Source organism: Thunnus maccoyii, chromosome 7, assembly GCF_910596095.1.
Source record: "Thunnus maccoyii chromosome 7, fThuMac1.1, whole genome shotgun sequence".
Lineage (NCBI taxonomy): Eukaryota > Metazoa > Chordata > Actinopteri > Scombriformes > Scombridae > Thunnus > Thunnus maccoyii.
Window position 1 is genome coordinate 6,767,939 of NC_056539.1, and position 245,158 is coordinate 7,013,096.

At 39.2% G+C, this 245,158-nt stretch overlaps 8 protein-coding genes across 9 annotated transcripts; 7 read left to right on the forward strand and 1 right to left on the reverse strand.

The window, feature by feature from the left end:
* The first annotated feature begins 6,679 nt into the window (after nucleotides 1-6,679).
* On the forward strand, nucleotides 6,680-18,127 carry sap130a (Sin3A-associated protein a). Its single transcript, XM_042417603.1, has 21 exons — nucleotides 6,680-6,771; nucleotides 7,748-7,876; nucleotides 7,963-8,228; nucleotides 9,320-9,487; nucleotides 9,579-9,705; nucleotides 9,838-9,953; nucleotides 10,048-10,172; nucleotides 10,997-11,144; nucleotides 11,236-11,326; nucleotides 11,468-11,572; nucleotides 11,707-11,848; nucleotides 12,488-12,603; nucleotides 12,826-13,122; nucleotides 13,215-13,386; nucleotides 13,757-13,855; nucleotides 13,962-14,323; nucleotides 14,425-14,670; nucleotides 15,752-15,877; nucleotides 15,992-16,095; nucleotides 16,321-16,434; nucleotides 16,665-18,127. The coding sequence occupies exons 2-21, from the start codon at nucleotides 7,765-7,767 to the stop codon at nucleotides 16,821-16,823; spliced, it is 3,195 nt and encodes a 1,064-aa protein (XP_042273537.1). The 5' UTR covers nucleotides 6,680-6,771; nucleotides 7,748-7,764; the 3' UTR covers nucleotides 16,824-18,127.
* A 1,639-nt stretch (nucleotides 18,128-19,766) lies between these two features.
* LOC121900503 (unconventional myosin-VIIa-like) lies at nucleotides 19,767-24,796 on the forward strand. The gene is made up of 13 exons (XM_042416913.1): nucleotides 19,767-19,784; nucleotides 19,896-19,997; nucleotides 20,089-20,241; nucleotides 20,769-20,953; nucleotides 21,369-21,490; nucleotides 21,608-21,750; nucleotides 21,833-21,946; nucleotides 22,502-22,655; nucleotides 22,766-22,842; nucleotides 22,924-23,043; nucleotides 24,266-24,405; nucleotides 24,527-24,737; nucleotides 24,791-24,796. The coding sequence occupies exons 1-13, from the start codon at nucleotides 19,767-19,769 to the stop codon at nucleotides 24,794-24,796; spliced, it is 1,545 nt and encodes a 514-aa protein (XP_042272847.1).
* Nucleotides 24,796-42,290, forward strand: LOC121900633 (unconventional myosin-VIIa). The gene is made up of 35 exons (XM_042417063.1): nucleotides 24,796-24,957; nucleotides 25,040-25,209; nucleotides 25,312-25,452; nucleotides 25,566-25,724; nucleotides 25,823-25,915; nucleotides 26,030-26,124; nucleotides 26,209-26,293; nucleotides 26,738-26,956; nucleotides 27,230-27,439; nucleotides 27,529-27,741; nucleotides 27,838-28,002; nucleotides 28,104-28,403; nucleotides 28,490-28,650; nucleotides 28,737-28,863; nucleotides 29,821-29,940; nucleotides 30,151-30,324; nucleotides 30,986-31,213; nucleotides 31,303-31,470; nucleotides 31,603-31,720; nucleotides 34,383-34,509; nucleotides 34,604-34,770; nucleotides 34,874-35,055; nucleotides 35,150-35,262; nucleotides 35,369-35,523; nucleotides 35,695-35,848; nucleotides 36,654-36,809; nucleotides 37,517-37,622; nucleotides 37,718-37,831; nucleotides 37,934-38,021; nucleotides 38,120-38,226; nucleotides 38,534-38,719; nucleotides 39,856-39,972; nucleotides 40,184-40,267; nucleotides 40,359-40,478; nucleotides 40,595-42,290. Exons 1-35 carry the CDS (start codon nucleotides 24,837-24,839, stop codon nucleotides 40,688-40,690), a joined length of 5,139 nt encoding a protein of 1,712 aa, XP_042272997.1. The 5' UTR covers nucleotides 24,796-24,836; the 3' UTR covers nucleotides 40,691-42,290.
* A 1,089-nt stretch (nucleotides 42,291-43,379) lies between these two features.
* gpr17 (G protein-coupled receptor 17) lies at nucleotides 43,380-47,398 on the forward strand. 2 transcript variants are annotated; one of them, XM_042417064.1, is made up of 2 exons: nucleotides 43,380-43,500; nucleotides 45,964-47,398. In XM_042417064.1, the coding sequence occupies exon 2, from the start codon at nucleotides 45,972-45,974 to the stop codon at nucleotides 46,989-46,991; it is 1,020 nt and encodes a 339-aa protein (XP_042272998.1). In that variant the 5' UTR covers nucleotides 43,380-43,500; nucleotides 45,964-45,971; the 3' UTR covers nucleotides 46,992-47,398. The 2 variants fall into 2 exon arrangements, with proteins under 2 accessions (XP_042272998.1, XP_042272999.1); XM_042417065.1 differs by lacking the exon at nucleotides 43,380-43,500 and adding an exon at nucleotides 44,600-44,681.
* A 3,044-nt stretch (nucleotides 47,399-50,442) lies between these two features.
* On the forward strand, nucleotides 50,443-63,021 carry inpp5d (inositol polyphosphate-5-phosphatase D). The gene is made up of 27 exons (XM_042417613.1): nucleotides 50,443-50,782; nucleotides 51,318-51,381; nucleotides 54,483-54,618; nucleotides 54,724-54,868; nucleotides 55,079-55,219; nucleotides 55,313-55,403; nucleotides 55,483-55,560; nucleotides 55,681-55,758; nucleotides 55,870-55,993; nucleotides 56,643-56,749; nucleotides 56,884-56,986; nucleotides 57,069-57,265; nucleotides 57,349-57,466; nucleotides 57,562-57,658; nucleotides 58,555-58,693; nucleotides 59,065-59,173; nucleotides 59,379-59,467; nucleotides 60,025-60,106; nucleotides 60,487-60,576; nucleotides 60,671-60,781; nucleotides 60,887-60,966; nucleotides 61,057-61,144; nucleotides 61,229-61,375; nucleotides 61,483-61,546; nucleotides 61,633-61,830; nucleotides 61,938-62,386; nucleotides 62,470-63,021. Exons 1-27 carry the CDS (start codon nucleotides 50,643-50,645, stop codon nucleotides 62,508-62,510), a joined length of 3,306 nt encoding a protein of 1,101 aa, XP_042273547.1. The 5' UTR covers nucleotides 50,443-50,642; the 3' UTR covers nucleotides 62,511-63,021.
* A 1,239-nt stretch (nucleotides 63,022-64,260) lies between these two features.
* Nucleotides 64,261-67,480, forward strand: smx5. The gene is made up of 5 exons (XM_042417009.1): nucleotides 64,261-64,371; nucleotides 64,560-64,627; nucleotides 66,526-66,556; nucleotides 66,666-66,725; nucleotides 66,884-67,480. The coding sequence occupies exons 1-5, from the start codon at nucleotides 64,369-64,371 to the stop codon at nucleotides 67,007-67,009; spliced, it is 288 nt and encodes a 95-aa protein (XP_042272943.1). The 5' UTR covers nucleotides 64,261-64,368; the 3' UTR covers nucleotides 67,010-67,480.
* Nucleotides 67,481-68,973: 1,493 nt separating this feature from the next.
* bcl6aa (BCL6A transcription repressor a) lies at nucleotides 68,974-75,847 on the reverse strand. Its single transcript, XM_042417511.1, has 9 exons — nucleotides 75,755-75,847; nucleotides 73,348-73,519; nucleotides 73,012-73,233; nucleotides 71,963-72,925; nucleotides 71,446-71,627; nucleotides 71,138-71,305; nucleotides 70,894-71,024; nucleotides 70,434-70,571; nucleotides 68,974-70,305 (listed from the first exon to the last, which is right to left on the reverse strand). Exons 1-9 carry the CDS (start codon nucleotides 75,783-75,785, stop codon nucleotides 70,162-70,164), a joined length of 2,151 nt encoding a protein of 716 aa, XP_042273445.1. The 5' UTR covers nucleotides 75,786-75,847; the 3' UTR covers nucleotides 68,974-70,161.
* A 23,566-nt stretch (nucleotides 75,848-99,413) lies between these two features.
* On the forward strand, nucleotides 99,414-236,038 carry LOC121901160 (LIM domain containing preferred translocation partner in lipoma). The gene is made up of 11 exons (XM_042417867.1): nucleotides 99,414-99,573; nucleotides 123,422-123,467; nucleotides 149,378-149,577; nucleotides 163,032-163,132; nucleotides 166,454-166,576; nucleotides 184,513-185,100; nucleotides 202,129-202,225; nucleotides 215,403-215,572; nucleotides 230,843-231,021; nucleotides 233,415-233,535; nucleotides 235,528-236,038. Exons 3-11 carry the CDS (start codon nucleotides 149,382-149,384, stop codon nucleotides 235,654-235,656), a joined length of 1,704 nt encoding a protein of 567 aa, XP_042273801.1. The 5' UTR covers nucleotides 99,414-99,573; nucleotides 123,422-123,467; nucleotides 149,378-149,381; the 3' UTR covers nucleotides 235,657-236,038.
* Nucleotides 236,039-245,158: the final 9,120 nt, after the last annotated feature.

Genomic DNA, 245,158 nt, shown 5'->3' on the forward strand with positions numbered 1-245,158 from the left:
TAGAATATCGATTGCCAACATTTTCTAAATTGAAGGGAAGTTCATTGAGGATCAGGATTATACTGACCCACATCTTTAAAATTGTTTATATCTACGGTTTTATTTTAGTGAGACATAATCTTGGCATCATCATTTAGTGAACACAATGTCTTCATAACATTTACCCTCCCCTGACTGACATGGTGAAGCCCTGATAGTCTGCTTTCCATTATTTATCAAGCAAACAAGTCTCTCATGACAGACACAAGTCAGTGTTGTTGTGCTGTAAGCTGTACTTTCTGTTCTGTACATCAAAAGCCAAGCAACTGAAGAATACTTGGAATTTCAGCTATTCTCATCATCAACAGAAGATCTTGTTTCACATGATGTAAAATTTCAAACCTGCTCTGTGTCACAATAGGGACTGTTCTGCTCCGACTGACTGGGGCGAAGCATGAATTCTAAGAATATGGTTATAGGAGCCTGAAATGTTGCTGACCCACGTCACTCAACGCAGTGAAGTAGAAGTAAAGCAGGAACTTATTTCTGAATTATCTGTGTACAAGTTGAATATTGAATTGTTTCTTGCTATTGCTTTAAGGGAAGTTTTAAGATGTCTTCATATCAGTCCATGTGGCCTTCACATGTATAAATTCCTCTGTAAACCTTGACTTTTAATGTAAATGTTTTTGCCTTCCCTGTTCCCCCTGGTGAGCTTGGTTTGGCATTCCATAGATGCCACGCATTTTCCTCCTGCTGCCTTTACTTGTTGTAGCCGAGTGCCACTTTTCTCAGCTCCAAAAAGCTGCAAAGACAAATCTCCATCTGTTCAACACCTTTTTCAGCTGGGAAATATAGCATTGTCTGTGATTTACCATTACTTTGGTCCCATTTGTGCTCAGACAGATCACATTTCAGATATTTCATCCTGCCACTAATGGCCACATGTAAGACAAGATCCCCCCACCAAACTGCGAGTGATGTTAGGGGTTCTGTAGGTGAAAGGTTATGATTACGTGACTTCAGGCAGTGCCAAGTCTGAGCAGAAGGAGATTCATTCCCGGGAACACTCAAGTGTCCCAAAGTCGTCATCATTGAGCAAGGATGAAGAAAGAATTAACTCCATGTAGGTGTGCATACCACACACATCTGGAGCCCTGCAGGAATTACTGTGATTGTTGTCAGGACTGTAGCGTGTATCACCATGATTTCACCACTTTGACTCCCAGAAACTGTGAATGATTCTCACTTGACCACAACATCAGTCACAGTGGATCAAGAACAGATGTCAATGAAGTAAGCTTGTTCCGACAAGCGTTTTGTTGTTTGTTTTACATGGTCAGTAAACTGAACACACATTATTTCACATGTGTTATGTGAAATAATGTATGTTCTTTACATTCTGTCCTGTTGTTTATATATTGTATGCATGGGTTCATACAGCTTATATTCACCTTGCCCCTACAGTTATTGTACTTTTTAAGTCATGTAATATTTGTATTATAAAGTGAGTAAATCAATGTGTCTGGCAGCAGTAAAGGGGACAACTGGTAACAAATCATCTGTCTTTTTTTGGAGGCTTTTGAGCACATTTTGCACCAAACGCCTGTGAGAAATACTTGGAAAAATAACTGTGGAGCTCTGTGTTTTGCCTTAATTTCCATGGAGATTCCAAAACTTCCTGCCTACAGCAGTCATGGAATGTGCCCCCACCCCCTTAACTTTTCCACATAAATCAGGGCACCGTCCTCTAATTTTAGGGCTGTTACTGAGATGAAGCAAACCTCTCAGATAGCAAGCCACTTGCAGCAAATTTTTGGGTTCGTGTCAATTGCAGCAGTGTGTCTACTCAGTGAGAGGTGTGAAGGTGTTTTCTTTAGGTGTTTACTGTGGCTGAACAGCAGCAAGAGCAGCACACCTGTTCTGCTCCTCTGCCACCCCTGAACCACTTATTTTCCATCCACCTCTTCTTGCTTTGCATCACTTCACAGTGCTCCACAGTTTTCATTTCAAAGTAGAAGATGTCATCGATTGATGCACTTATTGATGTGTTTATATTAACAATGGATCAAATGACTACATTTAATATGAAAGAGTTCGATTCCACTGATAATCACACATGAAGTTTCACCTGAGTCTGTAGTTCCCCTCAGCTCCACAGAGCATTTTAGTGTCTTTCAGCCCAATGTTTTGGTTTTACAGCAAACTTTACTGTTTTGGATAAGTCTCTTTGCTCTCATCCACCTAGTTTCCTTTCTTCCAGCCACAGCAGAAAGATGTTTTCAGTGACCTAAGCTTTAATACCCCCACTGTGCAATACCTGCCCAGCACCAAACGGCAGCCACTGTTAGCAGCTAGCTGGTGAGCATAGTGTAGCATTTAGCGGCTAAAGAGCTGGATATTTCCCACAAATAGTTCCTGAAGAACAAACCAGAGCTAAAAGGAGAGCAAATATCGGACTTATATTCAACAAATGGCCAGAAACACAACTCCAAGCAAATGCTAATGTTGCTATTGGGCAGAATTTTAGACTTGCGACTTTCACTCAAGTCAGGCGTAAGTCACAAAAATGAGGACTTGGGACTTGGGACCGGTTGGTTGGTGTTACATTGGAGTAGCTAGAGGGACGATTTACGAAACTCTTGCAAGATTTGTACGCTAACCTTAACCCTATAAACCCTAACCCACACCTTAACCCTAAGCTTAACCTGAACCTTAACCTTAAATCAACTTTAAGTCTAACCCTAACCGCAGTCGCGAGATTTCGTCCCTCCAGCTGATCCAATCTAGCATTTACCCTTTGGACCAGAGTGCTGAGAGAAATGACTCCCTAAAGACTTGACTTGAGACTTGAAAGCAATAAAAATGAAGTTTCAAATATTGCTGGGGTAAAATCAGAGCAGTAAAAAACTAAATGAGACAGTGCTAGACAGGCCTGGCATTGCTGAAGCTTGAATATTCAATGAACTGAGATGACTTGGTATCAGCCATGTAAAAAAAAACTGTATTTACACAGCTTTGAGAATGAAATGTTCAAAGGACATGTCAGTTTTATTGGTGAAAATTTAGAGACATGGCAAATTGCTACTGATGACTTCCACAGGCTAACTAAAACACTTAGTTCACTGACACAGGAGTTCTTTATGACTGTTTGGCTGGTTTGAGTCTAGGACTGTTAGTGGTTCCCAGTGAATCAACTGAGGAGCCCAGTCCAGAAAGACTGATTCACTGTAGGAAAGGAATGAGTAGATGAGTCAACATGTTCTGTGTCTGGAGCAATCTACAGGCTAAATGAAGACAATAATACCTGAGTCAGCAGTTAAAATCAGACACTGCATAGCCAGGTGCAAGATATGAAATGCTTTCTTAAAGTCTGTAATGAGTAATGAGAAATGTAGATGAATGATCAAGTGGCAGAGATCGTAAGAGCAATAGATGCAAACAATTCATGCTAAGATGAGTCATGATAAGATGAATTTAAAGCTCAATATTTTGATTTGATTACTAGTTATGTACACTTTGTAGCATGTCACAGAATTGTAGTTGTTTACAGTTGGCCTGTGAAAAATGTCACTTACGTCACAAAAGTGAACAATGGAATCAGCATAACTAGAGAGAGAGAGAGCCATAAGCAGTATGTTTTCCCTGAAAGTCCCCTGACACATGTTTTTACTTGGTTGTCACACTTGTTTAGTTTCAGCTTGCCTCTTTCTGAGCGATTCATACTCGTCTTGGGAAACGTCATTTTGTCATTTCCCTGTAACTAGTTTCTTCTCTGTGACAATACATTCCTCTGAAACTACATTTCATCACAGCCCACATCATTTTCCTCAGTAATCAGCAATAATATCCGAAGAATGCTTGTCATGAAGGTTTCACAAGTTCCCAGTTAAAGCAACATACCAACAGGTGTGTGTGAGTGAGTGAGCGAGTACAGCTGGGGAATTTAGTGGTCATGCCTCAGCATGCAGGAATGTTTTATGGCCCAGATGTATGTAAATGATGATATACTTGACTAGTCCTATGTGGGATAGTGGATAAGGTATGCACTTCTTAGATACTCTTGAACCATTGTCAATGTATTGTTACCAGCAGAGCAGAAAGTGTTCTTGTTCTCTCTTTTCTTTTCTTTTTTTTTTTTTTTTTTTTTTTACTTTTTTTGAATCATTATTTAAAAGAGCCATAGGTGGGGGCAGATTCAACATAAATGACTTATGGCTTCAATTTTATATTGTCACAAGTGACTATTTTGATCCTTTTCCATGCCTAAAATAAAAAAAATATTAATGCTAGCAATCAAGACAATGTCTCATCCTCAGTCCTTCTAAGTAAACTTTATTTTTTTTGTTTTTTCACTAAAATCATATGTCTTCAAAATGATGTATGGATGTAAGACATGAAAGATGTACATGTGTTCTGCACACTGATATTTTGGTTTTAAAATCAATGTTCGGCATAATAGTTACTTTACAGCACATTTCCAGTACAGTTTAGAGTTGATTGCTTTAGTTCTGAACAAAATGCCTACAGTTTACAGTTCAAGAGCTGAATAGCCTCAGTGTACTTCTCATGAACCGCTCAGATGTTCTTCTGTAAAGGCAAGTGACAGAGATGTTACACAGGGCGACAGCTGTGGCCTGTAGGATCTACTGTATCTCTTATATCAACTATATCAGAGATTTTTTAAATTACTGAAGAAATGGTGGAACTGACAAATCATAAATACAGACAGATGATGTAGTAAACATACCTTCATACATGTAACATGATCCTTAGCACTGTTTCACCCAAACATTTAAATGCATTTTTTTTCCCTTCACACAAATAATATAAACCCACTGTTATTGAAAATAACAATTTTGTAGCCTCAGCAGTTAATTTAGTCTTGGAAAGTGAACAAATCGCAAACTTCCTCCAGAAACCTGTGTGAAATTTTCATAAAGGAGAAGCAGACATTAAGAAAGGCCTGTTTCAAAATACACCTTTTTTTTTTTTTTTTTTTTTTTTTTTTTACTGCAGATTATCTTTTGACTTCATCTTAGGAAAAGCACAGGCGTTATTAATAACATTAACCCAGTTATGCTTCTATTATATTCAGGTGTCCCAGTAAACCATGACAATGTGACAGTGAGCCTTTATGCACAATACCAGGATCCTGAAACTGAGGCAGCTAAGTGGATTCAGCCATCGTTTATCTTATTATTTACACCTGTGGTTTTCCTACTGTGACATGTCAATATGCCTTCTGAGAAAAGGCCTATGAACAAACTGTCTTCTGCTCAGCTAATCAGCCTATTTTCCCTCATTCAATTACTTGACCTGCAGGTCAAAGCAGTCAGACCTGACGACATTTCCATGGTTGGCTACTGCCCCCTAGTGTTTCAGTGAGGTTATTACGGTAGTTTGCACTATTGTAGGACTGGGAGGGTTCAAACGTTACTTCAGTATTGGAGTGAGCAGACAGCCCAAATCAGTTTGTGCGGGAGACTTGACCTGCAAGCCAAGGGTCACGTGACAGTCAGACTCAGCCGAAACCATTAGTCTCTATTTAAATGTCTTTTCTCTCAAATTATCAAATGTATAGGGTGCCGTGAAAAGCAAAAGACAATCCAATAATTGAATATATATTATTCTGAAATGGGTCATTCTGCATGAGTGCTTTGCTACTTTAAATATATTGATGCTAACATGTAGGCCCTTTGAAAAAGTAAATTTTAAATGCATGATTTTTTACTTGTAACAGAGTATTTTTACACTGTGGTATGCTACTTTTATTTAAGTAAAAAAAAAATCAAGTACTTTACCCACCATTGTACAATGTTGCAGTAGGTCTACTTAAATGAGTATTGCCATTCCCTTATACTATTACTCCACTACATTTCAGAGACAAAAAATGTAATTTTTATTCCTCATTTATACAGCTATATCTTTGCAGTTTAAAGGTGAAAGATGAAACTAAAGTGGTCAAAAAGAGCTTGACCAGCTATGCATCAGTAATATTAACCAAATAGCTATTACAACTGTGAAGAATACTTTTACTTTTGATACTTGACTACATTTTGCTGATAATACTTTTGTACTTCTGTACTATATAATGGTGAATGCAGTACTTTCATGGAGTTTATATTTACATAGAAGTATTGTTACTTGTAATTAAATAAAGGAACTGAGTACTTCTTCAACCACAAGCCAATAATGATCAAAATATTAAATATTGTATATCTGCAACAGTAGACCTCAGTGGTGGTAAATTGGCAGTTCCATGGATGTATTACAGGAACTTTGATACATCTATGGGACGTACATGTTGTCAGGTTAGCTCGGCTGCCTCCGTTTATACCATGTGACCCTCGTCCTGCAGGTCGGAGCCGGACCGCGTTATATTTTTCATACCTGCATTCTGCGAAGACCCGCCCCTACTCTGCCTCTGATTGGCTCTGCTCTGACCCCCATATAAATATGTCACACCCTGCTCACCCCTCATATCTAAACTAACCAATCCAACCCACGAAGGCAACGAGTACTAGCCAATCAGAGTCAGAGTAGGACGGGTCTTCGCGGAATGCAGGTGGGGAAAAAAATAAGGCGGTCGGAGCGGTCCGTTGAAAGACTGGGGGTTGGTCAAAACATTTTCGGAGCTCCGATTGGTCCGCGATCTGGCAGTGTAGTCTCTGATTGGTGGAATGAAGCAGGGAGGTCCGGCTCTGTCCCTGAGCGTTCTTCCGGCTTACATGTTGGAAAAAAGAAAAGACGAATGGAAAAAATTGTAATCCACAAAACGACCATTGCCTAGTAAGTCCGCAATACGGTAATTCCTGCACATATACCCAACATATTTGTTTGTTTAGCTGTGCGAAGTCTACGCCGTTGTACTGTTGTAAAGTTGAGCATTGTGCATGAAAACCAGGTTAGCGAACACAACGTTAGCTTGCTGCTAGCTACGATAGCTGGCTAGCTCGGTAGCTTTTTAGTTTTAAGATTACCGAACCAAAACCACCGGCCACAGCGTTTGTTATCTTACCGGGCTGATATCGCGTTTGTTCATTATGATATAGGCCGTCAAAAAGCCGCCGCTGTGCTCGCACGTTAACTTGATATTTGATTAGTAATGATGCAGTTGTTGTCGAGCAGTTAAACCACACTGTTATTGCCCATTTAACGTTAAACAAAGCTCCACCCAAAAGCTCTGGTCTTGTTTTTCACAGTTATACTTAATTATGTCAAACTTTATCAATACCGGTTGGTAAATGTTATCGACCTGGCCCTGGTTCATTAACGATAATACCCCGCCGCATGTGAAGGGTTAAACTGGGGGGTTTTATTGTTAGTGGTCCTCGTACATGAGTAGTATTTGTCACATACACATTTGAAAAAAATGCGCAATACGTTTCAGTCACTATAGAATATCTGAACAGGCTGTATATACTCTACATAACCATCTACTTACTAATTGTAACGTCATTTTTTTTTTAATGTGAGATTTATCTCTGCACTCCTTGCGCTCTTCACTTCTTCGCAATATTTGTATCCTGTTTACAGTTCACAGAAAGTGATTCACCTGTATATAGTCATTCCATGTGTATATTTCTGAAGATTGTTGTTTATTCTGTGTAAATACATTGAGAGTCACTAAACCGCAGTCAGATTTCCTGTATGTGTAAACATACTTGGTCAATAAAGATGATTCTGATTTATTGATTTTTAAACCTTGATAATTATCTCTATGTGTGCTACTAGAATTAATGTTCAACTGTTAACACCATTTTAGGTCTTAAAAAAGTCAAAATGAGCTCCCAGCAATTCCCCCGACATGGGCTGTCTGCTTCCAGCGGGGGAGCACCTCAGATCCCTGCTGGAGGAAACCTAGTGTCTGTCAATCAGCCGTCAAACCCACCAGGTAACTTACTGTCACTGAAATGACTTGGGCGTATACATAACATATGGCAAGGAAGACACCTGTTTAATCAAAATGTTTTCCATCAGCTGGTGCAGATGCAGACAGCGGTCGTGATGCCGACCATGGGCAGCAGGATCATCCACCTGCGGGAGGCGGGGGAACCTTGGTGTTCAGAGATGACAAGCAGGAGACCATGGTGGTCAGACCGTACCCACAGGTACAGACACATGGCCAGCCACAAGCTGCTCCCCAAGCTGTGCCCATCCAGCCCGGCACACCCGTGACCGTACCTGCTCCCTCTGTCCACCTCCCACAGGGCCAGCCTGCAGTCCTCACTGATGGACAGATGAAGGTGATGATTACTTCTCTTAACTGTTAAAACATCTAGAAGCCTTGTATCTACATTTCATATAATAAAAACATGAGGTGTCTTTACCATCTTAAATTTGATGTTAATGCAGTTTAATTGCACATAAGCTGGCAAAGATATATATTCCTCATTCTGTGGTTGTGGGACAATAAACCGTTGCTTTCTGAGGTTGAATTTGTTCACTCAGAAAGTGTTGAATTATAGCTAGTTTACATTTGATAATCTTTATGAAGATGGAAGCTTGGCTGGACCGATTTTGGGTGATTTGAAGGAATTCAGGATGTAATAATCTGCCTTCTTCATCCTAACCTCATGCTCTCCAGATTTCCTTTTAAAGTGTGCTTAATTTTGCTAGTCTGTCTTGTTTAGTGTTAACTGGTCCAGGCTGAAATAAAGAGCAAGCCTTGCTACAGCCAATGACCGATAAGCTCAAGAGGGAAGACAAAGGATTGAACAGGAAAATCATAACCTTAACAACTATGATACTTCCTGTTCTGTACACAGTCTTTCTCAGTTTCATGTAGTTCTTGCTATGTAATTTCATTTGGAAGAATTCAAGCTGAGACTGAAGTTATATTTTTACAAAATATCAACAGCAAAAACTGCTATTTTGCATTTTTGAAGCCATGCACATAGAGCTTTTAAAGATCTAACTGATATATTAAGGGATTTGTTTGCCAATTTTACACCCATGGTAGACTTTCAGAGAGGATAAATTGTTTTTCGCAATTTTTGTCATGGATAAACCTTAAATGCTAAATTTAAAAAAATAATCAGAAACAAATTGTTCCAGTCAGAAGTGCTAATTATGGAGTTTTTTTTCTTCTTAATAAATGGTTCAGTGATAACATTTTGTATGTATACTGGCTACGTGCAAACTGTCTAACCTCACAATTACTCCTTACTGTTACAGCAGTTCTACTGCAACATGTTGTGAAAGGTGTACATGGATGATGTGGTGAATGTGCATTTTGGTTTCAGTAGATGGTGTTCTTTTCTAGCATTGTTCTTAACACACTTCACTGCCAAAAATATAATTTCTGTTATAAAATCTGTTTTGTGTGTTTTTTAAGGCTGTCCTGAAGTCACCTATGCCAAGTCGTCTCATTGCCCCAGCACCAGCTTCCAACCAGGGTCACATCCCCATACCCTCCAAGGTCCCTGGTCACATTACTGTCACCATAGAAAGCAGTATTGCTCCAACCACGTCTATCCCCGTGGCAACCATCAGTGGTCAGCAGGTGAGTGCAATGTTCGTTGGATTTAAGTGCATGTTATTATGTATGTTACTTAGTGTATGTCACTAAAGACCTGAGCTGCTTTGTGTTTCAGGGTCATTCCAGCAACTTACACCACCTGATGCCAGCTAACATTCAGATCATTCGGGGCAGTGCCCCTGCACTGCAGATCGGGACCCCTACGGTCCCTCCCCAGACCTTCACGTCCCATTTACCCAGAGGTATGCATGATGTAGTAAGAACAGTATGCTGCCCTTGATGAAATGTTTGCTTCCCCTTAAAACAGCAGTCCATGTATTCCTCATTTTATCAGCAGTGTATTTTGCTAGATCAGTGTATTTTTTGCCCTGTAGGGGCTGCTGCAGCAGCTGTTATGTCAAGCTCCAAAACTGTCCTGCGGCCAGCTACTGGAGCAAGTGCAGGCCCCGGCCAGCCCACAGTGCAGCACATCATCCACCAGACTATTCAGGTGCCCAGATTTACTCACAGTTAAAGAAGTGTAGATATTGTGCCGGGCATTTCGGATCATCCTTTGTAACTGTGTCATATCTCTCTGTCCACAGTCCCGCCCTGCTGTAACAACGTCTACAGCTGTGCTTCCAACTGTGGTGGCTCCCATTTCAGCAACAAGAACTCAGTCTCCTGTTATCAGTCCAACAGTTACACACTCTGCAGAGGTGACACATGGGTAAGCAGCAGTGTAACGATTTATTGACCAGAACATTAACAGAGATGTAGCATGTGTAATTGCCAGAGGTGATAAGCTGGTCACGGTTTGATTTTATGATGAGGAGTTTTACAACTAACTAAAACAAAACAATTTGTGGTGTTAGTCGGAATGATAGGCTGTATTTCTGTATCTATAGCATGTCTTTTTTAACGTTTTTTTTGTCTCCTCTGGTCTATATAGGTATTTGTATAAAATTAAGGTAGCATCATGTAATTTCAGTCACTTTTTTCCAAGCACAGACTGGAACATTTGGATATTTATTTTACAGTGAAGTCATATGACTGTATAAATAGTCACTCAGACGCAGAATAAAACTGAGCAAAGCAAATAAAAAGTCACAATAATTGCCTTTGTGCATCTCTGCCATCAGCCTTTTGGAAGAGACCTGGTGCATTCAGTGACCTGTCAGAGAGCAAAGATCTTATCAGTTCTAATAAAACACTGCTGCTTTTTGTGTAGTATTTTGCAGCAGCAATGTCCAGAAGAACATCTTGAACTTGTTTTCCATGTCTTTCTAAAACGTAGCTTAGACCAGTGATTCCCAACCTTTTTGGTTGCTTGTGACTACTTAAAACAAAGGCCAAAGTTATGGCCTTGGGCTGAGCAGTTTAACTAAACAGTGTTTTTTCTGTCTAAAACTGTTTGATTTGGTGGATTTTTAAAGGCCTGAAGAGGTGAAAGTATCCAGTATTTCTCTGAAAAAAAAAGTTACAGAAAAGTCAGAAAAAAATGTTACTATGTAACACGGAGAAGTCAGTAATTTGAGTTTTTGACTCTTTCAGGCGTCCAGGGCTGACCATTCACCCTCCTCCAGCCACTGTCAGTATCCAGAGGCCTCAGACATCCCGTGACACAGCTACACGGATCACACTGCCATCTCACCCTGCAATTGGGGCTCAAAAGCCCCAGCCTCCGCACACTATGACGCAGGTTACTGCTTCTTGATGATGACCAGCAAAAAATAATGAAAAGTCATTTTACACAGTGACTGAAATAATTCCCCTTTTTTGTTCCCCAACAGAAGCCCATCTTCAGTACTGTGACACCAGTAGCTGCAGCAACTGTGGCACCAATTGTTGCCACTAACACTGTGCCATCAACCACCACAATAGGTATCAACTTTTTGTATATTCATTTCTATCAGCTAGTCATTAAAGTTTGTAATGCTAGACTAAATGACCCAAAATTTAAACCACAAATAGAGCAGTTGTTTTTACACAAATATTGATAACCCTGTCCTCCTTAATGTTTAGGCTCTGTGCCACATACCCAAATGACCAGTAACACCATTGTCACCATGACGATGGCCTCACACTCCTCTCATGCTACAGCAGTGACCACCTCTGCCATCCCTGTTGGTAAGTCGACCCCTTTCTTTCACTGGAACACTTTTGTGTGCTTCATAAGCAGGAGTTGTCACCTTGACCTCAATCTTTTCATCGTGTGTTCTACTGAACATTTATTCTTAACCGCCTCATGATGTTGTTCACAGCTAAAGTGGTCCCTCAGCCCATCGCCCACTCTTCATCCCGCGTGCAGCCAGACTACCCTGGAGAGAGAGCCAACCTCATCCCCATCCCAGGCCATCGGTCATCTCCTAACCCTGTCACCATGGAAGCAAGAAGTGACAACAGGTGAGCACACGATGTTGGTGAATGGATTTCGACTCTATGACACAGTGTACAAGGAAAGACTGAACAACCAGTTTATCTTACATCCGTTACTTGTGTTTGGAAAGTCTGAGGGTAATCAACTGACATGAATATTTAGCTGTTTGTTTTTCTTATTTCATATATTATGCCCTATTATACTTAAAATGTGTATACATGCAGAGAGTTGTTTCATACTGGAAACTTTTCATATGTTTATATATTTGTTATTCCTCATAAATCAACCCTCTTGAAACAAAACAGAAACATAATTGCTCATTTATCTGCAGTTGTAGCATACGCTGTGATTGGCTGTTGGGTGTGATCATATACTAAGTACAAGTAGGGATAGCAGGGTAAAAGTGTCCTTTAGACATTAGCAATTACTTGTTTTATTAGCCAACAATGATCATTTATGGAGACATGTTGCAAAATTAGGGAGGATGTCTTGAAATTGTGACCTCTGTACCTTGTGTTAATGAGAATTAATTCTGAGATATTGTATCTTGTATCTCATTAGTGAAGATAAGAAATCAAATGATCAAACTTATTAGCCTCATTAGCAGAGATACTTTGTTTAAATGACGATGAATCTTGGACTAATCTTGTTTGTTGTATTTTAAGGCCCTCTGTGCCAGTGCAGTTCCAGTACTTCCTGCCGGCATACTCCTCGTCATACCCTCTGACGCACACCTACACCCCCATCAGCAGCTCTGTATCTACCATCCGCCAGTATCCTGGTAAGAACTACTAATCAGTTTTATTAGCAGTCACAGTTAACTGTTGTGGTGACTGGTGTATAGTGCAACATATCACACATTATTTGACTTGACATGTGAAAGCAAATTGACATTTTGGCAAAATACACTAAAATATGTATGTTGAATGTGAAACCAGAGGGTTAAATAAATGACTTGATTGCATAAAGATCTCATTTTAAATTTATTTTGACTCTCAACAAGTTACTCCTCAAGCTCCGAGTTCAGCACTGCCCACTCAAACTGGAGTAGGTGTGGCCACCACCGTCCATCTAAACCACATGCAGCTGATGGCAGTGGATCGGATTGGTCTGCCATCTGCACAAATCAGCACCCAGGGGATCCAGCCAGCACCAATCGCTGCACAGGGCATTCAGCCTGCACCGATAGGAGTGCAGGGCCTGCACACATCTGCACCAATCACCACACAGGGAATACAGCAGGCACCAATAGTCACTCAGCAACAGCAGCAACAACAACCACAGTCTGAAGCAAAATCTGGTAATAACTGAATGAACAGTGAAATAACACGATCTTGATGAATACTTAACTGAGTTGTGGGCTGTTTGTAATGCATGTTTTATTTTGTTCAGGGGTTGTTTTGGCTGATGGCTTTGTAGCTAGCCCGATCAGCAGCACATTCAGCACCACCCAGCCTGTAGCCACCATGGTGCAGGCGCACGCCCAGGGAGGAGTCGGAGGAGCTCCCACACTAGTCTCCTCCCCTAGACCCAGCATCCTCCGCAAGAAGCCCGCTAATGAAAGGTGAGGTTAACACCAGCACGTCAAACGTGGCCTTTTCATGGAGCTTTACTAAAATGCACAAAAAAGTGTCTCCTGCTTATTTTCCAGATCATTACTAAAAATGGTTACCCTAACCCCCTGGCCTCATTAAAACAAAGCCCAGTCCTACAATCATACTGAACCCAGACACGGGTTTTAGACTGCTCTCTCTGTGTGTCACTTGACTTCCACACCTTGGCTTTTCAGTGTCTCATAGTCACTGCATAGCAGGATAACTACCAGCACTGGATTATTATAATTAAAGTCTGGCAAAAACTTGATATAAATTCAAAGTGCATGGCTAAACGTTTCCTTTTACCAAACAAATCCTCCCTGTCCTTGTGTGTTTCAGTTGCGTTCGTAAGAACCTGATCCCCGCGCAGGCCAGTGAACCTAGTAGTGGCAGGATAGAGAGTGGCGTGAGAGGAGCAGGATCTCCAAGACCTGCAAGGTAAGCTGCTGTCGCATCGATCTCATCAGTTACAGACATGTTTGCATCCTGTCATTATGAGTTCTGATATGAGTGTGTGATCTGACACTTTCGATTCCTCTCTCAGTGTGAAACCCAAAGCTGAGGTGCACATGGCGGTGGCCCCTCCTGTCATGGCTACAGTAGAAGCACTACCTTCTCAGGGAGGGGAGCAGCAGGCCGTGTCCTCAAATGCCCAGCACCTCGGCCAAGCCATACCCACCATGCTGGCCACGCCGGGGCCCGTACCTCCCTCCCAGCCCTCCACCGTCCTCTCGGCCCTGCCAGCAGCCATGGCTGTAACTCCTCCCGTTCCTGCTTCAATGGCCAACACTGTGGCCTCTCCCACTCAGCCTGCAGCCAGTAGCACTGCAGCTTGTGCTGCCAGCTCCGCCTGCCCAGATGTGAAAATCAAGCAGGAGGTGGAGACAATGGACACTTCTCAGCCAGGTGAGGATCATGTCATCAGTGATGTGATCTGGGAAATTGATAAATATAAATAAACAAAAACAGACACAGAAGTGAACAATTTGTTTGTCTCTCTCCCTCAGATCCAAATGCAAACTTGTCATCAGCGCCAGCCCTCAACACCCAGGCTTCAACCCTGAACACTCCCGCAATAGGTGATATGATCCCCGGGGCCTCCCCGAGGAAGAAGCCCCGCAAGCAGCAGCATGTTATTTCTACAGAAGAGAGCGAGATGGTGGAGACCAACAGCACAGACGAGGAGAAAGCCCCAGGCAGGCCCATCACTGGCAGGGCTGAGAGGCGTGAATCTCCACCAAGAGAATATGTTGGTATGTAATGTCATCCATTGTGACAGTAAAAATACTCATAATACTTATAACAGGTGTGTTATCTGTGCTGTTACATAAGCCTCTTTCTTTCTGTGCATAGCGAATGTGGTTGAGAGAGAGAGAGAGAGCGGGTGTGTGATGGTGACTGCCAGATGGGAGCAGAGTATGAAGTTAGCAGTATAATGTTAGCTGTGAATGTCAGTGCAATGTGTGTAGCCTACAGTTCAGGCTGTTTGTCAGTGAGTAAATGCTCCTGCTGTAGCTACATTTAGAGATGTTTCTGGTGAAGCGGCATGTCCGTCTGCTGAGCCCCGTTAATCAGTAGGAGTGACAAATGACTTCTAAATCCTTAATTACAAATCTCCATATGCCTGCTCACTAAAACTTTGCTATGTGCTTCATAAGAGTAGTTCATGTTATAGATATGATTTGGATTGTGATATTAAAAATAATATAATAATGTTAAACGGAACATGATGTTGTCGCACTAAACATAGACACGCAGGCTTTTAAAAGAGAGCTGTTGCTTGAATAGAGGAGACATTCCTAGTTTTTGTGATGTGTTTAAATATTTAAGATGTTCATAACCTTTTGTAAATGTTTTCATGTAACTAACTGTATTGCTTTCATAAAGCCATATCATTTTTTTACAGCTCCGTCAGATTGAAGATGATGAATGATCAGCTTGGGTGTGGCTCAGCGTCTGACGGAGCTTTGAATAAAAAAAGCAATATTGTTAGTTACATGAATAAACATTTACAAAAGAGTGTGAACATTTTATTTAAAATATTTAAACATTCAAAAAACAGCAATGTCTCCTATTTAGCGGAGTCTTGTGATTGGTTCGCGTCACGTGACAGTGACGGATTTAACCCTTTACATGCTTGTCCCTAGCCGTACCAGCATTTTCCCTGAAATGTTAATAGGTCTTGAGATGGGAAATTGGCGGTACAGATTTCCCTGAATATCGATCCCTGCTCCCATTCACACATGACCCCATGCAGGAAATGTTCCTGAACATTTCAGGGATAGGCTGCATGTGTGAAAGGGTCTTTAGTTAACACTCATTGTTCTCTTTCAGATGAGGAAGGAGTGCGTTATGTGCCAGTCAGGCCTCGGCCACCTGTTACCCTTTTGCGGCACTACCGTAACCCCTGGAAGGCTGCCTACCACCACTTCCAGAGGTACAGCGACATCCGGGTCAAAGGTCAGTAGTCAAAAACACCTGCTCATATTACCTTGTGTACACAGATGATTTTATACAACTCAGGCTAACTGAGGCCTTTTTTTCTCTAACAACACTTGTCTGTTTGTCTCTCAGAGGAGAAGAAAGGCAACTTACAGGATATGGCCAATCAGAGAGGAGTGGCATGCAGAGCACAAGGCTGGAAAATTCACCTGTGTGCTGCACAGCTCAGGCAGTTGGTGAGTGCTGGTCCTAGACCTGCAGACACATCAATCTTGACTACATTTAAACAAAGTTGGAGCAGATTACTGTTACCGTAACTGATTGAACACTATACTATATCATACCTTATCATACGTTCATTGATATCCACTGAAGCTGTGCAGAGGGATTGTTTACATGATGCATTTTAATTTTTTTGATTGGACTACTGTAAACATGTTTGTCTGTTACTTGACCTGTAGTCGAGTTTGGAGCATGATGTGTACAGCCGCCTCTCCACCCTTCAAGAGGGCCTGATTCCAAAGAAGAGAGCAGGTGCTGATGATGACCTTCACAGAATCAACGAGCTTATACAGGTGAGACTGTTACTGCAGGCCGGGACCTTTTCTCTGCTCAGTGATTTGCCACCATGAACTGTTAGATATCATCATTGGAAGTTCTTCTAAGTATATACAAACGAAATGGAAACAAAAGTGGAACAATCGCAGTGCTTTCAAACAATGAGTATAACATATATCTTAAAGCCATCACCTCTATTCCCAAATCAGTCTTTATTAACAAGGTGTTCTATTTGTTTTGTCCTCAGGGCAACATGCAGCGCTGTAAGCTGGTGATGGACCAGGTGACCGAGGCCAGAGACACAATGATGAAAGTGCTCGACCACAAGGAGAAAGTGCTGAAGCTGCTCAACAAGAACGGTGCCGTCAAGAAGTCCTCCAAACTGAAGCGTAAAGAACGTGCTTAGGCGGGGCCGTCTCCTCTGTCGAAGCCACCACTGTCCCCTCTGAAGGGGTGAAGGAGCTGCTCAGAATTTGGTGCTATGATTTGCTGCATACAATCGCACGCACCCTCCCTATCTGCCTGAGAGCGGACAGAGAGAAGTGACAGGAGACTGAGGACAGACCTCAGAAGCAGAAAAGCCCTTCAGGAATAGGTTCTCATTCAAGACACAAACGCACATGTTGAGAGTTAGTAGAGTGGCCAACTGGACAGCCCTGTCACTGGTTCCCCCCCTCCCTCCCCGTTTTTTTTTTTTTTTGTTAATTTTTGAAAACCCCAGAGACAATTTTTACTAACTTAGTTTCTGCCTCTTCTTTTAAAGACGACGTTTGAACTGGCACATTGTGTATCTGTGATATTAGGCACTAAATGCTGGTGCAGTAAATCCCTGTAAGTGATGAAAGTGTTTCAGTTAAGGTGAACGTCCCGAGAATTATCGAATGGAATAAATCAAAATCATATATAAGGAGTCCTTTTAGCAAACTGTGTGTATACAGACTAATCTCAATCGCAAACGTGCTCTTTTTCATCGATCTGTGCCTTCATTTTGTCTGTGTACATGAAATGAACAGGGACATGTGAAAGCTGTTCCACATGCTGTTGAAAATACTCATCTTAAAATATCACACAAAGGAAAAGGTCAAGTCAAATCCACTGCTTCCCCCCCTTTTTCTCAGAACATCCTGCACTTGCATTTTTCCAAGTTAAGTTCAGATTTGTTCATCTAGAATTTGGTAAACAGTTAACTATCAGCCACAAGTTTAGATGTAATCTAAAAGATTATAGAAGACTTTAGTGGTTTGAGGTTAAAAATGGAACTGATACACAAAAAAATGCTCTTAAGAGATAAATAGTGTCCTCTGATGATTACCTGGAAGTGAGAACTTACTGCATATACATAACGCCAAATTACCTTTACATTTAAAACTGCTATGAATCATCCACTTAATCCAAAGTAAATGGATGTCATAGCGGTGATGATACTTTCATCTGGTGTCAGAAGGTGCAGCGCTCGACAGAGAGCGAGTATCCTCGTGTGGTTACAATGGTGGATTGAATTCATGTAAATCACTGTAAATGTGCTCTTGGTTTTCCATTGACCCGGTTCTTTTCAAGTTTTGTACTCAATGAAACATGTTGTGCTGTGTGATGTGCCGCTTCATTTTGCCGAGTGTAACGATAATGACGTTATGAGATGAAGTGAGCCTGAAACATCCAGCTATTGTACGTTTTTGTCTGTGTAATTATAGTAAAGATACTTAAACAACACAAGATGCACTGTTTAGTTTTTATATCACATTGTTTAGTAGAACTGTGTTTTCTTCTAACGCTTGAATCAAGAATCTTATTGAAAGATTTCATTTGAATAATGTTTTTAATACTGTTATTCCATATTTCTGACGACTCATTCTGGTGCCAAGCAAAGTGGGTAAACAGGCAGCTGAGAAAAGATAGTGACATAGCAAGATAATTGCTTAACAGTATCGCCAGTATTATCATGGAGCCTCTTACTGAACATGCGCAGTCATTGACAAGTGATTATATTTCACTGTCATTAAATATGAAGACGTGACAGTGTAAAACAACAGACGATACTTGCTGTACAACCCTGTTTTTATCCACAGATACAGATTTATTGTACTGTTAAACCAGTCTACACCCTTGAATAATGTCTTAAGGTTTTACTTTCCGGAAGTTGTTGTAGCCTGGTGGTCAATCTATAATGAATTTCCCGTACAGTTTGCATTAATGGTATGAGGTGTTTGTAAACAGCACAATAACATTTGTATAGTGAGCCGTCATTATCTTCACTATCAAATGTTTACAACATAATTCCCTCCAAGTACAGCACAGCGTAATGGCAGTGCTTGATCTGTAATGAGTGTGTTTATGGATCGGGAAAAGTGAGTTGCAGGCATTTGGGTAATACCCTTCCCCCTCAGCACTATTTCTTACACTTCCTTACTTAAGGTCTGTTGTTTTGAGCATAATTTCACAAGATTTTTAGTTGTTTCCATGTCTTGTGAAACATAAACGTCTCAACTATTTGAGTCAGGAAGAGCTAGGAAATGGAAAAATTCTGACTTTTTATTTTAATTTAATGAAATGTCACTTGTTTGTCATATATTTAATAGATGGAAATATTGTGTTTATGTAGGTTATTGTTTATAGTTGATGAAGTTCTAACACGGTAAAGCCAAGCATGATTTTTCAGTTGCCTTCTGACTTCTTAAATTTAATCCTATAAGATGAGCACCAGATATTTACCAGTAAATGACAGTCAGATAAAATCTATTGAAACTGATGCGCTTTGCTGAAATTCGCTATTATGTCAAGTTGTCTCTAAGTCCCAAGTCTCGTGGTTTGTGATATTGGGTGGATCTGCCTTCACAGGAGCAAAGTCAAAGGGCCATAAAGAGGCGCCATACTGGAAAAAATCCCTGCTTCCTGCTTCGTAGTCATTCAAGGAGTTGTTCCCTCATCAGTAGGAGTAGAGGCTTCCACTAAAGAAACAAGTATTCTCAGGTAAGAGCTGACAAAACACAAACACAAGTGTCTTCAAATGTCAAACTGTAAGAAACATATATTTTTGTTTCCGAGGAGGTCACTTGATTATGTTACGTGTTATTTCTTTTCCATCGTAATCTTTTACAGTCAGATTCAATGCACACTCATTAATGGGAGTGTCTTGAATGTGAGAGTTCATAGTCAAGTAACGAAAAAAATCTTTGTTATTCGAAGTTTTTAAGACTGCATTTAGGGTTTCTTTATATTTTCCTTTCTAAAGCTATATTGGTTTGCTAGCAGGTAATTGTAATCGCTTGAACTGGGCTGAATCTGCGGTCACTGTGGTGATATAGATTATGATTATAAATATATTTTTACAGAGTTGATCCAGGTTAATGCCATGCTGCATTTGAGTAAGGTAAGAATGATAAAATATACATTTTATTTGAAAATGCCGCTCACAAAAGTAGTTTTGAGAGCTGTTCCGGCACTGGTTATTTCCATTACAACAACTGGTTTCCCTAACTAGGGAGATTTTGTGTGGGTGGACTCTGGTGCCGGGGTGCCTATCGGGGCTGAGGTCAAGGTGACGGACACTGGACAGCTTCAGCTGATTGATGATGATGGAAAGGTACAAAACCCACAACAATTTGCTCTCATCAGGTCCAGGACAATCAGTGTGAACCGTCTGTAACATCACTTATTTCATAACACACATACAGGAGCACAAGATCAACAAGAAGACTGAGGGCACCATCCGGCCCATGCACCCCACCTCTGTCAAGGGTGTGGATGACATGATCAGGCTTGGTGACCTCAATGAGGCGGGTCTCCTCAGGAACCTCCTGGTGCGACACATAGAGGGCATCATCTACGTAGGTTTCCATTCCCCAGATTCATGCTGAACCACCCAGTTTTATGATGTCAATAACTTGCTGTAGAAATGCTTACTCACCTACATCTTCCCTCATTGCGAGTGGCTTTCAGCCTTAGACTTTGCCCCTCAATTTATCACAGTGCTGTTTGTCTCCATAGAGACGAATAACCCTCTGTTGAAAGAGAGTGTCCCAGTGTTTCTGTGTAACAGCATCAAAGCTCGACAGTGTGTCTTCAATAATGAATCAGGCCATTTTGTAGAATAAAACTACTAATGTTAACTGCTCGGGGCACTTTGCATTCATTTCATTAACCACAGATTTTCACACAGCTCTTCATGATTGTAAACCATCCGTGAAATGTTTAAATCCATTGAGTCATATTTGGAACATGGATCCCATGCGGGGTCATCTGAGTCACTGGCTTGATGACGTGCTTGCACCATAAGAACTTGTTTATGCTCATCTACACACACACTCATTAAATGTGCTTCTGTGTGACGGTTAACATCGCTCTCTGTTTGCAGACATACACAGGCTCCATTCTGGTTGCAGTCAACCCTTACCAGCTGCTGCCCCTCTACACCACCGACTATGTGCACATGTACACAGATCGACGGCTGGGTGAACTGCCACCACACGTCTTCGCCATCGCAGACAGCTGCTTTTTCAACATGCGCCGCAACCAAAAGAACCAGTGCTGCGTCATCAGGTTCTGCTCTTTTCTGCAAACAGGCTGCAAAGATGTTCTGAGACTAAGGCTGATTAGAGATGGTTTCATTTCGACTGTGTCAAGTATTTAAATGACTGATTAAAGCCTTAAGTTTTCAGGGTAAACGCTGATAGTTACATGAAATACAACATTTCCACCGAGTGACAGGTAATGGCGAGAGCAAAAATAAGCCCCTTCAACAACATGTTTTTCTCTACCATATCTAAGGCCTTTGACAGAGCAAAACAATGTTGATTTCCAAAGGTCAAACCCATGTGTAAGACATGGACGGATTGAAATAAACAATGAAGGAAATCATAAACGAGGAAGTAAAGTACATATTTTCATGCTAAACAAAGGACATTATTAAATGCATCTTCTCTAAACATGCTTACTTCTCTATTTACCCCCTCAGTGGAGAATCAGGCGCAGGGAAAACTGAAAGCACTAAGCTCATGTTGCAGTACCTGGCTGCAGTGAGCGGGCAGCACTCCTGGATAGAGCAGCAGATTCTTGAAGCCAACCCCATCCTGGAGGGTAAAACACCAATACAGAGTTATAAGGCAGTTATAATGAGCTGAAGCCCCCTTTTAAAACAATTAAAAAGCGCTTTTAACTTGATTTACTTTCATGAAATGTATGTTTCCCTCTCAGCCTTTGGTAATGCCAAAACCGTTCGCAATGACAACTCCAGTCGTTTTGGGAAGTACATTGACATCAACTTCACCAAGGGAGGGGCCATTGAAGGGGCCCGTGTTGAGCAGTACCTGCTGGAGAAGTCCAGAGTTTGTCGTCAGGTGGGGAAATTGAATATTTCCAGGAATAGTAACGTGGTACAAGTCAAATCTTGTGGTGAAGAACATGTGCTTTCATGTGCAGGCACCTGAGGAAAGAAACTACCACATCTTTTACTACATGCTGATGGGAATGCCAGCTGACCAGAAAAAGATTCTGTCACTTGGGAGCGCTGCAGAGTACAACTATCTGACCATGGTACTGAAAGAATTTGAGAAACTAGAATTGAATAAAAAGCTTTTTTTTATTGATGGATACATTTTAAAGAGGCGGTACGGTGGTGCAGTAGTTAGCACTGTCACCTCACAGCAAGAGGGTTCGAACCCAGAACCCTGAATCAGGGCTCTGGGTTCGAACCCAACGGCTGGCTGGGGCTCTTCTGTGTGAAGTTTGCATGTTCTCTCCGGGTGCTCCGGCTTCCTCCCACAGACCAAAAACATGCAGGTTAGGTCAATTGGTGACTCAGTTGCTCAGGTGTGAATGTGAGTGTGAATGGTTGTCTGTGTCTATACTATATGTTAGCCCTGTGATTTACTGGCAACCTGTCCAGGGTAGACCCTGCCTCTCGCCCATTGTCAGCTGAGATTGGCTCCAGCTCCCCCATGACCCTCTAGACTCTCTCGAGGATAAGCGACCCTCTAGAAGATGAGCAGTAAAAGAAAATGGAAGGATGGATGGACATTTTAAAGATAAATACATAGTGTGAATCACAGATATCAAGTTTAGCTTTAAACTGTGTGATCCTATCACCAGGGTAACTGCACCAGCTGTGAAGGGCGTGATGATGTGAAGGAATACGCTCACTTCCGTTCAGCTCTGAAGATCCTCATGTTCACAGAGAATGACTCCTGGGAAATCTGCAAACTGCTCGCTGCAATCCTTCACATGGGAAATGTAGACTTCAAGGGTAAGGACAGTACTGTATGTACTGTAAATGTATATTCAGTAGATTATTATTGTCAAATTTAACACATTATTGCTGCAGCTGTTGAGCGCATAATTTCCCCTTAATTTCAGCCACCATAGTGAATAACATGGAGGGCTGTGACATCCTCTCATCGTCACATTTCAACATGGTCAGCCAACTGTTGGAGGTATGTGTAGATTTTATAGAAAAGCAGTTAAGATGAGAGTTGAGATGATCTTCTCTGACTGTGTTTGTCCCGTTATCTCAGGTGGACCCTAAAGCGCTGGAGAAGAGTCTGACTCAGCGCTCCTTCATGACGGCCAGAGAGAGTGTGACCAAACATCTGACCTCGGCCCAGGCTGTGGACGGCAGAGACGCCTTTGTCAAAGTAACATAAGTCACACTTGATCTAAGTTCTTCTAAAGCAAAAATTTATTTCAGAAATAAAGGCAGCTCATTTTAATGTAATAAACTTAAATTCTTTAAAAAGAGGACATATGCATCTGTAATGCTCAGAATTTTTTGATTCTGTTCCACCAATGAGGCAAACAACGAGGGATGAGGATGGTGCCAGAGGAAATATTGTGTTGTTACATCTGTATAATGGCTGTTGACTTCTCAGCTCGTCAGGCATCGTCAGAATTGGTTCAGCTTTTATCAGTCTAAGCTAGTGGTTCCCAGCCAGAGATATATGTGATGACTGTTACACAAAATCATATTTATTTTTCCTGGCCTTTTTCTAACTTTGTTTTTTTTTTTCTTGTGAAATATGCTACTGGGTACTTCAATCTTCTAAGGCCTCTGAAAATCCTTGAAACGTAATCTTTGGTTGAATGGCTCACAGCTCATGGCCGCATTAAAGGCTTATCCTGCAACAAGGGGTTGCAAGTACACACTGATTTGTTTTATGGGGTCACACACCAAAAGGTTTTGGAACTACTGGTCAAAGCTGTACTTTGTAAAGCTTAGCTCAACATCCATCCGCTTAGCAAAATTCCTCAGTTTGACCTTGGCTCAGCTGTATTTAGGTTTGAGCTTAATATTAGTGTGAACAGCTGAGCTGTTGAGCATGTGAGCAGCATGCTAGTTATAACATTTAGGCTTTTATCATGTTAACATGCTAATGTTTAGTATGTACAGATACATGCTAACGTGTGTATGTTGGTATAACATGTTAGCATTAAGCTCAAAGTACAGCATAGGCTAACAGGAATACATCTGTTTTTCAAATATTCATAAACTGAAGTGTTGGACAAGAGGAAATTTTGTCCTGTTGGTGGTGCTAGATTAAAACTCTCCAGGACTTACTTTCTGAGCACCATTTTTAATGTACCCTTTATTTAACCAGGTAAATAAGGGACAGTAAACCCATAAGGTTTTAAATGGCAGCATTAAAGTTGCAGTCAAAACAACACAAAATCAGGCAAATGACAAAACACTATTACAAATACAGATAACAATGCTAAAATGGCTACAATTAGGCTAAGGACAGAGAATTAACAAGTCATTTACCATAGTTTGGAAGTGTGTGTCTGTCAAATTTCATGACATTGGATCTTTTGTGTTGTTTTAGTTGATACAGTATGCTATTCTCTGTATTATTTGTCTAGGCTATTTATGGAAGACTCTTCATTTGGGTGGTGGGCAAAGTCAATGCTGCCATCTACAAGGCCCCTGAGGATTCTGAAGAGGTTCAACAGTCAATTGGCCTTCTGGACATCTTTGGCTTTGAGAACTTCACCAAAAACAGGTTAGAGTTCACATCAGTTCTCCTGACATCATCGCTCTGTTGCTGCTGTTTTTTAGACAGTTTTACTTACGCAAACTAAAATGAATCCATCTTTCCCCTTGTAATGTGGTCTTTGTTGCAGCTTTGAGCAGCTCTGCATCAACTTCGCCAATGAGCAGCTGCAGCAGTTCTTTGTCAGACATGTTTTCAAGCTGGAACAGGACGAGTACACCCGTGAAAACATTGTTTGGGAGCACATTGACTACAAAGACAACCAGTCCACCCTGGATGTACTCGCCAACAAACCTCTGAACATTCTGGCTCTTGTTGATGAGGAAAGCAACTTCCCCAAGGTCACTATCCTCCTTGTCTCTCATAACATTCTGCTGCAACAAATGAAAGCAAGTTTTAACCGTCAATTTTTTGTTTATTTTCAGGGCACAGATACCACTATGCTCCAAAAAATGAATCAGGTCCACGGAAAAGGTGACATCTATATTCCTCCCAAGAACAACTATGAGACACATTTTGGAATCCATCATTTTGCTGGAGTGGTCAACTATGACTCAAAAGGTAGCCTAATTCTTTAACTATCAACAAGCCATTCTCCCTCACGTCCTCTGTGATGTCCTCATTGTATATGTTTTGTTTCAAGGTTTCCTCGAGAAAAACCGTGACGCCCTCAGCTCAGATCTGATTCAGCTGGTGGAGACCTCCACCAACAAGCTCCTAAAACAGACGTTCAACAGTGAGCTGTCCTCCAATACGATCAAGAGCAGCACCAACCCCAAGATGGTCATCACCGTGAACAAGAACTCTCTCCGGGTCAGTGCAGCTTTTAGCATTTAAGACACAGCTATGGACAAATAAAATACCATTATTGTATATAATTACTTATACTATGTGACATTTGTTTCTGTCTGACAGCAAGCAAATGATAGTAAGAAGCGTGTGCTAACTTTGAGCAGTCAGTTCCGTCAGTCTCTGGATTCCCTGATGAAAACACTGACTGTGTGCCAGCCCTATTTCATACGCTGCATCAAACCCAATGACTTCAAGAAGCCCATGGTGAGAAGAGAAGCTACATTTACTCAACCAAAATAAAAAAAAACATGCTCATGTCTGCACCAAAATTGCATAAATCCATTTGTTTGTTAGTAAATCACACTTGTGTGTCTCAGCTGTTTGACAGAGAGCTGTGCTTGCGTCAGCTCCGTTACTCCGGTATGATGGAGACGATCAGGATCCGGAAAGCTGGGTATCCCGTACGCTACACCTTTGACGAGTTTCTAGGCCGCTACCGTGTCCTGCTGAAAACTTTCCTCTGCGATCCAAAAACAGTGAGTTGGACGTTATTATCATTTCGATCTTGGCATCCTCACACCTTTTTTTCATCTTTTCTTGCTGTGATTGATTGATGATTCTTCCATTCTGTCAGGAAAGCAAAGAGAAATGCTGTGAAAGCATTTGTGAAACTGTGCTTACTGGAGAGGGCGACTGGAAGACTGGAAAGACAAAGATATTCCTGAAGGTGCTGCCTTGCATTTTTTAATGTTGTTAGCAACGGTTGTGTGAAAGTATATAATAACTCATTTAATAGTTATGTGGATGTTTTTTCCATCAATGTATTACTGTTTTTTCTCAGGACTTCCATGACACTATGCTCGAACTGGAGCGAATGAAAGAACTAAATGTGAAAGCACTTTTGATCCAGAAAGTGATCAGAGGCTACAAATACAGGTATGGGGAAAAAAAATCTTTAACATGTGTTGTTTATTGATGTGATTTACAACTACATGTCTGGATACTTTATGTCTTTTATAGGAAAGAGTTCCTGAGGAAAAAGGCAAGTGCTCTTGTCATTCAGAAATACTGGAGAGGACACAAAGGCAGAAAGCTGTACAAAGTGGTGAGTCTGGTGATATTCTATATTTTTCTTATTGTCATTTAATCCCATGAAAAGATGAAGCAGCAATAAGTTGATCCTACTAACAAGTATTGTCTTTGTATCCAAAGCCTGATCTCTGTCTCTGATATCTCATCCCTCTTTACCAGTGTTGTCAAAAAACAATTAAAAACGTCACTATTTCACTGGGTCACATGCTTCTTCATTACCATGAACATGGGCACAGTAGTTCATTTTGAGTCAATTCCCGCACAATCTGTCCTGGTGCCATAAATGCTCATTAGAGCACTGAATGTGTATTAACTCACAGCTGAAAATGGTCCACAACAAATACGCTATTTACCGCTGTTTGTGTAACATTTGCCAAAAACTACGATGCCCTGCTGTTTTTGTGACTCTGCTAACACGTTGTTGGTTTTCGTCTTTTCAATTATGTTCGAATTCTAGGTCCAGCTGGGCTTTGCGAGGCTCCAGGCACAGGTTCGCTCTCGCCAACTCCACTTCCAGTACAAAAAGAAGCGGGAGGCAGCTATCGCGCTGCAGGCCAAGGCCAGAGGATATCTGGCCAGGAAGGAATGGAAGCGCAAGAGAGACGCTGTGATCCTCCTACAGGCACACACCAGGGGTATGCTGGCAAGGAAAGCTCTCAAAAAGATGAAAAGAGATGTAAGTTCTTTTTTTTTAAGGATGACAATTGTAAGAGAATTCCCTGGTGGTTTTATCTGGCATTGAACCCCCAACTGCTCTAATATTGCCACTCAGTAAGCAGCAGCAGAAAACTGTGATTAAAATGGTAATTCTACAGTTAAAATATGATTATTTTTTAATCCTCATTCCCCCCAAACCACTGCTGTGAATAATGAGTAATTTGTTATTTGGATGCATGGTTAATTAGGTAGTAAAAGACATGCTGATCTTCCTTTGTGTTGTTACTTTCAGATGTACCTCTCTGCTAAAGAGAAAGAAGAGGAAGAGCGGCTCATCTTGGAGAGACAGAAACACTTGGAGGAAGTGTTGAGGCAGAAGAAGGAGATGGAGGCCAAAACCCAGTCGGAATCCATTACAGACCAGGAGATGGTGGACAGCATCTTTGGCTTTCTGCCCACTGTGGTTGGAGGGCAGGAGGGGCAAGCACCTGTGGGATTCGAGGTGTGGCAACTAAAAGCGTAGCACATGTTCTGCTGGAGAAAGCAGCGTAGATTGAATGAAGCATCATATTCCTCTCTATCTGTTTTCAGAATTTTGAGGGGAAAAGGACAGTTACCGAGGAGATCGACATTGACGACCTCCCCATGGAGGAAGAGCTTCCCAAAGAAGATTACGACGACCTGGATGAGTACTCCTTCTCCAAATTTGCTTCCATGTACTTCCAGGGTGCAGCCACCGCCACACACATCCGCCAGAGACTGCGACAGCCCCTGCTTTACCACGAGGATGAAGGAGATGTTGTGGTGCTTCTCTTTGATGACTTTAAATCAACATTTCAGTTTTTCTGCTCTTTTTATTTCACTAAAGTTACCATGCCGTCTCTCTTGTGTTATCATTAGGCTTCGTTGACAGTGTGGTGGATCATTCTGAGGTTCTTAGGAGACCTCCCTGAGCCGAAGAAGCATGTGCAGGTCCAGGGAACCTCCACGCAGGATCGCTTTCTAGTGCAGGACGTGATGTCCAGAAAGGACAGACGTCTCAGCCACATGGTGGGCCTGGATCAGGTAAATACCTAACTGAATTTTTAAGATCAATGAATTTTTAAGATCAGACTGTCATGGATTTAAAAAAGCTCATTTTAAAAGGTCATTTCTGTCTGTCTTAGAGGGTGCTAAGGAATAAAAAAGAGAGAAAGCCTTCCACAGTCCCTGAGGAGCCGACACCAAACAGAAAAGGCTCCATTTTCACAGACCTGCTGACAAGAAACAGGAAAGCGTCTGCTGTTCCCAGCGAGGCGGCTTCAAACCAGAAGATATACACCGTACCAGAAGGGAACCCTCGAGCAAGGAAGGGATCCACGTTCACTGACCTGCTGACCAGAAACAGAAAGGCATCCAGTGCTCAAGACACTGGAAGCCCAAGACCCATTTCAAGCCTCAGGAAACCCTCTATCATCATGGAGGAGGTGAGGTGGAAACCTAGAATATATTCACTTTCTTTTTTTTTTAACTTTACTTTACTGATGGCAATTTCATGTTTTTTTTCTGACAGTCAGAGGATCAGACTGAAGTGTCCAAGCCTCCCACTCTGCAGACTGTGAAGGAGGACAGTGATGTCATGACTGAAGAAGGACCCACTCTGGACCGGCCACTGACGTCTCTGGAAAAACTCCACATCATTGTGGGATATGCCATCGTCAGGCGTGACCTCAGGTTGTTGAAGTGTTTTTTTAGAATCACATACATCTAAGTATCTTTTTTATCCTCCGTTAATAAATGATTTAATCTTTTCTGTCCAGGGACGAGATTTACTGTCAGATCTGCAAGCAGCTTCAGGATAACAACAATCGCAACAGCTACTTCCGTGGTTGGATCCTGCTGTCCCTCTGTTTGGGCATTTTCCCTCCAAGTGACCGCTTCATAAGAGTAAGTACAATAGTGTTCATTCTGGCTCCTGATTTGGATTTAGTCTTAATCTTTTTGAAAATGTGTCGTAGCTTTAGTCAGATTTTAGTCATTTGACATTTGTTAAACAAAAATTAAAGACATTTTAGTCTATTTTTTGTAATTTTTAATTTTTATGTGGATTTTGATGTCGCCATCTTTGTTGTGTACAGTTTCCATGGTTACATGTGTAATTCTTGTCTACAGCTTGTGAGGAGAAGCTAAAATGTCAGATAATCTAATGATGTTTCTTTCATGAACATCCAGAGGAAGATTTCAATGGTTGACTGCATTAATCTTGGATGTTACTCATTGCTTCTGATAGCAACATGTCGGACTGAAAGTAACATTAATGTTACATCCACATCACTCAGTAATGTTACTGTAGCTTACCTTATTATAAATGTCAGCATGCTGCCTGCATGTTTTTATAGTTTGTCCCAACTGTTTTGCTGCTGCATCTAATTGTCAGTGGACTGTAAATTAATTTAGTCCATGAATCTGTTACAGATTACAGGTAACAGACACATAATACTTAATGCAAGATGCTTCATATTAAAGGCAGTGCAGCAGGACAAGGAGACTGTTTTACTAATTCACAGCTAGAGTGTGTGACTCTGCACATGTATGCAGTTGTTGAGGTTGTTGAATCAGACTTTGCATTAAAACAGTAATTAATTTATTTGTCCATTTATCATTCTTTCACATTATTGTTTCGTTTTTATTCATTGACAAAAAATGTAAAACCTGTAGTTACAGCTCTTATTTTCAAAGGTTACATTTTTAAAGGTCATCAACAAATGTTTTTCATCACAGTTTTGTTTTCATCGACAAAATTAACACTGAAGTACAACAGTTGCTTTGGCTGCTTCAGACTCATAAACAGTAAGCCACATGCTGTGATGTTGTGCTCATCCCTTTTATCTCCTGTCTTGGCAGTACCTTCAAAGTTTCATCCGCTCCGCTCCAGGGGGCTACGCTTCCTACTGTGCTGAGAGGCTGAGGCGCACTGTAATGAACGGAGTGCGAGGCGAACCTCCAGCCTGGATGGAGCTTCAGGTACTGAGACTGATATAAGATGCTACAGCATGCTACATTTTAATGGGTCAGTGCACCCAAATTACACTTGGCGTCTAGTGGTTTTTTATCCACACAGGTAGTTTTGGTTGAATTTGTCCACGTTTGAAGGTATCAGGCTTTGAAATTTCTGATGCCAGCATTTCTCATTCCATTTAATCAACACGGTCGTTTTTCTTTGTGCTATGACAGGCAACCAAGACAAAAAAGCCCATGATTGTGTCTGTGACAGTGATGGATGGACGCTCCATCAACCTGCCTGTTGACTCAGCGTCTACCTCCAAAGAGATCTGCCAAGTCCTCGCCAACAAAGTCAAACTCAAAGACACATTTGGATTTTCTCTCTATGTGGCTCTGTATGAAAAGGTACAAACACTGATTCTATTTACTTTTCTTTATAACACTGAGATCCAAATTCTTTCTGCACTTTGAGTGGAGAGAACGTAATGTACAAACGTGTATAAAGGCAACTGGGGCGGTCCCTCGCTGTGCCACTTCCAAAACAGAATAAGACTTTGTCAGCCACACAATCCAAGTAGCTACACAACATCTAACAATTAAACATTCTATATGTTGTGGAAATATAAGATTTTTCTTGCACAGGTCCAGTATTGCAAACTTATCCCACCCTGCACCTGCAAAGCTTGGTAGCAGAACTGATTATTTAATGTAGAGCTGCAACAACAAGCCAATTAATTGGTTATTCGATGTAAAGAAAATTAATGGGAATAGTCAATTAATCATTTAAGTAATTTTTCAAGCAAAAATGTAGATTATTTGATGGCTCCAGGTTCTTAACTTTGAGAATTTGCTGCTCACATAGTAGTAAATTGATTATTTTTAGGTTTTGGACAGTTGGTTGTGTAATGTGATGAGCATTTTTTCACAGTTTTCTGATGTTTTATAGACCAAATGATTCATTGACTAGTTGCGAAAATAATCTGCAAATTAATCAATAATTAAAATAATCATCAGCTTTGTAGTGTATCTAGATATCCATAACTTTACATGTTGACGCGTCCTGAAGGTTTGGGCTCTGGGCAGCGGCCGGGAGCACGTGATGGATGCCATCTCCCAGTGTGAACAGGAAGTGAAGAGGAGAGGAGGGCAGGAGCAGCACGCTCCCTGGCGTCTCTTCTTCCGCAAGGAGGTCTTCACTCCCTGGCACGACTGCAAAGAGGACAAGATCAGCACAGAGCTCATCTACAAACAGATCATCCATGGTCTGAAGTGTGGAGAGTACCAGTGTGAAAAGGTGGGCTTATATTTGGATGATTCATTCGCAAAAATTTCGACCACACACTCTGATATATGATATATTTTTCCACGCTTCACTTCACACAGGAGGATGATTTTGTTCAGCTTGCTGCAAAACATTTGTACATCCAGCACGGCTCAGACAGCAGTCCAGAAAAGGTGAAGGCAGCTGTGCAGGACTGTGTCAAAAGCTCTCTGCTGGAGGACAAATCCGAGGACAAATGGGTGCAGATAGTCAGCACCGCTCACGCTCAGGTCAGTCACATCACATAACAGAAGGTGAAGCATAGAGAGAATCAAAAGTTCACCATGTATAGGGAATATAATGCTCTTACACAGGTTTGAGTAGATTTAATGTTTCTTTGTATTTTTCTTTAACCGTACTAGGGTCCGTATCTGAGTTCAAGGCAAAAGACAGATTCAGTGAAGGCAGAGATGGTGGACTACGCCCGGGAGAAGTGGCCCATGTTCTTCTCCAGGTTCTTTGAGGTTGTCAAGCTGTCAGGTAGGCAGCGAGTCACAGAAAACCTTTCTAGCCTTTCTCTTCTTATGTATGTAAATGACTTGTAGTTTGACAAATTGGGACGAGTGCATTAATTTCAAATTATACAGCTACAATTATATTGTTAATACATGAGACCATTGACACCCATCTGTGACAAGAAAGATTATGTGCATTTATGGCAACATTTCTGTGCTGATAATAACATCAGAATCAGAAGTACAAATAGCTTTGAATGATATAATGATTGTATACATCACATACTCCATTATTATAAACAAACCAGGAACTGGTTTGTATTTACATTTTTCTAATCACTGCACAACATAAAACATATCTAACACAAACATTTCCACACTTTCCTCAGGAATGTAGAGACAAACACGCGTATCTATGTCAGACTGGAATATTCAATGCTAATTATAGACGTACTATACCACTGGGGTTAAGACTCCAGCAAAATAGTTCATTAAGAGGGAAGAAGTGGGCCAGGAACAAGATTTCTCTCTTCCCTGGATTTCAGTATTACAGCTGTTCAGTTTGTGAACAACCAATTTGCAAAACGATACATTCGAGCTGTCTAACAAAGATCAACTCAAACTCAGACACACAGTGAGTCTTTCCCCAAACTGATCAAGTTTATCCACACAGGGAACAGCAATAAAGTAGTAAAATTCCTTTTGTTACTGTATGTACAGTAATTGTCTGATTGACACCATGCTGATAAGGTGGAAGATATCACAAGCTGCCAACAAGATTCCACAATATGAGTTTCCCAGTGAACAATGTAGAGCTGTTTATGCTTTATTTTAACAAACAGACAGTATGTGTTGACCCTGAAGAAGTGAAGGAGTCATGACCTCCTGTCAGGAGTATTGGATAAGCTGTCATCAGTGATGGAAGTATTCAGACCCTTTCTTTTAGCAACAAAATGAGCAAGTATCAAAACTAAAAGTACTTGTTCAGCAGAGAAGTGGACCTGTGTGAAATGATTACATTGTTAATACTTCACTGCATCACTGTATTTAACTGTGGTAGCAGATTAAGGTGAAGCTACTTTAAACTACTTTACAGTATATACAGTTAGGAAGATTAGTCCAGTGGTTTCCAACCTAGGGCTCAGGCTCCCTCCAAAGAGTCACAGGATAAATCTGAGGGGTCGTGGGATGAGTAATGGAGGTCGGAAAGAAGGAAAAAAAAGTTCTGCTACATGAATTTGTTTTAATTTCGTTGGACTTTTCTTTAATCTTTGCTTTTTTGTGAAATATTGGATAATTTTACCTCCTTGAGCCTTGAACAGTTATTTAAATGATACAGTGTGTCAAGTTTAGAGGGTAAATCTTTCCCTTTCGGAACTGCTTACAACTCATTGACATCTGAAACGTGACAAACCAAAGGGTTTGGGAACAACTGGTTTAATCTTTATCAGTGCATCGCATTTCACAACAACAACAACAGTAATACAAGTCTTGCAGGTAAAACATGTGACTCATGTAACTGTTTTATCAGTTTCGCGTGGGGCAACTGCTCTGCAGGTTCGCACGATTTGACTGTAATTGCGGTAACTGGGCGGAGATGAGCCTCCTGAATTCTCACCCAAAATGCTGTCAAAACTTTCATTTACACTTTCTACTGCAGAGTGCACAGATAAAACACCCCAAATAACCATCACTCTGACAAACACTCAATGCAGAGTGAAAAACGAGAGACATCCGCAGACTGAAACAGATGAAAGAGCAGGAGGAGTTAACAGATAATTAGATTAGTTATGATCAAACATCCCAAGATATGAGTGGAAAGTATTGTTCTTGCAAATGCATTTATAACCTTTTCTTTGAATCAAACGTAGCTTAACCATGTCATGTAATATGCTACTTCAGTACACTTTACCAGCAAATATTACTGGGACCACTACAGAAAATTGCAGATGAACATTTAATATCCAGGACTTTATATTATAGACACTACCACTGACTATCCCTGTAACACATTGGCCACAATTTCACACATTGACCGTAAATTAGCCCAGTCATACACTAGTTGTTGACCTAGTCTTGCTTAAATGCAGTCTGTTTTCTTTCTCACCTGCACCACTGCTCTGCTGTCATCTTTTACACTGTTTGCCTAGAGCCAGATTTTAAATATACTCTGTTAGAGCACAAGATCAATTTATCTCTCCCCCTTCTTGCTATTCTTTTTCATGTCACCCTTCTTGTAAAGGGAAGTGGTGCTGAAAGTATTCATTTATTAACAGAATTTAATCATCCAAAATTTTGATTGTTGAATATTGTTATTTATGAATAAAAATGAGAAACTTTCCTTGTTACTTGCTTCTCAAATGTGAGGATTTCCTTCTCTTAACTTTAAATTGAATATCTTTGAACAGTTGAAAAGACAAAAAAAGCAACACGTCACCTTGGACTCTTGGAAATTTTGATGGGCAATTTTCCCTATTTTCTAACAGTTCATATGAATCAATTAATCAAGAAATTGATTGACAGATGATTTAATGATAAAAATAATTTAGCAGTAACCCTAAAGTGAAAACCGCCTCCTTACCAGTGAGTTGATTGTAGGGCCTCGTTGCCTGAAATGATACACAAAGGAAATGTGAGTAACACTTTAGTGCTGAACCGCTCTTGTTTCCCTTCATGGATGTTTCTAGGTCCTCCACTGCCTAAAAGCAAGTTCATTGTTGCCATAAACTGGACTGGCATCACATTCCTGGATGAGAGAGAGAAGAGGCTGCTGGAACTCTCCTTCCCAGAAGTCATCGGAGTTAACACCACCAGGTAGAGACGGCACAGAATCAGAGAAGGAAGCGAGAAACATATTATTACATGTTTGAATCCTTTGTTTTTGACTCTGCTGCGATGCCTCACACAGGGAGGGTAAAGTGTCTGGCCATGCCGTGTGTTTGCTGACTCTGAAAGGAGATTTCACTCTGAGCGGATCCACAGTGGAGGACATGGCAGAGCTGGTCACCATGTTCCTGAGTGGACTCACAGAGCGCTCCCAGTATGCTGTGTCTCTGAAGGAAGCCGACAAGCAAGGTCAGAACACCAGAATCAGAATAGTGACGTATCTTTCTCACAATATCCTCACCTCACGTATTACTCTTGCTAACTTCAGATTCTGACCTCCGTTACTTTACAGATGACCCCACCTTCCTGAGCTTCAAGAAAGGAGAGCTCATCATAATTATCAAAGACGAGGAGTTATCTCAGGAGCGTGGTTGGATAAAAGGTCAAAACGAGAGAACCAAACAAACAGGAGCCGTCCCCACTGAGGCCATCCTAATCCTGCCAACACTCAGCAAACCCACCAAAGAGGTCATGGTACGGAGATGTCAACTGCACATCTATCTCTGATGGCCCTGGTTTTGTGGAGCATTGAATATGATGCATATTTTTTATTTTTTTTTTATTTTAGAGCCTCCTCAACCTGTCTCCCAACCAGAGGAAGGACGTCATACAGAAAGAAACAGGCACAGTGGAAAGAATAGCTCCCGCCACGCTGAAAGAATTCTCCGTCGAGTACTTCAGGTACCTGGAAATGCCCTCTGTTTTTCCACATCTTACATGTCTCGCTCATATGTAATTTTTCACCTGGAACAGCACTGAATGTGTGTCTTGTTTCCTGATCCCACAGGCAGCCCACTAAGGATGTGAACCGTCAGGTGATTTCGAGGAACGCTGCTCCCGAGAGGCTGTGGGTGAACTCCAGAGAGCCAATCAGGCAGCCCCTCCTCAAGAAACTGGCGAGCAACTCAGAGCTCAGCCACAAAGCCTGTCTGGCCTTCACTGATATCCTATACAGAATTATATGAAACAGTAGCATTTCTTACCCTGTTACACCCATGAATGTATTATTTAACATTTTCAGAGGTTTAGTTTTTATCTGAGCAAAATCTCCAGGCTTTTCTTTTTCAAAGTCTATGAAGTCTGGATGATTCTTCTTCCTTGACTGTTGTGCACCGATCCTGAAGTATATGGGAGATTACCCCACCAAGCAGATGCAGAGTCCTCTGGAGCTCACCGACCAGATCTTCGGCCCCGCCACTCAAAATGAAGTGCTCAGGGATGAGATCTACTGCCAGATCATGAAGCAGATGACCCACAATAACAACCGGTACGCTTCTGTTACACTGTCACTATGTCAGGTTCTCACATCTTTTGAGGGGAAAAGGAAATGTTTAAAATAATATATAATGTTTAGTAATAATTCGATTTATTATGACGTATTAGAGTCATAATAAAGCAGTTGCTCAAAGGTATTGGCCCGTTCTGTTACAGTAATGATAAACTGTTTTATTATTACAGATGGTACATTTTAAAGCTGCAACTCTTACTCAATTTATCAATTATTCAATTGACAGAAAATTCATCAGCAACGATTTTGGCAAAGAAAAAATGTCCAAATTCTCTGGTTCCAGCTTCTCAAGTGTGATGATTTTCAGCTTTTCTCTGTTTTATATTATTGTAAACTGAATATATTTGGGTTTTGGACTGTTGCTTGGACAAAACAAGACATTTGAAGAGGTCAATTAGGAAACTGAAATGGATTTTTTTCTCTATTTTCTAACATTTTATTGACCGAATGATTAATCAAAAAAATAGTCAGTTGAATAATTGATAATGAAAATACTGTTGTCAGTTGCAAAAAGATAAAACTAAGACTAGTTGACTTACAGTAAGTAGCTAATCAGTAGCAGTTATTACCTTGTTTTCTTTCTTTAAACAGCAGGAAGTACAAACAGTACAAGAGCAATCTGACATTTTTCTAGAAGTGGAACTGAAATGCACCCTCCCATGTTTCAGTTCACCTTAGGTTGACTAGAGTGCATTTTGAATACAAACCAAGACTCCATTTCATCATAAGCTTTATAGCATCTAGCATACATATTTTTGTTGTGTTGTCTCTGTCCATCACCCAGGTTCAGCATGGAGCAGGGCTGGCAGCTGCTGTGGCTCTGCTGTGGCCTGTTTCCTCCCAGCCAGTCTCTTCTGAGGCACACAAAGCGATTTCTGGAGTCGCGGCGCAGAGAGACCCTGGCCACTGACTGTCTGCAGAGGCTGCAGAGCTCACTGAGGTTAACCCAACATATTATACTCTACGTCACCAACACACAGCACTGTGTACCCCATTTTTCAAGAAGACCGGTGAATGAGATGAGGAGTACGATGAAAGTTTCTGCTCTTCCCCGATTTCATAATAACAATTGAAGGGTTTGTGCAAACAAAGACAGCATTTATAGGGCAGCAAATGCTGCATATAGAGAAGCACAAGGCAGAAACAGTTATAGCGCTCCACCTCAGGTTAACCTCCACCATGACATAACACCACGACAGGGGTGGTGAGAAAAGGAAATGTCATGGTCGTGGGGCCTTTTCTTTTAAAACTCCCCGAATCGCTCTCTAAAAGCTAAACTGATACAGCTGAGGAATTCTTATTCTACATTTGTTGACAGGTTAATATGTAATATAGGGCAGAACTTGCTTGCAGCAATTATCACTCAACTTGACAGCAGAAACCACATTCACAAACGCGTTACACCACCTTCATAGTGAGACCACACTGCATTTGCATGGCCTCCTCTATAAATAAATTAGATTTACATACACACATTGACAAAGGGCTCTAAGAGGCTTTTTTCTAATCAGCACAGCTGGCATTTTGGTTTTTGCCATTTTGGTGATAAGAGTGTGTTCTTTTTTTTTATCTGCACTGAATCTGTGGTTTAGTGTCAAAAAGATAAAGTAAAAATTACATAACGAAGCATTTGCTGTCCTTGTGTAGGATGGAGCCCAGGAAGCTCCCACCACACCAGGTGGAGGTAGACGCCATCCAACAGAACAGCACCCAGATCTTCCACAAAATTCACTTCCCCAACGACACAGAGGAGGTGTGAACACGGACGTATCACATATATAATGTCACGGGAAAAACCCAGGTCAAATATTCTTTCATTAATACCAGTGAACTATCATCCTCCGTCAGGTATTTGAGGTAGCAACCAGCACCAGGATCAGGGATCTCATCCAAAATATCAGCAACAAACTCGAGCTGACTTCAGCAGACGGCTTCAGCATTTTTGTCAAAACACATGACAAGGTGCATTTGACATTTTTCAATCTTACACATCATATCCTCATCTAGAATTCATGAATTTCCAGCCTGCAGGTCACATAAAGAAAGTAATTGTGTTCATTTTAGGTTCTCAGTTTGAATGACACAGACTACTTCTTCGATAGTCTGAGACAAATCACAGACTGGTCCAAGAAAGCCACGCGGGTCAAAGACGGTAAATAAAACATTATCTGATTAGCGTGCAAGTGATACTCTTGTATTTACCTTTAAAACGTCTTTGTATATATATGTGTGTGTGTGTGTGCTCTGCAGGTGGGACAGTCAGCATATCCTACCTTGTGTTCTTCATGCGGAAGTTGTGGTTCAATGTGATCCCTGGCAGAGACACAGAGGCTGATATTATCTTCCATTTCCCTCAGGTACATTTGAATGATGTCGCTCAGCCACCGTCTCATTTTCCAGGCTGATAAGTTTTTTCCGCATGATATGAAAGCCAAATCTTTCCATGAACATAATCCTACCTATAGATGAGATAGCATCAGTACTACTCATTATGATCAGTGAGAATGTAACAAATTAAAAAGTTGGACATTGAATTCTACAAACAGGCTGTAACCAGTTTTTTGTCTCTTAAATGAAAACTGGTTTTAAAGGTCAAACTTGAGCCCAAATCTGTTGACAATTCTCAAAATAACACACTTTATAGACTATCTTTCTGTCTTCCAGGAGCTACCTAAGTACCTGAGGGGCTATCATGTTTGCACCAGAGAGGAAATGGTCAACATTGCGGCTCTGCTCTTCAGGATGAAGGCTAGCAATGACAAGAACCAGATTGTCATGATTCCCAAAATGCTAAAGGAGCTGGTGCCTGCAGACCAAGTGAAGGCCATGTCTGAGAATGAGTGGAAGAAGGTATGAGGGCCTTCCTTTTCATTCGTGTCATTTAAAGATTTCCTTTATCTACACCTTAAATGATATGGCTTTGTCTATATTATTCTTATTGTCAACAAATCTCATGAAAAGACCAAAACAAGTAAAACTTCAGTCCGTCTGTCAATACTTTCCAAACTCCCTTCCCTGTCTGTGACATTCAGCCCATTAGTTCCCACTGAAGATATAAATGTTTACAGTGCTTTGTGCTAAATGCTAAAGTCATCATGCTAAAATGCTCACAATGCAGATATTTAGTAGGTAATGTTGACCATGTTGACCATCTTAGTTTAGCATGTTAGCATGCTAGGATTTGCAAACCCAAAGTACAGCTGAGACTAATGTAAATAGTTTTGGTATTTGACCATAAAGTCATTAGTCATCATAAATCATCATGATGAGAACATGAATGCTTGTACAAAATTTCATGGCATTCCTTCAAGTAGTTGCTGTGATATTTTAGTCTGGACCAAAGTAGTGGACCAACTGACTGACTGACATTGCTATTTCTAGATCTATGCTACTAATGCATCCAAAAACACGTCACAAATACATAGTTTCACTTTTAAAAAAGGCAAAATTTTCCTAAAACAGCCGGGCGCTGTAGTTTTTAAGCACACATTACTCAAACAGGAGTAAACAGTTTATATGATGGGGACTATACACTACAAGTGGTGTGTAAGTGAATACAACGGCAAGATGTCATTTGTAGGATTGAGTCACAGTCTACAGTGCCCATGTTCTTGATGATGATTGAACATGTCACCCAGTGCAACATTGTGGCTCGTTAATATGATTTATAATAGTTTTTGAACAACAATGGAGCTCTATGGCACAGAAGAATAATATCAGGCTTTTGATGCACAGATAAACTTGCTAGTAACATCAATCTATCCTTGGTTTGGGTTTTTCATGGGATTTGTTGATAATGAAAAAGATAGAATATAACCAGCCTATGAACAATATCACCATTATTGCGTTCCCATGATCCTATCTTAGTGCACTGAGAATATTGCCTGAAGGCTGTGGGGGTGTAAGAAAATCATTAACCTCATTTAAAACAGTGCGAACACAAGTGTATTGTATCACACTGTGACATATATATTTTTAATTTTTAGAGTATTGCCGCCTCTTATAACAAACAAGCTGGCATGACTGTTGAAGAAGCTAAGGTGGCTTTTCTGAAGGTGGTTTACCGCTGGCCGACGTTCGGCTGTGCATTCTTTGAAGTGAAGGTAAGTAGCGTGGTGGATGCAGCACAGACGGTGCTTTATCTTTCTATCTATTGTCCATTTGGTTGGGTGGGTGGTTTATCTATCTGATGCTTTAGCTCTTTTTCAGTCTGACAACATGGTATCCTAACTGCACAAGCTCAGAAAGCAGATGGTCATGATCACAGTGAAGGAGACAGTTTTCTCATCTTCTTCTTTCTAATTTTTATTTCAGCAAACATCGGAACCAAGTTTTCCAGACATTGTGCGAATTGCTATCAGCAAGCAAGGACTCACAATCATCCATCCCAAAACCAAGGTTAAAAAAAATCAAAAATTGTCGTTAACAATATTTAATTAAACATCCTGGCAAGATTCCTTACCATTAACAATTCTTTTATTCTATAAAGGACGTGCTGGCAAATCACCCTTTCAACCGCATCGCTAACTGGTGCAGTGGAAGCACCTACTTTCACATGACTATTGGCAATTTAGTGAAGGGGAGTAAATTCCTGTGTGAAACTTCATTGGTAAGATATGTTTAGTATGTGAATCTGTCATGAGACACATGAGCTTTGAAGTGATTAAGTGGCAGTAAGTGTGCCCTGTTCATTTCCTTTTCTTTACCTCTGTCTTTTCTTAACAGGGTTACAAAATGGATGATCTTTTAACCTCCTATGTCAACATGTACCTCAGAGAGAGGAGGGCAGTGCAAACCAGGAACCAGCGCTTCAACATGTGAGCCTCACAGTCAAGTAGCATGAGTGTGACGCAACTTGTGCCCTCTGCAGCTGCAGATTCAAACTTGTAGTTTATACAAACACACATAGAAGCAGAGTGGCAGTAGTTCCTTGTTTTTGAAAGTGCAATCAATTTTACTTGTGCTCTGAGGAAAAAAAAATACATTGATTTATTGCTTGAAACACAGTTGTAGATTTCTCATATTTTGTTAAGTTATGGTTTTTTGACATTTATACAAGGGTCTCAATCTGAAGTGAAGGGAAGGTTATATTGTGCACACATTTCATCATTTTATCAATGAAGAGAAATTAGTTTCAATACTAGTGACAAATGCATGTTTCATGATGCATAAATAAAAACAATGTGTATAACCACATGGTGTTCACAAGTGTGTCTCCTGTCCGCACACAAACAACGCCCAAATTGAATTAATGTAAAACTATTTTTAGAAATAGCTACAACCTAATTTGAGTAAATGTCCCTATTCTACATACAGTATACATTTCAACTTCAAGTTAATTTATTGAATATTGCACTTAGAACACTTACGCTTTCTGTGCATATAAATGCACAGAAATGAAATTTTGTTGCATTTATTTACAGATAGTTGAATCTGTGTGAAGGGATCACCCGACACACTCTGGATTCAGTTACATTTGTGTGTTTGGTCGACTTTTTTCACATATTCTGATCCAAAAATTCATGATGCACTTACAGATGTTTGTAGAAAAACTTGAACGTCTGGCCTTCAAGAAATTTGTGGAATTTTCATGTTGAAAAGCTTTTTTCTCTCCAAAACATATTTCATTATCATCTAGTCAACAAAATTCACAAATATACATTTATATGCACAGGAAGTACTTGTTATTAGATCGGTGAACTTTAAGTTGGAAACATATATGTAAAATACTGGCATTTATTGAAGTTTGGCGGTAGTTTGTTATGAATTGGAAATGTATTCACAAATTGTCACACACATTTGTAAATCTTGTTTTTATTTGAGGAACATGAAACATGCATCAGTTGCTAGTATTGTAACTAATTCCTCTCCATATTAATCTCCCTGCATGAAAACCATTAAAGTTGCCCTGTGGAGTTTTAATGTAAACAAACAAAAGTTATGTTTGCATTCAGAGTTTCTCACCAAAACCCACTGTGTATCCTTAAGGCCCTAAAAATGCATTTAATGCATATCTGTCCTCATAAAACATATAAAAAAAAATATTTTAAATTGTGCCATGTTTGCTAGCTTGCAGTGTTCTTCCTCCTTGCCTTTGCTTCTGTGCGCATTACCGCAACCAACTGTCAATAACTGGAATAGCTCAAAACAGATGGCAGAATGTGAATTGTGTGCCTGTGTGTTTACATGTGTAGGAACATATGTATATACAATACAAACAAAGGTGGCCCACCCGTAAAGACAACGTTGCTCCATAGCGCTACTAGTGGTCAAAAACTCCACATGGTACCTTTAAACAAGCCTAACTGTAGAATATATCTTGACTGCTTAAAATGATTCTGCTTGTACATGATAAAATATTCAATGAAACATATATTGTTAAGAAATTCTTTTTTTCTGCTAAAATTGCAAAATAAATCATTTTCCCAGTATAAGCCTGTTGGTGTGTGTAACTGTGCAAAATGAGAGCATTTTATTTTCAATCAAAAACTCTTTCAGTAGCAGGGAAAAACACTTTTTTGAGAGAAGTAAGAAGAATGATATATTTATGATACTAAGCAGTTACACAAAGCAATGTTTTTGCTTCAGGGTTACGAGACACACAACAGACAGACTGGAGAAGCCGAACAAAAGCGGGACCGTCCCAATTAGCAGTTGGCAGTAGATTAACAGGGTAGTAATGTCAAAGCTTCTCCACAGCTCCGCACAGATAGTGGCCTCATTCAAGTCTACAGAATACCATTTGCATATCGATGATACAGAGAGGAGAAAGGGCCAATGTGTCTGACGCACAGCTGTGATCTCCATGTATGAATGAAATATTATCCCTTCTCAACCAGTGTGTCTTTTCTCCACATCTGTCCGATGGCTATGTGACTGATTATTTTGGGCATTCCAATTCAGGATGCCCCCAGGAGGCAAAAGACCAACAAGGGCCTCTGTTTCCTCCAAGCGTCCCCCCTCCCTGCTCTTGTTTTTCACTTGCTCTCCTATAGAGCTTGGGGCCCTCTTTAGAACTTAACAGACTATCTATAAAAGAAACATGTCTGAGACTTTAGTCATAAACTTCTAAATTAACAACAGTCCATCTTCTATCTATCAGTGGGAGGGTGGGAGTTCATGGTATAGGCACTTGGTGCACCACTAGGTCTCGTTTCCATGGAGTCATACCCAACGACTCATTGCGACTTAGGCATGCCATTCTTCTCCCCGCTGCTAAAATGTGCTGCTTATTCTGAGTCAAGCTATTGTGGAGTGCACAAGTGGCTCTCTGAGGAGAGGGGATGGAAAAAGAAAGGGTGGGGTCAAGGTTCAAACGAAAGGCTCCCATCGGGACTCCTTTTCTGTTATCAAATTTGTTGAGACACAAAAAGAGCTACAGTCTCATTCCCAAGAACATCTTGAGGGAGAGAAAGGAGGGTTATAGGACAGCATTCTTTGTGTTGGGGCTCCAGTTCTTCCACGGCTCGACAGTTGAACTCCCAGTCTTCACTTTGCTCCACGAGCAACTGCTGTGCTACTCTCTGCTCCTACGCTGACTGTCGTCCACGCTGTGTCAACAGCTGAATTGTTTCTTAAGCAGCCAAACTTTTCCTCAAGTTGTGCACTCTCTGCAGACATCACAAGCTCTGGTAAGTCTTTGTTTGTTTGTTTTTATCTCAGAGTTTTATAAAGCAATAGATATGTACTTAATCATTTTTAAAATTAACTTTATTAAAGCTCTGGTTCCATATGAGTGATTCCTTCTACTGTTTTCAATGGATTACACTGAGTTTAATGGCACAGAATTGAACAAATGGTTGCAGTAGAACAATATATCTTTGATAGAAATTTACTGCACAATACCGATTTCTTACTTATTTAATACTTATTTTTCCATTAAATAATTTTGGATGAATGTCAGATGAACTCATATTTTATCCAATTACTAAATCTACACAGGCTTTTACTGTGACAAGTTTTAACATTGCAGGATTGCCCACATCCCACCTGTCACAGTTTGAACAGTTTGGACTAGTCTCTGACAGGACCAAAGCCAGGATGCTCAGTATCGTTTTTGTCAGTGCTGGCACTCTTCACATGGGAACGCCTGCACAGATCTGTTTACCAAGATCATTGTGACCAAGGCATATTTTAGGATTGTCTCTATTTAGGATTATCCCTCTGGGATCCGTATTTATTGAAGCTTTTCCATTCATCTGTGCAGCTCCTGGTTTGTTATCCCTTCAGGCACTGCGACCTTTTCTTTGTGCCCCTGAATGCTGGGAGTCTGAGCTGTGGCTGAGAAATGTCCTTCGTTGCAAGTCTCACAGCTCCAGTACACACACACACACACACTGAAAAGAGCCAAGCTGCTACATCTGGCTGGCTCCTTATGGACCAAAAGTCTGGGCATCGTGCTGCTGGAGCGGAGATTTAGCTCAGTCCAATAAAGAGAGACAATCCCTTTTTCCCGCTTTGTAAAGCAGTTTGCAATGGTGCAGCATTAATTAATCCCATTTTACTGTTTGTTGAGCTTGGTATATCTGATAACCTCCCCTAACACTCCCTTGAGCATCTGTGAGATGACAAGTTCATCCCTGCACATGCTTCAATATTGTTCTTGGATCCTCCACAAATACCAAAGTTAACATTAAGGAGAGGCCATATCTGCAATTAATTCATTTCAGACTGATGTTCACGCCCCGGTAATGTTTGTATAGATGTTATACTAAAGCAGAAAAAGAGTAGATAAAAACAGAATGAGAGGAGTGGACCGTGGAAGCTTGCCAGAGTTGCTGGAGGGACACAGGAGTGGGTGGTTATTTTTTAGGTGTGTCTAAATAGTTCTCATACTTTTTTCATACTTAAACTTTAAACTACAACCTGTTTCTGAGGAAGTGATACCCTCAAAATATAATCAGAAATTTGCATTTAAAAATAGAATTTTTTTGAAAGTCTTTTTACCTGGGCATGACCACAGCTATTTTTTATGTCTCATGTATGTACCTGTAACCAGCCTTTAAAGGAAATTGTTCAACAGTTTGAGAAATTTTGTTATTAGCTTCCTTTTCAAGATGTAGAGGATTGATACTGCTACTAGCCAGCAGCCGGTTAGCTTAGCTTAGCACAACAACTGGATATGGAGAAATCCACATATTTTGACACCTTAACCTCCTATAACAGTTTATTATTTTTATACTTAAGTTTTTTAAAAGAGTTACTAGACATAACATGTTAAGCTTTAGAGGTGCTGGTAGGCAAGTTTGTTACATTTGGACAGAGCCAGGCTAGCTGTTTCACCCATAGACTGTATATAAAGATTTGCATACAAGATATTTATATGCAGTCTATGGTTTCACCCTGCTTCCAGTCTTTAGGCTAAGCTAACTCTGCTGGTTTCATAATGAACAAAAAGTGGTCTCAATCTTTTATCTAACTCCTAAGAAAGCAAAACAGCGTATTTCCTCAAAATGTCAAACTAGTCCTTTAAAACCTCAGCACTCCACAGTTGAATAGCTAATGTTCCAGTCTAGTACCTCTGCCTGTATGCTCCTGAGAGTTCGCCAATAAGTCTAGATGAAAGAGTTCTTGCCGAAAAATCAGACTGTGAGGCCAGATAAGCTGTTTAGACGTTAGAGTGAATATCTAATGGCTGACTCTGACTTCCTGGACTTGGAGGAAGCTTAATACTTGAAGTAGTCAGAATGAAGTAATTATCCAAACCTGAGGGCATGTGTGTATTAGCCGGGGACACTGACATCTATTGTTACCTTGTGAGACTGGCACAGTGACAAACACTCTCCCTGCCTATTGTCAGTGTGTGTAAAGTCATGTGAACAGGGGTTGGCTTGGTATGGTTTCCTGTCACTGGGGTGGTTTGCTGTCTGAATACTAACAATGAGCTATTTTAGAAATCAAAAGCACTTGTTTAGAAAAGTCATGACTCAAATGCATATTACAGATCAGACCTGAAATTTCTTTCTATCTGTCCTGAAAACTTAAACATGTTTATTAAACATAAAAAAAAATCATCTTTGAGAGAAGAAAAGCTTCTAATTATACATGAAAATTTCATTTAAAGCAAATTTTATAACTGGTTTTTATCTCCTCAGCCACCAATATGGAGTCTGCTAAAACAGAGCTGCCCTCCCTGCTGTCCAATCAGTCATTGCAGAGCTGTGTGGCAGTGGAGACGACCACCGAGAACATGCTCTTCGGATGCTTCTACATCCTGGTTTTCTTTCTGGCGCTGAACGGTAACAGCCTGGCTCTCTGGATCTTCTCTCACCAGCGTGGCGCTTCCTCTCCAGCTAACGTCTTCTTGATTCATCTGGCTGTGGCAGACTTGTCATACGTGATCATCCTCCCGCTGAGGGCCACATACCACCTCACTGGAGGCCACTGGCCCTTTGGGGAGGTGCCCTGCAGATTGGCAGGCTTTTTGTTTTATGTCAACATGTATGCCAGCCTGTACTTTCTGGCCTGTGTGGCAGGGGACCGTTACCTGGCTGTGGTTCATGCTGTGAGGTCGCTGAAGGTTCGCCGTGCTCGTTATGCTCACATCATCAGCTTCTCTCTTTGGGCCCTGGTTACCATCTCCATGGCGCCACTACTAGTCACCCACCAGACTGCAGAAGTGGACGGCATGACAGTGTGTTTGCAGCTGTACAGAGAGAAAGCCTCACGCAATGCACTGATCTCACTTGCCGTGGCCTTCACCCCACCTTTCCTGGCCACCCTGTCCTGTTACCTGCTCATCATTCACAGCCTGCATGGGGGCTCCAGGTTAGAGCCAGCCCTCAAGCTGAGAGCCCTGCGCACCATTGGTCTGGTCATGCTTATCTATGTAGTGTGTTTCCTGCCTTATCATGTGAGCAGGGCCACCTTCATCCTGGGCTACAACCACCCTGACATCTCCTGCCAGACACGCAGAGGCCTGAGCTTGGCTAACCGCCTCACCTCCTCCCTCACATGCCTGAACGGTGCCATGGACCCGCTGATCTACCTGTTTGGGGCGGAAAAGTTCCGTGGCACACTGATGCGATTGTTTTGCAAAGATAAGGCAGTGGCGTCAGGGGCCACCAGTGCAGAGTTAAAGGGAACACACGAGAGCTCTGTCAGTGCCAAGTCTGAGTTTTGAGGAAGAGAATTTTGAACTCAATCTGGAACGCTGTGTGAACTACATATTTTCCCAACACAACCAAAACTGTTCCTCCTATTGACTGATTGTTATCTTTGTCAAACTGAGGGCTCTCATTAATTGGGCTCATTTCACGATGTGGTCAATGTGCCATAATGCCAATGTTACACTTAGCCTGACTTTGAGGCCACCCTATGCACTAATCAGTCAACCCTGACAGACTCTGAAATTTCCCCTTTATGATCACTATAAGTGCCTGAGTACAGGAAGGGTGTAACAACTCTAATTTGCATATAAAGAAAGTGACAGTGCTTTGTAAGGCTCATTTTTGCAGATATTGTGTTACTGGATATGACTAAAGGATATTTTTCTTACTGTCAACAACTCTCATATGCAGAGCCAAACCAACAATGAACTGATCCTACTTACAAGTATTGTGTGTATATCCAAAGTCTGATATATCATATTTCTCTGTGCTGTAGCTCCATTGTTGTCCAAAAACTATTAAAAATACATCAGTGAGCCACACCACTGCAATGAGTGACATGTTCCTTTGCCCCGAAGGCAATGGCTTCTGACTTTTTGCTACATTGTAAATTTCTCAAAGAACTTTAGTTAAAAGTCAAGAGATTGTGATATGTACTGCAACAAGCTAGTGAAGCTCTGTGCAGTGAAGCATGCACAGGAACAACGTGCTGTAGAAGGAACTACCCTCTGGAGACTGAAAACGTGATCACTGTTATTAGTCCTTGGAGCTGTTTCTAAACAAACTATGGTACGATATATCAGGCTTTGTATGTGTAACGGGTGACACACAATACTTGTAAGTAGGATGAGTTATTTGTTAGTTTGGCTCTCCACATGACATTTGTTGACAATAAGAAAAATAAAGAAAATCGCCAGCAATATCCTTTAAGTCTGACTCGCATATTTCATATGTAGATCAATGAATCTGAGAGTTTATTATTATTATTATTTGCTCTCTGACACTATCATGCCATCTTAAGACAAACAAATATTGACGTGTGTTCATACTTTCAGGAAAATGTCTTCTCACCAACTTCTTCCATGTTTTGTTTTTGTTGTTGTTTTTATGCTTTTGAAATTTCACTGACCTTGCCGTTCGAACATCACAACTCAGGCATTGTGGGTTATTCCCATGAGGAAAGTCGACAGAGTCGACGACTCACAGACAATGGGCTCAAAAAGTCACAGAGCCAATTTACAGTGATAAAAAAACCCTTAGCCCTCGTAGACTTAGCGAGGTGTGTCAGTCTGGTAGTCAGTAAGGGCAGACATTTGAAACAGTCGCATAAATGCATTTTCGACTGATTGTACTTGCCCTTGCTGCCATTTGTGGTTTCAACCACCAACAGTAATGTGCTGTAAGCATGTAAGCATTACCCAAAGTCGCATGAGCTCCATGCAGCTGCCTGTGACTTTGGATAATGTCACTGTTCATAAAAGCTTCATGTTGGAAGATGATTTTTGTGTCAAACACCAGAGACTGACCAAATATGTACATAGTCAGCATTTAAGGTGTATTTCCTGTTACTGTTCTGTATCTTATGCCAAATTTGATAAGTAATAATTAGTTAGCTTTTGATGTAATTTTTCATTTGAAGTGTTTTTAGCTATGCTAGCGGCGTGGTCTATCCACCACTTTGGTCAAAACTGAAATATCTCAACAACCACTGGATGGCTTACCCCGAAATTACAGAGAATGATTCCCAAGTACTTTGACTTTTCTTTTTTACCAGCAGGTAAACATTTCAATTTGTCAATACTTTATGCAAAAATGTGTTTTTGCATAAAGTATTGCATAAAGTTTTTTTTAATTAGCAAATGTTAACATGCTAACACATCTGGTGAGAATAGTATATACCTTGTAAACATCAGCATGTTAGCATTGTCATTGTGAGCATGTTAGCATGCTGGTGTTAGCCAGAGGGCTAAACTGGAAGTTAACTGTCCCAGCTGGCGGAAGTCTCTAATGAGCATGCGCCATGGGCTTTTTTGGTTTCATGCACCATTGAGCAACTTTCATAGGAATACACTGGGCCCCACCTCCGACACTGTATCCAGTTCTCTTTTTACATCCATGGCCTGAGCACACCTTCACAGACCTGCTAGCATGGCTGTAAACACTAGTTTCAATCTAAGGTGTATTTTTAAATCCACTGACAAATGTGTCAGTGAATTTTCAATTGCTGGAAGACACCAGTACCATGTTTACTTTGCTTGTGCTTGACAAATCTCCATTGTACATAGTCTTCATTATCTAGTAACTCTCCTATGCTATGCATTTATTGTTTTATCCAAATTTCTATGATATTGCACTACTGCATGACGACTAATACTCCTATTTTACAGCAAATCAGTTTGGCTAAATGTCATCTGCAAAAGAAGGGATGATTGATCCGGAAATACAAACTGTAATTAGAGATTAGTAAACTGCCAGTTTACCACAGAGTTTGTGACTTCATGTTGTAAATAATAAACATGTAATTACTGTTACAAAGTCACACTGCAAAAGAAATGTTGAATCTAAAAAAAAAGCAGTCATAAAAATGTATGTCAATGTTTCACTTGAATGCAAAAGTATGATTTCATGTCCTCTGTGCATGAGATCATGGGTCTTTTCCACACTGTCACTGCATGTCTGAGGCTTTGACGTACTCTGTGAAAGTGGCAAACCTATTTCAAGTGCAGGACAGAAACCTCCGAGGCTGCAGTGACTTGTCACCGTGTAGTTCTCTTTTCGTATCATGTGACCCGTGTTGTGGTTTGTGCGCAGCTTATTTTCCTCCTCTTATTTCTGCAAGACTTCCTGTCCATCACATGAACATAGCAAGACATTCTAAACTTGTATTTCCTGAATGTATATATTTCAGAAAACCCTGAGCTTTCCTGATTCAGATGAGATGATTAAACAGTGAGCAGTCAGACTCAGGCCAGCTTTTCTGGGTGAATCTGAGTGAATCTTGTTTTATTTTATTCTAGGTCAGAGGGTAAAGATGATTACATATATATATATATATATATATATATATATATATATATATATATATATATGTATGTATTGAGCATTATAAAATACATTTGATAATCAGATGAAGTGTCTTTTACAGTGAATTTATCCACAAGTGCATTTATCACAGAAAACTGTAACAAGCAAGAATCATCATATTTGCCTTTTTTGTTACTTCCCTTTTTTCCCAACTCAAATCTTTACAAAGTACTTAACTATTTTATGGACAGATCACATGAACAAACAGTTGTGTGGAAACTAAAAAGCTGGAAATGCTGGTTAATCATTACAGTAATGTGATAAAGATTTTGACTTGACAAGTGAGAGTCTTTATTTCCATTTACAGCTCTGTGGATCTGTCATTACAGGCAGAGTGGAAGCAACTTGGCCCTCCTCTGTTAACATTTCAAATGAGGAAGTTCAGAGCTGAGCTAGTAGCAGCTTCCTTTTAGAGCTTTCGGAGGCAAGTGCATGAACAAGTGAAAGAAAGGGCTTAAAAGTACGCACCGTGAAAGATGAAAATAGCCAGGAAGAAAAACTGAGTCTACTTTGGTTTGCTGGAATATTGTTTAAGAGCAGATGTAAAACTCTTGAGTTGAGACTCTTGGGTGAGAAACAGGATGCCAGTTTATCAACCTTGGTGCCATGGCAATCTAACTCGATCCAAAGCTGAGGATCTCCTATCCAAAGCAGCAAGAGATGGAAGCTTCCTTATTCGGGACAGCGAGTCTATAGTGGGAGCGTATGCCCTGTGTGTTTTGTAAGTAGACAATACTTGTTTTCAGCTATTGCACATGTTGCTGGTAGTTTATTTTTGTACAGCTCCATAGAGCTGATGATTCTTGTTCCTCGTTCAAGAAACCTTCATAACATGAAATATGCACTGATCCTAACTAATGAAAGAAAAACTGACATGACATAACTGTTATACTGTATGTTTTTGGCCTTAGATATGAGTAAAATAGTTATATCTGTAAATATTGTCATAATTTGGATGAATATAACATGATACAGGTTTGCCCTCCTGTAAAACACTGTACAGTATCACTTTTTTTTGCACATACGCACTGCAACGACTAGTTCCCCTTTATTTGCATACTGTGCTGCTGCAGATATAATTCTCTTTGCCTCCGCGCTAACCATATCATATTTCATGGGGCAACCTTCAATTAAAATGCTACCAAAACTGTTCTGACTGTATACTCAGCACACAATATACACCAGCTAAGATGTTCCTTTCATTTACATTCATGTCATATTCTAGTGACATTTGCACTTTATTATTTTAACCACAGATACCAGAACTGTGTGTACACATACAGAATCCTGCCAAATGAGGATAAGAAGCTCTCTGTCCAGGTGGGTTAACTGTTTGACAAATGCCACCATTATTTTGGTCAAAAGTTAGATGAGTGTTATGGTAATTGAGTCATTGTTGTCAAGTATTTACAGCATATATGAGAATAAAGGGCTATTTTTCTTCAAATATCAAAAGTAAATGGTGGCACGCAGCTATTTTTTTAATGCTGCTGCACCTATAAAGCTGTAACCTGATTTAAGAAGTACAATGTATTTAGATATACAGTATATTTGTAATAACCCTTCATTGGCTTGTAGCAATTTTTTTCTGGATTTAAATCACATTTTGATCAAAACAGTTTAAAACAATTTCTAAATCAAATCTAACTTTTTACGACATTTTTTGTGTTTTTAATATTACCTCATTATTGTGTGACTGCTAATACTGACAAAGCATATTTTGGTTCATTCCATTTATTTATTTATAAGGACAACGCACACTAACTGACATTCCTGTAAATGTGCCAGTGTTAGCCAGCTAGCTAATTTTGAACTGCAGTCCTTAACTTGGCACTATCGGTGTAGTGAAAAATTAAGATTTGCAGACAAGAGACAACACCACAATGTAAAAACAACAAAATAAACATTCTGCAAGTGATGCAGAGCACCAGGAAACAGCAAGTAATACTATAATACAGCAACAAAATTCAGTAATTGGTTCATGTAGTGGTGCAAAGCAACATGAGGCAACAAAATACAATCAAGCAATACTGATTATAACATGCAGTCATGCAGAGCAATAATAAACAACTGCAATAATCATAAAATTGATCTTGCTAAAATGGTAAGAGAATTAGTTTAAGTCAGTAAAATGGTGATTAGAGTATGAATGTGTTAAAGGGGAGCTATTATGCTTTTCCTTATTTTCAGTCATATATATATATATATATATATATATATATATATATATATATATATATATATATATATATATATATATATATATATAATGTTACAATGTTGGATGTACATATTAAACATGGCCAAACTGTCAAATAATGAGGTAAACATATGTAGAAGTAATCCCTGTGAGCAAAAAGCACCGGCTTCAGACTGCTGTGAATGCTCGGTTTCAAACTGTTTTTTCTACCTTCAGCATCAGTGAATATCAGTTTGTGACGGATTTCTTTATATGGTCATCTGCTCCACACACAGCATGCAAGTTCACTTGCTCTGCTCCCCTAACATTATGTTGTTTTTCCATTGTTTTGGGGGTAGTCACGCTGAGCTATGACTCGAGTTGAGCTGGCATGCTGTGAGTGTTTTTCCATTGCACAGTACAGCAAAGTAAAATAAGTAGTTTACCTGTTGGAGGTGTGCTGGTCGTCTGCAGCTCTTCATCAAACATCATCATCACTGTGGCTGTTTCTGCTTGTATTATTCCTCCCTGCATTCTTTCTAACTGATCCACTGAACAAATAGCTCCAAATATCTTCATTTATTGTTGTGCCAACTGGTTTTTAGCACCGCTAATGATGCTTGCTAATTTGGTGAGGAACACATTTAATTTCCTGTAAATTCTTCACAATAAAAGTCTCCTGCTATTTAGTCATTTAAAAGCTTTTAATATGAAGCTGTAAAGCAGGAAATGTTGGGTTTGCATTGACAGTAACACAACTCTGATACGTGCTGCCCATTGGCAGGCTTCTGGAAAGCTGGCCAATCAGAACAGAGTGGGCTCATGCGAAGGGGGGCCTTAAAGAGACAGGAGCTAAAACTGCCTGGTAGAGACAGAGGCTGAACTGAGGGGCTGCATAAAGAGCTAGTATAAGATAAATAAGGCGTTTTTTGAACCGTGAATCATGCAACAATACTCTAGTCCCAGAATAAAAATGTGGAGCTGGAAATCAGCATAACAGATCCCTTTTAAACTTCCTTTACTCAGTATATGAGGGTGCAATAACATTTGTCATGCATGCATATGACCTTCTTTCAAATAACAAGAGCCATGTCACAAATGTCTCCATTAGACCCAAGCTGTGGTTCTGTGGTGAGCTGACATTTATACTTTTAGAACATACTGTTTCCACTGTGTAGATATAGGCTGGGGCTTTAATGAAAAATGTCTAATCATATTTTGCATTCAGTCTGACGGCCTTTGGCAGAGGCAGGATTTGAGGAAATTGCAGGACATGCTTGTTGGCATGGTTTTTGTCTGTTGTCATTTTTGGCCTGCTGTAATAAGCTGTAAAAAGAAAACAGAGTGACACATACCTGAAACCAACCTTGATTTGCAAGTTATTCTTGGCCAATATAATCTAGTATCATCAGCATAGCATTATAGAAGATAGAGATAGTGTAACCATATGGAAGCATGAGCCTTAAAAAAAGTTTTATTGAATGATTTTTGTTTTGGGGGATGAACAGACATGAAAAATATTTCATTTACAACAAGTACACAATGATAGGGCCTCAAATTAAACCCTGCAGGAAAAGTGTGCTGAGTACCAGTGCCTCAATTAGGCTGGTACTCACTAGACGTATTAGTCAATACTGTCACTTTCAAGTCAGTATAGATATTAATGTAGGGTGCTGAGTTAGAGCACCAGCAAATTTTTATTCCTGTTCAAACATTGCTGACTATGATACAAAGTTAGAGTAAGAGGTGGAGTGGAAGGAGCTGAGTCATTTCAGTGCTTCATCTGTAATAGCTCAGTAACTTTGAGTTTCAGAATAAAGGTAAAATACTACATCAATACTGACATCAGAGCTGGTTCGTCATAAAAGGGGTCTGAACTTAAGCATAGAAGAAGATTTTATACCAGAAACAGTCTTCTCTTTGAACAATAAGTGGAGCAGGTGAAAATTCAGAACCTGTTGGTAAATCCTTTACCTTGCAAGGCAACTTCTTCAAATGTTACTGTGAGGGTTCAAAATACTACTGAGAGAAGTGTCAATGACAAAAATAGAAGTAGACATGTGTGACATCACACGGTGGGTAGCACTCAAAGCTGATGTCAACTGGTTTAGTCACAAAAGTTAAAGACAAAAATAGAAAAAGTCTTCTAGAACAACAGTTTCACTTTTCAGTTCTGCTGAGGTCTACTTTTGTGCCACAAGAGACAGAGACAACTATGTGTGTGCTGTGGTCTGCTCTTCAGGCATCTGAGGGAGTTCCTATCAGGTTCTTCTCTATGCTGCCTGAGCTGGTCGAGGCATACTACAGCCCCAACATGGGTCTTATCACACATCTGCAGTATCCTGTCCAGAGGGAGGAGGAGGTAGACGAGGAGCCAGGTCAAACACCTTCACTTGATCTGTACAGTTGCTATACTATAAAACAATCTGTCTTTCATAAATTTGTTAAAAATCCTAAACTATATATATGTATTTGTCCTGCAGAATCCAATAATCTTCCACCACAGCTTCCACCCAGGAACTTCCCAGCCAACGATGTAAAAGACAGTGACCCTAAGTCTCCTGAGCAGGCCTGCAAGTCCTTATCAGACACCTACTTGATGAGACTGCAGCATATGGACATGTCCACGTATGGTCACATTTGCAAAAACTACACTGAAGTTTTCGATAAAGCACTGGCACTTTACTGTGTATACAATGCAACAATTCTTATCATATGGATTCTTTCATGTGATTATGGGTGCAGCAGTGATTTGACATAGCGATGTGCTTGGCTGAGGCTAACTGATGTGTGAAATATGAGATAACATGCTCCTGTGTTGCATACGGTATTTTTTAGAGTACCAGAGGAACAGCAAGTAGCCATCCAAGAATACTTCAGGACCTCAATCTATTCGGATGCTGAACAACTACAGAACGGTAACCCCAACCTCCCTGGCTTTAAGAAGCTAACAATGACAATCTGCAAGAATGTAAACAGGTATAGTTACTGGTTGACAGATTACATTAAAAAGACTGCAAGTTATCTTGACATGGATAAATAAACCACGCTCTAATCTTTGTTGTGATGTAGTGAAATTTCCCGCATCCTGCCAGCTCTGGAGGTCTTTCATAGAGCGTTGGACCAACAGCTCTCCCCAGGGATTGGACATTTTCCAAAACAAGTGGGTGGCACCCTTGATCCTTTGCAGCAGTGTTAACACAGAAATATTTCTCATTATGTATTTTTTCCTTCATTTTCAGATGTGTGCTGATTCAGGTCAATCCGTATCCTTTAGGCTTGAGCAGCTGACAAAACTGATCTACTCAATAGAGGATAAGGTAAAGTTCCATTGCTCATTTTACCAGTCAGCACTCATCAACTAACCATCTGGGTCATCGACATACCAAAAGATGATGTCAGTTACAAATGACAAGGTGATTCTCTGTTTCTTTTTTCAGGCTAAAAGTGCTATCTTTGACTCTGTTGGATATGAAGGGGGCCATCGGAAATCTCTCATACCCATCGTTATCTTTGAGGTGCTTCTCTAAAGTTGTTATTGTATCACACTGCAGCTGCAGGAAAATGAAAAGAAATAAAATGTCTGGAGGTTTGAGGTTTATTTGATCAGTTTTTTCTGTTACTCACAGGTCAAGCAGGAATCTCTTGGTATTTCCACAAAGATGTTCCTGAAAGTGGATGTTGAAAGTGGGAAGATTTACTTCAAGAAGTCGAAAGATGGGCCTGAAGACAAATACTTTGTGCACAATAAAAGTAAGAAGTCATGTCTTTCTATAATTTCATTCCCTTGTTTTTCTAACCATGCTAGAGTTGTTGCTCAATGGATGGCGATGAGGGTTTGTTGGTCGGTCAGTCCACCACTTTGGTTCAGATGGAAATATCTCAACAACTATTGAATGAATTACCATGACATTTTTTACAGACTTGAATGATTCTCAGACCATGTATCCTACTGACGTTGGTGATACCCTGATATATCTGACTTGGTGCTTAATGACAGAAGTGCCTGAAAGTCAAGCAAACAGGGACATGTCAGCCAAAGTCTGTCGTTCAAGGAGATTAAACACACATTTACTGGATATTATGGTATATTGTCAATGCATAATATTTTCTCTGTAGTCATACAACCTTCTTTAGTTGCCTTGTGACATGATTGCTTGCAAGTTGTAAACACGGAAATCTTTCCCCTCTCTATCATCCGTGAGCGCGGCATTAGTATGTTAGCATTGTCACTGTGAGCATGTTAGCATGCTGATGTTAGCATTCTGCTCAAAGCATTGCTGCACTTAAGCACAGCCTCACAGAGCTGCTAACATAGCTGTAGACTGTCAATCTTGTTTAACAGCTGCTGTAAAGCATTAACACTGCATATTTAAATAAGTGTATTGTAATTATTATTCAGTCCTACAGTTGGTGAAATCCCAGAAAATGCATGCCAAACTTGTCATTGTGGTGGAGACAGAGAAAGAGAAGATTTTGCGCAAGGAGTTTGTGTTTGATGACACAAAGGTAATCATTGTAATCTAATGCAGATGGTTTTGTCTAAGTGACATCTGTCCAAGAGCCTAATGATAATTTAGTTGAAGTTTTGAGTGCAGTTTATGAGGTACAATGTTTATGACGTTGTTCTTCTGTGTCACCAGAAAAGAGAGGGTTTTTGTCAGCTTCTTCAACAAATGAAGAACAAACACTCCGAAAAGCCGGAACCAGACATGATCACGGTGTTTATTGGCACCTGGAACATGGGTAACAATGTTGACTTGTTAAATATCCAAATTCATTTGAATAATGTAGTGCAACAGTAAAAGACTTCCCCATAAAACCACAGGAAATGCCAGTCCCCCTCACAACATCAGCTCCTGGTTCCAGTGTAAGGGCCAAGGGAAGACACGAGACGACACCGCAGATCACATCCCGCATGATTTTTATGTCATTGGGACACAGGAGGATCCTTTGGGCGAGAGGGACTGGGCATACACAGTGAAAGGGGTCTTGAGGGACATCACGAACATCAGCTTTAAACAAGTGAGTGACTGTCACAAGAACAAAGTTAGAACTGAATGCAGATGCAGTGCCGTAATGCATCCTACACATCTTCTAACATCCAGGTAGCGATTCACACTCTGTGGAACATTCGGATTATTGTCCTGGCAAAGCCTGAGCACGAAAACAGGATCTCCCATGTTTTCTCAGACAGTGTGAAGACGGGGATTGCCAACACTCTGGGTAAGCAGTTCCACTTCTCCATAGGCCCTTTATGACCTGACAAACATTATTTGAATAAAGACCCATCAGTACTCAATGTGATATTTGTTTTGTAGGAAACAAGGGAGCAGTGGGAGTGTCCTTCATGTTCAACGGTACATCCTTTGGTTTTGTCAACAGTCACTTGACCTCTGGAAGTGAGAAGAAGCTCAGGTGAGGAGCAAATTACACCAAGTACTGTATTGGTAACATATGCATATTTTGCTGTGAGTTTAGCCTCTGAAGCTACATACAGGCTGCCCTTGACATGACATCATGACTGGTGCAGGTTGTTGAAGCTGTACACAGCCTGACAGAATGGAGCTCTGCAAGCACTACTCAGTGCTGAAAAAGTATTTCTGTAGAGCCCCCTGAAACTGACAAAATGAAGTAAAAGATTATCAGACAAGTCAAATATATAACTAAATATATCAATAAATAATATTGTTGATTAAAATGAGGTGTAAAAAGAAATGTAAAGTTTGTCTATTTATCTCATTCTATTTTTCAAGTCCCTCATTTTCAAATTTTTTGCAAAACATTTAATCATTTATCTATTCCCTATTTTCCCTGAACATGTGCATGTCGCTTCTACTACTACTGCTACTGTTACAAGAGTTTCCACAATGGTGCTACAGCAGTACACAACTCTTGTGTACTCACAGTGTAGTTTTTGGTCAAAAGTTAGCTGCAGCTAGCTGAAAAAGCTGGTGCTCAGTGTGTTTAGTGTTTTCAGTTAAGCTAACTAGCCACACAGTTCTCTCAGTTGCTCTGGACATTAATAGACAAGCCCATCAGGCACTGGTGAAATTAGAATTGTGACAAGGAAATGTTATGTTGGGAAAACAGGTAGATTAAATATGCACCACGACCAAAAAATAGGCAAATGAAGCAATAGAAAGACAATATTATATTCAATTTCTGCAAAGTCTGTTCCGCTAGATGCCACTAAATTCTACATACTTCACCTTTGAAGTCAAAGATCAGGTAGAAAGTCCTCATCCTAGTAAATATCTATTCCTGAAATCATATTTTTAATGTTGTTACAAAAATTTTTGCTCTCTTTGTAGACGCAACCAAAACTACATCAACATCCTGCGGTTTCTGAATCTGGGAGATAAGAAGCTCAATCCGTTTGACATCACACATCGGTTCACTCACCTCTTCTGGCTTGGTGATTTGAACTATCGGGTTGAATTACCATCCACAGTAAGTTGTAGTTCACAAACTGTAAACACAATTGACACCAAAACAAAGGACAAATGATGCAACATATGTATTTTAAATTAAGAACCCACAAATTTTAGAAAAGTTTTTTATTGTTAGAATCCTCCTAATAATAACATGTAGATTCACAAACGCATGCCCTGTGTCTACTTTTATACAATTTAAAGAAATTTGTTAAAGCAAAATATCAGCATATTGGACTGACATTTACAACAGGAATCAGAGATCTAGCAGCGCTGTAATTCAATGACTGGTGCATAAAAGAGCACGCTGGTTGTCAGGTGTGTGAGCTCTTAGCTGCTAACACTTTTGAGACAGTAAAAGTCATAATTGTGCACTGGTTCCCTTCACAGGAAGCTGAGAACATTGTGGCAAAGATCAAACAGCAGCAGTACCAGGAACTCCTCAGTAAAGACCAGCTCAACATGGAGCGGAATGATGGAAAGGTCTTCTTGCATTTCGGTAAGCCATGAATGAGCACATGGAGAAAAGTCTTTAGTATACTGACAAACACAAAACATACAGCAGATAGGTTTAACTTAGCGTATACAGTATGTGACTTACAATTACTATACCAACTTTGTTCTGTTCTGGCTGCATGAATGAATTTGTCCAGCATACGTCAAAATATTAATAACACCTCTTGTTAATTTTCTTTTGATTGTAGATGAAGAGGAAATCACATTTGCCCCCACATATCGCTTTGAAAGAGATACGCGAGAGAAGTATGCCTACACAAAGGCCAAAGCCACGGGGGTAAGCTTATGTTTAGTCAGATGTGTTTTCACTGTATAGCTCCTGTCATGCCCCATAGTGCAGAAAAAGTGCAAGCAACTACAGTGTTTAACACCGATCTCAAATGACACAGAACATGCTTTCTGCTTTAAGGCATCTATGTCGAAAAATCCTTGTGAAGATACTGTATGTTGTGGCTCATAGAAAATTCATGATACACCCATTTAAAGGCACCAGGATCAATTTCACAATTTTCCTTTTAAGACATAAAGAGCGTAGAATATTTAGATCTCTTGAATTCATCCAGATCAGCAAACACGTTTGATATTGTGTCAACCGGAAATGACACGACACCTGATAGCGGACTTTCTGATAGAAATAGCAAATCTTCAACCTGTCACATGTGGGGCTGCTCACAAACAGCGATCTAACAAATAAATCAGATGTCATCATTCAGCAGACACCTCTGGCTCAACTCTCTAACATTACAGCTGCTTTGTAAAGCTTAAACTGATTTTCAGCCCTGGCTATGAAAACCGTTGTATTCGGTACTTATGTATGTGTGATGAATTCTACAGACCAAATACAACTTACCCTCATGGTGCGATCGTGTCCTGCGAAAGTCATACCCTCTGGTTCATGTCGTCTGCCAGGCTTACGGTGAGTAATTCCCTATGAATATTTTTGGTCACACTCTATTTTATGCGTCAATAATTTCTAAATCGTTTTCTAGGAAGGGTTCTGGAAAGAGCTATATAATTTGGTATTAATTAAAGAGAGAATAGAGGCTGTGTTCAATTGTTACACTTACTCAGAGAGCATCGAAAAAATTCTTTTCAACTGTAAAATGTGTCCTTCAGGAAGCTTCCTAGGAAATTATTAGTAAAAATACGATACCAGTGAAACGTTTGGACACACTTTTGACAAACCTTTGACTGGTATTGTATGTACACAAAAAATAAAATGTTACCACTTTTTTTAATGTTTTTAATGATATGATGATGAGTCATGTTCATCTGGACAAACTGTTTAACTTGCAGGGTGCACTAATGACATCATGACAAGTGACCACTCACCATTATTCGCCTCATTTGAAGTCGGAGTTGCCTCACAGTTTGTCTCCAAGCAAGGTATGATCAGCATCTACGCCTCACTGCTGATGAGTTAATGTTGTCTGCTCCACACCTGCAGTGTGATATCGTCATTTTTTCCCAAAATATTCAGATCTCAACAGTGCACCTCAAGGCGGGATACAGATCATGAACTGTTTGGCCACCTTGTCGACGAAATCAAAGACCAAATTCTTCATCGAGTACCATTCCAGCTGCTTGGAGAGTATGTTCTGGTGTTTTGATTGATCATATTTCTATTACATCTTAAAATTGTCTGTCACAGAAAAGCAAAAGTCATCATAGCAAATATTTCTCTAAATGCCTACAGAGACTGTCAAGACTTCCGAGGGAGAAAACACAGAGCACTCAGATGGGTCAATAAAAGTATGGTTTGGCAACCAAGTTCAGGTAAAGTGAAGATGCGGCTTTATAGTGTTGAAGTTGACTTATTGTGGCGTCAAGCAATCATCACTTATTGTCTTTTTTAATCTTTTCAAGCTCACCCCCATAATCTCTGACCCCGAGTACCTTTTGGACCAGCACATCCTCATCTGTGTGAAGTCGACAGACTGTGACGAGTCGTACGGTAATTAACTTTAATACGCAGTTTGTAATACAGATGCATTGAGCTGAGCAATACTTACAGTTTCCTGGTGTGTTGTTTCAAAAGGGGAGGGTTGTGTTGCACTGAGGGCTGCCCAGTTCTGCTACACAGAGTTTCATATCACACTGACACACCACGGAGAGAGAACAGGCACTCTGACAGGTGGCATCCAACTACACACCTCTGAAGTCAAGCCCACTGAGAAGTTGTACGGTGAGTCTAATCTTTGATCACTTTCTATCCACAACTACTCAGCACTTACCTAAATGCTTTCTACGTCAGTTTTTGTAGTTTCAATGCCAATGTTACTCTGCTTTCAGATTTCATCAAAATTGAAAAGGATGAGTCTGTCACCTCAAAAGGCAAATGCTCTGACCACAACAAGTAAGACATTTTTCCACCTTGTGGTTACTTTAAAATATCTCTAGCATTGTGTTCTGGTGTGATATTTTCTGTCTTCTGGTTAACAGGTTTTCCATCACCCAAGCGCATGACATTTCTAACCCAAGTTACATGGGTGTGCCCTACAAAGGTAGCAATGTGACAGATAGGGGCTGGAGTTACAGCATGCCACCAAAAAATCTTCCTATCGCTGTGCCTGGGAGTAAAGACTGCAAGAAGAGCAGTTATGAGGTGGGCAGTCGCAGTCCCACAGGAAAACCTGCAACGTAAGTGGTTTCACTAGTCTACATGTGTGTTCAGTCTCAGGAAAACACCTCTAAAAATAACATGTGATTCAGTAGGAAATTAAACTAACTAATACTTTGTCTCGTAGAGGTGAGGATGAAAAAACGTCGGAGATGTTTGACAATCCGCTGTATGGTTCAATGGGAAAATCACACGGTCGGGGGAAGGATCAAGACCTTCCACAGAAGGAGCACCTCACACCTCCAGATACCATCTTTACACCCACCAAACCAGCAGATGGAGAGGCTGAGCGTCCTCCGGTGCCCACCCCTCGCAACCGCTCCTTCACCTGCTCTGAGACCAAACCTCCTCCTCCGACTCCCATCTCCCTGCATCCCACAACACACAAGAAACCAGTAGTGCCCTCGCGTTCAGAAGGGGGAGTGGTAAACAACCGTCCTCCTTTACCCGCCAAGTCCCGGCCAGGCCTGCCAGAGCCCCAGACCACCAAATCCAGAGACTACAGAGAGAGCTCCGAGCTCCCCGGCAAACACAGACTGCCGGCAAGACCTGGCCAGCCACAGCCTCACAAAGACAGTAAGGAAAACTCTGCTTCTCTTATGGCAAAATTCCCAGACAAATATGATTCATACAATGATGCAAATTCTGTCTTTCTTCAGCGCATCCTGAAGTTCCCAAGACGGGCCGTTCTGTGAAGTGAGATCACAGTCAGCACTGACTGTGCAGCTTTCTGCCTGCGTTTTCGGAAACATAAGTAAACCGAGTAAAGGCTTCAGGCAGTCCCCTTGCCAAATGTATCACTGATGAGTGGCTATTCATTTGTGTTAAAGGAATAGTTTGTCATATTCTCTTTCTTGCTGAGAGTAAGGTGAGAAGATTGATACCTATCACAATATGAGAGTGGTATCAATCTTCTCAACTAGCTGTCTGCAAGGAAGCAAATTAGAATATTTCCCAAAATGACAAACTAATACTTTATTGTGATGTAGACATTAGAGACAAGTTTTCAGCCTTCATTTCTGCTAAGCTCACATTACAAAAGGTTAGGTTAGAAAGTGAATTCTGATTCTATTTCATTATTATAGACAATTTTACACTATATTATAGCTATTGAACGTTTACCACACAGTATTATCTTGCACAGACATTGACATGTTTGCTCTGAGTGATGTACAATAAATGCTCCAATAAATTCAAATATCAAAGCTTGATTAGACTATGTTACTTTAGTTTTTTTTTCAATAACTGCATGAAACTGTGAATAAATATGTCTTTCAGTCTGCAATGGGGACCAAGCAGTATAGTACTGTAACACTCCAATCATTTGCTTCCCTCTGCTGTTGCATAAAAGAACCACATGCAGAGTGAGAATGTCATGTTATCCAAATTAGTAATCATATTTAAATCATGGCGAGCGTATGACTAGATATTGTAAAAATATAAAGTCATCAAAACCTGAATTTTCTTGTTTTATTTTGTCCAATGAGTTGTGAATAAAGCTGACCTCCACTGTTCTGTCATAGTGTAGATACTGGTTGCTGATGGACACCATTAAAAAGGGAATAAGGGAATTTTCACCATATTGTGACTTGATTTTTAGCGTTTTGTCTTCACAATGAATCAGTCCTGTATGACTGTTTTGTCCCTCATCACCGGTAGTCCGGTCAATACACCTCTGAGGAGCTGAGCAGATGACACTGGGCACAAAGTGATGTGATTACCCGGAGCTCAAAGTGATGTCTTCAAATGTCATGATTTGCTGGGTTCAGTTCAAAATCCAAATATATTTAATTTATAATGATACAAAAAAAAAAGCAGCAAATCCTCACATCTTCAAAACTGGAACAAGATAAATTTGGCAACTGTGCTTGAAAAATCATTTGAACAATTAATCAATTATGAATAAAGTTGCAGTTTTATCTTCTGTTGATTGACTATTCAATGTAATGTTTCAACTTTGCTGTTAAATTACTGGTAGGAAGAAAGGCCAGCAGGGGCCCCAGTCAGTCCTGAAAAACACTAGTACAGTGGTTCTAAAACTTTTTCCTGTCAAGGACCCCTAAACTGACAGAAATTAGACCACAGACCCCCATTTGATAAGATTTTTGTTTTTAGATGTATGAAACCCATGACCAAAATAGTCATACATACTGACATTGTGTTACTTAGGGATGGGATTAAAGTGAAAATAAATGATAATCCCTTTTGCTGGGGACCCCCAAGAACCCCCTCAAGGGCCCCTGGGGGTTCTTGGACTCCACTTTGAGAGCCACTGCTTTAGTATATAAGAGATATCACACAAGACCAATAGATAAACAGCTGGAAAGTAATTCCACAGTGTTTATGAGGCACTTTAGTACATATTTCACCTCGCAGTAATGGTATTATGGTTCATGGCCACACTGTTCACTTGAGCTACTTTAAGTTCACAGTGAGCGCACCTGTAGCTCCCCCATGTGGAGCTACTCAGTAACTGCATCGTGTTCCGGCGCTGAGTAACACGTAGTGTGAAACATCATCAACACCAGACGAACCACCACAAGAAACCGACAGCAATAATGGTGAGAAATCAATTTCAACTTATGTATTTGGTTTTAGTACACATCAAATGCTATATTAAGACCCAGTGAGGAACTTAGTTTCTCTGAACTCAGCATATCTCTGTCAGTGTTTTTGTGTTGGCTCTGCAGCGTGTTTCCATGGTTAGCTCGCTGCTAACTCAACGTTATCATGTCGTTTTGTTCTTCAGCTTTTCTACTCGTTTTTCAAGTCGCTGGTGGGGAAGGATGTGGTGGTGGAGCTCAAAAACGACTTGAGGTTGGTTTTTGTTCGACTTAGCCTTAATTTGGTGCCACTATTTACTGTATTTGCCTCCATTTTTACAACAGCTGCGTTGTTTGGAGCATTGACTGATTGTAGCTCTAGCTAGTGAGGCTCATCAATACATGCGACTGTGTAAGAGAGAAAAGCAATGTACATGTATTACAACATGTGTATATATAATAGGCACCTCTCTGTCACAGACAGTAAAACAATCATTTTCATAAAGGCAGTATTAATCGCAGGGCTGTTATGGGTTGTGACAACGAAACTGAAGTTAGCTTCAGATTCGGGTTAAAGGGGGAAATTAAGGGAAACATAAATAACATTTAGCAGCTGATTCCCCGTTTTTCTCAACTTACACTTATGAAAGAGTTGTAGACATGGTAGCAAAAAGCCTTAATGCTGTTTAAATCTACTTTCAGATTTGTGAAACCTTTATTTTGCTTATAAAAACTGAAAAAGGGCGATTTCACTGATATTTCTCCATCCAAACCACATTAGACCAGGTCTAGAACAAAAACCACTATACTTAGACTTGTCAAATCTGGACTAGATTACCAAGGAGACTCCAGAGACTCACTGAAACACAGTTTCAGATTTGTGAAACATTTATTCTGTTTGCAAAAACTGACAATGTCGAATGTGGTCTGGAAAAAAGTGAAAACCTATTATGCTTTTCCTTATTTTCAGTCATACATACATACACACACACACACACACACACACACACACATATATATATATATATATATATATATATATATATATACTGTTACAATGACGGATGTTCAATATAAAACGTGGCCAAAGTCTCAAATAATGAGGTAAATGTCTGTAGAAATAATCCTTGTGAGCAAAAAGCACCGGTTTCAGACTGCTCTGAACGCTTGGTTTCCAACAGTTTTTTCTACTTTCAGCCCAAGCTGACATTGGCTCATGACAGATTTCTTTATATGGTTATCTGCTCCACGTACAGCATACAAGTTCACTGCTCCGCTCCACTAACATTAAGATGTTTTCCATTGTTTTGGGGGTAATCACGTTGAGCCATGACTCGAGTTGAGCTGGTGCGCTGTGATTTTGTGCTTTTCCATTGCACAGCAGGGCAAAGTAAAAGTTTGTTTACATTGTTGGAGGTGTGCCGGTCGTCTGCAGCTCTTCATCAAACAACATCATCACTGGGGCTGTTTCTACTTGTACTATTCCTCCCTGCGTTATTTCTAACTGATCTGCAGAACAAAGAGCTCCAAATAGCTCCATAGGTTGTTGTGTCGACTGGTTTTTAGCGCTGCTAATGAAGCTCCACTAATTTGGTGAGGAACACATTTAATTCCCTGTAAATTCTTCACAAAAAAGTCTCCTGTTATTTATTCATTTAAAAGCTTTTAATTAAAGCAGGAAATATGGAGTTTTCATCAGCAGTAACTTAACACGACTCTGATACAGCTGACCGTCAGGCTTCTTGAAAGCTGGCCAATCAGAACAGAGTGGATTCATCGGGAGGGGGGCCATAAAGAGACAGGAGCTAAGACTGCCTGTAAGAGACAGCGGCTGAACTGAGGGGCTGCATAAAGAGCTAGTATAAGATAAATAAGGAGTTTTTGAACTGTGAATCATGCAAAGATACTCTAGTGGAGTCCCAGAATAAAAATATAGAGCTGGAGATGAGCATAATGGGTACCCTTTAAGTTTCCCCTTATCCCCGAATTGGAAGCTGCAAATCAGAAGCTAACTTCAGTGTCATGTTGTGAAATAAGGTATTCCTCTGTTGTTCCACCCACTTTACCTTCAGACCAGTGGTCAATTTAACCCCACTTATTGCTTATATGTATGTAAGGATAGGATGTCCATTAAAGTGTGTAATAACTTTTGTCTCACCATTTTTTTTATAGCATCTGTGGAACACTTCATTCTGTTGATCAGGTTGGAAATATTTTTAATGCTTTGTTGTCTTTCTTTTGAGAATAAATCCTCTCATTTGATATTTTTTAGCTTGCGAATTCTGACTTCCTCACTGTTTTCTATGTTTCAGTACCTGAACATCAAGCTCACCGACATCAGTGTCACAGATCCAGAAAAATATCCACACATGGTAGGTTCAGTCGTGACAATGAAAATGTCAATTTCATAATCAGCCAACACATAATACCATACAGATTATACATTTTGTAACATTTACTCAAAACATCTTTAAATCTTGATGGTGATTGTCTTTATAACTCCATCGTGTCTTGTTTTGATTTCCTTCAGCTGTCTGTAAAAAACTGTTTCATCCGTGGATCTGTGGTTCGCTACGTTCAGCTACCTGCAGATGAAGTGGACACGCAGCTACTGCAAGACGCTGCACGAAAAGAAGCAATGCAGCAGAAGCAGTGATTCACCTGCAGGATGGGGTTCAGTCCGGGGACGGAACAGGGTGGGCGGGTGGTTTGGGTGGGATTTTTTGTAACGGAGAATAATGAGTAGTTTAAGTTTTGAGTGGAGTTCATTTAAAGATAAGTTTCAACAGTTTGTGCTGCTCTTGTCATTAAGCAGTGTTGGTCATTAGCTCGCACTCTGTCACAGGGACTTTAATAGCATTCCTGACATTGGTGATCGATGATTTGTAATAAGTAATTAATGGATATGTTCTTTACCTCACAGGCCATATAGGAGTCTTCATTTGATACTGTCTTTTGTTTAAAAGAAATAGCACAACTTAATACAATTAAGAGGCCAGTAGAGGTGAAGATCAGTTGTAATGTTTTATGTTGAATGATAACAGGCACTGTTCCTTATCTTTAAAAAAATTATGACTTTGGGTTTTTTTTTATGCCACTTAAAAATAAAAAAGGTATTTTATTTATATTTTGATGTCCTTTGTAAAAGTTTTTTGTAGTTTGTTAGAAGAGTTTGTTGAGTTTTAGTTTTTGTCTTTAAGCTGATGAGAGAAACTGATTAAGCTTTATTGCCGAGAGCTATGATCATGGAAGAAAGAGTTATTTTGTGACTGCATTTATGGGAAATAAAAATTAAAATCCCGTGGCCTCATTGTGCTAGTCATCCAAATTAGGATATTGAGATGACTTGAAATACATGAGATTGTAGCACAGACGTGACAGCATGCACTAAGAGATGCACCATAAAGTATCTGTCTGCTTGAGAACCTCCTGTGATAGTGAGATATGGAGCCACTGGGTTATCTATACACATCAGTGCAGATCATATTCACTTTTCATACTTGCGACAGTTAATTTGGCATAATCTTAACTATTGTGCTTAGTTTTCTGCTGTATCATTGTTGTAACCGCAGTTTCCCTGTAGGATCATTCAATGCAAGACTTTGGGACTTTTGAAAGAAGAAATAACACACTCTGACAAACAAAAAGTCAAATTCATAAGCAATAAAAACCCACTTCTGCTCAATTCAGTTCACTCAGGGCTTTAGCTGCTACAGCCTATTTGGTTTGGTATGACCTGTTGCTTAGGGTGGTTGATGTTAGCAAACTTTAGTTAGAAATTGCGATGTAACTGACAATATTGACTCAGCTTGCTGACTTCATGAGTCCTCTCTCCGTGAACTACTGTTGCACTATTTCTTTTACAATTTACCCTAAACATACCATTATCCCATTATTGTCACTTAAGACAACAGTGGTATTTAGCAAAGAATACATAGCTTTGTTTTAAATGTTCTCACAAGAAAGTGAAGGTGTGGTGGACACTTTTAGTGGGCAGTAGCCTTTTTTAAGGAGTTGTGTTGATTTTAGTACAACTGATAAGAATAGGAAGTAAAAGGTAAATGACAATTCAGCCAGTAATGATATCAGAAGTGTAAATAGAAGCTGGAGCCATATGTAACATTGTCTTAATAATATCCAGATTAAAATCAAAATTACAAATGTTTGCCAATTTTAAGTAGTTTATCTCCCTGTTACCGCAGTTTTTGAACAGTATTTGCAGTAAAACTTTGAAAAAAGGAGGAATATGTGAGTTTATTTTGAAAGGCAGTAAGATGCAGTTAATTTCTTGGATTCAGTTGGATTTCAACATTAAGAGGAATAGCTGAGGTGTATTATATGCACATTTCTTTTTTTGTGGATACAGTTAGATAATTCCCTTTCAAAATGACAATCTTGAACTCAGTAAAGGCTGAAATGCCCTCATAAGCTTATATGATAGTATGCGTATTATATGTTGTGCCATATTTGGTTTACAAGCTATGTACACTAGTGTGTGTGTGTGTGTGTGTGTGCAGTGGTTTTGTCTCAGTATGTCTGGAAAAATAGTTGAACTGCGAGCCTGTAAATTCAACATAGCATGTGACGAACTCGCTGACAAATCAAGAGTCGACTCTCATGTTAATACATAGAAATCCAATACCTTTATTTTACATTCATACATCTATAACATTGTACAATAATTTTAATGCAGTTAAAAAAGCCCAATCCAAAAACAAGTCCTGAATATTTACAATGATGAATTTGCATGTGTTAAGGTTGGTAACAAGCATTTAAAAATATATACACACACACACATACACACACACTCACTCAGGGATTTAGGACTAGTGGTGTCCTTGAGTTGTACCTTAATAGAGCTGTGCTGAACGGAGAGGAATTCAGTCACCATAGAGAAAGGCACATTGAATACACAGTGTATGTACAAACAAAAAAATCTCAACACTTACACAAGTAGGATCTGTAACTATGACCAAAACTGTAAACCTTCACTTATGAAAAACAAATGAACAAAAACAAAAGTCACATCTATACAAATACGTTTGAAGCAAAATATTTTCTTGGTCATAACAAAGCAGTACCTTGAAATGCATTTCAACACTTAGTCGTAGATTGGCTCTGCCCGCAGAGAGCAATCCCACAGATATAATTACACAATATGTCACAATATTTATGCAGTTGCCCACTTCGTGTACACTGACAACTGGCAACAGTAAGAGTACCTCATGCATATCCTCATCAGACAGCAGCAGTCATCTGATATGTTTTAGACAAAACCCAATTACAATGTCTTTTTTTTTTTTTCCTTTCACATGAATATGGCAACTTGACATGGTGCAACATGTACGTACATCTACATAAAAATGTATAGACAACTCTATACAGCCGCAAATCCCGTTATCTTAAAATATATGTACCACCCGTCAATCAAAATTTTCAATACTTTCAGAAAAGTAAGTTCTCTGATATAAAATACTGTATTTTCAAAAAACTGATTGTTTACATTCCATCCTTCTCAATAAAATAAAGCTTTATATACGTACCTTCAAAGCTTAGAAACACTCCCAACATACTGTATATATATACTATATATATTTATATCTATTTAGAAACAATAAAGTGACTAAGATGCCATATGTGGCTCTACGTTCACATGTAGTGGAAACCCGTTTAGAATGGCATACACAGCCAATTTATATGTCTAATGAACACAGTGTGGCACTACAATTTTGGATGATTGTACAAGTTGGGGGTCTTTAAATGCCAAGGTCAAGATTGCCTCTGTCAAAATGATTCCCTTCTTACAACTCAGCATGCCTTCGTCAAGTCAGTGGGCATGTCAGCTGTTGACATACGGTATTGGATCTTTGTGTTAGTGATGGCGCCGTGCTTCTGCCGAAGATGCAATCGTAGCTGACTCTTGTGGCGGAAGTGCAAGTTGCATTTCTCACACTGAAAAAGAAAGCGGCACAACATTAATTTAAGGCATTTTACAGTGTTGTGATTTCTCGCATTTGATTCCAAAGATATTCACGTTATTTAACGATTTTGTAACCTTGAGAAGCGGCATGTCAACTTACATGGTAGGGCTTTTCTCCTGTGTGTATACGCAGGTGGCTCTTCAGTGTCTGCAGGTGACGGAAGCGTGTTCCACAGATCTCACACGGATATGGCTTCTCACCCGTGTGGATCAACACATGGGCACGGAGATGAGCGACCTGAAAACAGCAAAAAGAAAATCAGCTTGAACCAAACAATCAGACAGATGAATGCAAACTCTTATCTGGGAAAGAGAGTGCATTGAAATTCTTCAATGCACATACACGCTTTGATGAAATTTTTCACAGTACACGTATTGGTATTCATTGTATAAAAGCCAAAACACCCTCAAGGATGTTCTTTACTGTAATTATGGGTACTTTTGTAAAGCTGAAAATAACAATACCCAACCATAATTACAGTTCAGTTCAGTTCAGTTCAGAGTTGAGTATTAGTGCTATTAGCCCATACATGAAAGAAAGAGAAAATGTTCAGCATTACCTGTACAAAACGAGCTCCGCACGTCTCACATTTGTATGGCTTCTCTCCTGAGTGGATGCGAGTGTGAGTCTTGAGGTTAGCTGGTCTGTTAAACTGAGCACCACAGATATTACAGCGATACGGCTTCTCTCCTGTGAATAAAAAAATCAAAGAAAAGCACTTCAGCACAAAAGAGTGAAGGAGCAGAGGGTGCATTCATCTCTTAGATGAAGAAAATTGATATAAATGTAGCTCGTTGGTGTACCTGTGTGGACGGTCTTGTGGCTGGCAAGGTTGCCCTTGTAGCGGAAAGCAGCCTGGCAGCGGTCACACTTGTATGGCTTGTCGCTGTGTACTTGGAGCATATGTTGTTTCAGTGCTTCATCATCAGCAAACTTGGAGTCACATTCATTACAGAAGAATGTACCATTCTCTGTTCAGGAGAAATCACGATAAATGTTAACCTCTAGGTCTAAATAACAAAGAACCACTTTTTTTGATTTGCAGTAGCCGCTGACATCTAATATCAGTCTTTTGTTGTATGAATAAACTCAGAATTAATAATAAACTCACCACAACTGGAGTCTGAGTATTCTGAATGTAGCTCTGCCATGTCTTCTGCTAGACGGGACCTGGAGGTGTTGGCGCAGACTTCTGAGTGCTGTGGGGACTGAGAGCCGCATGATGAGCAGTTTAGGCGGTTCAGGTAGTGTGGAGGATGACTGTCACCATTCCTCAGTGACCCCTCAAGTGCACTGTAGACAAAACACAAATACTTCTCAATACTTCAAGTTCCTTACTTAATCGCGGTGCAAGTCCAAAATGAAGGACAGTAAATTTCAAGACAAAGACGATAATGAACTGTCAGATTTCAGAGGCACACAGGATTACTGGATTATAAAAAACAAGTGTAAAAGTGCAAATTAGCATAAAATACTTCTATTGATCTTCCAACATTATCTTAAAATTCTGCCAGTGCGTCATACATACTTTATAAAGAAGATAAAATGAAGAGTCACATATCAAACTTAGATTTTTCAGTTGTTCTTAAGCAAAAAGGCAGCTGTTTATTTGGAGAAAAACCCCTCACCTGTTAATGATGTTATTGAGACGACTAGCTTGGGGCACAGGTAGATCCTCACTGTGATCGTTGCTCTTGCTTGTGGTTTGTGGGTCGAGGTTCTCCGAGTCGCTGGGGTGGAGGTAAGGTGGCAGGCCAAGGCGCTGAGGCGAACGCAGCCCGGGATCCCTCATCCCCACCTCGTCTTCCTTGGCGCTCTGATTCATCACGATGAACTTGTACTTCTTCCAGTTGCGAGCTTTGGGGTCCTGCGCACCTGCCGGGGCTTGCGCTCCAGCAGCTTGGGAGAGGCCGGCGTTCTTGCTACTGCTTGATTCTGTTGGGGAGTTGGGCTGGCAGTCTGATTTGAGGGGGCTCTGCGGGCTGCTCATGAGGCTCTTGCGTCCAGCAGAGGAGATTCCCAGCGGGTAGTGCTGATGGATCAGGTCTTCCTCTGCCTGAGGAGCGTGCTCTTTGCCCGATTCTTTCTGGTGCTCGAAGGTCAACACAGGAAACGCACGCTTTCTTGTACCTAGACCGATAGACTGGCTGAGCCCCTCGTGGCTCTCCTTCCTCATCTCATCGTCTCTCCCTACCTCTCTGGAAGCGTAGGCGGTGGAGTGAATAATGCTGGAGGAGCTGGTGCCAACCGCCCTGGAGTATTCTGCCCTGATGGTGTTGGCGCTGTCATGTGGAGAACAATGCTTGTGATGGATACCACTCTTTGAGAGGTCAGCAAAAGCGTTTTTGGCATCAGTCAGCTTGCAGAGCGGGAAAGGGAATCCTGGCATAGGAAACTGCCCGTAGAGATGGTAGTTGCTGGGGGTGCTGACCCCGTTGAACATGTTTGAACCGTAGGGCCTCCCATCCCTGAATGGAGCTACACGACTGTGCAAACTGTCAACAACATCATGGGGCCGGTAAGCATGGACATCCTGAGGTAAAACTAATGGACTGACCAAAAACTCATCTCTGGGCAGTTTAGCAGGATCACTGTGGAGGGGAAGGAGAAAGTTAAACACATGCAGACGCTGATGATGGATTTATATTGAGCTGTAATGCAACAGTCTTCTACCAACCTGGATTTGATGAATCTGTGGCAGGTGTCCACAACATGGTCCATCTGCAAGTAGATGGCCGTGTTCATGATTGCCATAATCAGACTCTCCTTTAGTGTGAGACGGGAGGTGTACATAAACTCCAGCAGAATGGCAAAGCCCTCTGGATCCACCTTTGGGTCCAGACTGATAGCATTAAGGTTGCACTTGTGGGAGTCAGTAAAGATGGTGTAAAACAGCCCACTGCAGTCATGAAAAAGAAAAAGAAATACAGACAGAGCATAAAAGATCAGTCACTTCATCTTCAAACAGCAGCAGAAAATTGTGCTCATATAACTTGGCTTAAATAACACACACCTGCAAGCCATGAGAACGGTCTTGTGTGCACGAAATTGCTGTCTGTTAACCAAGATAGTGACGTCTGTGAGAATATCTCTGCTACGCAGCCGATTCAGGTTGAGCAGAACATCACTTGCATGGCGTGTGAATTGTATGCAGCTGTCTGCTGCGCAAGCCATTTTCTCAAGTTCTGCAAACAGAAGAAACATAACGATTATTTCACAAAGAAATGTCTCACTGGGTTAATTTACTGATATGCCTCAGATCGCTGCTGAAGTACAGGTAATCCTTCAGTAAAAAAAACTCTTATTTATGACCCTCAAAAAGGTCTTTACTGCCATGGCAGAGTAAGACACATACAGCTGCTCCGCCAGAAGGCGGCGCCATTTATTAAATAAACACTGTCTAGACATTTAAATGTCTACCTTTGGAGTAATTTCTCTCCACTCACTTTCTGTCTGAACCACTGGTTGACAGGTTAATGTAACAAATGAAGTTCTTATATTTAGATGAACGAAAAATTGTAACACATGATTATTGACTGAAACAGACAAAAGTATGAATGATATAATTCTATAATAAACAGTCTTATTTACATTTTTTAAATCAAATATTTTTTTTAAAACAGACATACAGAAATAATTACTCCGTTGGACATTGACTAGTGATTAAAAGTAAAAATTATTCAAATTATAAACAACATTAGATGTAACCTGCTGAACATGATTTTGAACTAGATTGCCGGTTTTATTTTTCATATATCAAAATGAGCATAAACTGTCTCTCTGAGTTAAATACGACGGAGAAAAGTTTAGTCTGCGTTTGCGTTCAGCAAGACTGTGTCGGATTTATTAACAGTTAGCAGGCTGATAAAATAAGGAAAATAACGGCGACAAGAAGCAGCTCACTATTCACTGAAAACTTTTTGTCACACAATTAACATCCAAATTTCCACCGCAAGATGGCCTTGACATGATTGTATCTTTTAAGTGCCACTTTTCTTCACATGCTATGAAAGAAACTGTGTTTTTGTGAAGCCCAGCTGCGCTCTGTATTCGCATGAGTCTGCCAATATGCTATAATGCATTTGTAGGTCAGTGACTTTATGGAGTGAAAACTAACATTTCATTAACTCAAGACACAACTGGTTTTATAACACGCACGCGGATATATGACAACATCTTTAACTCAATGTGAAAACTGATGTCTGTCCGAAAATAGACCAAGAACAGAATGCAGACTACTGATGTCCTCTGATCCAGAGCTGGTGAATTATGACCTCCAGTCACTAACCAACAGCCAACAATTAAAACAAAATGAACTGCACCCCTACTTCAGAAAATATTTATATTGTGAACTTCAGTTATAGGCTATAAATTCAGTCAATCTGAAACTTTTTTTTTTTTTAATTTCAGTGTGTGAATTCAAATGACTGCACACAGATTGATGCCAGCCTACAAAGATTTATTCCCTAATATTAATTCATTTTCTTATATATGCCCACACACATGGTCTAATTCTAGCAGCCTCTGAGCAGAAATACTGTCTAACCGAAACTCTCAGGCCGTGATAGAAATGAGGCAACACTTTGCAGGAAAGCTGAAGCCAACTCTGCGCGCATCTCAGCCACAGTAAAACCCCTTCAACTTCATGTAGTTAGGTAGGCTTGCTTATCATGCAGTGTCACAGTGGAAACAAGAGACAAGTTGGTGCGACGACGTGTCTTGTAGCCTCTACCGCGGAAAAAACACACACCCATCAACACTAATATTTCCGCTACAATGTTACAGTAACACAAGGGTTTGTTCGGCGCAGCCCTTTGCGCTCCATTAGAGCAAATTACCGCCGCAGCCGCGGCGAAGTAAAAATACCCTGAACCTGAGGCTGCCATGCTGACAGCAAAGTTCGTCTGACAGCGCGCACAAGCCGCCGCCACACTGTTTGTTGACACTGGGCTGTTTCACGTACAAAGTGGCACTAAAGCAGAGCGCATTTACAGCGGACCCTGTTAACACAGCCAACTATATCCACCCGAGCACCGCGGACTACAGCCCGGGCTCTAGGACAGCGTTTACAGCAGTCAGATATGACAATTTTCTTCTGAGCAGTTATCTAAGCCGAGCGTTATTACAGCGTTACAACATGACTCAGTGTCAGCGCGGTACGGGAAGCTGCTGTATGTCCCACTGCGCTCGGAGCGCAGCGTCGAGGCAGCAGCGAATCTGCGCGCCGCCTGTCACACCACCGCAGCCGCTTCAGAGTCTCAACCTGCCAGGCAGCACACACAGTCACACAGCCCCGTCTTCACACACACTTAAACAGCACAAACGGATAAATAAGCTATGTCTAAAACAACAGCAATACATAGCAGATAACAACTTCGCGCCAAATTAGAAAAGAAAAAAAAAAGAATTTAAAAAATCACCTGGTAGCGCTTTCCTAGAAACTTCTTGCATCACCACTTCTAAGAACCCCAGTTCTAAGAATCAGACGAGCTCAATTCTCGGAATTTGAGCCCGAGACCGTACCACTTTCCCGAGGCAGGGGAGACACGTTTTCTCCCCTCGTGGTGATAACAACTTATTTCCAAAGCGGTTATTCTAGCTGTTATTACGAACAGTGGTTTTTACAGCAAGCACGGCATAAATACAATGTTTAAAAAAGTGAGAAAATAAGTATTATCTTATAAAATAACGTAGGAAATTGTTTCATAGTGGTACAACCCCCCCTGCTTTTGGTTGAATCCACAGTCACAGGACGTCGAGCCGGCGACGTCACCAGTTCCTTAAACCCAACCCCCGATATTCTCAGAACTAATTTATATTCCATGACTTAAGCGATGTGTCGCTGCGCTGCCTCTCGTCGCATTTAACACACAGACCTTACATGTACAGCACACAGACAGACATCTTAATTAGGCCCATGCGGACAGGTCGATGTGACAGCCTTATTTTTCATTCTTATCCAGATTTCTTTTTTTTTGTTGTTGTTTTTAGCCACATGTCCTGCAGGTATGTTGACTTCATAGATGGAGAATGCTGCGAATCGCCATCGGGGGGTTTGTCGCAAAAAAAGGAACGCTTTAATAGATTTATTATTCACACGTCTATAGGCAGTCAGTTGAGCGTGTTATCGTGTAGATGTGAATGCTTAACGGTGTGGTTTTTCCAGTTTATCTCAGTGCATGGTTGAATTGGCATTTGACTGACTGATAGTGAGTTTTTAATATCCTCATCTGCGTTTATAACGGGTTTAAAGAGTCGCTTTGTAGCTGCTATTGCGTTAAAACGATGTTTTTGGTAGACGGTTGATGAAACAAAAAATTAATTGTGAGCTGCGATTTACAGTAGGCTATATTATTATATGTTATAGGCTATTTAACTCCATGATAACAGAAAACTTGTTGCATGAAAGTGAGCGCATCACCTATTTAAAAGCATGACAAGAGCAGAGAGGTTGTAGTGGATGCAGTCAATCCTCGGTTATAATTCAAAACCAGGAACATGTGTTTGCTGTGTAGTAATAATGATAAAAATGATCTGAGACTCGTTAAAAGCATTTTGAAATATAATGTCAGTCATATCCGGGTGTTTTTGGTGCTACAGTGTTTTTTGACTCCTCGGCAAATCTGATCCTCCTCAAACACAGATAAGTTTCAGACTCTTATGTGGACAGCAGCTCACTTTCCTTTGAAAACATTTTCTCTTTCCTGAAAGAAAGAATCTTTTTGACTGGATTTCTAATTAATCTGAGCGAGGAGGGTGCCAGTGAAATTGTCCATGTCAGGTGATGTGCACACTTTACAACCAAAACTTTGCTCATTGATATGCAAAGTGAAAACATTTCCTGGAAAATTAACTGAATGCATTGCTGTAATATCTTTTCCCTCCTATTTAATATAAGGCATGTGTACTCCCTGTTGCGTCATTTCAGAGATGGGCAAGAATAAACAGAAACTTTTTTTTTTCTTTTTTTAAACTTCTCAGTTTACTAGTGTTTTCTTTGTGCTCTTTTAGTCTCAAATGTATCACAGGCCAGGCTTTGTATGAAATGACTGCACGAAGAGAGAGAAGTTGAGCTGTGCGGTTTGTTTCAGCTTTGCATGGGGATGTGGGCTGGTGTGAATTACAGTCATTTATGTATTATTTTTTTTTTTTTACTGATAAATAGCTGTGGATGCTTCGTTGGGGGATATGTATGATAGCATCTGAAAGTTGTATTAATGTCATGAGATGTGGGCAAGCACTTACTGTTAGTGACTCACCTTGGAAACTTTGTTTGTGGTGATTCCAAACCATGGATTCCCCGTCTTTTCTCATCCCGTTCACTCCTTGGCACAGAAAGAGCATTTGCTGGGCTGAGAAGAGATGACAACATTTATAAATTTATTAGCATATATATTACACTCCTTTAAAAGTATATCATTTATCTACAGTAGTTTTAATATTACAAATTAACACAGAACCCCTAGTTATGTTTAATTGCCCTGGTGGCACAATATCAGTGAAATATTTGAATGCTGAAGTATATCAATGACTGAAGCGTGAGCTTCACTTTATCAGTCAGTTATTATCAGAATATCTCATATTCACACATATAGCCATGCCATGTGGATTTCTATTATATTTTGTAAAAGTATCCACATCTGAACTTTAAAAACCTTCCTCCTGCTCTTCTTCTCCTGATCCTTCTATATTTTATAAAGCCTTTGAGGCAAATCTAGTAAATTTCTTATAATCTAGTGTAAAAGTATAAAATACATTTTCAGCTTTTGAAGAACTGATCACTCTTGATTTTCGTGTCCTAATTTTTTTGCAAGACCTATTTTAAAAAAGCATTTTAATTAGATTAAAAAATTATTTGATGCCAGCGCTATTACACAATAATCACCACATGATGTTTAATTGACATGGACATTCGAGCAGCTGGTTACCTTTGTCACTCAGTGTACAACAGACTGTGTTACAGGCATCCAAATGAATCAGATGCAGCGCCTTTCTTTTCTTTTTCTTTTTTAACCCTTTTTGTGACGAAACACTCCGCTGTAATGTAACTGACTTTTCCCTGTGGATTGCCCAAGCATCCGCCCATCTGGATCCTGCATCCCACTAAAAACACTCCAGGTGTTCACAAACCATTGGGGAGAAAAAAAAAGTCTCCAAAATAATTAAGACACACGCTTTTACAGCAATCTCCGATTCAGCACTGCCAAATAAAGACTATCTTGAGCTCCAAACAAAGAGCAGCGTCAACTTTATTTCAATCCACTTGGGGGATGTTTAAGGCGCTCCAGCACAGTTATGCATAATGCACGGCCATAAACCATCCAGGAGTTAGGAGAGAGATGTGTAATTTACCAAGGCCCCATGCTGTGCCCAGCTATAGAAGGATGAGATAATTACTGCAAATCCTTGGCAAACTTTTACTCAACCAATTCCTAGCAAAAATAAATGACCCACTTACAGAGGACGGAGAAAGAGTGCAGGGTACCTGATCAATATCCCCAGTTTTAAACTAATAAAATGACTCACAGGACACATTTTTACTTTATTAACGGTATATCAGTTAACCCTTTATACCCAGACAGGACATAAAGGTAAACAATGAGTTGTGACGTTCAAGTCTTAGTCTCTTTGTCTAAGTGGCATGCTGTTCAAAAACAATCACAGCCAAAGCAGGTTGTGACAGTGATTCAAGTCTGGCCAGCCAGTAACAGCTGCTGCACATTAAAAAGAATCTGGTACACTTCTGACACAGTGTGAAACATCTCTAAGCAGTATCATTGCCTACACTTGGTGCATGATAGGTCATTGAATAGAAATGCCCACTGACAAAAGCCTGAGGCCCGGAGGTTGCCTCACTTTTTTTTCATAAACTGCGCACTTTTGTCTCGTTTCACAGCAAATTTCTGCCAACTTCAGTGTTCATTGTCAGCAAAGATGTGAGTGTGGAGTTTTGTTCTGAGAGGCATGATGCAACCAAGCTGTAACACCAAACAGATAATGCTGTTAGCTACAGAGGTCTTTTTAGTTCCTTTCTTTAAAAGAATTTCTTTTTATATTGTTGAGTTTCACTTTTTTAACTCCATGCATCCCAGAAGCATTTTTTTTTTCTTGCTCTGTCCACAACAAAGTTGCGCTTTGTCAAACAGCATCACAACTGCAGGTCGAAATTGTAACACAGCTGCAGTGCGTCAATAAAAAGATTTGTTCTTCTAGTCTTATTGTATGTATTTATAATTTTTCCTTGATCATCTGTTTGAGCAGATCATTGAAAACATATGACATGCATAATTTATAACGTCAGTTAAAGAGCATGAGGTGTAATAAATAGACACAGTGGAAAATTCACTGATGCCACTTCAAAAGATTTTCTGTGCAGGTAATGATGAGCACACTTTACTTGGATGCATGCCTCTTGCTTTTTTAATTAACAGACAGTCCTTTTTTGACATGAAATCATGTCTGCTTGCAACAATTCTGCTGTGTGTCTCTGTGCTAACACACTCCAGGTTGAAAGTTGTCTTTCATCCCATTGACAAGGTTAAACACACACACCCACACACACACACAGCAAGATTACCAGCAGTAGAAAATAAGAGATAAAGATTTTGCAGAGATTCACACCTATCTAAAATGAGTTCCTTGATTATATGGACTGTTGTTAAAATAACTGTGAATATTGTAAATATCTATTTGGAAGGTTTTCCTCCTCTTTAATACTTTGATAGTGCATTCAAAGGTTTTGCATGTATTGTAGAAAAGCAACAACCAAAAAAGTTTTTCAGTTCTGGTGGTCAATAACGAGGCTCCATGGACATAAAACCTTTATCAGTTATTTCAAAAAGAAAATACACACACACAAACTTTGGAGCAAGTTTGTGTGCCTGTGTGGATAACCTTGAGTTCATCAGCTTGCCTGTGCAAGCTACATGCTAAGGTTATAGTATGAGCAGAGGCGTGTTAGTGGGCTAGAATTCCAATTTAGTCAAATCAAAGCATGTAGATTCAGGACTTTCTCAAGGCCAGCTGAGAGGAGCCAGGAATGCAGCCTGCCGAGTCGAACTTGATGGAATTTTCCACACATACCACAAACAGTCCTTTGCCAGTGTGCCATCTGCTGGATGATGGGTCAGTTACTTCCACAACACATGGGGATACATAGTACGAGCGTGCAGTAATAGCTACCATCCTTACAAATCTTCAGAATCTGAGTGTTTGCTTTTCCTTCCTTTTTTCTTTCACATGCCCAGGGCTGCAAATGCGGGAGTTCCAAGAGCACATGAGGAGGAGTTGTTAAATTTGGGACAACTTCTGCACAGATTAGTTTCAAAGCTTTGTTATGTGTCTCTACATGGATTCAGGGTTTTGACAGAAGTATCCATTCTCAGTGGCAAGGAGCCATAGCGCAGAGATTCAAATGGTAAACAAGTGGGTCTTATTTCTTTGCACCACCCTCAATAATGATCCAGTAAGAATCATCTGTCTGAACCAACCCCCTTTCCCACACTTCTGTCACAACACCTATTAGTTACTATCACGCTGTAGATCTTGATATTCTGGCTGTGTCTTACAAAGCTCTTTCTCCTATCGTAGCATTTTTATTTTGTCTTTGACAGACACAATAAAAGACAAGACAGAATTTGATTTGATTAAAAAATATATATAGACAAATTTGTGTTTAGAGGAAAATATTCATCCCAATAGAAATTGGTGTAAATCTTTATAGTAAATTTATTGTCACAATCATTAGTGAAATACCAGCTAAAATAAGGCAGACTGCACAGTACACCTCCCACCTTGTTCTGCCTCTGAGAGCATGAAAACTAGTTAGCATGCTAGCAGAGACATCAACATTGTTAGCCTAATGTAAAGGATAAATAGTAGTTAGCAAAGTAATTAGCTGAAAGGATTGAAATAATTACCTAAAATACACAGATGAAATTGTTAGCTAAAGGTAAGGAATTTAAATGGTTGAAATAATGACCTAAAATTAAACAGTAGTAGATGAAATATTTAGCTGAAGGTAATAGATAATTAGCTAAAAGTAATCGACAAATGGATGATAGATTCAGCTTTTGCCACACCAAGTATAGTAGGAATGGGGACTTGACCAAACCCACCTAAACATTTACAATTCAATTGTATGAAAAAATAACAATATCCATGTTTTGTAGTGTTGCTCCATCCAACATGCACTTCAAAATCAGTTGAAATGAATACATTTGAAACATAAAGGTCAGTGTTGCTGAAGGGTTACTTGAGTTTATTTGACAGGGATGTAGGGTTACATCAGACAAAAAAGGTTGGGAACTGCTGCTGTACACTACAGGTTGTAACAATGTAAAATACCTGCTGAGATGCTAAATGGGTGTTTCAGCATATTCATTTCATATTGTGATTGTCCAGCTCTTTGGCGACGAAGCACAAAAACATAAACACACTTTTCTCGAGAAACTGTGTCCAGTGATTTAAAGAGTCTCAGATTACCACTGATACGCTGTGCCAGTGATGAATATAAACAGAGCTTTGTGCAAAAAGACAGCACCGTGAAGATTTCATTTCATGCTTGCTATTTGTACCGTTAAGGCAACAGAGGTAACATTTCCACTGTATTTCCACTGTACTGGTAGCATCTCCCGTTATCAACAAGTTTATGGTGATGTTTGATCAAGGCCTAAAGTTGCTAAACCAGTTTGAGTTCTTTGTTTAGTATTATGTATTGTACTGATTGCTCCCCCATGTTGAATCTGGAGGGTTTGTCACTGGAGAATAATGCTGCGGCAAAATCATTTTCATATTATCAGAGTGTATTTGAACAGTTTGTAGAGATTCCCTCCACACAGACGCAGTCACAACAGTGTTTTTGTGTTTTGTTATTGGGGACTCAGCTCTTATGTCATTCCATCAGTTAACCGTTGCAGCCTTCTCTCCTGTCTGTTCCTCTCTCTTGCCCCTGAACTCCCTCCGTCATGCTGTGGCCCAGTTTTGCTTTCAACTATATCAAATTCTCCCATGTTACATTTCTCCCACTGCCAGGTCAAAGTAGGTGCCTACAGCTGATGCCAACTGCTGATACTGTTTTACAGGGCTGGTTAAACAGGAACTAAACACACCAGCTCTGGGTCGCAGGTCAACAAGAACCATGCACAAAGCAAAACAGTACATTTGGAGCTGTAGCGGTGGATGTGTCTGCTGTCTCCATTGCTTCTGCATTATAAGAATCCTAAAATGAATGTAATGTAAAGCGTTGTTTCTCATTCAAACATGAGAGACCTTAAACAGTGACTCTCGATGAGCTTCCCTAATTTCATCTGGCATTAGCCCTGAGTGTATTTAGGTGTCAGGATGGTTAGATTGAGAATCTGTCTGTATCAAACATTAACAGCTCCCATTAGTATATAGGTGTATTTTCATGTCAGCTTTTTTTTTTTTTTTTTTTTTGGTTTCCTCCAGCCAAAGCAGTAAATGGATTTAAATCCAACGTGGAAACATGGGATTGGCGAGGATGAAAGCAATCCCACCAAGCCCCAGAAGTCAACTGCTTTACCAAAAAAAAAAAAAAAAAAAACCCTTAAACTCTGGCAACTGACATGGAATCAGGAGGAGATCATTCTGGTATTTTTTATGAATTTGCAAATATCAAGGACAATATATACATAAAATATTAAAGATACATGTACATATTTAAATAGTTAATCAAAAACAAATAAAAAATGTCATTTTTTAAAAGAAATGTGATGACTTCATCATTTTCAATCATTGTTTCCAGTTCCTGAATAAACTGCATTAGTTTTGTTTAAAATGTATCTTTTTTGTTTGATTTTCCGTGTGAAACATTTTTTTTTTCTGGCAGCGCCTACACACTTCTTACAGTTAATAAATAAAGCTAGACAGTGCTTTCTTCTAAATTCTGGAAAACCTCCCACTGTTTATATTTGCTAGAAACAAATCAACTCTCATAACCGTCAAGCCTCATTAATCTGTATTTATGCAAGACTGAAATGAAGAGATGAACATATTTTTGATTTCAATGTATTCTTACTAATGTAGCGTAGTTAAAAGCTACCGTATTCCTCAGAGCTTTCGTTAAAAGTATCACTCCAGCCCAGGAAATGCCAGGTGGAAGTGCTGATGCAAGAGACCAGAGTGACAAATCCTGTGTTCAACACATTCGCATAACTGTTCTACATCACACATCAGACAGACTCTGTTGATATCTGCTGCACTTTGAAAAATGTTGTACTTTGCATGCACAAGACCACATAGCATTTGTTGATAGTATCACATGTAAATTTAACAGAAAATCAACAACCAAATTTCACAAATCACCCTGTACATGAAGTGTCAGTTAAGTATAAATTCATACATTCAAAAAGGGTTCAGTAAGCTTGTATGTTGCTGCTTAAAAGTTTTTTTTTAAACCAATAAGTATCTTTTATGTAGACATACCTGTATGTATACTTAAATTAAAATCAAAATGTGAATCAAAAAGCTCTCTCAAATCCCTCAGATCCAATCTTGGCTCAAGCTAAATGTCTAATTTCCATGTTTTTTACATAGTGTAGATAATCCTAAAGGACATTATTTATTGCATTTGGCACTTTCATTTGCATATCAGATGTCAGTTGTTTTATCAAGACCTGCAGCCACTTACTGTATGTGCTTTAAAGTTGCTTTGCATGCTTACTCTCGTTAAAGCTTTGAGAGCTCAAATGATAGAGCAGTATGTTGATCTGACCTCAGAGATTAGCTAGCTATCACATATGCTGTATGGAAATATAGAGATGAAGTAGAAGATTGTCTTCTGTTGACACTCATCAGTAGTGACGTTCTTATGGTCTTTATTTTAACAGAAGTATGACTATAATGAGAAGGGAAATAGATGTCTTCAGATTTATTTGTCTTATTTCAGAATTGAAATTACATGCAGCTGTTCCGTCTCTCCACACAGTGTGCATTTCAATGCAATAATCACTCTTGAGCATAATGTGAGACAACAGAATTCAGAAAATTATATGACAAATCTTATCAACATTAACAAAATAAACAAAAGTATCTCTGGATATAGTTATATTTCTTCTGAATAACCAAACTTATTATTTGTGGACAATTATTAGTTGACATTATGCAATTTTTAATCTTCCCCGAGCATTTTGTCCTTGTACATGACAGTGTAAGACAAGCACTTGTAATACAGCGATCCAAAAACTTTCAGAAATTCTTATTTTCATTTAAACTTTTTTTCTTTTTTCATTCGAGCAAGGTTTGCCAGGAATTCATTCTGTTTTGCAGCATTGCTCTGCTCCACATTCATTTATCTTGCCAGCGCTGAGTTGAGATATTGTCATTTTAACTTGCTCAGATGTTGAGAAACAGAAGAAGTCTTACCTTTTTTCTGCTGGAAGGAGTGAGGCATGATGGGATCTGTAGTGGGAATCAGGCGGCAGTGCTGAACCTTGAATTCAAAGCTGTGAGCCCAGTTCAGGAAGCAAAGGGGCCTCTGCAGCGGTTCCAAAAGTCTTTTCAGCAGTGCCAGTCACTGAGATCTATCAACTTCTCTACCTGACGACGGTAAGCTCCGGAGCACGGCAAAAAAAACAACCCGCCTCACTGTTTTCACCAGAGTTTTATTTCTTTTTCTGGCAAGTAGCTAGATTATCCAGGATGCAAAGTGTGACTGGTGCCAGAGCCTCCCCTGAGTGGCAGCTAAAGCTGGAGGGAGGAAGCTGTCTTCAGTGCAAAAGGGCACCGAATCTGTGTCTCACAGTGGCGGAGCAGCTCTGGTGAAGCCTCTGTCTGTCGTTGTTCAGCAGGATGGGAATGCTTCTGGAAAAGCGGCACGGCAGCCGGGCTGAAGTGAGTCAAGTCGACTGAGCACGCTTCATGTTAGTGCAACGGTCCACAGGGCATCTCTAGCTCTCTGAGCTGATAGGCCGCCTGCACTCTAGCGTTCATTGATTGTAGCACTCAGTCGCTCCACTTTTCCACGAATGCTAAAACCGTGGGGCAGGCTCAGTTTTTTGGGGAAAAAAAAAAGAGATTAAACAGCCTGTAAAATAATCCCAGTTTTTCTATATATAATTCATTTGAATGAAGAGTCTAAAATCCCATTAAGCCACAGGAACACAAACCATAGACCAGCAGTGCCTTTAATGTGGAGGAACTCTCGGAGCTCAGGCCATCTGCCAGATCAGAGTTTTTCATATACAGCTATGACACATTGTTTTATAAACAGAGCTTTTATACAACAAACATTTCAGTGTCCTGGAGCATTAATCTACCTAAGCTTATCTCAATCCATGGAACTAGATATTGCTCTTTATAACTTGTCTAGTAGAGGGGGTGTTATTACATCACACCAGCTGTCACTTCAACCTGGCACAGCCAATAGGAAGGTCAGTAATGTGGCTGCTGGAGAGAAAATTAGGGAGGCAAATCCTGAAAACAGAAAAGCAATATTTTGAAAAAAAATGCTAATATCACTGTTACATTAGTGTTTTTTTAATAGCATATGAATATCAAATAATTATAGTTGCATGCAATCAACTCATCTTTATTTTTTGGTTGCAAAGCAATAAAGCATTTATGATGTATCCTGCACATGAATCCATAGTGTTAATGTAAAAGCAATTGGCCGAACACTGTGTATCAGTGTGTAATCATTCTTGACACCTGATGTTGAACTCAGATTAAATGAATACACATGCTGTCTGTGCAGATAAGCTCACCTCAGCGGGTAAGAACTCCCAAAGCTCTCGCTATTAACAGCGTTACATGCTGCACGGTTTTTACTGTGTCAGCACCAGGCGCTGTGTTGCTTATAAGTGCTGTCATCATTATAGGAAAATAAGACATGAACGTGTCAGAACGTGCACTCATACGAGGAGGAATAAACATTAGGAGAAAAATGAGATATAGATGGGTGTGTGACAGATCTGTCTGTGTACAGTATGTTCATCGCAGCCATGGGATAATCCATTGGATGAGTGGACTAATATTCAGCCAATCCTGCTAAAACCAAATTAGTCCAACACATTTCCATCATATTTCAGAATAAAGCAGTCCTAACAATCTGAGCTCTCGGGATACTGACGGCAAATGACCGGTGAGCCCTCGGATCCCTGTGATCCAGGGATAAACTTCTCATGAAGCAGCTTAAACCTCCGAACTGACACACAAATGAAAGCCAACAACAGGTCACACTGCCTCAGAGGAAAACTTTGATTACTGTATTGTCCTCTTACTGTCACCGGCAGCTGCAGCGAAGGCAGGCAGAACCTGAGCATTGCTAAAGAGAAATAACAATAAAGACATCAAGACTGAGTGGACCCCGAGTCGTCGACCCCCCTCTTCTACTCTGCGAGGCTTATAAGAGGATGGCTTGTGTAGAGCAGTGTATGAGTGACCTTAATCATCAGAGGGATATTTGGGTTTTATTCGGCAGCAATGCGATGCATGCGGTCATCACTGTGTTCGACTGGCAGGCATAAAAAATGAGAGGGGGGGCAAGGTCGGTTTGCAAAGTGTAATCCATATCATCCCGTTACAGAAGCTGCGCTGCCGTCGGCCCCGGGCCAAACAGCGTCAAACACATTTTGATGTTGATAATGATGTTGGATTATGCTGTCATCTGATGTAATTTCGGCCTGCATCAAATTAACAAAAGAGGGATCAACCAAATTCTTTAAAAGGGGGCTTTTTTTTTTTCTCGTTGCAACCTTCTAGATGCAAACTTGATTTGATTTCATGAAGTGTTTATTTTTGGTTTTTAAAGTCCAGACAGACATCATATTTCTGGCTCGGCCTGTCCTTTTGGAAGTAGAAGATCAACGATTCACAGCATCCTCTCTCTCTCTGCGGCGTGCCTGGCAGTAATTCATATCAGCATGGTTTGTAGAAATTGTCTGGGAGTTGCAAACAGTGACCTCGCACTGTCCGCGGAAGAATTTAACACCTACTATCTTTTCCAAGAAAAACATGAGCCATTTGATTAAAATTTAGCCCTCAGGAAACTTGTGACATGAGCGATGCAGCCTGAATTTATACAATATTAAGTTATCAGTCTATCAAGTGTGTCAGTGTGCGTCACTTGAAGTTTTTTCAACACTTATTGATTTGAAATCACAGACCTCCCATAAACAAACTGCTATTTTGCATTATTTCAGTTTCCTGGAGCATTCCCAGCTCGTTTGTGTGCACAATAACCTTTCTGAGCCAGTAGACTGCAGGTAATTATCACATCAGTGAAGGATAATGCTTGCTTGTCATTTTCACTCACCTGCTATCACATAGATCTGTAATCTAACTCCACTACTAGCCTTTGTTGTGCCAACATGGAGCTCCCCAGGTATCCACGGCAGCTGCTATCAGCTCTAATAAAGGTCAGAAGTGCCTAATCTCATGCTTTGCATTAGCTGGCATTTATAGAGTGAAGAGAAAATATACTTCTGGGGGAAACACAGGCTACATACAACAGATGATTCAGAAGTGATGGCTTTGTTGTGGATCATTCTAGGATTGTCTTTCTTTAGCAAACCCACGGTAAAACAAAAAGTGTGAGTATACAGAAAGTGTGATCGTCAATATCAGGAATAAAATCTGTCTGAGGCATTCCAGTGTGATTTTCATTGCAGCATGCTGATGATATACTGAAAGTTGAAATCTACAAGAACAAATACTCAAAGAGAGACCAAATTCAGCGTTCATGTTTCAAAGGGTGTGTGCTGTAAGTTTTTGTTATGCACGCAGAAGGCAGTACAGGGAATTTTGGTTAATCACACAAAAATTGTTTAAACTGGTTACATATGGTTGCATAGTTATACAACATAATTTAAGAGGAACTCCACATTAAGTTATTAATTCTTGCACTGTTCCCATAATAAGATGGATTATTATGCGATTTCTCTAACAATACACATATTGTGTGCATCTGCTTGGAGTTACAAGATCAGTTAAGCTGAATTATGTGGCCACTCCTCAACAACATGTACAACCAAAAATCTGAGGTATATTTCGTTCATTGACCTCACCAACTGTGGTTGCCGTGCCAAGTTTAAAAAGCAGAACACTCACCGACTTTCATCACTGAAAATATAATTAAAGTTGTCAGGAAAGCTAATACCAAAATATTTTTGGTAGTGATTTGAATTGAAAATGGCCGTACGTGACTATATCAAACCAAAGCAAAGAGAACCAACACTAGCTAATGTTGGCTTTATACTGTTCCCTGACATCTCCTGTCCCCTCTTGGCCCTCTATGGACTGGTAAGACTTGGTACCTCTGTGATTTTGCGGGTCATTATCATCAAGCGGGTGGGGAACTCCGGTGGAGTAGGAACCTCCACCTCGTATGAGGTGACAAATGTGCCCTGAGATTGCTGCTATACATGCTAGTTAAAAGCAGCAATGCAATACAGTTGCAGTGTGGGAGGAGCTATTTCAGGCGCCCCTAGTTCCAGAGGTAAAAATCCCATTAATTTGTCCCATAAACAACGTTACATGACTCACATTTGTGCACTCCTATGATCAGCATGAAACTCTCCTGGTTAAAAGATAAAGAACTACATTAGAAAATATCTGGTTCTTTAGTAAAAAGTTGAAGGTATAAGACTTTGTACATAAAGATTTGGCAGTAGAAGTTAACTACGGTTCCCAAGGTGCATTTCAGCAAGAAACAGCCAACAGTGGACAGAAGCTAATGCTGCAATTCATTGCACCCGGAATTCGGAAAAAACAACCTCCGACACGGAAAAGTGCAATGGAACAGTCACTCAAGTCGAAATTTCAAGTCGGAGAGTCAGGCAAGATCCATCTAGCCCGAGTTTACCGACAGAAACACACTTGATGTCACAGCAATATGGTGGCGCACACAGTGAACAGTAAGCAGAATTACCTTTTCATCAATGTTTTACTTTATGTGTTGTAGTGTTTGTGTTGAGAAACGTGCTGTAACAACTTTGTAGTTGCCATTTCCATTCAGTTGATTTGCGCTGAATAGAAGTTTTTGCTAGCATGCAGCACTAGCCTACTCCTTCTATCTCTTTAAAGTGTGCTAATCTGATAAATCAGCTGCTGTACTGTTGGGTTTGAATGAAGCCCTGCATGTACATGGCCCTCCAAACATCAGTTTGCTATGGGCGTCCATGTTTTCCCAAACAGATGCACTGGGATGCATTTAGATTGGAAATTGGGAATACCAACTCAGAACTATTGCCTTCTGATTTGCAATGGATTGTAGCATAAGGATTATGATGTTGAGAAAACTGACTTCACAACCTGCAGAGTGAATCAATTTACTTTCAATTTCTGGGTCACTTTTGAGTGAATTCAGCAACTATGACTATAGAAGTTTACAACTTCAGCAACAAAGAGTTTTGAATTCATGATGCTCTTATTCAGGCCAATTGCCGAGGCTCATGGGTATTGTACTATTCTTTTCAAAATGTGATTTCTCATAAACAAAGTTGAAATAATTTAAGCTGGTGGTCATAACATAAACCTGTAGGATTCTGTTCAGTAACATTAAGGAGCTTGTTTAAAGAAATATTTGAAATGGGAATACTGAATGGGGAAAAAAAACGTCCAGAACCAGTGGTCCCTTACACTTTACAACTCTATAGTGATGGTAGGCTAGACAGCACAGGTGTGTCTTTAAATATGGAGAATAATGTCCATAAACACCCTACAAGCTGCTCTATCTGTCTTTTTATTGGGAAATGTATGTCTTACCATGTGTTACTTTTTACAGGGAAACTTCAAATGTTAAATTTGGTTTCAAAAGTCATGGCACTGCTCGTAAAAGGTATTTGAATATAGTTAGAAAATATGTGTCTATAAAATGAGGTGCTTTGTATCCACCTTTTGTTTCTCACTGACACTCAAAACCTTTTAAAAAACAACTATTTGCTTATGATTTTGTGTAGTCTCAACCTTATCAATTATTTGCAAATTACTTGAATTTGTATAATTCCAGCTTTGTAATTCTTTTGTTGTAAACAAACAGTGCATGAATAATTAATGTTTGTTGCAGGGAAAGAAAACTGTCTAATTTTGCACCAAATATGATAAATAAACAGAGGCATCATGTGAATACTTTGCTAAATTAACTTTTGTATAGTACAGTCCTTTTTCTGTGTAAGGTAAGTGATGACAATCTATTATTGAGACTGAACTTCCGCTTCATTTCTTATTCATATTTGCAGGCAGGACTTTGTCATCTGTGTCTTTACATGTTGAGTGCAGTTTAACATCAAGCCCTTTTAGGAATGTCTCCCTCTGATGTTTATCATTTCACAGCACAGGAATGCACAGAGTCCCCTAACCTGAACCCTTGTCATGGTCCAAAGATGCTGTTCTGCTCGTTGTCCTTATAGCTCATACAGGGATGGACAAGAAAACCTTCAGGATGTCTACATCCTGAGTAAAAAAAAAAAAAAAAAAAACCTTCAGGAACTGATTCACCGAATTCAAAGCCGTCAGACTGTGGAACATGAATCTGCTGGCAGTTGTTGCTTTGAACATCTTGTTTTATATGCAGTACAACTCTTTCCTCTCTGACTCTTTCTTTCTGTATGTACTTATTGTACACTGTATATGTTAGGTACGGAGGATACTTAACCTCTGCACCTGAAGAAGAGACAATTTGGGCTCAAAACATACATACCTTTTCTAATAGAATCGAATTTTTAAAGGATATATTCAACAATATTGAGAGTCCTTGGGAGGCAGATATCACAACAACAGTTTTTCAGCACCTGGAAAGAAAAGATGTGTTTTTCACATTGATTGTTTGAACATGCACATAAGAAACATAAATGAACAAAAAACATCTCATAAGCATTATGAATTAATCAAATAAAGATAGCATGATTGACTGATTAAATCATAAGTATTATTTTGTCACATGAAACAAAAAATGCTCAGTAATATGTTACATATTATGTTCCTGTCTTATCACTGTGAAATAAAATATAAGGTATATTGGAAGCCTTAAAACCAGGCTATTTAACTTTTGAAAGAAGAAATAACACAATTTTCCTCTTAAAAATGAAATGTGGAATTCATAAACAGTAAAACTCACCTTTGCTCAAATGAATACACTCAGGGGTTTTGCTGTTAATGTGGATTTGGATCTGATATGACCAGCAGTTTATGGTGGCTAATGTTAGCAAACCTTTACAGCATACTATTGCTGTATAATGAACATCACTGAGCCAGTTTGCCAACTTTAGTACGCTTCTCTGCCTGCTACTGATATGTGCCATTGTTACACAAAGTTTAAGCATTTACCATTAGCCGCATTTACCTCAGCATTGCACTTCGAAATATTGCGCTTAGTTAGCCTACAAGCCTATGGTAAATACTTTTTCAAATCGAAAAATCCAAACTTTTGTATTTCAGAGACGGTTCTAGGGTTCATTTGGTGGCTTTGGTTCAAGTTTATCATGCTGTACAACATTGGTGCTGGTGGATGTTTTGTCCAGGTTCTTAGTCAATAATACAAACCCAAGTGCTAAACTGTTCTGTTATTGCTGAGGAACTGAGTCTGTCAAATCTATTTTCCTCAGAGGTAAGAAAGTTGATAATGTTCATTGAAAAAATAAATGCCATGTTAAATGGCAATCCCCCCCCAAAAAACTGATTTCAGGATACAATGACAAAATCCAGCTGCTTTAAAAACGCTTCAAAGGTGCAGCATGAAGCTCACGAGTACGGATCATTTATGCTAAAAACTTTGCTGTAGGCAGGGATTGTCTCTGTCTACCATTTTAATACATATTTACATGCTAAAACATAAGAATTAGAATTCATTAGTGTAATCTGAGGTCTAGATCTAGATCTGGAGTTGTTTGATTAGTAGCTTTGGGACATTGTTTTTGTAGTGAGTCTGCCTGTCTCCTACTTTTGTTTTTCCTTATTTGGCATGACTCTCTGTAATATGGTTGTGCTTGAAGACTAATCTCTGCTATCTCAGCTCTAATTAACAGAGCATACATAGTTCCCAGACACATTTGTTGTTTTTGTTTTTTCTGCAAAGATCTTGGTGTTGTTTTTGTGCAAAGCACCTGGACTCGCCTGCCTACTGACAATTATTATAGTGAGATACCAAATGACATTACCTACAACTTAACAAAAACATCATTCCACTCATCTTGGTTTTTACATGTCAGGATGTAACCTGCATGATATCATATATGTCAACACCAGTCATCGATTCCTGAAAACTGGGCCTTTTTGAAACCAAGAGAGCTGCATTTAGACAACAATTGGTTTCTCGTTTTCTTATTCAGCATGTAGGTACAAAACACAGGCTTTCACTCACAATTCTGTGAGGAAGTACACATTCACTGTGCAGCTGCTGCGTTTGAGGTTTACCTACTTCAGAGGAAGTGGTGTGGGGGAGAAGACAGTGTTACAACCAGCAAATAAAACAGGATATCCGATGCTGGAACAATTGAAACACTAAAATATGACAAATGAGGTTGTTTTCCCCTCTTTATGTGTTTTATTTATTGTCTTCAGTTAAAATGAGGAAAGTTAAACAACATGACAAAGTTAGATGAAACATCAAACACATCTCATGTGTGAATTATCTCTTGTGGTGGACCCTGTGAGCATATTTCTTTTCATATGTCGTGGCACAGCGAGGATAAAATTGAAACCCGTCATATCAATGACGTGTAACTACACTCCCCAACTGCCGAACATCAAAGAGTCCTTGATTTCCTCTAACTGAGCATGTTAATCAGGGCTTGATTGATAACTTGAGTTCACAGGGGATGGCATGTGTCGCTTAAACTGTTCCAGGGTGTCTTTTTGAAATCAGCTTTAAGAGTGGAAGAAGAATCACTGGCGGGCCCATTAAAAAATTGCCAGTGTACACACTTGCAAATAAGCTGTCACACATTACAAATGAGATTACCTTTTCAGTGTGCCCTGGAACTTGGAGATGAGGGGATGCACGGGTAAGACACTAAAATAGCTCAAATCGTTTGGTTTTATCAGCGTGCTCGATCTGCAAGTGCTGTTTATGCTTTCTTCATGCACGGTGAAAAAAAAAAAGTATATTCAACTGCTTGGAGCACAATGTAATCAGTTGCAGTAAAGTAAGAATTACCGGTGAAAAGATAAGGCTCAGAGAGAATGATTCTGTTTCACATTTGGCCTCTAAAAAGAATGACTTGTAAATATTTTTATTACAGCAGCTCATAGAAACTAATGAGCAATTATATCATTCATCCCATTAGATCCCTTTTTATAAAAGATACAATCAACTCTATCTGAATATATTGGCACACGCACAGAATGTCAGTATTATGAATGACAACACTACTACATATGTACAACTGTGAGAACTGAATCACAGGTGAAAAAGCAGTTATCATTTTTGCATGAAATCACGAACATGCAAACTAATTGTCTCGTTTGCATGGCAAAGATCACTGAGGTCAGGCAAAACCCACATGAGGCAAGAGCTTTGTCAGACATCTGATAGTAGCTTGCATTGAGCATCAGAAGCATTTGAGCTCTGATAAAAGTAGCATAGCAACTCCAAATCAAGTGAGGCCGCGGATAACAAGTCCACACATGACCTCAGTCATTATAAACTAGAATTTGTTCAGGTATTACTCAAATGAAACCAAAAATGTGCTTTGCTTTCAGTGATAAAATATTGATTGATGGTGTTAAAGATAGCTGTCACTGTAGGCCTCTTTCACTGCGGACATGTCATAGCAGGAGAAGCACAGGTAACTGTGTAATTAATAACCTTAACCTTAACCCTTGTATAGAACTTGGGTCATGTTGACCCAGATCCGATTTTTTCCCTCCAAGTGATCTGAGCCACTTACATATGTGGTCCTAGATCTGATTCCTATCTGATCTCTGGCCATGCAACCGCTGTCAGAACAGACAGATTGGAATTTATGTGGTTTTCTTAACGTCTCACTTATCTTCGTATCTGCATATTGCCTATCGTCATCACTCAGTGTCGGCACCTCACAACCGGGTAAAAATAAACATGAGTGACAGGAGTCTATTTAAGCCAAACTGGAAGGAACTTACTGTAACTGAATGCGAGCACAGCCATGTCATACCCGTTTATGATTTGACTGTTGCACAAATGACGTTATTGTTTTTATTCTTGTTGAACACATGCGGCTCAAATTTCAGTTAAATCTGCACGTATGGCAGTTTAGGACCTCAAATTGGAATTGAGAATTAAAGGACCAGTGTGTAGAATTTAGTAGCATCTAGCCATGAGGTTGCAGATTGCAACCAACTGAATCACTCTACCCTCAATCTCCCCTTCCAAGCGTGTAGGAGAACCTACAGTAGCGGCGAAACTCGCAAAAAACGCAAAAGGTCCTCTCTAGAACCAGTGTTTGGTTTGTCCATTCTGGGCTACTGTAGAAACATGGCGGTGCAACATGGAAGGCTCTGTGGAAGAGGGCCCACTCCTTATGTAGATACAAAGGGCTCATTCTAAGTTAACGAAAACACAACATTCTTATTTTCAGGTGATTATACACTAATTAAAACATACTTATGAATAATATATACTATTTTTGCCAAGTCTGTTCCACTAGTTGCCACTAAATTCTACACACTGCACCTTTAAGGCTTGTAATGTGAACATAGCCATATATATAGAGCAGAGCGGTAATGTTACAATTTACACCTGTACACCCAGTATCCCTATTCCATACTACATACTAACTTTTGGCAGGTTCACACTAAAAGTGTCAGTCAGTATGCATACTAAAAAGACATCATTTCTGACTGTGCTGTTGATGTATACCAGTGTACCACAATGCAATGCACAAAGGAAATGGAACAGCTACTTACAACTGCAAAAAAGTAAAATAAATTGTGGACAGTGGAGAGACAGCACCACAAAGACTTTGGAAAACAAACATACAAAATATGACCAAAGCTTCAGTAATCAATATTTTCATGTTAAAAACGTGACAAAAAAAAAAAACTGTGTATTTTGAAAGGTGTCACTCGTAGCGACGAACCTACAGAGAATTATTAGCCAACTCTGCAGATCCCCCTGTCTCCATGAAGCACTTTGATATCTTTCAGGTTGTTGTTTTGGTTTCAGCTCCCGCCACTTTACTGTTTTGGATTACTCTCGCCACTCTCTGCAGCCTTTGTTTCTAGCCCTAGCAGGAAACACTTTTCAGTGAGAAGCCACAGATAAACCCACTGTATGCTACCTGCTCAACATCAAATGGCTGACAAAGTTACTGACTAGCTGGAGAACATAGTAATGCATATAGCTGTAAAGAACCAGATGTTTTTTCAAACTTTGGTGGAGACCAAAACAGAGAGAATTCATAGCTTGGCCAGAGACACAACTCCAAATAAATACTTACATTGCTCTGTGTCTGCTGGGTGGGTAAATATGCAATTTATTATGCAGTTTGCTACATTACCCCCAACTGGCTGAAACAACAAAAAAAGAACAAACAAACAAAATGAATGAATGCTGCTTTGAATCTTTGGAAACATATTTTGCTCTTTCTCCATGAAGTGATATTCTAAGGTTACACTTTGATTGATAAGCAGACTTTACTTCTCAGGTCATGTATCTAATCCTATTAGAATAAGACAAGTAAAATATGCTTATTCCTCATATACTAACTGCAAAACTTACTATGACAATTATTTTATGGTGCAGACTGTATAACATTAATATGTTGTGTGGAACTAGGGCACAGTTTATAATCTGGTGTTAAAAAGTTATTTTTAAAAGTCATTATTCATGTCAGAAAACTGTTTCTGGGGTATGATGATGACCGGTGTGACTATGAAAACTGATAAATACTTATATAAGTTAGTCAGCCTGTAGGTGACTAAAAATATGTTCATCACTATGGCTATCAATCCCTTAATTAAAGCCAACCATCTGCTGTTCAACCTCTTAAATCAGTGTTTTTCCATTTATAAGATGGAGTAAAAACACATGGAGGTCATTTCAGCTCATACTATTAATTCCCATAGACATAAGTTGCACTTCTCTTGAAACTTCACACAGAAATGATGAAGTGTGGAAAACTTTACATAAATGTGACCGTAACAGCACAAGCACGGAGGCCTTTGTCACATACACAGTGCATTCATGCAGAGTGAAGCCTGCAAAGCATAACTGAATTAAATAAAATATTTGACAGAAACCAATAATAAACAAACTAAGGAGTGAATGAATCATATCTGGCCAATTGTTTACTTTGACATTTTGTCCCAATGCTATTTGATATGTACAGAGGCAGTGCAATGACATGAACAATCAAAAATCACAAATCTGTTGTTTGCACTGCCAGTGGCACAGTAACCAGTATGTTGTAGTAATTAATCTCCCTTTCTAGTCATTGTTAACATGCATGTTTAATGTGTGGCTAACATTTAAGCAAGGGATACCTTCACTATCGTCTGTTATTCAGTCCCACACTTCAATATATGGCAAGCAAAATAGTTAAAGCGGGGACACTAACGAGCACTCACTCTTTTTCATGGTTCCAGAAGATAGACAGTGCATGACGGTGCAAGGGAGCAGTGCAGCATGAAACACGTAATGTTTAAATTTGAATCTGTTCAACTTGCAGCATGTGCCAATTCACACTTCATCGGATGACTGCTCAATGTTAGCGCCGAAACACTTGCAGAGCTGCTTCCTTTATAGACAGCACCTTGCAATTTCCTTGTCCAATTACCACAGTCGGAGCTTGTGTTTTCAGCAGGATACTGAAGGGAAAAATGTTGCCCCTTTTTTAAAAATAGCACTGGAGTATTAAAGGCGATAATACAAGTCAAACAAACACAGCATAAAGAACAACAAAAAGATGCCTTAAATTAAAACATGGTCCCAGTTCTCTTTAAGATGGAACTGTGTAGTTCATAATGTGCCCTCTTTAAGAGTTAAATATTCTCCAGGACACTGGTGCATAGGCAACATCATAATCACCTCTAAGTTATATTTCAACTCAAGGTGATGTGAAACGTATAATGTTCACTTCTTGTTTTCACTGTGTCAACAAGGTATTCAGCTCTATTTTTTTTCCATAGTTTGTCATTTACTTTCAAGATGTTTCAGTTTCATTCATGTTAAAATGTTTTAGTTTTTTAGGCCACATTATTTTGCTCACCTGGTGGACATAGAATATCGCTGTTTATTGCATGGCTGTTTACTTAATACTACTATATGTAGGATATGTGTAACTCTTGACAAGTTTCAGTGAGTAACACAATTATTTGTTAACATTTAATTCACAATGGCTCATTGGGACAGTCATGGGCATGGGTGTAGATTGGGTATGGACGGTAGAGACATGTCCCTATATCCAGATGTTACTGGATTGTTCCTACCAATATTTTTACCAATCTCAAACAATCTAGCTGCTTTAACTCCATGTAATAGGAACGGTAAGATCTGCAGAGTTGCCAAGTTTGTGTGTTTTCTGCAAAAAAGTGCACTATTATAATAAGAATAATAGGAATAAGAGGAAAATAAGAAGACGTACAGTAGTGCCGGATAATGGTTTACATACTGTTACATACAATGCAGTCATTGTGTTTTTCTTCCTAATGATGAACAGTTGACTTCATGAGCAAAAATAATAAATTTTAGCGTTGAGTTTTGACTGTCATGTGCTTTACTGTTCATTGACAGTGAATGTAATGAAATAGAATCCACGCCCACTGTAGCCACGTGACCACGCCCACCCCCAACTCCCCTGTCCCAAATTTGCAGGATATGGGGGATACTTGACCTGATAATCTGGCAACCCTCAACTCAGAGCTGTATGCATGTTGACTAGCAGCAGCCCAGCAACAGCAGCAGTAGTGGAGTCAGTGAGGTGGAGAATCTGAAACAGTTTGTATTTATAGTTTAAACCTTCCAAATGTCACAGAATTGTACATGACTTCACTGGACAAACCTAAGATCACTGGATATTATATTTAATTTCAGGCATTAGGTGTTGTTAGCTAATTTGTGATTGTTAGACATGCCGTTTAATTAAACAACTTTATTACTGTTGGTGAAAATTCCTCCCAAAAGCAAATTAAGACATCTGGTCCTTTTTAAAGAAGAACCAACTGTCAGTAACAGTTGAGCTTAGTTAATAAGAAGGTTCTGTAATCAATCCAAACATTAATCTTTGAAATTAGTGGCAGAAATATTTAATATTTAATACCATCTCTCCCTTTTTCCATGAGTGGATCAAGAGCAGAGTTATTATTGCATATATGTCATTAAGACATAAACATTATTTAGCCACAGCTTGTGCAACTGATCTGTTTGTGACTGTCTGGCACCATTGCATTAGGAAAATCCTCTCAGCGGCAGCCTGAGCAGCACAGAGACACACAGACAGGTGGGCCGCGGCCTCTCAGGTGAGCTCTGATGTCACAGAAACACACAAACAGGTGTGCTGTGGCCCCCCAGGTGACCTCTGATGTCATAGTGAAAGATCTAGCCAACACAAATAGAAGTTTTTGAGATGATTTAAAAATAGGTTTGAGAGTCACTGTGGCGTTGTCATGAAACTCTAGAGTTGTGTTGCCCAAATCCACAAACTGAAAGAAGGACAGAATCTCAGCTGAGGTTTGAAAACCTTCCAGCAGCTGGTTACAGAACAGCACATTACCTACAGATTTCTATACATTTATTTTACTGTAAGTTATTGTGACCGTCTATGATATGTTATTTTTAAATATTAATTTTGGTCTTAGATTTATAATTAAATAGTCTATCAATAAAATAAAATAAAAATCATGATCCAAATCTGGTTTGAGGCAAATAAGCAAATGCATATTGAGTAAACTTTGCAGAGTCATGCTCTCTACGTGTGTGTGTGTGTGTGTGTGCACATGTGCCTGTGAAAGAGGATAGTGATAGAAAGTACACATACACAATTATTATAATTAAAAAAAATGTCCCTAGCAAAGTTAAAAACAAACCTACGCCTTTGAACAAAAAAGAGAAATAATGAATTTCATCATAGATTTTCTTTTGCATACATCAGTGCATAAACACAAACAGGCAGTGGGAGCGGGGATGTTTTGGCTGGTGACACCGCTGGCCTGCTGCCTTACATGGGCAAACCTCTCAACTCACTGAGACGGCTGGAATTTCACAGCGTGACGTCACTGCCCACAACTCTCCCAGAATTTGGATCAAGAAGTTTCACTTTTTTTGGTGGGATTTGAACCTCTGTTGTATTTCCTAGAAAGCGAGGTAAGCGAACCTATCGAGCTCTCTTCTAACGCTTTACACATATCTGCGAGTTTCGGCTGTGATTAAACTGGCGAAATGTTAGGAGTGACTGATAACCTCTCTGTTGGAGAGGCTCCTCTTCCATTTGTTCGGCCTTGCTAGGCTATAATATGAATTTTACTGTAGCTCGGACGGAGTTCACAGTGAGGGCGTGGACTCAGGCGATATCCTTGGCTTGTAACAGCTACAAACGTTACATGAGGATAACTAACAATGCTAACTTGTCTCTAGGTTGTACTCAACTTGGCGCAGTCATGCACTGAAATAGAAGACGTTGTGAATCGTCAGGTTTTGCCTAAACGGACTCTGGGCGTCTCTGGTGTTTCTGTTTTTAGCCAAGTGGTCTGCTGCTGAGCAATGCGGAAGACAGACTGTCACCGGAGAAACATGAGAGCCCCTGTGCTGAGAAATATGTCGCTGAAGTTAAACTAGTAGTCCCGTTTACCGAAGTGTCCCGTTATGACGTTAACAGTTAGCTAAGTTAACCGTTGCTCGTTTTGAACGTCTCTATAACGTATGAGCGGACGTACTTGTTTACGACAGCAGAGATTCGCCACGTTGTTTAAGTGGTTTTTATTAAAAAAGCTACTTAAAACTGTAGTTCATGGCCATTAGTTGAGACTTTTGTGTTTTTGAAGCTTTTAAAATGATAATGTCATTCATTGTATCTACACTTAAACGTTTGCGGAGACAGAATTAATGATACGTGTTGTAACGTTAGGCCTACTATTACACTTAAAGCAGCTGTGGACTAACATTACAGTGAAGGCCTGAGTTACTGACTGTATACTTTGAGCCTGGCTTTGAAAATAAGCCTTCAAAGTTTGGTAGAAAAGACAAAGCAGGAAACCATCACAGCCTTGATTTGTGACACATAAATGCACAAAGAGGTCAGACCTGGCTCCACCCAAACTGACTTTTTACTAATAGTCCCTGCAGGTAATGCTTTGCATTTTATGACACACTTCATTTCTATGAAACTGGTAGTACAGACATCACTAATACAAGCCCGAACAAACAATATCCAGATATCGTTTTCTGTCATTTTCATTTACTTGCATGTCAACAAGCCTGAGCAGACCCACGCCGTGTACTGTATCTAACACCTCTGTAACAAGAGGTGGCGGAGGACAGTCCATAATGAAGTGACTTAATTCCTCCCTGAGATAAACAGTTAAACGTTGGATGTTTCAGTAAAGAAAACCTCATGTCCAAACCCATGTGTTTATAACCACTACTTTCTTCACAACACTCCCAAGTAAATGAAACCAATCAAATCCTATCATTTTTTAGGTATGATGGGATACTCCAACCTTGCTTATGAGTATTGAATGTTACTTCATGTATCACAAGTACACAACAAATATTGTGTGTATACCAGGATAGGATGCAGATTAGAGGACAGTGCTTGCAGAAATAGTGGACACAGACATGGACTTTTCCTTTTCAGAGACATTTAAAGTGTGTGGGTTTTTCACTTCTCTGTTTATACCCAACACTGAGGACACGACATCCTATTCTGGCTTCAATCAGCTGCTTCACGCCTTAAGTTTTTCTCCAGAATGTTACATGGGTCACAGTCACACACGGATGACTAACTGGTGTAAAAGGCTGTAACATGGCCTTCCTCTTTGAGTGAAAAAAGAACCTTGGTCCAGACTATAGATATTGTTCTTCCATAAAATGTAGCAAACAGGGAAACATAAGTCTCACTAAAAGACTGAGTTCAAACTTTGACTCAGATATGAATTTCAGATCAATAACAGCAGGTCCCCTGAGAGCGCTGTCATCAAACCGAATACATCTGCGTCGTTCCGACATATTTTTGACTCAGGCAACATTAAACGGAACTGTCTTTAAAATCTCTGGTTAAAAAGGACTTATTTGACAGCACTGATGATGTTAAAAGTTAAAAGACGAGTGCCTCAGCTGCCTTTGAGCTCAGACCGCCCCCTGGTAGGTTTAGTCAAGTTGTTTCTACTGTTTGTGTTTCTTGGTATATTTTAATGAGGATGTCCTTTTCTGGAAGGTACAGCAGCAGTTTCCTAGACTCAAAATGCATAGTTTTAGAGTAGAGCAGGACATTGCACTTTCAGAAAGTGTCACCTGTGAGAATGTGACTGTAAAGTGCTTCAGGTCGAGCCAGCAGCTTGTCACACAGCTGCTCTGATTAAACATGTTGGTGCATGTAAACACCAGAATATATTAGATCACATTCCATGTAAAAAGTCGACCCGAAATCTTCAATCGGAATGATTTCAATCAGAATGAAAAAGTGTGCATTTAACTGCAGCTGTTGACATGTCAGTGCCCGCTTAATATTTCTGCTGTGCTCTCAGGAAGACGTGTGATATGTAGTTTGCCGGTTTGCACAACAATGCTGTTGTCTTACTTAAATCCACTTACAGTGCCTGATGAATGAGTGATATGTGTTAAGAGTTGTTCTTTACACTGGCACTCACTGCATGCTGAGGCTGTACAAGAGGGTCTAGACATGAACTGAATGATTTTGTGACTTCTCAGAGGTCTGTCCTGTTAGCTCTCTGTTGTACAGTTAGAAAAACAGGAAATGGCAATTTGTATGGTCTTATATGATAATTTGTTTGCAGGTTTATTGCACTAGATAGCAGTATGCATGTGTTTTTTTTTCTTAAAAGGCTTTGCTTTTGCATCAGAAATCACCCACCAACTATTGCTAACACCATCTGCAAGGTCCATAAGGGAATTTGCTGTGCGAAAATAATGAGTGAGGAAGCATATGCACATCCTCACCAAACTCTCTACAAAACTGGTGCTGGGCAAAAGTAAAGTCAGAATAAAGAACAGTTTACTGCTGTCCTGTGCTTCTACCAGCTTTACAAGAAAGCTTCATAACCATTACTGTGCACAATAGATTTGTCAATAATACCATGATGATTATGTAACCAGACATGATAACTATGTAGCTATCAAGCTGACATTATTATCAGACAAAAACACCATCTATTCTAAATCCACCACCTCACTAGTGCTGAAACAATTAGTCGATTAAATGATTGTCAATCTGGAATGAATTGGTTTATTTATTCACTAACATTTGCATGTTACAGCTTCTCAAATGAAATGATTGGCTGGGTTTTATGTTTCATATTGTAAAATTATGTGAGACAAAATAGGCAGTGAAGACATCATGTTGGGCTTTTAGAACTTTTTTATAGCATGTATGCTTGATTAATAGCATCAATTGATAAATAAATTATTAAAATAATTGCAAGTCAAAGTCCTGAACCACACAAATGAGCGTTGTGTATTCAATACCAAGACAGCGCAGAAATGCTATCGTTACGATGATATAGAATATTACTGATAATAACATGACTGCTGCCATTATGCTGTATACAAATGATTGGATCATAATGGCTGACGACATCAAAGTGGAAACAGAAAACTTTTCAACTTACCCCCACCAGTGTTTCCAAGTGGTAGTATTGTTTGCGCCGCTGTCGCAAAGACAACTGGATGGCTTTCTGTTTTGCTCAGAGTCTAGCTCTGTGAAGAAATGATCAACACCACTTTGGAAATAAGAGAGAAAAAAGAAGCATGTTCACTGAAGAGTTAAATTGAAATTGTCACAATTTTATATTGAACTTGGGAACAGGCAAAAGTTCTTGTTATGACGTGCATTGCATAGTAATAACATAGTCTGAATAACATTATTACTTTGCAGAAACAAGTAACTACAGCAGGGGTTGGTGTCAGGGTGGAGGGGGGAGTAAAGTTAGACAAAAATATTAGGATAAAAAGTGCGAGTTTGTTCATTTAGTCTGTAGTTGAGACATAAAAGCGGATAGATATTCTTTAGTATATGTTGAGAAAAGTGAACTTGGTTGGTAGCATGTTTATGTTTTTACAAAATTAAAGAAACTGCGCAACAGAGACGAGGATAGCATCTTTTCTGTCTGTTGATTTTCATATGAACAAGTAGATGAGCCTGACAGCCAGCTTGACTGGATACTGATCCAGCTAGCTTAGCTAATTGATTTCTAGAGGGCGTTCTTCCCGTTAGCTACGGTAGCTACATGCATGCAGATAGTGTCATTATTCTCTAGCCACTATGCAATCAACAGTTACTTCATAATGATAAATTAAAGCAAAAAAGTTGTCTATTTCCACTTTAAAGTTTACTCAAAGCCTTCATCCACGCAGGTGTTTTCACTTCCGTTGCCTGATTAGACTGTTCTCAGGACTGCGAGGGCTGCGCTTGATTTGCACCTCCCTCATTCTCATCTTAGTTTTGTTGCACTTGTTGGGGTGGGACAATGTAGACTGTTATTAATCTTATTAGAATTTGGTGACATGATGTAATTCCCAGCATAGCTTCACCCAGGTTCAACCTGACTAGATGTCTAATCAGCCAGGATAATAGAAAACGCCTGTGTGGGTGTGCTAAGCCTTTAAGTTTAACGGAGGAAAAATGCACATTTATTTACTACTAAGTAATAACATGGCTGCCAGTTTACATACATTTCTATTAAAATTTCATATCAGTCTGTTAATTCTCTTCACTACATAATTGTTACATTGAGGTGACATATTTTCTGTAGTGTCACCTGTCAGCATTGTTTTCTCTGTACTGTATCTTTGCTGTGAAGTATCACAGTATGACAGAGGCCCGGTGAAAAATTACTAGAATTTAAATGGACAGCTAACACTCAGATTCATACAAGATTTATAGCAGCTTGCCCAGTGTTCGTCCTTCCACTGATGAATGACTCAGTCAGAGAAAAAGTTGACAGCACCCACTTACCATGTTGGTGTGGTCTTGTCCATCCAGCACAAAGTGTGCTCAGCTAATCCATTTGAGTAATACAGTTGTATTTATTTCTCAGTCACAACAGATTGTAGATTACAGTACTGGGCATCGTGTCAACAATCTTGCAGTCCTATACTTCCAGAGAGGAGAAAAGGTATGATTACTTTGGCTGTACTTTGCTTCACTGGGCTTCTTTTAATATACAGAAGTACAGATGCTGAAGACAGAAATGTATGGTGTGTTTCCTCTTGCTGGGATGAGGTATCTGAAGAGGCTTGGTCGGTTTGTTCGGAGGATTGAGCAGCATGCCAGATAGCCTGACATGCTGTTGGATAGTGGCGTTACGCCTTGATTCCACTGGGCACGGCTGCATCACGTTCCGGTGGTGATGCAGCTTTATTCCGTCCTCCGCACGGTGTCATACCCCACCAGCAGTGCTTCAGAAGCAGAGCGTTTTGCTCCAGCAGTGCCAGAGAGAAGAGAGCCACCCTTCTACCTGGAGAGGAAGCCAGGGACCGGGGCAGTCATGGCAGCAGTGGTGTCTTAAAATCTTGTGATTTTCCACTTCCAAGATGAATCTCTCCTTATCCATGGTGACAAATATCCTCTGACTGGTTGACTTCTGGTCTGGTGCCACCTGTTATAACGTAATGTCGATATAGTGATGTGATATATGATCGAGAGTCTGTACAGGGTGTTTTATTTTGAAAATTGACCAGAAGCTCTATGCCGTTTGTGTGTCTGACTTCCTGTCTGGCTCGATCTGCTCTGTGCAGCTTGATGTGGCTTCCGTCAAAAATAGACCTGGCGTGTATATATAGCGGAGCAACGCTTCTGAAACACGCTGCAGTGTGTCTAGTGGGATCACAGGCATTGATTAGAGTGGCCGCAATCAGCTCCGACGGCCATTTCGCACCTGGAATGCAACAAAGACACACCCGGTGGGGTCAAGCCATTAGATATACATTGTTAATGGTGGGGTAGCTTTAGAAAATTGTTTGGTTATATAGTAGCTCCAGCAGAATCCTGGTTAACATGGCATAGTTAGTGTGCTAGTTAACTTAGCATGCTGTTTGTATAAGTGTTTTCTTTAAGTAGGTCTGTCTGTGGAATCGCAGTATCTACAAGAGACACCCACTTCACAACATGACACACTCACTTGGTTAGGTTTAGTCATGAGCAGTGGTTAGGGTTAGGGGTCAGGGGTGTGTGTCGTGTAGCATGCCATTATGGTGACAACATCAGGAGGTGTGTCAAGACTGCAGATGGACCCTTCTTGTTTGCTCAGCAATATGCTGGTTGGCTTAGCACAATATTAGCATGCTAGTTACCTTTGCAGGGTAGTTAGCTTAATGGGCTGTTTGTTGTTTGGTGCAGTATGTAGCATGATAGTTGGCCTAACATAGTGTTAACATGCTAGTTAGCCCCAGTTTGTGCACCCCATGTATTAGCATACATTCAGGTCACAGAGGTAACCATCGGTGTCTCTTAAAGATAATTAATCTGTGATGTTTTAAAAACCAAGACGGTTGTTTAAAAAACTTGCTGCTGCCTATGAAGGTATTTCCAGAATTCCCAAAGAATCTTCTAACCGTCTGGATGAAAAATATTTCTCCTGCTGAATCATAAGAAAGATTTTAACCTATTTCCCCAGTTGCTTCTGTATCAAAACAAAGATGGCAGCCTGCTGGCTACCCGGATAGGGGAAAAAATCTTTCTTATGGTGCATTGGACACCATTTTTCTTCATCTTGATGGCTAGAAGAGTCTTTGGGCATTCTGGGAATACTGTTAGAACAGTGCTAAGTGTTTTTAAACAGTCCTCTGAGTTTGTCATACATTGCCGGTTAATTATCTTTTACAGAACCCAATGGTTGATGCATGTTAATACATGAGAGGCCCAAACTGGGGCTAATATGCTAGTTAGCCTAACATGATGTGGTAGATATAAGTGTGAGCTTTGTTGCTTGCTAAGATGAGGTAGATGAGGACAGTTATTTGACTGCTGCTATGTGGGTTGCACAGCATGATGCTGGTGGCTAGTATGACATGGTGTTAGCTGGTTGATGTTGGGTAGCATGGCTAAGCTGGTGATACTGAAGACAAATACAACCTACTATGGAGTTTTATGTTGACTGTGTAGGTGCAGGTAAGGAGGGGGGTTGTTCAACACACTGTTTAGCGTCCTTGGTGTCGTGAGCCCAACACAAGTTACTGAGATGGTGCCCACCTGATCACCCTGTCTGCACTCTTACACTCATGCACACAAATTAATTTTGAAACCATGTTCTTTTATTTGGTAATACAGTTCAATGGATGTAATTTAAGTGTCTTATACCAGGGGGATTGCTAACCAGTGGCTATTGGTAAGACTAGTGGAACCAGATATACAGTGATGGCGATTGGACAACTGAGCAGGCCATGACATTCATATGAAGTTGCCTTATCAAACCAGTTGGGCCAGCTATTGTAATTTAGCCCGAGCAGATGCACTGTAAATATAAGGCTGGGTCACGCAGCAGAGTATCTGCTTAGGTGACAATATGGATGTAAGGACACTTTAAAGGTGTACCAGGCCAGAGAAGGCAATTCTCTGATATAACTATTTGTAAGCGTAGTGGAGCTTGAAAAATAGGGATGACGGCTGGACTACTGAGCAGGCTGCGATGATGAGATAGATGGTGATGATACTGGTAGAAGATGATACTGTCTATCAAGCCAGTGGGCCCAGCTATGGCAGTTTACCCTGAGCAGATACAATGTAGATATAAGGCCGGGTTAAGCCGCCGAGGGTGAGAGTAGGATTTAAAGGCACCTTAAAGATAAGTTGCATGTTATTCTTTTATTCAAGTCTTAAATGTTATTTTTAAGGTTCTTATCACTGTGTTGACATTGGAGCCACGTCTCCATGTTGCCTTGTTTAGACGTCTGTTTTACTATGCTTTCAGACAATGCAATGGTTATGTCTTTTTAGAGTTTGTCTTTCATCTCATCTTTTTCAAAAGTGCCAGTGCAGTCACGATGCACTAGAGTCATGTGAAAGTTACATAAATGCTTCTTTCATGAGTGTTCTGACTGAGGTGGCATTGCCACAAATCAGATATGTATCAGATTCAGTACTCAATATGAAAGTGATACAAATTATTAAATGTTCAAATTCAGTGTGATTTTGTTTTCTGTTCAGTCATTAAAAAAAGTCAAATCAGTCAAAAAAGTCAAATATTACAGAAATAAATAAGAATTTAAAAAAGCAGAGACTGTATTTTAAATACTAATACAATAAATATTGTTTATGTAGAGTTTCAGGGTTCAACGTTAATGTTTTTTTTTCGCTTGCCTGGTTGGGCAAGTGGGTCAGAAGTCTACTTGCCTATAGTCAATTTTTACTTGCCCCTATACAAATTGTTTTATTTATTAGCAGTTATCAAATAACAACACAGATTAAAGTTAATTGTCATGTTAAATCTTAATTTAAGTAAATAAAACAGAACAAGGACACAGGGTGTCATAGATGCGAAGCAACAACTATTCTCCTCTGCATAGTGAAAATGGTATGATCCATCCCCTGTATTTCACTGAATACTAAATTCTTTTGATCAGCCCAGTTTCTTTCAAATAATGGAACAGATTCCCTAACCTGATGGCAAATAGATTATTTAGACTCATTTCTTCCACTCCAAGCTTCCTGATTTCCCTCTTTAATGTTTTTCATTGTTGAGAGTATTTATAGCAGTGACAAATGACACGCTCCACTAATTCCTCTATTTTGACAGTGCTCACACTACTAGCCTACTCAATTCTTGATTGGCCAACGGCGCGTGCCAATACTCTCTGATGCATGCAAGGCGAGGGGGCTATACTCTGTGCCAGAGAATGAGAACATAATTTGTGATATGATGATATTTTTTATTTTATCTTTTTTTTTTTTTTTTACTTAAAAAAAACAAACACTTGCCCGATCAGGCAAGTGAGTTGCTAGATTTACTAGCCCGATGTGGCATTTTACTTGCTCCAGGCAAGTGGGTGAGCTTTATTGTTGAACCTTGAATGTGTGAACATGTAAGAATTTCAGTTGTCTGGATGCTGTCCTTTCCTTTTGGTTGATGTGGGTAGGAGTGTTTCAGGAAACGAGCACTCTCAAGCCAAGTTGCTCTTCAATACAGTTAAGGCCAGGCAGGGTGGCGTAATGTTCTCCCTTAGCGGTTGTTATCATTACGGTGATCTTCGCTGACCCATTGCACTCATGGTTGAGTAATCAGACTTTAATTATACCTTCTTAATAACATAAAGATAATCCGTGTGACCAGACAACTACTCACAGTAAATAGGCTATCTATCAAAAAAAAAAAAAAGGATTCTTTAATATTTTCTCTAGTATTTTCCTGCAATTTATTGAGATTTACAGTTTTAAGATAACACATCTTCTTTCCTCTACATTTTGACTATCCACTCTTAAAAATGGAGCCTGTAGGGCAGGCTCACAGTGTTACCCATCTTAGGTCAGACCGAACCCAAACCGGTTGTGAAAAGTTCTCTACAATCATCATTATTATTCCAAGTGAAAGGTATGCACCACAGAACTGGCTCTGTCAAGTGACTCTGGCTCACGGAGTATGGCATTCCAAGCTAAAAGCAAACCAAACTGATATTGCCCTCAATACTGTCTTCATATTTTCTCCATATTTGGAAATGTTTACCTCCTCATGATGGTTGACAGAGGTTGGAAGAGGGGATGTGAGTCATTACAGCTGCATAAGGCTTTCTAGGGGTGAAAAGAGCTTTCCAAGTAACTGCCATTTAGTGAGGCTAGCAGTCTTCTGTGCTTCAGTGATCTAAAGAGAAACTGTGAGTATCATTCTGTGCTTATTTTTGTTATAATATTTTAGTTTTATAGTGGCATGTGTGTATTCAGTCAGACAATGCAATTTATTATTGTCAAAAAAGCTGTTAATATCATATATAATAACATAATATAATCATTTTTGTGTAACAATTATTTGCTTATGTCTTTTTTTTGCATTGTTCATTTTAGGGAATATTTGTCCCTATTTGTCTGTGTTTGAATGAACTTTAAAGAAGATCTCATTACTGGATTGAGCACAGTACCAACACATAGTGTTCCTGTGTATGTCTGGAAGTATGGAAAAGATAGAGAAATGATTTTGACTGTTCACAAGCTCTCTAGATATTGACAGGTTTTAAAAGTTTTTAAAAGTAACTCAGCACTGCAGTGAGAAATTCTTTGACTATGAGACAGACTGTGTATACAGCTGTTAGTCAGTAATATGCAGAGGTTATACTGGAGATGAAGGTGAAAAGTGCAAAAATGTGTAGTGTCTGACTGTTTTGTTCACAAATTGAATAGATATGTTAGAATGGAAATTGTTAAATAGTCTAGTACAGTATGTTTTCCTGTGTGTGTGAGTGAATTGGGGGCAATTCAGGTCATTGAAGGATTCTGGTTTTCCAAGCATTCACTCTTATAGCTGCACCTTAACAGGTCTGACCTTTCTTCTGGCTCTTACTTTCACACTTCAAACATTTAGTGGCACGTGCTTGGCAGTTTTTTTTCTTCACAAGCAGAAGGAAGAGGTAAATGATTTTTACTTTAAGGGCTGATGCTGTTGACTTTAGTACTGGTGTGGTGTGCTTATCTAATTACTTTTATCTTTAAATGACATTGGGACTGTCAGCTTTCAGCTTTGACACTAGTTATCTGTTTGCCTGCCAGTGTCACTTGTCATTTTTTTCATATAGTTTTATTTGATACTGATGTCTGCGTGCTTACACATTCATCATTGAAGTACCAGTCAAAAGTTTGGACACACCTATTCAATGAAGGGTTTTTATCTATCTTTACTATTTTCTACATTGTAGAAAAAGACAGAATACATCAAAACTATAAAATAACACATATGGAATTATGTAGTAAACAAAAAAGTGTTAAACCAACCAAAATATGTTTCATATTTTAGATTCCTCAAAGTAGCCATCGTTTGCCTTGATGTCAGCTTTGCACACTATCGGCAATATCTTAACCAGCTTCATGAGGTCGTCACCTGGAATGGTTTTCAATCGACAGGTGTCCTTCGTCAAAAGTTAATTGGTGGAATTTCTTGCCTTCTTAATGTTTTCGAGACAATCAATTGTGTTGTGCAGAGATAGTGATGGTATACATCAAATAGCCCTATTCGACAGCTGTAGTAATCCATATTATGGCAAGTTTTAATGTCTTCAGCATTGCACCATAGAAAATGGTAAACCCTGAATGAGAAGGTGTCTCCAAACTTTTGACTGGTACTGTACATGTATGCTATTGTAAGCCATTAATCTGTTCATGAAATGATATGTGAAGAATATTTTCAGCCATGCTTGACCCTATTTTTCCTACAGATTTTATAGTACTGACCAATTCTAACCAAAACCTTATCAACTGCTTTGATATTGTTCTCTCTCTCTCTCTCTCTCTCTCTCTCTCTCTCTCTCTCTCTCTCTCTCTCTCTCTCTCTCTCTCTCTCTCTCTCTCTCTCTATATATATATATATATATATATATATATATATATATATATATATATATATATATATATATATAGATGTTGCTTTTCTGGGAAAATGGCTCTCAAGTAATGTCCATTGAAGCCAATAGTCATGTCAAACATGCATCTATAGTATGTCTATTTTAACATATTGATGTTAACTCTGCATTGAGTGAAGAATACACATTAAATTTTACATTTAATTATGACCAAACTGTTTTGGACTGCTCTACACTATTGATCTTATGTGGCTTGCCCATTTTTTCATTTGTTCCATTTCCAGTTATGTCTCTTCACTTCCAGTCGCTAGCGCTGGCCCAATGTAAATTTCTCAAAAGTCTGGAACGCACATTCACATTTTTGAGGACACATCCACCACAGATATCAGATTACAGAGACAGTGCACAGTTACCTTTTGTGTTGTCAATAGTTGGGTAGTAACAGCAGGACCTAAAGTCATACACATGCATAACTTGAGGTAAATTTATTTTTCTAACATGCCTCATTGCAGAGATTTTGGTGCTTTTGGTGTAAATTTTTGGTAACTTGGTCTAGTATGACAGGTAGCTAATGGTGGTTAATGTTAGCAGAGTCTGGGTAGATTTTGCTGTGTAACTGGTTCTACTGAGCCAGTTCAGTTCTCTGACTTTGTGACTCTAACTGTCACATCATGTTTTAGTATCTACCATTGTCCCACTATTGTCACTTGTGGCCAGAGTGACCGTTGTGAAGCATAGTTTTGCTCTAAAGCAATGGTGCCAGACAGCTGTGCACCAGGGCAAATATAATTACAGAAGCTTTACTGGGAAGAAACTGAGGAGAGGTTTTAAAGAGGAGTTTTGTCAGAATTGAAATGCGTAATAAAAAACTATGGGACAGAGATACAGAGCTTTGATGACCTAATTATTGTTTTAGTAGCCATCAAAGCTTATCATGCTCTGGCTGATTTTTAAACACCCTGTTAGAGACTTTGTATATTTAAACATCAGATTTACAATTATCTTATATAAATATAAATATAACCAGTGCAATTTATTCAAATGACTGTAGTTCACTACCAGTTTCCTTTACAACCACAGTTGTTTTGAGAATGTTTTGAGATAGTTCGGTGGCTCTACTAGTTTAAGAAGCACTGAAAGACACTAATCATAGTGTTACATCAGTCTCGGCATCTCCGACACTCTGAAAATGACTTAATCTGCTCTCAGTCTACTTTGTTGTCCTTAATTTCAAGATGCTGGCATCCCCAGATTGGGACAGATTGTATGTTTTCAAGACAAGTCGTCCAAATGAATCTTGTCAACAAATTAAGGCATGATAAACAAGAGCAATTACACTGAGGATCCAACTCAGCTGAGGAGAATCAAGCCAACGTGGAGGAGATTATCTTTCTTATTAAGGAGAATCACTTTAAGGGTTTGATTACTTTCTGTTTTTGTGTGCAAGTCTTGATTACTCTATAACTAATGATGCCTTCTAAACAGCTATTTTTTTCTTCACCATCAAGAGGTTTAGAGTGCAGATTGAACAGTGAGATTGTATGTAAACATGTGCATATGTAGCTTCTGTTTTCTCTCATGGCAAACTTGTCATAGTGGGACCCCCATTGATAAAACTGAGGAAGAATGGTTATAGTTGTGGGAATTTTGCTGGTTGATTGGCATTGAAATGCAGAAAAAATATTTACATTTGTTTCACCCCAAGCATGAAGAACTTTTTAAGGATCTTAGGTTTTCTCCCTATTTAAATTATTTTTTTTCCCCTTTTCAGTCAAGCTGGTTGGGTTGAGTCAATAATCAACCATCTCAGATTTATTTGTTTTCAGTTTGTTTTAGAGCTGCGTCCGGGTCCTTCATTTTAATGTTGAACTAGGCGCATGCTGGTGACCATTATTGTATTTCTACATAAATCATCACGTTAGTTTAAGGTCTCTTGTTCTCCTCGAGACTTTGCCTGCAGCCTGCATTTATTGTTCCATTTCCCAATACAAAAAAGACCCACAACCCGTATCATGAACATTCTTCATAGTTGGATGAGTTGTCAACACACACTTTACGTCATGACTGACGTGAAAGGATACACTTGCTTAAAGGACCTTGTTCCGTCATGTGCTTTTTTCAGGAAACCTTAAACATATGAACTGAAAACCACATAAATCAGATTATAATGACAAAAGGTTGGACATGGTTAGAGTTACAACTTAAAACATTGGTTTACCTTCGATTATCAACAGCAAGCAGTACAACCAATTAAAGAACATGTATTTATGGTGTAAAGGTCACAAAATATTAACATTTTGAATTACCTGACATTTCAAAGAAGCTTCTTTAACTTAATTTAAACTCCTATTTCTTTTTGGATGGACTGCAGTGGGCCAGCACTATAAACTCAAAAGTCTGTCTCTGACTGACTGAGTGATGAAGTGACACCATTGGTCGATCAAGTGTCACCACTTTTTGACTTAGTCTGGTTGTTCTACTAGTGGTTCTACTATTTCAACTTAAACTCTTGTAAGTTTCCATGAAGTTGCATAGGAAGTGTTCACATTACAATGCTCACTCGACAGCAAAGCGGGATTGTAATTATACAGAGCTATAATGGGATATCATCTACTACCAGGGAAGTGTTGTAGGATAAAAAGGGAATGTAAATGATCCTTTAAAGTCTGTGCTATTTGCCTTTTGGAGTAATTCTACACCCATTTTGAATTTACCTCTTAACCTGGCATGGGTATCCTTGAACGTAATTGAGAGAAGAGAAGCGAGGTAGGAACAGGGAAGCTTCTAAAGATAAAAAGTCTTGAGGTATTTGGTAAAATCGGAGGTTTCAGGGTATCCGTTCTGAAGAAGCTGATAATTTAAGCTTTTTTAACTCTTAGCCAATATTTGTGATAAAAGGCAATGCTAAATTGAGTAGGAAGAGTTATGATTTTCCGCTACATCAGGTACAACACTCTTTATTCTGTAGCAATCTAATCTTGTCATTGTAACTGAGTCGAGAGTGTCACCAGCAGAAATTTGACCTTATCACTATTAGAAAGAGCTATGTGAACAGAGCTGCATTTATCAGTCTACTGGCACACTGTACGTGTGAATATTTCACATGGCTCATTGGCAGGATTAATTGCCAACAAGTCCCCTGTGGTCCAGGAATACAATTACCTACTGACCCAAATCATTCTCTTGGCTGGAAGTCACTGTCTCTGTTCTGGCAGTGTTACACCTGGCACTGAGTCTTCACATAACCTCACACTCACCCATACATCAAGGCGGTGTATTACTTTATGTTTGTGTGTGTTATTCAGACTGTGTATGCAAAATAGAGGAGTGACAGGCTATTTAATACCCAAGAGACGATTTTATGGTATTTATCTGTGGAGGAGAACCTTTGCGCACCTGTAGATAAACAGGTGCGTCAGAGAAGACCACAAGCTGACAATAATAGACCTTCATCAGGTTATAAGAAAATAACCTGAAACATTGTTTCCAATAAGTCTCCTCTAATTGCAAGCACAGAAGACAGTGTGCAGGAGTTCTTTGTTCTATTATGGTATTTATCTGTAAAGTTTAATCATTAATCAATAATTAATCAAAAATATCCAGTTGAACTCTGATTTTTAGATCTTGATTTGAACTTGACTCATCTGAATGTGGTCCATTCAAAAATTGAGATGCTTTGAATTTGGGCCATATCTTTTGCAAATGGGGTTTTCTTATCTGAGCTACTCATTTAAAGTAAGGAAAGCTCTATTAACCAAAAAGCCCGACCCGACAATTGAAGTCTTTTGCTTTGATAATTAAAATTTGAGTGAGGTTTCAGGCTCTGAGGTTGGATGAGACTCTCATTATCGTGTACTGTATGTAAAGAAATGTTGTCAGGGAATGTATTTCAGGCCTTGCAGAAGTGTCTAATATTGACTCTTTTGTCTTGTAATAGGGTTACATTTTTCACAATTTTCTGATATTTTGCAGACCAACAGAAATACATATTATTATGTTGAGGTGCTGTTTGTTGTGGCAGAGTCGCCTCAATGTGAATTCTTCGTCTTGTCTGGTGTTCTTGATTGTTGATGTTGATTGCTGATCATGATGTCAATCAGTCGCTCATACTGATTAACCTATATTGAATTCCATGAGGGATATAAAAACAAACAAACAAAAAGCCAAGGCTTAACTAAATGGACACCATTTATTTATTTATGGTGCTGTTAAGAGCACTAATGCTGTAAGATTTAGAGTTTAAAGCATTGCTAATGCTATTACAAGTATATAGGAAGAGGTGGAGGGGGCTTCTACATACTGTTGGTTTGTCACAGCATAAAGAGAAAAGCTTCTTTGTCCCTCCACATGTGCTTTTACTTGCAGTGTTCTCATGTCATATAGGAGGTTAGAGGTTATGGCCCGGGTCTTAGTGAGTCGCCCCAGAGTCTGCTTCATTAAAGGATTATCCAATTGTATGGGTCCAATTGAATGTAGCGTGCATCGTGGATCAAGTCGTATAGTGCAGCCGTCCTCGGCATTGACATACAGCCTGTATACTATATCTGGCTTGCTTGTTATTTGAGCTCCCTGCTTGCTTTTTTAGGTTGCAGTCTGTGGGCTTTAAGCTGAGGGTGAGAGGGACCTTACGTGTCAGGTTTGAGGTCACTTGTGTTAATATCAGACAGATCCAGTACATTAGATGGGTTCCCTAATCTCTTAAATCCCTTCACTGGCCTAACTTTCATTTGTTGTAGAAGCATTAAATTAGGAAGAAACATATAAACCAAAGCCCTAGATTTGTTTTGCCACCTGTCAGTGAGCAAAATTTCCTGTTCTTCTTTAATGATTAAAGCACAAAGACGTAAGCCATCTTTTTCACTAAGGAATGGGATGACAACCCTAACAGTAACTATATCTCAATGAAAACCTGGTATCACAAAGTTTTTCTGTTAATATCATTATGAGACTCCACTATCTGTTTACATGAATACTTTTTCATAGGGAAAGAGGGGCCCTTGTTTTTCTTGTGTGTTGCCCTCATGGTACGTGGAGCTCATGTGGCTCTGTGGAATTTGAGTTTGTTTTGCCGAATGCTGGAGAAAGCATTTTTTTTCTTGACATTCCAGAAAAACAGGCAACATAACTTTCTGATGCATGAAAGAGTATTTGTTCCAAAAGTATAGATATACTTTGAATTAATCAGTTTCCATAGAAAATTATTGGAATTGTTGAAATTAATAAGGAAAAGCAGAAATACAATGAAAATGACACATCTTGGTCCTGCACTGAACAGTGACATTTTATTACAGTTATCAACATAACATTGCATGAAGAGATTATACATTGGCCCCAGTTAATCATACTGAGAAATTTTCATAAAAACACATGCATAGGTGCTTTGAATTAGCTTCATGTTGATTCAGTGCATTGCTTGTGTCAGCAGATTTAAGGTAAATTAATGTGTTCTATACAGTAGCATTTGCAGTGTTCATTGTGAGATCTTTATAACGTAATTGCAGTAGAAGCACAGTGATCGCAGTGCTCATAACATCTCCTCTATGTGACACTGTTGTCAGTGACAGCTGGAACAACATAGTGACCATTAACCAATCATCATCTCTGAGTTGACTGCAACACTGGTGGGAGCCTCCACAGATTCAATTTTTTTGACAGGACCACAGAGCTCAGTGCAGAAGCTCTGTGCTATGGATACTGGTCTCTCTGCAAGTGTTCCTTGTAACATAAATACTGCACATGCAGACTAAATTGTATTTTGTATTGAGATAGGGCCTATTGATGCATTAAGGTTACAGTCGAGATTGAAAGAACAAAAATGCCCACTCCAAGCACTGAACCTTCACAGACTTTGACGTCTTCATCACTGTGTGCTGGAGGGTGCAAGGACTCAAAATGCTGTTTGAGGAACACTTGGCATTGATACTTAACATTAAAGACTTAAAGAAAGTGCACACATTGGCTCGAAAAGTTCACAAGAGAGCCCTCAAGGACAAACCTGATCCTACACAGACTTATCAGGAACACGTCATAGTCTGAAAGTCTGACGGTGGACTTTGGGACCGGGTCATGGGGCAACTGGCAAACAGGAAGGAGGGCTTGAATGCAGAAACTTGCAAGGGAAATCTGGAAATCAGGAGACAAACAACACAAATCGGTAACAGGCTGGGTCAGACCGCTACGGCAGCAAGACAACATAGACCTTGATAAGCAGCCGAGTGGGTCAGGTGAAACTCAGTGGAGGCAACCTGTGGGCAGGTGAGGAATGACAGACTGTAACATTCCAGAAAACACAGCTGAGATTAGGGAGGGGAGACACTCAGGCTGTGTCTGACTGACTGTGTCTGAAGATGAAGGGGAGTCATGAACGTGGTATAAATGTAGTTAATTCAGTTCATTTCCATTCAGTTCAATTCAATTCAAAACACTTTATTTGTCCCTGAGAGGAAATTTGTAGAAACATGTAGAGTAGTACAATTAACAAATAACACAATACAGGAAATTTTTAAAAATATGTGGAATGCAAAAATAAGCTGTTACATTATGATACTAGTATAACACTAGTAATAGTGCAATAAAAGTATTATGCACTATACACAGTATATGTATTGATGGTTAGTTCTATAATAATTAGGTGCATGGTAATTCGATGAACATAGATAAGACACGATGGCAGTCTGCTACATGCCCTTCTACTTACTGCATGTAGAATAACAATGGTCAGAAATGCTACTGTGCAAGACTATTTCAGCAACTTGTGCTTCTTTGTTTTACTTGCTAAAGATTTTTTTCAGTATTAATGTTATAAAAAGTTGATGGCTTTGTTTAACATCATTTTGTAAAGCTGTATAATATGAGTATAGCAGTCAGTTGTGGAAAACAAATATACTGTACATTATATACATTTTAACCTTCAATGGAATTAAATGCAGTTTGAACGGAGTTTAAAAAGTATTCATAGCATTTCTGTTTTGCACAGTGCCCATTTGATCAGGGAAGGGAAAAAAAGCTTTCAGATACATGTTCAACTGTTTAAGTCATACATTATGTTTTTTGTACACAGGCTTCTATCTTTTTTATCCTTTTTATCAAGAAGCAGAGATTCAACCAGGAGAGTTTCATTCCCAAACAAGCCGGTGAGGTACTTCAACTGTCAGTCACCTCACATTGTCTATAGAGAAAATGAATGGGTCCTTTTCTATACTTTCGAAATCAGCACTGGAAAAAGCTCCTTCCACTTCACAACGCAAATCTAACTATAAAGCAAGGAATCTCTGTATGTCTGTCTATCTGTCTGTATGTGTGTCCTTCGCGTATCTCAACAACCATTCATCCAATCGACCTCACACTTGGCAGGTGTACTGCTGAGGACCCAAGGAAGTGCAGTGAGGAGTGTGAAGTTGTTTGGATGGGTGGTTCTTGAGAAATATATAAAAATACCTCATAAACAACACTGATTTGCTTCTTCTTCCAGTAATTTTACTGTTGGCTTTCATTTTCTCTTCCAAATAAATTTGACTAAACTGGGAGTTTGTTTTCAAGGTATTATTATTAACAGTATTATTGTCTGAACGCTTGTGCTTGTTGCCTTGTTGGAATTGTTTTTAGACTAGTCATTGCATTCCAGGCCGTCTGAACTCAAAGTACATTTCCTGTGGTGGCTCTCACTGCTGGATTTGCATATATGTTTCATTTAAGTATTATTTTAGCTTATTTTGTTGAGGTTTATTTCACTCCACATTCCCAGCATGTACTGACTGAAAGGTTAATATAAGGACCCAAAGAGAGGTCTATTATTTGTAACAAGGTGTCTATATTTTGAATCCCAGTTGTAGGAGATGAAAATTACAAGACAATGATTCTTCAGACAATGCCTCCCCTCCTGAAATGGTATATTTACATCATCAAGAGGTGTAAGCAAACTGGGGCTTTTGAAAGTCACTGCTACATTCAGCCTGCAAGCCTGCTCACCTTTAAGTGAGGGCTGGACATATTCTTGGTCCAGATGAACCTCTCATGAATGGTTAGCAGATATAAATCAGATGAGCCACTTGTTTCCTGTCAAGGGTATTCTCTGCACTCGAGTCTGCCCTCAGGCAGATTCCTGTAAAGCTAGTGGTACTGTACCATGCCTAGTTCAGAAAAGGTACCACACACTAATTTAATCTGAACATGCCTTTCACTTTGCTGTGATGCTGTAAAGAAGTGGTTATAAATACACCATAAAGCCCAGGGAAAAGGCCAAGGTGTTTTGAGGGATATGTATTTTTCATTGGTTTGGTCTACCTTTTCAGGCTGTAAACATTAAGGCCCAATCAAGTTGTCCATTGTAGGAGCACTTAGAAAGCATGTGTCCACAGAGGAAATGGACCCACCGTTTCAGCTTTGGCAGATATGTACAAGAAGCATGTTTGGGTTAGCTGTTGTTAAAAAAAAAGGCATCATGAGTATTCAAACACATCATATATAACCTATAAAAATAGCAGAATGATCCAGAGTGCAGTACCAAGAAGAAGATGAAGGTTAGAAGAAGGGTGTTACACATGTACACTTGTTTTTAGTCTCTTTGAATCCTGTCCATCATAACCTGATGAATAAAGACCTTTTCAGGGCCTAAATTACATTTCTTTGACAGATTGTGGGTCTTTAGAATTGTGTTAATGGTCCAATGTACTTGGATGATCACTTGTGTTTGATAGCAAATTACTTTATCTGAACGTTTAATGGCTTCGATAATTTGAGTATTTAGCTCTTTGTGTTTTTTCCTTCGTCTACAAGATGGAAAATAGTTGAACCTAAGTTATCATAATGGATTTGGCATTGAGCGAAATTAGCTCATTTTATTTGACTGTCAAAAAATATGCCTTGAACATTTCTGAGGGTCCGTGGTGTGACGGCACATCTTAGCCTGTTTAACCTGATGTAATCTAATGTAAAAGCATGGCCCATCTGCAGGAAATGTATGGTTAATTAAATGCAGTTGTGTAAGGTTGCACCCAACAATAGTAAAGGAAGTCGAGGTTAGATTGTGATAGTCAGTTGTAGGCACAGTATTTCCTGATATCATATTCAGTTATGGATTTTGGCCATGGCTTCAGGCTGAGAGTAATTCACCGATGTCGCTTTCATTTATTAGGGCAGCTTTACAAATGCGGCTAAGACTTTGGTTCCTGTTAAGCTCTACTTGTATAAGCTGTTTTTTTATGCTGCTTACATACTTTTATTAATAATAAAAAATACCACTGTGTAAAATGGAGTTATGGGTGGGTGCAAGTTTGTGTGTATTCTCTCAACCTTTGTGCTATAATATGATATAAATATTGCTAGTTTGCTGTTGATAAATGTTTTGTATGTTATTTATGGAATTGCACTGGGAAACTTTAAGCCGTTGCCATTTTGCTATAAACTATCAAACACATGAGGAGATTGCAACGCTCCTATTAAAGTAGTTTCAGGTGAATAATTTGGCCTTGATATTTCTAGGAGTACACGTTGGAGGATCACAAGAAAGTAACATTTTGGGAACTTTCCCATATCAGCTTACAGGTATTTTAGAAGTACCAGTGTTAGAATAAGAAGGGACATTAACTCTCTGCCTTAAATTTATTGGTTTGGCTACAGTTAGCAACTGACAGCCAAACTGAAACCCACGGGCCCATCTGACCTGTGTTTTCCACGACTGTTGGCCAGATCACCAACTAACTCCGTCTCAGCTGGCTATTTCCTTAGACTTCTTAGCACAGGACGTACTGGAACCCTTTTGTTTTTGTTAGGATCTGTATCTCAGAGACTGTAAGTCTAAGATCAATCAAATTTAGTGGATGGGTTTTACGTTTCTGTCACTGCTCATGGAAAAAAAAATCACTGCAATTGGTCAGATATTTTATTGGTGCTACTTTATAAGTAGTAATTTTTATATTTTGGTAAACCCTGAACCTTCTGAGAATCCTTTTCACATTTTCTTAGCTGGAAAGGGAGTCACTAATTTTTCATAGGTGTTTCACTGCTGCAGAAAATCTAGCCATGAAGGAATGCTTGTATCATTAGATTCCAAGAGTGAATATGTTTACTGTGTGTGCGTGTGAGGCATGAAGTTGCTAAAAAATGTTTGCATTCTGTAAATCTACCCTGGGTAAATAAAGGTATAAATAAAATATCACAACTGCATAGTGGTGGTGCACAGTTGAAGTTGATGGTGAGACAAGCAAACAGGAAGTGAGGAATATTTTTTTTGACACTTAATAAGGTCCCTAGCTAGCTATTACTTTATTATTCAATGTTGTATGGGTAGATGGCACAGTAATTACGGTATATGCTGTATGAGTAGCAGCGGTTTGGCCTTGATGGTGGTGCCTGGGGGAAAGCTGATGATGGTGTTATAGAAGAATAGACAGATTTCACTTTTTTGTGGCTTTGGTCCCAGTAAAGACCGTTGACAATGAGCTCTGTGAAGTATTCAGAATAAACAGGACATGTTTTCTGAAGGGCACATTGCTTTTGAGTTTTTCTGTCACTTTTCAATGCTTTGTGAACAACAAATTAAATTTCATGCACTTCTTTTGTATGGGGTGCTGAGCAGAAATTTCAGTGGCAGATATATATATATTTCAGAAGAAGCTGGATTTATCTGCAAGGCTAGATACCATTAAGGATACGTGGAAAAAATACATTTTGGCAGGATTTGTGTGAACTGTCCCTTTTAAGGTGCATTTTCTGCCTCATAGTCAGTGACTGTGGTCAGTTTCAGTCTGGTATTGGTTAGATTTGTTTCTTTTGCTTAAACATTTCTTCTACTTTTACAGCTGCTCTTACAGGTTCACTTACATGTAGTTTACCACCAATTATATTTATAAACGTAATGATTAAAGTCTTTCCTTTCTGTCAATAATAGACCATTGTATATCTACAGTATACTTGTAACATATTTTATTGATATTATGTATATGTTATGTATATGTTATGTTATGTAAGATATTATATAGTGACAAATAGTTACAAAATATTGTGACAAATATTTTGTTTTTCTGACCAGCAACCCAAAACTCAAAATATTCATTTTACAATGATTTTAAAGAGAAGAAAGCAGCAAATCCTGATGTTGGAAAAGTTAGAACCAGAGAATTAGTGTTAGTTGCTGCCGATTAATTCTCTAATTGTTTCAGCTCTAATTATTACACATACTTATTATTATTCAAATTTTTATGGAAGAAGTTGCTTTAAGACAATATTTATGCTTCATTTATTAGGTTATTTTTATGTCTTCTGATATGAAGATTTATCAATCATTTACTAAAAACACACAAATTACCTGATAGTAATAAAGAAAAGCATTCTCTTTTTGTGATAACACAAAGTATAGTACCTGTGTTCAGTGCTCTACGCTAACACTCCTAATTAAAAGTGAAAAGTAAAACAGGTTTTGAGGTAAACACATTAAAATTACTCAGTAATTGAGACTGCATTTTGAATAGAACAAGAGTGTCAGACTGCATGAAAAGACACCAAAATAGAGCTTGTTCATCAACATCATTTCCCTGGAGAAACATGTCCCCAGCACCTCGGCTGCTGGTTACTTTTCCTCCGCGCCTGGCTACTCGCTGTGCATGTGGAAAACAGCGCCTCTGAAAATAGGGAGCATATGCTAGAAGAAGGAATGCAACTTCAAGTAATACTTGTTCCTTAACATTAACACAGCGTAAAGAAACCGAAGTGAAGTTGAGAAAAGACTTAGTTGTCAGTTGCATGTTCTCAAAACATTGTATTATACTTGCAAAAAAAAAAAAAAGTATGAAGGAGGCATGGATAACAATCCCAAACTGGCGCCCACCAGTAATTATGATGTGAGTACAAAGAGATTTTTGCCATTCTAAAGGGAGAAGGGGAGTGTAGGTGTATTAATTCCTATTCCTTCCTGCTTCCTCGACTTGGAAGTTCAGATTTAGAAAAATAGACCCCCCCTCCCTCAAAAGAAAAGAAAAAACAAGAACTGTCACATTGACTGACGCCAATCGTATGTAGCATCTGTGTTCCCACTACTGCTCCCTATAGTATATGAGACACTGTGGCAATGTGGGAAACTGACAATGTCAATTTATCAGAACAAAAGCATTCCTCAGCTAGAGGAATACACATCTATGGGCCCTGGAGACAAAAATCATTCCACCCCCACCCTTACCTGTATCTAAACAGAATGTAGGACATTCACAACACCAGAAATAGAAATTTCAGTCACAATTATCATTTTTGAGTTTATCCCCTGCAGTCAAAAGTTAGTGTTTCACTTTAGAAGTTAGCGCTGCACTTTAATGGTAACTTTACTAAAGTAAACAATTGAATGTAAGTCAGTGAGAGGAATCAGGTGCCCAAAGAACTAATGCAACCAAAGATTGGGCATTTCAAATGAATTGATCTGGATCCATTCTGCCCTAAATGGTTATCTTGTTGTGAAATGTAATTTTACATTTAAATTGTTGTTTCTTTTCAGGTGTCTGATCCTGTCTTCCCCACCATTGCTTAGTGTTAAAGTTTTGGTAAGTGCTCGACCTCCTTTCTTTCTTTTGTCTCTAGTTTTCAACTACAGTACAATATATTTACAAGCCTGTTTTAAACAGAGATCCCGCAATACTGCCGTAAAGAAGACCCCTCATTACGCCAAACTCATTACGATTTACACAGAACCAAACAAAACTGGTACAATGTTGCCCTAGTGTGTGATTTTTTGATAGCATGCTGGTGTTCCGCAATCAGAGTAGTGACATGTAACACAACAGTGTTGGCGTCTTGTGTGACGTACAACATAAGTGTTGGAACTGAGTGTTGAGATGCTTTTGCTAGCCGTGCACATTTATACCACTCTTTAATGCCTAATTTTTTACACAACATGGACATCGATTGAGCTCTGTGACCACCTCCGCTTAACGGCAGAACAACAGTGCCCCCCAATTCCGTGTTTGTACGTTTTATAAAGTTAGTTTTATACAGATTTCAGTCTGTATGGTTTTATAAAGATAACACAAGAACTTACTAATATCTAGGTTATTGTTATTAACATTGCACAGTTTAATGCTTTAAAAAAAGCTTTTTCATTTATTAAAAAAAATGGCTGTAAATTGCAGTTACATACAGACATAATCAGCACCTGATTTTTTGACATATTTGCAATTATTTTAATCAAAAATATGATTGGAACATCGTTTTCACTGGACTGTGCAAATCTGTGTCCATTATAAAAGGCTAGTCAGTCTGAGTTATTGTTCTGAATTTAAATGTTTTTGTAAAGCCATTTCATCAAGGTGTAAAATACTGAAATATTGTTCCCCAGCTCAACTATTTTGCTGTATTGAACCGGAAATGAGGCATGGATTTAATATGCACACATGTGGGTCTGGACAAATTTCATTCTTGTTTCAGTACAAGTACAGGATATCAAACTGTGTATGTCTGTAATATACACATTTTTTTCCCAATTATTTGCATTGTACAACACCTTGTAAGGTTTTGAAAGGCGCTTTATAAATAAAGTTTACTTACTTACTAATGATAATTAAATAGAAAAGCCTTTTTATTATATTATATGACATTATATTATATTGTATTTTATTTTTTAATTTATATAATTATTATATTTCTATTAATTACGTGTTTATTCTATAAATTATGAATTCCTCATGTAGTTATTGTATCCATATTTCTTTAAGATAATTTTGGCATCTCAGTAACTACAAAGACAAGTTTAACTTTTGCAAACATAATAGTTGATTACTGATAAAATTCCCAAGCCTATTCAATGCATTTTTGTCACAGAAACTTGGCTAAAGGGCAGGGGTTGCCCTAATGACGTACTGTGAGTGTTCCCATGATGCATTCCTGATTTATTCAGTTAGCCTCGGTTATGAGGAAAACAAGTCATGTGTTTAAGATCAAAAATGTAGAAAAACAGTACCTTCTTTAATCAAATGAAGCTTTGTCCAGTTAGTTTTTTCAGAGTCCTCAGATAGATATAAGCCAGATTTTTGCAGTCCAGCTAAAATTGCCTCCTGCATAGGAATTAATTTAGAATTAAGTGAAGATTTCAATTCATTAATTGTCATAGCACCACTGCAAAATTACTGTATATGGATGTGTGGTACTTTATCAGGCCCGGTGTGGTGAGTTTGGCATAGTGGCCAAAGTCAAAAATACAGGTCATATGATGCATTACATTTGCAACTGCTACAAAAGAAACAAAGAAAATTCACTGAGTATCAATTCATATTTATTGTAAGGCAGCTATAAACAACACTAACCTAATTAATGTGACTCATGAGAATGATGTTAAGAGTCAGAAAGAAAATAAGGTAGCCTATTTATTATAATTCTTTGAACAGTTGCCCACTGGTTTTTACGTTGTTTACTAATGTCAGTGTCAACTAAAATGTCAAAAATACTTTAAAAAACAGGACTTTATCCAAAAAAAAATACCTGTTAATAATAAAATCTGCTTGTAGACCTTATTACTGCATTTTAAATATGCATTAGGTACATTAATTAAAGGACCAGTGTTTTGGATTTAGTGGCATCTAGCAGTGAGGTTGCAGATTGCAACCAACTGAATACCCGTCCCCTCACCCTCCTGTTCCAAACATGCAGGAGAACCTACAATGGCCACAAAACTTGCGAAAAACACAAAAGGCCCTCTCTAGAGCCAGTGTTTGGTTTGTCCTTTCTGGGCTACTGTAGAAACATGGCGGCCTCCATGGAAGAGGACCTGCTGCCCATGTAGATACAAAGGGCTCATTCTAAGATAACGAAAACACGATTCTTATTTTCAGGTGATTATACACTAATTAAAACACTTATGAATATATATTCCATTCCTGCCAAGTCTGTTCTGCTAGATGCCACTAAATTCTACACACTGCACCTTTCAGTCTACAGTGCTTCTTTGTCTTTATCTGCTGATTAGCTGACTCTTTGTTGGTGTTATTTCTGATAAGCTGCTGAGAACTCCCTTAACAGCCACATCAAAATTGTATTTGCGTGTCCTGATAACGCTAATGGTCCTTGGTATAATTGATTTAAAATATAATTTCAGTAGTGTTTTAGTCATGCTTACTTTGTCTATTTTAAAGTCTAATGGAGCAGTTAATACTTTTTTGTTTTTTGGTCCTGTTACAAAACTGTGTGCCATTAGATTAACGTCATTCAGTCATTTGTCTGGATAATCACTTTTAAGTAGCTTTACCAGCTTGTATTAGTCACAAAAACCCCTATCAACCAAAGATGCTCATCTGAAGTCTTCCTTCAGTGAACAGACCTTTCTCAAAATACACAGACTATACTGAACAGAAGATACAGTAACACAGTATATTGTGCAAATTGTAAATGCAAGCACTGAAATGAGCAAGCTCTGAGGTGTCTGTGTTTAGCAAAGCATGCACTGTTGTTGAATACCAAAATTCAATATATTTTTGAAACAGATGGCAAGGTGCTCATATGGGAACCTGAGCTCTTCTTCACTGAATATGAAAATGTTGAACAGGTGGTCCAAGAAGCTTCATTCCCTGCTACGGCTTTCATTAACACACTTTTATTCTTCTAGTAATAATAAGCTTGCTTCTGCCCTTCGAGACAGAGGACCTGCTTCTTTTTTATAGGCAAAAACTGTCAAAGTCTGGCCTTGCTATGGATTATTAGACACAACCCTTTCCACCAACATAACCAAAAACCATAAAAGACATGGACACACACATACAGTGTGAGAATGTTTTATGATCTGATAGGTGTCCAGAATTCAGTGTTTATTAGAGCATGGGTCTATTTTGTGATCATGTATCAACTCATTTTCAGTGGCTATGTGAAACTACTCTGCAGTCATATTCAGATATGTGCATCTCAGGAAGGTGTCTGTACAAGGGATGCACGATATTATTGGCATGTCATCGGTATCGGCTGATAAAAGCTTTATCGGCATTGGCGAATTCTGCTGATTATGAGAGGCTGATATGTCGCCTTCCCCTCTGCCGCATGACTGTGCTTCCCTCAATGGACTGTGTCACCCTGACGGTCCTGGTAATTCCTCCACAGGCTCCACTTCACTCAGTTGCCCGTCAGGCCAGCTGCTTCTTCCGGCTTTAACCTGAATAACAAACCGGTGCTTGGTTCATAAATATATAAAGAGATCACATAAACCATCTAGCGTTAACTTCTTGCAAACGTGATTTTCTGGCGCCATACTAGCTAGATAGCAGTTGAGGACTGACCAACAGCTAATGCTAACAGAAAATAAATAATGGTCTAAATCTCTGTTATACGTCTAAACACATCATATCAATATTTGAGTCACCTTAATCAGGCTGTCTGGACCATTCAGAGCAGCTGCTAGGCCCATCACCCTTTGAAACTATAACATTAGCTAATGTTATGTTAGCTCAGTTACTAGTAGCAACAGTATCATTAGATGATATCTGATATCTTCACTGTAAATTGTCAAACATGAATTACCAGCAGTTTGTCATTATTAAGTGGACATACATACATAAGTGGACAACTACATGCTGTAGCTATAAATATAATATCACATTTAATGTAATTATTTGGATTATTAAAAGGTCATTTTAAACCCCAGTAATGAAGCTACATGTATGTAGCATTGTAGCTTCTACAGATCACATTTAGTGATAAATGTTGCTCATATTGGTCTAGTTTTCTAGGTACAGATGATTTTTAAGGTTATTTGAAATTGACCTTCAGGTAAAAAAGTAATAAAATATTTGTCAGTGGTACTGGAGTTAATGCTTTATTGCCATTTCAACATAGTTGACAGAAATGCTTTGCTTTGGTGAGCTCACATAAAACAAAACTCGCCTCCCAGACAACCGTGCCTCAAACACTGTGTCACATTTGGTTTCATTAACCTAAACAGCATAAATGCATTGTAATCAGTGACCTGCAATACATATAGCTCTTTATTTTGTATAGGTCTGTCAAGATTAATGCCTTTTTTGAGAAATAATTTCCACTTTGGTTAGTCACTATCAACAAATATATAACAGATACATTGATGTATTCTTCAAAAGAGCCAGTGGCAGTTTTTTCCACATATTGTTTTGTAGAAAATTGCCATGGAAACTATGGGCTTGAATTTGTGTCAGGGTCATCAGTGATGGTAAAATCACTTTGTCTTTTACATACTGAAAGAACTGTGTGATCTTTTCAAGGTTTTTACTAATTGCTTTACAGTAGTTTAAAAATATATTTTCTTTGTTGTAAGTTTTTCTTGTTAACATTTGCAGTACATTCATAATTTGACAGACTAAGAGTGCAGATGATCAGGACTAGAGTCTGTCTGGGGTAGATTTATGAAAATGCAACTGTCACATCTTCATCTACAGACATAGAGGGGTTCCCTATTTATTCTCACAACAATTCATTTACAGTATAGAGTCATTGGTCATTTCACACAAAAAGCAATATTTGTATTGTTTCATACTTGAAAAATAAATGATCACATGAGCAAGACAAGGCGAGGTTTATTTGTATAGCACATTTCAACAAGTGCAAAGTGCAGGACATTTCAGGAGTTTTTGAAAGTGATTTTTGTAAGAGTGGTATCTTTAAGAGGATATAAAAAAGCTTTTTATCCAGTGAGGTTTATCATTTATTTGTTCTTTAGTTAACTTCAGAACCCTTAAGAGACATTTAAGCATAAATAAGCAAAGGAAAATGTGACTGTTTGCATAGTGAGGGCTAAAATCAACTAAATACATTTTACCCACAACCTTACTAACCTCAAAAACACTCATACACCCTCTTGGTTCATGACAAATAATAGAATGACACCCTGCACAGAGAAGTTTGGTTTTATTTCTCAACCAACATAAAAGCATCACAGTAGCATAGAAGAGGACTGAGAGACTACCTTACATGCTCAGGCCACAGTGGCACTGTGAACTTAACTTGCCAGGGAAGGTTCTTGGTTTCTCAGACTGTTTGGATTCCTGGCTCACAGTTTGTCTGTTTGGGCCAGATTCTTGAAGCGCACATCAAATCGACGGATGACTAGCGAGGCCGGCTGCCAGCTGAATTTCAAGAACAGTTTAGCTTCACTGTAGAATTTCAAATGCTTAACTCTTTGTTGGGCTTGGTTGGAGCTATGGCCATGGTTTTCCTTGACTCATTTTTGAATGTACAGGCTTAATTTGAAAGGACAAATCCTCCAATTTTTGCTGTACTCTCCTGGGGATGCACCAGGGAAATTATGTTACAGCCTCCTTTTTTGGCAATTTTGTATTTTAGGCAATTTCTCCTTTCAAAAGCCATGTATTTCAATCCAACCAAATACCAGCCCACTTTAAGTAAGGTAAACATCTTTTAGATACATACATACAGTATGTCCTAATTTTGATTCATACTGTTCTTCACAGTTTCTTCAGAGCTTTTCCAACCTGATAATCCCAACAGTTATGTTTGCATTTGGTGTTAAAACAGCTTTCAGGACTGAAAGAAAACCCCAGACAGAATCTTGTCCAAATATGTTTGTTTGGTATTTGCTTACATTGCATAATGCCATCTGAAAATTTTGCACATATCAAGTCAATAAAATATATACAGTATACGGTAGATAATCTCTCAACTCTTCAGCATCTAGTTTTAGTGTCTCACAGTTTCATATTAAAATTTTAGGATGCTACTATATGTCAGAACTTATTTTCTGGGTGTCTAGAGACTTTGTGTCCTGAAACCCTCAAAAACACCAGTGTCACATTCCACAAGCCCTGCTCTGTGTTGAGACTGTGTTATTGTAGTATAGTGGCATACAAATTTCTTAAATGGACCATATACCCATGTGATGTGTGTTGGTGTCAGCACATTAAAACATGACATGGTATAGTCCAGTGATAGTCCAAGATTGTCCTGATTGGATAGTTCAGAACAAATGATGAAGCCAATGAATATTGTACTGTTTGCTTACATGGTGCCTGAAGTGTTTTACATTCATAAGCACTGCTTAACAAAGAGCCACGAATGCTCTGTTTTGGCATCTATTATCATGGGATTTTGCACCTCATTAACATCAAATTTGGCAGATTTAGATGAACGGGGCTGACAGTGCAGTCATGTCACAGGGGTAATCTTTCTTTTCTGCCTGCCTTCCCTTTTCCTTTCCTTATCCTTCTCTCTTTTCTTTACACATTACTGTGGAGTTTCTGGCCCATCCAGCTCCATTAGATAATAGTCACTGAGTTATGACGGTTGAAGTGGACATGCCCAAGTGGTCAGAGCTAGATTACGTAGCATCTGAAATAAATAATTTGCTTGTGATATCTGTCCTAAAGATGCAATCATAGATTCCCCAAAGGGAGATACTCTGTCACAGACTTTGTTGTTTTATGCCATCAAAAAGGAATTGCTGTATGTACCAGACTCACTTAATTTGTTTCACACAGTTTGGAAAAAAATAGTTTGCCAATTTTTTCCTTAAAGCAGTACTCCACCCCAAATCAAGCTTTTTAGTATCAAATACTCTCCTCCTGTAAGCCTGAAAGTTGGCTGTTAAAGGTTGGTTACCACTGAGGTCATGTGCTCTGTATTTTTTGAGGAATTCCTTGTTTTAGGCAATATGAAGGAACTTTACATTTTACAGTTGTAAAAAAAATTACATAAGGCTGGTATATTATAAGCCAATTCCATTATTTTCAGACTATGTAATTACTTTGCCATACTTTTAGGCCAACATAAGAATGATTAAATAGTCTTCGGCATTTCTACGCAGAATTTTAGTCCTGATAGTGTGAAAAAGACTGTGAACACAGCAACATTAAGACCTTTATGTTGCTAAAATAAAATTTACACAAAATTTCACTGAACAATTAAATAGTTAAAATATGAAAAATCCAAGTAATTCAAAAAGACCTTTTTTTGGTATGTTTGTGGTGTGCTGAGGAGACTCATGACGTCAGTACTAAACCCTGGCTACTGTCCTGGGCTGTGGTCAGCTTTATTCACGTCAGGTGTACTCCAATGGTAGCAAGTTTTCACAGTGTAACCGAACTTTCTAAAAGTCAGTATAAACCTCTCAAACGACTGCTGCAACATAATTCACTCCCTCGCTTTCCCATCTGTATGCTCAGCATGTTCCAAACATCCATATTTTCACCAAAAAAGGCAAAACATGGCTTAATACACAACTTCTGTCTGTAGCTCGCATTTGCCTCCGTTCTGAAGGACAAAACAACCATCTTTTAACGGTCTTATTTTTAGAAAAAGACAATTATGTAGGTAGAGTATCTCTTTAATTTAAACCTTAGTTATGATATTGGTTACAAAATAGTTAGAATGATTACTTAGCAGCATAGTATTTCTGAAATAGTATCCCACTGAAACTGTGACATTTGAAAAGAAGCTTAATTTCAGAGAACTTCTGTAAAAATCCATCACCTGATTTTGACTTCATGCAATCTTCATGCAAAAAAGCTAAAAGGCAGATAAAATCAAGACCGTTTAGTAGTTTATAGTGAGTTAAGATACAGATTGATTGGACTTGCTTTCTCTTGATGGCTGTGCTGTCTTCATTTTTATACCTCTGTTATTGGCAGTTCATTTTCAACAGTATTAATTCAGTTGGTTAACTGTATGTCTGGTACTGTGACACTGAGAGAGCATATTTAGAATGCAGACACTGTGAGCTTTAATCTATTTTATTGAATCAATGCCACCCCGTTGGCTGGGAGGGGCCACATGCATTAACTATGCAATGGAAAATAATGGTGTATTGAACTGGCATATGATAGAACCATTGTGCCTTTTGTTCACAGCTCTTCAAATATGTTTGATGGTTGCCATCAAGCCACATGTTCACACACTGAGGATGAAGGTCTGTTCTTAAACAAGTGCTGTAGAGGGGAAAAAATCACCCTCTGCAAGGAAAAGTGAAGAGCAGAAAACAAGTAAATAAGACATGCTTAGGGGGGAAAGATTAGATTAAGACAACCCCGGAGTGATTAAGAGGCTGACATAGATACCCTGGCTGGATTTTTAGATGGACCAGTTAGCGGGGCTTGGATTGGTTTTAAGCAGCAGGAACAGATAAACAGCAACAGTCATCAGTCAATTAAGGCTAAAGCCCTCCAAAAACAACTAGTTTAACTTTGCTTTTCAATTAATCTTCTTTGGATAGGTCACCAAGGGTCGTAGCGCTGCCGAGTGAGCAGTGGAGAAGGAAAAGATTAAGTAAGAGTCCAAACAACTGGGCACCAGGACTAAAGCCCAAAGCATTTAACCCAGCCCCTCTGATGCTGCACAGATGCTTTCAGCCAAGCAGGATTTCAGCACTTTGTTTTTCTTCAGCAGATAGACAAAGATCTGATTTATTTCAAGAAATGATCTGTGGATGAATCATGGAAGTCCAAACGTGTCCAACTTTTAGATTTACACAATCGCCTGCTTTTCTCTGTTCTACCGAGCCCTTTCAAGAGCGTTTTAACATCAAAAAAACACATCTGTGCTGTAATATGTTTGTCAAAGCGATCTGTAAGAAATCCCTGAGCTAAAGTCCTCATCTGCTGTGGGGGAAAATCTCTGTGATGTACTCTTGTGGATTGAAATCATCAGTGTTTATCGTACGGATGAAACAAATCTAATATAGTGACTTGCTTTAGAGATTGCCACTGTTTTATATAGCCCTAAAATGTAGATTATCAACTTGTAATCAATCTCAAGCTCTTTGTTGCTGATAGTCTTTGAAATAACAGTCTCCCACAGTGGCTGAGAATCTTATAGTGAGCTTAGCCACTGGTATTGTGTGTTTTTAAAGAGAGTATGAGGAAACCCGGGCTCAGTGTGACATGATGAAGTTATGGGCCTAAAGCTCCTCATTGTTATGTATCTGCGGTCCTGCAGTCCAGTGCTGCAGACTATAGAGAGGGTGAAGGAAACAGTGCTGTTGCTGCCAACCTGCCGGGTCTGTTTCTATTCCTAAGAAAAGAGTGTACAATTGAAGCAATACCTGTAAGTCAAGACAAAGGGGTAAGGCACCCTGGCTGTTTGTCAGACTCTTTCATCGGGCCGAGCTCAAACCGAAATGATTTGGATACAATTGCAATGTGAAATCTCTGTCTGCTGCAATTGCTTAAATGGTAGCTCAAGTATTTAAAAAAAAAAAGCTCAGATGAAATTGTCATGAGCTTACACTCAATTCATGTCTTTATATCCTATGCTGTGCTAAGGGGATTCTTGAGCAAAGTCATCTGTATTCTGTAAACAAAGTGTTATTGATGAGTTGATTCTATGTGGCTTTGCCAGTGAGCGAGCCGGGGAAGGGATTATGTCCCCAAGCCAAAACCCAATAGAAGTTTGAATAAGGGGATAGATGCGCAGTGCTCATTGTAGCAGTAGAGGATAAGCTGTGTTCAACATTGAAATAACAGCTACCTGTGAAATGAAAAGGTTTTGGAATCTCAGACTTGCTGAAGCGGGAAATATCTTCATTTACTGTCACAGAATGATAAATCAACAAAAGTTTATTAAGTGAGTACTAAAGGCAACAGAAACGCCCTAATTCATTGTGTTTTGGAGCATTTTCACTTGATGTTTGTGATGATAACAGCTTACCGAGGGCCCATAATTGGAGTTTTTTTCTGGAGACCTTTGATGAGGTTTCATTTACTGAAGGATTTAAGCATTTCCAGTAAGAGACTGGAAAGGTGTGACTACAGCAGCATACGGCTGAGGCTGTGAGAAATCCAGAAATCCTCTAATCCACCATTTTTACAGTACACGGATTATATTATATTCTGTGACTTTTTTTTTCTGTTTTTATGTCCCTCTTTGCATTTGTCTGTCCTCAGTTTGGTGTCAGTCACTGTTGTTGTTCAGCTATGAGGGATGTTATTTTGTGCTTAATGTTGCATCTGGTCAGTGGGCCAAGATACATCCACTTAGCTCTGTGATATCTTAAATCAGTTTGACAGTAAATAAACAGTAGACCTCTCCTTAGATACCCTGCCTGTCAGTGTTGTACTGCTGCATAATTATGAGGAATAACAGCTAAAAATGTGCAGTCATTTCAGGCATCTTAAAGCCCCTGAAAATGCAGTTTTTAATCTTGAGTAATTCCTCTATAATATTAGATATCCTTTACTAAGCATCAACAATCAAAGTTAAAGTTTGAAAAAAAAACAAAAACACGATTAGTTATTTTTTCTTAAGAATTTCACAGTCAAAACAATCATATCACCTGCTTCATCAGGACTTTGTGAGAGAGGTTTGATCCGATTTGATTGACAATTGTCACCACATTTTGATTCAAATATTTGATAAATCCTGATTGGTGCAGAGAAATGTGTGACATCACCTTTTTCCAACTAAGTCAGTTTGCTTCGAACCAATAAGAAGAGCACAAACAAAACAAAAAATATAAAAAAATTTCTCATGTAAAATAACCACAACTCTTCTAACTTTGTCAGAATATTGTGTGTTTATGTTAGAACCCATCACTCATAGTAAGAAGCTTATAGAGAAAATAGGTTTTCAGGGCCTTTAATTACATCTGAAAACTATGTCTGCTTTGCCAAAAATTGTCATGGCTTTCATGGAAGATCACAAAACTCAGCTTGCTTTACCATCATTGTTCTTTAGGGAGATCTTTCATCTTCCATCATATCATAGTGGTGTTACAAATACCGGTCTAGATGCCTTTTAAGCCTCATTAAAAATACAGTGAGATTACAGTCCATCCCAATCACCATGGGTTTTTGAATAAACATGTATTCAAAACTGATTTACAGCTCCTACACCGCACATACACAATTATAAAAACACACACAGCTGACAGTTTGGTCCCCTAAATGGCATGCTTGCCTCCCTTTTATCATATTTCATCGCTCGAGTCTTCGCCAACACAAGCAGTTACTGTCGCATGACCAGACGCCTGACTTGTTTGTGAGTTCAGGATCATAATTAACCCTGTCCAATGGTAAAATGTGTTCTCTTGCAATTCCTACTTTTCTCATGAGACGAGGATTCCAGTCTGTCCATGTCTTCATAAATTACATTTCAGAAAGTTTTTAGAGAGTCTGTGTTTTTTTCTAGAGAAACCCCAGTCAACTTAATTATCACCTAGACTTGCACTGCAGACTGTCCTTGAAACGCCCAACTATACGTGTGTGTTACAGTCCAAGTCTTCTCACTTTTCACCGTTTTGCCTCATCATATATCTTTAGAAAGACTCCACCACAATGAGCAAATATTGAAAGTAGGAGAGACTCTACTACTACTGTACCCCTCCCATATCAATCTACCAGCAGACCCCGCTGAGATTTGCTTCTTAACATCAAGTGCTCATTTCAGAAATGAAAGGCAGCAATTAACACATCAAGGCTGAAGATGGTACATTTTTTTTTCCCTCTCCTGCCCGTGCAGGTAGCTACAGCAAAAAAAGTCATCCTGTTGCATGATAAGCATTTCCTTTGCTGTGATAAGAAGCCCTAGGATAATGCCTGTCAGATGAGGCCAATTAATGATGGCTTGATGTGATGTTTTATCTGTTCAAGGCAAGTCCGTAGCTCTTCTCGCTCACTGTTGTTCCCTTCCAGATAAGCTTTACTTTGTTGACTTTGCCCCAATCCTCTTCCAAAACCAAAGGCACTTATTAGCTACCTATCCGAGAGTGACATGTGTAGCTACAGGCCAGTGTTGAATTATGGTCCTTCATTGTCATCTCTGTAGTTTATGGATTAACAGTTTGATTTAATTTTCAGCTATCATAGGCACAGTGCAGCTGATTGGCATATTTAGAGGCAAGGACCAATGTTCTCCCCCAAGCTTTTCAGTGAGGCAGCTCAACAAGGAAGTCTGGATGTTAAATCACTCATCACACACATGATTTATTTTTGCTGTACACAGAAGTTCAGAAGTATGCTACAACAGGATGTTCATGAGAAGGGTGGAAAAAATCAAGTGGGCCAGTATTTTCTTTTTGGTTACCATAGACTTACACAGAGTAGAATAGTGCGACAATTAACAATTATTTTCCTTATTGATTAACCAGTTATTTTATTGATTAATTAATTAATCAATCATCCAATTAATTATCCATAAAACTTCATAAAATGGTGAAAAATTCCAGTTTGCCAGAACCCAATGGGTCCATCATCAGTTGCCTTGTTTGGTCTGATCATGAGTCCAAATCCCCAAAATATTCAACTTAAATGATATAAAACAGATAAAAGCAGCAAATGACTGACACTGGAGAGGATGGGACAGGAACATTTTTGTTTGAAAAATGACTCAAATGTTTAATTGATGATCAAAATAGTCGCCCAATTTCTGTCTTTCATCTGATTGTCTCATCTGTGGAGTGGAACTTTAAACTTTAAATCAGAAGAATTAAAACATTTAATTATATTGTCCAAATGTTTGAGGGACAATACTGAATTCTTGATGTCAATATTGATATTTGAGATTTTGAACATTTTACATAAACACATGTCATGAACATACATTTTAATACAGGTCACTTAAATTTTGATATTAAATGATTATTACCAAGATACTGTATGTACTGTGCAGGAAACTTGAAATATAAAAAACTCTCTGGTTAACGAAACTCTGTAATTGTGTCACTGTTTCTAAACTATGTCAGACATATGTTTGGCATTTCTTTGCTGCATACACATATATATATTGGTGTCAGCATTGGCTGCACCAAATACCTCTTCCTCAGGTGAATTTAATAAAAGTTATCCATCTTTCTTGTCAGTCTCTGCCATTTTTACAGTGGCTTTTCACCCACTTTTGAGGGATGTCGGTAATTTCCTGTAATTTGGAAATTTGGCAATGATTATTTCTGTTGTATTTCTTCTACTTCCTCTCAGTTGCATCTTATGAGTCAGGAAGAGAATGGGACAGTATTTTGAAAGACAAACTACATAAGGATTTATCAATTTTTAACCAAAATTTGCAAACCTTCTCTATAATTTAAATCTTGTAGTTCAAATAAAATGTCTGTTTTGAGGTTTTGTCTCCTTTTTAAATGTCTTACACAATCTGAACTTTGTTATTCAGTTGAATGCTTTATATTCTTTCGTTGATAATGGTTAAAAATTTTCTTGAATATTACAGCTACATGTCATGAAATGGCTTTATTGTTGATAAAACCTTATCTAGAGGTGTGGCATTCATGTCACCCATCCATATATGCTTCTGTAGCTTAACATTACCCGTTACAATCAAGTGAAAGTAGATCATCTTGTGTCATTTGATATCGATTTGCTGAAAATGTGAAACATACAGATCCTTTCTTTGTTTATTGTTGATGCAAATATATTTTTTAAAAGTCTGCTATCCGCCACAGAGGTATGCGGGAGCTGGTTAAGGTTGTGTTGTGATATATTTACAGCTGTCAGTCAGTAACCTCCTGAGACTCAGATAAGATAAACTCCTGAGACGTCGCATCTTACCACTTGCAGTATCAAGGAGCACATACTCCAGTCATGCAAGCCATCCAATTCTATTTGATATTTCCCAAGCCAATACAAGCTGTCAGTCAGCATTAAAGTCAGATTCACATATTTACAGAAAAGTTGTGCTGCTGTCATTAGGGAGCAAAGGCCAACAACTCAAGTAAAGTACTCAACAGCTGTTCAAAAAACTCATGCAAATCTTGTTAGGAAGTTTTGAACTGTTACTTTAGCAAACATTGCTATTATCTTGTGGAATAAGTGGTGTGTTTCTTTACCCAAGTGATATGGGAATATAATTCTTGTTTTTGCTGTAATTCTGTAACTCTCCAAATGATTGATGAGCAAAAAAGAAGCACATTTGAACAGTAGATATTTTCAGAAAATACTGTCACCCTTCAGACTTTCTCTTTGCCTCTCTTTGTGTATGGATGCCACAACATGTTCAGTTTATTAGCACAGATAAAGAAAAAACTTCTGACACAATGACAACAAAAAAAAGTGTTGAAGAAACCCAAAAAGGTTTTTGTGAGCATACACTCCCCATAGAGAGAATAAGTATTTGTAATTTGACCACAGTTTCTTGAGAGAGAGACCCCCCTCACACGGTGAAGCCGGGACTCCTGAACAGAGAAGAGACCTCTGCCCGAGCATTTCAATCTGTGCGTAGGCTTGTGTAGTACGAAGAGGTCAGAAATATAAAAAAGGAGCAAGGTCACAAAGAGAAAAATGTAATCAATAACATCTAAAAATCAATTCTAAAACATACTGGGAGCCAGTGTAAGAAGGCTAAAGCAGGTGTGATGTGGTCTCAGGCATCTTTGTTGTGCTTAAAAGCTTGTTAGCTACAGTCTGCAGGCAATCGATAGAATTATGGTTAGGATGAGTGAAGAAGCTGTTGCAATATTCAACATGTGAGGAGATAAAAGTATGTAAAATGTTCCATTTGACCTTTAGTGGAAACAAATATGCAAATCATACAAACTTAAAAATACCTGCAGTGACAGGTAGTAACAGACGCCCAATTACAAATAATGTATGCACACACACATGAATTCACACGAGCATACTGTGGATTCACTCATACCTGCTTACAAAAAAAGAGAGAAACACTGAATCAAATTAAGGACTTGAAGGTCTATGATAGTTTCAAATCATATCTTTAACACAAAGAAACTTAAAAACGGTCCACTGAAGGCCTCCAGTTTCTCAAGGTAATGTAATAGGGCTTCTATAGGCATAGGCATTCCAACTCTGCATTTTTGGAAATAGCAAAAGTCATTCAATAATTACATATCAAGGTGTCTTTGAGCAAGACATTTAACCTCATATTGCTTCCGATGGTTAGGCCAGTACTTTGCATGGTAGCCATCAGTGTGTGTAAATGTGTAAATGAGAGATAAAATGTAAAACACTTAAGATAAAAGCGCTATATAGTACATATAGTACCAGTAGTATATATAGTTATTGCACAGCTGTTTTTCGATTCTGAAATACATTTCACATGATGTTTTAACACTTAAATGAAAGCACTGGAGCCACCTTTTCATTTCTCACCCGTTATTCTGGAGTGTTTTTTTCTCCTGCTTTGCTCAGGGAGGTGGTGCAGGGTGTTGATGGGGGGTGGGGTTGTTACTCTTTGTAGTAGTCACAGTTCAAAATCTCATTTGTAATGGTTATCAGCCGGTTGGAGTCTTCACAATAGCTAATGGGGAAAACAAATCGGTATTTGCCATGTTTATCATTTGATTAACCTTCATTTTATTCCTTTGTGTAATTAGCCTAATTATGAGAGGCTTTACACTGAATATTTGATAGCTCCTTCAAAAGGCACTTTAGGTCTGAAACTCTCTGGCCTTTAACAAACGAAGCCCTCCCTGTGCGAACCAGGTGAACCTTTGCTGACTGTAAAGTGGGACTACATATTGTAAAACAGTTCCAGTGAACGCTGAAAGAACAATTTGCAATTTAAAACTTACAGCAGGTGTCAGTTTATGATGCTGCCTCTCATCGGAAATAATTGAAACACCTGATAATGTATTAATCAAATTGCCTCATTTAGATAGGTTCTGATAGCAGATATGAAACAAAGAACACACTGTTGCACCGTTAAAGTAGAAGTAGACAAGTAACCGTTGACGTCCGTTGCTGCAACCCACCCAACAAGTTTGTTCTCGCCTCTGTGGGGGAGAGGCTCGCTGCCCGTCCGTTTCTGTCAAGCTGGAATCAGCCGCCTCTTGTTGGGCTACACAGCCTGTCTGAGTGTAGACACAATGAGTTGTGATTGGGACCCTCTTCTTCATTGAGCTCTGAGCAACAGTCGCTTTGACGGAACAAAGAGGTGATTTTTGCCTGCTAGCTTTCTCACTCCTGTTGTCATGGCTGGTTTGTGTTAAGAGGCCAGTGCTAGTGCAATGATTGGCTTACAGCAGGTGACCTCGAGACAGAAGTGTTGAGAAAAAAGGAGTTGTTGTTGGTATTAGAGGTGAAGTTGCTTCACTGTAATGTATCAAGACCTCAGAAGACCTTTTTTTCCTCACACAGTCCAGAGCTTTTTGTAACTGTGGAGTTGCTGGTTTAACTTCTTTGTGACAGCTCCTTTCTTTCCCTGATGTACTGTTCCAGATCAGGGGTCAGCACATAGAGGGCAAAACTCCTTTAATTTCCCTTATTTGGCTGCAACAAACCCTATGTATATTAAAGTATTTTTCAGAATAGATAAAACAATGTACTATAAATGTAACTCTAGTAGAAAGTGGCCTTTCATTCATTATCTAATAATCAACACCTTCATGTGGAGAGTGATGTTCAGACTACTTTCCCTCATTCTGAAATAAACAATTACCAGCTGAATAACACATTAATAGAACCACTTTACCTTTTTATTTAAATTTCACCAAACTAGAACTGAAGCAATTATTGATTAGTCAAGTGACACAAAATTAATCAGCAACTTCTTTGATAGTCAGTTAATCGTTTCAGTCATTTTTCAAGCAAAAATGCCAAACATTGTCTAGCTCCAACTTCTCAAATGTGAGGATCTGCTGCCTTTCTTTGTTTGATATCCTTGTAAACTGAATGTCTTTGGGTTTTGTAAGACATCTAAAGTACGCCCTTTTGACTATTGGAGAAATGATAACTGTTCTCAGTATGCTATGACATTGTATAGACCAAAAGATTGATAAATTAAGGGTGCTCTGTGGAGTTTTCTTGTAAATAAAATTCAATGTTCCTCACCAAAATGCATTGTGTGTTTCCTTAAGGCCTGACAAACATGTTGAGTGCATTTTGTTCTTCATTAAAAATGTACAAAGATGATTTTTAGAAAATTTTAAATCCTACGATAAAGCCCACATCCATGTTTTCTAACTTGCAGTCTTCTTCACTGCCCTTTTTTGTAAAAACATCGCTCCATAGTGTTACTAGTGGTGAAAAACTTCACAGAGTAACTAATCGAGAAAAAAATAGCAGATTAATTGATGATGAAAATAATTGTTTCAACTCTAGAGTACACAAAACTCTTCAATTAAAAGTTTTAATTCCTCAGTATGATTTAACCAAAAGAAAATTGTCTTTTCACAAAACAAATTAGAAATTAAATTATTTTCCAGCTGCACAACTTATAAGGAAGAAACAACATTGTCAGTTTCAGAAAAAGATTAACACATCACATTCTTCTTTAAATGTCTTGTTTTCTGTCATCACCATTCTTTTGCACAGTTTTTGACAGACATGGTGTGTTTCATTGAGAGATGCTGGCTTTGACTGTAACCTAGCTCAGATTAAAGAAAGGCTGTAGCGTATGTAAAATTCACATTTAGACATCATTCCCTCTTTTTTTTTTTAAAGTAATGTCTTCTTCTTTTATCCTTCTGGGGACTTACCAAGACCTCTCACTGTGTTGGGAATTAACAGTGGTGTTTTACTTTACTTAATCCATACATTACATGTTTTATATGGATAAGTAAAATAACAAATTACTGTCACATTTATGCACAGGGAATTCCTGTCTTACAGGGATAAAGCAGTAAATTACTTACTTTCTTTTTTTCTAGGTCATTGTATGATAAAGAACTGCAGGGAATGTACAGATAATTGCAGCAAAGTGCCACTTTGTCCATAACCATGTACCACTGAGAGTGCAACAGTACCTGTTTTACACATCAGTATTCTGACATTTGGGTTAACCTTTTTTCATTTATTTTTCATTCATTTAGTGCCTGTTAACAGTGAAGACATAGAAATGATGCCTACGCGATTAGGTCTAAAATAAATTGACTGCTGAATTTAAATGTAAAGGCCACTGAATTAAAATCACATTCTCTGCTCTTGAGTTGGTGTTAAGATAATCTTGTCATGTAGCTGTACTGTTTGCAGTGGCTATGTTTCAGAACATGATGTTTGACTTGCCCGGTCCTCTGATGCCCTGACACTGGTGTTTCGCTTCCAGTATTAAATTTTCAACACTTGAAAGAGGTCCAAAACAGCCTTTTGCTTTTATTAATATGTCAACACATGCATGGTGTCACACTTCCGGCACTTTCAAATATTTACCCTTCTGCACAAAACATTTCAAGATCCATAATGACCACTTGAACTCTTCGCTCTTTCCCAACGGCAGAATGTAGGGAGCAAGCTCTTGTTTGTGTAATGTCGCATTAACCTGTTCAGCCATTCAACCAGACCTCTAAAGCAGAGCAAGTCCAATGCAGGGAAGACTCGGCAGCAACCTCTTGTAGATGGGAACCTTTAATTTTTAAAGCATTTTCATCCGCATGGCTGATCCTCCGCATGTTGCGTCACGAACTGTGAGTGCTAATCTCAGTCGCCTACCACCCCTCTATTTGGTATGAAAAATCTGCCAGCCAAAGTGTATCTCCATCTTCATCTCTGCAGTGTCTTTTTGAAGTAATGTTTTGATAGGTGCCCAGTGAACCAAGGGCAGTGTAGTTTTAACTGAACTCTACTCATGGGACAAAGCCCAAGGAAGGAGAAAAGCAGCATAATTGTGCTTTAATTCTAGTTCACTTTTGCCCATAAACATTAGTATATGTATGAACACTGACAGTAATATGGACAACACTAGCCACCCTCTAATCTACCATATTCAGGGTGTGTAAAAGACATTAACATTTGTATTCTCCTTTTTTTGTAAAGCAATTTAGAAGATTGCTATCAGTTTTGGACATATTACACAAAATGTGTAAAATGCAAACTAAAAAGCCAGCAGTGGACACTGATCTTCTTGGACACATTTTTTAAAAAACACTTATATATTTCGGGAAGTTTCCCTGAGAGCTAAGCTCTTTTTACAGGACTGCCCTGATCTCACACACAGTTACACACATTCACATGTGGAAGCTGCCCAGTACAACCAGCCTGACCTGCCGGCCACTGAGCAGCTCCACTGGAGCAGTTTGGGGTCAAGTGTCTTGCTCAAGGGCACCTCAGTATTGGTAATGAGTGAGGGGCACACATTGCTGTTTTACTTTCCCAACCCCAGAGTCACTAGTCAGCAGTGTCTACTGCTCACAAAGGACAGACAGATGGATAGCAGTTCTTGGTGCTCATACACCGTATGTACAATACTGCCATGAAATATTAGTGTCCATAACAATGTACCCATACATTTAAAGCTGCTAAATGCAATATTTTTACAGTAATGATAGATAAATGATTATGTGTAGGTGAAAGGTGTTGCTTGTAGTACCAAACCCTCAGAGAATTATCACCCAACTGCAGTTCCTCTTAGCGTAGTATCTTAGTGTCTTTCAGCTCATTGTTTTGGTTTTCAGCTCTGCAACTGTATACTGTTTTTATTTCACTTTCACTGTTCTTATCAGTGTTATCATAAGGCTGGTTGATTTGTAGCTTTTACTGATGTTTAGAGACTGAGAATATTTTTGACAAAACACTTAGGAAGAAGGAAGAATACACTTCTGTCTGCTGCTCTGACAGGAGTCAGTCATCTATAGATGTTTGTGATTGTCTATGTTAAGAAAGGCAAAAAAGAAGGTAAAGAAGCTAGCGGAGCCTTTATAAAAGCAGAAGATCCTGAACACGAATGAAAATCAAGTTGTGTGTTTTCAACATGCAACTCAGTCTCCCAGCAGGAAGAATATTTGCTAGAAAGCATGTCGTGTTTTCCCAAAACTCTCTGAACCCTGCCATTTTATGTTAGAATTCAGTACTCTCTGTGGTCCTCTTTGGATGGTTTTGTTTGATAGCTTCCTTGGTGGATATGAAAGATTAATGCAGCAGAAACACCTGCAGCAGTTCCTCAATGACAGCTGTAAAAGTGCAGCAGAACAGCTGTGAGAAGACAGCCCGACTGCCTTGCCCCCATTAAGCAAACTGTTAAACACGGTGTCACAGCTTTGTGAGTCATCTTGCAACTGCCCCAGCAATCAGAATTGACTTTCCTTTCACGAGTCTTCAATAAGGACACAGCCTTTTTTGTGACTGCATGTGTACTTTCGACCTATGCCACATGCCTCGCTTACTGTATAACAGCGTGTTGTGTGTGTGCGCCTTTGTACGTATACACCCTTGACTGTGTGCTTTTCTTGTGGTGTGTTTTTTGGTGCGTGTGCAGGAGGGAGGGACTTTTATCACTTTTTATCACCGAACACATCAAAGCTGATACAGAAGAGCAGTAAGCAAATGCATAATTTAGCTTATTAAGTAGTGGGAGCTCACAGAAGACTAAGTCAAAGTTAAATCAACAAAAAAGCTTGTCATGTTTAGTCTCACATCATCAGACCTTTCTCCACACTGTGTTACACTGTGCTCAGGAGAAAGGTCTGAGGGAAGCACTAAATCTGAATATGACACGAGATCACCAGTAAAGTCAAAGGGAGGCTCATCACAGAGATCTGTTGTACATCTGTTGAGTCAGAATAGGTTTACAGCAAAGTTCAAATCACATGCATATCTTATGTACTGCATACATTGTGTTTGTGTGGGTTTCCTTTGGGTGCTTTGATTTCCTCCCACAGTACAAAGACACGCAGGGCCTGGGACAGTCTCTAACCCCGCTTGATAGGAAAGTATGGATAGAGCGCAGACAGTCAATAAATAATATGTACTTGCTGTATACTTTGCTTCGCTGGAGGGTTACACTGTACTGTAACGTGCTCCATAGATGTCTTTTAATCTGATCTGACTCAGATATAGTTCGATTTCTGGAAGCCACTGAGGAACTGAAAGCCACAATGCCTTTAGCAGTTTTTAAATGTAGAGGAAAGAAGAGTAAGATACAGTAGAGTGTATTATGTACACATCCAAACAAGGCCTCATGTTATTGGCATTTATTAATGATTTGCAGTTAGAATTTGACCTTATACCAGAAAATGTAGTTATGTGTTTAATGGAGGAAATGAAAGACATGAGATAGAGCATGGGGTTATTCCAGAGATTGAGTGAAACAGGAATGGGAAGTCAGAATCAAAAGAGATCAGTTACAGGATTGTTTATACTGAAAGAATACTCTCTTTAAAGCAGGAGTGGGTTTCATTGATAGTTGCTAGATACTGTCACTAAAATTAATCATATTGAGTTGCATTGTGTTGCTAATAGGAGTCACGGGAGACAAACTTTCTCCATCCTGAAAATAAAACGAGCCTAGTTTGATACCCGACTATTCCTATAAGTGTTTGACCGTAATGTGAATGTTGATTTTATCTGGTGCTGTAGACTCTACTCTATAGACTAATAGACTGAACTGTGTTGCTCTCTAGCAACGCCCTCAGTGTCAGAACTGAACTGCAGTTTGACCCTTCTTGGCAATAATCAACAGACTTGCAATCCATGATTTCTAACAACATTGAACAAAAATCTGGAACAAACAAAATTTTAAAAGTGAGATTTTGGCCAGGAAACATGCACAGCACATTGCAAGCAGACTTAAAGGAAAACTTCGGTATTTTTCAACCTGGACCCTATTTTCCCATCTTTTTGTGTCTAATTGACTAATGGGGACAACAGTTTTTTTGAAATAGGTCCAGTATCGAGCGAGAGTGACTCTGAAAATCTTTTAGATAAAACTAAACAACACAACTAACTCCTCCCGACACTCCTCTCTCCAACTCTGTCATAGCTGAATGTTTAGCTGATTTCGACAACAACCCAACTCTCGCGAGATTTCAGAACAAGACTTCTCCTTGAGCAAGACTTGGTTAGACACAGTAACAAACAGACCAGATCAAGCGAAGGGTAAAGAAAAACCTTTTATATATGGTTCTTCCCATAATGTTGTCAGACACTTATAATAACAATCTCAACCTGTCAGTGGCAAAAACAAGCACTTTCAGTGGGCATACATTGACTGGGTGCAATTGCCCTGAAGGATTACATTACAGCCCGTTTTGTGGCTCCTGGCTGAAGCGCTCTCAATCAATACTGGACTAATTTCAAAAATCGTTGTCCCCATTAGTCACTTAGACACAAAAAGATGGGAAAATAGAGTCCAGGTTTAAAATACAAAAGTTTCCCTTTAAGTAGTCCCTAGTCAGTCCATTACAAGCATGCCACTCAAATATGAGGATTCAATGGAGATAAATAGAAAGCAAAGGCTGCAGAGTTTTGGCCTTTTTGTTTTTTTTTCCAAAGTTGAAGTGTTTTGTTGGAGCAGCTGATAACAGCACAGCCCGGTCGTTTGCAGGTGAGAGGATGTGGCTCAGCAGGTAGAGCGAGTCGTTCTCAGGCTTTTTCTCTCTACGTGTTAAAGTGTCCTTGAGCACCACTCTGAAGCCCGGTGCCTTCCATGGTAGCTGGCTGCCATCGGTGTGTGAGTTAAAGTGTGAATGAGGGGCAAGTGGTAAAGCGCTTTGGATTAACCATGTCAAACTGTCTATTAAAATTTGACAAAATGTTCTTTGAAAAAACGTGACCTTCATTTTAATGGCATTTGAATAGTGTATTTTCAACATGCGCAGATTCATCTATGAACATGCAGACTTTTAACCCTGATAAAGATGATGCCATTTAAACTAAATACATTTTTTAAAGAAGGACTTGAATAAATATATTTGTGGGTGTGCAGCTGCTTTTTCTTTAACTTTAACAGAGAGAAAAAAAATCACCAAAATACTGGTATTTGAGGTCTATGCAATGAGATTTTTGTGCATTTGTTCATGTTCTGTAGGTAGAAAACCTGATGCGAAGTATGAAAAGAAGATGCTGAAATGACATACGTGTGATAGATGTGAGGCACATGCCTGTATCGAGCCCTTTCGGGCATAAAAAGCACAGCCGAGTCGCCTGGAGTGTTAGCTGCATTATGAGTCATTGAGCCATATTGATCATTGCCAATTAATTAATACGCAGCACAAGACCTCAGTTAGATGTGTTGCAGAGGCATGCTTCCTCTGTCTCTCTGTGGAAGTTGAATGTCACACTGCGAAGCTAACGCACTGCTGGACTTCCTGGAAGTGGACGGTCTTCTTTGCGATCCTCTAAAATCAGACCACACCGGATTCTTTGTTTTGGCTCGTGTCCCATGATGTGAAAAGGTGATGCCATAGTTTGATTAGGGCTGAACAGTTAATTGAAATTTTATTGAAATTGCAATATGACCCACTGCCATTTTCAAATTGCAGGAGGCACAATATTTATTAAAGGTGAAATGTGTGTCAAAATACCATTTTAAGTGAAATATTGCGGTGCTGCAGAGATGTCCTGATCTACAATCATATTCTAAAGACTTAAGAAAACATCTTTGTTTGGTTCAGATCCCTGCAAAAATCACACCATAATCATTTTAATATGTTTTTCAATGAAAATGAAAATATTAATGTAAAAATTATCATGCCCTCTAATATCGCAAAACATATTGCAATTGCAATAACAGTCAAAATAATCACAATTAGATATTTTTTTGAGAATCGTTCAGCCCTAATTATGATTTGACAAATTGTCAGGATCTGTTGAAATATCCTGTTAGTTTGCAACAGTATATAACTACGAGCTCAGGGAGAGAAACAGAGAAACTGTCAGGTTCAGATACGGATTATTTCCTGAACTGCTGTGTGATTTTTCTTCTGTCTTTTCACCTTCAGTCTCTTTTGTATAGTTTCAATAGTTTTCTTATTCAACAAGTCTAATAAAAAGTTCAAAACCAACGAGGAATTGATCGTATAAACATGTATTGTCTGAGTAGCCTATGTCTGATGCATCTTATTCCTCCTGCCATAGATTCCCATTAAAAACACATCAGACTGACATGTTCTGTCATTACCATGAACTGAACACTCAGTCCCACATGCAGTAGACTGTCCTGCTGCCATAAATACTCACTAGTGCACCAAATTCACAAATTACAATAGTCCACAACAAATCCACACTTCTGTTTGAGTAACATTTGCTAAAAACTACAAAGCCCAGGTGTTTTAAAAAATCATTTAGCCTATACATATATATATATTTTTAGAACCGGTGCTGACAATTTAACTTAAGTAGAAAGTCAATAATTCAATTTTAATTTAAAGTTAATTCAGAACGATTGTTATGTAGTTGAAATTTTATAGTTAAATTGGAGGCAAAGCAATTAGATTTATTTACTTACACAAGTAATCTATGAATCACTAGAGTGACATGGTGTTGGGTTCAGGTTTGTGTCCCTGAAACGGCATATAGATCACTTGTTTTGAAGAAAGTCAGTTTGAAATAGGAGACAAACTGATTTCAGTGGATTTAATGTGCACTAAGGCCTAGTAAGCATAAAGTGACACTGTGAATTATTGTCATCATCAAAGAACGTAACCACACACTGAAACAGAAATTTCCCATTCAAACATGTCGTGTATTGAGTCTTACTCATACATGCTAAGATCATTTCTTCTTTTTCCCCCCCCTCCTTTCAATTCATCTCTTTATTTTGTTAGCCATTTGAGCATGGAGAAATGAAAGCATTTGCATTGAAAGGACAGGTGGGTGTGAGACACCAGCGCACGTCTGAATCGCAGCATTAAGAGCAGGAAAAATATCAAAAGTAAGAACCATTCAGACGGCAGGAGGAGCAGGGATTTGAGCAGATATTAAAAGATGATTGTGCGTGGGCTTTTCTGCTGTGCTCCAGAGAAAGAATGTAAACCCTGTATCAGTCAGACTGAGGATAATAAACAGCAAAACATCAGAACACAGCACAACAAACACAAACAAAAAGAAGGATGGGAAAAAGCGTGGCGTATAAATAGTTCAAATATTTCAAGTGATTTCAGAATGCGATGGTGAAATACTTGATGTTTGTGTCCTCAGCTACGGCAAGTTCTTTTACCCCCGTTGTAGCGTTCGCTTCACTGTAACTGTATAAAGGAAGTCCACAAATAAAATATCATACACAGTCATAATACTGATTAGCTATCAGTTAGAGCTACGTCTTGATGTAAGGATTTTAATTGTCAATCTCATGCACTTGGTGTCCATCACCAAAACAGAAAAAACTATTAATATCATGTAAAAATCAAGCACTACATCTTTATTTCTCTACATGACTTTCAGATCAATGTTCTATCATTGCTGAACACTGATCTGACAACTGCATCAGCACTGAAAATCATTGACGGTTACACCAGCGTTACAACATCTTTCAATACTTTTTTGTTGTAAAGTCTTTTTGGTTTTAAGATACTTCTGGCTTTGTTCACACATCACATTTTTGATTTGTTGTTCTAGTGTAGGCATTGCAAGAGAGGATGTGAATAAGAAAAGGTTCAGAGTTCAAAGCGATTTCCTTTCCACTTTGATATATTGTTACTTCATTAAATTGGACACATTAATACATGTCAGATCACAGTGTGTATTATCTTGCTTTTAAGAGTCTGACTCAATAGTTGAAATAAAACAAATAGACTTGGATCTTATTCGCGTATAATTACTGTGACTTGTGCTGCATGTGGAGACTTCCGGTTATTATGCACAAATCCTTAGAAACGGTTAGAGACAATGCAACAAAGGCAATTTTTAAAATTCCCAGTCCCTCATTTTTTGTCTTTTCTCATCAGAACCATGTGGAACCCAGCGAACAGTAACGAGCAGACGGGACAAGTGACCGCCAGGATGGAGACCACTCCGTCTTTGGGCAGTGCGAGCATCTCCATCTCCCAGCAACAGGCGCCCAAGAAATTTGCCCCTGTGGTCGCACCCAAGCCCAAGTTCAACCCTTATAAGCAGGCGGGAGACCCCACCCACCCTGACACTTCAGGTAACAGCCCAGGAGACAAACAACGCTAAATCATTAATGTCGAGAAAACTCAAATTAGACCTTTATGACTCACTCTAGACACAATCTGAACACAGTTCCACCAGCCTTCTACGAGTGTCTGGCAGATAAATGTATGAATGTTGGATCAAATGAGTATTTCTTTTTCTCCGCTGTCCAGGAAGTAGTTCATGTCTCAAAACGATCATCGTAACTATTAGACTCAAACTGTGCACAGTCTCCTGCACAATGGATATTAGACTTTATTGACATCAATCATATTTTGATGTTGCACTCTCCACTTCTAGTATTAGTCCGCATTCTTGCCCCACTTCTGCTTAAATGTTTTTTTTCTCAATAAATTCTCAGCAGCTTTCCTCAAGAACAAATGCACCTGAGTAGCAGAAGGATCGAATCGATTGTAGTTCCTGTTATTCTTTAGTGTCTTTTTACCGTCAGACAAAAACCCAAAATTTGAATTTCTATTCGTGTTCCATTGAAAAACAGCTACCGAGTAGATTCAGTTCTTTTTTCTTTCTTTCTTTTTATAAAAATAAGGGATTTGTTTAAGTAACACAAGTGTTTGTTCATTCGTTATTTGCTGGATAGTAGAGCTACAGTAATTCAAGTTATTAAATCAGCAGATGTTAATTGTGACAAAGACCTTGTTTCATGCGTAATTTCTAATAAACATACAGTGTAAGTACTGCGGTCTGCAGTCATGTGTGAGTTCAGGAAGCCTTGTGTTGTCTGCTTTTTTTAGACCCTGTGGGAACTGATGTTTTTTTTTTTTTTTTTTCTGAAAGGTGGTAGAGCTATAAGTTATTGCGTAATGAACACATTTGCTAATAGAGTTTTGAAATATTAGAATTTGAATTTGAACTGTTATTTAACTGTTCTTTGTTCTACTGCAACAAGGCAGCGTCTGTAATTATTAAGATTTACATTTCAGGTTGAGATTATTGAAATAATCCAGAAATAAGATGAGCAAACCCAGTGGCTATGCTCTACAGAGCATAACTCTGTGTCTGTTTTACATGCAACAAATATGACTGCACAGTGTCGCAAATGCATTTGCAATAGCCTTTGACTTATGTATATAAGATATAAGTTGAAGTGACAGTTCCCTTTTGAAAGACCTTTTCTAAATTGAACATTACTTATGTGTTGAGACATCAGGAGAAATACATATATAAGGGTGTTAAAGTGAGTAAAGATGTAAAATGTGTGTTTTATTTTCAGGTTTGTGTGCTCATATTTCAGGCTTTAAAAATATACATAAGTCTTTGTGACACAAAGAAGCACAATAATAGGAAGATTTATGCAAATGAAAAGAAACCTCTACAGTTGAGAGTAATGTAAAAAATAATGTCAGTTGAAAGAAGAGCACAGGAAGTGACTTTGGAGTCAGTGGCAAGAAATGACAGTGAAATGTTGAGACACCTACTCATTACTATAAGCATTTCAAAGGCATTAATGTTTAGTACTTACTGATGCTCAACGTGACTTTAACATACCATACAAATATATACAAATATACATAACTATGTATAAAGAAGTATGAGTACAATGTTCCTGAATCTTCATTATTATTATTATTTTTTCATAAAAATATAGTCATTGTTATTGAGAGCACAGTAAATACGTGTGAAGTCCATAGTGAGCAAGATAGAAAAGGACAAATAAAAGCTATTATACAGCCATATATCAAGCCACCTCTCCATCTGGTATATGTGTTGTAATGTGAACATTATGTAAACCTCTACCCTCAAAGCCCCCTGAGAGTCCTAGATTTCCAAAACAGGGGAAACGGTTATGAAATTCAGCAAGCAGAGAGCGCACTGCAAGGTTGAAAACACTGTTGTCTGTGGGGGTTTGTGGTTTGTGTTGTGGACCTGTCTGGTACTCCAGATGTTAGTTTTGTGAAATTGTTCTTAGACTACTGCTTTTTGAGCTCTCTGCACACTAATGAGACAAAGGTCACCACTCTTTTTATTTATTTTATAGTTGCCCTGAGTGAGATGTGTCTGAAAGGCTCCCACCTTGTCGGCATTGAAGTTTGGTTGTGATCGGGATTTTTGAGTTAAATAGTTCAGGCTGGCCTTCAATAAAAATGCAGAGTTGGAGAGTTAGTGAAATTATTGTGATACAGTAATATTAAACCATGTCTGAGTGACACAAAGACTCAGACATAAAGAAAAGAATGAACTCCTCTAGTCTTGATTTTCACTCCTGACCATGTGCACCTTTTTTTTTTGTAAATTGAAAATCTAGCTTTTTAGTCGATGATTTGTGTCATCATTAAAGCTTTGTAATTCCAAAATGTCATTTTATAACACAACATTTAATCCAGATCCACTGCCACTGTCTTATTTTCCACAATAAATCATTGTCCGGGTATTAAGAGGATTAATGAAACAATAAAAAAGAGGCGGGGATACATTTATAGATGATATAATTGTTGTAAAGTTGTGCTTTGTAATGTTAACATTGATGTCGAAGTTACATTGTTAATATGACCTCAGTCACTTGAGAAAAACTGTTACTCACACTTTTTCTATTATATCTCTTCCACTGCTCACATTGACTGTGACAGTCATTACATAAACTGGGTAATGTTTAGTCATTTGTCTTCATTATAAAGATTCAGATGTTGTTGGTTGAAATGGGAAAAGTTATTGCTTACCGGTTTATCTATACATCTAGTTTCATAACGGTTCGAGCATCTTGTAGTGAAAACTCGAGGTATAAATTTTTAGCATTTTATGACTCATGAGCTGCTACAGCATTTTTTTTCATTAAAACATTAACATCTGATAATGATGATTGCTTGTTGTCAGCATTTTGAACATGTAAAGCCATCTGCAGACATCTCCACTTGCCAAAGGATAAGACGTCTTTATGAGCAGATTATCTGGGTCCCTTTTATTTATTTATTTATTTAATATCTTTTATATCAAATGTGGGGACTGTCTGATATAAAATTGAGGATTAGCATAAAAATTAGGGACAAGTCAATTTGGCACAGCGCCCTCGCTGTCCCTTTGTCTACCAGGGGCCAGTATGAGGAGTGGAATGAGCAGTCTGAGGCCGTGTTTATTGTGTGGACAAAGGAACCGGTGCAGACGGGGCGGTGCACAGTTAGTGAGGTCTGCCTTCAGATCTTTCAACGAGAACTTGTCCTGATTAATGCCACAGCAGGAGGAAGTTAGAGACATATAGGTCTCAGACAGTAACCCTTCACTCAAAATGATTTACAACAGATGAGATTTTAGGGTTTAAGTTGATCTCATGTGCTACATGTGCTGTAGGAGCCTCAGTCATGATTGCTTTATAAAGATGAATAGCACCATATAGAGCAGCCTGCGCTCCACTTCAGTTATAGATATTTGTAAGTTATTGGGAAAAGGACAGTGACATGGGTTGTATGATGGTTATGTGATTAGAATCAGGAGCAGCTCTGTTGCAGGAGAGGTGGACAAAATATCATGAATAACTGTACAAGGTAATGCAATCCATTGCAACAGCACTGCAATAAAAACTAGCTTTGTGAAGAATATTAGGTTCACTTTTGTTGCAACAGCATTGACAACAGTTTGTCATTTACTGTATACTGACAAGCTGTAAAAAAAACCAAAAAAAAACCTTGATGTTATTGGCAGATGTGGAGCATAACAGGTGCACTGATGCATCGTCGCACACACTGGGCGACACTATATTATATAAGAAAGTGACCTCACATCCCCACTGTGCGTTAATAGCTTCTTCCTTGACATCCCCTTTTTTTTTTTTTAAGAAATGCATCCTGGTTAAAATGTTTTGTCCATGTGTTACTGGATTTCTGTGCAGCTGTCCGCAAAGATCAACACATGCAGATGACTATTTAGCGACTGCTCTGTGCTCTCTGGGACTTCTCAGTTTCGGTGTAAACTACGCATGAGAACACAAAGTTGAACGTGATGTCGAGGACAGAGGTCATCTTCCCAAAACACAACGGAGATTCAGTTTCTGTTGTCTCTCATAGGTTGTTTTCGGATGGCAAACTGTGGATTCCAAACCACTGATGTCTTTTGATTTTATATCGCTGTTTATTCAATACATGCATGCAGCGTTCTAATCAATACTTTGAAAAATCACTCAAGCTCCTTCATTGCATCATTATTTGATTTACTTCCGTATTTGCATATTTGCTATACACTATTCACACGGCTGTTTCAGATGTCTGTTTACAGTGATCTTTATCAAGCCTTTAAATGGGGATTTTTTTCCGTTTGGAATGAGTCATCATCAGCAACTTCATTCAAAACATGATAATATTAAGAGATTATAATCTATAACTTAATACAAACAAGGTTTCTTTCAAAAACCTCAAAACCACACCGTTGAACACTAAATTAGTTTTGTTACAACAGCACGCTCTTTTTAATCTCATGAAGTCTGGCTTCTGGTTATGAAAGTTGCAAAGTTTTTGTCGTGGGATAATCATAGTGAAAGTTAAAAACATCCGAGAAGTGCTCTTTTTGATCAAACTTCTTGTTCTAAGTTACCAGAAACCCACTAATTGTTTGCTCACAGCAGTTCAAAAGTGTCGAACATGTGCATAAGCTGTTTTTATTCCTCCATGCTTGACTGGCCAGAGGCAAACTGACTACCGGTTGTTATGTCAGAGTCCCTCATGGGTGTCACCAGGAGAATTTACAGGAAATCCACCAATGAGTGTGTTAGCGTCCCCATAGAAACCACAGGCTCATGCTCTGAGCGATACAAAGGCCGCTTTTATCAAAGTAGTGCACATACCTCAACTACTTGTATTTTGTTAGCAGTTTGTTCAAAGTCTGTTCGAGTGATACAACACTTTGATTTTTTAAAACTTTAATGTTTTTCAATCTTTTTTTGCAGTGTATAAATTATTTTTGGTCTACATTGTATGACATTTCATCAGCCATTTTTATCCGGTATGTTATGTAGCCAGAAATTGAGACATTTCACTTCTCTAAATCTAGGCAGTGTCCTAAAGAGTCACGATATTGTGAAAATATTTTTCTTCACATCCTGTCTGTTCTTTTAAAGTGGTGTCTACAGAAGCAAAGGAAGTTTTAATGCAGAGTAAGATTTCACAAACTGAACTCAGTGTCTGTCTTGACATGTGAATGTATTTGGTCAAATTTGTAATGACCAAAAAGGAGAAATTAACGTTTTATTTATTTTTCTACAGTGACAGCGCCCCCTACTTATGTGCTCTCCACTGAACTTTTGCTTCCGACTGATAATGTCGGTATGTTAGTTTGATTGGCGCGGTATCTGTGTGGGGGTGGGCAATAAAGATAATTTAATTCAACACAGACAGTTGGCCAGCAAGGCGAGGGTCACATGACTGACGGAATGTCTGTAGGATATACAGGGTTATAACATGCGTCAGTAGCGCAGGGTGGAAGTTGACTGCACCTCTTCTAGCAATGCCAGCTCTCACATGTCAGTCAATTGTAGCCGTGGGAAACCACCATCCAGCTCGAAGCTTAGACACTGTTTCCACTAATATATCGAAAAAAATATATATGTATGTTTTATGTCCTTGAAAAATGTAAAAATAGACACAATAGCTGCAGTATCATCATAGTCTGTATTTCCTTACACAAAAAGTGAAGAGAATCTGTTTTTAAAAGGATTGTGACCAACATATGTACCGAGTAGAAAATTGAACAGTTGAAAAATAAACTTGCATCACTGATTCTAGGTTTTTGTAATATTTCTATATTGGCAATTTTTGTTACAGATAACAGTATATCTGTGACATAAAAGCAGTATCAGTCTAGTTCTAAAATGTTGTATATATGATGTCATTTATACTAAATCTCATCATTACATTAACAGTTCTTATATCTATATACAATCCTTTAACCTGTTTGGTAACATCTCAGTTGCTACAGTTAACACGCTCCATTAAAGAGATTAAGACACCTAATTAATTACAAATTTTCTGATGATGACATTTAAATGTCATCATCTGTAACTGTACTTGTTTGCATGGGAATACTCATGTATGACAGTTAAACCATTTATATGTCATAAATATATGTTATGTGAATGTATGACCCGTTTGACACTTATGGTATGGAATAACAGGCTCTATACAGTATATTCTCAGCGTGGCGGATTGGAAAAATTTGATGTTATGAAACTGGCTGAATTTACACAGCAGTGACTGTCTGGTGTGACATATGACTGGCTTCATTTACTCTCTCCGCCATTTGTTTATAAGAAATGACAGCGAAGCTCCCCTCGCCACCTTTGATGAATCACGCTTTCACTCATCAGCAAACCTTGCTAATGTTGCATCGTTCTGAGGCACTAATTGTTCAGCCAGTTTATCTTTTCAAACGTTTAGATAAAAAAAAAAAAAAAAAAAAAGGGCTGGCTCTGGTTTTGCAACCATTCACCTTTTCAGGGTATTTGTTTCTTTGCTTTTGTACAATAACATAATCCGCCTATTGTTCCCAATCTCCATTTCTCATCCCATGGGAATTCTCTTTAGAGTAGCAGAAGCCAATTTTGGTCTGCTCCTTTACACTTAAAACAAGTATATCTCCAAAGACCTCAAATCCCTCCTCAAATGAAGTCATAAATCACTCTTCTATACATATCATGCTAATTAAGAGCAGGCTCAGCTGCTTTTCTCCAATGGAAGATGGAATAAAGCGGGTCCGTAATTATGTCAAAACAATGTGCTCTCCACCTCTGCCACAGAACGTTGGGAAGGGGAATGTAGAGATAAAACATGTGGACTGACACCCAGGACTTAAAACACGTTGTCCGTTTTGTTCGGAAAGGATTATAAGTTTTTGCTTCTGAATATGAATAAATTGAAACCATTTTATTTTTCTGATTTTCTTTTGTTATTATTTTTAAATGCATATTACTTCAGAGGTTTGTGCAAATACAAAAGGAGGAGCTATCTTTTGATTTTAAGGGGTCAGGTATTTAGAAGATTTTTCAATAAGCATTCCAACACTTCGATTCTCCTCTTCAGTGTCACATGACACATGTGGACCCACACTGTCGCTCTCTCCTGCCTTTATTTTGACTCATGGCAGCATGTGTGAAAGCTAACAGACACCAGCAAGTCAAGCTTTCAGCAGTAAATGAAGTTCAGATCGTGGGAGATAATTTATGTTCTGTGCATCCAAACACACAAACATGGTGTGCTTTTTTTATAGTACAATGACAAAACTCTCCCTGTGTTTGAGGTTTCTTTAGTTTCATCCCTTCTGCTCTCTATTCAGCAAACTCTATCCTTCACCGAAATGTTGGATGTATTATGTGAAAGGCAGTTATACTCTGTGCCAGGCTTTGTCCTAAGTCCTGAAAGGCCAGATGGCCGGTGCTTACACACGTGTAACTCTGATAATATTGTACATATGTAAATCTGTAAACATATGCTCAACCTTCAGCGTACAGTCTTCCTCCCCCACAGAATATACTAATCCTTACCACAGAATAAAACAACTTAAAAAAGACTTATCTGCAACCTGGAAAGGTTTTCTTTTCTCCTACTTAAACAATTCTCTTTTTCGGTAGCTGAATCACTTCGCAACAAAATCTGTAGTCTCAAAGCATTTACACATATATGAGGCAGTATGAAACCATCATAGGTAGCAATCATTAGTCATATACAGTACTTGAAGTGTTTATAAATGTATCACTTACTTGAAAAACAAAGTTTAATTTTAGTCTCAGTGTCACAGCTGGATCCATTGCCACCCTTTTATCATCCCCTTAACAATGCTCCAGTACCGGATAACCAATTATACCTCTTATGGCCTCCTAAATAACTTTAATCACTGATTAGGATTCCTTGTTCACAAAGCAGCTACTTAAAAGTAATTGCTCAATAAAGAGAGGGGAAGTTGTCGTATTAAGTAGGTATTCCTGCTGCTTCTCTCATTAGTGCTCACTTGGAGCTTTCAACTCCCTATTGTCACAAATGGAGCCAGCTTCATTCACAGCACAGAAGCCGCTCTCACTCCGCCTAGTTCACACTGCTTTAAAGCATGACAGCATAAGCACTCCCCCAGAACCCTCAGAATGAAAAGTGCTTATGCTCAAACCTGTGTTGATTTTTTTGATGAATTAGAAAATAGCAGAAATTTTGGGTGCATGGGTGACCACCGCAGAGACCCAGGGTTTGATTTCCAACAGTGGAACCTGTGGCTAGGTTGTATTTTTCAGTAAACACAGTAGGCTGTGTTGGTAGGTGGGAAGCCAGTGAGGTTTCCTTGTAGTACGTCCAAGTAGTAGGTTTGAAGTAGGGGTGGGGGAGGAAACAAAATAATTACACATAAAAGACAAGAAAACCTAAAAGAAATGGCAGAATTATAAAGCCTATCCTTTCTGCAGATCCTCACCAAAAAATTCTAAAAAGAAACTGATTTTTAAGTTTTTAAGTTTAATGTGCCAGTGCATCCAAGAGTTGTTTCACTGCAGTGGACTTGAAACAAGGTCTTCTTATGGTAAAGACAGCTCAGAAAATTATTCTGATGAAAAAACAAGACTAGGTCAAAACATAGTATATGGCTAGACTGTGTATTAAACACCAAGTACACCAAGTTCAGACTGGCATACTTGCTAGTTTGGACTCGACCTGGGAGCTGAGGATGGGATGACACAATACCATCATTCTGCAATTGGAACAGCAGCGTTCCTGCTGACAGCAGCAGCTCATCTTCAACACACTGACCTGACAAAATAATCTCACCTCAAAGCTCCACTAACACTTTTTTAACAATTTTCATTTGCACTGAAAATTGTGTTTTTAAAAAAAGGTTTTCATTTAGATTTTTATGTCAGTTTTCTGGTTTGTTTTTACCCATTTTGCAAAATTTGAAATAACCTCCATGTTTTGGAAAAGGAGGTTGAAAACCAAACAGGAAAGACACGTCTCCAAAGAAGAGATGATGTACTGAGGGTTTTTTTCTCTAATTTCTTCTTTCTTTCTTTATTGAAACAATTAGAAAATAACGTGAAGTTAAATTTCTCTCTCCTCTTCGCTCTCACACTCTTTATCTCACTCTTTTTTTAGACCAGTCTGTAATTCGACTACATTCAGTAACTGTAATGTTAAACCTAATTCGCCTCCCTAGTCCTAGAAGAGATACTGGCTACAACCAGTGCATGCTTACAGTCTGAATGAATGTTGTGCAGAATGTTTGATCAGTCTTGAGGCTTGTGTTTGACTAGGCCCTGATGTCCAGTACTGCAAACCCCTGATATTTTCTGGACCTTGTGGGGTGGGTCCTAAGCCCAGGAACCAAAACTGGAACTAGGTTCCTGTGGTCATAGAAATGTAGGTGAAGTTATTCCAAGTTCCTAAAAAGGTTCCTCAAAAAGCTTTTGTGGTCATATAAGGTCACTTGACACCAAACTAGCAGTGTACTGTAATTAGGTTATTTTTACAGTAATGCAATCAGTGTAACTTGCTGTTGCATCTCACATGACAAAACAAACCTTTTAGGCTTATCCAATATGATGTGAGAATGGCATAGCAAAATAATGAATGAAGTGTGTGAATGATTGACAATTAAAGTTACCCTGTGGAGTTTGCTTTTTTGATTGGGTCCCTCAGAATTTTAAATATTCAAAAAATCAGCTTTGCAAATGTTCTATGAGGAAGGAAATGCATTCCACATGTTTGCTATACCTTGTAGATATGCATAATGCATTTTGCTGAGACACTCTGAATGCAAACATAACTTTTGTTTGTTTTTCAAGAAACCTCCACAGGGTGCCTTTAAGTTGCAACTTTAACTGCTTTTGGCTGTGTGATAATTGTTCAGCCACAGCTGTTAAAATTTGTATATGCTAGTTATGTATTTTCAGTCAGATCATTTCTCTTATGGAGGAATGTTGAATTATGAAAACAAACTATAACATTACACGCAACTCAAGTTAAAAGATCTCTATTAAAAGACTTCATGATGCTGACCCTGATTCAACCACAAGCTACTTCAAGGTTGAGTGCTTTCGTTTATGAGTGGTATTGCATGGAAGGAGTACAGAGAATACAAACTGGATCCAGTAATGATGTTTTATACCGCACATTAACACATTTCAATCCTAAATGATTGGCATGATGACAGATACTAGGAAAATAAGGTTGAGGGTGAAAATAACCAGAAAGATCCTTTCAGCAAAGATGCTTAATGACCCTTATTCCAGCTACAAGTCTTGCTTTCCACTGTTCCACATACAGAACTCTAAGACCCTTTCAATAAAACATGCATCTCTGAAACATTTACAGCTCTTGTGTTTCCTGAAATGATAAATCCAAAACATCTTTGATGTTCGAGAGGAATGTACATGAAACTTAATGGTTTAATTCTCTGTAAGCCACAAGTTACAAGTGACTTGTATTCTGGCAAAAAGGATCTGTACTAGGGCAAGAGGGGAGGGAGGACCGGGGCAGAGCCTTGTTGTCGAACAGCATATTTTATTTTTTCTCCCAGAGGTTTAGAGGAGCTGTTACACTCTGGAGTTTTAGCGGAGGTCACAAGGTTATTATATAAACAATTCACATGGAGGCCTCAAGCACCCAGAGGGAATGTTTAATGCAATGCTCACAATTTCTGAAATGTTGTAATGCTCAAGACACAGACATGTGTCCAATTTTAACCATGCTAGATTAGCTCTCTGTTGTTGTTTTTTTTTTTTTTTTTTTTTTCCAGGCTGTTTTGTCGAGGCAACTGAAAACCACGCTTAATTAATTTGGTCAGCTGCCTTGGATAAACTACATTGATGACATCAATTAGATTCTAATGAAAACAGATAAAAGCCATGGAAAGCAAATGGAATTTCTGAACAGGACTCATCAAAGTCTCAGCATTGGAACAAATTCCCATTACGTCTCATAAAAGCCTTTAATTTGCAAAGCTCATGTCTGGTTTGGTACTTAGAAGTACATGGTCAAATGATTCAGTCTTAAGTCCTGTGCCGAGAGAAGCCAAATCAGAATTTAATTTGGCACGTAACTCCTTATCCTTTCTGAAACATGTGGTTGGATGCAATCCTTGGATTAGTGTGGACTTTAGAACTACAAATTTGGCTTGTTTCTCCTCCTCTGGCAGAACAAACACCTTGTCTAACCCGTTTGTAACACAACACTTACATTTCCAATCTCAGGAAGAAAAAAAAACTGCATGCTTACTCCAGATTAGTACTTCTTAGTTAACCAAATTGCTACAATTATGTGTGTCAATCCGTTGACGTGGGATGACGAGGCTCCATTTCTTTGTCTCTTTCACTCCATCTCTCTCTCTCATTTGTGTGAACTGTAGTACCTCTTTCCAATGTCTGATTTGATTTTACACTTCAAACAAATTTGTGGAGACAAATTATGATAAATTAGTCTGTGATCATTTTTTCTTTATGAATCAGTTCCTAATAATCCTAATTTCCCAGCATCTTGCACAGCTGTTGATGTTAAGAAAAGTCATACTGGCTATAAATTAGTCAGTCTTTACATTGTCAGCCACATAATATCTTTCAAACATCTATTGGAGGAATATGGATATCTACATTTACTACATTTTCATCATTTAATATTTAATGTCAAGGTTCCTTAAATGCTGTCCCATGTCATAACAATCAGTTAGATGCGAATGAGTTGCAAAATATAGTGCACCGAGTTTGCGTTTGAAAGAATTGCAAGTCACTATTATAATGAGCAATGCAGCTCTATGGCACTGAATTGAACTGAAGTTATTTGTTGCAACAATAAAAAACAAATTTCACTAAATATATCCATATTTTCGAGCAGCCCTGTATATTAGAGGTAAAAATGATATAAGATTAAAAGTGTATTGTGTTATTTTAAACCTGCAGTAACATGTTTGGCCACATGGGGCCGCAACAACAGGCTGTGAGCTTTGACATGTATCACCTCATAATTGATATGGCGAACTTGTTAGAAAACAGTAGGTTATTTATGCATCCAGCAGATAAAGCATTAACAATTATTTGAAGTCGTGTTTCTGGTCATCTGAAAAATGTAGGTGTAATAATCACTCTCCTTTTAGCTCTGTGTTTGATCTCCACCAACTACTGAGGGAAATATCTGGCTCTTAAGCTGCTAAATGCACCACTATGTTCACCAGCTAGTCACTAACATTGTTTGTCAGGTAGTGTACAGCTTAGTGTAAAAATGATGCCAATGAAAGCGGTGAGAGTAAAACATTACAGTTGTGGGCCGTATAACCAAAGCAAAGAGCCTGAAGACACAATAAAGCTCTGCAGAGCTGAGAGGAACTGCAGAGTTGGGGGAATACTATCTGTGGCTTCATAATTGTGAGCAACCACTTTCACATTACACATAGTCATTTGATCCATTGTTGATATAAAAATAAAGATGACAGCAGCTTTAAACCTATGTTTGAAGTCTTAAAGTGAAGCATTAGCATGGCTATTGTAGCTAACATCATGTCTAGAATTGCAAACAAACTTTTAAATTTGACCCATTACAATGTTTTCTTGGTCTCCTGTAGCATCTGCAAACAAAAATAGCAAAGTTTACAGCAGAATGACAACGTGATGAACATTTTATCTTTGGAACAAAGTGCACAATGTAAACACTGGTGACCTTTTAAAAATTGCCTATGTTAATTATACAGGCGTAAAATCATCTATAAGAATTATGTACACTTTAAAATGTAACTTTAATGTGTGCTTTTGGGCAGAATTTCAGTTTCATGTGCATCTTTTTTTTAAATGGATGGACTTGAACAGGCCCGTGTGTGCTCATTCCCACTCATTAGCGTGCAGTAGCTCAGTCAAATCCATTCATATATTCATGCACACTAACTTCACTGTGTAATCTACTTTTAACCTTGACCATGCAAAGCATCATGTGAACCATTCGCTCTCTAGATACTGATGTTTGAAAGCAGTGCAAGGATTTATGACACGACTTTGCCTACTTTCACAGTGCATAGAGAAGGAAAATAGTCTGAAGAACTCCAGCAGTCACAACTCCAGCAACACATGTTGTAGAAAGAACAAGTAAATGAACTTGATGAAGTCCCCAAGCTAAAACACATTTGTCTCACAATAAAGCTGTTCTTTCATATTACTAGTGTGACTGGAGTTTCAACCACTTTAGATATTTAAGTTGAACATAACTGAAGGAGTTTATATGATTTACTTTATCCTCTGCTTTTTACCCCTGTTTCATTTGGGGCTTTTTTATTCTTTGTTTTGCATTTTCTCCATGTCATTACTTGTTGTTTTTTCACACTCTGCACTAGTTATTAAGATGTAAATAAAATAATGAAAATAGAGCTATATTTGTTCATTTTTGTGTGTTAATTCACTCGTGTAGTGTCTGTTCTTCCAGACTTTTGACCGTTTGACTGTAGGAAAAAAAAGGGGAAGTGTTTAATATATGTTTTTGTTTCATGTCTCCGTCCCAGCTGACTACCCTCCCCCTCCACCACCTGCGGAAGAGTCAACCGGTTTCCCATCATCCCCTGGTTCCTACCCTCCTCCTCCCATGAACTCATATGATTATCAGGTGAGAGAAACTGTTGTTGTGTCACGTTTGCGTAGTTGTCAGTAACACTCTAAGAGTCAGCAGAGAAAGCAAAGACAGTCCTAAGCACTACACTGAGTTCATGTACCAAGTCCAGCAAAACTGTCTGTCCATTTTGAGTCGCAGCCAACTGCAGAGACTTCCAGCTCCAGATGCTGCCTGGAGCCAGCCACCCGAACTCAAGGACCCACACACAAACATACTTTCTTCATTTCTGAGAGCTCTAATGCAGGAAGGATAGAAGGCTGACACCTATTGGTGGAGCCTGGTCACTTTTCTCTGTTTAGCTGGTCATAATACCCACAGGCATTTGGCCCTCTCGGGATATCTGGCTTCTGAGATCCGACTGACACTCTCAGCACTTGACCTCTGCTGTGAAATCCTCCAAGTGCTTCACATTCCTTTGTTCAGTGTAAGCAGGAAGAAAAAATATCTCCCTCTTCAAGCCCCTCATTTTGATCTGACCAGTTTTCTATCCTAAATGAATACTCCCTTTGTAAGTTTGGAGACAGAATGTTACATAATTTAAATAAGTTATGCAACGCGTGTAAATTCACCACTCTTCCCACACTATCTGTATACATAAACAGTATTAGAATGCACCCCTGGAATTAGCAGTATATGTCCATTCATGGTGTGTCAAGACCTTTATGTAAACTACTCTCATAGTTTTGGAAGGTGCAGTGACAGTCACATCTCTCATTTTCATGGTTTTGTTTAACCAAGGGAATGTTCAGCTAAGCCAATCAACAGAGCCAATCAACTGGCTGAGCACAGAGAGAGGACAGATGAGCAGTTAGAAATAAAAAAACGTTATCTTTTCTGAGTTTTTATCATCACTGGCTCTCCAAACTTTGACTCAAATCATTTCTTCCATAGTCCATTTTGTGAATTTACATGTTATTTAAAATGTACAGTATATACCTGTGTGGGATCATTCTTCTGTGTGTTAGGTAACATGGAGTTATAACTACATATCCTTCCTTAACTCTATTTGGAGACACTAATGCACCAACATTCTCATTGTGCAAAGTTGAACTGAAATGTTTAATTAGAAAGTTCTATAAAATTGTGCTGTTACAGTTTGAAAACATCTGACTAAAAAACCTGAATCCAACATGGATTAGTCACATCTGGCCCTTCATCCGTTTCAAATAAGTCAGTCTCAGTGCTGATAGTTGTGTGTTAGTGACTATTTTAACTTCCTGCTTAATTTTGCAACTCAAAGATTTCAGTGCAGCAGCGAATGTGTTGGATCTTTGTGCATGTTTTAATGAACTGTATCTTCTGTGAATGAAACAAGCTTTTATAGTGATGTCCACGCCTCTGTGGAGATAAGCAGTGTAAAAAGAGCCCTTATCTGAGTGTGCAAAGCAGTAACAGGAAAACAAAACAGGTAAAGGTGCACCTAATGACCTTTTAATGTGAAAGGCTAGTTCCAGTGTCTCTATATTTCTGGGCTGAAACAAATTGACATTGGCACTCTTTGATTTTGGCACTTTTTTTTAAAATGAGTGACTTAAAAGCTTAATCAATTATCAAGTAATTTTCAGTTGATGGACTAATTGATTAATTGACATTGCATGTATTATATAATAATTATAACCAGCACTTCTCCTTCTCATTTACCACTTCTGTCATCATTTCTGTTCTTCTTAACAATCTAGACAGTAGAAATGAATTATATTTGAAGCCTGGAATTACATAAAGAATTGAAAGCCTAATTAGTTTTAAAAGTGCTGCACTGTTTTCATTTTTAACTTTTTGCTCTGCTATCATATTGGCTGTATAAGCACCCTGGCCATGCAGCTTAATTTCTTAATATACCACTGGTATCTTAATTACGTGTCCTGCAGCCAGAGCAGAACTCCCCCCACTGTAAGTGCCGTCCAGACAAATGGACAGATATCAAACAAAATGTCTTTATATCTGGCTCTCTGTGCCTCAGTAGAGAAATTACATATACCGAATGAATAAATCAATGATTAATAAACTGTATTTTCTCAGAGGAAGGTTGAAAATTCTCTTGTCTTCATCACCTTGACAGAGAGAGAGATGTCTAGATCATGACATGTGAATGCCGAAACCTTTATCAGGAGAAATAAAAACAAAAGCAGCTAGCTCTCATCATGGCTGTTGTTCACATTATGAAGCCCTACACCGCGAGCTCCAGCACATCACAAAGATATGCAGTTCATTCCTGCGATGTTTCTTTTCATCCTCCTCGTTATCACTGTTAAACAAGTTAGCCTGTTTTTCTTTTGTTGATTTGAGACAAGCCATTAGTGTTTTGCTTTGTTTACCCCCGCTCATGATTGCCTTAGATGTTTTAAAGCAGCAGCTATGCTCTAAATGGAGGCAAGCCCTGCCTGTAATAGATTGTGACAGGTAATCCAAACACATAACATTAGAATAAGAAGCAGTCACTGATCCAGCCAACTCAAAAGCCCCCGCAGGCAATTGCAAGAAGTCTTCTTGCAGTTGCAGCATAGTTCAGAAGACTAAAAATATATCTGTCATTCCATGGAGAAATTCCCGGGAATTTTGTAGAAAACCTAGTGTCACTAATGGTCATATCATTTTAACTCCTTTCCAGATTTGTTTTATTTTTGCTGAGATATTTTGTGCCTTCTTCATGTGTTGATGTATTTGGCTTCTCTGAGGTGAAAGAAAAGAAATGAAGATAAATAAATCAGTGAGGTCTCAGACTGCTGGAGTGATCCTGTTACTGATGCTTTTAAAGCTTCCTCTGATAATAAACTAGTTAAATAAAAATCTGAGCAATTCTTATCATCTTGTTGTGCTTAAAATAGGCAATGAAAATATCTGACTTTAATTTTTAAAGAATTGACCTTTTTGTTTGAAATACTGCTGGGTGAGATTGTGATGAATAATGCATGAAGACTAAGATACTGTAAATCCAAGTGCGCTGAAAAGAAAGCAGGAGGTGAATAGTGCACTGCGTTGTGAAAGTTGTCTTCAGACAATACATTGCTTCTTATTTCTCACAGCATTTCTCTCACAGAGAAGTCTCTGTTATTGATGTGTGGCTTTTAAAAGGATTGTCGAAGGTCAAGGTGAAACATAAACTTAGAAACTGTAATCCAAGTGTGTGTAAGGAGTGTGGAAAAAAAAAAAAGCAGGAGAATGTCTGAGGGGAGCACAAAGACAGAATTACTCGTCACTGTGGTGGATGAATATCTGTCTGTAACTTTTGCAGCTAGTGGAAATAACTTAACTAGATGTCATTACAGCCTGTTTTTGGTTGACTGTCTGTTCTGCATATGTGATGTTTGTTCACAGATGAAAGGACCAGAGAAGACCCTGGAGGAGAGACGCTCCAGTTTGGATGCTGAGATCGACTCCCTCACCAGCATCCTGGCAGACCTGGAGAGCAGCTCACCCTACAAGCCACGGAGCACACAAGTACGATACCAACACAACTTTACACCTGTGTACACAAATATACACTGACACTGAGTGATGGAAAGTAACTAAGTATATTTACTCAAGCATCATTTTAGGTACAATTTTGAAGTACCTTACTTGAGTATTTACATTTTCTGCTACTTCATACTTTTTTTCTACTACATTTCAAAATGAAATATTGTATTTTTTACAGTTCGGACCTTATACTGTTCTTTTCAGATTAAGATTTTACACAAAGAAACATATGATGAGCTTATTAAATATACACATTAAAGAATAAACCAGCTGCTCCTCAACATTTTTGTCTTGTGACACCTTCCAAAAAAAACAGTATTTACACAAGGCCCCTTATCATAATTCAGATGTCTATGAGTTGTAAGCAGTTGTTGTTTCAGTTCCGTTTCTTTTAAATAACTTCCACATGATAACGTTGAAGTCAAATTATAGAATATTTTACAAAATGAAAGGAGTGATTAGAGAAAAGTTATAATGAATAAATAAATACAAATAAATGTAGAAAAACTTGTTTTTTTCTTCTCTCCGCCCCCATTAACCATCTCAAGACCCCTCCGATTTAGAGTTTGGAACCACTGGACAAGTAGTTCAAACTCGCTCCACCTCGGCCTGCTACAACGCATTGATGCCTCACTATCAACAGTCATAGATTTCATTTTAACTTTATGCTTCCTAACGAATGCTAACTAGTGCTTCCTAATTTACTGAAGTAGGATTTAAAAATTGCAGGACTTTTACTAGTAACGGAGTATTTTTTACAGTGGTGCACGGGTACTGTGTGGTAGAGAGCAAAAACTCCAATAATATCAAGGATGGTTAAATTATTTCAGACAGTTTAGTTTAGCAAATTATGTTTCTGCAGGAAACAGGCCGCTATGTTGCATCTTTTAAAACTGTTTTGCATTAATGACAAAATGAGTCTTGACCTATATCATTAGTTGATATTAAACGATATTAAGAGCAACTTCAAAAAGTCAAAGCCTTGGGCAGTTCACTAAATTGTTTGACACACAATAAATGTAGGACAGGCGGATAAAAAAACCTAACCAATTGTGTTTTGAGTTGGAAGGCTCACAGGGGCTTTTAACACCATGCAGATCATATCTCTAGTGAGATATTCTAGCAATAATGTAATACCTGAAAGGGCATTCTCTGTAAAGGCTACAGACACAATGGAGATGTGGCTACACAAATGTATGAAATTTAAGTTGAAAAATTCTTAAAGGTATTCTAGTGTTTATTCTGTGGCTTATCTACAATGTAGTTACATGTCTGCATGTTGTCTGTTTTATTTATTTATTAAAGGATGAATACATAAGCCTGAAAACAGGGTTAAGATGATAAATTATTGACAGGGCTATTCATTTAGCTACAGATGAAGGCCTGTGCCCTTGTATAAGATGTACATACACTATTTACATCCACTGACCTATTATGTCAATGCATGTCAGATGTTCATTTATATGTGGAAGGGGGGAAAAGGATAATGTTTGAACTACTTACATAGCACATCTCTACACATACTCATGTTTTTGTTAGACTAGAATGCACATATAAAAATGCTATGGCTGTGATTTTGAAAGACCAACAAAGTAGCGTTGGCAAGCAGTCTGAGAAACATGGTATTTTGGGTAAAGTGTGCAGTGGGACAAAGACAAAACTATTGGTTGCAAGTGCCTATGTCCTTTGGTTTAGTGACTTCTGGCTTCACCAGTTAGAGGGAGTCAAATAAAATGGGTGCAGTACACACAGAGTGAAAATTATTGCACCACACAGGGAAAACATAGTGGATACAGAGTGAAAGGAAGTGAACTATGTGGTTCTGTAATGATAGACATTAAAGACAACAAGTAAAATACGACTTGATGATTTCTAGTATGCTTAGTGTTGTGGTAAGTGAATGTGTTCATGGGCGCTGATGTCAAATGTGATGCTGTAATAACATGACATTATGTGCTCCTAAAATATGGTTAAATGTCTTCATGGGCAATCAAATAGACATCAAACAGTCTGTTGTACAATACAGACGTTGTATTATAGAGTTGACCAGCAGTCAGCACAGACTGGAGGCCCACAGGTGTCTGTGTTGCTATCTGTTTTCCATCAGTAGAGAAGTTTGAGGTAATGTTCTGAGCTTTGTTGCTTTGACCCGGCAGGATTAGTTAGAGGGCCTTCTCACATCTGAAAGTCCAAACCAAGGTCTGACCCAAGGTTCATGTTTTCTTACATTGTATACTTTTGATCCGGTTAGTTTTGGTTTCACAGGGCAATTATGGATCGCTCTAAAGAACTTTACATGACATACCTACGTTCTATCGTCATTGGCTATGTGGGCTGTGTGTCCCTAGTCTTGACATTGATGGTTGTGAGTCTGACGTCGGTATGTTTCAATTCGTTGGGTAGCCCTTTGTCACCGTTTGAATTAATTGAGAAAAATGACTGAACAGATTCATTTCATTGCCATTATATTATATTATTATACTATATACACTACAGTTTTTTATCTTCAGGTGGCATTTCTCTCCCGTCCTCTCATATCCTCTCATTCTCTCGTCCACTCCAAAAATACCTGTAAAAATTTTTCCAGTTGAGTTTTTATAACGTCGTAAGACCATCTTTCAGTTAAAAACTTGGTCTCCTTCTCTCCCCATGTGCTACTGCAGCTCCTTTTTCCTTTTTCCGGTTCTAATGATAGCCTGTTGGAACTTCATGTAATTGGTCCAAAAGTCCGAACCGTCCAAAAAATGTTTTCACACTTGACGATTTTACACTTTGATTTTCGTTCGGAATAAACAAACAAAGTATAATGTGTTAATTTTGAGCTAATAAGTGGATTAGTGGATAAGTGGATTTTGTTACCTTTGGACAGAGCCAGGCGAGCTGTTTCCTCCTGTCTCCAGTCTTTATGCTAAACCAAGCTAACCAGCTTCTGGCTGTAGCTTCATATTTACTGTATAGACATGAGAAAGGCATCAATCTTCTCATGTAACTCTAGGCCAAAATGTCAAACTATTCCTTTAACAGTGGAGAAAAACAAAAAATGCCACAATTTAGTGATTCTTGTGTGTTGTGTGTGTAGCTGTACAGTATATATAATATATATATTTAACATACTGCTAACTGTCACTGTTACAAGATGATGAATTTTCACTCTATGAAGAACTGTTTACATTCCAGGGCAAATGAACAACAAAAAAAAAATCACCACAATATGAAAGCATCTGTTTTCTGTTTTCTTTTATTCAATCTGTTTTTCATGTAAACACACACAAACAAGTATATTTGCTGAAAATGCACAGAAGCCCACACTTACACACGGCATGTGAGGACGGGGACCTTTTTTTAGGATGCGGAGATATCGCTGCTGATATGCAGGGCATTTTTTCCTAAATAAAATATAGTATAAGTGCTTACCTTTGTTGGGAGAAAACATGTGCAGTACAAGAGCAGGAGTCTGAAAGCTTTTGTCAACATGGCTTGAAAAATTAATGTATACCTGTAGAAGCTCTGTGAGAGCCCAGCTTGCCAATGAGCAGGTGAACAGTCATACTAACTAATGTATGGCTGTCCTGGTGGTTTTACCTGTCAGGGTCAAAGTCACTGCAAGTTTATTTTTATCATAACCTACTGCAAGCTTTTGGAGTTATGGGTGAGAAGCTGCACCACCTGTGTCTTAGCAGAGTACACATACATACAAGGACATGTTTTAATCATGAAATGTTATGTATCAGACATTTTGTTGATTTAACCCTGTTTTTTTTCAGTCTAAGAAAGGATCATGTGCATCTCTGTGCTATCATGATGCCTTTTTGCTGTTGTTGTGCCTTATCCCTGCGAGCTTTTTGCACATATAAAAGATTTAGCTTTCTATTTGATTGTTTATTTTTCAGTATGATGAGCATATGCGTGCACACACATATACACACAAGCTGTTACTCTCTCCTCAGCTGATGCTGATTCTAGCTGATTAACTCAGGTTGACCTTTTCCCCTACCCAGCTGCTCCTGTCAGTCCGTGCTCTGGTTCTTTCAATGCATTATTCTACAACATATCACTGGTCTGTGTAATGGGCCAGGTTTCATACTCCAACATTGGCACAACTGCTGCACAGTAATCTTCCGCTTGTATAAGCAAAGAGTAACGAGCGGTCTTGATTTACAGCTTTCTGTGCGCAAGCAATTACAGAGCCAGCTCTCCAGAATCAATAGGCCACCCTGTGCTCTCCCTTTCAAGCTTCTGGGAGAGGAATCTTCCTCCCTACGTTAAATTTGGAATCAGCAAAGGGACCTTATGTGTGCTCGCCTCCCAGATGAAATTGAAGTGGACGTTGCTGCTCATTCATAAAACTCTAAGTAGCATTCCTGCAAACATTCAGCCGGCACTGATGCTTCACAGACATCAAAACAATTTTGTTTGCTTTAGTTGGTATTCTCTGTGGCATAACAGTGGGTAATGAAATGTGATCATTATATAATTCCCATTTGTTCTCTCTCCAGTTGCATCTTAGATGCCATTTGTTATTTGACACAGTTAACTAAGTTTGTGTTACAGTTTGTTTGTTTTATCCTGCGACAGCAAAAATTAAGCCAAACCTGATAATAATGTTCTGCTCTTTATTCCGTTAGAGGTTTCCATTATTTCTTGTGTTACCAGATTTGAATCAGAAATGTTTGAATATTATTGCACAGAATGTCATGAATGTTATTTTGACATTAATGTTTTTCAAAGGCGGATGATTTTGTTGCTTAAAAGATAATTCAGTTCCATTTATTTATTCAAATCTGGAAGTTATTTTGCAGACATTTCATTTCAATTTCAAGCTTTATATTCTCAGCACTTCATGTAACATAATTGGCTATACTTGCACACATGCTGTTTGTGTGATTGACATGAACACAACAGAAAACCAGCAGCCAGTTAGTAAATAAGGAAGTGTGTGAGTGATACTAAAGAAGTATCAGATGGACTGTTGGAACTGTATTGTTTTGATAATTGCTGAGCTATTGAGACATGTGTCACTGAGTGTTAATGTGTGGAAAAGGACACCGATTCATTTCTTTTTCGAGCTCTGTTGTTGGAAAGTGTGTTTGTGTGTGTCAAGCAACATGCGGAAATAAAGGCCAGATTATTCTTTCAGTTTGGAAAGCATGCTGATGTCAGCACAGACGTTCACATGCTCATGGCAGGCACATGTTGAACATGAAAAAAACCCCAATCACAACCAGTTAGTTATTAAAAAGTAGAATTTAAACTTCCTCTCTGAGTTTGAAGACAGAGGTTCCCATTCATATAGGATAGTATGTTAAAGGTCGCGGTAAATTTGAAAGTTCGTACAAAGTGTCTAAAGACAAAATTGATACGGTAGCTGTTCCAAATGGCCACACAACATGGGACTAAAACTCTAGAGTCATAAAGAGCGGCGGGACATGATGAATTGTTCAAATGGGGATAGCGGCACACAATTTTGATCGGTTTCTTCTCAGAGACATTCAAGGTCATGCACTTGTTTCTGGTCGAAAATAACTGAAGTAGTTGTGTGAAGGATGAAAAAAGAAAGCTTGCTTACTTCCTCACAGTCGCTGTCTTACTGAGTTACAAGAATTGCTGGATGCAGTGTCCCTAATTCCAACGCTGGAAAAGAGTAAGGGGAGGGGATTTCAGGCACTGCTGGACGGTCCCGACAAGCACTTTGACTAAAGTAACTCTACAACGACTGGCTTTACTTATTACCACACTTAATCACAGAGGAGGAACTAATCTGTAAAATCACAGGGCTTAGTGTTTGATTGATGTGGACCCTCATATTCTCAGCCCTTTAACACACGTTGTTTGACATCCTGTTGTAATATTCAATAACTCTTTTTGTCCTCGATTCTAAGTCTGACTTGGTGATTGGAGGAAACACAACAGAGCGTGCTCATGCTAAATCCTTCAAGTGTGCTGCACTGCAATCTGAGCCCAACCAGCCCCACTAATATGCAGTGTAGGCTTGTCTAAGCACATCAGATCTGTTGTGGGGGAGGTAACAAGGAGGCCCAGATGAGTGTCAAAATAGTGCGCTCATCAAGCACCAGAGCAGCGCCGCTGCTTTGGTGGGGGCTACAGAAGCGTTGACTGCCATGACCTCTAATCCCCACTGACCTCTGGTGCTTTTCTAGTAATCAAACATTAGTCACATCCTCGTCTTTCCCGCTGAAAATCTACGACATCCAGTTTCTGTTCACTTTGTACATTGTCAAAAGAATTTTAATATCAAGATGTATTTTATATACATTCTAAAACATTTCTGGAGGAGATCTTTAAGGTGTTACCAGGAGCACATTGTAAGCATGAGTATCATATTATGTCCAATATCTATTTGTATTCACTTCCTTTGACAAAGATTGATAGTTTTGGCCAACTGCTTGTAGCAGGTGGCTGAAAATGAGCAATTATATTCTGCTAATTTGCACATGAAAAAACACAGAAAGAATGCAAACGAAAGAGTAAACAGTGTCATATTTTTCAGGAAAATGTGACTTCTGTTGTAAATTAATCACACAGTACCTGATTTAAAAGACTTTCTGAAAGACGACACATTCAATGCAGTTATGAGATAACACCCCATGCTCAAAATGTAAAAACACAAACATTATTTAGTTTAATCTTTCTGTATTTTATCATGATATCATGATTATATTTTATCATGAACTAAAACGGACAATAAATTATTACCATGCAGTTAATTTGTTGAGGAGAAAAGTGATGATGTACAGTACTGTACTAGATATAGACTGTATAACCAATTAAGTAACCATGTAAATAATATTTTGTCCACATCAAGCAGTGACATTTTTGTCCCAATTAAACTCTAATGCACTTCCTCCATTAAAGCTTCACTTTGTTCTGATCTGATTCAATCTGGTGTGGTAAGATTTAAGCTGAAATTAAAAAGCTCTTCCTGTCTGTTTCTCCCACACTCTGTGAAACGGTAATGTGCAGTGTAATAAATAAAATATTGAAAGCCTCAACTCCCTAAATGACGTACACTTACCATCATGTTAAACTTTCCCAGTTGCTTTGCACTGTATCGAGGAGTGTGTGTGTGTGTGTGTGTGTGTGTGTGTGTGTGTGTGTGTGTGTGTGTGTGTGTGTAGGGATGGAGGACTTTAACTGAGGTAACATCTTTACAGATGGATTCAAGGGGGGAGAGCTACTCAACTGTCACTAGGCTTCCCTCTGGCAGTGCCAGAACTTCTGGGACCAAAGACATGTGACTCACTTACAATCATGGTTCCACCTCAATTAACAGTCAGCGGAGTGCACTGAAGCTGACTCTTTGTTTGTGTCCATGTAGGAAACTGAAGTGAGCAATTGTTAGTGCTGTCTAGAAAGATGACATGAGCAGGGTTGTTGAGTTCTTTGGTGCCTCTAAGGAAAGAGGTTGTGACTCTTTGACATGGACGTAAGAGTTCATGTGTACATTATTTAAATGTGGAGTCATACATGTGTTTGGGATTGTGATATAACTTGAATACAGTCTAATGGGACTGGAGGTCTTTCCTCTGTTGCTAGTATCCGTAACCCTTCCTCAGACTTGCTTCGGGCCAGGTCCAAATTGTATTCCGTCTGATCAGGTCAGGTTGGATCCTGTTTTACTGTGTCAATTTGCCCTTTTTGACCAAACAGTTCCCAGAACTATGGAACTGAAGCAACTAAACTCATCTGAACTCATCTGAACCGCATCTGAAGAACCATGAAGATTACGGAAATTAGAGCGTTATAAATGGATAAAAAGGAAACTTGCAGAGATTGAAAAGTAGTCTTCAAAGCAGAAAATCTGCTGAGAGTTTGATGGTTATTTATTTCTGCTTAGCCATGAAACTATTAGGAAATATAAAGTGTTATGTTTCTTATTTACTCGCTTTGTCTCATCATCACAGCCTCTCTCTCTCTCTCATTCAATTGCTAGCTCTTTCAGCCACCTCTCCCTCCCTTTACCTGGTTCACTTTTACTCTCAGCTCATCTGATTCGGGGGGGTGGGAGGTTTACTTTCGAAAAGTACAGGAACTTTGGGGCCGGGGTTCGCAGGGATGGCTGTCACTGATTGGTCAAACAGTCACCACTTCATTCATAAAACAAGGAAGTAGTATCAATTTAGGACAAGGAGAGGACATTTCTCTTCATTTGTTTATGTTAAAAGTAAAGTAAGGCATTGTCGGCAGCTTCCCAATTCATTTTAAAAAAGAGCGAGAGAAAAAAGAGAGGGATAGCACGAGCGAGCTGAGAGCACAAGCAACAGAGAGAGCAGCAGTGGTTGCACGAGCTAGAGAGTGAATGAAGAGAGGGAGTGGCGGTAGCGAGAAGCCAGTGAATGAGAGAAATAAAACGTTATTTTCTGATTGTTTCATGGTGGTTACAATCTAAAGCAGCAATAAATAACCATCAAACACTTAGTGGATGATTTATTGTGGAGACAGATGCTTAGTTTCAGTTTCATTTTCCTCCTCTGCATTTCTCCTTTTCATTCATTCATTACATCCAAGTCATGCAGCAGTAAATACAAAGATCAACAGGACAAATCTGTGTTGTTGTTTCCTCATGCGTGAATACTGTGTTTCAAGTGCCGCTGTGATTTTTTAATCAATCATGGGTCTAATTTGCATGATCTACCTGGTTCCTCTGATGTGGTGGAAATGCAAACAGGATTTGGGACTTTTAGTTCCAAGTTTAGTTCCTGATATTAGTTCCTCTGGCTCCAAAGTACCCGGAACTTTTGGTTGAAATGGGACTTAAATTTAGTCTCTAGATCCTGAGTTCTTGAAAAGGTTCTTGGTCCCTTGGGAAAGTTCCTGTAGTGCATATGCCCTAAATATGATTAAAACCTGCATGTATCCAAGCAGACATGCTAAGGTCTGACTACTCTGGCGTGTCAGAATCATTGCAGGAGAAAAAGTGTTATAATTATTCATAGCTCTGTTTGGATCGGGTCTGACTTTCCTCTGACTTTCCCTTTCAAATCAGGTCTCTTTTCCAAAAATTAGATTTATGCCCGTCGGGTTTGGGTAGATTTTCCATGGGTCTGTTTTGGTCCAAAATTATGGACCTGTGAGGATCTCTAAATGAGACTCACACGGTTTTGATTCTATTGTACTGCTATTTTAAGTTTTATTCGAGCAGAAATTTAAAAGTTTTTTGGTGAATGCGGAAACGTAATGTAGAGATTTGGGTAGTTGTATTTTTTTTTTTTCAAATACTCTGCAACATCTGCTTTTTTTCTACAACAACACAGCATTCTTCCTCCCAACACAGCATAAGAATACACATTTAGGTCTATTTGATTCATACTGTATGAAAGAGAGTACCATAGAGTAGGGCATCACGTTACTGTCATTTCTCTACGTCAGCAGACAAGCCGCAGCATTGCACACATTGCTCTGTTTGTATTTTTACTTGGTGTCAAATAGCCTGATGTCTGTGTAATAAGTTGTCATGTCCATACAAAACAGATGGCATTATTGAAGTTTGCTGACAGTTTAGCTGAAGCAGAGTGCTTGAAATGCTGCTGAGATGGATCCTTCCACATGAGTGCCCTAAGGAGGCCTCACTTCACACTGTGCCAGTCAAGCCATGCCGTGACACTCCCATCTCTCAACAGGAAGAGCATTGCGGATGGCACTCGCTGTCACAACATGGCAGAATGATAGGCCCTTGCTGCTCGCTCCCAAGACTCCCACTGATCATGGCGTCTGTTGAACGATCGGAGAAAATGCAGACTCTAGACCACCCTGGCAGTGTCTCAGCTCCCTGAGAGTATGATAGGGTTGGTGACCTTTCCTCTGCCCCCCTTACAAGGCTCAAACTCATGAGGCATCTCAAGGGATGGCCTCACCATTTCAATTCTTCAGCCCTTCTGGAGCACTCATCATGCCTTACACCTTAACTCTGTTTATCTGCATATGAGGGGTGCAGAACTGAATCTATATGAGGATTAACACAAAGAAGCTTTGCGCATATATCATATCAGGTACAATCATGTGCCAAACTGTGTTGAAATGTAAGATGCAAGGAGTACGAATGCCATTTCATTCCATCACCGAGGGCACAAACAAAACTCCCTGGTGGGAATAGAGTGAATGGATCAAAGGCATAAGACTGTTCAGTGTTACTTTGAACACCTGACAACACTGTAGATAGCTGAAATAGGAAACAATACCTGACACAGTATATTCAGAAAAGAGATACATTTAATGAATAGTCAATTAATCCGCTTAAAGGAATAGTTTGATATTTTGGGAAATAAACGTATAAGATTTCTTGCCAGGAGATGAAAAGATTGATACCACTCTCATACTGTATCTGTTGTTTAAATATGAATCTACAGCCAGTAGCTGATTAGCTTAACGTAGCATAAAGACTGGAAGGAGGGGAAACAGCTAGCCTGGCTATGTCTAAGGGCGTAAGTCTCCACTCATAGTGACAAGACTCCTGGAGAGTACTGTTAATTTAGTTACCTTTGAACAGAGCCAGGCTAGCTGGTAATCCTTTGTTTGCAGTCTTTGTGTTAAGCTAAGCTAACAAGCTGCTAGCTTGATATTTAACATAGAGATATCAGAGTGGTATTACTCTTCTAATCCAACCCTCAGCAAGAAAGTGAAGCTTATTACCAGAAATGTGAAACTGTTCCCTTATTTGGGTAAAGGCAGCTGCTAGCTGCCTAGCTTCTGTGACGTCTCTTATTTAGAGTTTCTTTCATTGGTCTTTCTGAAAAAGTGAATCTATCAATACCTCAGCTCTTGCTAGTAGAATGTCTACGTTGTTCACCCCTCCCTGTCTTGCTGTTGTTACAGTCATGTCTGACCTAGCCACAACCACTTGACTAGTGAACTGATGACATTTAACCCATTATGATCTTGTGCTTGTGGGAAATGTTGGTTGAAGGCCAGTAAAATAGTTTTTCTTAAGAATTTACCACCCTCAAAGTCAAATTTTTAGTAAATTTCCATTATTACAAATGTAAATGTGATTTTTAATGTGGTTTTCTTAAAGAAAGAGAAACAGAACCGGAGGATTTGGTTTCACTTTGACTCTGTATTGTTAGCACTCTGGAGGTAATGTTCTTCTGATTTGTTATCCTGCCATGAAAACCTGCGCTATAACATTTTTATTGTGTAATAGTGTGTATTTATAGTTAGTTATCTGTCCATATGTAAATCTCAGCAATCTCAAATATTCAACAACCTCTCAAATCCATTCATTCATTCACTGTCTCACCTGCCCTTTTTATTCCGTGTGTCCAGTTGGTGACATTGCGGTCTGTACCATTGACTGTATATAAAGATGGACGACATGACAGCTCCCCAAAACTGAAGCCAAACATCTCGATTGCCCCATGGTGGCTCGCTGCAGTATAGGTCATAAATCCCGCCCCCTCCATGTTAGTGGAAGGGACATGAGCCAAACTAAAAAATCAAAGTGCACGACAAATACATTTTTCGCAAAGATGGTTTTTGTCATTTTAGGTAGTTCTTATCACGCTGATGTATATCCAAGTGCTCATTTTTCTGATAAGTTTGTTTTCAACTAATTATTTGATGATATAAAAAGGGGGTGTGACTTCATGATTGACAACTGTGACAGCCACTCTCAAACCTCCGTCAGGCAGTAAGATGGCTGGGGGGGGGGGGTGTCCTGCGGGCCGTCATCCTGCTGTCCGACTCAACATTGCAGACTCTGGCTCCAATTGACGTCATACAAGCAAGATGGCAGCTTCCGGAAAGGAGATATTTTGGCTTCACTTTTGCATTGCAGCAGGAAGTGGATACGCGTCGTCCATATTTATATACGGTCAATGGTCTGTACACTATGACATTGTGTGCCCTTGTTGTTTGTGTATGGTTACTGTCAGCTACCACTATGCTGTTGAAACCAAATTTAATCAAAAACAAGTGTAAAGTTGCCAATATAAAGTCCAAATTGTGAGGTAAAATGTCATGTTTTTCTCTTCAGTTAGCTGAGGAATGTTGGCTTCAATTGTTTCCACCTTCTGCTGCTCTCACAGGCATGACAATGGTATGCAAGGCAGCCTCTTTTATTCCTTATAAAAGGTCAAGGCCCTGGCCAGCTATTTTTTGCAATGGATATTTTACTCTTCAGGGCTGCATCTATGCGACTGTGCGGCCGTGTATTTCTGCAGCGTATGTCAAAGAGTTGACATCAAGATGACACTGCAGCACAGTAATTACAGGACTCGGTGGTGTTTAACTTTCTTCTCTGCGTTTGTTTTATGTGCTGCTATTCTCTTTGATTGCTTTGTTGCTGCATGGAGCAGAGATGTTGCCACTGTGCCGGTGGCGCCCGTTGACCTTAAGGTCAATCTGGCAGCAGGTTCTGAGTTTTGACAGGGGCAGCCAACTGTGGAGAGAGGAGCATGCCTTCAGGCACTCAATGTGTTCCGTCAATGTTCGTTAGTCAAATAAACTGCATAGTATCACCCCTTTGTCTTTTATTAACAGGGTGAGCCAATGACAAATTTAGTTTGAGCCAGGAAGCTGTGACAGTCAATGTAACCTGCCTCTTTACATCATAAAGTCCTAGTAACAATGCTAAAAGGCTTACCATCAACTGCTGTCATTGCATATTATCCCTCTTCCCAATAACGTGCAAGCTTACAGTACATACACACACACATACACACACACACACACACACACACACAAAGCTTCTGAGAGAATAGTTACAGTTGCTCATCTCTGGGATTGATGACATCGACACACTGTAAGCGATGGACATTTTCAAGTATGCAGTATTTCACCTCCTGAAGCAGGAGGGGTCACAAGTGCATGAAAAGCTCATTACAGGGATGAGTCAGGGTATGTTGTGAGACTGGCCTGTAGTACTGCAGGAGGTGAATGAAACAATTAGTTGCTGCTGTGTGAGAGCTACAAAACACACATTTCCCAGTTTTATAAAGATAGCCTGCAGAAGTGCCACGATCGCTGACTCTCGGGGACTGTCTTTTTTTTTCACACAGTTGCCCAGAAAATGATTTTTTAGTTGCATCAGTAAGTAATACGCCCTACTTTGTATGATGTTGTTACATCATGCTAGAAATATTACATACTTTTCCTCTGAAACCCAGTTTTTTTTAGGGGATTACGTAACTGTGAATTTTGAAGCATAGACTTTATGTTCAACTACATCGTTTTCGGGTTGTCTTGGTGGTTAAACCAAAGAGTGCGCAGACCATGTGCTGTATATATGACTGCACAGCTGTGCCACCTGCCCTGTTTTGTTTTTACATCTTCCTGAGAAATTACCACTGTGGGCAGATAAAATAGAGAAAAGGCCTCTGCACTCATTCAAGTGTTATTGAAGTTTATGGTGAATGTTTTTTTTTTTGTAGAATCGGTAACAAAATTAGTGCAGAGTGAGTTTTTTAGAGCAGTGCCAGACCTCGTGATACTTAATGTAAGGCATTAAGACTGCTGACTTATTCAGTCATAATTATGGCAACATTGTTGGTCCAATTACATTTTGGGCATTATTACATATGATACTCCACATTTTTAGTTTTTGCTGTGTTTGCTTTGCCTGATTACCTATTAGTTTAAATATCTATATCAAATCAGTGTGAAAAATGTATATCAAAATTGTAAACCCTTCAAACATTAGAACCCACATAACTAATATTGTAGCTGCAATATTATTAAGAGAAACTATTTGGAGAATTGGAAGCAGATTTTGTGGAAATGCTGACTTTTTTTTTTTTTTATCTCAGCTTCAAAACCCACATGAGTTTTCTTTCACAGCAGTGCCTGTAATCCTGAATCAAAAATGTTCCTACATCCTCAGATAATGCGTGTGTATTTGATTTTCTATTCTTTTACAGCCTCACTCTCATGTGTAGTTTAAGATGTACTTTGTGAATATTTCCATGTTTGAAGATCTTCGCAGTAATACCATAAATGCAAGAATGACTTTCACGCGCTCAGTAGCTGCAGTTGTGAGAGCTGTTCCTGTAAATACAGCTGGGAAGTGCAGCAACTATTATTAACGGTTGCTATATTATTATGAAAAATGCATATTGATTTAGCCATTATCCACTTTCATTCTTGCTAGTCAGCTGTTTACGTCATTTATACTTTACAGTCTAAATTTCTGAACAGTTACATGATGCATCTCAACATTATGACTGAGTACAATTATAATATACAGTTTCTCAAAAGACTGAATGTAGTTAATACTAGTAGTTAATAGTAGTAGTTAATATAACTAATCGTGCTACTACCAGTAACAGTGGCAGTATTTCAGGACAAATTTGATACAGTTCACCCATGAAACATTTATTCTAATTTGTATGGCATGGGTGGAAACATTTTCAAAGTATCCACTTAGAGTTGTCATGCAGCTATCACTTGAAGGAGCAAAGAAGAATCAGACACGCAGATATAAGATATGCAGAGCGAAAAGTTCCCAATATGTGTATAACACACTTCATCTGGAAACGAAAAGATAGTTCAAAACAGCTAGAGGTCTCGCCACGTTCCAGAGAGACATTGTTTAATCATATTTAATGTGCCTTATCTTGAACTATTTTAAGAAGAGAATTGATACCCTCAATTTCATGACTGCATTGAGATTGTTAAATGTGACTATTGAGCCTGATTGTGCAGAGACAAGATGACTCAAAGTGGAAGGGAGATTAGTGAATTCCTCAGCATTGACAGGGGATTTGTCCACGGTCATAGCGTAAGTGCTGAAATGGACAGATGCAAATGGACAGTAGAGTCAACAGTGAAGAGCATCCACTTTGTATAAGTGGCAGGAAAAAAGTTGAGAGAAAAATATCCAAGGTCTTAGATGAGTCTGAAAAGATGCAGAACTTCTCCCTCTTTAGGGGTTTTCCCCAAGCTTGCTTAAAAAAAAAATCCCCCACCCTTGTGGTTTGAAATGCGAAGTTAACAGTTTTACTCAGCCCCCCAAGGCTTGTATAGTCTCTCCTAATCTTTTTTAATGTGTCAAAAGGCTTTCTTGAGAGTCTCTGTGAAATTTCACACTTAAGTTGTTTGCAAAGTCAGTCTGAATTACAGTGTAGAGTGAGGGTTAACTTTTCTGAAGGGGTTAGGGAAAACTTTTTTGAATCTGTATGTGTTGTGTATTTGTGTATGAGGGTTTTGATAGGGACAACAGCACAATATGCATTGAGACTGATGCTGTATATTACAGTAGGTCGGACTTCTAGATTTCAAACTGTGCCTGACACAGGCAGGTCAGACTATACACAGACTGGAGTGAATCATCGATTTCGCAATCTAATTTGAGGTGTGCAAGTAAACAAACCATGTCATTATAAACTAGGATTAAAAAAAAAAAAAGCGTTACTGCTAAGCACTGTGTGCGTATAATTTTAACACACTTATAATTTGTTAAAATAAGTACTGGGCGAGATTGTGATGATATGATCATGTCGTGTTATCATTTTATAAAATTGTTGTGTCCAAATTAATGATTCCAAGAAAACTGTGTTAACAAGAGTTCACAGCCATGCTAGCAGAGGTTTTACTCAGATATGGTGGTGCTTTGAACCAAATGCTAACATTAGCATATGAACATGTTCAAAATGAGCAGGTAATATTTACCATGTTAGTTTAGCCTGTTAGCATGCCAGCTCATTAGCACTAAACACACCTAATAACAAAGTACAGTTGAGAATGATGGGAATGGCACTTGTTTTGCAGGTATTTGATCATAAATCAAAGTATCAGGCAAATTGAAATTCTAACCTGATGATGGCGCTAGGAGAAAAGCTAGGGGATCCCCAAGGTGAATACAATTGAACCCTCCTGATGTGATGTATCAAAATAGTTAGACAATAGTTTATTTATTTATTTATTTGTTTTCCTAGGTAAGAAGTCTTTGTATCAGCCATTAGGAAAAATATTCTTTTTCATTTTTAACCATATCACCCATCCCTGGTTGAAATATTAAATATTAACACACAAAGTGCATACAATTAATAATGCTTCTAAATAAATATTTCACATGTCAAAAAATACATTAAAATAAAAATATAGATATCTGATTTGGGTGGGTTACATGAGATACGAGCATCTTGTCCCTCCTAATTTAGACAACAGTAATTGACTCTCTTTGCTTATATTTATTACAGTGTTGAACGTTGCAGGAAGAAACGACTTCAAACTTATAAAAATAAAATAATAAAATAAAAATAAAAGTTCACTAGCAGCAGCAAGTAACATTACCTTTACATATTTTCTGTGTACAACCGTCATGATATTATCTTTGACCAGCCTTATTAACATTGACAGGTCAAGCAAATGCAACTTGGACAAAATTAAAATCTAGTTTGGTTATTAGGAAAATCTTTTCCACTATGCAGGCACTTTTTTCAGATTGTATGCATTTGATTAGTTTCATCACCCTCGGAAAGGGATGAATCCATTCTCTTAATGTAATTTGTAGAAAATGTACCATGACAGTGTAATTATTTTGAGGGGACCAATTTGCATTTCCAGTGCTCTACTAACTAAATGCTACTGTAGGTTCTAAGGCCTTAAAGATAAATTAATAATCTAGAGTATTTAAAACCCATGAAACATTTAAATTAAGTAATTTCACTTCCTAAAGGGCATAGTGGGGATTTTCCATACATATGCAGACAGACGGATTTTTTAAATAAACATCAGTGCTAATCAGTGAGACAGAAATCAGAGTGAGAGCAGAAAATATTTTCCAAGGCTTTTAATGGTTCCTTAGGGGCTCCCCTCTGACTTAGATTAGATGGGATTTAGACAAAGTTGGTGCATGCACCTCTTTTACCAAAACTTTGATTTTTAAAAAAAAAAATCAGTACATTATTGTGATTACAGACTTAAATGTCCTGTATACTTTTTCACTGATAGAATTACAACATAAGCGTTTTTATTCAATTTAAACAAGGAATTACGAGGAAATGTAGCAGTGCAGCAAAACATAGCTATTTGTGACATTACTTGTCACAAAGCTGACTTTGATCATCTGTTAAGGGAAATCGATTGGAATTATTGCTCTGCCCCAATTTAGAAGACATCTCATCAAACCAAGTTGCAATGTGTCTAAAGACTACAAGTGTTCATTTTTGTTCCCCTAGTGCTGCAAATTTAGTAATTGACTCCGATTTTTGGCTTCAGGCAATAACCTAATAAGGCCAACCAAGGTTAATGATAGACCCTTTTTAGACTGGCTGAACGTCTGACACCGATATGTAGTGGTAGTGAAAAACAATTATTACTTACATGAGAGACACTCAGGGCAGAAGCCTCTGACATCTGAGTGAAACGTTGTTATTCTGTGTGTTATTAGCTGCTTTATTTCTGTGTAGTCTGGCCTGTGCATCAGATGTAGCCATTGGACAATACATCAAAATGCCACAGTTTCTCAGACAGTGAGAATCCCAGCAGTGGGTTGTGTTGCTGCTTTACAGCCGTCTCTTCCCAGGAACACCAGCGCCACAAATCTCAATGATTTAACATCTTTCCCGTCCAAGCAGCTGGAGTCAGCACAAGTGTCATGTGCCATTGCCAGTCTGCTGTCATGGCGCCCCCTGCAAAACAATTTATCCCTTCCCCTCCTGCTTTATTAGCCATAGATTATGGGTGGTTGTGGACAATGTAGAGCCTCTGCTGTCGAGGTAGCCTTGTAATTGACTCTAGGGAGGCAAGGTGGATAATCGTTTGAGCGTAAACTACACTATCAGTAAATAACTGTTGAATACAAATGTTGTATTTCCACCATTCAGTAGGATTTCTTTTATCAAAGTTTTCAGTTCATCCTGTTACTGTTACTTGCAAGTGAATACCCATTGCCAGCCCATATATTTCAATATGACTGTTTGTTTATTAGGCTCTGAATCTCAATTAATTTTGTTGTTTTTCAGAACTCTGGATCCTCTGCAGTTTCCACTCCCAACGCTCCAGTGACTGGTTACAAGCGTATGGTCATTCCAACTCAGCCACCTCTGACTGCCACCAAGAAGTCTACACCCAAACCTCAGGCTCCTGGAGGAGTCTCATCTATTCCCCCTTCCTCCGTCAGCCCGGTGGCCAAACCTCAAAGCCACACAGCTCCTCAGCCTGTCGCAGCCTCCTACGCTACAGCCTCAACCCCAAGCCAGCCCACCTTCAACGTCCAGATGAGGTCGGCCCAGCCTGGCCCCCAGCATCAAGCCCCTGGTGCGCAACATTTTGGCCAGCATCCGATCCGCAGCCCTGCACAGGTGCAGTACATGCCAGCGCAGCCCAAAGGTCCTGACTTTGCCTATGGACCACCACAGCCTGGCTTTTCATCGATGGCTCCTGGTGCCTATCAGGAACAGCAGCATCCAGGAGTACCTGGCCTAGCGTCCAGGAGAGCTGAGCCTGCCCCAGCCCAAGCATACCAACCTCCAGGCACCAAGAAGACCTACATCACAGATGTACCACAAAGCTTGGCCCCCTACACTGCTGGACCAGCTGTTCCACCAAAGGTAAGAACGATTTTAGTCATGAATAACAGTGAATCAAACAGTCTCCACAATTCTTAGTTATTGCAGATGCAGTTGGAAAAGGGCAAATTGATGATAGTAGAAAAAAATGAACTTTCTACTAGGTCATCTATACAATACAGTAAATGTGGTTGAGGCAACAATCAGTCCAACCATCCATCCATCTATCTATCTATCCATCTGTCCATCCGTCCTACCTTTTCATCATTTTCTGCCACTTTTTATGGTCTGGATTGGTGGCAGTAGGCTAAGCAGAACAGCTCAGACATCCCTTTCCCTAGCCATGTCTCCCAGCTCCTTCTTGAGAATCCCGAGGCGTTCCCAGGCCAGCTGGGATATATAATCCCTCCAGTGTGTTCTAGGTTTGCCCTGGGGCTTCCTCTCAGTTAGATATCCCTGGAATACCTCCATAGGGAGTAGTCTGGAAGGCATTCCCATTGGATGCTTCAACCACATCAACTGGCTCTTGTCAAAAAATGAAAGTGTAGCAGTCCGTCTTCAAACCTCTGTGGGATATTTGAGCTCCTCTGCCTATCTCAAAGGGGGCGCCTAGACACTCTGTGACGAAAACTAATTTTTGGCCACTTTTATCTGAAATCCTGTCCTTTCATTCAACATCCAAATTCTATGACTATAGCCGAGGGTTTGAACTTGTTGAATCAAAAGGTAAATCAAGACTTGGTTTCAGCCTTAGCTCCTCCCTTATTAAAAATCTTTGGTACAACATCTGCATGAATGAAATCACCTCATCATTCCGCCAGGCTTACTCCAACATCTCGGACGAGGTGCTGACCTTCATCTGTTGCCCCTAGGTGTTCACAGCATAGCTGCAAACACATCACCTTTCTTTGAAATACAGAAAATCACAGACACACCTTTACTTGTTGAAAGTTTGCGTATAATGCAAACTGTTTTCAGTTGCTATAACTTCAAATGTTGCTGTTTAACTGAGTTATAGTAATGTTACTGTGTCGAAAGTGAGCTAATTTTAGCTGTGTCTTTTAGCTCAACCCAGCAGCAGCGACAACCCACTGAAAGTGGTGGTGGGGTTTTCATCTGGTAGCATCTTTCCAGTCATCTTATATACTATTTAATGAATCTGTTTATGTGTGGGTGGGTGGGGAAGTGTGCAAGTGCGTGTACAAGACTGTGTGTGTCAGTGCAGTGTGTGTATATGCATTTGTGCAACATCAGATGGCAATGCAATGGGGAGCTGCTTGCCATCTTTCATTGAAATGCTCAGAATAAACAGTTGTTTTAACCTTTATGAATTTTTGAAAGATCTTCTCTGTTGGGGGTTTACACCATCTGATTTCATTTGTCTCATAAAAGGCAGCTTGTGTTAAACAGTATAAGTCTACCCACTATGGTATGTACAGTAAACCAAAGTTTATAGCTTCATTGTATTATTTAGTTTTCATTTAATTGTGTACAGGTGGGATGTAGATGAAAGATGAAAACAGGATTTCTCATTAAATTAAAATAGTTAGGCTGGGTTGTCTTCTTATTTTCTATCTGTTGTTAACCAGCCTGATAAATGGTAATTATATTGACATTTTAACAGTTTGCTGATTTAATAGTTAATTGTAGGGCTGCAACTAATTATTATTTTCATTATCGATTAATCTGCAGATTATTTTCTTGATACACATTAGTAAAATAAACATTAGTAAAATGTTAAAAATGGCTGTCACTATTTTCGAGGTGAGGTCACCAAATTGATTGCATGTCTGACCAACACTGTAAAACCTAAAGATACGCAGTTTATCATTACATAACACAGAAAATCAGCAAACCCTCACAATCCCTCACAATTTTGAAGCTGTAGATAGAGAATGTTTGGCACACGTATGCTTGAATAATGAGTCTAATGATTAATTGATTATCACAGTAGTTGCACATTATTTTTCTGTTTATCGACTAATAAATAAATCAACCAATTGTTTCAGCTCTAGTTAATTCTTTAACTGTGTCATAGATGTACCATTCTGTCTAACACTAACACAGTATAACGATGTTAAAAAGCACTACATTTAATCTTAGCAAAAGCTGTTTAAGACTGTTATAGGCCAGGCCTCTAGCCTTCAAAAGCTCTGCAAGATGTTGAATCCAGCAACAGACCTTTTTATAGTACTGTACATGTCTGAGAAGAATTACAAAATACTGTCATCCCTTAGAACAGAGAAGCCTATGCCATAGAGACAGCTATTCTAATCTCAATTCATCCAGCCGCAGACAATCTCTGGAAAGTGCAAGGCCCATGAGTTTTCTTTAATTCAAGGATTTTATGCTGGTTCAAAATACAAACTGGGCCTCCCAGCCTCTGGGAATAGCTCATCAAGGACTGCACTTTACTAAATACAAATTAGCTTCAACATTGTAGCAAGTATCTTAAAAATAAGTCTAATTATATTTGTTCAAAACAAAAGTCTACATTTTGCTTGAAAAGCTTGCTTTGGTCCCAGTATGATGCATTATTAAAAAACAAAAGGTGGCGTTTAATAGATTTGTGAGCATCTCTTTGATTTCAGATAAAAGCAAATCACTAATTTTACAGATATAGCGTGTACACTATATATATATATTTGTCTTTCTTTCCCAAGGATATACAGTAGCAGGATAATGGGCTGTGTGCCCTCCCTCTTGCTTTATTTCGGGGGAGGTTTCCCAATATGCTTTGAAACATATTGGGAAACTTAATGCTCCATATGCACATCTATTTGATGTGCTGTAAATAGCTCTGTGGTGTCAGACATCATGTTTGACCTGACCCTCCCTTAAAACTTTTGTATCCAAACCTCCGCTCTGATCTGTTTTTTGTTTATTTGTGGATAGTATAGCACTAATGCTAAAAAAGACCAGAGACACTATAAAAGCCAGATTATAATGAAAGCAAAATCTGTCAAATTTGCCTTTTATCATCATCACTGTGCTTGACCCAGTGTCATGACTTGTTCATAACCTTTTACAAATGGTGAAAAATCTACTTAAAGAAGAGGGTTATGCCTCTTTTAATCTGTTGTGTAAATAAACCAAAACATAGTCAATAATGGAACTATTTACACATTTGTCATAATTATCAAAAATCTCTAGTCACTTGGAGTTGATGGTGATTTTATGTAATACCCGAGACTTTCTCAGTAGGGGGTCTGTGACTTTGATTGAGGACTTTATTACAGAGATCATTTCATATAATTGAGGGTATTCATAGAAGGTCAGTGTCATTAGAAGTCCAAGATGAACTCCATGGATGAAATTCTATGATCTAGACTTGTTCTGATTAGCTCGTCTGCTCTGCCCCCCCCCAAACCCAACCCATATCACCCTTGCCACCCAGCACCCAATCCCCAAACGTGTCCTTACTCACGTAAAGAGAAGGTACAAGAAGAGCTCTCCACATCAACAGGCTTCAAGGATGCTTAATTACCCAAATCCACCAGTGTTTGATCTCTATTGTAAATTAACAGATTTCATGGCTGCCGGTTAACATACCAATTTCCACGAGTCTCCTCGTCTTTCCGAAATTGGAGGAAAGCTAAGCTGGATGATGACTTGTGTTATGGCTGAGCTTGAGTGACGTTTGACAGGGGAGGATTATTTTGAACTGCTCAATCCCTGCAGCCAGTTAAAGCCCCCTAGAAGGTCAATGATGGTTTCAACTGTCAAACATGTTTAAATATCTGACATTTCTCTGCCTTCCAGTCCTGGTCATTTTGCCTTTTGACCTACACAAGAACATTTGCATATGGTGCTATCAGATTGAGTCCAAAGCACCCTTTTATGATTGTGATCTGGCATGAACCCTCATTAATCTTCAAAAATTGTGTTTGCAAAACTAGAACTAAAATCTCACCTCACAAAGAATGCAGCAACACCTGTGAAAATTCTTTAAATCTTAAGGAATTTCCTGTTTCAGTAAACCTTACTTGAGTGATAATGTTTGACGGTGCATTCATTCATTAATTTTGTATTTAAGTGGCATTTCATGTTTTTTATGTGATCTATTTTAATTAACAAGTGCAACTGGCATGCATCATAAACAACAATTAATTCTTGCTAATTGAAAAGGTATCATGATGGAAACTGCAATATGCTTCTGAATATTTTGTGCAGATCAACCAAAATCAACAAAAGCATGTTGTTTGTGGCTGAATTAAGAACTCTTCTGACCAAAATATCCATGAGAGGAACCATGAGAGGAATGACCTAATCTTGTTTAAATGTATCAAGTTAAGGTGCTACACCTGAGCAAAGGGAGTCAAAAATTGCACTGAGATTACTGACTTCCTCTTTGACATTATTATAAAAGGCACACGGACTAGATCAGAGACGGTTAATAATGCTAGTGTTGGGGCCAGAAGGGGTAATTATAAGGATCTCCATTGTGGAGTCACTCAGCTGCAGGAAATCTTTGGACACGCAGTTCTTAATATCAGCAAGGAAAGTCATAATACAGAAAGAGTCAGTAGTACAAGGCTTTATTGGGACATACAGTTGCATAGCATCCGCATAACAATGGAAGTTAATATTATGTCTGTGGAAGATATGCCCCAGAGGTCGCATGCAGATGGAGAATAAAAGGAGACCCAGGATAGACCCCTGGGGCACTCCACAAAAAAAAAAAAGAAAAAGATTTTGCTTTGACAGTGGCTGATATTTTTGTGTCTAGTACCTGGAATTGTTCTTATTCTGCAGTGTCTTACAATGAAAGGAGCTGTGCTTTGTTGTGCACGAGAAATACATAATTTTTGCCTGGATAGACGATCAGCTGTGAACACTTGCTGTGTTTACATCATACGTGATGTCTCTCCTGAGGTGTTTGACCCTTGCTGCCCAAAACATATGAACTTTGTGCAGGCTTTAAAAAAGCAAGCTGACTGAGTGCTGGGTTACCAGCTCTGCTATAGATTACCTGAGAGGATTCTTCGCCTGGTGCAGGGTTACCCTGTGTAACTACAAAGTCATACCCCAGGGCTTCAACAAGATGAAGACATGTTATCTGCAGCCTTGTGATCTTTTCTCTGTGTGAAGATGCACCTTGAAACAAATTGTGGTTTGTTCCACGCCAAACAAACAAAATGGTTATTCCAAACAATGCAATGATAGAGAAATAATCCCATATTTTTTATTGTTTTGTAAATTGTTACATAGAAGTTCTGAAGTAGCCTTTTTGAAAAAACATAGGAGCTTCGTTCATATCAGTGATTGATATAATACACATTCACTATCTTTTTCTGACCCTTCTGTCTCATTTTCATGTCTTTCACAGCACCATCCAACCATTACATTAAAAGCTCATCCACATATTTTTCTGTTTGTCTGTGCAAACTGTACAAGTAAACAATCAACAGAATTTCCCCCGGGCTACACGAAAAGGGAATAAATGTTCCTTTGGAATTTCTTTAAAGCTGCTTTCTATTTTTACCAAACCATAAAGAGTTAACTCCACACTAGAAAAACAGCCTTAAATTCTCACCGTATACAGAACATCAACGCATTTGTTTATTTGCTATTCAAATGCCACTATGTTTAAAGGCCAAAATCATGAGTTCTATTTCTGTGTAGCAATTTCTGCCAAATTAATGTACAGTGGAGCTTTCAGAAAAATGACACCAGTAAAATGAGCTTTTGTGTGTGTGTGTCAGTGTGTGTATGCGTGTTATTGCATGCTGCATTGATTTTGGTGAAAGGTACAAGTAATGAAGCTAGAAATATGTTTAGAAGGTATTCCATGTAGTTTCTCAGACAGTGATATTGTCTTTACAGCACAATTAAAAACAGAGTGACTCATGATTGTGAAAAAGCACACCCACTCATATCTAAGTATTAATACTCCAATTATACCTGTGAGCTGCTCAGCCCTTTCAGTAGTTACTTTGTTTCTTCTCATACTGTTCAAGAAACCAGTGTTATACATAAAATCTGAAATAACAGTTGCTTTGCAATTTATGATTCATTTCCTCTTAATTCTTCACATTCAGTGTAGCTCACCAAATCATTGTGTGTATCCTTGAGACCTGATGAACTTGCTCTTCTGTAGTTGTTCAACTTCTTGTAAAGCATTTGCATTTGCAATTTTGAAACCTGCGTTGTGTCCAATCATGTTAACTGACTAGCACTCTTCTTCTTCCCTGCACTTGGTGCATCACTGCCACCTCGAGATCAGAGAATAGCAATCATGCAGTCGTGGTTTTGTGCATGTGTCCATGAGAACAAACAAAATGGGACCCACAAAAAACATTGCTCCGTAGCGCTACTGGTGGTCAAAAACTTTACATGGCATCCTGAAATTCTGAGAACACTGTTGCTAGGGGACTGACAATAAAATGGACATTTCCCATTTTAGTTGGTAGAAAACCAAAGTCCTTAATACACAAATGGAAGGGTAACCTCCACTGGTTTCAACACTTTCAAAGAACATTAGCATAGGTTATTAGTGGTGAAGCCTTAAAAAAATCTACTTTTCAAGTAGTGAATTCCACAGAAGTGGTTCATTCAAGTTGACCCCTCTCTTAAAAACAGTAAACAGGACCCCGCATTCTACAAACATAAAAGAATCATAAATATGTCTCTTACTGAAAGCTGCAACAGGGATCGGGTAGGGATGTGCATGACAATTTGTTGGTGATGTTTTGAAGCTATGATCTGAACGTTGGGTTTCTCAGATTCAGACTCCAATTTAAGTGAGCCTGGTCAGGTTAGGCTAACCCATTGTTGTTGCTCTGCTCTGCTTGCATTCACCTTCTGCTCAACATCTGCTCTGCCACTTGCTCAACCACACACTTGTTATGCACACACATTACGCACTGCCCTGTTCCTTAAAGCAGCTACACTACTCTTGTAACAGTACCTTTCACATAAATGTGAATGAAGAGAGGGAGAATGACTCAAAACAATTCCACGGTAACTAGAGTGTTATCATGCTCACACAGCGTGCAAGTGAAAATCATTAGTAGCCCATTGATATTAATGATCGTGGGAAATTTTAGCAAGCAACGGCGCTCATAATTTTACAGCAGTGGTGTGCAGCTGCAGAATGAATATAGGGAAACACTGCTGTAACAGAATCTGTAAGGTGTAAGGCATTAGAGACAGGAGCATAAAAGGCCAAAGGGCTGTTTATAAATCAGTGTGTACACTGTTACATTATACCTTTACACAGAGGATTACAGGTAATAGAGTAAGGCCTAATGCATTGCAATTACTGAAATGAAAATAAAAAACAAATCATGTAGGTAGTTATACATTGAGATGAAAAAATAAAATTACCATCACTAATCTTCATTTAAATAGTAGTCCATGCAGACACCCTGTCACTACAGAAAAAGCCACACGAGGCAGTTAAATCCTCTCACCCTCCCTGCTCATGTCAACTTGGAATATTAAATGTACTGACACATATCAGTTGTTTAGTGACTTAATATATACCTTGTAATTACGCAGCACACATTCTTGTGTGGTGTTTGAACTGTAGTATCATCAAAAGTCATTTACACCACTAATGCAGGTCGGACTGTGTGACAGGGATCAGTCGGATTCTTCTAGCATTGCACATGCACAAGCTACTGTATATAATTACTGCTGTGCCTACAACCATGTTGTTGGATGACATGGTGTTTGGTGGTGGTCCTCACATGATCTAGTTGCTGAATGCTTCTTAGACCAAAGGTCATTTTACAAGACCTGATCCTTGAGGTCAGTGATGGGAAAGTGGATCTGCTTATGTTTCACTTTCTTATGCCAACGCTTCCAGGCTTAAAACAGGTTCCCTGAGCTGTAACAAATCTCAAATGCAAATATAGCTGCAAGCAACAACAAAAAGGAATTAAGCCCATTAAGGGTAACAGGTGCATTAGAAGTGAATGATGGTCAAAGCTATGATCTTTTGTAATTGACCTTTGCAAATATGGAAATAATTTGTTAAAAGTGATGTTTTTCTGGTTTATTTTTTGTTACTATGTTAATGGTCAGATGGTCAGAGTGTGTATGGGTCATCAGAGAATTCAAAAGTCACTAGATTATGGGAGATATGACCTTATTTGGAGGGAATTAATAGAAAGCTTTTTGTTGTAAAGCCATTTTGAGGACTGTTAAATTAATAAAAGGATTACTAACATTTTGATTTTTAGTTATTCATTATCACTGATGACAATCTGCGGACTACAGAATCTACCATATTTGATGTTAGTTATATGAAACCAACTGCAGGAAAATTAAAGGTACACTTTGGAGTTTTTGACCACTAGTAGTGCTATGTAGCAATGTTTGGATGAGCGGACCCCTGTTTTGTTTTGTTTGTATTTCATGACACATGTTCTTGCCAATTCTTTCAGGCTATTCCATTGATATTTGGTGGCAGTAATATGCAACATGTAGTAGTTAATGTTTAGGTGAGTAATAAGGAATGTAAACATAAATTTATTTGTTTACAAGAAAACTTCAAAAGGTACCTTTAAATATCATATAATAGCATTATTAACCACACCTGCTTTCCCCTGCAGACATATTTAAGGCATAAAAATACTCAATACTACTTAAAATAATTATTTATGTCCTATGTACCCCTTGATCTAATCCCTCTCCCTCCTTGAAATTAATATGTAGATATTTTAAGATGTCTCCTACTTCACTGAATAGTCCATTCTCAGCGTATGTGCACTGGAAGTTTCCGCATCACACTTGTGTAAGTTGCATGCTGGACAACAACTGGCTCCAAACTAATTGTGATGTCACAAATTATGCTTGTAGGTATATGCGTTAAACTTTAGAATGAGCACAGAGAAACTTTCCTCCTTCAGCACATGAATGTTAAAACAGTCTTCTAGTGTCAAACTCTGAACACACATAATTCTGTACAGTGAGGCTCAAACATCCAAGTGAAGTAACAATAAGCAAAACACATTTCTGAGAGGAGGGGAACTTTAAATTCCATGCATTTTACAATTTAGAATAGCATACTGGCTTGAATCATATGTGCTGAATTACTGTAGGCCTTTCTCACAGGGATCTCACAAACACAGGTGCAGTGAATAACATTAATTAGGCTCTGCCAGTATGAAGACCGTTGCATATGCTTGCTGGTATGGCTTACTGACACAACTAAATAAAACACAACAATTTAGTGTTATTAATAACACCTGTGCTTTCCCTGCTATGACAAGTCAAAATGTCTGCTGTGTATATAACATTTAGGTCTTTCTAATTTTCTAATGTTATTCCTTCATATTTATGTGTTTAGTTGATAGAAGAATAATAAGTCCTCTACATATACACCAAGTTTGTTCTTTATTCTTTATTTTTGTCTGAGTACTTTTTGGAGAGTGACCATCATAGTGCTAGTGTGTAGTTCCTCCACCTCTCTGGAGTGGCAGATGAGGCAGATATAAAGAGATATCAATAAAACATTTAAATCCCTCATGAACCCTAACTAATGCATTGGTCCATTTTCAGTTGTGTGGTGTCATTTACAGACTTTGCACTTCACATCACAATATTTAACCACACAGCTGGGCTGTTGGCAAACACATGCTAAAAATCCCGGGTTCCCACAGGTATTTTCCAGGGAAACAGCAGAAGAATTAGGTAAGAATACCAAGGAAATACAAAAGATCAACATTTCCAGTATTCAACACTATTTTATCATTTTCTATTTAATGTGAAATTGAGCAAAAAAAACAAAACTAAAGTGTTTCAACCTGTAGAGCTAAACTCCAAATTAACTATAGTACCTTACAAAGTGAAGTGATTTAAAATGAAATGAAGACTAGGTCAGCACTTTGATTAAGTATATGTTCATTTTTGTACATTAACTTGTTCGTCTCACTGAGAAATAAAAGGTTGATTGGCCAGTTCATTCGGTCAGTGGTAACCCTCAGTAGATCAGAAGTGTTTGTCACATAACTGCTCATAAATAATAGGCCCTGCCACCCTCCTCTCCTCTGGTCCCTCTGAGATGAACAGCATGGCTGGTAAATAACTGCCTGAATCGATACCTGTCATTGCAGTTCAGTGAGTCCCAGTAATCTAAAATGTCTGAGCAGTTTGTTTATTTTCTTGTTTTCAACCTCTCCTTACTGGCCTGAAATGAAGACATGCAGATGTATGCTGCAGTACTGAGATTATTCTGCTGCTTTAGTCTGGTTAGTTCATGGTACTGTGGCATACTGGGTGACAGTTCGATGGTTCGTCTAGTGAATGCTCCACATTCACGACAACAAATTCATTTAGATAGTACCTGTATTATAGTAATATAGTTAACATATTTGAATCAATTGATTTTAAAATACCTCTTTGTTTGGTAGTGTAAAAAGCACAAGAGTTATGTGAGGAATTAATTAAAGAAGCTTACTTTGGTTAATGAAAAAAAAACACTGAGTGACATCATTTGTTTGTGCTAATGTATTGATCCAAGCATTTTGCCCACTAAGTACAATTAACATGGAGGTGTAGGATTGTCTTGGTTCAGTCAGAAACCAGGCAGCCATCTGCAGAAACAGTGGCCCCTGCTGGCTCTTTGTCGACATTGTCTCCTGTCAGTTTCAACACCTCTCTGCACAAATTCAAGTTTTCTCAGTTTTTGGAGTGAGTGAAACTGGATTCCTCTCAGCCCTCTTAACATCCTACACTGTCCACAAAAGAACTCTTATCCGCCCTTGGCTCCGAGTCCATGAAACGTGTGCACTTTCTAAACATTTTTTCTCATCAAGGAAGCATCCCTCACTGGATGAGGCTTTGTGAGTAGTTAGGTCCAGCATTTTAGTGGTAGTTTGGTCAAGAGGTATCCTTCAGGGTATCATTCACATAAACCATGTAGTTGTTTAGATGGGAAGGAGAATGATATATCATGGTTTGCTTTGCAGGCAAAATTACACAGGAGATTAACAATCTTGTGTATTACAAAAGGGAAGTGCAGGTTGCCAATACATTGATTTGAAGACATAACCTGTATGTATCTCCATTATGTCCACCACACGTGTTTAAATATAGATCAGTGCTACCACATGAGGAAACAGCAGGGAAACTCTTTGAGCTTTCGCCCAAACCAGGGAAACCTGCATCCTGTGTAATATGGTGTTTGCTGCAGTCATAGGACTGTAATGGTATACAAAGAGATGCCAAATAAGTTTTATCTCCATCCCAACAATTTGTGCAGTCATTTGTTGTTGTTGTTGTTGTTTTCTGATTGCTTGTGGCACCCCTCTCTACACTCAGATTTTCAAATATCTGTTTGCAGGGGGATGTGTCAGTTCCGAACAGATGACCTAGTTTTTACACACACACAATCTTACAAACATTGAAAGGCCCCTCTACATACATTACATGTCTGCGAACACTCTGAAATCCATCCCTTTATATGAATTCAGTTTACACCAAAGATTTGAATGGCTGTGGAAAATGTCAATTACGGAATTGGTTAATTTTTAATTATTGTCGGCTGCTCTGTACACAGCTGCTCTACAGTTGACTGTTATTTTTTTCTCAGCATTTAATTGGAGCTGAAACAGCATGACCTATTTTGTTTGGAGAGAATGTATACTTTATCTGCACCTCCTCAGAAGGTGGCCTTGAGCTTAATTTGCAGCGCTGTGATGGTTCTTCTCAAAGTGCAATGCATTACAGATTACTCATAACCTGTTTAACATCGCAAGCAGCAAATTCATCAAATGGATTACATAAAGCCACCAACATGTGATTCCTTTTAGGTATTAAACAAATTCCTCAATTAAACATGCAGCTGGCAGGAAAAAATGACAAAGCAACTTTCCCACAAATATTATTTTTGTCCAGACAAATCACTTTTGTTTAGAGTGGAATACCTGCTGCATACTTGTGCTGCTGAGAGTGGCATCTTGACATCACCTGTATAATCAAAACAGCTTTCTTTGAATTATCATGGACGAAACTCTAAAGTCTGTCTGGTCTGTCGTATGAATGAATCCCAGTAATAATGTGCTCTCAAAGGTTTCTATTGAAGAGCACCGCCGTGTCACTGTGACACAAACAATCTTTGGCTTTCAAAGCCACTTGAGAAAATGAATCTCTGCAGTATGGAATCAAATAAAGCCATCCACTATAAATTGATGGCTCTTAATACACACATTTTAAAAAAGCATCTTAAAGTGTTTAACCCATATGTTTGATTCTAGACACACGACATAGTCCCCCCCCCCCCCCCCCCCCCCCCCCCCTCCTCAAAACACCCACCAACACACACACACACACACACGCAAGCACACACTAACTCACTGAAAGGATAGTGTGACTGATCCAGCAATCCTTTCATTGTTTTGGGGAAACAGAGTCGCCTAAGCTGCTGTAATCACTCATTTAGTGTTGCAACAACAAATGTTTTTTTTTTAGATATTCCAATCCAATAAAAAATTTCAATCCCTCATGAACCCTAACAAATGCAATGGTCCATTTGCTGTTGTTGTTGTTGTCATTATTACTGTTATTTTAATAAGCCATTTCCCTTTCAAAGGCTCTGTGTCCATTTCAGATAATACCATTGTGAGTTAGGGAGACAAAAAGCCAGGATGTCAGATTGTGAGCTGACTAAAGCTGCTCTTTTAAAAGCCTGTGGTAAAGCTGCAGCTCCATTGACACTAAAGAGCATTTGTATTGTAAAGTCCATCATCATTTAATCTGTGGATAAATATGTCTGTGAGTGATTATGTCTTTCTCCGGTTTGTGCTGATCATGCGGGAAGTGTTAAGCTTTTGCAAAAGAGAAGACAATTGCTTTTGGTTTAAGGTGCGATATTGCATTTAGTGGAAGTAAAACAAGAAGCAATACACTGCTGATAGATGGCTCCAGGTTTAGAGACACAGATTAGTGTTGTTGTAGCAGTTGTCTTTCATTGGGCTCTACAGCGCTTGTACTTTTCCCCTTCTGGTTATCACTTTCAGCTCAGTGGTTTGTACTGTTTGAGCTGTGCGGTTGCTCTCAATCTCATTGTCTTTGCACATTGCTTTTGAACTGTGGAGAAAAAAAAAAAAGTACTGGCCTAAATATGAGAATACAGCTCATGATTCCTCAAAAGTTGATTTAAAGTCGAACTGAAACTCTTCTCACTTTTGTGTCAGGAAATATAAATTATAATGATGCTGTGGCTATTGTGCATATTTGTCTGTATTTTAAAAGAGGATAAAGCGTATTTTGTTGAAACAGTGTCTAAGCTTTAATCCACTGGGTGGGCTTTTCCAATGGCAGTGATGACATATGAGAGCAGTTGTCTCAAACATCAATAAACCACTACCAACTTCCACGGTGTGCAATCGCCTTCATATCCCAGTACATCCTACGAACGTTGATACGTAACCTGCTTTCCCCACATAATGTTGTTATGTACAATTTTAGCGATTTAATCTATCTTTCCCTTTTATAAGATTCAACATTTGGGAGGACCCATGATGCTGTTAAATCTGTGTTCCGTTTGGAAACAGGAAGATGGAAAGTGCAGCTAACTAGTTTACCTAACTATCTAATAGTCCACTTTGCATTAGCGCTCGTTCCAACTAGATATTACTTTCCATCCATGTTATTTGAACACCTACGTTGTGTTCGTCCCACATTATGCAAAAGCGGGGTTCTAGCAAGTGTTAGCTGTCTCTGTTTCATGGTTCTAGATGTTTTGACAGTCTAAACTCACAGCAAGGGATAGTCCTGTAGCCTCAGCGTCCATATGTTACCGCATGATTTAAATTACGACACTGAGTAACGTAGGGAGTGTTGAATTCACAGACGGGATTAAGAAATGCTAACAACATCGGCCCCCAGCTGGTTAACTGTCTGTGTGGCTGTTGGTATTGAAGTGATATAATAAACTATTTTTATCGCCCGCCCACAGTGAGGCAAACTAATTAAATTCAAATCAACACTGTCAGTCAGAACCAAATGTAGGGGCCACTACGACTCCTGAAAAATAAATGACATTTAAATTTCTACTTTTTAGTATATTTAGTTGACTAAATAGATAGACAAACACCAAGCATATAGATACTCACTTCTTAGTTAAATAATGTTTTATTTAATGAACTATTTGCACGTTTCTCAAGTTAATGTATGACTTAAGTAATTTTACATCATTATTGTGTCAAGCAGAGTTGACCCATGTGTTGCAATGGCATCATTTTATCCCACAGATCAGTGAGTTCCCCTCGTTGTGCACAGTAGTAGGTGATGATATGTAAATGGTTCGTGCTTCCTGTTCACTAGCGCTCCTTTGTTCCACCTCCACTAACAAAGGTGTAGATCTGATGCCCTGAGAACAGCTGTCTTTCCCGTTCACTCTCTATCACTGCAGTGGAAGCAGGAAAGACAGAGCCTGAGGTTAGGTTCTTAGCAGGACACAGTGCTGTCAGGGTATCAGGTGAGAGCACGTGCCGAACCCCCTACGCCCACCCCACCCCCCTCCACTCCTCACTTAATCAGTTCTGACACAATGCCAATTCCACGGTGGGTGGCGAGCGTAGCTTTACTCATAGATGTGGCAGTCGGGCAGTGATCGGCTCCCAGACTCTGCTTCGTCTGCTCACCTTTCACTGTCACGCTGTATCAGGTAGCACGCAACAATGGTCACTTACAGATGTTATTGTTGTTTTTGATTTTAAGCGGGCTGGCATTTAACAACGCTCAGAAAATGGCTTGGCATGCGGATGGCTATTTGATGGTCCATCAGGATGTCTTTCAGGGTTATTACAACTGATAGGCTTTTTGCCATTAAAAAGCAGATGGCAGATGACCTGAAACTATAAGCCTCGACATACTGGGAAAACAGTGGAAAATAGGTACAGCTGTTAACCCAGTCACCACTGAATTTAAGCACTAACTTCAATGAAACTGCGGCTGAGTGTCCTGAGGGCGTAGGCAAACAATTTACTGAATTGAGCCAGACATAACTGAAAAATCATGTCTGCAGCACGTATAGCTGCTGTATGGTTTCTATTGTTGCCTCTGACAAGCTGAACAGGAACTGCAAAGCAATCATAAAGCATGCAGGGAAGCAATTTCTTTCTCTTATTCAAGTGAAAAATTATTCCGTGCTGTCACAAAAGACTCCCTAACAAGGTGCTTTAAACTCTCTGGCAGTGCATTGCTGCGGGGTGTCAAAGAGTGGATAAGGTATAAATGAAGCTTAAACTCAAAAGTCTGTTTCTGGTAATAGCAGCATTTCGTTCCCTCTCCAATGTGCTTTTGATGTGGAGCTAAGATTAACAGTGTTAAATCGTCCTCTTCACTGTCTCAAACTAACAACACCGGCATAATGAGCAGAGTGTTGACAACGAGAGCATTTCTTTGAGGATATTGTACAGACTTATTATCTATTCTTTTGTGCAGGTTGTTGTATTAGAATTCAACCGCCTCCACGTACTGTATACTTCCATTGACCATTGTGTATTATTTTAAAAAGTCGTTTAATTTGAGGTGACAATAGAGGAGTATCCAACCTCTGAGGAATGTTCCTTTCATCTCTTTCTAATCCTGTGATCATGCTGTTATGGTTGAGTGGCTGTGGAGGCGCAAGGTGCCAAGGAATCCAAGAGCACAGGCCCAGCCGCTCTCTAGAGACTGCTCCGGCATGGCAGAAAGATTTGTATGTCGAATGTGTCGATCCCTCAGAGTTAATGAGGCCTACTGTTTGGGCTTCCATTATCAGCCCGCTGCATCCTGAGCCGGGTCGCGCCGAGCTAAAGTCATGCATCATAAAGTTCTAGACGCCCGTTGATACATTGTGGACAGTAAGCAGAGCTCAGCATTTCTCACCGTCCTGAGAAATAAACTCACTAGACCAGTGTATGTTCTCCTCAACTGTACCTTTACAATACCACCTTTGATGTATTGTTAAAATTACACTTCATATATATTCTTCAAACCCTGACTGACACATACAATGAGTCAAATTAATGAAAAATTAAGGGCATACAAATTTAGCCATCAATAATACCAGAAGAGTTGTTTGACACAATCTGTAATTACTCTTTCATTCTGAATACCAAAACATTTCTTCACTCAATCCGCTATTGACGAATCTGATTCCTTTATGTGACACAGTAAACCACGGGTAAATTAGTACAAAACCAGCTCCCAAATGTCACAATTTGGAGACACCTCAAAGGTCAGCTCAGATCTCTGCTCGTGTTACAATATTGAAAATCAAATCTACTGTAAAGATCCCGCCAGCCCCCAGATCTAGGGAAGGTCAGCCTAGTGTCACCGATTCTGAAAAAGCTTGGCCATGCAGTACGAAAAGAGTCAAGTTCAGGCCTCCAGGGTGTCTGCAAAGGACACACACACCTGTGATGGGAATGCTCCCTGAGCCGGGCGGGGGGGGTGGAGGGAGCTATATTCTCCGGTTCTGTGGATGATTGGCAGAAAATGTCAGGCATAACACGTCAGCTCCATACAGACACACAGCAGGCAGATGTCAGAGACTGCATGATAAGAGGGAGGGCAGGCTCACAAGGAAAGGAAGGAAGTGGCATCTTCAGAGAGTTATGTCATCCTTCTAAAATCTCTCACAGATTAGGCCTCGACACAGCTAGAAGAACCTCTCTTCTAATGTTTGCCTCCTCTTTTCCTTCTGTTATCATTATTTTCCAAATACAAGGATTAGTCAGGGTCACAGTTTTTTCCACATATTTGTATTGCACAGAAGGATATGCACAGCCTTCTGGGTTGCACACCACTGGGGCCTGAGCCAGGGTCAGATATCTCAGAGGGGAAAGGCAGACTGAACACCACGCACTGCATGTTAATTACAGTCAGTGTGTTTTGTTTGACCTTAAGACAGTGCTTCCTCCTGATTTATTTAAGTCAGGTTTTTGTGAATCTTTAAGTCGAAGCTGGACATATGTTGGTAAGCAATATGTTCTTTAGTTTGCTGTTTTAATTTAATCACACGTGATGTTCATAAGTGAGGTGGAAATGAATGCAAAGAAATGCTGTACTGCTTTTGATTGCTTCGGTCGGCTTTGTGAATCACAACCTTGGTCTTTTTCTTATTTTCAGGGCAGTGCTCCCATGGCCCACCCTGAAGACGAGCTGGAGCGCCTGACCAAAAAGATGTTGTTTGACATGGACAACCCTCCATCTGAGGAATATTTTGGTAAGATAGCTCATCTTGCTCTCACTTGATTAGCAATTAACCTTTTTACATTCTACCAAAAGCACTGATGTATATAATACATACAAAAATGAATGATGGCTGAATTCCATTCAGCTGCTTCGGGTTCAGGGTCATGAGACTGTGTTATTGACATGTTTACTTGGACACTTGAATAGAACTGAGCCATTCATGTTATTAGCAACACCAGTGGTTTTCCTACAATAACTGTTGCATGAAATAGTTAAACCTTTAACTACGACAAGGACATCTTACTGTATGTTTATTTGAATAATATCAACAGAAAAGCTGAAGCACGTAATGGTACATAAGTTACCCTTATCCTATTTGCTGATGTTATAATTTCAAGATAATGTATGAAGGTAATGAGCAAGGCAGCTAATTTTACACACGGCGCATTAGCGTTAGCTAGTATTAGCATGCTAGCATGGATTCTGTTTGCTGCTAGGTACGAGGGGCTTGGTATATGAAGGCTACAAAATGTGGGTAGTATCTAATTACATTACCCTTCTTAAATTTGACTTTTCCTTCATACTCAAGTACACTTTTGGAATAAAAAAAGAACACTACATTTCTTTTGGCTATGCTCTTATTGCTACTAAGAACAGTTTCTTACTAGTAGTAAAACACATACAGTCATCAAGAATTTTCTCTAGTTAGTGAGTAAAAATGTTAATTACAGTGAAATAAAGGTTTTAATTCCCCTGTAAGCCTATAAGTATATGCTGTATCTTTACAACATTATAGCACTACTATTCACCACCACTTGTTTAGCTAACTACTCACAGATCTTCAGCAGCAAACTCATGCTAGATATCGCACTAAATTAATAGAGATAGCGTCATTTTTTTTGTATCAGCAGAGCATATTGTGGAGATATCAATATCTTCCCTTCCTACTTAAGTCAAAAAATCAGTAAAGCAAACTCAAATGACTGAAAGATGATTAATCCCACATACAGGACAAAAACAAAATATATACATTATATACTGGACCCATTACAGTATAGACTTGTTTTTTTGAAGGTGAATACATGCATGATGCACTGATGTCACATATACTGCTAGCATCAGCTGACTCACGTTCATGAAGTCTTTATAATCTGACAAGCTCTCACCAGCTCGTAATGCCCTGCTGCTACTATTACTGTCTGTCTTAATTGATTTCTCCTGCATGTGCATGTTGTGTATCACATATCATAGTTGTATGTGTTTGCTCTATATTTCACTGGGGGGTGTTAAATGTGCTCCCTGGATTGTTTGATGATGCTTGGCTTCATTGAGGAGCAGCGTGTAGTCCATCAAAACAAAATATAACAATTTATGCTATAAATAGCCCTATATCCACTGATGTAAGTGCCTCTGACACATCAACAGTCACTTAACAATATAACATTCATAGGTGAGAGTAGGAAAGTGGCTAAAATTAGCCCATGACTCACTGTTTGATTCATATGTAACACTAATAGGTTTGCAGACACACGCACAAGTATCTTTTCTGATTCATTGCAAAAGCAATTCTGTCAACATTACCTCAGGCAGGCTGATCTCATTAGGAGCACTCCTTTTGTCACTTTTCAGTGTGACATTTCGTGATGCTAAAAGAAAAAGCAAACATGGGTCTCAGTTACTGTTGAGATTTCTGTCCAAAATAAAAGTAAACTTCTGGCAGGGTTTATGGTGATAATCGCTGGATAAAAATCAATGTGGGATAGTGGGTTAATAGAATAAAACTGGCATATGGTTTCCTAGATTAGCCCACCCAGTGACCCACAAAGTTAGTTTTGTATCACAAGAACAATGTTTTTGGAAAATGGCTTGAGGCTGTCGAGTACAGTGCAGGTGTGCATGATACCTGCAAGGCTAACAGAGTATTCTTGGTCCTTGTTATCCATTGATTTTTATAGTGTAGACACAGGAGCATGTCTACCAGTCTGGGAAGCAGTCTTCAAGGTAGAGTCTTGAAACTATATCAGTGTGATCAAAGGATAAGGCATGGCTCGTGCTCAGGGTAATGAAAATGAGATGTAAAGGCTATGGACAGATGAAACATCCTGATTTTGAAAAAAACTCTGTATCTTGTGTGATTGTCCAACATTTTTTTTTTTTTAACAATATTTCTCCCATTTTCCTCTGAAACATTGGATATTTAATTTTATTCTCATTTGGAAAAAATAAAAATATAACTGCCAGGATTAAACAAAATACCAATTTTAATACTATTTCACAAAATAGGACTCAAAAGACAAGGATTCTGTGCATTTATATTTCATTTCTATCTTTCCGCCCTCTATACCCTTTGCTGCCAGCAAGTGCCATCCCTGTGCTGCTCTCTCTTCTCTAGCCTTTAATCCCCTTTGCCCTGGAATTAGTTCCCATGCCCATTAGATACCTCACTCAATACATTCAATGGGACTCTCGAACAGGCTTTATATCAGCACATAATCACACAGCACACCATGATAGCATGTGTAGGTGTATTATAGCTACAGGGACATGTATTTAACTGGTATTAAGGGATATTCAGCTTCACGTTGGTACGCACTGATGTAAAGACCTTAATTGGTTCACATTAGACGTAGGTCAAATGGATCTACTGGCTTAAGCAAAGTGTAGTCATTTTACAGAGGAGTGGCCCTCAAAGCCTTGTTGGCCTAATTTTTGGGTGAATGTGTATGCGATGCAGACCTGGCATGAACTCTGTGTACTGCTATACCATGCATGCAGTTGTGTTCTACTTTCCAACTATAAGGCTGACTGGCTGAAGGCTGGTAAAACAGGGACATGTCATGTGAGTTTAGAAATGGGTCAAGTGGGTCATATGTGAGCTGAGGTAGCCAGAACAAGTTAGAGAAAGCGCATGCGTCCTCAGCTGACAGCGGCTGGCTGGCTGTTACGGGAGTGACTGAGAGAAAGAAAAAGGATGAGGGCAGGAGTCTATGGCTGAGGTGACTGCAGGGACTCATTAGGAGAGAGTTCAAGCGCAGGCACATGCTTCTCTGCAAATCCACCGAGCCCCTTTTTCTCCCCTGCTGAATAATGTACATATAGTCACCACAGTAATGTTAAAATTTACTTTAGTTCGACATGTTCCTCACTGTATATCCCGGGCTGTGGGAGAAGCAGTCCCAGAGCGTGAGACTTTTGTAATTACAAAGAATCTGATGGCACACGAGCCTCTTCTTTTTTGGCGCGATACAGGGGGAAGAGGGCTAGCAGTTGTTGAAACCCTAAGGCTAGTAATTAACAAGATTAATCAAAGTAGGACTGCGATCTCCAGCGCGCTACTGGACTGAATCATTGTCTTCCTATAGCAAAGTTTTATTGGTGTCACTAATGTCTTTGATGAGCTTCTAATCTGAAACAGCTATAGTGAGTTTTCATTGGTCCAGAGGGGGTTAATTGAATTGAATTAACGTTACACTCTGGCTCTGTGATGTCAGAGGAAACTTTCTATAAGACTCAATGGAGCTCCGTCCGTAGCTTCTAAATTGCACAACCTTATTATGCTCTTTTACAACAACCGCAGTCCACCAATTACACTGGCCAAGTCTTTGAGGACTTTTCTGTGGCAAAATAGGCATATAAAAAAGCACCCGCTCTCAAATGCAAACGCTCCTCAAACTGTAAAAACCTGAAAGTGATGCACTATAAAAGAACGGCTTTTCTTGTGAGAAACCCAGTTTGCAAGCCAGAAATTCTCCCTATGATTGAAGCTTCTTTGAAAAGCAACTGATTAGTCCTGATTTAGAGTTCCAGATTAGATTTGAGTAATCTGAAAGAGCCTTTTCTCCAAATGTCATCATCCGTCATATTTAATCCACTTAGGTTGTGCGTAGGTGTACTGTGTTTGTGGAAATCTAATAAGACACAGCTACTCAGCTTGCAGTACAGATGCCTTGGCATTTGTGCATCAGAAGAACTTACAATATTTTGTCATCACTACATTTCTGTCAACCAAAACCAGGACATAAAGCTGAATAATTGAAAGGATGGGATGCTCTGCATTATTTACAATTAGTGATGATGATACTTATGCAGTGTAGTTCATTCTGCCTTGAAGAATCTTTTCCCTGTTTTTTCTTTAATACCAAAATGACAAGTTGAGAATGCCTTCATGTCATCCCCGACTTTCAGATTTTCACCGTATAGAATTAACAAAGATGTGAAATTTTAATATCCAATCAATATTTATACAGTGATTTTCCAGAGAGACTTTTGAGCAGAGGCATAAATGTTTTTGTAATGTTGTTATCAGACGGTAGAGAGATAGTCATTGGAAATTAGCCGAGTGATTCATATGGGCATACTGTACTCCGCACAGGACTCCGAGCTGTCGGGAAAGCCTTTCCTCTTGGTTTGAGCCAGCCTTTGTTTCGTGATAAGAGCTAGAAAAGAAAAGGCAGGCTTTGCCACTTTTCCTCATAATGTCAGCTGGAAGAGCCCTCATAATTTATAAGACACCTCACATGAAATGTTCATGAGGAATCTTGGAAGAGATACTGTACAAATGGCAGTGTAGCTCCAGTAACAGTACAGGCCAGAGGAGTCAGAACAGATCAGCTAAGGTAATTGGGTCAGAAAAAGTTTAGGTTCACACAGTGCGCTCTTGTGGAGTGTGTCTGTGTTTCTTTATAACACATTGAAACATCACAACTTAATGTATTAATAGGCTTCCAGTTTAGACAGCTTTGTGCATTGTCTAAGATACTCTGGTGGAATTCATTTGCATATTACTGAGGTCGCCCTCAGCAACCTCTTAGGAGTTTGCTTTTAGATGTGCCTCTACATGTCATAACAAGTGGGGTGTGTGTGTGTGTGTGTGTGTGTCAGGGTAAAACCTTTCTGCTGCCTTGAAAGACGCACCTTCCCCAATCCCTCTTCCCCACCATGCTCCACCTCCACCGTCTCCAAACGCCTTTGGCCAACCATCTCTACTGATACACATAACTGCTTCCATTTAGTCTATGAGGGTTTACATTTAATTGTGGCATGTATACAGAGAAAAAAAAAACTCAACACAACTCAAGTAAAAAAGCTTTTGTAAACATGCAGGTGCAATATAATATCTTTAAATTTATAGATGCTTTCGTACATAAAAAGCAGCCCTGGATTTCAGACTGCCTTCACACACACTGGGGATTCACAGGAAACACGCAATTAATCCAGATTTACTGTTTTTTAATTTTATACCACTGATATAAATTACTGCAAATTCTAACCCAACATCTCCTACCGCTGCTGCTACTCCACAGTCAAAGCTTTCAACTGGCAAAACAAACAAAAACACATAAAACACATGAAACACATTAAAAAAAACACTTTTTTTTTTGTCAGCAAATCATTTTTCATTTGGGAAGGGAGTGATGGAACAAGAAGGAGAAGCTGCTGATGCCACGGCAACCACGTGTGTCAGCAAATCAACCAGGACAAAAACCTTAAGGAGGACAGCTTTAACACTGATGAATTAATTAAGTATAAAATAAATATTTATTTAACAATTTAAGTAGTTTAATAGTAAATACTACTACTAATAATATTAATAAAGCATTTTACAAAATGAAAAAAAAAAAATATATAATAAATCGTGTATTTAATTCCACTTTTGATGCAAATATTAAAAAAGCAGTAGAATAAGTGGGATTCAGTTTTGTCCTTCACCTACAGTACAGTGAGACTTGTGTTTCCACTTTTTCCCACAGTAATCTCCTCATAGTCCCTTTAGTTTGGAGAGGATTTCCTCCAATCACAGTGTTGCCTCTTTGTTTTGCTGTGCTGTACTGCGTGTGTATATGTATGTGGCAGCAAACATTATGAGACAGAAGAGCATAATGCTGCTGGAAGGAGGTCACCGACCACCCAGGGGCAGGGGGGCATCATATGAGGCAGTCTGGTGACATGGCAACTCGTCTTAAGCCCATGCATCACTATACCACCTACAGTGGATTATAGTGTATGACTGCGAAAAGACTAGATTATTCAACACAATACCCACGGATGATCCATCATAGCTGCCTTTTATAAGAAAAATACAGTATGTATGTCAGTATGAGGGTGCAGATTTTACTCCCAAGATGTTTTTTTACTCATACAAACAGTGTTAAATGCTTTGATTATTAATCTACAAATATGTCAGGTTGAACAAATTCTACGAAAACCTCTACCTGTTGTGTTTGCGTAGCTTCATAGATAGGTCTCTAATTCTGTTCTTTTATGAATGGGGATCACAGCAGCTTTTCTGCCGTGTCATCATCTCTCTGTGTTTTCAATACTTAAATATATTTGATACCATTTTGAGCAGGGAGGGCAGTTTCACATAACATGAAGTAGTTTTCCAGCATAGTTTATGGGTTCTCTATCCCGTTCCTTTCTCTCATTATCTTGTCCCGGCTCTGCCGCTGACCGCGCAGTGCTGCTTTCTAGTTTCTCAGCTGATGCAGTGTGCCGGCGTGGGGGCTTCTCTTCCCGGCGACAGAAGCCCGCTTTTTGGCAGCGGTTCACGTGAGGTGACCAACACCCCCCCCCCCCCCTTCCCCACTCCCCTCCCATTCCCTTCCTCCCCCAACAGGCTCGGCGCTTGCTATCCTGCCTCGTTGAGACAGCTCCACTGAGGCTTGCAAGATCAGCTGCCGTGCGAGCCCAGCTGAGGCTTCCGGGCACTCATGTTGCTAGATTTCATTTGTGAGTGAGCGTTTGACCTCGGGAATGAGTAGACATCCGCATGCTCATGCACGCAAACGTAGACATACTTACAAGTACACAGGTGCGCACGGATAAACAGCATATAAACACAAATACGTCTCTAAACACGAGTTCCCCGCATATTCTGCTGCACACACACACTCACCTGTTCCCTGCCTTTACCGTCCCTTTCACCCCGTTTCCGCCAGTCCCGCTCGCTCCCTGGCACCCCTCCATGTCGCTCCTGCCAACCTGCTTCTAAAACATGTAACCCACACTCAGTCCCCCTCGCTCTGCTGCTGCAGGCCCTGACAGGCCGAGCAGTAATGCTCAGTGGCACAGGCTCGCCTATCCTCCATCCTTCTCCATCGCCGCAGCAGTTCTGCAGATTGCTATTTGCTGACATTGGGAATGAGATTAAAGGCAGGGGTTAGGAAAGAGGCATTCAGAGATTGAAATGCAGTGATGACAGCTATTTCTCTTGTCATCCCAAGGCAACTGAAGGCCACAGCATTGTCAGGCGCACAGAGGGCAATGTGAAGCAACAAAGTAGATTAACCTAGAGGGGAAAGAGATGAAACAGCGCACAAATCGTGGCCTCTGGCATTTCAGTAGCTAGCAGTCACACTCCTAATGTGTTCGACAGACTTATTTTTTGCTGTTAACCACTCAGTGACCTATTGTTTATGCCTTTAATTAAGTGTGAAGAAATTATCACAACTTTGTACCTTTATTTGGCCAACCTTTCAAAACTTGTCACAGTAAATTAATGCTGTGTTGGGTTTTAATAAGGAGGTGGAAAAATTGAGCCCACTTATAAATGTGAAGTAGAGCAAGACAATTTGTCACAGCCACATTTCTAGTTTTGTTTTAATTCATTCCTTTTACTCACGTTGTGTTGTTAATATTGAAACACAACATATGCAGTAGTTAAATGTGTTTTGTGTTTTTACTACCATATCTATCGTGTATTTTAATCCAAGCCCAAAACTTTAGTTGAAGTCCCAAAATGGATTTTGTGGTTCTTTTATTAGTTTTGGATACGAGCTACAGTTGCTGGCTTTGCCTTTGGGGTTTGCAAGGGTTGCACCAGCAGAATTGTATTCTTTAGTAACATAGTGTGAAAAGTTTGGTCTCCCACAAAAAAGTTCCTTGCGATCCTTCTTTACATGCACGATCTTTGATTTCTGACGATGTAAGATCAAATTGAGCTGCAAGTGTGCTCCCTCTCTGCCTTTCATGCTGCTTCAATATCACGGCGTGAAAAAACAAAGAAGGCAAAGACTGAGGGAAATCTGAAGCGTTCTGCCACTCAACATCCCCCATTCCCAAACAACAGCGTCTCACTGCCACTACAAATACATTAGAAATCAATTATTTATGGAACAGAGTCAGGGCCTCTTTAATCTTTTCCTTTTATCCAATTAAATTGTCTAACCATTCTAAGCCTCTATAGCTCACAGGGAATGTGCTTCTTTTAAAAAAAAAAAAAGAAAAGAAGAAAAGATTTTCTCTTCAGTCCTTCTTTTGACTTTCGATGTAACAGAGAAGAGACACTTCTGAGGGTTGAAGAATGAAAGGAAAGAAAGTGAGTAAAGTGTAAATGAACTCCCCCTCCCTCCCCGTCACCATTGCATTGGTTATACAGGAACTATTTGAAGTTTTGATATTAAGACTCTGGTTCCATTCCCTGCGCAAAGGGACGCTGGGGAGCGGTGAGGCCTTTCATGATTCCTTTATGCCCAGCTGAAATAGTTCGAAAGTATTTGGGATCATCTCCACAGGGGTAAATACGATGTTGCTTCAATTGCTGTCCTGTATTATTCAAGAAGTCAATTGAAGTAGTGTCTCAAAATTGAAAATGCTTACTTCCGACGCAGACGTGTGAAATTATTGATGTGAAGCATTGTAAAACACTCTGCATTTCTCTCTGTTATCATACAGTAAGAGTGTTAGAAAAAAAGTTACAGGCTCTCTGAAGAAGGGCTAGCTTTACATTTTTATACTTTGCGGAATCATTTTGATATCCATACCATAACATTCAATGGTTCCACTTTCTCCAATATAAGAATGTGTGACTTTTCTGTGTTTTATATGGTTGTAAGTTGAATATCTTTAGGGTTTGGACTGCTGATTGGACAAAAAAGTAATATAAAGACATCGCCTTGGGCCCATTGAAATTATAATGGCCATTTCTTACTTATATTTCTTATATTTTATAGACTAAACAATTCATCAATAAATTCAAAAAGTGGACAGATGAATTGGTTGATCAACAGAAAGTAAACTGAATAGTTTGGGTCTCTTGTCTTTTCTTCTGGCTGCTGCTCAGACAAAACCAGTAATATGATGATGTCACCCTGGGCTCTGGGAAATGTGATGGGTATTTTCCTCTCTTTTCTTCTTGATAATATGGTTTATATTACCATTTCAGACCTGCCAACCTGCACGCATTTTGCGTAGCAGGCACGCATTTTGACATCAAAGTACACTGGTATGAGTTGTTAGTTTAAGGTCAGTAAAAGAGGCCAGTTGTCTTTTTTTTTTTTTTTTTTAACACATAAGTAGTAGATAAATAAAGCCGAGCCAGTGGAGACATTAATCTGGCGTGATTGTTTCTTCTCTTACCGATAAGCTCTCTACCAATAAAAAAAAGACAAATGACGGTTTACCTTGTACAGTAGCTTTTAATATCAGTCATGCCACACTGTGTGGAACTAGGAGTTGCTGCAGGAGGCCTCCTAAATCAGTAAAGCCCATGTATTTCTGTTTCACCTGTCATTCTCTCAGATATGTCTGCTTGCTCGTGAGATTATTTTGACTGGAAAGTCCAAATTTTTCCGAACGTAATGAGCTTCAGCACTCACAGGTTTGATTTACATTTGACTGACAAAACAGGTGTGTTTTCAACTGCTTAACTGCTGACACAGGTGTTTCATTATATTAACTTTACCAGTATGGAGTGTAGGCTGTACAACAGCCAGCAGTATATTTAGGGAAGGCTTAGCCTTCTACCCGCCACGCCTGGTTACACGTACACACAAGAAGCAACCTGGCCAGCTTTTCACTGAGGACACTTTGAAGTGAGGAGAGGAAGAAAGGAAAAGTCACCATGAGATACTGAAGGGAGAGAGCTGAGCTGTGTGTGTGTGTGTGTGTGTGTGTGTGTGTGTGTGTGTGTGTGTTGGCACTGTGTAGTCTATAACTACTCTAGGAAAATTTCAAGGAATGGAAACACCCCCCATTGCAAATTAAGTCCACAATATGTAATATATGTAATTATGTACAATAATTCATTGTGCAAACAGCAGTGACTCACATCTGACGCATCTAGGTCACTGAAGTGGTACTCTAAAAATTCATCCAGGGTTGGCAGGTCTGCCATTTCATAATCCATTACTTTGTTTTTTAGCATGAATCCTAAAATGTGGCCAAAGTTGTGTCACTTGTCACTCACATATTACATTAATGAATTACTGTAATTTACTGTAAATCTTCTGTGTCCCCATTGGAGCTCTTCATCTCCTCCAAAAAAAGGCTTATTGTGATGCGAGAGAACAATGGGAGCTGGGATCAAACAAGTTTTTTTTTTTTTATATTACCTTTCAAACAATAGAGACGGCTGACATGAAACACAACATACTGTACAATGATGTGTCAGTTTAACAATGTAGCCTCAGTGCTTTAAGACTCGTATTATTAATCAGGCCTATATTTGATATTAAGGTAATATTTAGAAACAGAAAAAACATACAGTAGTTTAAAGGTCTACCGCAAACAGCCACAGATCTGCAGCTTTTTGTTCAGACGATCATGTGAAATCATGTGTGGGCTGCGGATGTGTGCACACAGCATGCCGTGATGCATGGTGTATGCATACAGTATATGATACATGTGTCTGTGTTTGTATTCGTCTACATGTGTGGCATGTCTGGTGCAGAGATTTTTTTTTCATCGTGTATGTGCATGTGTGTGTGTGTGTGTGTGTGTGTTGTGGTAATACTGTGTACACTGTATGCACAGTCGCTCACAAATAGCTCCTGAGGGCCCTCACGATCACAGACTGCCAAAAGGAAAAGGATTTCCGAGAGGTTTCCTTCTCGCTATTTAAAGTGGGAGCCCTGTGGGACATGTTTGGCATTCTTATCCACTCACTGAAGATGGCCTGTGATCTGAAGCCACTAACAGGCTCGGCATGCTCCGTCTCTGTCTCTCGCTCACTCTCTCTCCCTTTCTCTTTCCCTCTGGCTCTCTGAAGTGATTACCCTGCTTGTGATTCCACTGACACCCACATGTCCCCCCGAGACGTGCCTTCACTAGTTTGTTTAATCTGCCTCCCTGTACAGTAGGTAACGCAGCCATAATTGAGGTGTGGATAGAGCTGTGGGAACAGATAAAACCGATAGCAGGTTTTATGAAAACTTGTCTACAGTATAAGTCGCCGTGGATGACAGCAGTCGGTAAATTAATGTACAAAAAACTATTGCTGTGATAAGAATTTTTAAAGATAAATGTCAGTCCTTTGTTTCTTAATGTGTCCCCAGTCGGTGAATGTTGAATCCTGTAATAACAGAGTCACAAATATCAGCGTTTCAATAAAGATTCAGAAATGTTGCTGGAAAAGTTGTGGATCCAGTCACTTTTTTAGCAACTTTCCTCAGTTTCCACTGAGGCTCGCGATAAGATAATGAGTTATCTGAGATTAGAGTACCATTAGCAAGCCTTGCAGTCAAGCAGATATTTGATCTCAACAACATATGACTTCCAAAAGTTGTGCTGATACCTGAGACAGATTCTGCTTTACACTCTGTTTGAATTTTTTGATATGAAAACAGCAAGTGGAACTGTGAAAATGCAAGGATCAGATACTATATCTCCCCCGGTTAGTGTCTCGCCTCTGTCTGTAACACGCTTGAACTGCTCTGTTCAGAACATACAGAGTGTCAATCATCACCCAAATCAGCCTTTAGATGAAGCAAAAAATGAAAAAGAACAAAAATGATCCATAGAACTGAACTTGAATTAATTAAATATACTGTATCATGCTTCCTCTGAAAGATTGCATCTGTCCTCAGATGTGTAAAAAATAAAACATTCTCAGATATCTTTTTAAACCCTATTATTGTAAGATACCAGTAATTAAATTGACAGTGTTATTAATTGGGTTGAAGATAACTTGCATTGAGTCGAGGACATCTTAAACTCAATTAAAGATATCTCCAACTCAATTAAAGATATCCAAATGCCATGTCCCGCAATATGCAATCAGGCTCTTTCTGGCGCAAGAATATCAGTTCACTTGTGCCCCTTTTACAAAGACTTAGTTGTACTTCTAAAGTTTTCTTTTTATCATTTAAAGCCTGACTTTTTGAAATAGATGTCGTCCATGTCACACTTTGGTGATGTGTATGGCTTCTTTAATGTGGCATAATTATAGTATTTAATCCTTCCTTATCCAGTGTTTGAAATAGAAAAGAAGATTAGGCACTTCTGACATCAGGAAATGAATCATTTAAAGGGAGAGTTCAAAATTTTTGGCACAAGGTAGAATGAGTTGATGGACATCAGCTCAGTCTATTGATCCTTTGGTCTAGTGACACACCAGTGTATCAGACAGAAACAAACAGCAGTAAACGGAGCCAGGTAGCAAAAACATTTTAAACCACAATACACTATTAAAAATACGTTTTCACCATCTGAAAAAGAACATAATCTCTTTGGTGTATTTTTCTGATGCTTGATTCTGAACAAATAATCAACTAAAAGTGAATCAACAATGATTCTGATAACGCTGTGTAACACATTTTTACTTGTTTTTTGTTGTTGTTTTTCTGACCTTATGTGAATAAAAATGTGCAAATGTGCCTGTTTTCCCAATGGAAAGAGGTAAATTACAAAATGTCATTGTCAAGGTCACCAAAGCAAAGTTTGAGGGGAATAATAGCCATTTTTTAAATACTTTTTAGGCATAAGCAATTAGGAAATAACACTACCCAGGAACAAAAATTGTGTTTCATAGTGTAATCAGTTAAAAGTCATTCATCAAGCCAAAACGTCAAACATAAACAGCTGCTTTTCTCTTCTCTTTATTTAACTGTAAATTGAATTCCTTTAGGTTTTTGTCTGCTTGTTGATGTCAGGCTCTGGGGACTTGTGGTCAGGGTTTTTTTTTTACAGTGTTTAGGCCTGCAAGAAATGATTGTTTTCATTATTGATTCATCTGTTAATTAAGTATACAAAAGGTAAAAGACTTGTGTAAAAAGAAAATGTTAATCACAATTCCTTAGAGACCCAACATCTTCAAATTTTGTTATTTGTCTGACTGCCAGTCCAAAACCCGAAAGATGTTCAGTGTCTCAGTGAGTGGAACCTGACTGTTGGTTAACTGATGACTTCTGTCTGACCTTAAATACAGTCGGTGTATGGATTTCTAGTGAATCTGTGCTCAGCCTCCCTTCATCTCCTCTTCCTCTCCTCAGGGCGCTGTGCCAGCTGTGGAGAGAACGTAGTGGGTGAAGGCACCGGCTGCACTGCCATGGACCAGGTCTTCCATGTTGACTGCTTCGTCTGCATGACCTGCAGCACCAAGCTGCGTGGCAAGCCCTTCTACGCTGTGGAGAAGAAGGCCTACTGCGAGCCTTGCTATATCGTGAGTAACTTCTGTCCCTTCAAAACCATCATTTAGGCTTTTTACGTGTACCTTTATGTGTCCATGTTTAAAAAGTGCACATTAAAGTATCAGGAGTGGGCACGTTGGTAGCCTTCTGCTTCATATTTTCATTTCAGGCAACCACATTTCATGTCATTAAAACCCGACAAGCGGCTACTTCTCACCACATTCTCATCTCCGTTTCTCTTTTTGTTTTGTTTAGTTCTGTTTTTGGTCACTTAGTAACTATTATAACAACAACTGTCTTTTGGGATTTTTTCGTCTTGAATCAAGACAATGTAACAACTGTGTATTTACTTTTAATTACAGAAGTGGGTATACTTAAGAATTCCAGGTTCTTAGAATTCTAAGATCCTGGAAATTATGTGACTAACAAGTTTAGTCATGACGAACATGTATGACTGTATACTTTAGCTAGCACGTACTATTAGTTCATTATTCACACTGTAAATACTAGCCGGTTAGCGAACAGCTAACTGCTGATATGACCTCTAATGTTAAAGCTGCACTAATCAATATTATTCAATTAACAGTGGATCAAATAACTATGTGTCATGTGAAAGGTGTCACTTGTAATGAACAACACAGAACCATCACCTGACTTCTTCTGGACTCCTCTCAGCTCTGTGGTATTTTAGTGTTTTACTTGACTGTTTTGGTGTACAGTACCCTCACTGTTCTCATCAACATCCATTTCAGAGAAAAAGCTCCGGTAAACACTGTACACTACCTGCTTGGCACCAAACTCAAAACTTAGCGACTAGCTGGTGAAAATAGTGAAGCATTTAGCAGCTAAAGAACCAGTTGTTTCCCTCAGGAGTTGGTAGAGACCAAAAACGGAGCTAAAAGGAGAGTGAATATTTGATTTAAATTCAAGACATGACTCAAAATGAATGCTAATGTTGCTCTGAGTGTGACAGATGTGTAAATAGCCAACAAGTTTACCAACTTTCTAATGTATCAGTGTTAGCAGAGCTGCAGATTTAACCGTAGTCATGAGCACCGAATATATTTAAAACAAGGCTACCACAAAATGTGTCTGGGTGACGCAGCCCTACCTTTTTAGCCCAGTGAACAATTTAATACATTTGTGATTTGTTCTCCTCTGAGCTGCATTTATTGATTTTTTTTTTTTTTATAATAAAGGATTTTCAGATATCTTCCTCGGTAAATTAGATGATGATTATAAGAACACAGTTGCAGAACATTCAGTGAGCTGATGCATAACTATCTGGAGTTACAGCTGATGAGCACTAAGATATGATTTAAATGGACTTGAGTTATTAAATGAGTGTAAAAATCGTATTAGAATGTGACATTGTATTAATTCTCTTTGTGGATCAGATAACACACAAGATTTTTATTCTTGTCTGTTTTCTCCTGATGAAGAGTTGACCAGATAAAGGAAATGATTGACAGTTAGATATCCCAAACGGTGTCTTAGTTATTTTTAATTTTGGGGTGTTTTTATTCATTTTTACAAAACTGTGACCTGTTTTCTTGTTACTGTGTTGCACAACAGATATTGAAGTATTTCTTGCACAATATTGTCAGGAAAGACACATCATCTTCTAAGACCACAAGGAAATCTTTTTGCAGAAGTGTTTCCTCTCTTCCAGTTTCACTGGAATATGGTTCAATTTTGTCATCAGTCCTGCCGTTTGATATGACACGGCCAAAGTTTCTTACCGTCAGCAATATTTTGGTTAAGTCTGTAGGTCATTCCTGGAAGCTGAGACGGGAAGTAGCTGTGTGATGCAATGAGGCAACTCAATGGAAATTTTGGGTAGTAACTTTTAACTTTCACTCATGTTTTTACTTGGAAGTCAATTATTTTGATTATTTGATTTAATTTGTAAGTTTAAAACTTGTATGGGACAGAATGTTTAAAGGAAATGTTATCATTAAGAGCCATGATGTCAGTAAAAAAACACCGGGGCTTTTCTACAGGCCTGCTGACACAGATAGGAGCCACACTAAAACAAATGTCGTCAGGTAGTCATTTGCCTATGAAACACAAATGTTCCACTTTCCAGACTGTAGATAAGAGACCTTTAAAGAGAGATGATAGGGCTTTGGAGTCATGTTCCAGTGCCGTTTGCTAGTTCATGAGGAGGTTAGAGCTTTAATTTTTTTTTTTGGGGGGGGGGCATCTTGATGACCAGAGCAGCTTACAAACAACAAGTGATACACGCTTGCACGCTGTTTAGAAATCTTAAAATAGTTATTATTTGTCATAAAGAAATTCATTACAACACACTGATGCTGTTGAGTCTTGAGGCTTACTCATTTATTAACACATATGTACAATTCTCCTTTACATCATGTACAGGAAAGTGCTTGATATGCACTTTCACAGTAAAGTCTCGAAGCCAAGCTACATAATGTTTAAACCAGTAGCAGTCCATCTCTTAAATCATCTCTTTTCAGAGGCACTCACTGTGATTGTAGTTGTCTTGTCTGGAAGTTCTCCAACTCTGATACATGCGCTAAAGAGGAACGGGATAATTTAAGAACTTTATTTATGCATTTCATCAGCATAAATGTTCTTCTGGCACAAGATCAAAAGGATGGGGGAAATCTGAATTTCTTAATGAAAGTAATTTCTTCTTCTTTTATTCCCATCCTCAGGGTCATACGCCTCTGTACGATTAGAGAATGAATGTGAGAGTTGAGTCTCTGAAGAGAAATGTCATATCCCAGAGAGAAAGAGGAAAACTTCAAGTTATAGCCTCCAAGTCAGTCAGTCTAGGAATCTCTAAGAGCAAATGAACATTAATGATACATATTACACAACATTAATGATAATGGTGAATTTGTTTTTGACTGTAGATTCCCGTATTGTTCTCCCTGTGACACCTGCAGCGTTACATCAGTGGTATTAAAGGGGCACTCCAGTGATTTACTATTACACTTCCTTAATGTAGGGGAACTTACAAGAGATACTTGTTTTAAAAAGCCATCAAAATTGAAGATAAAGAGCCTGAGAGATCCTGACTTTTAGTTTCAAGTATAGGTCAAATCCCCAAACCACCAGATCCGAAATTTCCCATAATGCAACCCAGCAATATTACCCTGATCACATCATCAGGGTAATATTTTAGGTTTGAATAGCTCCCCTCAAAGCCACAGAAGGTGTTATTCAACTATTGGGTGAATTATAATCTCTGTAACAAGTAAACTGAACTTCAGATCAGCAGAGTTACCCTTTAATTTCAGATTGTATGTTTGACAATTTTTTACATATGTTCACATAACTAAATAGATAGTTGTGTATATAATAGATGCATGTTAGTTTTTCTCAAACTAGATTTTTAGTGAAAAGGTTATGAGGTACAACGTAGTGGAAACTCATTTTACATTTTATATTTTTATGCCGTATGTTAAGAGTAAAATAGATTTTTCTAAAATCACCTGGCAGTGTATTTCATTTGATTGTAGAATATCTTAAAGGTATGACGGGTACCTGAGGAAACTTACTGTGTAGAATTTGTATAACATAATGCAAAGTCTAGTAATCTCTTTGCTAGGAATTGCAGGGATATATTTTACCATCCAACAAAGTTTTCTGTCATGTATCAAAGTAGGCGATCTGCAGCTCCCTTATCAGGGCTGGGACTTTACATATTCTGTGGAACAATACTGGCATTTGTTTTGGCAAGATCTATCCCTTCCACTGGGTGATTTGCCTCTTTCAAACTGTTTGTCTAGATATTACTAATTCCTTTTAGTAATGTGCGGAACTCACCCACATCTGTTATCGTCACCTGTCTTCTTCCTGATTTTACAACTTGCTATCTCTTTTTATGACCAACTTCAGTCACACCACTGGCCCACAAATTGCAGGGCAGCAATCAGCCTTTGTTCTTGGCACTTCCCTGGCTTGCTTCCACAGAGGACTTATCACTGCATATTTGAATACAGACTGATGCTGATAAACTCCACAGCCGCCCAATTAATGTCTCGCTTTGCATGGAGTGGTTCGTTCGTAATCGCATTAATGTGACATCAACATTGGCTCGCCATTCTTTTGTCTTTTTTTTTTCTTGTCTGATGTGTGCATCAGCCTGAGGTGTCCCACAACTTCCCCCTTTCATGTTTGCACACACCATGTTTGCGCACATGAGACTGAAAGCATGAGTGTGTGTGCAAACACCACGTAGCTAGCTGTCCATCATTGTGACTAAGAAACAGGACTTTTAAGTTCTAGTGCCACTAAGTGTTTTCCAAGAAAGCTCTCATGTGAAACCTTTTCCAGCAGATTCTCACAGTTAGATATTGCTGATTGTAAGTTTTCTGCAAACTGGAACAAATTAATCACAGGGTATCCAGAAATTCACAAAGCGGCAAAGGAGAGCAACCCAGTGGGGCCGGATGATATAACAGATTATCACAATATTTCTGACTCTTTATCAGTGACGTAATATTTTTGGAGTGGTATTTAATGTACTGCAGGGGTGGATGATATGATCTGAGAGAAAGTCATTTGGACATTATGGTCAGACAGATAGAAGCAATTACTGTTCATTTAGCTTCACTGAAACAGTCAAATAACATCTGAAAATGTGCTAATGTGCTATCTCTACATCAGCCTTTACAGAAATAGTTTTCTTTTTGGAAAATACACTTACTCATTTCCTTGCTGAGAATTAAATGAGTAGCTCAATACCAGCTGCATGTCTGTACGCCAAACATGAAGCTACAGTCAGAAGACTGTTAGCTTAGCATAGCATAAAGGCTTTTTGTATGAATTAAAAATCAAGATTAGTTATTAGTTGTTAATTAGTGAGCTTAAGAGGTGTTCATCTGTGTATTTTTTTTTAAAACTTTGGACACAGCCAGGCTAGCTGTTTCTCTCTTCTTCCAGTCATTGGGCTAAGCTAAGCTAACCATGTGTTGACATTAGAGTGGTATTGCTCTTCTCATCTAACTCTCAGCAAGATATGATAGTATATGTGTATTGCACGTATATGTGTACAGCAATCACACTACTTTTAATGCAGGGCATGAGGGAGCTGTTGATAAAGCGGTTTAACAGATGATTTTTTTACACATGTGACTTCCTGTCAGCAAAAATATGCACCAGCTACTGTCTTTGTCTTTGATACAGCACCAGGTTTACTCTACATTTAATACATGCAGAGCAACAATTCAAGTCTGTTGTTTAAGTAAAGTTATTTTGTTTTTTGGGGTTTTTTTTGTTGACATGAAAATGTCCCCATAAAGCTGTTAGCAGCTGTCGAATCTGACAGCAAAAACAAAAACCATTATAATGCCAAGTGTTTTCCAAAACAGCCAGGCATCTTAACTGTGTCTCCTGTAATTGGAGAGCCAATTATGTAACCAGATTTATGATGACTTTTACACTATGTTTTACCTAAAAGATGAAGACCTGTAATTGGGTTCACACTAAACCTTTCTATGCAAGTAAACATAGCCACACATATCTCAAATTTAATGTGAATCTTGTTGATTGAGTCAGTTAAATTGCAGTTAAATGCAGGTGAAAAGTTTGAGGCTTTTTTACATTCTGGGAGGATACAATCACAGACGACGCTTTCTGAGAGCCGTGATATGAGATGTAATGGCATTTAGGAAGCATGCTCCTGTCTAGAGGAAAAGTGCTGTAATTTGACAGGCCAAGATTAAACTCAGTGTGTCAGCTTTTGTGTGAGCTACAGACATGTGTGTCATGTGTTATGATTACGTCCAGGTATATGGTGGTTATGCTCTTCTGTTTGTGTGTGCTGCATTTTCACTCGGATCAATTTCTCCAGGGCATTCATGCGTGTGTTATAATGACAGAAATGTTGACACGTCGACTCCTGGAAGCTCATATTTTACTATACTCACTAAACTAAAAGTGATTTTCACTTATCAACTCTGATTTAAGAGATTTTCACAATTTTGCATCAAAAATCAGCAAATTAAGTCATTCTCCTCAGCAGTCATTATACCTTCTTGAGAGATCAAACTAAAAATGTTCTCAATCAGTGGGAATTAAAGAAGTCACCACATTTATTTGAAAATGTAGTCTTTAAAAAAAATGAAGAATCATTTTCTTTCTCCTTTCACTTCAGGAAGTCTGCCTCTAACCACAAGAGCATATTAGTGAACAGAGCTGAGAGCAACAGGGACTTCATGTGGCTGATAGCTTAGCTGGTCTTTGAAGAGGTTCAACAGTGGGATTCAGTGTCATTGAGGTTAATTGCTTACACGGGGTACCATGCTTTCTGTTCTCAAGTCCATTCTATGTTGTCCGTATCTGCCTTGTTACTAGTTTCCTGCATATTTCTGCAGCATTCCCACAGCCAGGTTTTCGCCGAGTTGATGTACTTTAAAAAGGCTTTTTAACCGCCTTCTGCTTCAGGTTATGTGCTGGTAAACAGATCCATTCAATCTGCCTAACTGACACCAGTGCATGATAAAAGGGCTGCAGACAATTCTCAGTTCCCTGTTTGAGGCAGAATCACATCCCCACTTTCCTGTTTATGCTACCACTTCCCATGAATATAGATCATCCAAAGTGCAGCCAGTTTAAGTGTACTGTAATGAGACTGATGTAAGTAACACAAGGTCACACCAGGAGCCGAGCTTCATATTGAAAGAGCAGTAATAAAGAGATAGGGATTTGCCCACACAAAAAACCTTAATCTATTTCCGCCTCTTTTGACAGAATTTCAGAGACCACCAAGGTCACAGACGCCAAGTTGCTTGAATGTAATTATGTTCATTATCTGGTGTTTTACTATAGCTCTGTTATTTAAAATAAATGGGCTTTGGTCTCACTGGCTACACGCTCCGAAAGATTTTCCATTCTGCTATTGTAAAGGAGGAACTGCACACAGCTGCCCTGACCTGCCAGTCACCAGGAAACGTTCATGATTGACTGATGAGCTTTTACCCTTCGTGTCTGTTTGTCTGTCTTAGAAAGTGGTGATGACAGCCTAGCTGATCGCCCATTTATGTCGCATCTTATTATGGCTTAACTATTGGTCTGCTTCTTTTTCATGTAATTAATTTTCACATGCAGGCCCACTTTTTGTGCACAAACTCTTAATGACTTTCTATCGTCTATCAGCTAGTATTGAAGCAGCTAGCTTGAAGAAAGCACCTTTATTGCAAATCTCAATTTACCAATCAACTGCAGTGCATTTTCACACACAAATCACAGGGAAAATGGAAAGAGTTTACAATGTATTAAGCAGTTTTAGGTAGGGTAGAAAACAATTCTGTTTCTTTTAAGTTTGCTACGCTCAAAGTATAATTGACCAACCTCCCACTTCTTTAGATACATGCAAAGAGAGAAAATATTTAGCTTTACCTTTTTGAGTTGCTTTTTTTCCCCCCTCATCTCCTTTTATTTCAAAATGTGTGATTTTGTGTTTGCACAAAGACTGGAAAACAACAAGAATGGATTAACGTCACACATTTGGGGAAACTCTGTTTTAACAACTGGAACTGTAAGTCTATGTTGTAAAAATCCATGGCAACTCTTTGCAAATCTGCAATATGTTAAGAGAAGATTAATGTAGGTTGAGTTTTGGTTTTTTGCGACCTGCTTTTTTCACTTTTTCACCAGGTTTGTTTATCACTACAGCATAACCAAAGGTAGTGTCTGGAGCTGCAGTTCACCTTTATTTTAATCAGTGTTTCATTGTAAAAACAATCAATTAAACATTTTTGCTTGCTAAATGACTTTTTCAAGGACAATCACTAATCAATGTGTTGATCGATTTTATGTCCATCTACAACTGGATTAATCAGCTGATCGTTTCAACAGTGCAGTTGAACTGAACTGAAAGAACTAAACATGGCCTCCTAGTCTTTGTGTTTACGGAATTTTACAAGTGAGTTCAAATGCACCATAATCAAAACAATCTAGATAGCAAAGGGAAGGTACAGCACAGCACCCAGAGGCGACAGGCATGGTACCAGCTGTATTGGGGCTCCTGGTGATGGATGTCCTCCACAGCATAACATACCAAACTCTCCCATCCTACAAGGGGATATCCCCAAGAACTCCCCTAAAGCTTCCGCTGTCATTGAGAGAGGGCGTATAGGATACAATACATCCCATCACATTCAGATCTCTCCTTTCACATCCAGTCACAGAGATACAAGCAGTCCAATATTGAAAGAGAAAGTTTATAATGTTGCCTCGCTGAGAGTAATATGGCTCTAATTAGAAATGACTGCACACCACCCACACACCTGTCACTTCTCTGTGATGGATATCCAGGTAGTCAGATCCAGAGGCTTACAGCCAGCGTGGTGAGTTCAGGGCCCCCATATGCTCGTCGTTGTGGCACCGCAGCTCTCTGTTGGCGGCTCTGCGTGTCTGCGAGCGGCTGTACAGCTGCTGTTCATGCTGGGAGAGCTGCCACGCACACGCCGAGCGGCGACGGCAGGTACACACCCACCCTGGTTTTACTTGTCGTCTGAGGCACGCTCACAAACACACAGCGGCTCAGCTTTCTGCTGACTTTGTCATCAAATATTCATGGCTGTCTGCATTAGCTTGCGGAGTTCTAATTGAGTTCTGTATATTCAGACGTGATTAACTCGGTCTAATTCCTCAAAGGAGTGAGCCAATTAGATAGCACTTGCATGAATAGGATTTCACATCTTAGTGCGTCTCCAGACTTACCAAGACAATTATGTGTGTGTAGAATTTCGTTGTACAGTGGGTGTAAACCTGCTAAACTCAAGCAGGTCATTATTTCTTATTACTGACCCACACTACAGGAAACGCAGCTGTCCGATCCATTACAGACAAGTAAATGAAAAGCACAAGTGTTGTTATTAGAATACATTGTTTGGACAAGAGACAAGAGAGGGACTCCAAACACCGGGCCCTCTAAACCTTCCTCATGTTTTTTGTCTAAGCACATCCACCCCCACCCCGCCCCCACCCCCCAGGAGCGAGCAGGAGAAAAATATCCGTGACCCAGTGCTGACCCACCACAATGTCACTCTAACTCATGGCATGAGAGAACTACTGCCGGGGTCTTTGTCAGTTTCTCTCTGTAACCAGAGCAGGAGACATTGCCCAAAGTCCGGAGGGGTCACATTCTGCTGCAGAGCTGAATTTAAGGCAGAGAGGCAGACAGGCAGGCCGGCCACTTTGCATGAGCCGGAGAGAGATCAGGGCCCCACTGCCACCTTTTATTCTTTGAAGAAAGGCCTGAGCAAGGCATGATCTGTGCGTTGGCCTGTCCCTTCATGTTGGCTGTAGCTTGACATGATCACGCAGCTAAAATAAGAAATCTGCATGAACAAATAAAGCCTCACAGCTGACTGGAATAGAATACATAAATATTTAAATCTCATTTGACACATGCCGCTTTTGTTAGTTTGTCGAAACACACATTCTGGAGTGAAAGAAGTGAAACCTGCACGGGCTGAGCAGCTGCTGGTGAGAGGGATGGCAGGGCTGAGGCGGGTCATAAACTGTCCAGGCAGAGATATAAACTAAATGTAAAAAACAAATCTGGATAGGAGACTCTGGCAGGATGCCATCCCATTCCTGCACGCACTGGCCATCCATAACCCGGTGTGAATTTATTACACGGACAGACTGAGCTGAGCGGGTTAGACCTACGCCATTCCAGGTCAGAGACACCGAAACCTTGGTGCACTCGCCCTGACTGACTGGCGTGCACACAGATGAGTGTCACAAACGCTCTGTCTGTGAATTATACAGCTGATCGTTTCAAGGTCACTGATCCCCGGAGTGAACAGGGCCGATAGTTACCAAACCATTAGGAGAATCACTTTCCACTGTGTGACATGCTCGCTCACGCCCACACGTAAACAAAAAAACACACACCTCAGTCATCTGCATCCAGGCAGCGGAGAAGATGCGAGTGGGTGATTTACATAACGTGCTTACAAATGACAGGATTTTGTAAAGGAGTCAAGTCATGTTAATGCATCTTCATATGCTCACACTGTGGGCCTGATGCTGAGAAGCTGCACAGACAGATGGATGGAGTCAGGATGCCAGGGAGCGCCGGTCACCGGAAAGCAATCACTGATATAAAATTAAATTTAAGTTGAATGTCAAGGGCTGAGGATGGGAACGTGACGGGGGTCTTGGTTGAGAGTTGGACCGGAGGGAGAGGAGATGGCAGGGGGTTGTTCACTTGTTAACCTTCGCGGGATGAGGTGGGAGAGATGATCATGATCACTGAACCCAACCATCTGAAGGGAAACTCCACACATACACACACACAGACCTCTCCACCTCCGCGGTCCATGTGTGGTGATTTAAATGAGCTCCCAAACTCCCTCAACCAAACCAGATTTCTGGCATTTTCTGCTGGCCGAGACCTCCATGATTTGGTTCAAGAATGTGGAAAAAAGAGGGTTTTTTTTCCCTTCCTCTCTTTAATTCGACCATAATAATCCTCTCTGATGCTTTGTCGGAAGGTTTTACAACTGACTCAAGGTAGCTCCCAAAACCTCTTAATTAATGTCTGATCAATACGTTCTCTGCAATTTTCTTTTGTGACTTAGATAAACTATCAATAGCCTGGGAGTTGTGTCCAGAATTAGGATTCACACAGCAGCGTCAGTGTCTGTAAACATGGGAACAGTTTTGCCAAATCTGCTTTTTAAATATGCATGAACAGAAGCTGGTGCCAAGTCAGCTGCGAGTGAGGTAACTCTGCTTCTTCCTTATGAAACTACTCCACTTAAAAATATATAAACCGAATTAAGAGCGTATTAGATTCAGTTTTGATCTTTGCATTCATTGTCTGCTGAGGAATAATAATTAAACCCTAGTACAGTATGTTGAGTTGTAAGTGAGGGGTGTATTGAAAGGGATATTTTTTTTAAAATAAATAGATGGACATTAAAGATCTCTTGATGTATTTAAAGCATCTTAATGAAGGTGGAATCTTCAGTAGTTTTCTGGATGGTCAGCTAGCAGCAGGTGTCGCAGCAGTTTTACTATAAAAGATGGAATGTGTAGTATTTTTAGAGGATGGACAAAATAACAGGAACATTTTTTAAAGAATGCAACCCAATAAAATAGCTCTGAAATAACTGGTATGTTTGTGAGGTTTATGAGCTTACATTATTGTTGAGACTGTCAGAGCAGTATTTTCTTTGGTGCCAAGTTTAAAGGAATAATTTGACATTTTTGGAAATGCACTCATTGTTTTTTTGCTGAGTTAGATGAGAAATTTGATACTATTCTGTCTATATGCTAAATATGAAGCTACAGGGGAAGACAATTGGCTTAGCATAAAGACTGGAGACAAGGTGAAATAAGCTAGCTTGGAGCCGTCTACCTAACCAAGAAGCTAATTAGCTGCCTGTGCTAGCTTCATATTTTGCATGAGAGTGGTATTGATTGACTGATTTATTGTTTGACTCTCTTGATTTCCCAAAATGTGGAACTATTGGTGTTGGATTAGACCGCATTATATTGTGATGCTATTTGTTGTTGACCCATATAGTTTCACTCCTGTGTAGCACTTCCTGTTAAAATAAGCTACATGAGAACATTATAGATTTGCCTGGATCAAATTATTCCTCTTTGTCCTGCTTGATTGACCCATATTAAGCAATAAAAGGGAGAGAGGCTGCTTGTCGAGGTTCATTAAGTCAGCTGACACCTTCCCTCAGGAAGTAGGAGGGTCAGTGATTTGACTCATAGTTCACAAGCAAGTCACTATCTGTTATAAGGAAATGCAAATGCAGCAACGCTCGGATCTTTCTTTCCAATAAGCTCTTGTTAGACGTCACGGAGCTTCCTTCAGTAGGGTGTAGTTAATTTACACAGCATGGCCTGGCACACACCAGCATAGTCTGTGAGGGTCTGGACACACACTGAATCAGATCATCTGTAAATTTGGCCCACTCTGAGTTCAGCGTGCCAGGTCATAAATCGCGTGCAGTCTCACTGAACTCCAGCCTGCCTCCTGTCAGCCCGACTTGGCCGTGTGAAAAAAAAGAACACATAGGTGTAAAATTTGTGTTGATACGGTCAAAGGAGATCGCAAACAGCTTAAATTTAGCAATGTGCCACAACAGATTTCTAACTGTTAACTGCATACATCTGAAGTAGGTCTTTGTTCTAGTATGTTATTTTTGTAGCAGCAAATGTCAAGTGAGTTGTTTGAAAAGAGCAAGGTGAGCAACGCTGCTTCAATCCTTGACCCCTGAGTGCGAATCTATTGATTTATGTTACATAATTACAAGCAGTTTTAACATTACTTTTGAAATGGCTGAGGCAGTATTTAAGTACCATGAATGGTAATGAGGAGTCTTGTTGAGGGGATTTGTTGCTCTCCCCTGTCTTATATTATAGTCAAGTCAATAGCTTTGGGTTTTGGACTCTCTGTTGAACAAAAAAAAAATCATTTATAGGCCAACTAATTGATTAATTAAGAAAATAACCTGCAGATATATCCATAATTAAGATTATGATTAGTTGCAGCCCTAATTCTTATCAAGTCATTTAGTCTAGGTGTGAAACTGTATTTAAAAGATATAAAGTACAGAGCTGTTTGCACTGGGCTGTTTTTTCTAGAATATTTTTACTTGTTTCTAATTTTGTTGTAGACATTGTCTCTTGATCCAATAAAGTTACAAATTACAAGCTGATTTACAGTTGAAATGAGTAAAATTTCCTCCCTCATTTAGCATTTTCAAATAAAAACAACGTTCTAAGTCTCAAAATTACACTAAATGACTTTTTTTTTGTTCTGTGTGACTATCCGTGTCTCTGCCTCTCCGTCTCAATCTATCAGGCTTGTGTCTCATGTTCAGCGCAGAGCACATGGGACCTCTTAACTCCCTGTTACATGCTTTGTTTGCATCAAACTCTTCATTCCAACAGACAGCTGTGTCAAACGTTGTTTGGGAGCCCTTTGCTTAATAGTGGGAAGCTGTGCTGGACTGTGCGGGCATCAGTGTGTTTGGTGTTGGTGCGCTCAGGGAGACCATGAGAGCACTTTATAGGAAATGGAGAAGGTTTACAATGAGAAAAAGGGGCCACAGTTGACTTACCCACTCACCCCCAGTTCAGCAAGAGGCTGTCTGACCTAAATTCACTTTACCTCATCTGCCTAGACATTTGTTTAGCCTTCTGGGCAAACACTTAGAGAAATGTATGAGGGAGGGGAAAAAAAAGAATACATATGCTTGAATACATCACATTTAGTCAGGGGAAAAGCAAAACCCGGACATCTGCAGACATATACAGCCCTCTAGTGGCAAACTGCAAAGGACCTGGATGCCTGACAGGGAGGGCATGAAGTGATTTATGCAGAATTTCCTGAACCATCTCTGGAGGTTGTGCCCAACCACAGACCGAAACTCTGTACATTTTCTGTTTTGACATCAGACCCACGTGTGTAACAGGCCTGATAAATGTTACCTAATACCAAATAAAAAGAGTCACGAGTGAATAAAAAAAACAACAGAGGGCTGAGCAGAATGAATGAATTGAGGTCATAGAATCTTACCATCAGAGAGAAAGAGAGAAATTTTGTCTTTTGAGTACTGTACTCATTACAATGGCCCGGAGGAACTGTGTGCTGTGAAATCATATGCTCTAGTTAAGCTAAACAAGGGCAAGGTATTCCCACATGAAGGGCAGATGAGAATAAGTAAGTGGAAATGCAGACAGATGAGTAAGAGTTGAGGATGGTTTAGTGCAGTTTGGCCCCTGTATCTTACTCTGATTCTCAGGTTTCAAATGTATTCACTGTCTCTCTCTCTCTCCCTCTCTACCTCTACCTCTCTCTGTCTCTGTGTGCGTGCGTGAGGCAAACCTCAAGGGCTCAGTGCAGCGAGCTCATTAAAGGCTTTATTCCACTTCCAGGATCGAGCAGGATTGCAATATGGACATTGTTTATACACAAATGTTGCCCTGGGAATAATGTTTATTTCTATTACCGTCTTGGAGGGGGGAGAAAAAAAAAAAGAATGCAGAGCTTGTCTGCACACATTGCTTTTCATGAAATAATGCCTCTCCAGGAGTGCTTTGAAGAAACGGCCATTTTACAAACCACTTCTTTACAGCCTGGAGTCATACATCAGCTGCTCTCATCTCTTGCCCTCTTACCCTCCAGTGACACATGATCGTGTTGTGGGGTGGGGGGGGGGGCTGGATGCAAAGATCTGACACTCAGATACCACACAGATTCATGTCAGGGACGTTTTTACATTGTAATTTCAATGAACCTCATCCTGTAAAGCTGCCTCTCTCATTAGCATATAGACTATAAATGTCACTGCACGTGCTCAGCAGCCGTTCTAACGGATAGGGGATGTTTGGGAGTTTACCTCGGCCGAGCAGTCACAGAAGTGTCATTTTAAACGGCAGGGCCCGGCGGTGCATCTGGGAGGCAGCCGATGACGCAGCGCAGTGTTGCTACACACCCCGAGCTGTGTTTGGAAACACTGAGGCAGCTTGCTACTACAGTGGGAGCCAATGGGAACAGCTGAACCGTGCACTCTTTAGCCCAGCCAAGCGCAGAAAGAGGGAGAACAGAGAAACAGAGAGATCCAGGAAATGCCTGAACGACAACAGCGGCCCATCAGCGCGCACACAGCCACATCAGGCCGCACATTGATCACCCTCACATGATATATCCATCCACCCCCCCCCCCGTAATTGCGTTGCTGTTTAGAGATTCAGACGTTATTTATGTAATATTGAAATAACAAATGGCGTCTCCCGGCAGATATTAAGAAGAGAGATGCCACAGATAAGTCAGAGGCAGGCGACCGCCACGTCCCCCCGCGGGCCGCTTGCCCAGTCGCCTGGCTGCAGAAAACCTGCAGTCATCACAAAGTGGAAATATTTACTGCTCACACTCTTGCATATGGGAGGATGGAGTGTGGGTGAGGGCAGCTGAAAAATGACTGTGTTTGTGTTTCGAGAGGAGTGCTAATCAGATTCCTTCAGCTTCAGAGGCATTTGAGGACAGACTCGCTGAAGGTCTTGAGTATGGATTTATTTGTGGCACAGGCAGGAATGGAAGCAGAGCCACCTGAAGTGTAACGCTGCCATCAGGAAGTCTAAAATCACAAACAGGAGGAGATGCAGGAAAACTTTTCTAAATGTCTTCATGCTGGTTAAAATGTGTTAGCAGACTAAAGTGCTAATTGTAAACAAGTGCTGAAAGGATCTTTGGAAATGAATAATCTGAATCATTACATTCATCATCAGGTTTGTTGTGTAATCATGTGGGTGTCTGTGGGTTTGTGTTTTTGTGTCTACAGAACACCCTTGAGACCTGCACCATCTGCAGTAAGCCCATCATGGAGCGCATCCTGCGGGCTACTGGGAAAGCCTACCACCCTCACTGCTTCACCTGCGTGGTGTGCCACCGCAGCCTTGACGGCATCCCTTTCACCGTGGACGCTTCCAACCACATCCACTGCATCGAGGACTTTCACAAGTATGTCATTTCAGTTTTATTGCATATAAAGCTGCACAAATCAATGCTTTCATATTAACAGTGGATCGAATGACTTTATGCAATATGCACTCATAGTGACGGACCCATAGATGATTATCACTAAACTCTGCATTGTTTTGGTTTGATGTTTTCTGCAGTTGTACTGTTTAATTCAGTCTCATCAACGTCCTTTCAAGATGCAGCAGGCAACTATTTTCACCGAAGGAACTCTGATAAACCCACTGCACGATATTATACCTAACACCAAGCGGCAGACAGGCAAAATTTGCAACTAGCTGCTGAAGAAAGTGAAACATTTAGCAGCTGGATGTTTTTAGCAGGGGTTGAAGGAGGCTATCCAGGGCTCAAAGGAGAAGGAATGTTTTATCTACATTTATCAGGAGTAATTTATGTTCTTTGACAGATGCTAGAGGCTAGCAGTTTTACCCTGATTCCAGTGTTTTTACCAAGCTAAGCTAAACACATCTTCTCTAAATCACAATGAGACTACCTCATGTCCAAAATTCCTGAATATTCCCTTAAAGCTGCAGTAATCAGCATTTTTATATGAACAATGGGTTAAAAGACAAGGTATAATATGAAATATGTTGCTCGCAGTGACAAATCCACAGAGAATTATCACCTGCCTTTGCAGTCCCTCTCAGCTTTATGAAGCAATTTAGCATCTTCAGCTCATTGTTTTGGTTTTCCAGCTTGCAGCTTTACTGTTCTGTTGTGAAAACTAATAGTGGTGCATCTATCAGCTGAAGAGCCTGATATTTCACTCAAACCAGAGCTTAAAGGAGAGTGAATACCAGCTGACCAGAAACACAACTAAAAATGAATGTTAATGTTGATCCACGTCTGCTAGATGTGCAGATAAGCAAGTGTTAACCTGTCTAACATGTTAACCTTAACAGCTTTATAATGTGATAATAAGTCAATGTCCTGTTTACAGCTTACTCCGCAGCCCCCAAGTGGCAAAAAAATTCAAGTAATGTTGCTTAGTAATCCTTCTCTCGTAAATTAAAAACAAAACAAAGTGATATCAATGTGGGATCTCAGTGCTTCCTTTTCGGGAAACACTGAAGACAATTTCACAAGCACAGTGACCAAATGCGGAGTAGCTGTAGATATTCATTTAATAGTAAATTCCTGTCATTGTGTCACAGTCCGCTGATTGCATAACCGCCACCTTACCAGAAATGTTCCTTTACTCAGTGACCAGAAGGGAAACAGAAGTAAGCAGCTGGCTCTTGGTGTGAGTGCACAGCTTTACTTTATGGAGTAGCTGCACTGGGCCGTTTAATTCCACATGACAAGTGTGACCTCAACATCGCAGCCCTTTGTGTCGAGGAATAGTTACGCTCAGGCCTGAGCTTTTTCTCTGGTTAATACTGACTGCATTGTATAGCTGTGGTTCCCCAAAGCTATAGAGCCTCTTCACTTCCTGATTCCCAGGCATACAGTAAGCATGTGATATAGAGGAAATGTCCACCTGGCCCTCAGTCAACTGACACAACCTGAAATCTCAGTGTGCTTTTCATATCCTCATTAAAACTATTGTTAGATAGACCTCTTCCTGCTGAAAGTATTCCCAGACTTACTGATTCAGAAGCTAGAAAATGTTATTGTGAAAGTCAGTTATGATATTTTGTAACGTTGAAATCTTTCTATGTTTAGCTTTTCCTCACATATTCTATTATAAGAAATATTTCTGATAAATGCAAATTTAGCTTCCAGAGCCGCCTTCATAGTTGAGTAATTAATGAATTAAAGAAAAAACAGCAACTTTTGACTTAGTTTAAACATGTAACAACAATAGTTCTTTAGAATATCTTATTTTTCACTTACACCGACCACAGCATGGGGCCACAAGATAAATCTGAGAGGTCTCAATAAATAAATAAATAAATAATAAATGTATTGTATGTTTACTTTAACTTTCCGCTAATTTTTGAGTTTTCTCTCAAGTAGACATGGTTTTATTTTAAGGGGTCACAAGCCAAAAAAGCTGAAAAATACCAAACTGGATTAGTAGACAGAAAATTATTTGGAAACCGTTATTTGGAATTATTTATGAATCAAAAATGACACAGCTTCTCTTATTCTGGCTTCATCAATTCACCACGTTACTCTGTTTTATTATTATAAATTTAACATCTGGGTTTGGGACTGTTTATCCGACAAAACAAGGAATTTGAAGACACTACATTGGGGTCTGATGGGCATTTTTCATTATTTTGGAATATTTTTTAAACAATCAAGAAAAATAATAGGCTGATTAACTGATAGTAACGTTTTTGTCACTGAAGGTCACATTATGTCACAATATTTGACCTTTTTTCGTATCTCCTAATCTAATTTCTGCTATTCTTGCTTCTGTTTCACAGGAAGTTTGCTCCACGCTGCTGTGTGTGCTCTGAGCCTATAATGCCAGCGCCGGGCCAGGAGGAGACCGTTCGCATTGTGGCCCTGGACCGTGACTTCCACGTGCAGTGTTACCGCTGTGAGGTATGCACTCAGTGTGTTCATCTCTCCTGGTATGCAGGTTCCCTATAATTAACATTAGTGCTTATGTAACATGTTGCACAGCTCCAGGTGACAGTCATTACGGTATGAAGGTATAACACATAATGCACATGCCCGCCCACCGAGTCACCTTTTCAGCAAGACGAGTGAATCATCCTTCTCTTACCTGCCTCAAAATAGCTCTGCATCTCTCCTCTGCAAAGTTCATGGACTTACATAGTAACCAATCTTACAGTAGGCGCTCACCGCCTGATAAGCAGCTCTGAGACATTACGTGCCCAGCTAAAAGAGAAGTAACGTGTGACGCTGTCAAAGAGCTGTGCCAGTGTGAGTACACAGAGCGTTTGGCAGACATAAAGGTCAAAGGAAAGCAAAGCAGATTAGTTCAGCTGAAGGGGCTCAACAAGAGAAGAATTTTGTCACCAGAGAGGCATGAGTAGATGGAGTTGTAATTCTGAGTGTGCATACGTGTGTGTGTGATTCCCGTGTAACCCTGTGTTGCAGGCAATGAGAAAATGATGCAGAAGCAATGTATGTAAATATTTTGCTGTGTGTGAAATTGTCCACATGATTACCCAGAACAAAAGACATCTGCAGTGATTGAATCTAACAGACATCTTTGTCAGGCATTGTCAAGTAAACACTGCAGAGCAGAACAAGCAAATATATATAAACGCAGACACACTCATCACTCTGTTATTTGTGATCTGAGAGAAGAGTCAATGCACAGACTGGAGAAATCAGAGAGGAGCTGAGTAACACTGTCTTATAATGTATATGACCAACACATATGCCTCTAGCAAAAGGGCTAAAATAGAAAAAAGCCTGCAGAAAAAAACACATGCAAACACATTGAGTCTCGTAAATCACAGAGATTCAAGAAAATGTGATATCTGAATCATATAAATTATTCAAAAAGAAAATAATTATCATAGAAACTACCAAATGGAGGAAAAAGCCAATAGAAATAGTAGAGAATGAGTATCTACAGCAATGCTAGTAGTTCTGTACAGTGGTACAGTGGTGCTTTCAGCTAAATGCTAACGACAGCATGCTAATATGCTCACCGTGACAATGCTAACATGCTAGTGTGTAGCAGGTATAATGTTTACCATGTTCATCTGAGTTTAGTGTGTTAGCAGGCTAACATTAGCAAATTAGCACTAAACACAAAGTACAGCTGAGGCTGATGGGAATGTCTTTAGTTTTGCAGATATATATTATAAACCAAAGTAAAGTTACAATTTTCTGATCAAGGCGTGGACCAAATTTCATGATAATCCATCCAACAGCTGTCGAGACATTTCACTCAAAACTGCAAATGTTAACCTGCTAGTGACGCTACAGAAGAGTCAGAGGATCACCAAAGTCAGTAGGATTCAGCTTTTGTGGACCTTGAATATCTTTACAAAATTTAATTGCAATCTATCCAAAGGTTGTTGAGATATTTTAGTTTGGCTAAAAGTTGATAATATTTTACTCACCCAAAGATGTTTCAATGGTAAACACAAGTGCAAACTAGCTAGCAATAGGCCAAAATATGTATTGATACCTAAAAGTAAATGAACAAAAATAAAAGGAAGAAAGAAAAGGGATGCATTAATATATATTCACTCCAGGGAGGTACAAGTTAAAATATATTCACTTTAAAATTCACTTACAAATAAGGTTTTCGATCAGAGTCCAAGTTTTAATCCCCTACAGTGGGTCATAGTGTGTTAAGAATTTTTTTTGTAAGTAATATTCAGTTGTTGCCCATCCAGTCTCATCCACTGGTGTAAAACCAAAATATTTCAGCTTCACAGGCTTTACTGCAGAGAGCCTCCTGTAACTTGACACTTGCTAGTTTTCAAACAGCAGTAAATGTCTCATTTAGAGCGGAAGCACAGCGAGTGTATGAATGTGCCTGATCGGTGAGTGTGGCTAATGACTGTGTTTGTGTTTGTGGACTAACAGAGTATCTGTGTCCTGCAGGACTGTGGCTCTCTGCTCTCAGAGGGGGATAACCAGGGCTGCTACCCTCTGGACGGACACGTGCTCTGCAAAAACTGTAACACCAGCCGCATCCAGGCCCTCACCGCCAAGGCCACCACTGACCTCTGAACAACCCGCCGCCCGGTCACCTCCACTGTGATAACCCAATGCTCTCTCTCTCTCTCTCTCTCTCTCTCTCTCTCTCTCTCTCTCTCTCTCTCTCTCTCTCTCTCCCTCCCTCTCTCTCTCTTTTTCTATCTTTTTTCTTTCTCTCGCAAACATACCCATCCACAAAAGCTTGCATTCCTCAGCATATCATATATATATACATCTATATTTATATATTTACCTACAGATACACAAAATAGCATCACATGTTCACCTGCACACATGTATTTAGTGGCTGACTCGGTACAATCATAGCAGAAGAACCTGTGTTTTTTAACTGTGTTTTTGTTAAAGGAGTAGTTCAGCATTTTGGGAAATACACTAATATGCTTTCTTGCCAAGAGTCAGATGTTTGGACTGAGCCAGGCTAGCTGTTTCCCCCTGTCTCCAGTCATTATGCTAAGCTACGTTAATTGACAGCTGCCTGTAGCTTCATATTTAGTGTACAGACATCTTCTCATATAAATCTCGGCAAGAAAGCAATTAAGCGCATTTCCCCAAATTTCAAACTATTGCTTTCAATCTCTATGAATCCATAATTTAACATGTGACAATACACGCCATCACTCGATTTTACCTGGCATGTTCCAGCCAGAGTGCACATGCATGTACGCAGGCAAGCCCAAGTCTTTAGTCGCTGACCTAGAACGGAGTCTGCCTCCACCAAAACATGCGACATGTTTGATACATCTGCCCTGCAGGTGAAGCCATGGATGGATGTGTGAGTGACTGTAGCTTTAGCAGTGTTTGGAAAAACCCTGAGCATACAGTATGTTGTTTAGAACATTCATTTTATACTTTAGTGTTTGCACAGCGCAATTACACAGACAGTACACAGATGTGGATAAAATTACACACTGAAGCTCATTATTGCAAAGCAGTTCTGCATAACTGAACACCAAAGAATTGATTTTAAACTGCCGTATATTACGTGTACTTATTCTGTATGCCATTATATTTAACATCACTTACAGTGTATCGATGGGGACCACATGAGCTACAAACTATCATTCTCAGTGTCATAAGACAAAGTCCTCAATAGGCAGCTGTTGAATGCAGTTCCCCTTTTAACACATTATCGTCTTTGTTCTTTCCAATAGAATATGCCATGACGTATACAGCTGAATATTTTCTGTTGGCTTCAGCAGTACAATTAGACATTCCATTCATAAAAATATGCCCTTATATTTTAGTGTAATCACTTAGTTTTAAATAGTTTTTAAGCAGATAGATATGTCACATTTTCCTCCATTTACCATGACATTAATTAGATCATCGGTTGTACTGTTTGCATCTGGCAGAGATAATGGATATTAGATGGCTATGCAATTTTTATTGCTAATCGCATCGACACTTTATAAGAAATTTTATGAATAAGGAAATATTTTACCTGTACAGTTTCAAGCATAAGTGTCCTTATAGTAATCCTTTAAACAGAACTATGCTGTTGGTACTGTGTGACTTTGTGTGTCACTGTGCTGTATGTCAGTATTGATTGTACCGTTGACACTCGTCTTTTATATTTAGTCTATGTTTAAAGTTGATGGGCGAAGAAGGGACCGTGAGAGTTTCCCAAAAATTATGATTTTATTATTTGTTCCATCCAAGAGTCATGAACCAGTGTTCGTGATTTGATAGTTAGATCAATATATTACAGCAGTAGTCAGTTAGACAAGACATTTAATGATAAACAACAAAAACATTATAGTTAATAATAAGTGATTGTTTGCCAATTTATTAGTTGGATTGGTAATCAGTGAACCCAGTAATGCAAGAAGTATTTTCTAATCCCAGGTGTCGTGTGCATGTGGATGGATTTATTATGAACAGAGCAAGTAATTATAATTTTTGGTGATATTATAACCTCACCAATTTAGGGAAGAATGAGGCATCATTTTGCTTCCTCACACACCAAAAAAGCGTGAGGTAGTGGCATTTAGTGCCATCAGAAAGAGATAGAGACAAGAAATAAATATACTGTAGCTACTATCACAGGATATAGTCTTTGTGATCAACTGTGTCAATGTTTTAAACAGGGTAACACTTTGTAATCAAGTGTGCTAATAAGCTCAATAATGAATTATCATTGAACGATAATTTGATATTCATCAGACATTTGTTAGGATCTTTTTAAAATAAAAATAGAGAAAACTGGTGACCATTCAAAATCTGAAGGGATACTGAATATTGAAAAGATCATTGTGAAAACACAGTTAAATCTCTGCACATCTGACTGTGTTTGAGCTGAAGGTGAGAAGGTGGTTCAACATTTCATAGCAGACAGAACCATCCCTTGCTCACTCACATAAACGCTGGTTCTCCAGGAGGTTAGGCAACCTAAACTCAATGTCCTCGGGACATAGGGACAATATTTGGAGTGCAGACTGTAGACGGCCAGCTCATCAGTCACATACAGAAACCAAAGACAACAAGACTTTTACAGTTATGTGAAAATCACAACAGACGAGTGCACTGTTTGAGAACAAAAATCTTAGTGTCTTATAGTCGTGTTAAAATATCTCAACAGTGTCACAAAACTTAAGATAGACACAATTTACAGTCATCTCAAGCGGCATTTATTGTATATCAACAGTTTGATTAATTAATTTGAAGATGACTAAAAATGCATTAAAATCTGTGCTTCTCTCCTAACAGAAGACATTTATTCTCCTTTTATCTCCCCTTCTTTGACATATATATCAAGATATATATATATATTACACTGTCTACATTCGGTCCATACTTAGATCCCTCACTTTGGCCATTTGATACTTGACTCAGTGAGTCATCTGATTACGATGATTATGTCATATGTGTTGCTAGGTTTCAGCTGACAAGAGAGATGTTGCTAGGCATCCAGCTAAGTTTCATGTTCACTGTCTGTTAAATGTCGATACAGGGCCTTTTGACCTGCTCAGATAATTAGACTGCTGTGTTAAAAGGTGCACCCAGTGATAAAAACACAAATGAAGATCTCAAAGTGACTAAACAGGAAGAGATTCTGATTGAAACTAGAGCTGAAAAACAACATCTAAACCCTGCAGTTGATGTTTTAAAAAACAGTATCAGAACAGCGGTAGTGCAGTTATGCTCATCTAAAATTATAATGCAGCTACTTTTCAAAACCAATTGTCTCCAAACACAACACTAGATTCTAGCACAGAAGCTAGGAAATCGACCTTTTTTATGTTTTTGTCAACAGCCTCTAAGTTTACTGTAGCTGTAATTAAATTTTATTTATATAGCGCCAAATCACAACAGAGGTTATTTCAGGGCACTTTTCACGTAGAGCAGGTCTAGTCTGTACTCTTTAATTTACAGAGACCCAACCTTCCCCCATGAGAAAGCACTTGGCGACAGCGGCGAGGAAAAACTCCCCTTTAACGGGAAGAAACCTCAAGCACAACCGGGCTCTAGGTGGGCGGCCATCTGCCTTGACCGGTTGGGTTGAGAGAGAAAGAGGGAGGGAGGGAGAGGGAAGAGAAATGATATCCATTATTTAGGGCTGAGTTTGGTTCTTACTCTACGGGAAAACATGTCATTGCAATAAGTAGTACAATCATTTTTGTGAGCGACAAACGTTTAACAGCTCAACATCTGCGTTAAAATGTAATTCACAGCATTGCAGAATTGTCATTCTTTACACAGTAGCCTCATAGTAGGCCTTACAGTACCTTCATTTTGTACATTGGTTGGTAAATGTACCAGATTACAATCAAATAGGAACTTCTTTTGTGTGATGTAGAATATGGCCATAGATTAGAAATGTTGTTTACAGCACATGTTCACATCTTGTGCGTGTTTGATGAGATATGCCAGTGATTTACTAGAAATAAAAGCTGTTGTTACAGTTTGGTAAAGGGAATTTTATACAGTAGATAAAAAAGAACAGTACTTTGTTAAAACTTCAAAAAAAATTACCAATACACAGGATGTGAGGTTATTTAAAGGGGATCTATCATGTTTTGCCTTATTTTCAGTCATATACATATATATATATATATAAAATGTTACAAGTTGGATGTTCAGTTGTTTATCAGAAGAATAATGCCGCTAACGAAGCTCTGCTAAAATGGTTGCTGTAAATTCTTCACGATAAAAGTCTCCCATCATTTAGTCATTTAAAAGCTTTTAGTTTGAAGCAGCAAAAGCAGGAAATGTTGGGTTTTCATCAGCAGTAACTTAACATGACTGATACGTGCTGAGAGCTATCAACAAACAGTGAAATAAAACAGATAGCTAAAAGTAAAAAAAGGAACGCAGATAGAAACTAAACTTGAAACCAAAGAAACCACTGCGAGCTGAACACAGAGAAGATAAAGATGTCAGACAATAAGCAGGTAATGAGCCTTACCAAACACAGACGTCCTGCTGTAATCTTTGTTCTGCTGATGTTCATGCTGTCCACTCACATATTTCTGATTGGATTTCAGCTCCAACAAGTACAGATGGATTTGAGAAGTTTATAGCTTCCTGAAACTGGCCAATCAGAACAGAGGGGGCTTTTAGGGAGGGGGGCAGAAGGGAGGGGAATCCAAAACGTCCTGTTTCAGAGCAAGGCTGAACTGAGGGGCTGCATAAAGGGCCAGTATAAGATAAATAAGGAGTTTCTTGAACTGTGAATCATGCAAAGATACTCTAGTGGAATCCAAAAATAAAAATATAGAGCTTGAAATGAGCATAATAGGTCCCCTTTAAAGCTGCACTATTTTTATAGCAGAATGAAACAAAATCACTGTGTGTAATGTGAAAGGTGGTGCTCGTAGTGACAAACCCACAGAAAATTATTATCCAACTCTGCAGTTCCTCTCAGCTTTAGGCAACGTTTTAGCATCTTTCAGCTCATTGCTTTGGTTTTATGGTCCGCAACTTTACTGTTTCAATTCAGTGTTGCCGCTTTTATCAACATTGTTTCCATTCACAACATGCAGTTGTTTTCAGCAAAAAAAGTTCTGATAAACCCACTGTACATTACCTGCCCAGTAACAAACAACAGACAGACAAAGTTAGCCAGTGAACAAAGTGGAGCATTAAGCAGCTAAAGAGAAAGCTATTTCTCTCAAGAGTTGCTAAAGACCAAAACAAAGCTTGAAGGGGAGTTAATACTAGACTTACATTCATCAAGTAGCCAGAAACACAACTCTAAATGAATGCTAATGTTAGCAGTATATGCTAGATGTTTACAAATTGTTGTGCTGCCCCCAATTGGTTAAAAACATCAGCTAATGCAGATTTAAGGTATTTTTTTAACACTTGAAATGAGTTAGCAAGGACCTTTTAAATAAGGGGCTAACAGTAAAGAAATACACTAATACTGATGAATGTCTTTTTCTGGTTTTAAAAATATTGGCTTATTAGCACATGGTTTCTACAAAGTGTAGTCTGATCTGGTCCATGAGCACAGAGGTAAATCTCTGCTGCAGGTTGTTTATGTGCCATTAAAACTGTATTAAACTCTCCTGTTTATGGTATTTGTATGGACGGTCTATGGACACATCACACATTTAATGTGGGGGCATATATGACATGAACCTTATCTAAAAGCTTGATGCTACAAGTATAAAGAAAAGAGCGTTCAATGATTTTTTTATTTTTTAAGTGTATTTGTGTTGTCTACTGTCTTTGTTCTACCGCCGTTTGTAAAAGTGCCTTTGGCCAAGCAGTATTGAATCATTATACTGTTGCTGTGTATTACGTACTTCGCTGTGCCTCACTCAAAAACTTTGCCTTGTTTACTTGTCTCTACCAAAGTAAATAAAGAGGATCCCTTTGTTTGGGCCTACTCTGAATCTATACAGTACAGTAGATGTTTCCATCAGGTACAGTGCTTAAGGCTGCAGCAGTGGAGCCTTAAATGGTGTTGAAAGTGAAACTCGCCTTAAAGAGCTTGACCCTCTGATGTCAAAGTAAAGCATCTCATCTGTTCTTGATCTTTTTAAGGGGCATGTAGTCTTGTTTTTTTTCTTTCTTCAATAAAAGCTTTGCAACAGCATCACGTCTCTGCGTCCTTGTTTGCTTTTAGTCTTGTGAAATCTTCTGATGAATTATATAAGGAAATATTAAAATATTATATATTAAAATCTCTGTCTTTGATTCAGGCCAAACTCGCCCTGCCTGTGCGCAGCTCCGTCCCCCCTGTCACTGGTTAACATTTGCCCTTTGTCTCCTGGCCCATCGAATTGCGCAGGTAATGAGCTCGTTCTCTCTGTCTCCTCCTCATGTTCCCCTGAAACCTCCCGGTGACCTCCTGAGCAGCGTACCTGCAGATGAAAGAGATTTATTCCCAACAAGTATAACCCAGGGCTGCTTCACTCACTTCAAGAGTCATTTAAAAGCCCTTCAGTGGCAGCAAATGCCCTGTGCTTACACAGCTCCGATTCATTTCCTCCTGTCTCATGCTGCAAGTCCCCAACTACTCCTTAGACGAATTAAAATCACCTGGTTAATAGAAATCCTGCACTCGCAATAGTCTTTTGAGTGTACATCTGGGACAACGGTTTAATTACACAGAGATACAGTGTGCAGTCTCCTCTTTCTCTTTTTTTTTTTTTTTTTTTTGTGGCCACGATCAGCAAATGCACTCAACTATGAAGTATGCTTACTGCTGGGATCAGCTTGATGGAGTTGTTAGAATAATTTAAAGACCTCCTGAAAGTCTCTCTCTCTCTCTCTCTCTCTCTCTCTCTCTCTCTTCTTTTTTTTTTTTTTTTACAGTCGCCTTTCCAAGACCCACTTGATTTAATCCTTTCCATTTGTCATCTTTACTTGTGTGCTACAAATCAGCAGCAAGTCACTGAGCATTTCATTTCCTTCCCACAGATCGCTAAATTGAAACGGCAATCAGAAATGTAAGAGCGGGCAAAGTGATCTCAGTGGATAAAACCAGACAATCCATGTTATTTTTAATGTCAGAAAAAAAAAACAGCTGCAGCAGGAGGGTTTCTTCTGGTCAATGAATGTGTGATGTGTATTAGAATTTGAAGAAAAAAGAAATATTTATTCTACTGCCCACCTGATGTTTACAGTGAATACAGTGGTTATATCATCAGATTACTACTGTTCAGCCTGTGACGTGAACTGGGAGCTGGAGAGTATTCACCTCCTTATTTCTCTGCTAGTAAATTGAGGATTTTGGCATGCCAGCATCGTGGAGATTTCCTAGTATTTTTTTTTTTTTCTAAATATGCTAGAGGCAATACTGCATGTGTGTGTGTGTATGCACGAGAGAGAGAGAGAGAGAGAGAGAGAAACCCCCTCTAGCAGTTTAGCCGAGGACTTGCTTTACTGCACATAAATCTGGTGTTTACAAACAAATTGATGAGTGATGGGCCCTCCAGCCAACATGATGTACCCTCCAATTTCTTCCTCTGCATAAAATTCCAGCATTAAGTCTCCGGGGGCCTGCTTCGGCATTTTTGAATGTCTTCTTCTAATACGCAGAATTATGGCCTGAATTATTTACCGGGAAGCAGAAATGAGCACGAGGGAGCAAAATGGGCCACTATCATGCATAATCTCGCGCACTCCAATTTAAATGAAGCTGTCATATGGTCAGATTTACATAACATTACAATGTGGGCTGACATCGCAGAGCTCTGAGCTTAATGTTATTAGCTTTAAAGTGAATTCCCACTGTGCATTTGCATCAAGAGCATTGATTTTGTGCGTCCTTGAGTTGGCTAAAGGCAGTGATGTAATCACTGAGTCAGTGTTGCCTCCATAGAACTGAGAACGCTCTGAGATACAAATCTAAGCCATCCTAGTGCACACGCTGTATGAAACCATTATTAGTGCCTTTTCTTGTTCTACAACTAGCACCCAAGGACCAGCTAAGGTGCCCACAGAGTTCAAGGGTTCCAGCCACTTAAACTGTCTGTTGGTTATTTCCATCAAAACATTTTGAAGAGTGAGAGTATTATATTATATAATAGAGAGAAACTGATTTTCCTCTAAATCTAAGATTTTTATTTGACAATATTAATATATGGTTTGCAAGTTTGACCTCTGACCCTACTTTAACAGACTTTATCGGAGGTATAGACAATATTGCAGGATGTTCAGAGGACAAAACTTTCTGTGTAACTCATTTATGATTGAACAATCAACATTTCAAGCAGCGTTATCCATGCAGTTTCATCAACAATTGCAACCATGTAAAATAATGTTACGTCTGGTGGTCACTCTTGTTCAAGACTCATTCAGGCTGATTTATGTAAACTGGTTCTTCTAATATTCTGCTACTGGAGACTGACTGCACTCTACATTTTACTCACACCAAATATACACCAAACAAAATGTTAAGTAAAATATTTTATTAAATATGTACTTTAATAAAATCAAGATATTTTTCAAATCATGTCATATGATATGTTGGCATGCTAAAAGTCAAGTTCGAGCACTAAATTCAGATTAATCTTTTACATATTTCTTCCTTCTGCTCGATAACTCGTAAATTAGCCAGGAACAAATATGCTTTGGCAAATTATTGGTGAAAACATAAATCTCAAATGTGATCATTTTAGGTCAGAATAATTTAAGTGTTAATTATTTAAATGTGGGTTGGTTGTCTTTGCATCTTTGAGTCTTTAGATTTAGTTGAAATTAGCCAATGTTGGCATGCTAACACACTCAACTAAGATTGTGAACATGTCATAGTAAACATTATATCTGCTAAACATCAGCATGTCTGCCTCACAGTCGCTAGCAAGGCTGTAGAGTCTGAACAGCCAGAGCGCCGCGTTGCTCTGCTGCAGCTTCAGCCTGAAATCCTCCCACAGCCTGTCTACACCTTTCCCCACCTGGTCTTCAGGTCTGTGTGTGTTCAAGTCAGAGTATTACAGAGTGTATTGGGTAAACTAAAGCAATGAAGCATCACCAGTCTATTGAACTCTATATTTGTCCATCCTTCCATATTCTGCTGTTTATCCAGGACCAGGTTGCAGTGGCATCAGACTGAGTAAGGAAACCCAGACCCAGGAACACCCTCCAGCTCCTCCTGGGGGAGGAGGTGTATATTTGTGCTTTCGTCAAAAATTGTGACAGTGTATTCTAATAATTGTGGTGTATTTGTGTGTTTTATGTACAACTGGTAAATGCTACATTCTCCTCGTCCTGAATGACACTTTCAGAAATATTCTTCCACTTTCCAAACTTCTCAGGTCTTTCAAAGACTCTTTATGAGATTCCAACCACTGAGGCTAAAACCAGCCGACAAGTACATTATCCTGACTCACATAATCAAACATGGCTGTTGGTCTGACACGGCTTGTACACGACTTTTTGCGTGTTCCAGTAAGTGTAGCTCAGTGTGGAGCTTTTCAAAGTTCCTGGTTTAATGGACTTTGTTTATAAATGAGACATTTAGCAGCACTTTAAAATTGTCTGTTTGTCATTTTGGAAGCTGATTACTGGCAACTAAACACATCGCAGAGTCAAACTATAATTTTTGTGGAGGCAACATCGG

Bases quoted from the DNA above. Each gene is read 5' to 3' on its own strand.
- sap130a (XM_042417603.1), top strand. From the start codon at position 7,765: ATGAGCTCCCAGCAATTCCCCCGACATGGGCTGTCTGCTTCCAGCGGG. The intron at 11,573-11,706 runs GTAAGTCGACCC...TGTTGTTCACAG, and splicing joins CACCTCTGCCATCCCTGTTG to CTAAAGTGGTCCCTCAGCCC. The intron at 14,671-15,751 runs GTATGTAATGTC...GTTCTCTTTCAG, and splicing joins TCCACCAAGAGAATATGTTG to ATGAGGAAGGAGTGCGTTAT.
- LOC121900503 (XM_042416913.1), top strand. The intron at 21,947-22,501 runs GTACTGAAAGAA...TCCTATCACCAG, and splicing joins AGTACAACTATCTGACCATG to GGTAACTGCACCAGCTGTGA. The intron at 22,656-22,765 runs GTAAGGACAGTA...CCTTAATTTCAG, and splicing joins GGGAAATGTAGACTTCAAGG to CCACCATAGTGAATAACATG.
- LOC121900633 (XM_042417063.1), top strand. From the start codon at position 24,837: ATGCTCCAAAAAATGAATCAGGTCCACGGAAAAGGTGACATCTATATT. The intron at 28,864-29,820 runs GTAAGTACAATA...CTGTCTTGGCAG, and splicing joins CAAGTGACCGCTTCATAAGA to TACCTTCAAAGTTTCATCCG. The intron at 34,771-34,873 runs GTCAGAACACCA...GTTACTTTACAG, and splicing joins GAAGGAAGCCGACAAGCAAG to ATGACCCCACCTTCCTGAGC.
- gpr17 (XM_042417064.1), top strand. From the start codon at position 45,972: ATGGAGTCTGCTAAAACAGAGCTGCCCTCCCTGCTGTCCAATCAGTCA.
- inpp5d (XM_042417613.1), top strand. From the start codon at position 50,643: ATGCCAGTTTATCAACCTTGGTGCCATGGCAATCTAACTCGATCCAAA. The intron at 54,869-55,078 runs GTATGGTCACAT...GGTATTTTTTAG, and splicing joins CAGCATATGGACATGTCCAC to AGTACCAGAGGAACAGCAAG. The intron at 57,266-57,348 runs GTGAGTGACTGT...TCTAACATCCAG, and splicing joins CGAACATCAGCTTTAAACAA to GTAGCGATTCACACTCTGTG.
- smx5 (XM_042417009.1), top strand. The intron at 64,628-66,525 runs GTTGGTTTTTGT...TTTTTTTTATAG, and splicing joins GAGCTCAAAAACGACTTGAG to CATCTGTGGAACACTTCATT. The intron at 66,557-66,665 runs GTTGGAAATATT...TCTATGTTTCAG, and splicing joins CACTTCATTCTGTTGATCAG to TACCTGAACATCAAGCTCAC.
- bcl6aa (XM_042417511.1), bottom strand. From the start codon at position 75,785: ATGCAAGAAGTTTCTAGGAAAGCGCTACCAG. The intron at 71,628-71,962 runs GTGAGGGGTTTT...TTTTGTCTACAG, and splicing joins CTCAATAACATCATTAACAG to TGCACTTGAGGGGTCACTGA. The intron at 71,025-71,137 runs GTACACCAACGA...TTTTATTCACAG, and splicing joins CCACAAGACCGTCCACACAG to GAGAGAAGCCGTATCGCTGT.
- LOC121901160 (XM_042417867.1), top strand. From the start codon at position 149,382: ATGTGGAACCCAGCGAACAGTAACGAGCAGACGGGACAAGTGACCGCC. The intron at 166,577-184,512 runs GTACGATACCAA...GTTGTTTTTCAG, and splicing joins ACAAGCCACGGAGCACACAA to AACTCTGGATCCTCTGCAGT. The intron at 185,101-202,128 runs GTAAGAACGATT...TCTTATTTTCAG, and splicing joins GACCAGCTGTTCCACCAAAG to GGCAGTGCTCCCATGGCCCA.